The sequence below is a fragment of the Mirounga angustirostris genome, unplaced genomic scaffold, assembly GCF_029215605.1.
Source record: "Mirounga angustirostris isolate CCGP_5_RB_7025 unplaced genomic scaffold, mMirAng1.0.hap1 SCAF_11, whole genome shotgun sequence".
Taxonomy (NCBI): domain Eukaryota; kingdom Metazoa; phylum Chordata; class Mammalia; order Carnivora; family Phocidae; genus Mirounga; species Mirounga angustirostris.
Genome location: NW_026991719.1, coordinates 87,166,884 through 87,400,925, shown reverse-complemented (window position 1 = coordinate 87,400,925; position 234,042 = coordinate 87,166,884). Strand labels below are relative to the sequence as shown.

The window sequence follows — 234,042 nt, the reverse complement described above, 5'->3', positions numbered from 1 at the left end:
AAAAACTGGCCCGCGGTCCCATAGTGGGAAAGAGAGAACAGCTTTGTTTCCTAGGCAACCGCGACTAAACAGAGACAAACACTACAGCTTCTGAGGTACAGCGGTTGCTAGACTAGATAAGAGGAACTTTGTGGCTGTTGGTCACATCCAGGAGCAGAGCTGTGTTGTTGTTCCCCAGAAAACCCAGTAGGGGTGGGGAAAGGCAAAAAGAACACGCTGCTCCTTGGAAGGACCTTCACGGGCTTTGGGGTTCTGGGCTCAGCTGATCCAGCTGCACCCAGAACAAGGACAAGAACCAGAAGAACAGCAACATTGATGCTCCCCTGCCTGGGCTTGCCTCCTCCCTCAAGAACCCTCCTATCTCTTGTCTCACCTGATCCCCATGGCGGCCACCTTCCCCACGCTGCTCCATGCACCTCCTCGTGAATGCGGAACATTCGGTTTCTTGACCTTAGGAAAAGAGGCAATTGTGATTTACCTCCATTTGACAGACAGGGAAACTGAGAGCCCGCGAGCTTGGTGCTCCTCCCACGTCTCCCACGTACCCCATGGGGCAGTGGTTCCCAGCCTCTGTGACAGCAAAGGGCCCTTGGAAAATGTCAAAAATATACTCAGACTTCCCCCAACCCAACAGTAGTTGAATTTTTGTGTTCATTGGGGAGGGGGGGACACATAATGAATTCAGTGGTGCTTTTAAAGGAATTAATTGTATTTGCCACAAAAGCAGAGAGGTGGATTTGAAAAGTAGAACAGAAATGTGGGCGGTAGATTATTTACAGATAAGGACTACTGGGGTACAAGGTGCAAAGCTCTTGGGCTAGGAAGTACTGCAGGGAAAGGCTTTCCTGCTTGGGCTCCCAGAAGGAACCCAGGGGTCAAGCAGATCAGGAAGCTGGGTGGTTGGGACTGTAGTGTAGGGAGAAGGAGTCTAGAAAGATCATAGGAAAAAAGGCCCACAGCCCCCTGTCCCTTCAGGGTATTTTGAAGTGGCCCTAACATCATCGTGCGTATTCTGGAAAAATCTCTTGCTTTCAAATCTCACCCTCTCTCCTCCTAGTCAGTTAGAAATTAATGAACATAATTAGAGCTTTGTAGACAGCCCAGTTCCTCAGGTTGTCTCATGCAGAGAAGCTCATTGGAACCCAAATACTTAATATTTAACCACCTCTGCTAGATCAGGCAAGGTTTGACAGAGAACTCCTTTGGGTAGCTATTCCAAGCAGAAGTGGTTTCCCGGGGCGGGGCGGGGGGGGAAGCTGGCTGGAAGGGGCCATAATCACAATACTTAGGAATAACAGCCAACACCTCCATGGCCCGCACTTTGGGTCAGACACCGTTCTAAGTCCTTTTACATGTATTGCCCCTTCGAATCCTTTCCACAAACCTAGGAGGATGTACCATTAAGATCCCCATTTTGCAGATGGGAAAATGAAAACTCTAAGGCAGGAAAAGGGGAAGCAGCTTGCCCGAGGACATCCCGGAGCTAGTGATGGCAGAACCAGGATTGGTGGGGAGGGGAGACAGATACACTGAGAAACGGGCCAGAGAATCTCCACAGTTTTCGGAATTCCTCCTGTGTCAGCAGAAGTGTCTTGGGGACGGGTAGAAAGGAGACCACCCCAAACTAGCGGAGGGGCCGCTGTAAGATTAAACATGACCATCGGACCTCCGGACCTCCGTGGGGGATGGAAGTGAACAGGGAAGGGGGAAAGACGGAGGATGGGAGGCCAAGTTGGCTGGATCCCAGCCAAGTGAATTGAGCTAGGATTTAATAGGTCTGAGGGAGCCATGGTAGGCTTCTAAGCAGGGCAGTGATGTGATGCCAGACATATTTGCAGAAGATGGGTGCTGGCAGCTGGAGAGGCCGGGGTGGAGAAAGGCAGGTGTGAGGTGATGAGGGCCAGCCGGGGGGCAGGCACAGGGCGGGGCAGGGGGCAGGGGGTCCATGGAAAGGAGACAAAGGGACAAAACCAAGAGACACCGAAAGGGCGCCTTTCTCTAAGCGTGGTCTGCGATCCATCCGCAGGAGGTAGGTGGGGAAGTTCCTTTAAATGCAGATTCCAGGCCCCACTCCCAGACTAAAGAGGGGAGTGGGGCTCCGGAGCTGATCACTCTCCTGGTGATGCTGGAGGATATGAACCTTTGAAGCGCAAAGTGAAAAATCAGCACGACGCAGTCACAGAGCGAGTCCGGGAGGAGAGAGCGAAGGAGCCATGAGTCAAGGATCACTCGAGAGTTTGTTTGGTTTGGTTCTGTTGTTTTTAATCGTGGCACCACCATCCGTCTCCGGACTTTTTCAGCTTCCCAGACTGAAACTCTGGCCCCGTTAAACACCGAGTCCCCACTCCCGCCCCCTTCCACCCCGGCCTCTGGTGACCTGACAGATCTGGGTCTGGAGGACTGAGAGACTCCAGACGGACGCACGGAAGGGAACGGGTGTCGGAACAGGGCTGCAGATTTTCAGAGGGAAGGTGAATGCCAAATCTGATTTGCAGCCGGGCTCAACATATTCACATATGGAAATAGCCTAGAACGAGCTGTGGAGCGTAATGCGAAGTCCAGGGCTAGAGCGCCAGGTGCAGGATTGTCCGCGGGTCACAAGAGCTGCAGTGATGATGTGAGTGGACCTGCGCCCCCGGAAGTGGGTGCAGAGGAGGCCAAGCTGAGGCCCAGAGCCACACCGTGGAGGCCGCCCCCAGAGAGGCCCCGTGAGGGAGGAGGAAGGGCCGGCGGGGGTGGTGTCACAGAAAGAGACAGGAAAACCCCCCTGGGAACATTGAGGTTTGTGATGACTCCGTTTTTATCCTTTGGTCCTTTTTTTTTTTTTTTTTTTTCTTTTTTGGGCATTTCCTCTTCCGAGTCCTCATCAAGGCCCCACCATCTAGCAGAATAGACCAGTCCCTAAAGGTCTCTTTGGGGTAGCTGAGGTACTCTAAAAAGAAGAGTCGGGAGTCCTGGGGTATAGTCCTAGTCTTTGGCCAACAAGTTGTGTGACTTTGGGCAAGTCATTGGTGTCACCAGACCTGTTTTCCCGTGTGCAAAACAAAATGATTACCCAGGATCACTTCTAAGCCCGCTGCTTAGTAAGTACCCAGGCCAGGAAGGGCCCATTAGCCGTGAGACTTCTACACATTACCTTTTTGCTCTAGGCCTCAGTTTTCCTTCCAGCCCCCAGATTCTGTTCATCCTCATATTGAGTTCTGATTAGGTTGTTGGAGAAATATCCACCTTTAAAAATCAACCCATGGCAGGGCACCTAGCTGCGTCAGTCGGTAAAGCATGTGACTCTTAGTCTCAGGGTCACGAGTTCAAGCCCCATGTTGGGCATGGGACCAACGTTAAAAAAAAAAAAAAAAGGATTGTAAAAATCAACCCATGGCTCAGCGCCCCAATACCCCATGTGATTTAGTAGAGCCAGGAGCCACCTACAGCCTTATCCCAGCCTTTCTCATTTCACGAAGCCCTTCTGGTTGTCCATATTGTGACCACACATAAGCTCTGAGTCACCAAACTCAAATGGGAGAGGGTGGGTGAGTTGCAGGGGAGGACGTCTTTAGATCGGCAGAGGGATAGGGTCGCCTCTGAAAGACTTGTGTTTGATGCAGATAACTGGAGAGAGCAGGAAGGGAAGGAAAAAGACATAAGTCGGAGTGGGTGGGCGAAGGAAAACAAGAACTAGAAGAGGAGGATTGTGAATGAACAAGAAGGGTGGCCCCAGCCCATTGGACCTTCCTCAGCTGGGCTCCTCTGCTGTTCTGTTCTTGTTCCCCTGATGAGCTTCCTGCCGCCACCACCTAAGGGAAAACCGAACAAATTCTCTACCAAAGACTGGCTCTGTAGGTCCTGAACTGTCCCAAACATCTCAGCTTGCTGGCTACTGCCATCCAGAACCCAGTCATTTCAGGTGTGAAACTAACCTACTCATCATGCAGAAGCATCTCGAGGCAGCAAGTGATGGCCCAGCGAGTTCAGTAACACCTGGGATAAGAGAATAGAGTAATACACCTTTAGGGCTGGAGGGAGCTGTCCCAACTTCCTCACCCCTAGAGGAGGACCCGGAAGCCCATAGAGAGAAACTTGTCCCAGCTACTCACACGGTCAACAGCAGGGTCAGGACGAGTCCCCTGGTGTTACAGATGGACCCTCTCGCTCTGGGCCTCCGTATCCCCATCTGTAAAATGAGGAATTGGACCAGAGCAATAGTTCTTTTTTTTTTTTTTTAAGATTTATTTATTTTATTTTAGAGAGAGAGAAAGCACGAGCAGGAGTGGCAGAGGAGAATGAGAGAGAGAATCTCAAGCAGACTCCCTGCTGAGCATGGAGCCCGACGTGGGGCTCGATCCCACGAGATCCCACAACTGTGAGATCATGACCTGAGCCGAAACCAAGAGTCGGACGTTTAACCCACTGAGCCACCCAGGTGCCCCATCAGAGCAATAGTTCTTAACCTTGGCTGTACATTGGAGTCACCTGGCAAGAGTTTAATGCAACCCAATGCCTCAGCCTCATCCCCAGAAATGTCAAGAAAATCGGTCTGGGATTAGAACTTGTGCATGGGCAGTTTAAAGCTCCCCAGGTAATTCTTGGATGATCGGTGAAGATCGTTTCAATCTTGACATCTGGATCCATTCATTCAACAAACATTGGTACCCACTGTGTGCCAGGTACTCTGCTAGGCACAGACCAGGTCAGACATGGAGCTCATTTCATGTTTCCGTATGGAGAGAGCCGATGAGACAGGCTGCTTCATGCTTAATAAAGGCGATATTCTTCTGTCTGACTTGTGCGTGTGTGTGTGTCAACTGATTCTGATTGCAGGCAGAAGAGAAGGGGTGCTATTCACCAGCCTCCTCAAACTCTAAAACATTCTGTTGGGGAAGATGGGTAGCACACAGATAATTCTACCTTTCCTTCTCAATCACCTCTGCACGCCTCTCCTCCTCTAACTGCTGGAGAGCCTCTGGGCTCCATTCTGCCCCCTCTGCACTCTGTCTCTGGTCGGGGCCATCCACTCCCAAGGTCTAAAGCAACATTACCGCTCTAGTGACTCTGAAATTTACACTTCCAGTCCTAAGCATTTCCCTGGGCTCCAGCCTCCAATATCCAGCTGTCCCCTGCACAGCTCCATGTGTATGTTTCACCAGCTGCGCTTGTATGTTTCAAGAGTATATCAAGATCCACTGGATCAAAATCAAAGTCTGAACTCCCAGCTCCCCTAGTGGCACCACCATCCACACAGCTGTTCAAACCAGAACCCTAGATTCCTCCCTCCCCCTCAGCTCCCACATCCAGTCCATTGCCCGTTTGGTCCACTCGACCTTCGACAGTTGCACCCCCAATCCCCTCTACTTCTTTCCAGCCCTGTTGCCACTACCCGGTGTAAGCCACCCTCATCTTTCACATGGGCTCCCTGTCTCGTATGGGCACAAGTCTCGCGCATCGGGCTCCCTACTTGCCCGGTGGACCTTGTCCCATTCCACACAGCAGCCGGAGTGGCTTCCTTAATGCAAAATCAGATCCCGGTGTTCCCTTGCTTGGAGCTTATCAAAGGCTTATCACGGCACTTAGGATAGAGTCCAGATTCCCTCCCCTGGCCGGCAAGTGCCTACGTGATCTGGCCTCCGCTGACCTCTCCAGGCTCTCCGCGTGTGACTCCCTTGCTCTGACCAAGCTCCCGCCCTACTGAGCTTCTTTCATTCCTTGAACACCCTCGGAGCCTTTGTGCATGTGAGTCCCTCAGAGCAGAACGCTCCCACCGGCACCGTCACCCCACTCTCCGCACGGCCAAGTTTGTTCCTATCCGCTTTCGCCCATAACCCTGTCTAAAGAAGTTGCCCTCGTTATTGTTTCCTCAACTGCATTTATCCCAGATTGTAATGACTAATTCACATATTTTTGTTTGTTGCTTCTACCTCACTGCACTGGAAGCTCCCCAAGGGCAGGACCCACACCTGTTTTGCTCACCGCTCCAACCCCAGGATCGAACACAGTACCTGACACAGACTGATTAATAGATAAATTTATAAGAGTTTCAGATATTGTGGCAGGTGATGGTGGGTTGCGGAAGAAATCTGTGGATGGGGACAGGCGGAGGGAAATTTCCCAAAGTCTTTCAAATCATACAAGCCAATGGCCTATTGATTACATCGATTATGAAAGCGATGACTTATTTATTCTCTTAATAATTTTTTTAAAGATTTTTATTTATTTATTTAACAGAGACAGAGAGAGAGCACAAGTAGGAAGAGCGGCAGACAGAGGGAGAGGGAGAAGCAGGCTCTCCGCCGGGCAGGGAGCCCGATGTGGGACTCGATCCCAGGACTCCAGGATCATGACCTGAGCCGAAGGCAGACGCTTAACCGACTGAGCCACCCAGGTGCCCCTCTCTTAACAATTTCTTAATTGAACCTGTTCTATGTGTCAGGCACTGGGCTAAGCACTAAGAATACTGGGGCAAATCTGAGAGATGTGATGTGGGTTTTCATGGGGCTTGTTGTGAAGGGAAAATGCATACAGCCCAGTGGTGTTTCTATGCCTCTTGACTAAGAAAATCCCCACTGTTGGGCCGCCTGGGTGACTCAGTCGGTTAAGCGTCTGACTCCTGATTTCGACTCAGGTCATGATCTCAGGGTTGTGAGATGGAGCCCCCCATCAGGCTCTGCACTCAGCATAGAATCTGCTTGAGATTCTTTCTCTCTCTCCCTCTGCCCCTCCCCATCGCTCACAGGCTCTCTGAAGTAATTAATTAATTAATTAATTAAAAAGAAAATCCCCACTGTTTTCCTTTAAGTTATTCTACAGAAGCTCACTTTTCTCCATATCCATATTTTAACCCATAAAACTCCACCCCATTATCTGGAGTGGCTTGTCAAGCTACAGTCTCATTTTAGGGAGTGGGTACCATGTTAGGATCAGCTCTGATTCTCATAACAAAAAAAAAATACTAACAGTTGCTTTAAAAAGATAGAAGTTTATGCCTCCCATAAGAGAAGTCTGAAGGCAGGCAGTCCAGGGTTGACAGGCTGACTCTGTAAAGTCAGCAGAGACCTAAATTTCTTCCAACCTGCCATCCCACCCTATTTAGCGTGTTGCCTCATTGCTCATTAGGGCTGCTCAAGCTCTGGCCATTGTATCCACAATCCAGACAGCAGAAAGGAGAAAGGGGAAGAAAAATCACTCCTTCCTTTTGAGGAAGCTTCTGAGAAATACTGCACAACACTTCTGCTTAACATCTCCTTGGCCAACACTCAGTCTGGTCACTCCTCCTGAGGCCAGCTTTCTTTAAATGGGTACATTGCCATCCCCAAACAAATCCAAGTTTCTGTTTTTAAGGAAGAGAAGAACGGATGTTGGAGTAAGCAACCAGCAGTTGCTTCCCTAGGAGTTTGGATGTATTGAGAGGTGAGAAGGAGGGAGAAGAAAAGAGGAGGAGAGCATAGAAAAGCATCATAGAAGGGTCTGTCACTGTTGACTTCCACAAAGGGGGATGTGCCTACTCTGTGGGCCAGAGCTGGCACACGTGTGGCCATCTGCCCTGAGAACAGAGCAAGCAGAGTACACCCTTGGTTGGGTGGTGGTGGGGTGGGGGGGTCTCTGCTGCTGCATAACATTTTCCCAGAATTGCTCATCCAAGGGGGCCTCAGGAGGTGACCCAAAAGGCCGCTCACCACCAGAGAGATTCTAGAAACTGGGAGCCCAGACTAACCTCTTAAATGTCTTTATGGAGGTAAAAAGGATAGTGATCCCTAAAATGGGCAGCTGCAGGTCAAAATCCGGGGCTCCGATATCCAAAGTCAAAATTCCAGAGAATCCCTTCTCAGATTTTGTTGGCTGTAAAAGTAACATCCACATGGAACTGTCGAGTCTCGGGGCTGCAGGAGGCCTTGCAAGGCCTCCAGTCCGGCCTCATCCCACTAATCACCACCATCCCCCACCCTTCCACCTCACATCAAGACAGGCTACATCAAGATGTTAATTTGAAGGGATTATTTTCTATGGAAATGTAGCTTTTTGCAGACCTCAAAGATCTTTGTTGGTAAAAATTACCCAATTACATCCAGTTCCCCAAACCTGAGAATATAGGATCTGTTCCAACAGTCTTCAAACTTGCTGAAGAGCAGTTGCTAGCCTTATGAAGAATGACATAGACCACTAAGTGTCACTGAAGGACAGATTGCTCGCTCTAAGTCCCTTCTTCTCACCCCAAAGGCATCCATAACATCTCAGCAGCTTCTGCCTTGCAGAGGATCAAGGAATGGGTTTCTCCTGGCAAAAGGCAAGGGGTCCTTTGGAACTTTGGTCCTAGGGGCTCCCAACTGAATTCTTCAACAAGAGTTTCCTTAGAAGGTCCTACAGCTTAATTGCCTTCAATTCCGCCCCCCCCCCCCCCCACCGCAAGTCTGTGAAATGGGACAGCAGGGCACCGTTCCAAATTGCTAGGGCAAACTAAGACTTGAAACACTTTTCCTGAAATTGGACAGGGCCCATTCGGGTGCCAGGCCGAGCTATGGAAGTCCGTCACCTGACCCTGCCCATCCAGTGAGCAAGAATTCCTCAAGCAGAACATAACTCCTGCCCCTCCCACAAATGCTGAGCATTCTGGTTTTTGCCCTTAGGAAGAAACCGGTACTCTCTTTCTCTTCTCCCCGTTACACAGCCCCTTCTTTGCAAAACCGAGGAACTGGGTCGCATTACCCAAGTCTATGTGGCTTTGGAGGGCTCAGGATCAAGCCCCCAATTGTGGTCAGACACATGTCAGAGCACAGCCCATGCCCTCCTGGGGTGACACAAAACGAAGCCGCTGTGTTCCAGAGTTTGGTAAGTTGTTTTCCCATATACTTCTGATCATCTTAACCCATATGACCTATTTGCGTTTCTCTCCTAGACAGGCCTTAAGCTCTCTTAGGAGGACATAAAACAAGCCCAGACAGGCACCCCATTAGGGTATGGGAAGGGGAAAGTTCCCAGAAATCCCTGCCATCGAAGTACCAAGGCAAACCCCCTTCTTTTGTAGATTCAGTCATTTGTTCATTCAACAAGCAAGAATCTATTGCATGCTGGGCTCTCTGACAAGGGTTGCTGATCTCATGGAGTCTAGATTCTAGGAGAGGGAGGGGGGAGGCTGTAAAGAAACAAACAAGAACTGGGGCACCTGGGTGGCTCAGTCGGTTAAGCATCTGACTCTTGATCTCAGCTCAGGTCTTGATCTCAGGAGCATGAGTTCAAGCCCCACGCTGGGCGTGGAGCCTACTTAAAAGAAAAACAAGACAAACCAAACCAAAACAAACAAAACAAAACAAGAACAACATCAGAGAGGAAGCTGAGACTGGGAGAGAGGAAGGAACTTGCCCAAGATCACATGGCCTCGGTCTTCTGACTCCCTGTCCTTCATTTTTTCATTGAATATGCATTCAGTGTCGAGCACCTACCATGTGCCAGGCACAGAGCTAGGCACTGAAGATATAAGATGAAGAAGACAGGAAAGGTTCCTGTACTGACAGAGCTTACAGTATATGCAGGGAGACAAAACACAAATAAACACACAGAGAAAAACCACAGTCACTTTTGGTTTCCAGTCCAGCATGTAAGGAGCTTAGAGGTCACCACTCCATCAAATAACGAGTAAAAAGCTTAGATCCATAAGAGAGGTGAGACACATGACAAACTTCTGTCTCCAGAATTGGGGAGAGAGACAAGGAGATACAAAGAATCACAACCTGAAGCCAAAGCCCGGAAGCAGAAACCTCCATGGAACCAGGGCTGGGGTAGGAAAACCTAAACTCTAACTGAAGAATTTCTGGTGGCTCAGTGTAGATAAGCCTTAGATTTAAAATTAAAAAATCTAAGCTTCCACTTTAGGAAACTAGAAAAAGAAGAGCAAATTAAATACAAAGTATGCAGAAGAAAATAAGTAATAAAAAAACAGAGCAGAAATTAATGAAATTGAAAACAGGAAATCAGAGATAATCAACAAAACCAAAAGCTGGTTCTTTGAAAAGATCATTAAAGGAGCGCCTGGGTGGCTCAGTCGGTTAAGCATCGGCCTTCAGCTCAGGTCATGATCCCAGAGTCCTGGGATCTATTGGGCCTCCTGCTCAGCGGGGAGTCTGCTTCTTCTTCTCCCTCTGCCCCTCCTCCCACTCGTGCACTCTCTCTCAAATAAATAGATAGAAATATAAATTAAAAAATTTTTTTAATAAAAATAAATTAAGAAAAGGTCATTAAAGGGAGAAGATATTTGCAAATGACACTACAGATAAAGGGCTGGTATCCAAGATCTATAAAGAACTTCTCAAACTCAACACCCAAAAAACAAATAATCAAGTCAAAAAGTGGGCAGAAGATATGAACAGACACTTCTCTGAAGAAGACATACAAATGGCTAACAGACACATGAAAAAATGTTCATCATCATTAGCCATCAGGGAAATCCAAATCAAAACCACACTGAGATAGCACCTTACACCAGTTAGAATGGCAAAAATGGACAGGGAAAGAAACAACAAATGTTGGAGAGGTTGTGGAGAAAGGGGAACCCTCTTACACTGTTGGTGGGAATGCAAGTTGGCACAGCCACTTTGGAAAACAGTGTGGAGGTGCCTCAGAAATTTAAAAATAGAGCTACCCTATGACCCAGAAATTGCACTCCTGGGTATTTACCCCAAAGACACAGATGTAGTGAAAAGAAGGGCCATATGCACCCCAATGTTCATAGCAGCAATGTCCACAATAGCCAAACTGTGGAAAGAGCCAAGATGCTCTTCAACAGATGAATGGATAAAGAAGATGTGGTCCATATATACAATGGAATATTACTCAGCCATCAGAAAAGATGAATACCCAACTTTTACATCAACATGGATGGGACTGGAGGAGATTATGCTAAGTGAAATAAGTCAAGCAGAGAAAGTCAATTATCATATGGTTTCACTTATTTGTGGAACATAAGGAATAACATGGAGGACATTAGGAGAAGGAAGGGAAAAATGGGGGGGGAATTGGAGGGAGAGATGAAGCATGAGAGACTATGGACTCTGAGAAACAAACAGGGTTTTAGAGGGGAGGGGGGAGGGGGGATTGGTTAGCCCGGTGATGGGTATTAAGGAGGGCATGTACTGCATGGAGCACTGGGTGTTATACGAAAACAATGGATCATGGATCAACACATCAAAAACCAATGATGTATTTTATGGTGACTAACATAACATAATAAAATTTAAAAAAAAAAAAGAAAAGGTCATTAAAATCTATAGGTCTCTAACTAGGCTAAGAAAAAAAGAAGACATAAATTACTAATATCAGAAATGAAAGAGGAGCCACTGCTACAGATCCCATGGACATTAAAATGATATTATAGGGATATTATGAGCAATTTTGTGACCCAAATTTCATGACCTAGATAAATGGATAAATTCCTTAAAAGACAATCTTCCAAAATTCACACAAGATGAAATAGGCAATCTGAATAGGCCTATAGCTATTAAAGAAATTGAATCAATAATTAATAGCCTTCCAAAAACAAAGCACCAGGCCCAAATGGGTTCACTGGTGAATTCCATCAACTATTTAAGGAAGAAATAACTGATAAGATGAACTTCATTAAAATTGAAAACTTCTGAAAAAAATTTAAAACTTCCATTCTATGGAAGACACTGTCAAGATAATGAGAAGCTAAGCCACAAATTGGGAAAACATATTTGCAAAAGACACATCTGATAAAGGATAGTTACCCGAAATATACAAGGCACTCTTAAAACTCAACAATAAGAAAATGAACAACCTGGGGCACCTGGGTGTCTCAGTCGTTAAGCGTCTGCCTTCAGCTCAGGTCATGATTCCAGGGTCCTGGGATCCAGCCCCACATCGGGCTCCCTGCTCCGCGGGAAGCCTGCTTCTCCCTCTCCCCCTCCCCCTGCTTGTGTTCCCTCTCTTGCTGTGTCTCTCTCTCTGTCAAATAAATAAATAAAATCTTTAAGAAATAAAAAAAAAAGAAATTAAAAAAAAAAAGAAAATGAACAACCTGATTTAAAATGGACAAAAGACCTGAACAGACGACATACAGATGGTAGGTTAGCATATGAAAAAATGGTCAACATCATATGTCATCAGGGAAATGCAAATGGAAACAACAATGGGATCCTACTACGTATCTTTTAGAATGGCCAAAGTTGAAAACTCTGACAACGCCAAATGCCGGTGAGGATGTGACGCCACAGGAAGGCTCATTCATTGCTGGTGGGGATGGAAAATGGTACAACCACCTCAGAAAACAGTTTGGCAGTTTTGTATAAAACAGCCAATACTTACCATACAGTCCAGCCTCACACTTCATGGTATTTCTCCGAATGAGATGAATCCTTATGTCCACATAAAAATTTTGCACACGGATATTTACAGCAGCTTTATTCATAACTGCCCAAACTTGGAAGCAACCAAGATGTCCTTCGGTAGATGAGTGGATAAATAAACTATGGTACATCCAGACAATGGGAGATTATTCAGTATTAAAAGGAAATGTGCTGTCGAGCCACGAAAAGACACGGAGGAACTTAGATGCATATTACGACGTGAAAGAAGCCAATCTGAAAAGGCCACATAGCTGTATGATTCCAATTATAGGACATTCTGGAAAAGCCAAAACTATGGAGACAGTCAAAAGATCAGTGGTTGCTAGGAGCTGAGGGGAGGGAGGGATGAATCGGTGCAGTACTGAGGCTTTTTTGGGTAGCGAAACTATTCTGTACGATACTAGGACGGGGGACACATGTATTTGTCAAAACCCATAAAACATACAACCCGATGGACTTTGGGTGATTATGATATGTCAATGTAGATTCATCGATTGTAACAAATGTCACACTGGCAGAGGAAGTCCATAGGAGAGGAGGCTGGGGCCTTTCTCCCTGTCCTGTTCTCAGCCCTCCAGCTTTTGGCCAAAGTCCAAAGCAGGAAAGAACAATTGGCAAACCGATTAATGAGGTCTCGTACTCCTTTTTTAAGGGAGACTCTTTACCTTGATTATTATCGTAGGCCCTGGTGCGTATGTGCACCTGTGTTTGCATCCGAAGTGTGTACTGTTTGCAGTTCACAACGGGAAACCAGCAGCCCTGTGAGCACCATCCCCTCCAGATGCCTAGGCCTGCAGCCCAGGATCCTCCTGTTTGTGCAACACAGGGTGATGCCCACGCTCTGCAAGTTTGCAAAGAGCCCCAGTTCATGCGTGGATAAGTTGATCTTTGCTGCTTCCTTCACATTAAAAATGATTTCATGAGGGCCACCTGGGTGGCTCAGTCGGTTGAGCGTCTGCCTTGGGCTCAGGTCATGATCCCAGGGTCCTGGGATCGAGCCCTGCGTTGGGCTCTCTGCTCGGTGGGGAGCCTGCATCTCCCTCTCCCTCTGTCTGCTGCTCCCTCTGCTTGTGCACACGCGCTCTCTCTCTCTCTCTGTCAAATAAATATATAAAATCTTAAAAAAAAAAGAAAAAGAAAGAAAAGTCAATGACCAGACCCAATGGCCACTTTGCAGCCCCAGCCACTGCTGAGCACATGCCCCTGGCAACTGTCTTCCCCTGGGTCTTGGTGGCCCTCGGCTTTCCTAATTCTTCTGGTTTTTTTAAATTGTATCTAAAATCCATGAATTAACATCGAGTGTATTATTAGTTTCAGGGGTAGAGTTTCGTGATTCATCAGTTGCGTATCACACCCAGCGCTCATTCCATCACGTGCCCTCCTTCACACCCGTCACCCAGGTACCCCATTCCCTCCACCCCGCCCCCTCCAGCGACCCTCAGTTTGTTTCGGAGAGTTACGAGTCTCTTATGGTTTGCCTTCTGTTCCTAGTAACACTCCTTTTAGCTACCTTTGTGGGGTCTTCCTCTTCCCCCCGTTTCATGTCAGCGTCCCTAGGACTCTGTCCTCGGACCTCTTCTCTTCTCGCTGTAGCACCTACGCCCTCCTGTACTGGCCTCATCTTCTCCACCTCCATGCAGGTGGTCCCGCCCCTAGGGTCCGGGCCCTGACCTCCCCCCTGAGCCCCACCCCCATCCGTCCAGCTTCGGGCTGCCCCGCTGACACCTTACCCTCGACACATCCAAGGTAACTTACCACCTTTCCCCACAAATTCTGCCCCTTCTCCTGCGTCCCCGTCTGGCAGAACGGCCCCATCAGACACCCACCCAGTCGTTCAGGCCAGAAATCCGGGAATTATCGCAGACTCCTTCCTCTTTCTCCTTCACATGCAATCCGCCAATTTGTCCCACCAGCTGTACCTTCAAAATAATCCAGAGCAGGACCACTCTTTTCCACGTCTAGTGCTGCCGGCTTCCCTGTTTCCTCTCTCTCCCCTTCAGCCCATCCCCCACACCGTAGCCACAGGGACTGATGCAGCGTCAACTGGCCCAGATCATTCCTCAGCCCAGAGTATTCTAGTGGCTTCTTGTCACTTGGAATAAAATTCAAACTGCCTACCACTGCATAAAAGGAAACCCATGTTCTGGTTCCCACCTGTCCCACCCGGCCTTCTCTCTCAGTTGTCACCCTCACACACACACACACACACACACACACACACTTTACACCTTATTTTTTTTAAGATTTTATTTATTTATTTGTCAGAGAGAGAGAGAGAGCACAAGCAGGGGGAGTGGCAGGCAGAGGGCAGAGGGAGAAGCAGAATCCCCGTGGAGCTGGAAGCCCGATGGAGGACTCGATCCCAAGACCCTGGGGTCATGACCTGAGCCGAAGGCAGACGCTTAACTGACTGAGCCACCCAGGCGTCCCACACTTTACACTTTAAATACCACGCTGTCTCCCCTTTCTGAATCTTTGCTCCTTTGGTCATACCCATCTTACCTACCTGGAACAATCTCCCCCGCAATCTCACCAGCCAACCTGGTGTCCACATACTCATCTTTCAAGGCAGCAACAGACCTTTCCTGCTACTCCAGGCTGAATCTACCATTCCTTCCGCTGTGTCCTCTATGTCAGAAATGCCTACAAAGCACCTATTATATTACGCTGTTCCTACCTGCTCTCGTAGGTCACAAATTCTATTAGTTTCCGGTTTATTCTTCTTGTGTACATGTGAACAGGAGCATCTGTATTTTCTTACTTTCCTTTTTTCTTACACAGAAGGAAGCATACTACAGATAGGTTGTTTTTTCATTTGGCTTTTTTCTACCCTCCCCCCAACATAGCCTAGAAATCACTCCCTATCAGTTCATAGAGAGCACCGCGACTCTTTTTTACAGGGGCATAGGACTCCATTCTGTTGGCTGTACCAAAGCCTACCCAACCACTCTGCTATGTATGGACACTTGGGTATGTTCTAAACACTTTGCAATTATAAACAACGCTATAATGAATAACCTCATGCATATGTATTTCCATATTGTTGGAGGTGCATCATCAGGATAAGTCCCTAAAAATGGGATTGGTAAGTCAAAAGGTAAAGGCATATCTACTTTTGTGAGATATTATCGAACTCCCCTCCAAAGGTCTGCATCAATTTCCTTGTCCGCCCGTAACGTATGAGTCACCCCGGTCATTTTTGGAAGAGAGTTTTCTCAGGACATGAGCTCCATTTCCCAGCTGACCTGTCTTTGTGACTGATCCATCCTGAAGGGCATGGAGGCACCTCAGCCCCTTAGCACACACCCCCTCCCCTTGACAATTCCCATCCTGGGTGGAGCAAGGGACAAACCCAAGCCCCACATTGCTGGAAACGCTCCTTGTCTTCTGCCTTTCACGGCCTTTGTTAAGGAGAAACAATCCGCATATTATCCTGGCTTCAAGTGCGCAAAGCAACAGACCCATCAGAAGGTTCTTTTTTTTTTTTTTTTTTTTAAGATTTTACTTATTTATTTGAAAGAGAGCGACACAGCGAGAGAGGGAACACAAGCAGGGCGAGTGGGGGAGGGAGAAGCAGGCTTCCCGTGGAGCAGGGAGCTGGATGCGGGGCTCGATCCCAGGACCCTGGGACCATGACCTGAGCCGAAGGAAGATGCTTAATGACTGAGCCACCCAGGTGCCCCTACAGTTATTTTTTTTAATGTGATTAGTTTCTTTTTTCTTTCTTTTTTTTTTTAACGATTTATTTATTTATTCATTCATTTATTTATTTGAGAGAGAAAGAGGGAGAGAGCAAGCGTAGGAGGGGGAGGGGAAGAGGGAGAGGGAGAGAGAGAATCTCAAGCAGACTCCATGCTGAGCGCGGGGGCCTGACTCGGGGACCTGAAATCAAGACCTGAGCCAAAACCAAGAGTCAGGCGCTTATCCGCCTGTACCACACAGGTGCCCCCACGTTATAGTTATTAATCACAAGGATTTAACATTGATGCGATTCTTTTATCTAATCTGCTCTCTGTACTCAAATTTGTCAGTTGACCCCAAAACGTCCTTTTTTTGTTTAAGATTTTATTTATTTATTTGACAGAGAGAGACAGCGAGAGAGGGAACACAAGCAGGGGGAGTGGGAGAGGGAGAAGCAGGCTTCCCGTGGAGCAGGGAGCCCGATGTGGGGCTCGATCCCAGGACCCTGGGATCATGACCTGAGCCAAAGGCAGACGCTTAACGACTGAGCCACCCAGGCGCCTTAATCAAGTGTTAATTAGCTGGAGGAACACAAGAGGAAGTACAAGGAAAGTTTAGTACTTTTCCAGGCTCAACAAGTACCAATTTGGTTCATTCAAAGGCCCCTAATGAGGACCAGCATCCATCCTGTAAATAAATAAACCATCTTATTGAGAAAAAATAATAATAAAAGTAATTTACTGCACTTCAAGGATCACAGAGTGCTTTCTCTCTCTCTCTCACACACACACACACACACACACGTTATCTCATTTGATCCTTCCAATAGAAGCATCCACACTAGGACAATTGCTTCCTTGGCCAATCTTTGATGTACATTAAGTGGTTCGTGGACTTTAACTGTGATTTATCCACCCAGACTTCAAAGGGTTAATGAGAGCTGAACTCTGAACAACCTGAACTTATTAAAGGCATAGGGTTGGTGGAAGCCTGGGAGCAGGAAGTGGTCAGGAAGCCGAGTCAGCCCCAGGCTCGAATTTCCCTGACCGAGAGCTTCGGATGAATTATGGTGGAAAACCCCCAACTGCACTGTATCCTCTCCCTTTAATTTAGGCATTTAATAAACAGATCGCATCGTTTCTCCAGAAATGAGGAAGGTTAATAATTTCCTCAGACGGAGAGTTCCAAGCAGCCCTGGCGGCTTTGTGTGGACCTTCAAAAGAACTTCTGCAGACAGAGTCTGTGAAACTTTTTATACTGGTCTATTAAATTTTCACTAGGCTCCCCTGCCCTCATTAATATCATTAGAGTATAGGCCCGCGAACCTGTCCGGTATTTGTCAGACAACCCAGAACCCAAGGGAGCGGTCTGACGCTATATAGCAGGTGATGCCCTCATGAGGCGTGTCTCCTGCCAACTTTCCCAGGTGGCAGTGCCCTGCTGCTTCTCCCTGAGTGCCCAGGACCCCCCACCATGGCACCATTGCCGGGAACGAAGCAAAAGAGACCTTCTCTCGATGCCTCAGCTCACAGCAGCAAAGCATCCACCTGCTTCTACCAACACATCAGGCTAGCACTCAAAATGTAAACCGGGGGTGGGGGGGGCGCCTGGGTGGTTCAGTCGGTGAAGCACCTGCCTTCGGCTCAGGTCATGATCCTGGGGTCCTGGGATCGAGCCCCGCATCCAGCTCCCTGCTCAGCCGGGAGCCTGCTTCTCCCTCTCCTTCCCCCACTGCTTGTACTGTCTCTCTCCCTCTCCCTGTCAAATAAATAAATAAAAATCTTTAAAAACAAACAAACAAAAAACACAAAGTGTAGACCAGGGAGGCAGAGTCATTTTCTCTCTCGGGCATTCCTAGCTTGTCAGGACTTCAAGGGCAATTTGGACGGCGTAGAGCCAGTGAAGTTGCTGCTTAAGGAAGCAGTTATGAGCGTAGGGTGTGGGGTGAGATGGACCTTAATTTTGATCCTGGCTTTGCCCTTTGCTAGCTGTGTGTTCTCGGATATGTCACTTAACATCTCTGAGTCTCATTTTCCTTACCTGTAAAGTCTACCTCCCAGGACTTGCTGTGGGGATTAAATGAGATGAGGAATGTAAAATTCTTCGCCTGGTATCTGGTGCATAACAGCTATTAAACTCCTGACATGTCACATCTAGAAGTGTTTTTTTTTTTTTAGTTTTTTAAAAAGCTTATTTATTTATTTATTTATTTATTTATTTATTTATTTATTTGACACAGAGAGACAGAGAGCGGCTGTACAAGCAGGGGGAGCGGCAGGCAGAGGGAGAAGCAGACTCCCCTCCAAGCAGAGAGCCCGATGTGGGGCTCAGTCCCTGGACCCTGAGACCACTACCCGAGCCAAAGGCAGATGCTTAACCGACTGAGCCACCCAGGCGCCCCAGAAGTGCTTTTAAAGAGCATTTGCTCAGACCCCTCATTTTCTAGATGGGGGAATGGACCTAGAGGGAGGTTATCCAACTCGTTAATGAAAGAACCAAGATTAGAAAAGTTTTCCTGACCCTCTTCAATCCACTTGGCGTTTCTCTTGTCCTAGGAACGGCACTCCCAAAGCAGATGGGGTGGTGGTGAAGGGAGACCTGACCTGCTGGGGCCCAGGTAGAAGGGATGGCAAATGCTGTGCTGACTAGCAAGGGAGGACTTGGGAGATTCTTCCAGCCTAGGATGATGTTCATGATTATCTACACGCAAGGCTATTTCAGCAAAGCCTTGCTTGACCATCCCTTTGGTGTCGTTTCTCCCTAATTGGTCTTCAACAACGTCCTCCCCCCAGACGCAAACGTTTCCGTTTGGCCAGCAGAGCTTTCATCCTCCTTGGGCTGTGAGCAAAGCGCCTCTCCCTGAGGCCTTTTGGGCCGGGTGTGGGGCAAAGGAGGGAAGAAACTTCTCTCCCCAGCTCACTTTGCGGCGGGAAGCTCTGTGGCTTTCGCAAGGACAAGTGCGGGGGGGGGGGGGGAGGAGCAAGGGCGCTGTGGCTCTTGTGATTGGCCGTCCACGGAAGTGGTGTGTCAAAGAGCGGCCAATTCCACGCGAGCTCCGGCGGCAGGCCCCGCCCCCCTGACCTCACGTGGCCCCGCATGAGGTTGCTACTTGCCTGCTCAGAGACTGAGCACTGGGAGTTCTGCCCAGCTCAGCACTTGGTTATGCTGTGGAAGCAGGAAGGAACTGGCCCGTAAGTACTTAGCTCCTGGCTGAGCAAAGGCTAGACTAAACAGGGCTGGGATGCGCAACCCAAGGCTCCTCCTACCCCCAGGCACCCGAGCTACGGAGCCCTGCACTAACGGATCCCGGGTCATCGCTTCATTTCCTTCCCACTCCGAGCATCTGCATCGGCTTCCAGAACCCCAGATGTGCCACGAGGTATCAATGAACGCATCCAGCCCGAATCCACTTAGCATTCCCTGCTTGGTATTCTGTTAACCTCCCTCTTGTGGGGAAATGGGACCAGGAAGCAAGGTGATGTTGGGAAAGTCATCCCCCTTCTCTGGGCCTCAGTTTCCTAATCTGGAAAATGTGTGGGCTGAACGTGTACACCCAAGTCTCCACAGCTGCCTCCCGGGGCCAGCTTGCCATCCTAACTTCCTGATGTGTCTCTCTGTGCTTCCACTCGTGGCCCCCTTCAATCCATTACCAATGCAGCCACCAGGGGACCCTAAAACACATATCAGATCTCCTTGTCTTGAAACCCTCCCATCCCACTTTAAATAAAATTCAAACCCCTTACTGTGATGCCAAAGGCCCCTACCTAGCTAACCAAGTCTCAGCTCCTGCCTCCCCCCGCCCCCACTCCCTCTGTTCCAGCCACACCAGCTTTCTTGCACGTTCCATAAACATGCCAAGCTTGTACCTGCCTCAGGTCCTACCCCCTAGCTGAGATGTTTTCCCTCCGCTTTTTGCCTGCTTAAGTTCTGGTCCTGCCTGCGGTCTTGGCTCAAGGTCACTTCCTTGGGTCTAAACCCCCCTTGAAGAGTGTTCCCCCATCCATTCCTGCCAGGCTAATTCAAGTTCTGTTGCTATATACACTTTCACTGGACACTGTTCTTTTCTTTCATAGCACTTCTCAGAGCTGTAATTATTGAATGTCTGCCTTCCCCCTAAATTGTAAGCTCGGTGAGGGCGGGAGCCTTGTCTGTCCTGCTCACCATTTTCTTTTGGGGAATTTGTGCAGTGCCTGGCGCGTGGGAAGAGCTCATTAAAAATTGGTTGGTTGAGGGCACATGGGCGGCTCAGTTGGTTAAGTGTCTGATTTCGGTTCAGGTCATGATCCCAGGGTTCCTGAATAGAGCCCTGCATCGGGCTCCCTGCTCAGCGGGGAGTAGACTTCTCCCTCTCCCTCTGCCCCTCCTCCCCACTCGTGCTCTCTCTTTCTCAAAAAAATAAATAAAAATCTTTTAAAAATGTTTTAACAAAGTTGATTGCTTGAGGGGCACCTGGGTGGCTCAGTTGGTTAGGCGTCAGACTCTTGATCTCGGCTCAGGTCTTGATCTTAGGATGGTGAGTTTAGGCCCCGCACTGGGCTCCGTGCTGGGCGTGGAACCTACTTAAAAATTGGTTGGTTGAAGAATGAATGAATGAACGTCCCTGCCAGCTCTGCAGCTCTTTAGCCCCGGCACTGTGTTCCCACCTTCTGTGGGGCTCTAACATAGTGGTGTTGACCTACTGACCTCACTGTTAGGCAAGCCAGGAGGGCAAATCTGTCTCCTGAAGACTCGGAATGTGGTCACTCGTGAAGCCAAATCCAAGACTTCGTTTATGTTATTCATGCCTCTTGCCTCCTTCATTAGTGATTCAGTACTCCAAGTAGCTACTGGGCACCTACTGTATACCTGGCCCTGTCCTAGATGCCGCTGGTCTAAAGGCACTCATCTGCCCAGACTTGGTCTGGGCTCTTTAAGAGCTTGCATATAAACAACCCATTCTTCTGCGCTTCAGCCCATGCTGAGTGCCTGGGAGGACCAAGGAAAGAGCAATTGAGCACTGATTGTCCTGTGGAAATTTAGTGGGGGAAAGAGGAGGGGGGGCAGATTGTGCAACAGGGTAATCCGATTAGTGGTGGTGCTGGAGTGCCTTTTCTGATGGAAGGATGACTATCACAGACGGCCGCCCATGTTGTGGGGAGCACTTGGGGGAGGGCTCTCTTGTCCATCAAGTGGCCAGGCGGGGGTGCTGCATGCTGGAGTGGCAGGCTCACGAGCACCCCTAATCCACCTTCCGCCACAGTAGCTCTCAAATTCTCAGGTCTCTGAACCACCTGGGAACTTCTGGAACAGGCAGAACTTCCTTCCTCCTACCCAGCCCTGTAGATTCGGGCTGAGTGGGTCAGGTATGGGGGCTAGCCATCTGCATGTTTAATAAACACCCCCCCCCCCCCCGCATCGTTCTGAGGCAGGCATTCCCAAGAGTACACTCAGAGGGACGCTGGTCCGGTGCACTGACAGGTGGCCAATGCAAATGGGAACTTAGGTGGAAGCCCAGGACGCGCAAGGGCATCCTGAGGACTCCAGATGCGTCACTGATTGACAAGGGGGAGGGAGTGGGTTTGCAAGTGAGTGGCAGAGTCCAGGTAGGGGTGGGGATCACCCATGTGAGAATGGAGTCCTGAGCCCATGACAAGAGTCCTCAGAGCCTTGGTGGCCATCCGTTCCCAAGTCTTTCCCTCCCCACTCCAGACCAGAGGTCTCTTGTGTACCCAGAAGGGGGTTTCCTACAGGTGCATCCAGGAACAGCAGATTTCCCAGGTTCCTCCATGCCTCCAAATGGGTAGTGCTGAAAATAAGCACCCTGGGAGCCAGAGGACTAGCCTATGGGTGAGAGGGAGCCACAGAAGGAGAGGGGATGACACGAATGCACAAAGCACATCATTTCTTTATTCCGCAAACATGTGCTGAGGGTCAGGCTAAGCGCTGTGAGGTTTGCTGGTGCCACCAGCTGTCCAGCCGCCAAAGCCTGAATCCAGAGTGTCATCCTGGACTCTTCCGCCTTTCTCACTTATCCCCTCCGGGCAATCTGTTTCCCTGAACCTCACTGATTCGACCTCCTGCCTGTCTGTTGACACCAGCCCTCCTCCCTGGCCTCTCTGCCCCTCCAGAACTCACTGATTCTTGCCTGGACCTCTGCAGAAGTTTCTTCACTGCTCTGGCCACACCTAGGCTTGCCTCACCCCGATCCGTTTCCCACACTGTGGCCAGACTGATGATGGCCTCTTATTTTTAAACAGCTTTATCATGGTATAGTTTGCGTAACATAAAACTCACCTATTTTAAGTGCACAATTCAATGATTTTTGAATATTCATGGAGTTGTGTAACCGTTGCCACAATCCAATTTTAGAACCTTTCCATCACCCTGAAAAGGTCCCTCGTGCCCATTAGCAATCACTTCCTGTCCCCACCCCCAGTCTCCGACAACCACTAATCTACTTTCTGTCTCTATGGATTTGCCTTTTCTGGGCATTTCATATAAATGGAATCATGCAATGTGTGGTCTCTTGTGTTTGGCTTTGATCGCCTCTCTTAACACAGAAGTCTGCTCAGTTAAAACCTTGAGGGGCTCCTGGGTGGCTCAGTCGTTTAAGCGTCTGCCTTCGGCTCTGGTCATGATCCCAGGGTCCTGGGATCGAGCCCCGCGTCGGGCTCCCTGCTCGGCGGGGGGCCTGTTTCTCCCTCTCCCTCTGCCCCTGCTTGTGTTCCCGCTCTTGCTGTCTCTCTCTCTCTCTGTTTGTCAAGTAAATAAATAAAATCTTAAAAAAAAAAACAAAACCCTTGAAGGCCATGATAACTGGCTGATGGATGTGTTAACTAACCTTACTCTGGTCCTCATTTCACAATATATATATATATATATGTATCAAATCATCACACTGGGTACCTTCAATGCACACAACATTGTATGTCAACATTCCCTGTCAAACCCTCTTGAATGGCTCCCCATCAGTCATCCACCATCCAAACATCTCCTGTGACTGTTCAAGGTCTTTCTTGCCGGACCCTGCTTTGGAACTTCCTATGGTTCCCGAAGACACACCATGGTCTTTCTTGCCTCCACGCCTGTGTACCTGTGATTCCCCCACCAGGAATACCTTCTGCCTCCCCCGAAGGAGGTGTAACCTCTGCTAGAATGTATCCAACATCCCATTTCCCAAATTCTTTTTCTAAAATTTTATTTATTTGAGAGAGAGAGCGCCAGGGGGAAGGGCAGAGGGAGAGGGAGAAGCAGACTCCCTGCTGAGCATGGAGCCTGATGTGGGGCTCAATCCCAGGACCTCTGGATTATGATCTGAGCGGAAGGCAGATGCTTAACCCACTGAGCCACCCAGGCCCCCCCCCCACCGTTTCCCAAATTCTGTTCATCCCTTCCACCTCTGAAAGCACGTCACACCCTGTACATGCTTTATTCATTGCACAACTCACGTTGTGCTGTAAGTACCCATACACACTGGAACTCCCTAGCTAGACTGTGAGTTCCGTGAGGGCATTGGAAACAGATATCCTTACCTTAGAAACAGATCCTGGCTCAGAATGGGTGCTCAATAAATGTGTGTTCAACCAATCAGAACTACGCGAGGTTCAGTCCAAAAAACTGCCCTTTAGGAGCCCCTCTGTCTGGTGAGAGAGTAAACGAACCATTGATCAGCCAACCTACGTTGACCGAGGCCCCACAACCCAATGGTGGGAGGAGGGAGAAAACGAAAAGGATCAGGCATCATGCCTCATGGGACAGTGGGGAAGACATGCTCTGCACAGATCAGCAGGTTGTCCTACGAAACATGACACCCCCAGATGTTAGGTGGTGCAATGGTGGGATGTGTCATGAGCCCAGAAAAGAAGGGAGTGACTGCTCTTGGGACACCAAGAGAAAGAGTCATGGAGGAAATTGAGGGCGGGCAAGGATTGGGACAGAGGTGGAAAATGTAAATCGCATATTGTTTTGCTTTGTTTTTTAAGTAGGCTCGATGCTCAGCTCACGACCCTGAGATCAAGACCTGAGCTGAGATCAAGAGTCAGACGCTTAACCGGCTGAGCTACCTGGGTGCCCCTGGAAATAGCATTATTGGATGGCAGTTGAGAGAATGGATGCTGGTGACTCCTTCCAGGAGATGGTAAGGACCTGGAGTACAGCTATTATCAGGAAGAATGGATACACAGCTGGAGTAGGGTTTCCAGATTTAGCAAAAAAAATTCAGGGTACAGTGCAAGAGACATACTTAAACTCAAATACTATTTGTTGGATATTTGAAGTTCACATCTAGCCAGGCATCCCTGCATTTTCTCTGGTATCTGCCCACTGGTGGAGAGCAAGTTTGAGCCAAACCACAAAGGCCTTGAATGCTGAGCCAGAATGTTTACCCTCTGCCCTGAGGGTAATGAGGAGCCACTGAAGGGGTTTAACTTGAGGACTGACATAATCTCCTATGCCTTTTAGAAAGATGGCTCAGGTTGTGGCAAGGAGAGTGGAATGGGGGGGGGGGGGTTGGGGGGCGGCTAGAGGCTGTGACAACAATTCGGGGGACAGAGGATCAAGGCCTGAGTCAGGGCAGAGGCGGTGAGCATAGAGAAGAGGGTAGAGTCCAGGAGCAACCCAGCTCCAGTCAGATGATGCTACATTAATTCTAAGTACACATTGAGGGGTAAGGCATGGGGGTTGCGACCAAACGTCCAGGGCCAGTGGGAGAAGCAGCCTCCAAGTGGGGGGCAGGGCAGAGCAGCCTGTGACCTCTCCCACTGCCTCCTGCCACCCGAGGGAAGAAAGGGAGGCGTGCACTGGTGAAGCTTAGTTGGGGCAGTTGGAGTGGCTGCTATAGGAGAAACCGCTCCCAGTCTCTCCCTGGCTGGTCAGTCCTGTACACTTCCCTTTCCCCTTGGGCTCCGGCGCCCGTCCAGAGCACACAGTGTTCTCCCAAATAGATGCATGTGTTCTGCCCTGGGTGATTCACTGTCCCTGGCTAGAAGGGCCTGCCTGCTGGGGCAGCGACCAGGCAACCCCTAAGAACATTCCAAAGAGCCCCCTGTGCAAACCCTCACAGAAAGGTTCACACCAGGGCAAACAACAGGTGTCTAAACAGTGCTGCCTTTTCTGGGGCGACTTTTAGCACAGCTGATGAAAGAGATGCCCCACCTTAGCTCTCCTGGCCAGAAACATCTAGAACATTCTCCTAGCTCAAGCCTAGCGCTCCTTGGGGATTCGAGAGCCAAGAAGGCAGAGCCTGCTTCTGTGTGCTGATTCGTTCCCCTCTAGCCCAAGACACTTGCGCCAACAGCAAGTCCCACCCCTATCCCATGATCCTCGTGGCTGCATGTGGATCTGCACATGGCTCAGGTAGGGACCAGAGGCTAACAGCAGGGAAGGGCTCTTCTCCACAGGCTGCAAAGTTGGGCACAGAGGATGGGGTGAGAATTTTCCCATGATCCCTGCTGTCTTTCCCAGGCTCTGTGGGATGCAGTGGTCCCTCTGGGGCCTGGGGTGGAGTTGCCAGAACCTTCCTTGGTAACCTCAGAGGCCTTTATGCTATCAGTGGGGAGGCTGCCTAGCTAAGGGCAGTGGTTCTACACTCAGATGGAGCTGAGTTCTCAGCCTCACTCCTCCCTCTTACTAGCTGTGGACCTTGGACAAGTTACTCAACGTTCTCTGAGCCTGAATTTCCACTCCCAACGTGTAAAATGGTGGTAATTAGGGCACTTGGGAGAGGGCTAAATGAGATTATCCATGTAAAGCATTTAGCTTTGTGTCTGGCACCTAGAAACCATTCGGTACATGTTAACTTGTATAATTATGCCCCTTGGATTATATGCCCTCTCTGTTCTCCCTGGCCCCTCATCAGATTTTTTTCCCCAAGGTCACAGCCCAGGACCGTCCCTTCAGGCCAACATTGCCTGGTGACACCCCCCCCCCCCCAAAGGATCCTTCTCTGAGGAACTCAGTCCTTGCTCCACAGATGGTGGTACTCCCGGGGCCTCTCATCCTAATTCAGAGCCACTTGCCCTCTACACCTCAGCCCTTTGCCTTTTATCTCCTGTGTCATTGTTAGAGCCAGAGGGCAAAGGGCAGGGGCGGAGCGCAGGCTGGCTAGGCCTGGTGGGGCTGGGGAGATGCTGACAATCTGTCCTGTCAGCTCTTTTTCCGTGTGGGGAGGCAGCGGCCGCCAAGGAACAGAGCTTTCTGAGAATAGACAACCCTGCTCCTGTCCAAAGCTGGCCTGCCCTGGGGACACAGCCCACCCCCCCACCCCCCACACCCCCACCCCCCGCAGCAGCAGGCTCTCTGATCTCTTGGGTGGAAGGCACAAGAAGCTCAAAGAACTCAAAAGATCACCTCCTACATGGCCTTGCCTGCAGCGCCTCAGCCCAGCCCGGCGCTGTCATCCTCCATTGCTCTGTTGCAGGCACCCGTGTGCCCCGATTCACACCGTACACAGAAAAGGCAAGGGGACCAAGCTAGTCTTGAAAGGAGAACGGGGCCCTGGAGAGCCGAGTAGTGAGGCATCTGTTTGTTCTCCGAACTCCAAGAGGCCCCCAAAGGCACTTGGGCGCCCCGGCGCCTCCAAGGAATTATAAAGAGCGAGTGTGAAAGTGTCCCCGGTGCTAGATCAATTAGGAGCGCCTCAGCAATCAAGCCTTCCTTTACACCAGCTTTTCCCGCACCTTCTAGGCAGAATCTCATTAAACCCTCTCCAATCGCTAGGGGGAAAAAAGGCAAGCAAGCCCTTGAGGAAAAAAAGGACACGAATAGCCACATTCAAGCGGACTGCAGAGGGCAAGTAAGTGGAGAGGGGGGGGAAACAAAGATGTGATGCTTAAAACATCTGGGAAGTGGTATCAGTCCTATAAAAGCAAGGCTGGCTGGGGGGGGGGAGGCCTTTCCATTGGCCTTGCCCAGCTGCCTTCCTCCCACTCAGAACGAAATGTTCTGTCTTTCTGCGGTTATAACCTCTTTCCACTTGGAATGCCTTGCCCGCGTCTGGACCTCGCTCAGGACTGCCGCTCAGTGAGGCTCGCACGCAAGCGCGGATTACCCAGGGAGCCTCGGGGGAAGGGCCCCGCCCCGTGCCCGCCCACTTTCTGCCCCGCCCTCACTCCTCGCTCCTCCGCCCACTAGGGGGCGGGGCGCCGCCGTGGGCTCTCGGGCGGCTTCCCAGCCCCGGCAGACTGGGCGCGCGCGCCTCTACTCACCCTCCCCTGCGAGCACATGTTTTCCCACGCGCTGCTGCCCGGGGAAGCGGGGAGCGGGCGGGCATGTGGGCTGCCATGCGGACGCCAGACAAGGGCGTGGCGGGGAGGCCGGCCCTGGCGGCGGCGGCGGCCGGGCAGCCCTGCCTGGGCTCCCGGGGAGTCCCGGTTTGCTTACCGGAGGCCCCTGGGAGGATCGGAGTTCTTTAGATTTTCCAAAAGCCTCCGACAAATGCCGTCACCCCAGCTCGCCCCGGGAAACAGAACCACAGTCACCGGCCAGGGACCTGGGGAGGGGTGGGGGGGGAAAAGTTTGGGCTCCAGAAACCCAGAACTCCGGTGGGATTAAGGCGGGAGGGGGCGTGGCGCAGGGCCAGGCCGACCGGGCCGGGACTGAGAAGCCAAACTTGGGTGGCGGGGGAGAGGGTGGTTGGAGCCGAGCCGGGGTCAGATGCCTCGGGCGCACCCAGGCGCAGGTAACCGGAAAGGGGAAAGTGGCCAGGATGTAAGACAGTTGGTCCTCAGGTTTGGCTGCAAAGTAGAATCACCTGGGGGAGCTTCAGAAATCCTAATGCCCAGGGCCTCATCCCAGATTCCTGTTATAAGAATGGGGGAGGGGGGGCGGGTGAGGGTGGGATCCAGGCATGGGTAGTTTTAAAAACTCCCGAGGTGGTTCCAGTGTGCAGCAGAGGTTGTGAACCAGCGGTTGCACGGGTGGCACAGAGCTGGTCCCAGGACCAGCAAGTGTGGCAAGAACCTGGGTGCTTGTTAGAAATGTAGAATCTCCAGTCCCACCTCAGCCCTCGGGAATGAGCATCTGCATTTTTTAAAGGAACAGCTTTCTTAAGGTATACTTCACAGACCACGGAATTTACCCTTGTGAAGCGTACAATTCAGTGGTTTTTAACAATTTTGTGCAACTACCACCTCTATCTACCTGGTTTCATTTCCATCACCCCCAAAAGAAACCCCATGCCCATTAGCAGTATGAGTCCACATTCCCTCCTCCCTCCAGCTGTAGGCAACCACTACTTTCTGTCTCCCTGGATTTGACCATTCTGGATATTAGCGTCTGCCTTGGAACAGATTTCTTCAGCACGTGACAGTTTGAAGAGCACCAGCGTGAGAGACCTCCTAAGAGAAGCAGCCTTCCCTCCCCTCCCACACTTGTTGTCACGCAGACCTGTGGGGCCAGAGTTGCTAGATTTTTCTGCTTTTTCAAGAAACGCCAAAACTCTGGATTTTTATGTGAAATCTTCCACTTTTAAAAAAGGTTGGCAACTAATTCAGAATTTTGGAAAACACTGTTGGGGCCAAACAAATCCTGCCTAACAGCCTGTCAGCTGCCACTTTAGCCACTTCTGATGGTCACCAGGTTCTTACCCACCGCCACCCATATCCTTCCTACTCCAGCCACAGTCCATTTCTCCTTGTTCCAGTTTCCATGGAACAACCATTTAGTAGCCTCCTCATAAAATCTTCTCACATACTATTCTTCCCTTCCTCCAAACTGACAACTACGCATTTATTGAGGACCTACTGTGTGTTTGGTACTTTACACTTTCTGGAATCATTTAAATCTTCACAACAGTCTTTTGTTTTTTTAAGTAGGCTCCACGCCCAGCGCATAGCCCAATGCGGGGCTCGAACTCAACGACCCTGAGATCAAAACCGGAGCTGAGATCAAGAGTTGGCCGCCTAACTGACTAAGCCACCCAGGTGCCCCCTTCACGACAGTCTATGGCAGATACTATTATCCTAGTTTTAAAGACCAGGAAACTGGAGCTCAGAGAGGTTACGTAGCTTTCCTGATGCTGTACCATCACTCAGGGTCCAGCTGCTGGACGTTTGTACCTGAGCCCTGTCTACCTCCTCGTGCTGCTTCTGCTTTCCCGATATTGGCCCCAATTTTTCATCTCTTTCTTCCTCTTCTGAACCTTCTCCATTTGCCCCCTATTCTGGACACAGCTCTCTGAGGACGATTAGATTAAAGAGAGCACGGTCTCAGTGAGCCTAGGACCTCGGTCTGCTGGGGAGAGTCTCAGTTGCAAATACTCAGGCTTGTTTCCCCATAAGTACACTCATTCTTGTCAAATTTGTGCCCTGATCTTTGGCTTGGAAAATGTGGCCAACATAAGTGAGCCATGCTCTATTTTGAGGCTGATTCATATTCAACTTGTGGTCAACTCCCTCCTTCGCTTGGTGTTGTTCTTGTTTATTTGTGTGGAGCTAAATTATGTTGTTAGGTTTTGTCACTAACAACCCCCTTGCACTTGTCGCTGCTGAATCTCATCCTGGTTTCACAGGACCTTCTTTCCCCAACCTGTCCGACTGGAAGTCCTCCCCCCCACCCCCCGCTGGCTGTGGGTTTGGCCCCCTCCCAATCTTTCATTTTCAAGTCACTTCAGGCTTCAGGGAACCATCTCCACCTTCCCCACATGTCCCATCTGCCTCGCTCCCTTCACTGCTCTGGAAATCCTAGGTAGGCCTCCTGCAGGATGGTGCAGACAGGTGGGGGGAGGCAGAATCCATCCCCCAAAATTGGTGGGGGGTGGGGAGGAGGAGGGTTTGGCTGTGGCCGGGAACGTCCCCTCCTGGTGGCCTTGGGCCAGAAGCTCTATCCTGTGCCAGCTCCAGACCTAATCTGGCACCAGGAGTGGGGGGGTCAGGGGTCCGTGGACCTCTCTTCAGATCAGAGAGATCCTCAGTCCTGGGAGCCCCTCTGGTCAGTCCTGACCCCTTGGGACATCCCATTGTCTTGAGTGCGGTGGAACCCCAGGCCGGTTGCTAGGCACGGGGTGCACTCAAACAATGTAGTGTGACAGTTTCCGCAGCCCGCCCCAGGGGCCTCCCCAGCCCACAAGGGTGTGGATTGCAGTCTGGGTACATTCTGTACCCTCAATCCGGGGGCGGGTTTGTGGTTCCTGGTGCTGCAAAGCACGGCCCCGCCCAGGCCTTTCCTCTCCAGCTACAAAAACAAAGCTTCCACACCAAGAGGGGAGGAATTGAAACAGAGGCTGGTACTGTATAGCTGGTCCCCGAAGACTCCGAAGACTCCGAAGACCCCGGGGCGGACCTGCCCCCTTCCCTTCCCTGAAGGCCTCCCACCCGTGGAAGGCCAACAGTGGCGCTGGCCCTCTACCACTCGTTCTTCGCTTCCCTCCCCCTATGCCTCACTGAATGGCTGCCTGAGCGACTGAACAACCGCCTGGGGGGCGGGGGGTGCAGGACAGAACTCTCTGGGGACTGGCTGCCACTGTCTTCCCTAGAGACCCCAAACCGTGGCTTTCCGTTCTCTGGCGGGGCTCCGTGGCTCCACGTTCTTCTGACTGCCGAGGGTCCCCGGGCTTTGGTATTACCGTTATCATCATCATCATTATTGTTACTACTATAATTATTATTAGCTAGCCCCACTCACAGGCCCATGTGGTCCTGCGTGCTTTCAAACTGCTCTGTGTAATCAATCATCACAGCCCCTTTGGGGAGAGATTAGGAGCCGGTATCTCTTTCACACGCACTCTGAGCCGGCACTGGGGCAAGCACTCGGCGCATCTCGTCTAGTCCCCGCGACACTTTGATAGTCCCCGTGCTGTTGTTAATCACATTGTAAAGACAAGGGGACGGCGGCCCAGAGAGGTCCAATACCGTGCCCAGGGGTAGAATGGGGAACCGAACCCTGATCCTTTCGCTGGCCTGGGCCGCCTACACCCCCCCGCCCAGGACAATTCTGAGGACGGGACAGGTAGCGCCTCTGACAAGCCTCTCCACTGGAGAGCCAACTAGCTCGGGCCTCCGAGGGGAGGGAGCGTCCCCTGGAGAAGCTGGGAGAGGCAGGTGTGACCTCTGCTCAGTTGCAGGGATTCCCCAGGACTCCCTGCGAGTCCGACCACACCCAGCTGCCGCCTCTGCAGGCACGGTCCGCTGGGGAGCGGGGTAGGTGAGCGAGCGAGGGGGTGAGTGCGCGCGCGCAGGCGCGCACACGCAGACGGGAGTGGGGGTGGGGCGGGGCTGGCGGGGGAGGGGGAGGAGGGGACTGAAGAAACTCACCGTCCCAGAGCTCTCTGGCTCCCTCTTCAGGCAACGGGCGCTCACCGCCGCTGCTCTCCCAGGGACCAGTTTCTGCCACCCTCTCTGTTCAGGGATCTCAAAACCCACCACCCTTCCCTGTGGGCTGCAAGCTCTGTGGACCAGGCTGCTCCTGAGTCTGTTTTCATTTCATTCTCTTTTATTTTTATTTTTATTTTACCATTTTAACCGTTTTTAAGTGCACAGTTCGGTGGCGGGAAGTCCACACACGTTGCTGTGCTACCATTGGCACTGTCCATCTCTAGAACTTTTCCATCATCCCAACTGAGACTCTGTACCCAGTGAACAGGGACTCCCCATTCCTTCCTGCCTTCAGCCCCTGGTAAGCACCATGCCATTTTCTGTCTCCAGGAATTTGACTCTTCTCCATACCTCACGTAAATGGAATCTTACAGTATTTGTCCTTTTGTGTCCGGGCTTCTTTGACTCAGCGTAATGTCGTCATGATGAGTTCATCCATGTTGTGGCATGTGTCAGAATTCCATTCTTTTTTTAAATTTATTTATTTTTATTTTTTTATTTAAATTCAATTAGCCAACATATAATACAGCGTTCGTTTTTGGTGTAGTGTTCAGCGATTCATCAGTTGCGTATAACACCCAGTGCTCATCCCAACACGTGCCCTCCTTAATGCCCATCACCCTGTTACCCCATCCCCCTGCCAACTTCCCTTTCCGTAACCCTCAGTTTGTTTCCCGGAGTCAAGAGTCTCTTGTGGTTCGTCTCCCTCTCTGATTTCTTCTCAGAATTCCATTCTTTTTTAAGGCTGAGTGAAACTCCACTGGATGTGTACACCACATTTTGTCTATCCATTCATCCTCTGAGAGACATTTGGATTTCCACCTTTTCGGCCATTGTGAATAATGCGGCGAACATGCATGTACAAGAATCTGTCTCAGTGCACGGGTCAGCACCTCTAGGAAAAGTTCCTCACTTGCCCCCACTCTGTTGCCAACGGTCCCCAGCACCAACTCTGGTGAACCTCTCTGGGCTTCACTGTCTATTTCTGCCCTGTGTAGTTATGGTCTTATTCTCTCTCCTTGAGGGTGTTGTGTGAGTCTCTGGCTACCATCTTTGTCAGCTCCCTGAGGAACGGAACCACAGCTCAATTGCCTTTGTACAACCAATGGGGGACAGCGTCGTGCAGCGGTTAAAGGCATGGGCCCCGAAACAAGACTGAATCCTGGCTTGCTCCTGTGTAACCTCAGGCAAGCTACTTGGCCTCACCGTGCCTCAGTTTCTCCATCTGCAAAACGAGAGCAGTGATAGTAGTATCCATCTCAAGAGATTATGAGGAACTGAGGAACTAAATGATACCATATACAGGGGCACGCCTGGGTGGCTCAGTCGGTTAACCATCTGACTCTTGATTTCAGCCCAGGTCATGATTTCAGAGTCTTGGGATCGAGCCCCACCTTGGGCTCCACGCTCAGTGCAGAGTCTGTTTGTCCCTCTCCCTCTGCTCCCCCCCCCCCCGTGTTCTTTCTCTCTCTCTCAAATAAATAAATAAAATCCTTTAAAAAGATAAATGATACCATATACAGAAAATCATCAGTACAATCCCTGGTACACAGTAAATGCTAAATAAATAGGAGCTGTTATTTTTACATCCCCTTTTTCCCCCTCACGACCTTTTTGTAAACAAAACGAAACAAAACAAAACATCAAGGAGCTTAGTGGGAGCCACCTCAGTCTGTTTTCCAGGGAGGGTTTGTGTTGAATTTATAGACTTCCCTCTCCACCATCCCCCACCCCTTTCCCTGTGTTGATAGTCTGCTCAGGCTGGCGCCCCTCCACTAGTGTGAAATGCTTTTGTGAAGTTAGTGTAAGCAATACAGAGACTACAGAAATTGTTCTCTTCACTCCTGCAGCCCAGCACATTGTAGCCATTGTGCGCTCGATAACCTGGAGGTCCTGTGGGGCTCCCACTCAGGCCAGATATGGCTCAGGAAAGCTGCCAACTGCAGCTGGCTTTCAGAAACCTCTTTCCCCCCCTCAGGAACCTGTGACAGAGGGGACACATTGTTTATGGCTTCCAGGCTAGGAGAGAAGAAATTAAGCCACCAGGCTCAGTTTATTTCATGCTTATCAGTAAAGATAGCCCTATCTAGTTAGTCCCGTTGCTTCAAGCGACATATTAATAGGGTCTATTAATAGAGTCCAAACCATCACTTGAGTCTACCCGGCCATTCTCCAAACATTGATTGGGCACCTGTTACAAACCAGGCACTGTGGCATCCAGAGATAAGCAGAGTAAGATCCCTGCCCTTGAGGCACCCAGGCCAAGAGCAAGCAACACTTAGAGTGCTCTGAGAGAGCTTGAAGAAGACCCCCCTAGGACCTCCTGGAGGAGCCAAGCCAGACTTCACAGAGACAGTGCTGACTTTTGCGTTGCCTCTTAAAAAGTAAGTTTGTCAGACTGAGAGGCATGGCAGGGAGGCGAGCACGTTCCCCCAGGGGACAAGACATCTGTGCATCGAGCACCGAAACTGCTGCGGGTGCCCAAGGACATGCTGCCAGTGGGCTGTGGCTGAAGCATAGAGACCAAGGTGGGGCGGCGGTCAGACCTGTGACGGGCAGGGGAGCAGGGCCCAGAGCACGGAGAGGTACTGTCTTATTGTTGGTGTTGTCTCTGTGTTGTAAGAGGGTGGGCTTTATCCTGCAGGTTTTCCAACTGTGGTTCCTGGAGTAGTAAAGCCCCACAGAGTGGCTTCCATGGGGTTAAGCCAGCGGCTGCTAGGGGGTGAGAAGGGAGGACAGTGGGAGGAGGACGCCAGGTGGCCAGAGCTGTTGGAGCTCTGCCCTCTCCAGCTAGAGTCGTTCCACATTGACTTGTGTTAAAAAGTTTGGTTTGTTGGTTTGTGGGTTTCAAAAATGATTTTTAAAGCACCACTTATTTATTTAAAAAAAATTTTTTTTTTTTAGGGAGTGAGGGAGGAGGGAGGAGCAGAGGGAGAGAGAGCATCTTAAGCAGGCTCCGCACCCAACATGGAGCCCGATGCACGGCTTGACGTCATGACCCCGAGATCATGACCTGAGCCAAAATGAAGAGTCGGACACTTAACCGACTGAGCCCCCCAGGTACCTTAAAGTGCCACTGTTTTTTTAAAAAAAAAAAAATACCACCGGGGCGCCTGGGTGGCTCAGTCGTTAAGTGTCTGCCTTTGGCTCAGGTCATGATCCCAGGGTCCTGGGATCGAGCCCCGCATCGGGCTCCCTGCTCAGCGGGAAGCCTGCTTCTCCCTCTCCCACTCCCCCTGCTTGTGTTCCCTCTCTTGCTGTCTCTCTCCTCTCTCTGTCAAATAAATAAATTCTTTAAAAAATAAAAAATAAAAAATAAAAAAAATACCTCCTACACACAAGTTTGAAAACTATTGCTGTGGACAATGGGCAGATATCAAAAGATTTGAAGTAGGGGAGTTGATGTATTTGATTTATCATATATATGTGTATATATATATTTAATATACCATATATATTTATCACATATATAAACCCTGAGCACTCCAATATTTTGAGATCACAAAGATGAGAAGGACCATGCAAAGCAGACTGAGAAGGAGCACCCTGTGAGGTAGGAAAAACCAAGAAAGTGTGGAGGAGTCCCAAAAAAGATGTGAGACAGAGTTTCAAGGAGTAAGTGATCAAGGCAACAACTGGTGATGAGAGGCCTAGTAGGTCAAGGACAGACAATTGACCATTGGAGTTGGTAACTTGGAGGGAACCAGGGACCTTGACAAGAACAATTTTGGTGAGTTGCTGGTGAGCCTCACAGCTGGCTGGGCCGGGGGCCACCATCTCCCAATAACACGCCATTAGCGGCTACAGCTGGGCCTTGCAGCCAGCCAGGCCAAGGGCCAGTGCTGCCCACCGGGGCACTTAAAGCAGTCACAGCCCTGCCACCAAAGGATAGTGGATACAGCCCACAGAGGGGACACCCCTGCAGCAGCTGCCTCTGGTGGCCAGGGGAGTATTGTGCTTCTGGGTCTCAAAAGGACATCTCCTACCTCTAAGGCTACCCCCTTCAAGACTAGGAGACCAAGCTGAACTATCTAATACATAGAAACAAGCACAGAGAGTTAGACAAAATGAGAAGACAGCTGAGTATGTTCCAAATGAAATAACAAGACAAAACTTCAGGAAACGAACTAAACGAAACAGAAATAAGCAATCTACCTGACTGAGAGTTCAAAGTAATGGTCATAAAGATGATTACTGAACTCAGGAGAAGAATGGGTGAACACAGTGAGGATTTCAACCAAGAAAGTAGTGATCAGAGCTAAAGAATACAATGACAGAAATGAAAAAAATACACTAGAGGGAATAAATAGCAGATTAGATGATACAGCTGGAAGACAGGGTGGTAGAGATCACCCAAACTGAACAGCAAACAGAAAAAAGAATGTTTACATGAGATTAGTTTAAGGGACCTTTGGGACAATGTCAAGCATATTAGCATTCACATTGTAAGGGTCCCAGAAGAAGAGACAGAGAAAGGGTGCAGAAAACTGATTTGAAGAAGTAACTTCTGAAAACTTCCCTAACCTGGAGAAGAAAACACACATCCAGGTCCAGAAATCACAGAGAGTCCCAAACAAGACAAACCCAAAGAGATCCATACAAAAACATATTATAATTAAAATATCAAAAATTAAAGATAGAAAATCTTAAAAGCCTAGAGAGAAAAGTAATTATTTACACATGAGGGAACCCCATAAAACTTTCAGCAGATTTCTCAGCAGAAATTTTGCAGGCAGGAAGAAAGTAGCATGATATATTCAAAGTGCTGAAAGGAAAAAACTTTCAACAAAGAATACTCTACCTGGCAATGTAATCATTCACAACTGAAGGGGAGATAATGAGTTTCCCAGATAGGCAAAAGCTAAAAGAACTCATCACCACTAAACTGGCTTTATAAGAAATATTAAAGGGACTTCTTTAACTAGAAAAGAAAAGGCCAAAACCAGAAATAGGAAAATATATCAAAGAAAAAAATCCCACTGGTAAAGGCAAATATATAGTAAAGGGAGTAGATCAACCACTTATAAAGCTAATCTGAGGGAACGCCTGGGTGGCTCAGTCAGTTAAGTGGCTGCCTTCGACTCAGGTAATGATCCCGGGGTCCTGGGATTGAGCCCCACATCGGGCTCCTTGCTCAACGGGGAGCCTGCTTCTCCCTCTGCCTGCTGCTCCCCCTGCTTGTGCTTGCTCTTTCTCTGACAGATAAATAAAATCTTAAAAAAAAAAAGCTAATCTGAAGGTTAAAAGATAGAAGTTGTAAAATCAACCATATCTACAATAATTTGTTAAGGGATACACACACAAAGATGTAAAATATGACATCAAAAACATAAAATGTGGGTATTGGGAATAAAAGTGTAGTGCTTTTAGAATGTGATCAAACTTAGGGGCTCCTGGGTGGCTTAGCCGGTTAAGTGTCTGCCTTCGGCTCAGGTCACAATCTCAGGGTCCTGGATTTGAGCTCCGCATCGGGCTCCCTGCTTAGCGGGGAGTCGGCTTCTCCCTCTCCCTCTGCACCCCCCCGCTCATGTTCTCTCTCTCACTCACTCTCTCTCTCAAATAAAAATAAATGAAATCTTTAAAAAAAAGAGTGTTCAAACTTAAGGGATCACCAACTTTAAATAGACTGCTATATATATATATATATATATATATGTTGTTAAATGTGAACTTCATGATAACCACACACCAACAACCTATAATAAATACACAAAAAATAAAGGGAAAGGAATCCAAACATAACACTAAAGAAAGTCATCAAATTGCAAGGGAAGAGAGCAAGAAAAGAACTACAAAAACCACCAGAAAACAAATTTTAAAATGGCAATAATTATTTAAAATGTAAATGAACTAATGGCTCCCATCAAACTAGGGTGGCTGAATGGATTAAAAAAAAAAGGCAACAAGATCCATTTATATGTTGCTTACAAGAGGTTCACTTCAAATCTAAGACATGCACAAACTGAAAGTGAAGGGATGGAAAAAGATACTCCATGCAAATGGCCACAGAAAGCTGGGGTAGCGATACTTATATCCGACCAAAATGACTTTAAATCACAGGCAGTAACAAGAGATGAAGAAGGGCATTACATACGTTAAAGAGATCAATCCAACAAGAAGGTAGAACACTTGCAGATATTTACGCACCCAACATAAGAGCACCTAAATGTATAAAGCCAATATTAACTGACACAAAGGGAGAAATGGACAGTAATACAATAACAATAGGAGCCTTTAATACCCCCACTTACATCAATAGATGGATCATCCAGACAGAAAATGAATATGGAAACATTGGCCTAAAACAATATATTAGACCAGATGGACGTAATAGGTATATACAGAATATTTCATTTAACAACAGCAGAGAACGTATGATTTTACTCATATGTGGAATTTAAGAAACAAAACCAACGAGACAAACTAAGAAACAGACTCTTCACTATAGAGAACAAACTGATGGTTACCAGAGGGGATGTGGGGGTGTGTGAAATAGGTGATGGGGATTAAGGAGTACACTTATTTTTTTAAGATTTTATTTATTTATTTGACAGAAAGAGAGAGAGCACAAGCAGGGGGAGTGGGAGAGGGAGAAGCAGGCTTCCCGTGGAGCAAGGAGCCCGATGTGGGGCTTGATCCCAGGACCCTGGGATCGTGACCTGAGCCAAAGGCAGATGCTTAACCGGCTAAGCCACCCAGGCACTCCAAAGAGTACACTTATAATGGTACCGAGTAATGGATAAAATTGTTGAATCACTATACAGTACACCTGAAACTAATATAACACTGTATGTTAATTATTAGATTTTTTAAAAATTAATTTTGTAATTTTAAAAACAGCAGAGTACACATTCTTCTCAAGTGCCCATGGAACATTCTCCAGGGTAGAGCACATGTTAGGCAACCAAACAAGTCTCAGTAAATTTAAGACTGAAATCATATCAAGCATCTTTTCTGACCACAACACTATGAAACTAGAAATTAATTACAGGAAAAAACCTGGGAAAAAACACAAAATGTGAAGACTAAACAACATGCTTCTAAATAACCAATGGGTCAATGAAGAAATTAAAGAGGAAATAAAGGGCGCCTGGATGGCTCAGTCAGTTAAGTGTTGCCTTCGGCTCAGGTCACGATCCCAGGGTCCTGGGATGGAGTCCTGCATCGGGCTCCCTGCTCAGCGGGAAGCTGCTTCTCCCTCTCCCACTCCCCCTGCTTGTGTTCCTTCTCTCGCTGTGTCTCTCTCTGTCAAGTAAATAAATAAAATCTTTAAAAAAAATTACCTTGAGACAAATGAAAATGAAAACACAACATTCCAAAATCTTTAAGACACAGCAAAAGCAGTTCTAAGAGGGTAGTTTATAACAATACACATTCACCTCAAGAAACAAGAAAAATCTCAAATAAACAATCTAACCTTAGGCGTAAAGGAGCTAGAAAAAGAAAAAATAAAACCCAAAGTTAGTAGGAGAAAGGAAATAATAAAGATCAGATTGGAAATAAATGAAATAGAGAGGAAAAAATAGAAAAATCCAATAAAACTCAGAGCTGGTTCTTTGAAAAGATAGATGAAATTGATAAACCTTTAGCCAGACTCATCATGAGAAAAAAAGAGAGAGGGCCCAAATAAATTCATCAGAAATGAAAGAGGAGAAGTTACAACCAATAGCACAGAAAGGCAAAGGAACAAAACAAAACTGCATGATCAGATGGCTTCACAGGCAAATTCTACCAAACATTTAAAGAAGAGTTAATACCTGTCCTTCTCAAACTATGGCAAAAATTTTAAGGGGAAGGAATGTTTCTAAACTCATTCTATGAGGGCAGCATTACCTTGATACTTAAACCAGACAAAGACATTATGAAAGAAAGAAAGAGAGAAAGAGAGAGAGAGAGAAAGAAAGAAAGAAAAAGAAAGAAGAAAGAAAGAAAAAGGGAAAGAAAGAAGAAAGGAAGGAAGAAGGAAAGACAATTATAGGTCAATATATGTGATGAACATAGATGTAAAAATCTTCAACAGGATATTAGCAAACTGTGTTCAACAATACAGTAAAAGGATCATTCACAACAATCAAGGGGGATTTATTCCAGGGATGCAAAGATGGCTTAATACCCACAAACTAATCAACATTGATACAACACATTAGCAAAACAAAGGATAAAAATCATGATCCTCTCAATAGATGCAGAAAAAACATTTGAGGGGCGCCTGGGCGGCACAGTTGGTTAAGCGTCTGACTCTTGGTTTTGGCTCAGGTCGTGATCGCAGGGTCATGGTATCGAGTTCCTCATCAGGCTCCATGCTCAGCGAGGAGTCTGCTTGAGAGTCTCTCTTTCCCTCTTCCTCTATCCCTTCCCCCATTCACTCTCTCCCTCTCCCAAATAAATAAACTTAAAAAAGGCATTTGACAAAATCTAACATCCATTCATGATAACAACCCTCAACAAAGTGGGTGTACACGGAACTTACCTCAACATAATAAAGACCTGTATGACAAACTCACAACTAACATCATACTTGATGAAGAAAAGCTCAAAGCTTTTTCTCTACAATTAGGAACAAGACAAGGATGCCCACCCTTGCCATTTTTATTCAACATAGTATTGGAAGTCCTAGGCACAGCAAGTAGGCAAGGAAAAGAAATAAAAGGCATCCAAATTTGTAAAGCACAAGTCAAACTTTCACTATTTGCAGGTGATATGACACTGTATAAAGCAAACCTAAAGATTCCACCAAAAAACTATTAGACCTGATAAATGAATTCAGTAAATTTGCAGGATACAAAATCAATATACAGAAATCCCTTGCATTCCTGCATGCTAATAATGAAACAGCAGAAAGAGAAATTAAGAAAACAACCCCATTTACAATTGCATCAAAAAGAATAAAATACCTAGAAATAAACTTAACCAAGGAGGTGACAGACCTGTCCTCTGAAACTTGTGACATGTTGATGAAAGAAATTGAAGGTGACAAAATAAATGGGAAGATATAACATGCTCATGGATTGGAAGAATGAATACTGTTAAAATGCCCATACTGCTCAAAGCAATCTACAGATTCAATGCAACCCCTATCAAAATACCAATGACATTCTTTCCAGGACTATTACAACTCATCCTAAAACTTGTATGAAACCACAAAAGACCCTGAATAGACAAAGCAAGCTTGAGGAAAAAAAAAAAAAAAAAAAAAGCTGGAGGTATCAAGTGCTCAGATTTCAAACTATACTACAAAGCTGTAGGGATCAAAACAGTATGGTATTGGTACAAAAACAGACAGATCAATGGAACAGAATAGAAAGCCCAGAAATAAACCCACACTTACATGGTCAATTAATCTATGACAAAAGGGGCAAGAATCTACAATGGGGAAAAGACAGTCTTTTCAGTAAGTGATATTGGGAAAACGGGACAGCTACCCACAAAAGAATGAAACTGGACCACTTTCTTAGACCATGCACAGAACTAAACTCAAAATAGATTAAAGACCTAAATGCGAGACCTGAAACCATAAAAATCCTAGAAGAAAACACAGGCAGTAAGCTCTTTGATGTTGGTTTCAGTGATATTTTTTACTCTGTCTCCTCAGGCAAGGACAAGACAAGCAAAAGTAAATAAATGAGACTAAATTGAACTAAAAAGCTTTTGCGGGGCACCTGGACAGCTCAGTCAGCTAAGCATCTGACTTCAGCTCAGGGCATAATCTCAGGGTCCTGGGATTGAGCCCTGCATCTGGCTCCGAGCTTAGTGGGGAACCTGCCTCTTCCTCTCCCTCTGCTCCTGCCCCCCCAAATAAGTAAATAAAATATTTTTTTAAATTTTTTTATTTTTTATTTTTTTTTAAAGATTTTATTTATTTATTTGAGACAGAGAGAATGAGAGAGACAGAGAGCACATGAGAGGGGGGAGGGTCAGAGGGAGAAGCAGGCTCCCTGCCAAGCAGGCTCCCTGCCGAGCAGGGAGCCCGAGGCGGGACTCAATCCCGGGACTCCGGGATCATGACCTGAGCCGAAGGCAGTCGCTTAACCAACTGAGCCACCCAGGCGCCCCAGTAAATAAAATCTTAAAAAAAATAAAAAGCTTTTGCATAGTGAAGGACACCATCAATAAAACAAAAAAGCAACATACTAAATGGAAGAATATATTTGCAAATAATATATTTGATAAGGGGTTAATATCTAAAATAAAGAACTCCTACAACTTAATATATATATATATATATATAAACCAAAAGTCCAATTTAAAAATGGACAGAGTGGGGCACCTGGGTGGTTCAGTGGGTTAAGCATCTGTTTTTGGCTCCCAGGGTCCTGGGATTGAGCCCAGTGTCGGGCTCCCTGCTCAGCGGGGAGTCTGCTTCTCCCTCTGCCTGCTGCTCCCCCTGCTAGTGCTCTCTCTCTCTCTGACAAATAAATAAAATCCTTAAAAAAAAGATTAAAAAAAATAAAAAATAGACAGGACTTGAATAGACATTTTTCCAAAGAAGACATCCAGATGGCCAACAGACACATGAAAAGATGCTCCACATCACTCATCATCAGGGAAATGCCAATCAAAACTACAAGATATCACCTCACACGTCGAAATGACTATTATCAAAAAGACAAGAAATCACAAGCATTCACGAGGATGTGGAGACAAGGGAACCCTTATGCTGTGTTGGTGGAAATGTAAATTGGTGCAACTATTATGGAAAATAATATGAAGGTTCCTCCAAAAATTAAAGTAGAACTACCATAAGATTCAACAATTCCACTTTAGGTATTTATCACAAGAAAACAAAAACACAAATTTGGAAAGAGATGTGCATTCCTATGTTCAGCACAGCAGTATTTACAATAGCCAAGATGCGCAAGCAACCTAAATGTCCATTGACAGATAAAAAGATAAAGACGATGTGGTAAATAAATACAATGGAATATTACTCGGCCATAAAAAATGAAATCTTGCTATTAGCAACAACATGAATAGACCTAGAGGGCATTCTGCTAAGTGAAATAAACCAGAGAGAGAAAGACAAGTACTATATGATTTCACTTATATGTGAAATCTAAAAAACAAAAAAAAAAATGGAACAAACAAAATAGATAGAGATACAGGGAACAAACTGGAGGTTGCCAGAGAAGCAGAAGGTGGAGGGAGAGACGAAATCCTCTTGAAGGGGATTAAGAGATACATTCTTCCAGTCACAAAATAAATAAAGATACGGGGATGTAATGTACAGCATGGGGAATGTTATCAATAGTATTTTAACAACTTTGTATAATGACAGATGGTAACTAGACTTATTGTGGTGGCCATTTCATAATGTATATAAATAGTGAATCACTGTATCCTATACCTGGAACTAAAATTGTATGTCAATTTTTCTTCAATTTTGAAAAAAATTTTAAAAAAGAACGGTTTTGGTGCAGAGGTGAGAATGGAAGCTAGATGGGAATGAGTTCAGGACTGAATGGATTTAAAACACACGAGTGTATAGGAAGCGAGACATCAAAACCATGTGTATAGACACTTCTTCCAAGCGTTGTTTTTTTGTTTTAGAGAGGAAGGTGCAAATGAGTTCAGTCTGATGCAGGTTGAACCTGAGGTGCCTTTAAGACATCCAGACAAGAGTGTCCACTAGGACAAGGATGTACGGGCCTGGAGATCAGGCAAAAAGTCTGGCTGTATATATAGATTTGTCAACCACTCCACAGGTAATTACTGAAGCTCTAGGGACTGATGAAATTGATGGGAAGACCTCTCGAAGCCCAAGGCTGTGAAGGAATTAGGAGCCCTATGGTGAAGGAAAAGTCTAGATGGGCCCTAACGGTTGACATTGTAGCATCTGGAAACTACATGAACAAAGGCCATTCACAATAGCAAGGTACAAAACTAACCACTCAAATTTCACAAGGAAATGTGCAGGGATGCCTGGGTGGCTCAGTTGGTTGAGCATCTGCCTTTGGCTTGGGTCATGATCCCAGGGTCCTGGGCTCGAGCCCCGCATCGGGCTCCCTGCTCAGTGGGGAGGCTGCTTCTCCCTCTCCCTCTGCGGCTCCCCCTGCTTGTGCTCTCCCCCCCCCCTCAAATAAATAAACAAGTAAATAAATAAATAAAACCTTAAAAAGAGCAATTTAAAAAAAGTAAGTGTACGTGATGACACCATTTATGTAAAATTAAAAAACAGACATCCGTGTTACATCCTGTATGTGGATATACACTACGTAGGAAAAGCACAGAGACATAAATCCAACACACTCTCACCAACCATCAACTTTAGAACGATGACAGGCAATGGTCAGTGTTGGCTGTTTCAGTGATGTTTGAATTCTTTCAAAGGATCCAAAGTAAAAATGGCAAAAAAAGAACATTTGTTAACTCTCAGTCGTGGCTACATAGGTGTTCATTATAAAGGTCCCAACTTCATTGGGTTTTTATGAAGAATGAGTTCCTTCATTGAACGTGTTTTGAATAGGACTGGCCCCAGCCTGCACTCAAGAATGAAGTTTTAGAATCAGTGATTGTCTCTGTATGTTTTAAGCATTTCTGAATTTTAAAAATATCTGTTTAAGAAAAATAACCACTCCGTGGGAAAGAGCACCTATGAGCTTCTGAGCACTGTCCGCTGTGATGGGGATGTCATTGTGTGAATCGAGAGCACAGTGAACAGCATCCATTATGGTCCAGACCATCCACTAGCTGCAGTGTGAAATGGACAGTGCTGCAGATGCATCAGATGGAAAATCAGCTAGCTAAGCAGCGGACCTCTTGGACCTTCTAGCTGGCTTTCCCTCGAACGTCTTACTGTGTTACATTTACGTTCAGGCTACCATAGTCTACAGGGGCATCTCTGCCAGTTTAGAAGATTAGTAATTGCAGGACCCTCCCTTCTCTGGCCGAGGACTAGAAATGTCTTATTAGTGAGCCCAGTCCAGGCAGATTTGCAGCAGCAAGGGATGAGCACATCCTTCAGAAAGAGCAGAACCGAGTGATCTGCTGAGATTGCTGGGAAATGCCCGGGACGGGAGGGAGTGGATAGAGGTCATGAAAAGAGTGGTCAGAAGCATGTACCCAAGAACTGCCAAAGCTGGAAGAGCCCTTAAAGATCCTCTAATCTTTCTCTCTCTTTTTTTTTAATAGATTTTATTTATTTGAGAGAGAGAGAGCATGTGCATGAGAGAGCACGAGCGGGGGGAGGGGCAGAGGGAGAGGGAGAAGCAGGTTCCCTGCCGAGCAGGGAGCCCAATGGGGGACTCCATCCCAGGACCCTGGCTGGGATCATGACCTGAGCCGAAGCAGATGCTTAACCCACTGAGCCACCCAGGCACCCCTAAGATCCTCTAATCTTTTTATCTTTAGGGATTAGAAAACTAGGGTCCAGAGATGGGACAGGACTGGTCCAACATTGACCAGCCACTCAAGTAGCAGGTCTAGGAACAGAACTTGGGGCTCCTAAGTTTTCTGTAGGGTCTTCATGCTCTTTTCCAGAGATCACTCTGCCTTCCTGGGCCTTCAAACCCTTCACCTGGGAATCAAGGTTAGCTGGGATGCAGCTCCCTTCGAAAAGAATTCATCTCTTCTATGGAATCTTCTCTTGGTCCCAAGAGGTAACGTGAGCCTGGGATGGCCCTGTTCTTATAGCACATAATACTGACATTACCAAATGGCAGGCCCGGCTGGAATCTTGGATGGATGGAGAATGGTGTGGCCAGGCACCAGAGTCTTCAGTCCTAGAATGATTGAATCAAGCATTGAAAGGCTGCCCACAATGCATACGGAGATGAGGACGGTGGTGAGGGGTGGGGATGGGGGCAATGACAAGCAAGAATGTTCCCTCCCACCCCGCAAGGCCCAACAGCAGTGGAGGCCATCTGGGATAGAAGGTTGGAGGGGAGAGTCATTGCTAAGCAGACGGGAGGGGAGCTCTGGGGAGCTTCTGGAAAGATATGATGGGAGATAAAGGAGGGGTAGGTGGGGGCCGGAGAGAGTGAGTAAAGCCAGGAGGTTATTTAATTATTCCAACTTCACCTTTTCTCAGAAAAGATATTCAGTCCGCTTACAAGGACACACAAGGTAAGTCAGGGCAGCAGAAATTAAAGCTGGCAAAACAAGGGTGGGCAGAAAGCAGAGCCAAGAATAAGGGTAGAAGTGCATACCATAAAAGCCTCTGCTCCCCCGAGGCGTGGGCCCCAAAGTTGGCTCTAAGCTTTCTAGCAGCCAACAGGAAAGGGGAAACCTTATCGTTACACAATTCACAATGTCCAGGAGATAAAAACAAACTCATTGCTCAGAAGGGCAACTGTTCTTAGTACTCAGATCAGACAGGAATTCCTCCCGGGGGTCCTCAGAGAGGATGCTGTGGGATACAATGAAAGACATCCTTGACAACATTCTTAAAACAGCGGTAGCAACGAGTTTCAAAGGGCTGTTTTTCATAAGGACCCTCAAGATCAACCGCCTGGATCCCACTGCAGCCAGGCAATTAGGAGCTAAAAATAGTGCTCGAAGGTGCACAACAGTACATCGAGTATGTTCACACTGGTGGGAAAAAAGAGGGTTATATATAGGCATGCATATGCATAGAATGCTTCTGGAAGGATACATTAGTAACAGCGGTTGCCTCTAGGGAGAGGAAGCGGAGGACTGTGGCCTGGGATAGGAGAGAGATTTCCTTTTCGTCGGAATACCGTTCTGTACCGCCCGGATTTGTGTTAACCATGTCTTATCTTTTTAAAAAAATTCAAGTCACTGAATTTTAGTTCCTACTTTCGTTACCGAAATAATAATGACATTCAGCATCCAGAGGATCAGCTGGGTTTTATCTCAGAGCCACGGCCAGGCTGAGGATGTCCGAAAGTTCTTGATGTTTTGGGAAAGGATGAAAGTAACATTTTGGAGCAACTCCTGGGTGCGAAGGGCTTTCGTTTCCATGAGCTCGTTTAATCCACACAATAATCCTGGGCGAGAACTCTACCTCATGGACAGTCAACTCCGTTTCCTCGGAGGGGACGCATGAGTTAAACTGCTTATTTTTCTTCCCGCTATTGATTTGTAGGAGAAATAAAAAAACTGGTAAGAAAACGGTGGCTATGGGGAATTTCAGGTAGCTGTTGCATGGGACATACTTACACTTTCAAATTAGTCCTTCTGTATCTGAAATTCAAATTTAGCTGCGTGTCCGGAATGTTTTTTAACTTTAAAAAAATTGAGATATAATTGGCATCCCACATTCTAGTAGTTTCTGGGGCACAACATTCAATACATGTGCATATACTGCAAAATGATCACCACAATAAGTCTAGTTAATATCAATCTGGTATACTTCCCCATGTTTCAAAAAAAAAATAGAAGATTTTTTAAATTTATGATTATTATTTTTAAAGATTTTATTTTGGGGGCGCCTGGGTGGCTCAGTTGGTGAAGCATCTGCCTTCGGCTCAGGTCGTGATCCCAGGGTTCTGGGATCGAGCCCCATGTCGGCCTCCCTGCTCAGTGGGGGGCCTGCTTCTCCCTCTCCCACTGCTGCTCCCCCTGCTTGTGCTTGCTTGTTCTCTAGATGATTTTTTAAATTAAACCAATTTGACGTATAATTTTCATGTTTTTTAAATCCACTATGCCAATCTAAGGTTTTTAACTGGTGTATTTAGACCATATACATCAAATGTAATTATTTGCTAGTTATCCTGGAGATCAAGACCACCATTTTATTGTTGGTTTCCTGTTTGCTCTGTTTTTGTTTCTTTTCCCTAACTGCCTGTGTTTTGCTTTTACCATTTTTAGAATTATATTTTAATTACAGGCATATGTCAGAGGTATTGTGGGTTCGGTTCCAGACCACCACAAATAAAGCGACCATCACAATTCAAAACCCAAAGACAAAGAAAAAAAATCCCAAAAGTGGGGAGAGAGAAATGATACTTTACCTATAGGGGAGAAACTTCAAATGACAGCAGATTTCTCATCAGAAACCATGGGGCCAGAAGGAAGTGCTGACAGAAATATGAAGTGAGCCAAATGCGTTTTTTTGGTTTCCCGGTGCATATAAAAGTTATGTTTACACCACACTGTAGTCTATTAAGTGTGTGACAGCATTATGTTTAAAAAAAAAAGTATTTTTTTGGAAATATTGCAAGAATTACCAAACCGTGACACACAGACATGAAATGACCAAATGCTGTTGGGAAAATGGTACCAATAGACTTGCTTCATGTAAAGTCTCTATAAACCTTCAACATCCACAAAGCTGGGGCGCCTGGGTGGCTCAGTGGGATAAGCGTCTGCCTTCGGCTTGGGTCCTGCTCCCGCGTGGTGGGGAGCCTGCTTCTTCTCTCTCTGCCCCTTCCCCTGCTCATTCTCTCTCTCAAATAAATAAATAAATAAAATCTTTAAAAAAAAAAAAACCCTTAAAACACAATAAAGCAAGGTATGTTGTATCGACAGTGCTTTGGGATGCATCTCTTTGTACAACATTTTAGCGACTGCTCTGGGCATGCAATAAAATGTACATAATTGATCACAGGCTACGGATGTCTACATCTTAACATTTTGAGTGAAACAGAAACCTTATTTCCCTTTATGTCCCTTTACCCTCCCTCATTCATAATTGTCGTTTATCCTATTTATTAATTTTTCTAGCTTTATTAAAGTATAATCGACCAGCATATAATTGTCTTAAATATTCTACATACGTTGTGAGCCACATCAGACAGGATTATAAGTTTTGCTTCAAACATCAAACCTGATTTAGAAAGCTCAGGAGGGGAAGGATTTCTATTGTATTTACCCATATTTTGGCTTACTGTGTTTTTCTTCTTTTGCAATGTTCCAAGAGTCGATTCCTTCTTTTGTCAATTCCTTTCTGTTTAGAGAATTGCCCTTAGCCACTTTTTCAGAGTAGGTCTGATGATGACACACCATTCTCTGCTTTCCTTCATCTAAAGAATGCCTTGGTTTCTCCCCTCGCTCCTGAAGGGTATTTTCATTGGATTCTGGCTTGATAGTTTTCTGTCAGCACTTCCTTCTGGCCCCATGGTTTCTGATGAGAAATCTGCTGTCATTTGAAGTTTTTCCCCTATAGGTAAAGTATCATTTCTCTCTCCCTACTTTTGGGATTTTTTTTCTTTGTCTTTGGGTTTTGAAAGTGTGACCATGATGTGTTTCAGTGTGGATTATATTTGGGTTTATCCCATTTGGGGCTCACTCAGCTTCTTCAATCTGTTGGTTTTGTTTTTTCTTTTTTTTTTTTTTTTTTTGCTAAATTTAGGAAGTTTTCAGCCATTATTTCTTCTAGTACCTTTTAAACCTCATCCTTTTCCACCTCTCCTTGAACTCTGAGGTCATGAATGTTAGATTTTTTGGTTAGAGTCATACAAGCCCCCAAGTTTCATTCTTTTTCCTTTCCATCTATTTTCTCTGTGGTGTTCCAAATGAGTCATCTCTGTTGTTCTACCTTCAAGTTCACTCACTGATACTTTCCTCTGGCCCCTCCACTCTGCTGTTGAGCCTAGCCATTGTTTTTTTTGTTTGTTTTTTGTTTTTCAGTTCTAAAATCTCCAATTGTCCTTTTATATTTCTATTTCTTTGCTGAGATGGTCTATTATTTTTTACTAGTTTCAAGCATGTTCGTATTTGCTCACTGAAGCATTTTTATGATGGCTGCTTTAAAATCTTTGTCAGATGATTCTAACATCTCTATCATCCTGGGGTTGGCATCTATTGATTGCCTTTTCTCAGTGAGCCTGAGATCTTCCTGGTTCCTGGAAATACGAGTCATTTTTTATTGCAGCTTAGACATGTGGGGTGTTATGAGACTCTGGATCTTGTTTAAAGCTTCTATTTCAGCCAGCTTTCTCAGACACCACACCGGGGAGAGAAGAGAGACATGGTCTCATAATGAGCCAGGTGAGGTAGAAGTCCAGGGTTCCCATTCAGGCTCCAGTAACACCCAGAGACTGAACAGGAGTGGGAGTTCAGGATCCCCAAGAGGCCCCTCTTTGAGGGACAGGAGTACCCCCACTGACAATATGGGGTGAGGGCCCCCTGGTGCCGGAAGCCCAGGGACCCATGCTAGGCCTTTTCTGAAACCACCCTGATGGGAGGTTGGGGACACATCCTTACGGCTTAGCAAGGGTGGAAATCTTGGCTTCCCATGGGGTCTCTGCTGGCTTGGGGCAGATAGAGCTGGTTTTCTGGGTTCCCTGTGTCTCCAGTGCCCAGTCCAGGATATGCAAGGCAGAAAGAAAATCCAGAAGACTCACTACTATGTTGTTGCTCAGGTTATGAGAACCTATAGCTACTCTACCTTCCTCTCTCTGTCTTTCAGAGTCTTATTTTTTTTAAGGATTTTTATTTATTTATTTGAGAGAGAGAGCGAGAGAGAGCGCATGCACGAGCAGGGGGGAGGAGCAGAGGGAGAGGGAGAAGCAGACTCTCCTGCTGAGCAGGGAGCCCGATGCGGGGCTCAATCCCAGGACCCTGGGATCATGACCTGAGCCAAAGGCAGATGCTTAACTGACTGGGCCACCCTAGGCGCCCCCAGAGTCTTATTTTTTAAACTATATAAGGTCCTGTATTTGGCATTCTGTATTTTTATTTTCGAAAGCTGGCAACCCTACCTAGGATCCGTATTAATAGTTGAGGCAGTGAAGACAATGTGGGAATTTTGCATGCATTTTCAACTACAAGGAGTAGAACAATGAGGTTTTCTCAGCGCCTATTAACTCATAAAATATTTTTTTGAGAGAGAGAGAGAATTCAGCTGAACAGCCAATTTTCTTGCACATTTCTGTTATCAAAGTTTTACTGTGCTTCTGGAACCTTGGCCAACTTCCCTTCCCATATATTTGCCCATGACGTTGAGCTTGTGCTAATGAGGCCCTCTGCTGTCTGCAGACAGAAGGGCAACGCCATAAATCTGCAGCCTGTAGCAAATTTCTCTGCAGGGGAACAAGGTGCATCAGGAGCCCATAAATTACATTCAATTATTAGTGTAGCCGACCCGCAAACTTTGGGGAGCTGGAACGCCCTAGCTCTGTTTAACTTCTGCATACTCTTTCTTTCTCTCCTCACAGAGATGTGTTGTGGCATGGTTTAAAAATGAAGGTTATATCAAACTGCATTTTTGACATTTAGTGACAAGCTCTCCCCTTCACACCCAAATTGGGGGACTGAGAGCCACCTTGGGCCTTCACCAAGGCAGGCCTGGGCAGAGCAAGCCCGTACTATCTGCCAGAGAGAGGAAAGGACTCACAGAGGCCAAGCTAGGACATGGGGTTGTGCTAGCCTGGAACCTTCCAGAGCCTTTACTCTGCCAGAGTAAGAGGGAAGTAGACAGTGTTAAAGCTAGGGAGGCAGGCAGGCCTCAACCTATGGAAATAGGCTGGCTTTCCTTCCCTATTGCTTTCTACTCCATTCAGGCTTTTATGGACAGAGTCCCCAGTAGGGGCATGAAGAGAGGCAGTGGGAGCCGACCTTGTTCCTCAGCAGGGGAAGGAAGTCTGTCAAAAGGGAGACATGTTGCATATTGTCAGGAACTCCCCCCCGCCCCCCCCGCCCCCCCCCCCCCCCCCGCCCAGAAGGACAGCACAACACAGCTACTCTCCCCCCTGAAGCTTTTCCCTCCCTCCCTCCCTCCAACCCATGGGAACAAAATTGCAGTTGGAACTGATTCCTTATTGCTCCCTGCAGGGAGGAAGGAGGTGAACTCGTGCATACTGAGTGCCAGGAACCTTACCAGGTGTTTGATAGAATTTGCATCGATATTTACAACAGCCTTACTGCAATTGATGCTAAGTAACACTGCTGTTGATGGAGGGTTGGGTTATGCCTCAAGCACTATTCTACGCACTTCCCAGGGGGCGTTTCATTTCCTCCTCACCCCCACCGCCCCAAGGTCTATACTGTTACTGCTCCCTTCTTGACCACACAGCTGAGGAGTGGCGGAGCTGGGATTTGAACTCAGGTTCGACTTCAAAGCCCACTCTCTTTGTCACTACACTCAACTTTTGGAAAATAATAAAACTCAGATTTGAATCCGGGTCTATGAAGAACTTTCAAACCCATGGGTCTAGGCAAGGGAGTCAGATTGATAAAAGCTGTGTGCCCGAATCCGCAGTCCTGCACGCAAGAGGGCTTGTGACACGCACACACACACCCACACACACTCAGACACACGCGTGTGCACATACACACGCACTGGAGAGAACTTAAGGCCGTCAGGTTGCACCTCAAGCTATTGATGCCCTTCTGCTAGGCCAGCCAGGTAAGAACCACAGGCCCCTGCTAGTTAACTGTCCTCTCCCCTCCCTGTGATGTTCTCACTGCTTCCTCAGAACTGCTGCGGAAGTCAAACTGGACCATCTGGAACCTGCTGGAAACCCTAGTTCTGTAACCGTGTGATTGGCCCAAGTCTTTGTTTTCTCACCTCACTTCCCGCCCAGCGTCTGGAGCCACGTCTGTCTGCTCTATAATCTTGAGGTGTCCACAGGCGAGATCCCTGGTGGTTTTTTTTTTTTTTTTTTTTTTTAAGATTTAATTTATTTGACGGAGAGAGACAGCGAGAGAGGGAACACAAGCAGGGGGAGCAGGAGAGGGAGAAGCAGGCTTCCCGCTGAGCAGGGAGCCCAACTCAGGGCTCGATCCCAGGACCCTGGGATCACGACCTGAGCCCAAGGCAGACGCTTAACGACTGAGCCACCCAGGCGCCCCAGTCCCTGGTGGTTTTGTGTGCAGAATAAAAAGGCCTCAGTGACCCATAAAAAAAAATAAAATAAAATAAAAAAATAAGAAGAACCATAGAGATAGTAGCTACTCTAGTGTGGAGAGTAGTGGCTGAAAGCCGTCAAGAGGGTGCTGGTCAAGTTCTGGCTTTTTTTTTTAAAGATTTTATTTATTTATTTATTTTAGAGCGTGCGTGTGCATGTACACACGCACGAGTGGGGGGAAGGGCAGTGGGAGAGGGAGAACCTCAAGCAGACTCCCCACTGAGTGTGGAGCCCCATGTGGGGCTCCATCCCACGACCCGGAGATCACGACCTGAGCCCAAACCAAGAGTCGGATGCTCAGCCGACTGAGCCACCCAGGTGCCCCATGTTCTGTTTTTTGATCTGGGTGCTGGGTATGTTCAGTTTGTGAAAATTCAGTGAGCTATAAACTTGTGAATTGTTAACTTCCCTATATATTATACAACAGAAACTTTTGATTTCTTCAGAGACATACGAAGTTCTGGGAAGATCAAGTAGACATACTTTTTCTATTCCTTCTGTTAAGTACAAGTGCAAGTTCTGGCCATTAGATATGAAACAACCATAGAAGACTCTGAGAGGTGGAGAAAAGGCAGAGTAGCTAGGGGTATCTGACTCAAGGAACAGCAATGGTCGTGAGTTCTCTGGGTTTTCTTTTTGCCTCATATATTCCAGACTTGAAGCTGAAGAAGCCAATGACCAGGAAACGCCAATGGGCACAGGCAAAAGAACCCCAGCAAAAGGCATCTCTCTCTAGGAAAGGGGCAGCCTAACAGAAAATTGTAGACATCCGTTTTTCTACTGTATCCAAACAGCATAGGAATACCTGGGGCCCCACCCCCACCAGCTAAGGCCACGTAGGGAGCAGAGACTTCGACTTCAGGCTGTACTGAACACCACAAGCTGTCACCTGCACCCCCTGCCAACGGGTGTGAGAGAAGACTGAGCAAGTAGAGAAGTGGGACTTTCATCTGGTTGAATGATAATGAGGTTCCTCCCCTCCAGCGGTATCAGTGGAGACCATGCGGGGCGCCCGGACTTCCATCCCCACTAGGCAGTGATATCTACCCTTCCTGGCTGGGTAGTGTCAGATCTGGTGGAGACTTGAAGATTTTCACCATCACCTAGCAGACCACATTCCTCCAACCTTGTGGTGTCAGTGGAGGTCATGTGGGGAGTAGCTACAAGGAACTCCTACCCCTCCCAGCCAGGAGGGATCAATGGAAGTTGGGCAGAAGCTGGAACTCCCAATCCCACCCTGCAGTAACAAGGAGGCTCCCCACTTAGCTGTCAACAGATGCTGAGTGGGACCTGTACTTCAACCCCCAGGTGGCAGTCCTGGGGTGATGCGAATTTCCCCTTCTAGGGCTGGAGCAGTGTCAGAGAGAGCCAGCTAAAACAGAGAGCTTGGGAAGACTTGATTGGACACCCCAGCAAAGAGGATAGAAGGATGGCAAATAAGCACATGAAAAGATGTCCAACCTCATTAGCCACTAGGGAAATGAAAATGAAAACCACAATGAGACATCACTACACACCTATCAGAGTAGCTAAAGTTAAAAAAAAAAAATTAGTGACAACACTGAATGCTGGTGAGGATGCAGAGAAACTATTGTCGAAAACCGATCTCTGTGCTCTGGAGCCGAAATAGAACACAAAGACAGAATTTGGGGATAAAGAAGAATGATAGGGGCACTTGGGTGGCTGGGCATCCGACTCTTGATTTTGGCTGGGGTGCTGATCTCAGGGTCTTGGGATCGAGCCCCAAGGCGGGCTCCATGCCCAGCATGGAGCCTGCTTAAAATTCTCTCTCTTTCCCTCTGCCTCTCCACCCCCCGTTTGCTCACTCGCTGTCTCTCTCTCAAAAAATTAAATAAATTAATTAAGAGGAGCAATAGTTTTATTACTTTGCGAGGCAAAGGAGGCTGCAGCAGGCTAATGCCTCCAAAACTGCAGACCCGCCCAGGGAGGAAAAGGCTGAGGGGCTTTATAGGAAAATATTTCAAGAATGAGGAAAAGAAAAATCTGTTCACCTCAGTCAAGCCTTGCTGAAGCGTTAAGTGTGTCCATCTTAATTTCCATCCATCTTTATGTTTCTATAGCAGTTTGAAAACTGGATTACTCATATATTGCTGGTAGGAATGCAAAATGGTATGACCACTCTGGAAACCAGTTTGGGAGTGTCTTAAAAAAAAAACAAAAAACTTAACATGCAACTACCATACAACTCAGCGACTGCATTTCTGGGCTTTTATCCTGGAGAAGTAAAAACTTAGGTTTACACAACACCCTATACATGAATGTCAACAGTGGTTTTATTCTCAGCCCAAACCCGGAAACACAAATGTCCTTCGTTAAGTAAATGGTTAAACAAATTGGTACAAGTAGGCACTAAAAAGGAACAAACTATTGAAACATACAACTTGGATGAACCTCCAGAGAATAAGGCTGAGTTTAAAGAAAAAGCCAAAAGGTTACATCTTGCCAGATTCTACTTATACAACATTCTTGAAATGACAAGATCTTGGGAATGGAGCACAGGTTAGTTAATTGCCAGGGGTTAATGAGGGGGGCCGGGGTGGGTTATTTAAGGCAGTGGAGGGCTCCTTGTGGTGATGGCACTCTTTGTATTTTGTTTGTATCAATGAATCAATTCCAGTTGTATATTACACTACAGTTCTGCAAGATGTTACACTGGGAGAAACAGGGTGAAGGGCATATGGGATCTCTATTGTTTTTTTACAACTGCCTAGGATGTCAAAATTATCTATTTTTATTATCTCAAAATAAACATTTTAATTAAAAAAAAAAGCATAGGGACTCTGTTCAGCATGGACGCAAGGCTCTGGAGCCCTCACCCCCACCCTTCCATGAGTCTCTGATTGCCATTCTCTGTCTGGCTTGCTGCTGTAGCCTTCCAAGTCTGGCCTTGGACTTGTTAAACGGTTACTGTAGATCCTCCTCAGTTAGCCTGTGGCTCTACCTCTTGCTTCACTCAGCCATACCTCCTAAATACACTGAAATAATCTTCACTGTGATGACGTGACAGATTATGAGCTAAGGCTTTTCACGCACGTTTCCCAAATTGTCTGTAATGCTGCCGTGAACTGTCTATAATTTTTTTTTCTTTTTTAAAATATTTTTTAAAGATTTTATTTATTTATCAGAGAGAGACAGAGGCAGGCAGAGGAGCCCGATGCAGGGCTCCATCCCAGGACCCTGGGATCATGACCTGAGCCGAAGGCAGGCGCTTAACCGACTGAGCCACCCAGGCGCCCCTGTCTATAATTTTCAAAAGACCCCCATCTCTTTCTGTCAGAACCTTCTGTTGGCTTCTATTTATTTTCCTTCTGTAGATAACCTATAACCCAGCTTTTTATCTTGTGCATTTTAAAACCCTTTTTACCTTTTCCAGTGTAGCCCATCTTTCCTGGGGTTCCATGACCTCCCCCAACTTCTCCTTGTCCTTTGGATTCGAACACCCAGAATACTCGAGCCTGGCCTCATTTGCAGCCCTGCGGCTTCAGGACTATCTGGAGAGGGCATTTGGGCAAAAGTGTATCGATGGCCTCCTCTCCGCTGGCTGCAAAGGCTGCCCGTTGAGCCCTCCTGGCGAGGTGCCCCGGGCGGGGTACCTGGGACTGAGCAGTTCCTCAACCAAACTTCAGCCTCATCCCCGGTACTCCATGGTACCAGCGTCCGCCGGGCACTCGGGCATCCTTCTCCCTCAGTCAAACGTCAAAACGTCACCAGGTTCTGTGGCATTTTCCTCCCAGATCTACTGTAAATGGGTCTTCTCTTGCCCTGGCTGCCCTCAGCCCCTCTCCCTCTTTCACTCTCGCCCCCCACCCAATCCGCTCTTCACATCACTGCCACTTTAACTGAGTGACTCCGACCCAGTCAGCACCCTGCTTAAACCCCTCAGTGGCTCCTCTTTGCTCCCAGGATAGAGCTCAAACACCAGAGTACGCCTTCCACGAGTAGGGTTCCCATATAACAGGCTTACATTGTTATCTGAACCAGGGCGCTTTTGAGAGCGAAAGGTGGTGCCATCAACAAATACACTGGGACAACAGGTGTGTGGTCACTCTACTTCGAAGATCCTTCAGGATCTGGTCTCAGCAGCCCCACCCCTCATCACAGCTCCCCATCCTACCCTCAAACACAGACATACACAGGCACACACGCACACACACACCCCGTTCTTTAGGGGGCCCACGTAAGCACATGCTCTTCTGTCTGCCTGAAAGATCCTTCTCCCCATCCCTCCTTTGGCGAATTTCTAATCAACTGCTTCCAAAGTCAAAATAATTTTCTCCAGGATGCCTTCCTGACTCCCAACACTGGCTGAGGCGCCCCCCCCCCCCCTCCTGTGCTCCCATCGCATCTTGCTCTTCCCTCACCACAGGCCTCATCACACGTAATTGTAATGCCCTGTTTTCCTCTCTAGACCAGAGCGCCTGGGTGGGGGGAACCCTGTCAGATTCATTTCTGGGTCCCTAGCATCTGGCACCGCGCTTGGTTTGTGAAAAGCCATTGAGCTGCGCACTTAGACTTTGCGCACCTTCCTGTCTGCCGGATGAATGGGAATCGGGCACCGTGTTGTGCCCCTGGCTGCTGGGGGTATTAAGGGGAAGAGGGGACCTGGAGGACCAGCAGGTGCTCAGGCTCCTGCTCACGCCTCTCAAGGCTGGAGCTAGTCCCCCGCCCCGTCCCCCCACCGCCGTCCTCTGCTTGGCTCCCCCTAGTGGCAGCTGGGCAGCAGTGACGGGTCCCGTGGGCCAGGTGGCCACTGCAGCCAAGGGACGGGAGGAGGGCAGCGTCCTCAGCCAGGCTTCAACTCTTGCTGGGCAGCCGTCCCTCCCCTGCCTGGCTGCAGCCCCTCCTGCGCCACAGAGTCCCCATGCACGGGGTCACCAGAGGCCCTACCCCAAGAACTTTGAGGGTGAGGACTGAGGTTGAGTAGTGTGGCTCCAGGCTAACGTCCATGCTAGAGGTAGAAAACCGCTGTTCCGTGTAGTGCCCTTGCAAAATGTATTGGTCAAGCCTGGCTGCCCTCTTTTGCCTTATATTCAAACCCTGGATCAGAGTCACAAGATATGAGTGAGCTCAGGGCAACACTATGGATGAAGCGACAAGACCCAGCTGCGGCATGAGTGGATGCGCTGAGTGTGGTGGTGGGGACTTGGAAAATCTAAGGATGGGGCCAGTTGAAAACACAAAGCAGGGTGGAGGGGAATGGGATGAAGGCCTGTTGCCCCGCTGCAAAATGAGCTTTCCCCTCCCCTTATTTGGAACTTTATAGTTGGTAGCTGAGCTATTGGAAGAATACCTTGGGGGAAAGAGCTCAGGGAAAGGGAAAGACGGGAGAAGGGTCTCACTCTGGTGGCTTAGCGCATGGGTAGGGACAGTAGCCTGTCGCCGAGGGGCATCCAATAGGCCAGCAACAGAGGATCACACTCACATGGACTCAAGCTGGAGCAAGGAGCCAGCCAGGTTTCTGAGTCTCGGGGGGGGGGGGGGTGTGTGGCGGCGGTGGCTGGTGAGGTGACCAAGGGCTGCGATGGAAAAAGCTACCCTGGCCCTCTCTCTCTCTTTCCCAGTCACTCTGCAAGCAAAAACAAACAAAAAACAAAAACCACGAAGGGAACATTCCCCAAAACGGCCAAGTGGGCTTAAGAAGCTTCATGGCAAGACTACTTGGGCACCTCAGAGGCTAAGGGCATCCAGGGGTGCGGGCAGGAGAGTGAGGCGGAATGGAAGATGGTGGTCAGGAAGAAGTGTCTTCTTTCATGGAGCCCTTGGTGCTGAGACACAAAGCGATCTCGGGAAGGGTAGGGTGGTAGCAATCTGTCCAGCCGCCACAAGCCCTTTCCCTTTGCAATCTTTGGGGCCTTGGAGAGCAGAACTAGATAATCGTGACCACAGGTCTTCCAGGTCTGAATATGCCTGCCGCTATCCCAGCCCCCTGCCGTTGTCCCACAAGTACCTAGACTTTGAAGAAGGGGACTTAGGAGAAATGCTTTATCAGAGACTCCGTGGAATCTCTGAATTTTATCCATCAGGATTCGGGGCAGAATTTCCTTTACTCTGAAACAGGGAGTCTCAGACTAGTAGAAAAAAGATCTGCAGGAGAAAAACAGGTCTCAAAACATGGCAGGAATAAAGTAGGAGGGGGGGAGTCCTGAGCTGTAGCATTCTTGCCTTGAAACCATGACCTGACGTCATGACAGGAGCCACCTGTTCCAAGCAGCTGGGGGGTGGGCGACGGGGCGGGGGGGAGATACCCCAGTGTGCTCTTTTGGATAATCGTTTGCAAAAGGCTGAGCCTGTAAGAACAGCCTTCCGGGACAGCCAGCAGTTGGCAAAAAGGCAGCAAATGACTAACAGGCACAAGGTCAATCCTTGGCCTGAAAATGAGGTGTGAATTAACTTCCAGTATGTTCCTGCCCCGTGGTTGTATTAATTCTAATCCTCCCTCCTCCCATTTGCAGCTATTGAGGGCAGTATAGAGGACTCTGGTGACCTCAGTTATCATGTGATGGGCAGGGGTGGGGGGGTGGGGGTTTGGCATCCCTAGAGGACGCATCTGGCGGGAGACTAGGGGTGCAAACTGAAAGGTAGGAAGCTGGCTCCCCCTCCTGACCAAATGTAATGGCTATTTCCACCAATAGGGCATTTACTCCCTCAGTGGTCTTCAGTCGGCTTGGGAGGCCCAGCGGCAGTGCAGAGCCTTCTTTCTTCATCCTCACTTCCAGAGTTCTTTGTGCGGGAGGTGCCTCCAATAACCAGATTCCTTTCCAGAAGCCTCTTACCCTCCCCCACAACCAAGAGCTAGTAAGAGATGGTAGGAGGCAAGATCGCTAACAGGGGCAGGTTTTTCTTTTTTTTAACTACAGGCTTTTTCCATGAGCTTAATACCCCTCAGGTCAAGGGCTACATGCTATTAACAGTCCAATTAAATAAACTCTCTAGCAGAAAATGCTTCACTTCCCAATCTGGCGGGGAGACCAGCAGCCCCAATTTGAGATGACTCTTCTATAAAGGCATTAGCTTGGGGAACTCGGTGTGGTGAGGTTAGTGTTGTTCTGAGCAATCTCCCTTCTAGCTCGGAGGGTGGAAGGTGAGGGGTGTGGAGTAGAAGCCGGGGATGCCTTGGCTCCGCGCAGTCATCTGGCCCTTACAGGCGCAGGCCCATTCGGCTTTGGTGCCTTGCCCTCCCACCCCGCCACGTCTGTTCCTGCTGCTGTTCCGTAGTCGAGGATCACTTGCCTTCCAGGGCATGTGGGGCGCTCCCACTAGAGGCAAAAAAGAAACGGTCTCGGAGATGCTACGGCGCTTTGCTGGGTGTCACGGGAAACTGAACACTGACCCTCCCCCAGGCACAGGGGCCAAAGGTGGGGACCGAGGGATTATCTAGGAACTGGATTACCCAAGGCGGCCCACAGTACAGTCAAAATGTTCGGACACAGCAAGCCCCGAGCCACTGATCCAATACTTGAGGGAACTGCATGGTCGGCAGGTTAGGGCACTGAGGCTCCGTGTCAGCGGCTGCCGGAGTGAAGGCCCGATGACGTGAACGAGGGCTAGCAGGTCAGAGGCACATACTTCAGTGCCCACCTCGGTCCCTTTGGAATCACCCCCCCCTTTTTTTTTCCAAAAGACTCACTGTAAAGTCGATATCCCAGTATTCAACATAAAGCGCAACTGAGGCAAACAAAAGCAGAAGCAGGCTTCAAAGATAAAGGGGCGCTCTGCACAAAGCTCCAGAAGCATGTGGCTTCACCTGAAGTAAAAGAACTCCCTTATTTGATGAGGCACCAAAAAAACAAAAACAAAAACCCACTGAGCATTCTGGAATGCATAATTCATTCAATTGTACACATTCATCTTCCCCAGTTTTTAATTAGAAGGCCTGAAATTAAATGCCACACGTGTGTCTACTACTGATTGAGGTAACGTTTGCATTTGGCAAAACTGGTTCCAAATGAGTAAATTCTAGAAAATTGAGAAAGTACTGACTTTCTAGCCCCGGGAAGAAGAACCGGAGATCCAGCAGGCCCGACACGCGCTGTCCCTCAGGTATAAGGCACAGAATCTCACCGTATTTGGTTCTCGGTAAACCCCAGACTTCTCCAGGTCTTACCGTTGAACAGAACTGCGGCCAAGGCCTTCTCTGGGCTTAACCACGCAGCTAACGGTCCAGAGACACGGAAGTTCAGAGCTATCGCTGGGCAGCAAGACCCCTAGACCAACCCTGGAGCAGAAAGATCAGTACAGACACGATACGGACAAACGAATCACACACAGACACTTTATTAGTTTCCTCTATGAGAGACAGCAACATCAGTCTTTTTAACAGAAATTGCAGGTCACTGGAGAGGCCAAAGAGATGGAAGGAAGATGAAATATTTAAATTAATCAAAAGGCACTACGACCCCACCTAACACCTACTACCACAGCGGTAGCGGGCTAAGGAAGATTACGCTACGGCAAAAATAATCCTGTGTCAGTGTTAAGAGATGACGTAGCAGGAAGCGACTTTGCTTTCCAGAAGACTGGTACGAGGAACACTTGCACCCCAGAGGACATCTGGCCAGGGGAAGGGCAAGATGGCTGAAGGTCAAGCCAAATGGAAAGGAACGGGTACAAAGGAGAATCCCAGTGACACAATCCCCAAGCAGGGGGTGAAGGATCAGGCTTTTTCCTCCCAAGAAGCATTCACTGCCCTGTGTGCTGCCTCCCCGCCCCCATCCCGGGTACCCCCACCCCCTCCAGAGAGCTGCAGCTTTACAGGACTCCGCGGCCCGAGCTGGGCTGGGGTGGCCTAGGGTTCTTGCTGTCATTTCGCAGAGACTTTTGAGAGCCTGTCACAGGTTGGGGGTGGGGGTGGGGGAACTGGGGCGGCTTTGTGGCCAGTAGTTCTGAACCAAGGAAACCCTGAAGTATTCACATGCAAAGTAGTCTGCGCTTCCCCCCCCCGCCCCCCCCCACACATTCACACCCCGACACAACACCCTCCAAAGCCTGAACTCTTGCTGTGCGCAGCTCAGCAGTTCATCTCAATCCGTCTTTCTCTACATTTAGGAGAAATGCTAATATACCCGATGAGGGGTGGAGAAAGCTTCGCCAGAGACAAGCTGGGCCTTCTGCGCAATTTGTCATCAAACACCAAGGGAAAACAAGGGGGCGGGGTTCACTTTCTTCGTAAAAAGCCTCAGCAGTTACTCTATTATAAAGGGACGTGGCTGAACAGGTAGGAAACTGACTCCCCGTTGTGAGTCCTCCTGATGGCTTCTGCCAGGATCATGGAGATGTCGATCACCTAGTGGAGCCGAGAGGAGCATCAGGTTAGTACCACACAGACAGATGACAACCCTGCTGAGCAGCCTGACGAGGCGCCTTCCCCTTAAGGCTGCTGCACTAGGCTGTGTCCCCTCGTGAGCCGCCCCCAGCTACCTTCTGCATAGTATTTTTTAACATAACCACTTAGGAAAGGGCCAAAGTGCTCAAGGAGGAACACCCCTGACTCAGACTCACCAACACGGTGGTGCGCCGACACTTACAGATCCTCAGCAGTGAAAAAAAGGGAATGCTTCAGCTGAAAAACCAAATCCTTAAGAGGGACATCGGTGCTCCACTTCTCCATATGAATTCCAGAAAGCTAAGGGATTACTGTACACATTTTTAATGAGGCAAGGCCTTGTTCTTTTAGCGCCAACAGCCCCTGAATGTTGGTGTCTAATTACTTGGGGGAATTAAAGGAGGGGTCCCAGGACCTCCTGGTTTTGTAGGTCTCGGGTGGAACAAAGGAACCTGCATTTTAACGAGAACCTTAGGTAACTAACTTGGGCTGTTTCCAGAGCATGCTCTGAGAGACACTGAAGTTCTGAGGGGTGTACCCCCCGTTTAAAGGTTTCCCACTGTGTCTGCTGGGGGCCAACAGTTCAGAGTGACACACACTCAAGTGTAAAGCATGGACTTGCAAATGTGAGTGTGTATCACAATCACTGAGAGCGTCTGCTGAAATGCTGTAGTCCTGATGCTCTGTCCTCCAGAGGTTCACCTCGCAATCGGAATTTTTACATGTGATTTTTTTTTTTTTTAACTTTTGGGTCACAGATCCTGATGACAGACTCAGCCCTTTAAGAGCAAAGGAGGACATCTTCAGAATCCAGACCCCTAACTCGCCATAGGCAACCACTTCCTGAAAATACTTCGTGGAGTCTTCTTTTGCGAGAATCTCCTCCTCACCTGTATTTTGGAGCAATGCTTCATCTTATCCTCCTGAGGTATGGTATTGGTGACTACTACTGCTTCAAAGCATGCGTTGTTAATGCGGGAAATGGCCGGGCCAGAAAAGATTCCATGAGTCAAGATTGCATAAACTCTGGTGGCTCCAGCTGAGAGAAGTCTAGAGGAAAACGCAGAGTTGCTCTGGATTACTCTCACTTGTCACTAGGGGACCTGAGTTGGGGGGGGGAGGAATGTATCCATCAGCCTGGGTGCCTTAAAGACTTGCTCTCTCCGTTCTGGAAGCTGGGACCCCCAAGATCAAGGTGGTGACAAGGTAGCAGTCACCCTGAGGCCTCTTCTCCTGGCCATCTCCCTGTGCGCTCACGTGACCTCTGCGCGCGCCTACGCATGGGGGAACCAGCTCTCGGTGTCTCTTCTTACAAGGGCACTATTCCCATCATGAGGGTCCCCCGCCAACGACCTCATCTAAACCTAGGTACTTCCCCCAAAGGCCCCATCTCCAAATATCATCACTGGAAGGGTAGGACTTCCAACGTATGAACCTTAGGGGACCACGATTCAGTTCACAGCAAAGAGAGATAATTGGACCAAGAACTTACCTGAATAGGTTTGGATTAACGTAGTAAAACTGGCACAGACTGCTATGCTCAACAAAATCCACTGTCTTTTTTTTTTCCTGGGCACACAGCTGGACTACATTTCCCAGCCTCCCTTGCAAAATTAGGAGTGGCCATGTGACTGAATTCTAGCCATCAGAATGTGGGCACATGCAACGTATACCACTGGCTGGGCTTAGAAGAATCTTCCATGGGTGATTCTCTATGCTCTTGTTTTCCCTTTCTGGCTGGCCAAACTGGAAATGTCTTCCAAGGTAATCTTGGAAGCCGTATGTTAAAGATGCAGCACCACAAAACTGAAAGAGGGATACCTGCACTGGAGTAAGCCAGGAACAAGAAACTATCATGGTAACGAACTGACATTTTGGGGAGCTGAGCTGTTACAGCAGTTAGGGTTAACTTAATCATAAAGGACGAAATGAGTTTTATCAGTGTATACTCCAGGATCCCAATCAGGAATTGCTCAGCCCACAAATACTTTCTTAGCCCCTACTATATGCCAGGCCCTGTGCATGGCAGACACCCTGAGGTTAAGAAAAAATTAGGAGAAACAAGGCTCTCCACAGTGGTGTGGACTATAGCAACGAGGAGCCACTTAAGGTTTTCAAGGAGAGGAGTGATGGGCTCTAGCCTTAGTTTTAGACAGATTAGCAAGTGGGGAGGCAATGAGAGAGATGGACTGGGGAGGTAATAAGAGACTGGTGACTAGCAGCAGAGCGAACAGAGTGAAGGCACAATTTAGTGCAGCCAAGCGGGCACCTGGGTTGCTCAGTCGGTGAAGCGTCTGCCTTCGGCTCAGGTCATGATCCCAGGGTCCTGGGATCGAGCCCTGCAATGGGCTCTCTGCTTAGCAGGGAGCCTGCTTCTCCCTCTCCCTCTGCCTGCCGTTCCCCCTGCTTGTGCTCTCTCTCTCTCTCAAATAAATAAAATCTTAAAAAAAGAAAAAGAAAATCATAAGGAAAATATGCTTATAGTACACCACACTGTATTTATAAAAAAAAAAAAATGCTTAAGTGGAATCACACAATTCAAATCTGTGTGAAGGACCAATTCCTGTCTTTTCAGGCCCATACATTTCTACTTTAATTTGTTTTTAAAAACTAACAAAAGTCGAGTATTCAGAGTGGTCAAAACATTTTGGAAATAAATACAGTGGTGACCGTCACATGGCACTGCCAATGTACCTAATGCCACTGAATCGTATACCTACTAGTCAAAACGGCAAATTTTATGCTCTATATGGTTTAGCATAATAAAACTCAGGAGATCTGGGGGAAAAAAGAAAATATCCATCAATGTTTGCATACTGCAATTCAAAAGCCTTGGGTGATAAAAACTCCCAAAGCTAGTTACCAGCCCGCTCGACTTACTTCCACAAAGAATCCATAGGCGTAAGGCACTGAGACAGCAGCTAGCTATGTTCCCCTTCTAACCACCGGCCCCACCTCTCCGCACTCACTTGTCGGCCGCATGGCAGATTGTGCCACACGTGTCAGCCATGTCGTCCACCAGGATGGCCACCCGGTCCTTCACGTCTCCCACCAGCACCATGCGGTCTACTTCGTTGGCCTTCTTCCGCTCTTTGTGAATCAGAGCGAAGTCCACGTTCAACCGGTCCGCAATGGAGGTCACTCTGCAAAACAGGGTGTTCGCAGTTAAAACCTAAGGACGAAAGACAGGGACTAAACCATGGGCTTGCTTTCCGGCAGGGAGGTGGGGGGGGGGGGGGAGCACTCTTTGAAACCAAACTGTTCCCAGGGCTAGAAGAAAACAGCTCTCATTGATTGACATCTCAGAGGCCAACAGCACAGAGTGGGTTTTACAGACTAATGCCTCCATATCCTGAGAGCAGTTTATGAGCGTATTAGTCAGACTTCGATTATAATTAATTCTGGTTTACAGCGAGCGGGGGATAGCCAGATGCCTCACCAGTCCCAGGAAGCAGTAGGATGCGAAGGCACGTTCATTTAAGAGATTGGCAGCAGAAGGGGGAGAGAGAGAAGACGTCATTAACTAAGGCCGCGAGTGCACAGATTGGCCCAATTTGACATGCGGATGTTGTGAGAAGTGAACCTGAACCTGGCGGGAGAAGAGTCAGAATGCCTGTGCTCTCACCACACTCCCCTCAGTGCTCCATCAACTGTCAATGTCAACTGTACCTGGACACCAAGCTTGGAAGTTCCTTTTAGGAGCGCTAGAAAGAAAGTTATACCAATTAACCAGGAAAACTGGACATCTGGCCACACAGCCCGAAGTATCTCCAAGTCAAAAAGTCAGTCTCATTTTGCTATTACACAGTAATACAAACTGAACTAGAAGGTGGGACAGGAAGACCGATCTCTGATGACCAAGTCCCGTATAACTCACTCAACCAGAAATCGACTCAGCGTAAACGACAGCGTGCTGCTCAGTGTAAATGATGTGTAGGCCCCTGCTCCACTGAGCCGTCCTCCCCGTGCATGAAGAAGCCTGTGCTTTGGGTCTTGTTTTTTTAAATGCAGCACTGATCCAACCAGAGCATTATGCCCGGTTTGCGCTGTGACTATGGTCACGTGACGGAGGTTGTGCCAGACAGGGGAGAACGTATGACCCTGTCATAGAGAACACAGAAGATCCAAACCACAACCTGGACGGCTTATGTACCCTGACCTAGATGAACCACACCCTGTGCTCTCCTCTCCATGACTACGGTGTGGGCAGAGGACGTCAAGAATAACCCATCTGCTTGGAACATTTACTTAATCCAAGACAAACGCACGATCCAATTACCTCAAGCGTCCCCCACCGTCCAGACTCGACGGCCAACAAACTCAATGACCGACAAAGCAGAAGGGCTGGGAAGTCACTCCCTATACCTTTGAGGGGAGAACTCTGTGCAAGTCACCAGCACACAGGGATCTCCACTTACTCCGAAAACTCTGCCAAGACAGAAGTGATAACAGCCACTCACTCTGAAAATACTCTACCGCTGTTAAGAAAATTATCAACACACACACAAAATAGTAACGAAGCCATAAGTCACCTACTGAAGGCAGTTTTCCTGTACCCAAATTTGGAAAGAAAATCTTGCTTGATTATTTATTTCAAACACTATTTTCTAAGTCGCATGGCAAGATGGGAAAACACTGGCCAACAAGTTAAGACAAGTTTGGCAACTACCATTAGGGAGATGCTTTTTAGGCTTGGCTGCTTTTACAGATGATAACTAGCGATTACGTGGGACTCACAAAGCCATGCATCTGGCTGGATAACGGAACCCAAGTTCTCAGCTTAGCCGTTCTGTTGAAGTTACTGAAATAATGAGGTTGTTGAGAAACAGTCTTTGAAGATTTGAATGGCCTTTAGAAAGATCTGAATTAGCTTTTCCTAATCATCTGTGTTTTGTAGCCTCTTCATTCTATTTCCACAACAAGAAGAACATGTGTCATCCTTTTGAATGCATTACTAATGAGTGATCCACTAAGGAAGTCAAGAGCTCTTAGTCTGCACCACGTGAGCCGTAAAGCACTGAAACTGGCAATCCTTGGTAATCAGTTTGTTTAAAGTGTTAAGGTCCTGGTTTTAAATAAAGTTACTCCACTTTATTTTCCTTCCTGCTTAATATCTTAATGCCAGAATGAAGACGGTCTAACCACTGGCATCACGAGGTGTGGAAAAGGCCTACTTGTCCGCTAATAGCATGTAGTTCGAAAGCGGGTGCCATTCATTAGAACTCCCAATTTCCCACCATTCTGGATCACTTCACAGCGGTGTGGCTAGCTCTGCGGTGCCCCGTGACTCACGGGTTTCAGTCAAGCCTACAACACGGTAGCTACTTAAGGGCCCCCTCTGTGCTGTCCTGCCTTTCAGACAGTGACTCAGGCCAGTAAAAGAGGGTTAGTAAAACTATGTCCAGCCCGTGTCCCGGTTCCACCCATTCTGAAGTAGAGCTGACCCTTGGAAGACACGGGTGTGAACCGTGCAGGTCCACTTATGAGCCGATTTTTTCCTGATGCAGTATAGTACTGTGAATGTATTTTCTCAGCAACATTTTTTCTCTAGCTTGCTTTCTTGTAATATAGTATTTAATACACATAAAATACAACATGGTTAATCGGCTGTTTATGTTATTGGGAATGCTTCCAGTTAACATTTGGCTACCAATAGTTAAGTTTTGGTGTGGTCAAAAGTTCTATGTGGATTTTTGACTGCATGGGGGGGGGCCGATGCCCCAAACCCCCATGTTGTTCAAGGGTCAGCCGTACTTAAAAACTGTCACCTGCTAGAAAAATATCACTTTCTGGGGCGCCTGGAGGGGCTCAGTCAGTTAAGCGTCTGCCTTCGGCTCAGGTCATGATCCCAGGGTCCTGGGATCGAGCCCCAGGTCGGGCTCTCTGCTCAGCAAGGAGCCTGCTTCTCCCTCTCTCCCCTGCCTGTGCTCTCTCTTGCTATCTCTCTCTCTCTCTCTAAAATAAATAAATAAAATCTTGGAAAAAAAAAAAAGAAAACTATCACTTTCTGACACAGCTGTCTGAAAGATTTCCCCAGTACTTTGAGAATAATATGCATTCCGGCCATACCTCTTCGCTCCACCAGCATCAGGTGAGACAATCGTACAGTTCCTCCACTCAGAGATGTTCTCCCTTATCCACTTCAGCACAGCTGGCTCTGCATACAAATTGTCCACTGGGATATCAAAAAAGCCCTGTAGAAAGAAGCTGAGTCACGTTTGCTTTGTTTTTCTGCACTTCCATTTACAAATGACCAATACAAAGAGGCTAATAACTTGCCCGAAGAATACCTTCCTGTAACATTCTGACTGATCAGAAGGCATGCCCGCTGGAGCAGACTAAAAATGGCTTCCTCCTTCCTCAAACCTGGGTGGCACAAGGGAGTCCAGCTGAGAGGGGCAAAGCCTGCCCTCAGCTAACCCACAAGGCTAACCCACAACTGACCACAGGAACATGAGTGAGCCCTTGGCAAAAACGGCCAAGTTCAGCTGATACCAGAACAGCCCAGTCAGTGTGCAGACCCGTGAGGTCATACTGCCTTATGGCACCAAATGTTGGGCTGGTTCGTTAGGGAGCAAGAGCTAACTGCTAAACCAGTTAGACATGCTTTGATACGTAAACCTAGTGGAATGTATTTATAATAAATGGTCACAGAGAGTAACTCTAATACTAGCTGCTATAGATTAGATCTGTTCCTCTTCTATAAAATGGGTAGAATCACCTACCCCAGGTACCTCACTGGATCGCCACAAGCCTCCAACGAGGATGTGAAAGCCCCTTTAAATAGTACAGAATATAAGGCAGTATTCTGCTCCGCTTTCTCTGGGTTTACGCTACAAAGTAGGTTTCGACAGCTGCGGCTCTCAACTTAACGATGACACTAACAGTTCCTATTAATGGAGCACCTGTCCTGGGCCACGCGTTCTATCATAAATTTCGCACTCACAACAACAATGCAGTGTGTGTTCAGAGCAGTTAAATAACCTGCCCAAAGTTACAAAGCTGCTGAGCGTCAGAGCCAGTATTCAGACTAGGTCTGAACCCAAAGCCCATGCTCTTCTCAGAATTCCAGACTGCCTCCCTTATCCAACCACCCCAAAGACTCAGATCAGGAACTATGCTTAAAGTGAGGGTGCTTACAGTGCTGTCAACGTCTAGTTTATCTGAGCTGTACTTGCACAGGTTTTTGCTTCTCTCCAGTCTCCAGCATTATCAGCTCTCTCCTCTCCCACCCCTTTCTAATGCCCAATATTTAGCTTCCAGATACCTGAATCTGAGAAGCATGCAGGTCCATGGTGATAATATGATCCGCACCTGCTACAGAGAGCATATTTGCCACCAGCTTGGCTGAGATTGGAGCCCGGCTCTAAATAGAGGGGGAGGAAAGAAGAACAAAAAAACCAAAATGCCATTTTGAGAAACAATTCATTTGCTCGAGAAGCATTCCTCTATTGTGCACTTACTATGTTTAAGGCACCGTGCTGCCAGGAAATTCATAGAAAGTGCCATGGCCGTTGACTCCGTGAGTAGATCACAATCTAGCATGAATAGTAAGTGGAATATCACTTTTCCAAATCAGGATACGGCTTTCAGAAGAGAAAAATACCTTCCTACCTTTTGTTTTCTTAACTTAATGTACATAGTTTCAGCCTGAGTGTTGCAATGCTCAGTGATTTAAACTAGGCAGACTTAAAAAAAATCTTTTTCACAAAAATTATTAAAATCTCTTTTAACACATACTCAAACCTGTATGACATCTAACATGTCGAAATTTAAAGATCACAGAATGGAAATTATAGTTTATTTTGTAAATTATGCCACTCACATACTCATCTGGAGGTCGACCTTCCGGCAACTTCAACCTCTTTAAATAACAGGCAAATACACCTGGCTGCACTATAAAGTAGCAAAGGCCTTTGTATTCTGGAGGAGCACTGTACTCTCAGAATAAAAGTATCTGGCCTTCTCCCAGACACTGTATGCAAAATTTGAGCACCGATTATTACAATAGTCCTGCAAAGTTTTATGTATATTACCTTGGCCTCTAAAATCCCAGATAAATGAGGTGAGATGTGTGTTTATAATGAGACTAAGCCTTCATGTAACCGACTTCAAGTTTTATGAAGAGATCACAGTTGGAACCCCAAGAGGGTCCCAGAGGATCTACCAGAGTTTAAAAAATATTCTACTCCACGGTAGCTGGTGCTTAGTCCTACTGACACAATTAAAAAGTCGCAGTGAGCTAACTGAAAGTCACATATGTATGACTAGAACAAATACAGACTACAAAAGAGTTGATTTATATAAACCAACCCCGTGTCAATTGTTTTTGAACACTGACTGATACCTACGAGAATGTGATAAAAAAAAAAGTAATATACCCTCTAAATATTGGTCTGAGGATTAAGAAATTTTTGTGACTCTGGGCAAGTGCTACTTCTGATTAAAAAAAAAAAAGTTTTTTTTTGTTTTTTTTTGTTTTTTTTTTTTTAAAGGAGATTTCTGCTCCCACCTTATCCTTCTTATCCTGTCGGGCATAAGGGAAGCATGGGATGACTGCAGTAACCCGGCTGGCTGAGGCAATCTTGCAGGCATTAATCATGATCAAAAGCTCCATTAGATTGTCATTGATTTCGCCACAACCACTCTGAACAATGTAGACATCCTCTCCACGTACGCTTTCTCCAATCTCCACACTACAACGAGAAAGGAAGGAAAGCAGAAAAAAAACCAAGAGATTTTATTTAAAAAAAATTTTTTTTTAAAGATTTTATTTATTTATTTGAGAGTGAGAGAGCACTGGGGGGGGGAGGGGCAGAGGGAGAAGCTGACTCCCTGCTCAGCGGGAAGCCGGGACTCCATTCCAGACTCCAGACCCTGGGATCATGACCTGAGGTGAAGGCAGACAACTTAACCAACTGAGCCACCCAGGCCCCACAAGAAAACAAGTGATTTAAAGCACTACACTACATTTCTACGGACAGTAAGGTCTAAAAAGTACAGCTTCCCTATGTTCACGGGTTATAGACTAGTGGGGGTCATGCGAACGCTGGTCCCCTCCCTTTGGGAGATCCCCTATACCAGAAGCAGTTTACTGCCTCAGTTTACTCCAGTGTGCCATAGAAATATTAGCTACTTTTACAAGTGACCTGGCATGAAGATTGGCTAAAACACTTACAAGTAACTGGAACATAATTTCAGCGAGCTGCCTGTATCTCATTAGATATAGGAATAGGACATGTGAATGCAAATTTGATACAAAATCTGTGACTGTCACAATTCACATAGAACAAAAGCAGAAGGATCACGTACGGAATGAATCACTACTGTTCTATAGTGAAGGCTTCTACGGAAGCCAGCACATCTACCATATTGGCACTTCACTCAACAAACAGTCCATGTTCATATGCCAGTCACTGTGCTAAGTGTCAGAGACGCATGGAGGATAAAACAGATGTGGTCCTTGCCTCCCTTTTATGCTAACTGTATTCTGTCCAATTAGTAAGTCTTGTTTAAAAAATATTCCACAGGAAATTAATTATGGAGTAGGGCTATACTTTACCATAAAATGAAAGTTTTAGTATCCACGCCTGGATCCTTACCAAGAATAACTTAGGATTAAAAAAATCATAACCTCCATGACACCTCAAAGCAACACCACTTCCCGAATGAATCCTGCGGGGGAGGCGGGGGTTATCTGTGGATGTGAGTGTACAGTATGTAGTGTGTATCGATCCGGAGTAGGTCAGAATAGTTGATAACTCCTACTGATCAAAAGGAAAACTGCAACAGGAGGTAATTCCATTGCCAGAAGCAGCTGATATAGGAGAGAATCATTTAATATTTATCCCTTTCCAATCCAAGTAACAGTTAATTTTAAAAAGAATGGGGTTAGTTTATATTGTAAAGCAAGAAAAATAAGAGCAAACGGTAAAAATCAAGCCAGAAACCAACGAGAACAGGGAGGCTGAGATTCCTGGTAGCCAGAACGACAAGGAAAACACATTAGTTAGGGATATCTGGAGATAAGCCTTCAGGCACCGAATTCAAGAAGTATTTTATACTAGGGATCCTTACATTAAAAGTGCATTGTTGGGGCGCCTGGGTGGCTCAGTTGGTTAAGCGACTGCCTTCGGCTCAGGTCATGATCCTGGAGTCCCAGGATCGAGTCCCGCATCGGGCTGCCTGCTCAGCAGGGAGCCTGCTTCTCCCTCTGACCCTCCCCCCTCTCATGTTCTCTCTCTCATTCTCTCTCTCAAATAAATAAATAAAATCTTTAAAAAAAAAAAGTGCATTGTTTTCAAAAAAAAAGTGCATTGTTTTCTCAATAATCAATATCAATAAGGGATGCCTTATTGGTTAAGTGTCTGCCTTTGGCTCAGGTCATGATCCCGGGGATCCTGGATCCCGGGGGGCTCTCTGCTCAGCGGGGAGTCTGGTCTCCTTCTCCCTCTGCCCCTCCCTCCTGCTCATGCTCTCGCTATCTCAAATAAATAAATAAATAAATAACCTTAAAAAAAGGCAAAAAAAAATCAGTATCAATAATCTCAGTTCCTACACTGATAAAGTAGAAAATGGGCAAAATAAACCCAAAGTAAGCAGAAGAAAATAACCGTAAGAGCAGAAGTCAGTGAAACCGAAAACAGGAAAACAATAGCGATAAACCAATGAAACACAAAGCTGGCTCTTGGGGTGAGGGGAATGAAAAAACTGGTAAGCCTTGGGGCACCTGGCTGGCTCAGCGGCTCTTGATCGTGGCATCGTGGGTTTGAGCCCCATGTTGGGTGTAGAAATTACTTAAGTAAATAAACTGGAAAAAATTTTGAAAAAAACTGATAAGCCTCTAGGAAGACTGACCCGAAAACAGCTTCACTGGAGAGCTCTACCAAACACTTGAGGAATGAACACCAATTGTGCACCATCTTTTCCAGAACAGAGACGAGGCGGGGATATGTTCCAATGCATTTTACATTTTTACAAGGCCAGTATCAGCGAGACACCCAAACCAGACAAAGGCAAGCTAAGGAAACTACACAGAGCGAGAAGTGTGGGTGTGGTTACAACAGGAAGGAGCCTTGTGGTGACAGGATGGTTTAGTATCTTGACTGCATGAAGGGCCATATCGTGCCTCTTGCATTACCCTAGTTTTGCAAGAAAACTATAGTTTGGGAGAACTCTGGTTGGGAGCATTGGGAAAACTGGGAAATGGGTACACAGGATTTCTCAGTATCATTTCCTACAATTACATGTGAATCTACAACACCCTCGAAATTTGGTTTTAATGACAGAGGGCATTATTATACTTTGTGTGGACCTGGGTAAACCATTACTGCAGCCCTCCATGAAAGCGGAGGTCATAAAAGTGTAACTAGAGGGCGCCTGGGTGGCTCAGTTGGTTAAGCGACTGCCTTCGGCTCAGGTCATGATCCTGGAGTCCCTGGATCGAGTCCCGCACCCGGGCTCCCTGCTCGGCAGGGAGTCTGCTTCTCCCTCTGACCCTCCCCCCTCTCATGTGCTCTCTCTCATTCTCTCTCTCAAATAAATAAATAAAATCTTTAAAAAAAAAAAACAACAACAAAAAATAAAAGTGTAACTAGAAACAAAGGCATTTCTGTATGAAGTCAAAGAGCGTCATCCAGTTGGATTACATTCGGAGAAACTATGTAATATGGTGAGGGAATCTGGAAAACTCTGACTTTTTTGATTTGAGAAATAGCTCATCTCCAAGTATTTTCTCCCTAGGTTACTATGCATCAGTCACCCGGTCTGTCTTCCTCTACGTTCCCTGAATCTGTCCTTCATCATGTCATTGCCCTGCACTTGGTCCCACTACCTGGAATGTTCCTTCTGTGACTAGCTCATTTATTTCTCAGGTCTTCAATCAAAATATCTCCTTTGATTATCTTAATTTAAAAAAGTGACTTCCCTGAGAACCAAAAGATTAAATTGACTTAAAAAAAATCAACCTGGGCGCCTGGGTGGCTCAGTTGGTTAAGCATCTGCCTTCGGCTCAGGTCATGATTCAGGGGTCCTGGGATCGAGCCCTGTGTCAACCGTCGACTAGCTCCCTGCTCAGTGGGGAATCTGCTTCTCCCTCTCCCTCCTCCCCGCTGCTCACTGCTCGTGCTCTTGCTTGCTCTCAAATGAATAAATAAAAAATCTTAAAAAAAAATCAATCAATTGCACCATATGGGCTTCATTTGCATACCGATTCAGGCAAACCCCCCCCCCCCCCATTTATGAGACAGGGAAATTTGGAACACTAGCTGGGTTTGATATTGAGACTGCTGTTAAATTATTTAGGCAAGAAAATGGTATCATGGTTACTGAAATACATATGGGTGATATGATATAATATCTAGGTTTATTTCAAAATAATTGTGGGGAGTTGTGTGGAAGGGGGAATTGACAGATGAAACAAGATTAAGCCAATAATTAATAACTGCTAATCTGGGTGGGTGATGGGTACACTGGGGGAGACCATTATACTATTCTCTCTACTTCCGTTTGTTTGAAATGTTCCACAATAAAGTGACCCTCCCCAATTACTACCTCCACAACACCTACCAAAACTTGTTATTGCTTTATATTTTTACCCACTTGTTTATGGTCATCTCTTCCCTTAGAATGCAAGCTCCATGAAGGCGGGGACCAGATCTGTCGCGCTCTTCTGTATCCCCAGCCAGCCAGGGCCAGTGTGACACAAACAGTGAATGAATAAATACTCCCTCAGGATTAGGCTGCCTCTGGGGATCCACTCACTTGAGTTGGAATGCAAACCTTCTGCAGGTGTGTTATTGAGAAGATTTAGAAGACTGGCTTCTATCATCCCTCACAAAGTAACTCACTTCGCACTAGAGGCAAGTGGGTCCAACATGTTTCTTTAAAAGATTTTGCTAAATCTGCTCAGATCCTTTTCACAGATACTCAGCTGGCAGAGATTTCATTTTCGGTAGAACTACAACCTGTTGGGCCCACCACAATGGGGATAGCTACGAAGTATTTTATGGCACGATCCTGAAATCTTGATACAGAGACAACCTAATGAACAATACAGCAATTTTGTGGACCCTGGTTTAGCTTAACTGACATCTGTTTCTTTAAGATCTTATTAGAGAGAGAGAGAGAGAACGAGTGGGGGGAGGTGTAGAGGGAGAAGCAGACTCCCCACTGAGCAGGGAGCCTGATGTGGAGCTCGATCCCTGGACCCTGAGATCATGACCTGAGCCAAAGGCAGACCCTTCACCGACTGACCAACCTAGGTGCCCTGTGAACTGACATCTATCAATCACCGGGATCAGCCTTAAAAAGCAATGGACTCTGTCCGCAATGTTAACTATGCCAATGCCGAATCTGCTTTCTGAAGATATTCTTCAAATTTCAAATGGACAAGCAGGAGGGAGCCAGGGAGGGCTTTCTGGGAGAGCAACTTCCATGTTTTCCAAAGTGTAGGTCCTAGAATGGCACCGTCCAATCTGGGAGTCACTGGACTTGTGTGGTTATCAAGCACTTGAAATGTGATTAGTGTGTCTGAGTAACTGAATTGAAATGTGCTAGAAGCATAAAATACACACTCTTTTGTGAGGATGGTATAAATAAAAGGAAAAACATATCTCAATTTTACTGTCACTTATGTGTTAAAACTATCCTATTTTTGGATATGCTGGGATAAATAAAATATATTATTAAAAAACTAAAAACCACAAGCAGACAAGGCTGAGTAACACCTCCTGGAGGAGACTATGTTCCGCAATGTACTCACTGGGGCAGGCCCAAGTAAGAGGCAGTGGTGTTTAAAGGGACTTCTCAGATCTCCTTTACTCACAATGCCCACCCTTTGACAAGTTCCAGGCTACAAGAGCCCTTTCTATGTTTTATGGTGCACAACTCTGGGGTCTTGACCAGGTACTTCAAATATCTGAGCAACTTCAAAACTGGGGTAAGAGCCCCATACCTCATCACCTCCTTGACTAAGATCTCCATTTCCCAGGGGTAGAACCAAAGTCAGGCACACCGATTTCCAATGAAGTCAACGGTATCCTCTACATCTGATATGGGAGGCCTGTGGCTCTTATTTCAGTCAAGAGCACAGAATATCATCTGCAGTCCAGACGTTCACTCAACCAGAACCAGGTTGTTTGATTAGGAGCTAGGGAACAGCAGTTTAGCAACTGATCCAAGATAGCATTAACAGAAGGGCTAATTCTCTATTTCAAAGCTTTCTTATTTTCAAGTAAGACCAGAAAGCAACATCCTTAGACCATGATGGCTTATCTCTCTTTACAAATGCCTGGACTACCAGAGTCTCTATAAAAAATACTCACAAGGGGCGCCTGGATGGCTCAGCTGGTTAAGCCGCCGACTCTTCAGCTCTGGTCTCGGATCTTGGGGCCCTGGGATTGAGGCCTGTGTTGGGCTCCATGCTCAGCAGGGAGTCTGCTTGAGATTCTCTCTCCCTCTGCCACCCCTCTCTCCCCGCTGGCTCTCTTGCACTCACTCACTCTCTCTCTCTCTCTGGAATAAATAAATCTTTTTTTTTTTTAAAAGATTTTATTTATTTATTTGAGAGAGAGAGAATGAGAGACAGAGAACATGAGAGGGAGGAGGGTCAGAGGGAGAAGCAGACTCCCTGCCGAGCAGGGAGCCTGATGTGGGACTCGATCCCGGGACTCCAGGATCATGACCTGAGCCGAAGGCAGTCGCTTAACCAACTGAGCACCCAGGCGCCCAGGAATAAATAAATCTTAAAAAAAAAAAAAAAATTACCCACAAAATTGCTTACATTGTTCCTTATGTTACTCAATATCATTATTTAAGGATCTCACCCATAAAATTCTTAGAATTTTGTGCCTGAAGGTGTCTAAAGAGTTTTACGAAAAAAAACCCACAAAACTACATAATCCACTGCATATGCCTTTATCCCTTTGGCTGCCAGGAAGCCAAGGGATACAGTTAAATTAACAACTGACCTTCAGTAATCACTTTATGCCAAATTCTTGGCACGATTACAATAGTCCTTTGTTTTAGAAGGCTTCTGATGCATTTAATGAACCTTTTGTACGTGTGACTATCATGAAACACACTTAAAATCCTTTCTTGAAAGCAGATAAGGTATTAATTATAAAATTAAATTATCACTGCCAACTAAACATCAGGGATCATTTGCTAAATACAATACTTTAGTAGAGGTGATTCTTTTAGAAATTATAGTCTAATATCATAGAAGGTCTGAAAAATAATTTTTACAAAAGCACCAGCTCACCACCCTACACGATCACTAGTAACATCTTCCTGTTATTGTTATCACCTGATGATAGTCACGCAGCAGTTCAACCACTCCCCAAAGCCAAACTGAGGATTAAAATTTTCCCTCAAGCACGGAAAGGTGTTATGACCAGGCGTGTATCTAATAACTTGAAAATTTTCTTTATTAAACTATATCCCAAATAAAGTGGTGCAGGGGCCCCTTGGTGGCTCAGACAGGTTGAACACCCAACTCTTGGTTTCGTCTCAGGTCATGGTCTCATGGGTTGTGAGACTGAGCCCTCCATCAGGGCTCCACACTCCACGGGGAGTCTGCTTGAAGAATTCTCTCCCTCTGCCCCTCTGCCCACTTGCGCACCCTTGTGCAGCCGCTCTCAAATAAATAAATACATCAAAATAAAGGGGTGCGAGTAAACTAGGACATTGCCTTATTTTACTGTACATAACTGATCTCACTGATTAAGATCAATCCTTCCCTCCAGTAGTATTATAGTATACAGACTTTCATAAAGCCTAAAAAGCCTGCAAACTACACTCAGATTATACAGCTTGGTCAAGAAACAGTTCAAGAAATCTTAATATTTTTCTTATGGTTTCCTCTAAGTCAGAGATGATAAATTAGGCAGTGACTGATGGCAGAAGAGCTGTGCCTAAAACCTGTTTGCTCTTAATGTAATCTATCAGGTGGAAAAACCTGGTTTAGCAATTTAAAGGGTAACACTCCATGTTCTCTCCTTCTAGCTAATGGCATGTTCCTCAACTGGCTTTGGGCCAATCATTCTCCCAATCTTCTAGTGAGGGCAGACTGGCCATGTCCATCCAATGAGAAAACTAGCTTCTCCATTCCTTTCCTTTAGCATCAGGCATAAGGGCATCCATAAGCCTACACAAAAGGAAATAAAGCGAAATCTAATAGGCAGGTAGTATTCTTAAGAAAATCTCAAGAATTTAGACGGAGACATTGGCATGTGCAAAATGCAAGGGATTAACTAACCGGGGGATATGGTTCTTAGGAAAATCCTAGGCAACCAAAGTTAGTCTTCCCCCTCTCATCCTATCCAGAGTAACGAAATAAACCAAAGGTACTTACCGCTATTGAAGAGAATAAGAAAAAAAAAAAAACAACTTTTGAATATACTAAAAATTTAAAAGCCAGATGAAATACTGCATCAGCAAAAATTTAAACAGTAATACCTAGAGCTGGGCAAATTAACTTCTGAATCTTAGTTCCTTCATCCATAAAATGGGGATAGTAACTTCTCAGTAGTGTTGAGGGGATTAAAAATGGATAAAGTACTTAACATAGGAACTAGCACATCTTAAGTACTCACTATACATTAATCACTATTAAGTACCGTTATTGCTGATGAGAACAGAAATTGGGTCAACTCTTTTAGAAACTAATCTGCCAACCAAATGCCTGAACAATGGTGCATACCCCTTAACCTAGTAATTCCCCTTCTAGGGATTTGTCCTAAGGAAATCATCAGAAATGGTCAAAGATTTATGTTCAAAGTTTTCATATAAAAGCATTAGTCAAAAATGGGAAATATCTAATAGCAGGGACTTGGTTATCTAAAATCATAGTAAAACGGTAAGACAAGACTCTACAGCTATTTAAAACCATGTAGACTAAAATATTAAGGGGAGAAATTATTCAAAAAATATTGCTAAGTGATGAAAGCTATAAATACCTCACATTTTTAAAAAGATTTTATTTATTTATTTATTTATTTGAGAGAGAGAGAGAGTAAGGGAGAGGGACAGAATCTGAAGCAGACTCCTCACTGAGCACAGAGCCCGATGCAGGGCTCGATCACACAACTGTGAGATCATGGCCTGAGAAAAAACCAAGAGTAGGATGCTTAACTGACTGAGCCACTCAGGTACCCCAAACATCTTACATTTTTGAAAAAGTACTTAAACACACACAAATATCTGGAAGGTCATAAATTAAAACGTGAACAGTCAACCGTGGATGGTGAGACTATTTGGGGTGTCTTTTTTCCCCTTGTCCTCTTCTGTATTTTCCACATTTTCTGCAATATCATCACCACCACTTCTTACCAACATTCACTGTGCATTTATTGTGTGGGACAGTGTTTCCCTTTACTCCTATCTCATTTCATCTTCACAATAATTCCATGGGTAGATATTACTTTACAGATGAGATTACTGGGGCAAAGAAAAGCAGACTTCACATGCAGGTTCTCTGATTCCAGAGCATGAACTTCTAATCTCTCTTCTCTGTGTGTATGTGATACACCCACCTACATGTATATATGTATGTATGTTTCCTAAATAACTGGACAGCAATGGATGATCTTGACTTGAGAAGAAAAGCCACTCTTCTCCAGAGGGCACCAACCCCTGAGATTCTGGCAAATTGTACAGACAGCAAAACTGTCTCATTTGAGGCTGGGCTCTGCAGTTCTCCCTCTGATGACCCAGAGTACCCATTGAGCTGCTCAGTCCATGTCCTTAAGAGCCCAAGAGTCACACAGGGCAGCAGTTAACATTTCTACAGTGCAGAAGAGCCAAAGGTGGGGGGGGGGGGGCGCAGAGAGGGGGAAGCTCCACAGGTAACATATTCCATTATGTTCAATGAAGATTTCAGACCATCTCAGGAACCAAAAAGCTAATGATTAAGCCTGAAACAGGGAAACCAAACCAGTCAGCAATTTTCCATGTTGGGCTTAATCTTAACCAGGGTTTCCAAGCATGCTATTGTCCAGCGGTTTAAAAATGAAACCAGCCTGATCTCTGAAGTAGATTGGGATTGCTGATGAATTCAGATCAGTCAGAACACTAAATTGTTCTCACCCTCCCTGTCTCCCAATATAGCTTCAGGTTCTATGGTATTGCTTTAGGCAGAGGGTGAAGGGTTAACACAAAGAAAAATAAGGTCTTTGTATTTTTCCTAGAAGCCTAGGAAAATGATTTAATAACCGCAGTTCTCTAAGGGGGCCGGAAAAAACCCTCTAAAAGAAAATCATTCTTGGCCCCTGCCTATACTGCCACTGGCCAAGTCTGATCCTGGACTGTCTTATTATGGTCACTATGGTGTGGTCACAGCCAAAGACAGCAGCTTGGCCAGCCTCTTCTGACTAAGCCATTGCCTGGTTGCACTATCATCTACATCACAACCAGCGGCCCCATAAGCAAGTATCCAGAAGGAAGCTGTCCACTACACATGAATGCTTTTATCAGCAGGTCTAGGAAGGATAGGGGAGTTACACTTCGGTAGTAAGTTTAAGGAAAGAGAAAAAGGAAAGGCTTCTAGGAAAAAATGTTGAAAGTAACCTTATCTAATTTAACTGAACCAGTAGGTTTGGTGTAAACTTTCCCCTTAACAGATGACTGCACCTGTGAGATTGTGGGCACCGTCCTGATTTGATTGACAGGGCAAAGAAACACCAAGTATGAATATCAGAACCGTTAGATTCTACATTCAGGTGGAAGGATCAGGTAAGTAAGTTTATCTCTAAGATGGCCCCCAAAGTGCAGGAGGAAGTTGGAAGTGGGGGGAGGGAGCAAGTTTAATTAGCAAGGCAATGAAAAAAATTCGAGCTGCGATGCACTATGCAATTCCGGTCTTCCACTCATCTTTCCTCCATTATCTTAACACTCGGGGATAATAAAACTGTTTCCTAAATTCCCCACGCGGGCTAAGAAAAGTGGACAAGTTCAGGATAGACTCTGCTAACTGAAAAACAGGTTTCTTATCATCTGGACCAGTAGCTGCACTGGGGAAGGTCAAGGATGCCAGAACGAAGGTTCCCTAAAATTGTCTGGATGGCTCAAGCTGAGATGCTGGCAATCAGGATGCAGAGTTGATGCATCACTTTATCTGAGCAGCTAGATTTAACTTCAGTACGGCTCCACTTCTAAAGACGTGATGCTGAAGATATGAAAAGCCAACGCCTGCCAATCCAACGGAAGTCCTTAGTAATAATTTTGGCGCCCTCAGTACATAATGTCAGTTTCCCTCACTACAAAAAGCCGACCGACACCATTTCGAATTGAAAAGCTGCTTCTTAAGACTCTAAGAGAAACACCAGGAGAGCTCAGTACGCCGCAGTAAGGTTCTCCCAAGCAAGCTGGTCCAAGAGTTAAAGTGACCCCAGTCCTGTCTGGATGGCTCCACAGCGAAGCGACAAAGCCACGTGTCCCCTTGGCTGAGGCTAAGCGTCTTTCCCTTTCCGTCGCTCTAGGCAGCCGCTATCCCCGTCTTGGGTCCTCCAGCCCTTGCCTTCAAACCCAGCAGCTTCGCCTCCTGCTCCATCTTGACTCCACCCCACCGCACGGTGAGAATGAACGTGACCCTCCCGCGAGAGGTAACATAACGGAAACAACCCGCGGGGCACGCTCGCCACAGAGCTGCCCCTTCCCCTTCCCCCCCCCCCCGCAACCCGGGTCGCACACAACTCACGCGGCGGCCCCATCCCCCTACCCTCTGTCGCCCCAGCGTCGCCCCCCGCCGCTCCGGCAGGTGAGGCCGGTCGGGGTCCCGACTTCGCCCTTACCAGGTCTCTTGATTGCTGAATTTCTTAGTCACCACCTTGCCTAGCTCCAGGCCCAGGCGGTCAGCAATTTTCTGGGATAAGTCCTGGTGGGAGCTGCCGCTGAAGATTTTAATATTCGGCATCTTGGCTCACTACCCTAGGCACTCTCCGCTCAGCGATCACTGCGGCTGCCGAGACGGGACCCGAAGTCGGCCAAGAGACTCGGTGCTGACCGCTTCGCGTTGCTACTCCGCCATCTTGCATTCCCGCCCGGCGTGCGGCTCTAAATTGCCCCGCGCCGGGGAGGCGGGGCCAGCAGGCAGGGCCACACCCCGCCGCCGCGATTAGCTGAGCGGGAGCGAGGGGCGGGTTTCTCGCCGCAGCTCGGTCTGCCCCCGCTTGTCTCAGGTATTGGCTGGAGGCCATGAAAAGGGCGAGGCTAAGGCGCGGCGCCGCCCCCTGAAGCTAGGCGGTCGGGGCGAGCCGGCTCCCGAGCGCCCAGGCGAAGCGCGCTCTACTGCGGGGGGGGGGGGGGGGGGGCGGGGGAGGGAGGGATATTGGTGGCGCGTCGTGCCAGCTCTTTCCCGCAAGCGGGAGACCAGACACGCTTTTTCCCCAACCCTTGAGCACCCCAAGTAAGTCTGGCTCTGGTTTGCCGTTCCTTTTAAGAAAATCTGTTTAGCGCGATGGCAGCCAGTTTGTCAGAATGAAGGGGAGATTTCTGAACGGGAGTTTGCATGTTTCTGAACGTGATTTTTATCTCTTCATAGGGCAGGGCTGATTTAAAGCACGTTGACATCACCGAGAGACACCCGTGGCACGGGTGCGTCCAGAGGGCGTGTTTGCCCTTTCCGACTGTGCAGCGTTGCCTTTGCCTGGAAGACGAGTCGCGAGGGGAAAGGGACTGAGCGCCCGCCACCTCCATCATCCAGAGCCACGGCAAGAGAAAGTTGTGTTTTGTTTTGGACGATGGGACCAAGTGTGTTCAAACAAGTGAAGGAGTGTGGATTTTCCAAAATACCCTGGCAATAAAGGTCTAATTTATCTACCCCTTGGAAAGGAGAGAAGATATAGTATATGTATGGGACTCCAGATTAAGAGCCCCGAAGGAATCAGGAAACCTAGTTTTTGGTCTTTCTGCCTCATGTGAGCCTCGGCGTCATGTCAACATGTTGCTCATGAGGCCTTTTACACCATGTTTTATTTTTATAATGATACATGGGCTAATGGGACCAAAGAGAGCCTTCTTCCCTCCACCACATTTTCATTGAGCATATTCCAAGCACAGGTTAGAAGAGAAAAATCATACAATTTTAGAATCATACAATTTTAGTTATGAGCACCATAACTACAAGCTGTAAAAATAGAAGGGACTTCAGAAATCATCCAGTCTCCTAGCTTCATCTTACATATGGTGAAACTAAGACCCAGAGATGGGAAGGGATTTGTCCAAGTGGCATAGGCAGAAAATACTCAAAGCAGCATCCTGTGTTTCTCTCATTGCCATGTTCAGCAGTGTCCATGGAGGACCTCTCCTTCTGACCCTTTGTCATACTTTTACGAGTTCAGAAATCTAATGTAGGCCCAGGTGTCTAGGGGTACTTGGAGAAGGAAGCAAACAGCAAGGCAGAATATTAAGGCAGAATATCCATCCTAGTTCATTCATCAAATATTTACTGAGTGCTTTGTTGCGTACAAAGAGGTGTGGGGGCACCTGGGTGGCTCAGTCAGTTAAGGGTCTGACTCTTGGTTGCGGCTCAGGTCATGATCTCAGGGGCCCTGGGATCCAGCCCCCAGTTGGACTCTGTGTTAAGCAGGGAGTCTGCTTAAAGATTCTCTCCCTCTGCCCCTCCCCGCCACTCTCGATCCTTCTCTGTCTCTCTAAAATAAATAAATAAATCTCAAAAAGCAGTGTTCTAGGCATTGAAGGGATTAGAAAGTATTTGCACCCAAGGAATTCGTTCATTCAAAAAATATTTATGGAATACTTTTAATGTACCCAGTCCTGTTCCGGGCACTGAGAATATGATAGTAATCAGTCAAAAACCCCTGCTTTCATGGAGGTTATGGTCTCAAACAAGAAATGTGTAAACAAAGACAATTTATAATATGTCAAATGGTGGTAAGCGCTGTAGAGGAAATTGAGGCAAGGAAGTGGGATAATGTGCCAGGATGGTACTAGGGGAGAGGGAGTTTTAAGTGGGGTAGTCAGAGAAAGCCGATCTGGGAAGGTAACAGTTGAACAAAGACCTGAAGGAGATAAAGGAAGGAGCCATGTTGATATCTGGGACAAGCAGAGGGAACAGCAGGTGCAAAGACCCCAAGGCAGGAGAGTGTCTAACTTGTTTGCAGAATAGTACAATGGTCGGTGTGTCTGGTGCGGAGTGAGTGTTGGGGTGGTGGGGGTAGAGCACGCCTGTAAGAGAAAATCAGGAAAATAAGGTCAGTGAGGTAAGAGCAATTGGTGGGAGGCTGCTGATCAAGGACCTTGCAGGACCTTGTAGGCCATTTTAAGGATTTCTGCTTTTACCCAGTAAAGTGGGTTCTTTGTTGTTGTTGTTGTTCTTGTTATTATTGTTGTTGTTGTTTTAAGCAAAGCATGACATGATCTGACTTCCCTTTTAAAAGGATCATCTCAGGGATGCCTGGGTCGGTTAAGCGTCTGCCTTTGGCTCAGGTCATGATCCCAGAGTCCTGGGATTGAGCCCCACATCAGGCTCCTTGCTCACTGGGGAGTCTGCTTCTCCCTCTCCCTCTGCCCCCCTCCCACTCGTGCTCTCTCTCACTCTCTCTATCTCAAACAAATAAATAAAAAAATCTTTTAAAAAAAGGATCATCTCAGCTGCAAATAGAATGTAGGGGTCACAACAGGAAGCAGGGAGACCAATAAGGGGTTGGCTTCCTAGTGGAGAAAATGAGACACTTAGAAGCCACAGAACAATTTACTACACTACCACGGAGAAGCCTCTGCTGTGGCCAAGCCCCTAAGACACAGCAGCTCAAGAAAGACAGATGACTTTTCTCTGACATCACATGCCGGCCATTCTAGGCCAGTGGGACAGTTATGCTCCATGCAAGGTCATGAGCACATCCACAATTCTAGCTCATGGGAAGGAAGAAAGAGGTCCAGGGAAGGGGTCTCCTTTGAAGCAAGTCAGGTGGAATTTGTCCATTTCACTTTCCGTCATATCCCTTTGGCAACAGCTCTGTCACATGGCAACAGCTTAGTTGCAAGTCACACCTAGCTGCAAGCAAGACTAGGAAACGTCTCGGGAGGTGGCCCTGTGCCCAGGCAGGAGAAGAAAATGGATTTTGGAGGTACAACTAGACATCGGCCACAAGATCCAAGCAAAGTGATACGCAGACTCTGTGGGAAAAGGTATCACCTCTGTGCGGCACATCCTGGGAGGTGGTTTTGGAGGTCGAAGTACATTTTGTACTGTTTTGACAGGCAATGATTGGGAGGGGGTGGGTCTCCCCAGGCTTGAGACAAAGGTGAGGAAGTAGAGAGGGGTTTTAAGGAAAGGGAAGTAGTCTACTTTGGCTGGAGTATCAGGTACTATGTTGAGACTTTATTCTGCAAGTGATGGGAAGCCATCCTTCTGGAGTAACGGAATGACATGATCATAATTGTGTTTTGGGCAAATTTATCTGTAGAGGATGGAAAATAGGGAAGAGATTGGAAGCAGGTGAACCAGGTTGGGAGGGTAAGTTAGTCATGTCCTTAACTGGGTCACTAGTTAAAGGATTTAACAAGAGGGTCGGGAGGAATGCGATTTGTGAATCTCAACCTTTTGGAGATCACAGACCCCTTCAAGAATTTTATGAACACTGTGGATCATCTCTCCAGATAAATGATCATGGAACCCTGGACTCGTCAGATTAAAGCTCGGGGCCACTGGGAGAATTTTGTAAACACCCTTGTCATTGGAAGGGCTCCCTTCCTTTCAAGAGATTTTCTCATTTTAATGAAGGATAGTGGGAAGAAAGGCAGGCAGGGACAAGGGGCTCCCGCCCTAAGAGGAAACCACCCTTAAAAGTATTTTACACCCCCCTGGAAGGAGCCCTCCACCCTTTCCCACGTGATAGGTAGATGACAAAAACGTGATTGTATGACAGGTACATGGAGGGTTAATCCGATTAAAACAGCCCGCCAACAAGCCCATAAAACCCCCCTAGACTCAGAAACTCCAGTGGCAACCCTCTCGGGTCCCCTCCCTCTTCCAGAACTTTGTACTATCGCTCAATAAACTTTGCTTTGCTGCCCACCACCCTTCATCTGGTCTACCTCTTCATTCTTCGAAGCAGCGTGACCAAGAACCACGGGCACCCACGGAGGGAAGAGAAATCCTGCAACAATTTCTGTCTCCTGTGTTCTGATCTTTTTCCCTCTGGAGGCTAGGGTGACCTGTCCTCATTGTTCATACTGTTCAGTGATGGCAGGTGGGCGTCTTGCATGTTAGCACAACAGAGGACTTTCAGAGGCTGCCACAAAGCACATCACATCTAGAGAGAATTCCCCATGTGCTGCCACCCCGCTGAGCTCACCAGCTGTCAGCAGCTGGTCCTTCCTTTGGGCCCTGAACTCCTGGACTCACGTTCTGTGTCTTCAGCAAGTATGCAAGCTCTTTGAGGGCAGAGACCACGTATCTCCCACAGCCCCTAGCACAGACCCCTGGAGTGGGTGCATTTTAAACACTTAAGGATTTGAAATCAAGATCTGGATTGACACTGAACATAAATGAGGAGGTGAGTATTTGTGGCTTGTCAAAAATTTTCAGTGTAGGAGCCCTTTGAAAGAGCAAAGGACATATACGTCAATCATGGTTTTTATTAACGAAAGTCTATCTTAAAACTAGTCCCGTTCCGGAAGCTTTATCTCACGAAGCCAAGTTTGCTGTTTTACCTTAAGTAGGATCTGGCCGGACCCTTTAGAGGCATTCTCTCCTAGGGTTCTCCTAAGTTGGTTTCCTAGGCATGTAGGCTTGATTGTACAAGGTCAGTATCCCAAAAAGCTAGAATCATCTAGAGATTTAAGAGATGGGAGACTTGAGCACCCCCTGGGCAGAATAGCACTGGATTAAAACAAAAAACAAAAAACAAAAAACCCCCAAAAAACAAACAAACAAACAAAAAACAACAAAAAAACCCCGCAGGGGCAAGTGGGCTCTGTGGTTTGCTCTGGTGTTTGACTTTTATGAGCTTTGGTGTTCTCCCAGTTGAATTACTGATTTGGGGAATGTTAGGGTGATGCTGGAAGTACTTGCCTTTGTTTTAAAAATCCTTAAATGAAAGAATGTAGAAAAATGTGCCTTTTAAAAGCTAATAGGCCTTCCAAGTTCAACCCACTCATTTTACTTAGTGAGAAACCTGAATCCCAGAGAGAGGATGTGAATGCCCAAGGTCACACAGCTAGTTCTTGGAAGAGCTTTGAGTAGAACCAAAGTCTTCTGGCTCCTGGTGTATGGCTCTTGCTTGTAGCTCAAAACTGCAAGTCAAATCAGTCTTTTCTAATGCTCAGCAGGGGGAAAATCTGTCCACTTTCTACTTGGTTCTTTGAATTTTTTTTTCAGGTCCCTGGGGGACATTGTATGAATATTCCTGCCATGCCAGGGTAGGAAAGGGGCAAGAATGTTTGTCCTTGCTCTCACTTTTCCTACTGCTTCTTCTGTCCTTGGTGGCCAAGAGCCCTGCCATTGCCATCGAACACAGTTTTGCCTGTAAGTCATACTAGGAAGCAGGAATTCCAGCCACTCCCAAGAAAACTGCAAACCTGCTTGTCCATACTGCAGATTTAGCAGGCAGGAGCAGATGGGCTCCTTAGTTTACAAGTGGGCAGGCTGAGGGACTGAGTGATTAGGGTTTTAGAGAAGTCAAAGAGAACATGTTAGCTCAGTGGCTTGGCCACTCCCCATGGTCATAATCCCATAACTGAGAGAAGGGATTTCCGACAGCCACGTTACCAAGGTCACACAGCATGCCTACCAATTAAAAGATCAATTCACCGCATCCCTATTGGATATGACTATATCCAACAGGGCAGGAAGCCCTTAAAGCACAACACAAATTGCTTTATTTGTTAATCAGATGGCTTAAAACGGAACATATGCTCATGATACCAGTTTTTGCTGGGGGAAAGGAAGAGGAGGAAGAGGTCATTTTGAAGGGAGGGCCGGCCTAGCGGGTCGTCACCATGTAGATCATTGAGAAGCCAGAGGAACTCATGAGGACCCAGGTTGTCCTGGCGAGAAAGGGGTGGGGAGGGCCCCCAGGGGGCGAGAAATCAAGACCACCTTGGCCTCCTAGGCCATTGTGCCGTGATCCTGGGAGCTGAACCATCCTCCTCCCCTGCGGGTCTTTGAAATTCATTTCCCTTGCAGGGGACCCACAGGAACTAAACACTGGGCAGCTTGAACTTGCAGCTGCCCCTGGGAAGCTGGCTAAGGGTTTGGAATTGAAGGTCCTCTCCTATGAGCTAAGCCTAAACGTTGACGAAAAATTAGAAGTCCGAGCCTCCTTCAATTGTAGCTGCTTCTAGCGAGGAGGAGAATGGAGAGAGGACAGGAGGATGTCAGAGAAACGAGCCAGGGCACTGGCCAAAGGGCAAGAAGAGCCTCGGGTCCGCCCGAACGTGTCCACCGCAGGACGAGGGTTCTCCACTGAGATTCCCAATGTCAAAAGAAAGACCTAAGGGGGCCGGGGGTCCTGCATATCCCTCTTGAGGGGAACTGACCGGCAGATGGCTTTGACGGAGGACGACAGGGATTTGAAGGAAACAGGCCCCTGGGTTTCTGGTCCCAGGCTCTTGGTGCAAGCTTAATTAGTTTGCAGACCAGTTGCAAAGGGGGGCAGTTCCATTTGCACTTGTTATGCTCGTACAGCTTGGGTGTGGGATTTTTATAGCTGCTTTTCAGCACCACCTCATTAGTCCTCCGAGCCGCCGAGAGAGGCCAAAGATCCAGTCATCTTTGTTTTAGAGAAGAGGCACAAAAAGGTAAAATGACTTGTACCCCCATCATATGGCAAGTCAGCGACTGTGCCGAAAATAGCACTGAGTCTTTATTCTGGGGAACCGCTCAACTTAGCCCACACGGCCTCCCTGCTTCGCTTGCTCATTGCAGGTGCAAAAATCTCCGGCTTGGAGGGAATCTGGCTCCCCTGTCTATTCTTGGGGGCAACCCTCTGCTAAAGCATGTCACAGGCAACTTCTTCCCAGCACCGTGCCACGCCAGGTGTCTTATTCCCGAAGAAGTGTTTGGCCCCCACCTGCATGGCCAGATTCACGGACATAGGCCAGTCCCCGATGTCCTACCTCTGGGGCCCATGCCAGCAGTTAGCTCACCTGATGGGCCTTGAGTGTGTCCTATTTTGACAAAAGCATGTCTAGTAGTAGAGGATAGTGAACGCTGGGTAGGTGGGCATGGGGATAAGGCCAGAAGTATCAGATATGAGTCTCAAGTGTCTCTGAAATGGTATGTATTCTTTTTTTTTTTTTTTTTAAGATTTATTTATTTGAGAGGGAGAGAGAGCATGAACTGTGGGGGGGGGGGCAGAGGCAGAGGGAGAAGCCGACTCCCCGCTGAGCTGGGAGCCCGAGGTGGGGCTCGATCCCAGGACCCCGAGATCATGACCTGAGCTGAAGGCAGACGCTTAACCCACTGAGCCACCCAGGCACCCCGAAATGCTACGTATTCTTTACAAGGCATGAAACTTGTGCATTCCTCACCATGATATTTTTACTTAAAAAAATATTTAATGTATTATTCACATATTTTCCTCCCAAATCTTTTTTTTTAAAGATTTTTATTTATTTATTTGAGAGAGAAAGAATGAGAGATAGAGAGCACGAGAGGGAAGAGGGTCAGAGGGAGAAGCAGACCCCCCGCCGAGCAGGGAGCCCGATGTGGGACTCGATCCCGGGACGCCAGGATCATGACCTGAGCCGAAGGCAGTCGCTTAACCAACTGAGCCACCCAGGCGCCCTCCTCCCAAATCTTTGAGAAAAATGCAAATGCATAAGGAGTATGGACTCAGACTCCAGTTTGAAGAGCATGAAGGGGGGCAGTGTGCATAATTTTGACGGTGGCTTTGTGGACACACTGCTCTCCCCACAAATTTCTATACACAAAGAGCACTCCACCCCCGGGTTCCGAGAGGCATGTGGCACTGGGGCAGCCTGCTGAAGAGAGGTGAGGGGGGCAGGTGGGCTTGCGGTACCCCACACCTCACACCCCAATGTTACCAATGACCTTTTGGTCACCCACTTGCTGCCTGGATCCGTGAGCAACATTTACAGGCCATCTTCTGATCAGTGTAGCTACACCTGTGCCTGTTTCCGGGGGAACTGCCTCAAAGGGGGGGGGGGCCGGGCTGACTCCTGGAGTGTGGCCCTTGAAAGCCTGGGGATGTCTGAACCCTGACTGGCTTGCCACCTAGCAGCTGTGTGGCCTCGGGCTAGCAATTGAACCTCTTTAGGCCTCAGTTTTCTCCTCTGAGAAATGAATATTTAGTTTTTAGATTTTTATTTATTTATTTGACAGTAAGAGAGAGCGAGAGAGCACAAGCAGGGGGAGTGGGAGAGGGAGAAGCAGGCTCCCCATTGAGCAGGGAGCCCGATGCGGGACTCGATCCCAGGACCCTGGGATCACGACCTGAGCCAAAGGCAGCCGCCCAACCAACTGAGTCACGCAGGTGCCCCTGAGAAATGACTATGATCATAGTCTCTCTCTCTTAAACTTTTATATATATATATATATATATATGATGTATATATATGTTTATATTTTAAGTATATATATATTATATATATTTATATTTTTAAGTATATATTTTTAAGTATATATATTTATATTTTTAAGTATATAATATATACATATATATATATATATTTTAAAGATTTTATTTATTTATTTGACAGAGAGAGACACAGCGAGAGAGGGAACATAAGCAGGGGAGGTGGGAGAGGGAGAAGCAGGCTTCCCGCCGAGCAGGGAGCCCGATGCGGGGCTCAATCCCAGGACCCTGGGATCATGACCTGAGCCGAAGGCAGACGCTTAACGACTGAGCCACCCAGGCGCCCCCATATATTTTTTTTTAAGTAAGTTCTTTGCCAACTGTGGGGCTTGAACTCATGACCCTGAGATCAGAGTCGCACGCTCCACCGACTGAGCCAGCGAGTCACCCCTCGTCATCTCTCTCTCGAAGGGTTGCTAGGAAAATTAAATGAGATCATGCGTGTAAAGTACTTAGCACAGTGCCTGGCATACGGCAAGTGATCACACTGTTGTTTTTGCATATTTAAGGGCAGGGATCAACTTTTCTGTGTTGTGGAAGGCTCTCAGCATAGTATAGACTCATATTCCTTTTAGCCGAAGCCGTGAAAATAAGAATGAGGAGTCAACACCCAGAGGGAAAGACAGACATCACCGACAGGAGGGCTGGGGAGCTAAAAGCGGTTTCATTCCTAAGTGGTGGGTCCAGGCCCTACAGCTGGAAATGTCCAGAGCATGCCCCGGTAATACTGGGAATGTGGGAAGCACCCAAGGGCTTGGTGGCCTGGGCGAGATATTGCTAGCAGCACTGAAGTGAATCAAGCACTTTGCTCCCTGTGAGAAGACAGGCCTCCATAATTCTCCTCACAGTGGCTTCCAGAAGCTCAGGTCGTTGGAACTAAGAGACCGTCCTGGAATTCAGACCATTTTTCCAGGGCCCAAGACTGAACCCTCAGAGGTTTTTCTCCTCGGACTCCATGGAGAACCGCCTCCTCAATGCAGACGCCCACCCAGAGTCTGGCTTCCAGCCTACAGGATGGGGAACGGGATGCGGTTCTCACTCTCATCCTAGCAGCTGCTATTGGGAGGAATTCGATCCTAAGATACACATTGATGCCCCTTCCCAGTGCTGGCGGCTGATCCTCCCTTGCCCCTTCTGGCCAGGAAGAGTTCTGGCTGAGGCAGGTCCTTTCCATTTCGGATGAAATTGCCTATTATCCACGGTGCCTTGACAGCAGCTTGACAAAAAAATGGGACTCTGAAAGCACCACGGGCATCCTGGGTCCATGCCAACAGCACGAACCCATTTTCCTTTCATTGGTTGCAGTCAGAAAGCTGCAGTCAGGCTCCGGGGACTCAGGTCTGGCAGGGGGTGGCTGAAGAGCATCAGCCTCGGGCTCTGGCTCAGGCCGAAGATGACCAGGTAGATGCGTGGTGGGAAGATGGCCTCCCCCCGTGCTTTGGGGTACCACACAGTGGTCCTGCGTCCACAGAAAAGGAGACCATCAGTCATCTCGGGAGAGCTTCCGAAGCTTTGGAAAAGTAGTGTGTGAAAGTCCGCTGAGTTAATGGGACACAGGACGATGGACCTGACTTCGCATTCTTTGACAGGAGGAGGCCAGGCTGCCTGGCCTCGTCCAAGTGCCCTGGGTTAGCCATTCCCAGGGGAGAGAGGGCCCTTTGCACGAGGTACAGAGGTCTGGGAGGGCTCTCTCGTGACAGTCATCTCGTCCAACACTCGTTCATCCCACAAATATTTATTGAAGCCCTACTACATGCAGGGTCCCGTGTGGATGGGTACCCAGGGACTAGAACTGAGTAAGAATGGTTTCTGGCCAGAGGGAGCTGCCCATGTAGTGCAGGATGAGAGGGGCCCCAAATTTCTGGACTGTCCAGTTAGGTTTTTTTTTTTTTTTAAAGATTTTATTTATTTATTTTGAGAGAGAGAGAATGAGAGAGAGCGAGCACATGAGAGGGGGGAGGGTCAGAGGGCAAAGCAGACTCCCTGCCGAGCAGGGAGCCCGATGCGGGACTCGATCCAGAGACTCCAGGATCATGACCTGAGCCGAAGGCAGTCGCTTAACCAACTGAGCCACTCAGGCGCCCTGTCCAGTTAGGTTTTTAAGTGGGAACAGGTCTCACTTTACATTGGCCCTGCCTTCCACTGAGTTCCAACCTTGGGGTTGTGGAACAGTATCGCCGGTGGGCAGCCCCAGAAGAGTTCTGTACCAGGGGCTAGGCCTCTCACCCCTATGGCCTCCTGCATGCAGTGGGGGGCTCTGCCTGCACTGTTTCTGGCTCCTCCTCTCTGCCCTCCTCCCAAACCACTTTAGCCAGGACCTCTGCAGGCAGGAGAAGAGAGTCTGTGTCCAGCCTTTGGGAGGAAGTGATTAATTAGGGCCACGGTACGTGGTTGTCTCGTTTGCCTACCGGGCCAACAAGGCCGGGGTGGGGGGCTGGATGGAGCTGAAATCATCATGTATCCACAGGTGCCCATGTGTCACCCAGAGAATGATTTTCTTTCTAATTTATCACAGGGGGGTGCGTGGCAGGAAGAACATTTATCTAGTTGGCATGAGGGTGCCTCATATGCCCGTGGGGACCTGTGATTACCAGAAGAAAATAAGAGAACGGGAGAAGCAAAATCATTTCTCTCCATTCGATATAAAGCCAGAGAGGCCAGCCCTGCTTAGGGTCCTGCTGCTCCTATCCTTTTGAACCCCCCCCCCCAAAAATCACCAGAGGGCATTGCAGGGGATTCACACCAGCCAAGCTATACTCTGAGGCAACTGGGCATGTTTCAGAGGGAGAGGCCCCATTTCCCAGTTCCACCCAGAGAGCTGTCCCCTACCCTGTCTGTCCCCTACCTCCCAGGCCATCCAGTGTACTATGCACTATGCACGGGGTGCATTGTGTTTCTGCAAACCACCCCCCACCCCCACCTCCCAACCCCTCCCCGCTCCCTTCAGCTCTGAGGTCACAGCCAGGCTCAAGAGAAAGGAGTAGACCATATTCAATTCCCGTGACCGTGACCCACAGGAGGCTTCTAAGAGGGGCAAAGGGAGGCAGCACGACAGGGTCCTAAGCTCTCATCACTCACTGTGGCCCAGGCAGAAGCTAGGGAGAGCACTCGGGGTGTGTGTGGGGGGGTCCGTCACCAACCAGCGAATCAAGGACACAAGGACACCCACAAAGAGGCACTGCAAAGGCTTATTGGGATAGTAAGATGAATAGATTTAATCATTCTTGTTTGAAAAACAAGACATAAATTAGTATATATATATAATTTATATATTTTATGTAGTATATATACTATGTACAGACATTAGAAAATGTGTCCTCTCCGTGAGGCTGAGGGAGAGGTGAAGGATGGCGGTGGAATGACATGGGCAGGGGGCTGAGTGGCGAAGGCGCAGGATCAAGAAGTTGGGAGAAGAGGAAGACCGCGACGGCCCTGGGCCTTGCGGTGGTCACGGGGGAAAGGGTTCCCCACTGGCTGCATCTCTGGCCCATTAAACAACTTGGTCCTAGGGGGGAGGAGAAGCAAGGAGAGGGGGCGCTGGCTTCTCTGAAGGGGCTCCCCTGATCCTTGCCGGGAGAAATCGCCACTTGGGGAGGGGAGGGGGCTTTATTGCGCTGCGTTGGGGGGGGTAGTGCTGAGGATGGGCAGGGGTTAAGCACAGTGTACATCTTTATAAAACTCACATAAGAATGAGAGATTTCACGCGGACCTTTCACGTAATGGTGAAAGAGAGGCAGACACAGGGCGTGAGCGTGTGGCAAACGGGGGCAGGTATGGAGAGGTGGACAAGAAGCAATCTATACAGAATAAACATTGGCTTTCTTTGTTCCCTACAGTGTGGGACAGCTGGTAGGGACTCCGTGTCTTCACTCCCAGGAAGGTTGTGGGGGGCGGGGGGGATTGGCGGGGGTGGGGGGTGTCAGCAGCAGTAGATGTGCGTCAAGGAGGATGCTAAACAGTGTGAATTCCCTTCCAGATGACTTCGGAGAGAGAAAGAGAGAGAGAGAGAGAGAGAGAGAGGTGCAGGACTGCACCGGGTAAGGCGCTCAGCTTCTTTTCTTAGAGAGACAAATCCACAGGGTCAATACACAGCCAAAAGCATATACTCAGGATTAACATACCACGGTAGCTTCCAGAAGTTTAAGATATAGTCATCAACACCCCCCACCCCTACCCCCATCCCCCCTCCCCCCACCCCCCCCATCCCCAATCCGTAGCTAAGTCAAACTCCTAAGGACAGTCTGTCTGGTAGATGTTGAGAGAGGAACCGCACGCCCAGAGCGCCAGCCCCAGGGCTGGGCCGGGCTGGGCCGGGCGGGCTCCGAGGCCTGCGCCGGGTCTCCCCAGGGCAGACGTTTATCACCAGGTACCTTACCCAGAAGGAGTGGGGTGATCCCAGATGCTTGCTCCCTAGTGGACTGAGCCGCCCTGCCCATCAGTGAGGGACAGGGCACTTTGGGGATGGCTGGTGTGGAGCTACTGGGCCTGGGGGCGAGGGCTCCCGAGGCCGCCAGCCTGTGGGGCCGTGGCCGCAGACAGCCCTGCGTGGTGGCTGTTCTCCGCAGACCTGCCACCAGGGCACAGGCCCTCTAGGTGGCTTCTGCCGCGTGAGTGTGAGCCCAGGGTGGGCGGGCACGGCTGGGCTGAGTGCCCTCCCCCCCCCCCCGGCCCGCCGGGCCCTGTGCCCTGGTGCTACGGCTTACAACTCCGTGGCATGGGGGGGCAGATGCCAGGGGGGAGCTCAAGGCCTGTGGGCCTGCCTGCTTCAGGCCCCGGCTCCCCTGGCCCCCAAAAATGGAGCAGGAAGGTGAGCCTGATGTCACCTGTCAGCCCTAAAGAAGAGATAAAATCCAGCTCTGCGGCGGGCAGGCAGGCAGGCGCAGTGACGAGGGGCCTTGGCCCTCACAGTGACGACCAGAGGCCGGGGAAGGGGCGAGGATACCCAGGGTGGCAGGCGCCCGGAGCCGTCGGGGACGGCCTCAATCCGGGGAGTTCCCACTCCCTGGCGCCTGAAGGCCCTCGGACCCCGACTGGCCGGGCAGACACGCACACTCACCACAAGATGCAAAGACCACAAAGCTCAAACCTGGGGCCGTGGTTGGGGGCGGGGGGCGGGGGGAGGCAGGCCTGGGCGGGTGCCCTACTTGATGAGGGTTTTTAAGGAGCGGGTGAATGTGCTCATAACAGTCGCTGGAGTCGGGGAGCCCGGGGGGTGCCCCGAGGCCGCCCCGACAGCCGCTGCGGCGGCCGGCGGCTGCTGCTGCTGGTTAAGGTTCCGGGTGGTGGACTCCTCAGCGGCGCGCAGTAGGAAGGTGTAGTTCCTCACCACCTCTTCGACCTTGGCCAGCAGCTCTTGGCGCTGGGCCTCGGAGCGCACAATGAACACCAGCCGCACAAAGGTCTCGATGAGGCTGCTCAGTACCTGGAAGCTGCCCGTGATGGCCGCCAGCATGTGAGTCGGGCTCTTGTCCACGTTGGCCACGCGGCGGCAGGAGGCCCGGAGCTCCTTGAACTTGAGAGCCAGCTCGAGCTTGTACTCGGAGATCTGAGAGACGTAGGGCTTCGGGGCGCGGGCCTCGGGGCTGGCCACGCACTGGCGCAGGACTGTCAGCAGCTCATTGGTGTCCAGCCTGGCAGCCAGGAAGCCGTCGGGCAGGCCATAGGCGTGGGCCCGCAGGGCATTGATCTTGGCCAGGCTCCCCTCGAAGGTGGACGCCCGCAGGTCGATCTCCTGGGTGCGGGAGGCCTCGGGGCTGCCGCCGCTGCAGGTGGCAGCATCCAGCACCTGCAGGGTCCTGCTCACCACGGGCACCACCTGCTCGTCCAGCTTCATGCCGGGCAGAATCTTCATGGGGATGGAGTAGGAGAGCTCGTCCTTGCTGTCGCTGGCGTCATCCGCCATGTCGCACTTGCGGTAGTAGAAGCAGTAGCGGATGGAGCAGCATCTGCCGCTCTCGCTGTCCTCGTCCAGATTGGCGGGCTTCCGGTACACCTCTTCTGGCAGCGAGAACACTGCCATCTGTCTGGGGCCTTTGGTCTCAGGGGCAACCTGGACGTATGAGGGCTCCCCCAGGGTCGGCGACTCCAGGGACTTGGTTTTGGGACCCAAGCCTAGGGGGAGGCCTGCCTCTACCTCCTTGGCCTCCCTGGGCAGCATGCCCAGGGGTGGGTGTGGGTAGATGTCTGAGGTCAGCGAGGCCCTGTCACCCTGGTCCGGTTCACCGATACTGTAGCGGCGCATCAGCTTGCGGTAGTTGGGAGCTCCCAGACACTCCCCCCCTGAGGCACACGTGGTCAGGCAGGAAACGCCGCTCTCGGGGTCCGATCGGCACTCCCGGGATTCCAGGCTGGTGGAGCGGAGGCGCCCTTCGTTGGTGGGGCTGCCGAGGCTCAGGCCCGCGCCGACCTCCGGCTGCCTCTGGCTCGGGGGGACCCTGTCCCTCTCCTGGCCCCGGAGGCCGGGCACGGGCGTCTGGGGGGCCTGAGGCCGGCCCCCCCGGCAGATGCGCTTGCAGTCACAGCTGCGCCTCTGCTCCCGGGACATGCCCGGCCCCTGCTGCACTGGGCTGCTCCGAAGCTGGCAGCTGCAGCGGCCCGGCGCGGGGGGCTGCAGGTACTCGGTGCCTGGCAGCTCCCCCTGGCTCGGGGGCTTCAGAAGTTCCTCGAGGAACTCGAGCTCATACTGCTTTACCTTCTGCAGCTGGGCCTGCCGCTCATCGGTCTCCTTCTTCTGGCGGGTCGGGAAGGTGGCAGAGAATAAATTGCGTAGCCGGAAGGGTCCTCGGGAGGATTTGGGCTTCGCGGGGCCTTCGGAGGCCGAGTGCGCTCCGTCCAGGGTTGTCTCAAGCTTCCTGGAGGGCATGGTGCTCACCTGCCGGCTGGCAGCCTGGGGCCTCAGCGGGCTCTGGCCTCGAGGTTGGCAGCTGGGGCTCTGTAGAGCCATGGAGTAGCCGGCTCGGGGCACCAGGCTGGTCTCCTCGATCTTGCTGCTCTGGGGCATGCTCTCCAGCTGCCCCTTCTCCCCCTGGCTGGAGACGGCGCCCTGCTTGTGCAGGGAGGGCTTAGCGCCCTCTGGCCCGGCCTTGCCTGCCACCTCCCCCAGAGACGGCTTGCTCAGGGACTCTCGACTCGCTCGTGCAAGGTAGCTTTTAGGAGGGAAACTTGGCCCAGGCAGCTGGTCCTCTTGTGGGGAGAGGTGCAGGCTGTCGGCCCGGCTGCCTGTGGGCACTCTGGAGCCAGAGGAGACCTCTGGGCTCAGCGGCTGCTGGGAATTCCGTGAGGTCTCTGGAGCACCGGGGCTCATTTTGAACTTCAGATTCTTACTGGCACTGCCGCTCATCATGCTAACTTCTGATCTTCCCATGCTGACCTCAGGCCTCCCCATGCTGGCCTCCAGCCTTCTCTCCCCACTGCTGGGAGGGTTCACTATGGCCCCGCCAGGGGCAGGTAGGCTCTTAGGGTGAACCACCTGCTGGAGGGCAGCCGAGATGATCGCTGGGGTCACGCTGCCCTTCGGGTCCAGGATAAGCTTGGGGCTCAACCTGACTTCTTTGGGCAGGTTCTCCCTTAGCTCAGAGACCTGCTCTTCACTGAGGGATGGTGTGGCTGCCCTCAGGGACATCTCCAGGCCTGCCCTCGTGTGGCCAGGCCCTTTGTCCTCAGGAACTGGGGACAGCAGGCTCAGATTCTTCTGCTCACTAAGCTGTGGGGACAATGCTGGGTGCACGGCCAGGGCGTATGCTCTCTCTCGCTGTGGTGGCTGGGATTCTGACGGGGGCAGCTTCCTCCGAGCGCCAGGGGGGCCAGGACTCTGGCCTGTGACAGCTGGCTGCAGGGCCGGGTTGGGATCTGGGCGCCCAAGAGAGTAAGGGGCCGTGAGGACAGCCTGGGCCGCGCAGCTCTGGATCCGGAAGGGTAGGTCCTTGCGAGCCAGGAGGCTCTCCTTGTTGAGGTGCTGGGCCAAGAAGTAGGTGGTATTCTGGTGCTGCTTCATGGCAGACATCATCTCTGACATGTCTGTGAGCTCCGAAGAGTTGGTTTCGTGGCCTGAGTCCAGCGATGATTCAGGGGTGATTGTGGCCAGCACAATCAGACCTGGAGGGACAGGGAGAGGGGCTTGCTGCACTTACTCCAATCAAGTCCTTTCGCCAGCCATATGTAGAAAGTTTATGGGGGCGGGGTGGGGGGGAGGCAAGGGCAGCCAGCAGTATTTGAAGGCAGGGAGAAAGCCCAGTCGGTCAGTCCTGGGACTGGCCAGGAGGAGGGGGCAGGCAGCGGGGAGGTAATGGGGCTGAAGGTGGGAGGAGGGAGGGGAGGAGCGGAGGGAGGCAAGCTGGCAGAGGGCTCCTGAAGGGCAGGAATCCGAAAAAGAAACAAAAGAGGCGCAGAGGAGATCTACTGGGCAGTTTGAAGGCAAATTAACATGCACAGCGCATGCAGAACGACATGCTAATCATCACTATTTTTAGACTCAATAGCGAGGAAATGTTTGTCAATTGTCCTGAAGAGGCCTGGCAGGGAGAGGCCCCTGTCTATCTGGCCGGGCCTGCCTACAGCTGAGGCCCTTGTCCCTGAACTTGTCCTCTCTCTGGCGACCACGGGGGGCCTCTCGCTAGCCAGGGAGCAGCTAGTGCTGGGCGCTCCAGACTCTGAGCAAAGAGAAATGCTGGCCCCGGGGGGCTAAACGCATGTGGGCTGCCCACCACCAAGGATGCCCTTGCGAACAGAAAAGGGAGGGGCTGGGACTCTCCCCGGTCAGCCAGGCTGCCTCTGACCCCGAGCTCTTCCTCTTCTCTGTCCACACGTCCCTCCTGCCTCACACGCTTTCTCATACACCTTCTTCCTGTTGCTTTTCTGTTGCCGTAGCGTTTACCCGTTCTTTTTAAGGTGTATGTGTATGGAGGTATGTGCCGTGAATAGGGCTGCAGCCTGACACGCGTGCTTGGCTACACGATGGGTGTACGTGTGTCTGTAACAGGGAACAGCATGCGCGTCGTATGGCCGTCCCACCAAATAATAACTACTACTAGCTACTACTTACGATCAATACTAATAGCTTTACTCCTGACTATGTGCTAGGCAGTGCTTTGCGCGAATGATCTTGTTTTGTGCTCACAGCAAGCCTCCGCGATATGACTATTGTTATCAGACCCATTGAAAATGACAAAAGTGAGGCTCAGAGAGGGTTAAGTGCCTTGCCGAAGGTCACACTGCAAGTGAGTGAAGAAGCCAGGATTTGGGTGCATCTGACTGGGAGCCCATGCTCTTAGGCAAGGTAAGGACCTCAGCCCTGAGCAGTGATGGCTCCTGGCTCCCCTGATCCCAGGTCACTAGGTGGTTAGTTGGTCGTTTTGTTTTTTCTTCCAGTCATGTGCATGCTGGAGGTTCTTTGCCTGTCTTCTAGATCTCTCACAATTTTACTCTGATCCTCCATCCTGGCCTGGCTCCGTGGCTGTTCATGGCCCCAGTCCCTGGGGTCCAGCTGCAAGACATTTCCAGAGATGGAATGGTGAGAGCCAGAGCTGGAGCTGGGGCTGAGCAGCCGGGCCCTGACGCAGCTCTATTGATCCCCTGACCCTGTCTGAGCTACCTCTGGCCATCCACTGCCCTGGCACACCACGGTGACTTTGACCTCTGCTCAGGAAGAAGCAATATCACCCCCTGGCCCTGCCTGGCCAGGAGAAGGAAGGGGAGGCAAGAGGGAGGAGGAATGGGCTGTTACCTGCAGTCTGTGGGGGTGGGGGGTGCGGTCCATCCTCTGAGGCTGCCAGGGCTTCCAGAGCCTGCAGAGTGGACACCAGGGCATCATCTAGCTCCTGGGCATGATCTCGGACTGTCCGGGGCTGCACGCTGTCGATCAGTGTCACTGGAATCTCATCATACAGGAGCCCACGCAGGTGGCGTCCTTGTTCCTGGCTCTGGGCCGCCCGGCGCTTGGAGTCATCCTCATCGGAACTATTGTCTCGGAAACCAGGAGGGGGGGCGGCAATGGCAGGCAACAGGGAAGTGCTCTCATCTTCCTCCTCCTCTTCCTCTTCGCTCCCAGGCGGTGGCAGGGACATCAAGTCTACCATATTGTCACGAGAGGAGCCGGGCCTCCCACCTTTTCGAGGGCCCAGCTGCTCCTGGAGTTTGGCTTTGCAAGAGTCACAGTAGAAATTCAGGGCTTCGGCCCCAAGGGAATTGTCCAAGGTGTAGGACCGGGCCCTGCTGGCGCAAGGCTCATGGTCGAGGCTGGCTGCGTCAAAGTCATCGGGGATCACGTCGTAGCCTTGGCCAGAGCTTTTGGACGTGGGGTCAGACTTGGTCCGGGGCCTGGTCTCCTCAAAGAAGATTAAGTTCTCGTTGACGTCCGTCCGGCTTTCCTGTTCCTTCCTTTGTTCCCGCATGTGGAGGTAGCAAAAGCTGACAAGCTCAGAGTCGGCAGGCGGGGGCGTGCAGCGGCTCGACTTCCTGGGGCTGGTGCCCATGCTGCCCACATAACTACTCTCCTTTTTCCCCAGGTGGCCCCCAGGGACAGGGCGGTGGGCGCTGTGCATGTAATCTAAACCCAGAAAGAGAATCAACAGATGAGCCCTGGCGCCGAAGACCGTGGCTGAGCTCCCTTGGCGTTTCTGGTGCGCCACCGGATGGCAGGTACTGACAGAGAGCATTACCTGGCTGCTAGAGGTTAGGGGAAGGGGCAGCTATGTTGCTGCCAACCCTTAAAGTTGAGTGAGGAGAACAGCCCCATGGGAAACCGCATGGGGTGATGGGGGAGGGGCTGAGCACCTTGGCATCTGGGTACAGCTGGGCTCTCACCCGTGTATGTCTGGTCTGAAAGTCAGCCGTCCACATACTTCCAAAAAAAAAAAAAAGTGAAAATTGTTTTTACGTCCCCCTTGGAATTGGCCCTGCACCCCCTCCCCTGTCCCCACCTTTCTCAGAGCCTTTCCAACCCCCAGTGCTGTGTTACTCTTGGGTTCTGCTGGATCTCTTCTAGTAAAAGGAAATAAATCTGACCAGTTACTCATGCCTTGGTGGGAAAATGCAGAACAGGCCACATACCATGGGTGCCTGAGAATTCGCATTTCAAAGAGGACTGTCATGGACCGGCCCTAGAAGAATAAAGCGCCACTAGTAGTATTCTGGGCATCTGAATGTGTAAAGTATATGGGAAGTAGGCTGGGATGTGCGTATGTGGGAGGAGGGTGGGGGGAGCATTCTTCCAATTCCTCACATCTCCTTATTTCTCTGTGTTCGTGCAAGGCCAGCCTGCCTGCTACACAATGTTCTAGTCAACAGCTTTTTAATGATGGTAGGTGTGTACATCTGAGATTTAACCATAGCAAATGAAATGCTTTCTCTCTAAATGGCTTCTCTCTCGTAGACTGTTTTGGGGGCCCTTCCCCATGTCCTTTGGGAGAATATACTCAGACAAGACCAGTTCATTTTGCTAGCAGCAGACAGAGTGACAGACGGCAAGTAAGCACTGACGTAGGCTAAGGTCATCATACACGAGCCCATTTAATCCTCTCCACAAGCCAATGAGGTTGGTGCAGTCACTATCCCCATTTTGCAGAGGGAGAAACTGATCCATTCGGTTATGTGACTTATCCAAGGTCACATGAGTCATAAATGGTGGCCTGGATTTGATCCCAGGTTTGAGGGACTACAAAGCCCATGTTTTTAATGAGTACCCTATCATTCATCATGGCAGTCAAGATGCTAGAAAACAAAACTTCAAAATGCCTTTCGATTTCCAGTTTGATGGGGTCAGTGTGTCAGTGTTGCTTTTCACTAGAGCTTCCAACCATCACAAAAGCATGGTGCTGGCACTTCACAGCGGAGCCCCAAAATACACAAAGCAGAAACTGACTGAATCAAAAGGAGAAATACACACAATTCAACGGCACTAATTGGACACTTCAATAACCTACTTTCAATAATGGATGGAACAACTAAACAGAGGATAAACAAGGAGATAAAGGACCTGAATAACTATAAACTAAGTAGACACTAAGTAGTCACAAAAGTCTATTAGAACATGCCACCTACCAACAGCAGAATATACATTCTTCTCAAGGGCATCTGGAACGTTCTCTAAGATAGACCATATAGTAGGTCATAAAATGAGCCTCAGTAAATTTAAAAGAAATGAAATCATACAAAATATGTGTTTTTTTGAGCACAATGGAATTAGAAATCAATAACAGAAAGAAATTTGGGGAACTCACAAGTATGTGGAAATTAAATCAAACATCTCTAAATAACCAATGGTTCAAAGAAGAAATCACAAGGGAAATTAGAAAATATTTTGAGATGAATGAAAATGAAGATACAACATACACAAATTTATGGGGTCTAGCTAAATTAGTGTTTAGAGACAAATTTATAGCTATAAACACATACATTAAAAAGGAAGAGATTTCACATCAATAACCTAACCTTCCACCTTAAGAGACTTGAAAAAGAGGACCAAACTAAACCCAAAGTAAGCAGAAGAGAAGAAATAGTAAAGTATAGAGACAGAAAAACAATAGAAAATCAACGAAACTAAAAGTTGCTTCTTTTTTTTTGAGAGAGAGAGTGTGCATGTGCCTGTGAGTGGGGGGAGGGGCAGAGGGAGAGGGAGATGGAGAGAGAAAATTGCATGCAGGCTCCATGCTCAGTGTGGAGCCTGATGCGGGGCTCGACCTCACGACCCTGAGATCACGACCTGAGCTCAAATCAAGAGTCGGACGCTCAACTGACTGAGCCACCCAGGCACCCCAAAAGTTGGTTCTTTGAAAAGATCAATAAAATTGACAAACATATAGCTGTAGAGACCAAGCAAAAAAAAAAAAAAGAGAAGATTCAAATTTCTAAAATCAGAAACGAAAGAAGGACCATCACTACTGACTCTACTGATAGGGACTTGATTATAAGGGATTATTATAAATAAGCTTATACTAAAAAACACTAGATAACCTTGATGAAATGGACAGATACCTAGAAATATATGATCAAAACTGACTCAAGAAGATAGAAAACCTGAATAGGTCGATAGCAAGAAAAGAAACTGAATTAGTAATTAACAGTACCCACCCCGCCCCCACTAAAAATAAAACTCAGGCCCAAATGGCTTCACTGGTGAATTGTGCTAAATGCTCAAAGCACTTAAACAAATCCTTCACAAACCCTTCCAAAAAACAGAAGAGGAGGGAACACTTCACAACTCATTCTATAAGTATTACCCTGGTTCCAAAACCAGACAAAACATCACAAGAAAACTACAGAGCAATATTTCTTATAAGTATAGATACAAAGTTCCTCAACAAAATACTAGCAATCTGAATCCAGGAAAGTATAAAAAGTATTATACACCAAATGGGATTTATTACATGAACACAAGGTTGGTTTAACATCCAAAAATCTATTAATGTAATACACCATGTTAATAGAATGGGGGACAAGAAAACCATATGATCATCTCAATAGACTTGGAAAAATAATTTGGCAAAAGCTACCACCCTTTCATGATAAAACTCAAAAAGTTAGAAATAAAAGGGAACTTTCTGAATATGATAAATATTATCTATGAAAAACCCATAGCAAACATACCTGATGGTGAAAGACTGAAAACTTTCCTCATGAAAAAGCCCAGGATTTCTTTTCTTAACACTTCTATTCAACACCGTACTAGAAGATCTAACCAGGACAATTAGACAATAAAATGAAATCTAAGGCATCCAGATTAGAAAGGAAAAGTAAAACTATCTCTATGTGCAGATGACATGATCTTGTACAGAAAAAAAATCCCAAGGAAACCACAAATAAATTATTCGAGCTAATAAGCTCAGCAAGGTTGCACAGTAAAGGACAATACAAAAATTAATTGCATTGTTATACAGTACCAATGAACAATCTGCTAATGAAATTAGGAAACATTCTATTTACAATAGCACCAAAAGGAATAAAATACTTAGGTATAAATTCAACAAAAGTAGTGCAAGACTTGTACAATGGAAGCTGTAAGCATTTCTGAAAGAAATTAAAGAAGATTTAAATAAATGAAAAGACATTCTGTATTCATGGATTGGAAGATCCAGTCTTGTGTGTCTTCCATTCCAACATGGCAGTATTTCCCAAATTGATCTACAGATTCAACACAGTCCTTATCAGAATACCAACTGACTTTGTAATAATTGACAAGGTAATTAAAAAATCCATATGGAATCACAAAGGACACGGAATAACTGGAACAATCTTAAAAAAGAACAAAGTAGGAGGACCCACACTTTCTGATTGCAAAACTTAATACAAAGCAATGGTAATCAAAACGGTGTGGTACTGACTTAAGGATAGATGCATAGGTCAAAGGAATAGAATTGAGAGTCCAGAAAATAAACCCTCATGTTTATGCTCAAAGAGCCCAATTTAAAAATGGGCCTAGGATTTGAATAGACAGTTCATGAAAGACGATATACGAATGCCGAATAAGCACATGCAAAGATGTTCAACACCATCAGCTATGATGAGGCAAATCAAAACCATGAGATACCAGTTCACATCCACTACAATGGATGTTCAAAAAAAAAAAAGAAAGAAAGAAAGAAAGATGGACAATAACAAGCATTGGTGAGGTTACGGTGAAATTGAATCCTTCGACATTGCTGATGGTAATGTAAAATGGTGCAGTCCTCTTGGGAAACAGTTCGGCAGTTTCTCAAAGTTAAACACAGAGTTACCATTTGACTAGCAGTTCCGCTCTAGTTGTATACCAAAGAGAAATGAAAACTGCCTCCACAAACACTTGTACATAAAGGTTTATAACATGATTATTCATAAGAGCCACAAGGTAGAAACAACGCAACTGTCCATCAACTGATGAATGGATGAACGGAAGGCGATCTGTCTGCACAATGGAATATTATTTGGCCATAAAAAGAAATGAGGTAGTGATGTATGCTACAATGTGGAGGGCCCTTGAAAATGTTATGCTAAATGGAAAAAAAAAAAAAAAAGCAAGCCACAAAAAGACTGTATATTGTATGGTTCCATTTATCCAAAATGTCCAGGACAGGCAAAGCTATGACCCAGACAGCCAGTTCATGCATGGTTGCTTAGCGCTGGGTGGTCACTGGAAGGGAACTAGGGAATGAGTGCTAATGGGTACAGAGTTTGTTTTAGGAGAGGTTAAAATTAAATTGTGGCAATGATTGCACAGTCCTGTAAATATATTAAATATACTCAAAAATGCTGAGTAGTTGGGGCACCTGGGTGGCTCAGTCGATTAAACATCTGCCTTCGGCTCAGGTCATGATCCCTGGGTCCTGGGATTGAGCCCCACGTCAGGCTCCTTGCTTGGTGGATAGTCTGCTTCTCCCTCTCCCTCTGCTGCTCCCCCCTGCTTGTGTGCGCACTCGCTCTCTATCTCTCTCTCTGTCAAATAAAAAAATAAAATCTTTAAAAAAATGCTGAGTTGTGAACTTTAAATGGGTAAATTTTCTAGCTTTAAAATTATATCTCAATAAGGCTGTTTCTTTAAGGGGCACCTGGTTGGCTCAGTCGATTAGGCATCTGACTCTTGGTTTTGGCTCAGGTCATGATTTCGGGGTGGTGGGATGGAGCCCCGCGTCAGGCCCACGCTCAGCGCAGAGTCTGCTTGAGATTTTCTCTTTCCCTCCCCCCTCTGCACCTCCCCCCACTCGTGCTCCTCTCTCTAAATAAGTAAAGAAATAATCTTTAAAAGAAAAGCTGTTTATTTAAGAAAAAAAGCACGGCACTGGGCACCAAGTGAACTCTCAATCATTATAGAAAGAAGTAAAAATGTGCTCTGCACTTGAAAGAACTTTATGGGGTTTATCTCACATAATCCTGTCAAATCTCTCCTGACCTAGGTACTATTATCGTCAGTTTACAAATGAAGCAACTGGGACTCCGTTTATGGAATTTGTTCATGATCACACAGCTAAGACATGGTCTCTACCTTCAGATTCCGAGCCCTTGCTGTCTTCCATAGACCCTGTTGCCCCTTTCAATATAGAGTCAACATAATTAGGTCGAATGGGTTCAATTCAGGCCTTAGTGGCTGTATCTAGATCTAGGGTACTTTGGATCAGCTGGGGGAATACTACGTCACGACCCTCTGAGCCTCAGTGAAGAAGTGCTCTAGGGCCATGCTAAGCCAGGAGCATGAACTCTCAGTTCTGGAGGTTTCTATCCTCAGGCACTGTCCACAGGTTGGGGTCACGCCCCAGGTGCTAACTACCTACGAGACAGCTGAACAGTCAGCCCAGCCAGCCTGGCAATGAGCTGCCATCAGAGGTGGCTCCCGGGGGCATGTCCAATAGGCAGGTGGTGACTCCTCTCAGACGAGGGCTGGGGGTCTAAGGATGGCTCCCCTCCCTGCAAGGTGGGAACATTTCCGAACAGCAGGCTGACAAGGCCAGGTGAGGCACGGCCCACCACTTGGTACTGTGATTTCCAGATCTGAGGAGCAGTACAGTGCTGTGCGGAGGAGAAAATATGTCTGGAAAAGCCCAAATCTCCTCCAGACGTAAGGTTAGAAATGCATTAGAAATGCAAGGGGAGGGCGCCTGGGTGGCTCAGGCGTTAAGCGTCTGCCTTCGGCTCAGGTCATGATCCCAGCGTCCTGGGATCGAGCCCCGCATCGGGCTCCCTGCTCGGCGGGGAGCCTGCTTCTCCCTCTCCCGCTCCCCCTGCTTGTGTTCCTGCTCTCTCTATCTCTCTCTCTCTGTCAAATAAATAAATAAATTCTTTAAAAAAAAAAAAAAGAAAGAAAAGAAATGCAAGGGGAGCCAGGTGCGCTGGGCTGATGGCTGGAACAGTATGTCTCTCGGATTGCAAATCTGCTGTAAATTGCTCATCAGCTTTCCCCAAGGGGGATGTCCTAGCCTAGCTCTCTGTACTCAGCCACTCAGAAGACTGACTTTCAAAAAAATGCTTGCAAAGAACAGGATGGTGATTGCACAGTCCTGTAAATATATTAAATATACTCAAAAATGCTGAGTAGTTGGGGCACCTGGGTGGCTCAGTCGATTAAACATCTGCCTTCGGCTCAGGTCATGATCCCTGGGTCCTGGGATTGAGCCCCACGTCAGGCTCCTTGCTTGGTGGATAGTCTGCTTCTCCCTCTCCCTCTGCTGCTCCCCCCTGCTTGTGTGCGCACTCGCTCTCTATCACACACACACACACACACAGTCAGTGCAACACTGAGTCAACCAGCCTTCTATTAGTTGGCTTTGCTGTGCTCTATAGTCTGATGATCAAGACTGGTCAAAGGGACGACCTAGAGGCCTTTAGAGGCCCTCAAGTTCTTTCTGAATCATCAAAAAAGCACCTCGTATGTTCAGTCAAGCTTGAGTACTCTCGTGTGCTGCTGAGATTTAACTACATGAAAATGGGCAAGCCACGCATGGGATATACAGTAGCCATTAACCAGAATATTCAATTCACCAGACCAAGCTGTTTCCTAACCATGGGAGAAAATCAGTGAGTTCTTCTGACTGTGGCCCCCAAAGCCGCCTTTTCTTGGATTTCCCCCACGATACTGGAGAGAGATGGCAGCTGAGCATGGAGTTGGGCTAGCTGGCAGTTGCTGTGGGACAAGAATATAGAGCCCGACAGAGAGATCAGGCCCTTAAGCGGGCTGGAGCTTTGGCCCTGAGGACAAAGCTCAGAGGAGGCTGGCAGGATGCCTGTTCCCTATAGATCTTTGCTAAACAACAACTGGGCACTGGGGCTTCTTTTCTGGGATGGAAGTTGGGGGGGAACCCATGGAGGAAATGTATCTCAGCTTTGTACCAGGAACTGATGGCCCCACACTGTGACCTGGGTGGAGGGCTCCCCAGTGTGCTTCTTGCAGTGCCCCTGTCCGTTTCTTGGGGCCATGGGGTCAGATGTGCACGCCAGCCCCCAATCGGCAGGGCTATAACGCTTACCACACCCCACCCACCAAGGGCACTTAGTGGTCGCCATCGAGCCAGCAGCTAACAGTTCAAAAGGCCAAGTACTGGGCCCGGGCATGGACCCACACCCCTGGGGAGGCGAAGCAGAACAAACAAGGGGAACACCACAGTGGTCCTTCTGGCTCCTGCACCAAAATGGGCCCTGGGCTAGAGGCAGCCGAGCCACTGTTACTCTGCAGGCCCCAAGGGGGACGTTCAAGAATCAGGGAGGGGCTCTGAAGCCATGCCCGGCATTTATAGAAGCCTTCTTTCCATGCTGCAATACCTTCAAGAGAATCCCATGAAATTGATTTACCTCTGGAGAAGTACAGGGATGCAACCCCAGGTGTGTTCAGTGAGACCAAAGGGAAACAGGAAGCCTGTGCCCTCACTTGGTGCCATTATCCCCACAGAGAGATATATATACTTAAGAGCACTGACCAGGGTGCTGATGGGATGACAGAACCCTCTGGAAGGTAGGTGGGACTACAGAGCCATCTCTGGGGCCTTCAGAAAGCAGACACCCCCCCCCCCCCAAAGAGCCCTCACTTCCACATCTGGTTCTCGGCTGGGCTCCAGGCTCCTTCTTCTGCCTTTCCTTCTCCCTTTCTCTCTCCCTATCCTGCTCAGTAAAAGGCATCATTGACTTGGCTGTGATGACAGAGAGGAACAGAAGGGACAATGACAAAGCTAACACGGGCTTGGCTGTCACTGGCCATCCGTAGGCTTAGTAACACCTATGGCCATCCGCTTTGGAGCTATTCACCTGGGGACGTGTGGCAACTCGGCCTCCTGGCTTCTTCCTATTTCTAGTCAGTTCCTTTGCTTCTCTATGTAGAGCCCCTGTCTATGCCTCGGGGCCACCTGTCCTTTGGGCCACCTGTCCTCTCCCCAGTCTATGTTTGGTAGATTGCCTTCTACGTCCTGTGGACAATGTTAGGAGATGTACGCATGGGCTTGTCATGGTGTTTGTGATGAAGAGACAATGAGGTGCAGCTTTGAAGAGAGAAGAAATGGCCGAGCTGCCAGGCAAGTGGAGGGCGAGGCTTTGGCAGGTAAGGAGGGCGACTGCGGGGTAGGAAGTCTCAGCTTCCGCCATGACGTTTGGGTGCTGGGCTGGAGGGAGGCATTTCCTGCGTGTACGTGAGGCTTAGGTCTAGTATGTGAAGCCCCTGCTCTTCAGGTCTCCTGCTTTGGTTCGGGGCGACAGGATCTGGACTGGGCTGATCTTTCCTCAGGCCCCTGCTTGCGCCAGCACCAGGACAGCTCCGAGGGGTGGCTGCACAGAGTTGCCTAAGGGGGAAGCCTCAGGTTGGGGGCCGCACTTGACCTCGTTCTTGGTGGTCATCCTCTCGTATCCCTAAGCCTCCCACTGGACTATACTCTGCGCCTGCACAATCTTTCCTATATCAGGCTTCCACGGCCTCTTAACTTCAGGCAGCTCTGTCAATCCCCATTACGATGAACAAGAGAAAGATTTTATCTTCACTTTCAACCTCCACCTTCCACAAAGCCAGAACGCCCATGCGTCTCTCCTAGATCACTGTGCTGTGCCTTAGATCTAATGCAGTTCTCCAACTGGTTCTACTTATTGCTTATTTGCTGTTCTTATCTTACATTCATTCACTGACTCGATCGCCATGTGTTCTCACAGGCATCCTTTGTGGGACAGGCCCATCTGAAGGCCAGCTGTCTTTCCCACCGGCTTGTGCCAGGTAGTACCCAGCGGTACCTCGCTGGCTCCTGGGAAACCGGGGTGCTGGGGGAATGGGGTAAGCACTAGAGCAGCAGAGCTCCTCCCTCCCTGGCTCCAGGGTCCCAAGGGCTTCCGGCATACTGAAAACTGAGGCTGAGCCCTACCTGCCTTGATCATTGGAGGTGGAAGAGGCTGGCTGGCAGGCCTGGAAAAGACCATCTTCCTGGAGTCCAGCAGGAGACGGCAGTACCCTGCGATCAGGCAGGCAAAGTTGGTGGCTTCGGGCCACTCCATCAACAGCACCAGAGGCTGGGGGAGAGACAAGAAGAACCATGAGAATGTGAGAAGGAGGGGAGGAGGTGCACGTCCAGGAGGACGACTGTGGGGTGCCTGGGTGGGTCAGTCGGTTAAGCGTCTGCCTTCAGCTCAGGTCATGATCCCGGGGTCCTGGGATCAAGCCCCACATCGGGCTCCCTGCTCAGTGGGGAGCCTGCTTCTCCCTCTGCCTCTGCCTGTCGCTCCCCCCTGCTTGTGCTCTCTTTGTCAAATAAATAAATAAAATCTAAAAAAAATAAAATAATCTAAAAATAAATAAATAAAATCTAAAAAAAAAAAAAAAGAGGACAACAGTGAAAAGATGCCTTGCAGAGGGACAGGAATCCTACTTTCTGAACCAAAAATTGAGGCGCATGGACTGACAGACCATTTCTTCTGGTTTGAGAGTTTATTTATAGTGAACTCATACCCAGGTATCAAAATTAAATCAACCTTTAATTACACATTTAATGAACTACTTTTACAGAGAAAAGATTAAAATTATATAATATCATGGGACTGCTGCGTGGCTGTATTTGTGTTCACTGGAGCCCGGCAGATGCACGCGCCAGCTGGGAGAGGTGGGGTGAACCTGGGAGTCCTGGCTGGACTGGGGAACATCCCTGATAGAAAGTTCCTGAACCCACAAACTATCTCTTGCTCATCTCTATAGCCCTCTCCGCCTAGTACCCAGAATGGCTCCCAGGACATGGACACTCCAAGCAACAAAATCCTCACTGTGCCTTCTGGGCCCAGTTCTTTCTGGCCTGTAGCTCTGCTCAGACCTCCATGCCCCCCCTTTCCTAAAGTGTCCTCGAGAAGTTAGTTGGTGTCCCCTGAAACAGTTCCTTGGTCCAATACATGTGTGAAACACTGGGTCAAACAAAGCTATGCAGAGACTTGTACTTATGGGAACTCTCAGACGCTTTCACATATGAATGTGCACTGTGAAATGTTAACAGGGGGGTTTTAGGATTCCAACATTTCCAAATTATTTGACCAGAACCATCTATTTTCATAGAAAATCTCATGGTAGTAGGGTGTAGCTTTTTTTTTAACCTACTTTAGGAAATGCTAACATACTCTGTTGACTTTTGTTCTTGACCCTAAATCAGTCAAATTAATCCTGGGGTTAGCTGGTTGACTGTCTCAGTGACTTGGCACCGATATACCAAAAAAAGATAGGAACCCCCCCCCCCAAATCAATACCTTTTCAAGAAACCTTCCCAATATCTGTATCGTGATTTTGACAAGAAGTCTGGGTTAGACTGAAGTCAGCCATGGGAGCATTCCCCCTGGGACAGGGCAGTGGCCTTCAGAGAAAGACAATGGAGACTGGCTGAAGAGGAAGCCATGGGTCCATGACTCACCTTGACTTTTGGGGGTTCCCAGACCACCCATTAAGAGCTAAAAGAATTAAGATGGAATGAATCCCTTCCCTGACCAGTGAAGTAGCTACTGCTACAGTCCAGATGAGACGTGATGAGGGCATCCATGAGGGTAGGGGCAGTAAAAGGAACACTGTGGAAAATTTGGTTGAACTTGGTCACCAACTAGACTAGCCTTCTTGGCCTGGATCATCACCCGGGGAACAAATTCTGAATCCAAACCAGCTCACCTTTTAAATACAGTTGCCCAAGTCCCCTTGCTATCTCCCAGGATCCTGACACATAGCTCGGGTCGACTATTTTGTATTCATCCAGACCAGGGGCTGGCAAACTTTTTCTGAAAAGGGCTAGGCAGCAAATACTTTAGGCCTTGTGGGCCACACACTCTGTCGCAGTAACTCTGCCATCGCAACGTGAAAGCAGCCATAGATAATCTGTGAGCTAAACAGTGGGTGTGACGGGGGTCTAAGAAAACCTTATTCACAGAAACAAGCAGGGGGTCAGGTCTGGTTTGATCTAGGAGAGAAGCTTCTTTCCAGCCCAACACAATTGTTCATATTCATTTTCACACCTTTCAGCTTGTTTCATTTGCCAACACTGATCCCCTTCTCCTTTGGAAATTCTTTTCCTCGCTTCTGTTTCCATGAGGTGACACTAGGTTCTGGTTCTGTAGTCCCTGACCATTTCCATCTCTCACGCTTGCTCTTCTTGTGCAGCCTCCCAAGAATCACCATCCTCAGCCTCTTCCCTCTCAAACTCTTCCTACCTCAGTGCTGTGTCTCTATCACACGGGCTTGTGCTGGCTCAAATCCTATCTTGAATTGTTTAGTTATTCTATATCCAATGACACTGCCAGCCACGGTAAGGCATTTGGATTCCACCCCACAGGCTATGAGTTGATGATACTCCTGTGGAGCTCACTCAATACCATCAGGAAGAAAAGGGACCATCTGTACCCCGAGGAGCCGCTGGCTCCTTTCTCCAGTGAGAAGGGGACCAGGGACGAGATGTTACTTTTGGGTCATTTTTTTTAAGTTTTTATTTTAATTCCAGTTAGTTAACACACCCTTTGGGTCATTATTAGGAAGGGGCAGAGGGGGTGTTTGTACCTCTAGTGAATGGATGCTTCTCAGTCACAACAGAATGGTCAACCTTGTGTACAGCAAAGGAGAGACAGAAGGGGAATGGGAATGGGGAGGGGGAGAGGGCCTTGCCCCCTTGCCATTAATGACAGAAGGGTACACGGAGGTCTGGGTGTGGATAGCTGCTACCACCATCACTAGGAGGACCCAAGACTCACTAGGCTTGCCTCAGGAGCATTCGCCGACATCATGGCCACTCCTGCTGCCACTGCTTTACTTCACGCCCTCATTGTCTTCCTCCAATACCCAAACTTCTCAAGGTATGTGTGAATGGGTGACAAGTGGGCTGAGATCTCGAGCCCCTGTTGCCTCTGGCCCCAAGCTACCTCATCTGTTGATTCTAGTGGGTCATACACATTGTGGCATTTTTCACGACGTGGAAAAGGTGAGGACACACTGACCTCAGGACTCCCAGTAGCCTCCTGATCGGCCTTCCTGCCTCCAGTCTCTACCCACGTCACTCCACTCCACCTCCATATTGCTGCCCGAGGTTCTAAAATAAGACTCTCATGTAAAATGCCCAGTATCTCATCACCTGAAACCTATTGTCTTCTCATGTCATATAAAGCCTTTAGGACCTGGACTTGACCTACAGCTCCAAGCATATCTCCCACTAGCTTGCCTGTGCCCTCCTCCCATCCCCTGCCCCTCTCCTTGGGCTCCAGCAAGGACATAGCATTTACAGTTTTCCAGAGATGCCATGTTCTTTGACCACTTCATATCTTAACTCACGCTCTTCTCTCTGGCTGAAATGCCCCTGCGGCCCACTCTGCCCCCCCACCCCCCAGTGATCTGCTACGTGCTGGTGGGATAGCTCGTGGACAACATGACCCTCTGGTAGGTAACAAACATTCATCCCAGAACAGAGATGCCCTCATGGAACTTACAATCTAACAGGAAATAAGACAGAAACCAAATAACCATACAAATGAATATGAGTGGAAGGTGTGATAAGCGCTATGAAGGGAAAGTAGAGAGAGTTATCAGAACATAGAATGTTGTGGATCAGTGTGTGGGTAGGTGGGTGTGAACGTGTGCTCGTGTGACTAATTTGGGTTTGGAAGCTGGAGAGAGCTTCTCTGAGGAAAGGACCTTGGCTGACGACTAGAATGACATTCCATTTGACCAAAGTACAGGCTGACTGGTTTGACCGACTGATGGACAGATGGACTGGCTCACTGGCTAAGGAGCAGTCTGATTCACTGGTGCCCTGGCTGACAGGCTGGCTGCAGGACAGGCAGAATGCCTAATAGCCTGACACCCTGACTGGTTAGCTGCCTGGCTGGCTGGCTGGCCAATGGACAGATCAGAGGCAGAGTGACAAGCTGGCCAATTGACCTGTCTGACTTTGCTTCAGTCTCCCCTCCTTTTCTCTTACCCTAAATACAGCCTGATGTGGGTAATGAAACAGCACGAAGGCAAAAAATCCTGTGCACAGAGAGGGCCAGGTGCATCCCCAGCTGGCTCAGCCCAGCACATCGGGAGTCTGTCCTCTGCATGCCCACATGGCCAACTGAGCACCCCAGCATGGGCCAAAAGGAACTTGTCAAAGGAACACAGATGTGCTTTTCGCCAGCAGAGGTAAAAATCAAATCAAAGGCAGGCCACCAAAGAGGTTGGATAGGTTTTCTTAGAAACCTTCAAAGACATTTTATTTTAAATAGGATTTTAATGATCGTGACGTCTAATGTAATGCTTGTCCCTACAGAAAGCACTAGAGCAATAAAGCTCAAACATGAGAGCAGGAGACACACCGGGCCACGAGAGATCCCTTGGGACATTCCTTTGATGATTTCTTTTCCCCCTTATGTGCTTCTGTGGTAATAGGGTATGGTAATGGCCCAGTGGCGTCTCAGTCCCAGACTGCTGTCTCTTGGAGAGATTTGCATACTGCCTCACGCTCAATCCACTAAGAGCAAGTAAGCAGAGTGAAAACCATAACTAAATATGCCCAGGCCATCTTCCAACATTAAAGGGTAAAAGGGGGATGGGGTTGGAGGCATGGCCATCCATGAGAAAGTAGAGCAGGGATTAATTTGCTATGCCCCAGCCCATCTCCTTCCCGGGGTGTTCAGAGTGTGTTGGGAGCTCGCAGGCATCCTGCACTCTGGGATGCCAACTAGGGAGGGGACTGGCCTTGGGGTAGCCTCAGTGCACTCCAGCATCTCTGAAAATTGGAAAAAGATGGGACTCCAGGGACACAGAAGGGCAAGGGTACAAGGCAATTGTTCTTGGGTCCCAGGGAACCAGTACATTTGGGGTCTTGCCTCCACGGCCCTGGGGAAGGCTAACTGGGCATAACCAGCCAATTTGGAAACAAGGCAGAATATCACTTTAAGGCAGTGTTTCTCAGGCCAGACACATATTACGATTCCCTGGGAAGCTGGAAAAACCTATATACCCCAGCCTCACCCCCCAACATTCTGGTTTAAAAGGTCTGAAAGGAAGGGCCCAGGCAACCGGTAGTTTTTAAATCTCCAAACATGATTCTAATGTGCAGTCAGAGCTCTGAGTGAGAAATCTTAGCTTCACCAGGCCCTTCCAGAATATTCCCAGGCCAGTGTGGCATATCTAGGAGGAAATGAGCCCAAGTCCGGTTTTTAACTTCCATGCTCTTCGTTAAGGGAATTCAGACATTCTTTTTTCAGGATACCTTATACAGTGGCATGCTGGGAAACATTAAACAAGCAGTTCTATGGAGTTCTGATGTGTATTGTTTGCCAATTTCCCAGACCCCGCCCCCTCTCAAATCCTTCCCTTTGTTCACATATATGGAGAGAGGCACCACTCAGTAAACACAGATACTGCTGATACGGAGTGCCTCCAGGAAGCTTCCTTAATCCCTGAGCCAGAATTAATTTTGCCCTCCTCTGTATCCTGATATGCTCTTGGCACCTCCTCTCTGGCGCCCTCTTTAGGAAGGCCACGTATTGGCACACTTCTTTCCTACAGCACAGAGAGCTTCTTGAGGGCCAGAAGCCATGTTTTCTTTTCGTTTCATGCTTGTACCTCCCATTGGGTTTAGCCTGCTTCCTAGCAACGCTGAGTTCATACTAAATGACCTTCGGATGGAAGCCTGGATCTTTTTTTTTTCTCCCTCAATCTTCCTCTTTTTCTCCCATCACCGTATCATCGATCCTATCTCTGCTGATTTATCTGCGAAAAGTATAAATACCATCCTGTCCATTTCATAGGGCACCGCCTTGTAGTGATACACACAGCAGACATCTCTGATTCTAGATGCATCCGATCTAATGTAACAAAACTTGGGGATGAGCAGCACATTTCTCAGTTGAATCCTATCTTTAATGTAGGGGATGAGAGTTTCCTACTTGAAGGAATCTCACGGTTATGTTAGTTTCCTGTTGCTTCTGTAACAAATCAACACAAATTTAGAGGCTTAAACAATACACATCTGTTCTCTTACACTTCTGGAGGTCAGAAGGCTGACTCGAGTGTCACTGGGCTAAAATCAAGGATAGACAGGGCTGCTTCCCTTCTGCAGGCCACCCACATTCCTTGACTCATGGCCCCTTCCTCCATCTTCGAGGCAAAAAAGGTCAGGCAGAGTCCTTCTCATCTCCCGTTACTTTGACCTTCTCATCAACCTTCTCTTCTACCACCCTCTTCTACTTATAAGGACCCTTGTGATGACACCAGGCTCACCTGGATAATCCAGGATAATCTCCCTATCTTAAGGTCAGCTGATTAATTCCATCTGCAACCCTAATTGTCCTCTGCCATATCACATGGCATATTTACGGGTTCTGGGGATCAGGGAGCAGGTATCTTTGGGAGGGGCCCCTATTCTGCCTAGCAGAAACATTCTAATGCAAAATGGATAATTCTCCTGTGGTTTTTCATATGCACCGTATCGCCTGCTTCAAGTGGGCATACCAGAACTATCTACCACCTGGCAGTTGCATCGCCTACCTAACCATGTGCTATTTCCCACTCAGCAGAGTGCAATCCTCTCCTACCCCCTCCACTCACCAATGCCATGTCCCGTTTATCCCGGAACGCAGTCTCTCACCTCTCCACCCACCTGCAGTTTGGACCCTCCGTGTGCTGTGTGCATAGCCCTGGTCTTCAGTGTACCCAGGATCCAGGCAGCAGGCAGTAAGGGTTAGCTATAATAAGACATGTGTGCTGTATGTGCAAGAGGGGAACGTGTGTGGGCATTCACACGCACGCGCTTGGTGAGTCTGTATGTTTCACACTGGCTCTTTCTCCTGACCACTGCTGTCCCTCCAGCTCAGGCCATGCCCTCGTCTCTTTGCCTTTGTGCTAGGGCCACGATCCCCTCCTCGCCTCCCTGGCTTCACACTAGCCTTGCCTTCGAAGCTTTTAGCCAGCTTGTTCTGCCCACCCTCAATCTCTCCAATCTTCTTTCTCGTTATTTTCCTCTCCAGCCAAGCAGCTATGCTTATCGACCTGCACATATGGCTTGCTTACTTCCGTGCTTGCTCTCTGCCTGTGAACACAATCCCACTTCTCTCTGCTAATCTGTGCCTATCACTTCAAGATCCAGCTTAAAACATGCTCTTGTGGGAAGCCAGTTCTGGTTAACCCCTTCCCGTTCTTTGGTTCCATGTTCTGCACCGTACTCACCTGCAAAATTTACTTCATGTTAACTTTTCTTCATCGCTGTTTTGCTTTTCAAAAAATAACAGCTCTCATTTGTTTAGTACTTACTATGTATCAGGCACTGTGCTAAGACTTTTTGCCTACATTTTCTCATTTAATCCTGAACAACCACCTTTTGAGATAGGCATTCCATTGCGCAGTTGAGGAAATCAGTGTTCAGAGAAGTTAAGTCCCTTTTTCAAGGCCACACAGCTAGGAAGTGGTAGAACGGGGACTTGAACCTGATCTGTCGGATTCCAGAGCTCCATACATGTTCTGATATTGTGTTATTAAGGCAGGTTGTGTGTCTTTGTGAGTCTAGCCTCCCCAGTAAGACTGTGGTCTCTCCTGGGCAGCATTCATGCCCACACCTGTGGCTGGATCGCCCCTAGAAATGAGAATAGTGCTCCCCACTCAGTCAATACCCACGGACCCTGCTCAGCTTGGTTCCTCCCAGAGCTCTGGACACAGAGGTCGGTGGTTCTCAAATCTGGCTATACTACAGAATCACTTGGGGAACTGAAAAGTAAATAAACCCTGATGCCCAGGCTGCAGCCTGACCAATTTGATCACAATCTCTGGAAACAGGACCCAGGCATCTGCATTTTTAAGACGCTTTCAAGGAAATTCTATTGGGCAGCGAGTGTTGAGAATCCCTCGTACAACATAGAAGAAGAGTCCTCCAGAAAGTTTTTTCCCTGTTTTAAACCCTTTTTATTTCTCAGGAAGCCACATCTACCCTGCATGTCTTCTTGTCTTTCCTCTCCCTTCCCTGTCCACCTGGCTTTTTACCCAGCGACATCTGTGGAGGGCAGCGATCATTGGTTGAGGAAGTGGCCACAAGCCAATTAGATATCAGCTCCAGGCAGGTTCCTAAGCCAATGGGAATACTGGGAATCACAGGTGGAAAAATTAACATATTAAAGCTTTCTGGGTTTCACAAAGACAAAAATAAATAATTTGCTCTTTTAGAAACAGCAAGCACTCCATCTCTTAATCTGCTAACAACATCTCCCCCGGGAAATCCTTTAAGAAAGGAAAATTGCCCCTCCTCTAATAGCTTCCGCCAGCTGGCAAGCAAGCCTGCCCCCGCCGCACTGGTTACTGGGTGTTCAACAGGAGAGCCAGGGGGCTGGCTGACCATGGCTGTCAGACTCTGCACGGGTAACAGGTGCTTGCCAGTCTGAAGGAGCCAATCTATGGGAAAGGCTCTAAGATTCTGGAAGAGCTGGACTCTGGGAGGTAAAATGTGGACTAGGTCCTGCCTGTTCCCCATCTCCCTAGGCCTCCTTGGGTCTGTCCACATGTTCAGGCACCCCCTCCTCCATGATTCCAAGTGTCTATGCCTATGGCAGGGCTCCCCAACTGGTGTGCACATATCCCTTCAGCCTCTGGGTTGGCTAGACAGAGCCTGGGGAGGCTGAAGTCTCTGGGGCTGGACCATTTATCCCATTGTTCTGCATGAATGTCATTTTCTGTGCGTGCTGTGACACAAGAAAGATCCGGAAGCCATAGCCTGGGGGCAACTCCAAGTTCAATTGCCCCGCCCTCTGCTGAAGACCCCCTGTGGGTTGATCTGACACTTCCTAGCCTTCCCCAGCACTGGCTGACCTTAATATGTGGCCAAGACAGCATGTCCTACAGGGCTGAGAAAGGAAAGAAAGATGAGCCCAAAGGGGCCCAGGGTCTGAACCACTTCAGAATCACTGACCCCCCTGGAAAGGCTCAAACTCTCTTTCTCGAGTCTGCTCCTTCCTCTGTTCCTAAGGCCTGTCCCTGGAGAGCAGGAGCTCCTCAAAGCTGGGCTTACCTTGGCATCCATGATGCTGGTCTCCACCCGGGCCACGCCCTGGTTCTCCCGGAACAGCTGGATCTTACTGATCTTGCTGAACTCGGACAGCACAGTGGTGAGGTTGGTTTTGAGGTCAATAACATGGCTGATGCCGTGACGGGGTCCCACCAGGAGAGTGGTGGCTGACTGCTTCTCGTCCTGGGCCCCAAGTGTAGCGGGCAGTATTCACGGAAAGAAGGGCAGAGGAAGCAGGAAGAAATAGGAAACAGGCATTGAATTGGTTCTGCTGGCAGGTCTGGAAACATCAAGGGCTTAGTGCCAGGGCAGGGGGACAACCGTGAGGGGAAAGTGGTCTGGGATGCTCCTGTTCCCACTGGTCTCAGGGGACACCTTAGCCTCAGCAACAGGCTGAGTGAGGTGGGCAGTGGCAGGGCTGGCTCCAGCAAAATCGTGATGTAGGGGACGTTTCTGTTTTAAAGCTCTGCAGCATCCTTTCCCCACCAAGCCCCAGGAACTTTCCATTTGTTGCTGCGGGTCACTCGGTGACCCCCAGTGCTCTGCCTGAACAGGTGGCATCTTGTGTCTGGTCTTTACTTCCTCGGGCTCAAGAGCCACTGAAACTTGCACTCCTCACCTGGTGCCAAAAGCTAAACAGTCACTCTGCCTCAGGTGTTGGGAGTTGATTGGGTGCTTAAGAGCAGGGTTGGGGAATCCCGACATTTGCTCTTTGGCAAAACAGCAGTCTTTTTTTTTTTTTTTTTTAGTATTTATTTTATTTTTTTAAAGATTTTATTTATATGCCAGAGAGAAAGAGAGAGAGAGAACAAGCAGGGGGAGCTGCAGGCAGAGGGAGAAGCAGACTCCCCGCTGAGCAGGGAGCCCAATGCGGGACTTGATCCCGGGACCCTGGGATCATGATCTGAGCCAAAGGCAGCTGCTGAACTGACTGAGCCACCCTGGCATCCCTGAAAAATAGCAGTCTTAACCCAAAGGAATGGCCTATCAGAATTTCAGCCCTGGCAGGGGGGTGCGCAGGGGTGGAGGGAGGGGAGTAGGCTTTCAGGGATCTGCAAGTCCCAGTATGTAAATACCTCCCTCTGCTCCTGGTGGACCGGATTCCCTTAGGTGGCCCGACAGGCTCCTGAGCACCATCAAGCCTGAGCCCTCTGCTGGCCCATTTCCTGGCATTCGCATCTCCCCAAGGAACCTCTGTGGGTCTGCTATAGACACTTTGCTAAGCGGCTTCCCATCAGTGTGCCCCAGGAGCATGACAGCGTGTTCCCCAGAGCATGACAAGCACCTGGATCCAGTCAGCAAGATGATTTGAATTTCCTTTCACGGTAGCTCACTAGGGTGAACTAGCCTGGGGCACAGGTTTAGGGGGATCAGCTGTGCACCGTCAGGGAGGGGTGTTACTACAGTGGAGGCCCTGGGCAGGAAGGGGGGAGTATGCAGACTCAGAAAGCCTGGGGTGGGGGTGGGGGCTGCAGGGGCAGGGGGAAAGCCAATGGGGTAGGGCAGGGGTTGGCAAACTCTGGCCCACGGGCCAAATCCAATCCAACACCAGCTTTTATACGGCCCACACTCTGAGAATGATTTTTACATTTCTAAATGGTTGGAAAAAGAACCATGTTTTGTGACATGTGAAAATCACACGAAATTCAAATTTCAGTGTCCATAAATAAAGAGATACTGGAATACAGCCACGCTCATTTGTTTCTGCATCGTCTATAACTGTTCTCACGCTATAAGGGCACTAAATAGTTGTGACAGAGACCCGCATGGCCTGCAAAGCCTAAAATATGTACCATCTAGCTCTTTATGCAACAAGTTTGCTGACCCCTGAAATCAAGGAAAGGGGACCCAGACGGGTCATGGAGGGATACTGAAAACAAATACGGCCTCCTACTTGACCATTTTACCAGAGGCGGGACTGGAGCACCATGGGAAGGGAAAGGGAGAAAGAGGAAGAAGAGGAAGGTCTTTAGAAATATTTGCTGACAGAGAATGCCACCCTAAAGCTCTAGTGGAGTCCCTCCTGCCCTCCACCCAAGCCCAAGCGCACACAAGGGACTCCCTCCCCCACCACGGCCCTCACTGACCAGGCCCACAGTGTTGAACAAAACGCCCGTGAATGTTGGAAGTTCATTCAGAATTCGAAGATACTGGAGCTTTGCCTGAATTGCAGAGCCCTGTGGAAACAACCCATGCAGACACGTGAGAAGCCTGAGTTGCACAGGAAAAGCAAACCTGTGTTCTCAGGAAGGAGTGTCAACATCTTAGGACGGGCACTAGTCAGGCTCGTCAGCAAGCCACACCGGGTGTGTGAGGAGACCCTCAGAAAAATGGCAGGAAGGTTCCAGTTTGGACAACTCTTGCCTCTAGTCATCCCGTGTCCCTTTCTAAACCTTCCTCTGACCTCCTGATCCTTGTGCCTTAAAAACCCAGCTTAGTCATTTTGTTCTCAGGATAATTCCAACACCTTCCCCCCAGCTCGGACGTCCCACCTTATCTATACGTCTGTCCTGAGATCCCCTGCTGCTGCCTTGGTACTGGCCATCCCCAGCCAGGGGTCCCAACGATGCCTTTAATCCTGAGCACCCCTAAGCCTCAAGCCTGTTCTTCCTCTGCCATCCCCTCATGGAAAAGTCTCTCTCAGTGGTACCAGCTTCCCCAGGCCTTTGAGCCAGAAACCTGTATCACGCCGGGCTTCCCCCTCATTCTCTCACCTGAGCGCCATCAGCCACCACGTCACCTTGATTGGACCTCCTAACTTCCTCTCTGACCTACCCATACTCTTTTCCCTCAACCCCTCCCCACTGCTGTTAAGGGTAGCAGCCTCAAACAGAAGTTCAATCATGTCAGCCGCCTGCTTAAATCCTTCAATGCCTTCTTGATGCCCACAGGATGAAGTATGACCCCTCTCCACGGCACACGAGGTGCCCCAGGAACCGGCTCCTGCCAGCTTCTCTGGCTTTCTCTCGTGCCCCCCTCCTGAGGCATGTGTCTTGCACTCTCTGTACTTGCTTATGCAGAACTATTTGCATTTCTTTCCATGCATAATGTTCTCTTATATCCCCAGGGCATTGTACTGACGGATCTGCCTGCCTGGGAAAGTCTTCCTCCCCCTCCCGCCTCCCCCTCATCTAGACAAACTCCTATCTGTCTGTCAGGACCCAGATCTGGCATCAAACGCACCAATTCCTGGCCTTTTCTACCTCCCTAAGGCTGGGCTGGGTGTTCCTCCGCCTCCGTGTTTCCAGAGCCCCCACGCCTGTTGCATGGTGTTGTGACCGACTGTCGCTCTATGTTGTGACTGTCATGTTTCCCCACTAGCCTGTGCCTGACTTAAGGCTGTGGAGCAGGCAGGCCTTTTTAATCTGCCTCTCCAGCCCAAGCACTGGCGTGGGGGGGGGGGGGGGCGGATCCTCAAAAAAAAGTGTTTGCTGAGGAGATAGTCGGGGAGGAGGGGAGCGCTGATGTTCTCCCTCTGGGAATAAAACAATTTGATTAAACATGCACAGCAAGGTAGGCCTGACTTAACTCTCTGGGGAAATTTGCATCTTAAAAGAAGCTTGTGGGTAATACAAGTAATCCGGAATGGGTGGTATATGGAGGGGGGGGGCAGGGCGGGGCGACTGTGTCCTTTGTCTCTGTCTGTATGCTGATTCTGCGGCCTTTAACCACCCCTCCTGCCTCCTGGGCAAGAAGCAACCAGAAGACTGAGAAGGGCTAGAGACTTTCAGGGCTGGAGGTGGGGTGACTGGGAGTCCCTCAGAGGGCACAGCAGTGACGTGAACCCTCGCCATGCTGCCCAGTGACCCATGCTCCAGGTCAGGCCTTGTCCCACCAGGCTGAGCTTTCATGTCCCAGAATTCCCTATTCCCCGCCTGACGAATTAGAAAGCTAATGAGGAACAGAGCAGTCCTTTCCATGGAAAACATGCCTCCCCAGAGTCCAGTGCTGTCCACACAGCAGGTGCTCAGTCAGCACAGACGAAATGGGCGGAATGATCGGAGAATTGCCTCCTCCTGCACCTCAGCCCGGCCCCTTTGCTTTGAGGATCCTGGGCTCTCGCGGTGACTTGCCCCTGAGCAGCTCAGGTTTGGGGAAAATCCCTCTCCACCATCATCCCCCATATCCAGCCAAACTGGATGTGTACCCAAGTCAAAAACGGGGGTGGGGGGAGTTCCCTCGGAAGACCAGACCTGCTGGGAAACCACACAGGAGAGCTGCACAGCCCCAAGCGCCTGAGCAGGGCCCCAATGGATGACACTTGGTACCTTGGTGCCAGTGGAAGGATGTGTTTGGTGGGCCTTCAGTTGCTGTGAGAGAGATTTCCGAAGGTTCTTCTCTTTGATGCCCTGTAGGAGGGAGGGGGGAAGAAAGGGTTCCAGGCCCCATTCCTTCCTAAGAGCAGAAAGAAGAAAAGCGAGAAATTAGTGAGGGTGACAGAGCGGGGCTGAGAAAAGAAGATGGTGAGGCAGAAATCAGATCTGAGAGGCAGAGGGAGGGAAGGAGCCTGTAAGAAAAAGAGAGGGATGAGGGCAAGAGAATCCCATTGGCCATGATTCTCTGGTAGAAGCTGGAGCTCAAAGGCATCACGGCCTAGGTGTGAGGAACCATAATCCTCATTCCCACCCCGGGGCCCTACATTCCTGAAAAGCATAGCACAGCTCAGTCGTTGCACTTTCTCCTTTTACAGCTATTTGCCACCTTCCCAAAGGGCCCTGGCACAACTCACTCCACATTCTTGAGCGAGATCTTCTGACTAGGTCGAGTGGCCGAGACCGTGATATAGATGTGGAGGGCAGCAAGGCCCAAAAGCATCTCCGGCTTGGGGTCCATTCCAAAGCGTTCGCGGATAACATCGTTCCGACTCTGCAGGAGAGGGCAGTCCAAACCTGTCAGTTAAAAAAGATGTTCCCTCCCCACCCCCCACCCCCCACTCCACCCCAGATCTACTCCCTTGCATCCCAGAAAAGAATGGCAGTGTCCAGTAAGACATCCTAGATAAAGGGGAAGAGGAAATTTCTGCCCTTGGGGGAGAGGCAACAGAGGAACCTTGGGTCTCAGGGACACTATTTTGCTTCATTCAGCAGATCCTGGACAGGCCTCTCAGGGATAGATGCACACAATGGCGAAGTCCAAATGGGCAGAACATCTAGGTCACTGCAAAAGTGAGACACGGCACCACTCTCTTTCTTTCGTCTTGTTACAAGAGGCCTAAACTCACTCCCCAGCCATACAGGGATCTTCTACTAGCTCAGATGGGAATAAAGAGAGATACTGGGAGGAGCTCTCCATAGCACTCTGACCCCAAAGCCCAGGGTGAGAGACGGATTGCAGGGATGGAGCAGATATTCTGTTCCTAGGGGTCTGAAGGTCAAAAGCAGCAATGAGTCAATCTTCTCTATGTTATCCTAAAGGGGGTTCCCTGGAACTACTGGTCAAGGGTATGATAGTGCACAAACCCTGAGGGTTAGAGTCTCAGCTCCTGATGATTCAGCCTAGGTTAGACCAGTTGCCCATTTGGTTGAGGTGAAACCTGGATGAGCCGAGGGACTAGGGAGCCACAGTGGTATCACCACAGCATAGGAGAGAGTGGAAAAGGAATGCTTCATCAGTGATCATCTATGTAGAAAATCCAATGGAATCTACCAAACGCCTACTAAAACTAATGAGTTAGCAAGGCTGCAGGACATAAGAGCAACATACAAAAACCAATTGCATTTCTACATGCTTGCGACAATTGGAAAGTCAAATTACAAGTCAAAACCATTTATAATAGCATTGAAAACTCTAAAATAATTAGGGATAAATCTGTCAAAATAAGTGAAAAGCCGGTACACTGAAAACTAGAATATCCTGATGAGCAAAATTAAAGAAGACCTAAATAAATGTAGAAATATACCATGTTCATGGGTCAGAAGACTCGTTATTAGTACGATGTCAATTCTCCCCAAACTGATCTATAGATTCAACCCAACCCTAATCACAATCACAGCAGATTTTTGGTAGAAATTGACAAGCTAATTCTAAAATTCAATGCAAAGGACCTAGAATGACCAAAACAACTTTGAAAACGAAGAACAAAGTTAGAGAGTAAGTGCTACCTGATTTTAAGACTTACAAAGCTACAGTAATCAAGAGTGTGATGTTGGCATAAAAATAGACAAGTAGATCAATAAAGAGTTCAGAAATAGACCCACACACCTTTATAGACAACTGATTTTTGACAAAGATGCAAAGACAAGACAGTGGGGAAAGGATAGTCTTTTCAACAAATGGTGCAGTCACAGCTGGATGTTCATAATACAAAAGAGAGAGAGAGCACGCACGAGAGAGAGAAATTTGGTCGATACCTTGTACTGCATAAGAAAAATTATGTCAAAATGGATCACAGACCTAAATGTAAAAACTAAAATGCTAAAACTTCTAGAAAAAAAAAGGAGAAAATCCCTGTGACCTCGAGTTAGGCAAGGATTTCTTCGATATGGCATTATGAGCATGATCCATGAAAGCATTATCCATCAAAGAACAAAGTGAGAAATTAGACTTCATCAAAATTCAAACGTTTGCTCTGTGGAAGACACTGTTTAAAGACTGAAAAGGGAAGCCACAGACTGGGAAAGAAAACTGCAAATAACATATCCAACAAGCAACTTCTATCCAGGATATATAAGGAAGTCTCGTAACTCGGTAACAAGAAGATGAACAACCCCAATAAAAAAGGAGGCAAAAGATTTGAAAAGACACTTCACCAAAAAAGATGTATGTTGTCAAACAAACACATGAAAAGGTGTTTAACATTAGTCGGTGAGAAATGCAAGTGAGATACCACCAAGATACCACTGAATACTATTAAAACGACTTAAAAAAATACTGAAAAATACCAAGTGCTGATGAGGACGTAGAGAAACTGGAACTCTCATACATGGCTGGTGGGAATATAAAATGGCACTGCCACTTTGGAAAACAGTATTAGAGTTTCTTTTTAAAAAATGAAAGAAAGAGATCTCCCGTATGATCAAACCATTCCATTCTTAGGTATTTACCCAAGAGAGAAAAGAGCACATGTCATACAAAGACTTGTACATGAATGTTCATAGAAGCTTTGTTCGTAGTAGCCCAAACCTGGAAACAACTCAAATGGCCATCAGCGGGTAAACTGATAAAAACATTTTGGTACATCCATACCATGGAATGCTACTCAACAATAAACAGGAATGGAATAATGAAATACACAACAAAGACAGATCTCCAAGTCATTAGGCTGGGTGAAGTAAGTCGGACCAAAATAAATGTACACACCGTACGGTTTCATTTATATAAAATCTCTAGAAAATGTGAACTCATCTATAGTGACAGAATGCAGGACAGTGGTTGCCTGGGGATTGAGGGCAGGGAGGGAATTACACAGAAGCCTGAGGAAACTTTTGGGGGGCACTGGATATGCTCAATATCTTGGTTGTGGTGATGGTTTCATGGGTATAAACATGTCGAAACCTACCAAATTGTCATTTTAAATGTGTGCAGTTTATGGGTCAGTCATACCTCAATAAAGCTGTTCGACATAAAAAATAAGAAATTACAGGTGAAGTCCATATCATCATGAAGGGGAGGGACGGGGTGGACACGGTCTTGACACCAAATTCCAAAACAATTGAACCAAGGTGATCCCCGGAAGCTTGGATGAAGCCATTTAGGGCCAACAAAATGAGAACTAAACTTAAAGAATTCACAGAGGAGCCACAACTCATTGTCTCCAGAGTGCTGGTAGAGGAGCCCAGGGCTGTTTGAGAAATGTTCCTCACATTTTGGATTGTTAGAAGGGACAACCGCGATGTCTTACAGCATGTCTGCAGGTGTCAGAGACATCATCAGAGATGAGTCTGGAGCTCATTTTTCTCCTCTTGTCAAGCACTCTGTACGTTCTATGGGCACCTAGGACTCAACACAAAACGATCTCATCTTTTCCCCAAACCCATTCCGAAACTCCCTGTATTCCTTCACTTGGAGAATGAGACCACCTCTACCAGACGCACATTGAGTCAAAGCCCATTGGTTCTACCTTTTCATTAGCTCTTGAATCCCGCCCCCCCATCCAAAACTGCCCTGGTTCTGGCCTCCATCATGTCTCCCCCGTAGCTCCCCAGCTGGTGTACTCCCTCGGCACCTGTGTAATCTTTCAAAGTTGCTCATCTGCCCAGGCTGCTCTCCCTTCCACATTTCTGTACCCCCACCCTACGGCAGAATTTCTTTACCCCTGGCTACTCCCGAGAACCACCTGAGGAATTTAGAAAACATCAGCGTTTGGAGCCCATTCCCATAGATTTTGATTCATTTGGTCGTGGGTGGAGCAGAACATTTTTTTTTTTTTTTCTCCAAGCCTTCTCAGATAATTCTAAGTGCAGCTAGGGGTAAAACCCACTGCCCTAAAGCAGTGGTTCCCAAATGCCACTGGGCATCAGAATTACCCAAATGGGCTCGGTAAACCCGGGATCCTGTGATGGTGACAGAGTGACACGGGTTGCCTGCTCCCCCAAACTGATGAGATCTGCCCAGACACCTAGGCGGGACTTGAGCTACACCAAGCACCGGTCACCAGGCTGAACAACGTGGCCGTGGCCCACAACCGTAGCAGGAAAGGAGAGGGCCTTCAGAGCTACCCGGAGGTTGGAGTACCTTACAGAGCGACTTCATGGTGATGGCAGAACAGCCTGACTGCTTGTTTGTCCATGGGTCTGTCTGTCTGTGTACCCCCAATCAGACTCTACCTGGATGTACAGGTACTCGAAAGCAGCGGGATCCCGACGCAGCAGTTCCACGGGGTCTTTGGGAAAGAAGCTGATTCGGAAGAGGCATTTCATTCCTTGGTAGTGTGTCCGCTGTACCACCTGAATCCCAGGGATGAGAGGGGTGAGGAAAGAGTTCTGGGAATCCCTGGCCCGTGGCCGCAGGGGTGAGAGCCAGCTTGGTGCCTCCTCAGGGCGGGGCTCGGGGCTGAGCGAGGTGGCTGCTTACGCCTGCCTCCCACCCGGCCCACCCCAATTACCCTTCGAGGAAAGGTCTTGCCTGCCCTTCTGGTCCAAAGTGACTAGAAATTTTTTAAAGAACTTTTTTTTAAAGATCTTATTTATTTATTTGAGAGAGAGGCGGAGCGCACGGGCTAGGGGAGGGGCAGAGGGAGAAGCAGACGCCCCGCTGAGCAGGGAGCCTGATGTGGGATTCGATCCCGGGACTCCGGGGTCAGGACCTGAGCCGAAGGCAGACCCTTAACCAACGGAGCCACCCAGGCGCCCCAAAGTGACTAGGATTGTCGAATCACTTAACCAGGACATGGCCTTTACCAACAATGGGGTCTAAGGCCCAAGATACAAGATGGGAAGAGAGGGCTCCTGGTAACTTCTCCGACTCTTCTCGCTGCGGGTCTAACACCTTTATCTTGCAGAGAGGCTCAGCGCCAGCAGAGTAAGTGGCTGATTAAAAAAGCCAAACCAAAGCTTTAAAATCCCATTTGGAGGTATAGGGGAGACAAGCTGGCCATGTATGGGTAACTGCTGAAGCTGCTATAGGTCATGACAATTCATGATACAATTCCTTCTACTCTTGTGGATGTTTGAGGTTGGTTTTTTATGTTTTTTTGGTTTTTGTTTTTTTTGTTTTGCAATAAAAAAGTTTAAAATCCCATTTGGAAAAAGAGACCAATTGGATTCAGAAGGCCTCTTGAGAGGCTGGGTGGGAGGTGCATAGGCCTCCCTTCCAAGCTAACAATCTTCCCTCCACAGGGGGGATCCTGTGAGGCTTTGGACTGCATTTGGCTGAGAGCTAACCTTGAAGAATTGTTCTTTCCTAAAGTCCTTTCTTGTGTGTGTGTGTGTGTGTGTGTGTGTCTGATTTTGGTTTTTGTCGCACTTGCATTTAGGCACTTTTTCCCAATTGTCCCTCTCCAATTCCTTCCTTCCCTCTCTGGGAGTCCTGGTTGGCCTCCCTGGCTCTTCTTGGTGCTTCCCCATTGGCGAAGCCAGCATTTTCTGGCTCTCCCCAGGCTCTTTCTCCTACTCTGCCTTGGAAGTGGATGTGGGTGACGTGCTGCCCATCCCCCACTCAGCCCATTCTCAGCCTACACTTGTCCCGGCCTCAGTGGTCTCGATAGACTCCACTTGTTGACCTTTTTGTACTAAAGCCTTCATCGGAAGGCCAAGTTTCCTCTCAGAGACAGAAAAGGCTAGCCGGCAGGGCCCCCAGGAGACAGGAGGCTTGGCACGGCTATCTCACATTCTGGGAGCCACGCAGTGACTCACCACCCCACACCTTCCCCACTAGAGACCAAGACTAACAATCTTCATGCCCTTCTCAGGTCATGAGGAACATCGCCCAAAGCCCACTGGATGTGGTTAGTATAGACCTTAACTGAGAACTGTTCATTTCTGGGGGCTGGCTGGCTGAGGAAATCATTATGAATTTTCCAGAAAGAGGGTGCCCGGAGTCCTCTTCTCTATTAGAGGCCACAGGCAGCTCTCAAGCCAGGCCGAAGGAGTTGCTTACATAAGCCAGAGGCTGCTTGTCCTGGAGAAGCAGGAACTTGTGGTTCTGTTCCGGCCCAGCATACTCAAGGACTAGAGCGAAGTGCTCAATGTACCTCAGGGAAAGACGGTCCTGTAATGTTACCATCACATCCTGTGGAAGAGAAGAGAGCCTTGAGAGGCAGATACATTCCAGTTCTATACCACTCTCGGCACCAAACATGGGAGAGGGGGACTGCACCCCAAGAGAGATGGTCCTGGGGAGGGGGCAGAAGCCGGGAGAGTGGCCAGACGGAGACACAGGCCTTTAGGGTGGCCCAGGCATTCTCCAGGATGAGGAGAGGGACCCTGAGTACTTGGGCCCTGGGGAACACCAAAGGTGCAGGGTGGGAGAGGGCGGAGTTTCTGAATTTGGCCTGGCCAGACATCTGGCAAAAGGTGGTCATGGCCCTCCCTCCCTCCTTCTCTCCTTCCAGTCAACAAAATGCTTTCGGAGTGCTTACCAAGTGGGCCATTGAATAAGGAAGGCACTATGCTGGTTCTTCCTGACCTTACATAAGTCAGAACCTTCACTCTAGTTTGTCCACCAACCCTTTCCTCAGGAACGAACAAAAGCCAGAGCCACAATCACGTAATTAAAAAGCAGACTATTTCTGGATTCATAATCCAAATCGAATGACTTGAGTTACTGGCAAAATGTTCGTTTTTGATTGTAGCTGGCTTTCAGAGACCATCCATTTAGCAACTTGAAAAATGTGTCCATGCGGAGGAACCACGTCACGTGTCTGTGTAGTCACAAATCTGACTACTTCGGGGTTCTGTCTGCTCTGCTCCCTACTTTAAATATTAGGATGTCTGCAAACCTATCCTTGGGGGCTGCCAGATGTCAGTTTTGAGACTTCGGCCGTCTACTTGCTGTGACTTCAGCACACACTGGGCTCCATTGTGTGTGTGTGTGTGTGTGTGTGTGTGTTCCTGGAGTCAGCACAGCTCAGACCCCAGAGGCCAGAACGCAGCCGGCTTGGGAATGCGCGGTTCCCTTATACCCAGAGTTGTCAAACAAGTCCCTCAGTGAACATTCAAGGACGCTAAGCCATTCAAACGTGAGGCTGGCAACTGGCGGGTACTTGAGAGTGTCTCTTTGTGGCGTCCAAGTAGCCACAGAGGTGCCAGTGCGGATGGAGCTCTGGCAGGGACAAATGAGGCTTTCTTTGCTGTTTAGCTGCACTAGGACTGTGGATGGCCAAGCTGGTGATTGCCAACTGGTGGGACAAGTGGAGCAGCCTCCGTGCCAGGCTGTCGAGTCACCCTGGTACCTCTCTGGGACAAGTTCCCATGAATGGCCAGTGCACTTTCCCTGAAGTCAGGGTGAGATCACAAGCCAGGGGACACTGCTGTCCTGGAAGGCTAGGGCTACCTGGGGGCAACAGTGTCATTGGGTCACTGGGTCATCACTGTGAGGTCGGGAGACACTGGGAGAAGCCTCCGAGGGGAATGAGAGGAGCAAATGTTCTGGTGTGGGGACAGATCTATAGGGGACATACTGACCCACGAATAAATGCCATGGAGGATTCTGATGCAGAGAGATAGCCACATCTGGAGGAGGGGCATTTGGACACCCCTGGGTGGCCTAGTTGTTCTTCAATGTCCCTCCCATAGGCTGAGACCTCCGACAGGCAAGAGACCATCCCAGGATACCCTCAGGAATATGTTTTGGTCCTAGGCCCCTTGGGGGACCCAGCCAGGCCTCAGCCTTCCGAAGAGACTCTCCGTTCCGACACGGGTAGGCCGGTGTTTTATAACTTTTATAACTTTATACTGATACTTAGGGCAGGACAATTCTTCATCATTCAGGGACTGTCTCCTTGCAGGACACTCAGCAGCTCTGACCCTCAGACACTCAATGTCAGTAGCACCCCAAACCATGGGATGACCCCCAAATTCCTCAATGCCATCTGGGAGGGGAGTGGCAACTCTGGCCGAGAACCACTGGTGAGGCCGCCCCTGAACACCTGATAATTCCTCTTCGGGAAATTTCCTGGCCCAAGGGTTTCTTTCTTTAGAGGGTTGTCCTGGCCCCAGCCTGAGGACCTCAGGACGCCTATGAGCCAGGGTGGGTTTTCCGGGCAGATAGATGCTATTCCACTGGTTGCGTGGAAATTCATTCTAGGGGGTCCAGAAGAAACAGGAGAAGTTATTTCTGTCCCAGATCAGAGCTGAACCTGGGGGTCAATCGTTTCATTGCCTCTTCTCCTCAGGACGAAGGGAATCGCTACAGCTTTTAGACGGCTGGCTGAGTTCTTAAGAATCACAGCTCAGTAGTTGCTCTCTCTATGAAAGGAATAGCCAAAGGGACTGTTGCTGGACGTTTCCAATCTTGGCTCAGTGCTTAAGATCTGATGGCTATTTCAGAAGCAAAGCATGGCTAAGCTAATCTCCCAAGAGATTGTGTTTGTTGATTTCTGTGTGTATTTGTGCATAGGTGTTACTGTAGCAATATAAATCACCTTTGCTTTATAAATGTTTTAATGGTTTTCATACTCCTTAGCTCCTAAGAGTCTTGAAGGACCCGGTATAACACGGACACAACATAGTTCACAAGTAGGTATGCACATACAATGCACTTGTGCTTGTGCGCACATGCATGGTGTGCATGCACGAGCATGCACACGCAAACACACAGACACATGTAGTTGGGCACTCAGATGCCTCCCCCCACACACACACCCTCACCCGAGGGCTGCGTGTTCTTGCAGCCTGGGGCTCACAGAGGCAGAAGCTCCAAGGCCACCTCGCTCCCCAGCAGCACCTCTGTGCAGACTCACAGACAGTCAGGAACCAGCAGCCATGTGTGCCCCAGAGAGGGCAAAGGCTGACCCGAGAGGGAGGAGACTCTGTATGTACCTTAACAGTGGTCCGGCCATCAAAAGTGAATGATTTAATCTGCCCATTTTCTAAGAAAACTTTCAGGACGTTGGGGATGAGGAGAATAGCTTCTTTCTTCATCATTTTCTGTGAATAAGCAGGGAAAGGTCAAGGAGAGGGGCTCATTTAGAAGGCAGAGGGAAGCCAGAGGAGGAGTATAGAAAGGAAGAGAAGGGAGCGAGTGAAGGAGAGGGAGCCAAAGATAGGGAAGGACAAGGAGACAGAGGAAAGAACAGATCAGTGATCATGCTACCTGTAGACCAGAACCAAAGGCTCTAAGAAAACATTGGGCCATATCAAAAGTTCACCCTTCATTCGGTATCATGGTGCACCCCCATCCTACTGTGGCTCAGAGTTCTACACCTTAGGGTGGTGCTTGGCCCACAGAGACCACCATGCACTAAAGAGCAGATGGAAGGCCTCCTTAGGACCCACCTCACCCGCCTGCTCTTATATCCTGACACTTCCCTTTCCACCAAGCCCTTCACATGCAGAGATCATGTCCACATCCGTGCCTTTGCTCTGCCAACCCCCTCCCCGCCCCCATAGTCTCCTAGGTCCTTTCTGACCTGGCCCCTGCCTACTTCTCCAGAGTCCTGTCTTGACAGTCCAGGTACCCACCCTGCACTTTCATGCCTCCATACCTCTGACAACCAATCATTCAGGGACTGTGTCCTCCCTGCAGGACACTACGCATTTCTGACCCTGAGACACTCAATGCCAATAGCATGCCAAATCGTCGGGATGACCCACAACACCCTCCGACATTTCCAAAAGCTGAGAGTGGGCAGTACTGAACCAAACTGGCAAAGCCCATGTTTGAACGCCTGATAACTTGTTAGCAAAAGTTTTCCTGGCCCAGGTGTTCCTTGATTTACAGAGTGGTGCATGTTAAGTTCTCAATAAATATGTGTTACATAAAGACTGTTCTCTCTGCCTTCCTCTTTGCCTCCTTGGCCAACTCCTACTCATCCTTCAAAACCCAGCTTAAATACCAATTCTGTGAAGTCCTGTCCAAACTCATTACATACTTGGACCTGGTGTTCCCGTGTGTTCTCAGAGTAATGTCACACACACCACTTTCAGTGTTCTTAGCATATTTTTTTTTAAAAGATTTTATTTATTTTTTAGAGAGTGAGCGAGAGAGAAACAGCATGAGAGGGGAGACGGTCAGAGGGAGAAGCAGGCTCCCCGTTGAGCCGGGAGCCTGATGTGGGACTCGATTCCAGGACCCCGGGATCATGACCTGAGCTGAAGGCAGACGCTCAACCATCTGAGCCACCCAGGTGCCCTGTTCTTAGCATATTTTTGAAGAATTTTTGTCTCTCCCAAATGGTGAACTTGTAGCACATCCATGGCCCTATTCAATCTTTGTAGTTCTGACATTGAGCAGAGTCCCTGGCACATAGTTGGTGCTCAATATATGGGTACTGAATATATGAGCAGTAGATGCTTAATATGTGCTTACTTGAATGATCAGAATCATCAGGAGAGTCCAATCATTTCCCTGGGCCATCACCAGGTCTATAGGAACCAAAAAGCTGCCTAAAATGGTCAGCTTAATTCAGTGGGCATTCATTGAGCCTCTCCTATATGCCCCACACTATGCTAAGTAAGCTCCATGAGGGCCAGGCAAAAATAGAGGACTGGGTTTGGTCTTATATTCTTGTCGTAGAGACCGGGCACATCCACACGAATCCACTAGAGAGCAATTATAAAACCAAAACTAAACCAAAAGCTGTAAGATAGATAAGATTTCCTAGGTGAGACTAATTAGATTTTGATTTTGAAGGAGACGGCGGGCGCAGACCACTAGAGAGGCCCGAAGAGGGCTAGTCCACATCTACGGACTGTCGCGGACATGAAAAAATGAACAAGCAGGTCCTCCCGCGTTGGGGTTTGGTTGGCGGTGGAGGGGAGCCAGGAGTGGGTATAAAGTTGGAAAAGTGTAGACTCCCTGGTTCTCGGCCTGCTCCTGAGATGCCTTGCTCCTACCAAGCCCAGAGGCACTGGATCTCCAGGCTGACACTCGGCGGTGGCAGGTTTTATTTAGCACACTGGGTTGGACTCAGATAATTACTTAATTGATTTTGCTTAAAAATAGGGTTGGCAAGGAACGCCCACAGGATTTATTTTTGCTCTGGCTGCTTAATAAAGCCCCAGAACACCGAGGCAAAAGGAGGATAGGACAGCCTTAGAGTCACCTGGGCCTGGACTCCCCTAGGTCCCAACCAATGGTGAGGCTGCTAGGCTCCACACTGGTGCCATGGGAGGTGGGGGTTGTGACATCAGGCCATTTCCTGAGCACAGCTAGAGTGGGAAGATTGATGTCTGTTTGTCTGTCTCTCAGTCAAGAGCCTCACACTGCACGTGGTGGCCTGTCCAGGAGCGACAGAAGGCACCCTGGGTGGGGGGGCCTAGCCACTCTGGGGCATTTGCTTTCAGGTTGGTCTGGGGTGGGGGCTTGATCTTGCCTGTGGATAGCTGAGATGTATGGAGAGGGGAATCATGGTGGGGGGAGGGGAGAGAGGGGAAGGAAGAGTAGAAGGGAGAGGCAGAGAGGGGAGGAGAAAGGGAAGGGAGAGGTGGAGGGGAAGTTTTCCCCTGGTGGCCTGGTCTTGAGTGATTACTCTGTAATGTTGAGAGTCTGTCCTTTCCAGATTCAATTTGCATCTCCTCTGGCTTTTCAAGGGCTCAGGACACACACGTCCCCTTAGTGGCTTGGCCCTAAGGGTGTCCTTCATCATGATCTGCAGGGTTTCCACGCAGTTCCCTCTTCTCTCTGCTCACCAACCCCCCACTTCTCTTGAACCTCTCCTGCTAGGACGGAGATGGAGCCCAGCCACCAATTATGTGGCGGCTTCCCCAGGGGGACCCTGGAGTCCCCTGGGCTTCTCAGCTGTCCCTGAACGGGGATGGAAGAGGGCCTGGGCTGAGGCTGGGAACGAGTGCCAGGGAAAAGGCGATGGAAGACACCTGTGTCCTCTACCCCTTGTTCTGAGTGGCTCTACTTCAAAGAACTACACAAGTACCTGGCACCCCACAGATTTCCCCACTGGGCTGGGCCTGCTGGCTTCTTTTCTCAACTGCAGCTGTGCTTCGGACGGACAGACATGCCATGGGCCTCCCGGGAGCCCAGCCCGCAGAAGCCTCAAAAGTGCACAAATGCCTGTTAGCTCTGGCTCTCCCCGCCCCCCACCCCCACCCCCACCCCCACCTGGCTATCACGGACTTCTGCACACTCCTGGGGGACTCGGGCCATAATTCATGACTGCTTAATACACACCTCTCTGCCCTCCACCCATCTGTTATGTGGAGCAGACGGCTCAGCTCACGGAAACCCCCACAGAGCCGTGAGAAAGACTGCGGGCTGGCCATGACCGCCCCCCGCCCCCAGCCTGGCAGCTGCATGGCAATGGACCGTCAAGCATCACCTGCTCCTTGAAACCATACCACCCAGTGGGGGACGCTGTGTCATCTCAATCTGAACTACTTTCCCACCCCCCCGACCCCCCAACATCACTGAGTGGTATCCAGGGGCAGGGAAGAGGTGTTCATTTTGCATCCCTTGTGGCACTGAGGACACAGCAGGTGCCTAATCAAAGCTCTGTGACAATGAGAGTCTGTATCATATCCCCCAGGCTGCTCGCTGGGGTCTTCTCCCGTCAAGATGAACCATTGTGGGACCACTTCAATGTGAAGAGAGCTCGATTTCACCAGCCGCTCTCGCTCCGAATCTAGAAAACCACTACCTTCTCCTTCCTGCTTCTGTCAAACAGCCCAGAGATGTTTGTGGAGGGCTGGCTCTGAGTGTAAGCTTTGGTGCTCGGGATGCCACATACTCCTAACTTGCTACTAGTCTGGAGCCCCGTGGTCCTCCCTCTCCAACCCCATTCGTAATGCCGCCCACTCCGAGGAGCCGCAGATGAGCTCCAGAGAGAGACCTCCAGAGCGAGACCTCCATGGCCAGGCTGATTCTAGCCAAGGGCCGAAGACAGGGAGCTAAATAAAGCTGCACTTACTGCGTCTGTTTCTCCAACTGCCACCTGCTCAGAAAATCGGACCTTCGCAGGATTCGATCTCAGCCTGGTCTTCTTCGCAGCGCTGATGAAGGCAGATTTGGGGGACTGCAAAAAGAACAGAGGGCCAGTGAGTTCTCCATCCCTGGGATAAACCTGACCTTTGCCACGCTGGAGTTAAGATGTCTCAGTACGGGTACACTTGGCCTTACTGATCAATAAGTCAATAAGTAAGTATTGATTCCCTACTAGGTGCGAGGCAATGTGCTAAGTGCTTCCTTCTACGATTGGTGTGTTCTGAAAAAAGCTGGACATGAATAGAATTTAGGTAAATCGAATCCCGTTATTAACACTCTAGGCCTAGGGGAGTTTGCAAAAATTCTTTAGTGATAACATACACTGAATAAGTACATATTTGGTTTTCGTAGCGTGAGATACACCTAAATGGTGGCTTTTATTAATCTGAATACGAGCATCTCAAAGGAGTTACAGGAATGATCTTATTCATCTCATAGATATGCCCTGCCCCCAGGAAGGAGACTAAAGAAAATGATTCAAGGAAAATCAGGAGTCTTGCTGAGGGGCCCCCTCATGTCTTTGGGGGCATTTATTCATTTGTGTGGCCAATTTAGGGAGGACCTCCTACTTGCAGGCACTGTTCTAGGTGATGAGGGATTCAGCAGTGAGCAACACAAAGCTCCCAGGCCTCAAAGAGCATCCATCTAGCGGGATCAGACAGACAATAAACAAATCAATACCCTTTAGGTAGCAAAGAAGGACCCCGAGGCCAAATCAAGCAGGGTGAAGGGCTACACAAGAGAATGCACGAGTGAGGAGGGGTGAGTGATGAGGGCATTATTTTAGACTGGATGTTCAGGGGAGACCTCTCAGAGGAGGCGACATTTAAGCAGAGACGGGAAGCAAGTGGAGGGAGAAAGAGCTTCCCAGGCAGAAAGAATGATAAAGGCTCTGAGGTGGGAGGGGCATCGGGGTGCATGAGGAACCACAAGGACGCCCAGTGTGGCCAGAGCAGAGCAATGGATGGGGAGCCAGAGGGATGGCATTCAAAGAGGCGGGTGGGGGCTGGGTCACCTAGGGCCTTGTCAGCCATGGCAAGAACTTTGGATTTGACTCCACTGGAGGGTTTTAAGCAGATAGGGTCTGACTTGCATTTTAAAAGGATGCCTCTGGCTGTGGTGTGGAAAACAGCGTAGGAGGGTTGACACCCAAAGGAAGGAGACCAGTTTGCAGTCTCCTGTAATAATACAGTTAAAATATGATGGCAGCTTGGGCTAGGGTAGTAATAACGGAGGTGATGAAAAGGGAGCGAATTCTGGATCTATTCTGAAGATAGAACCGAGCTGATGTGTTGACGGATTGGATGTGGGAGGTGAGAAAAAGAGAGGAGTCAACTGGAAGAACAGAGTTGCCACTTACTAGGATGAGCAGGACTAGGGGGTACACCAGGTTTGGGGCTCCTTCAAACCGCCTCCCCTACCAGCTTTGTCATGGAGCCTTCGAATCCCGCCATCAAGAATCCCTGAGAGTTAAGGTCCTGAAGGCCCCTGCCAGCTGGGAAGGGGACACCTTAAGCTATTTTCTGCCATGAACACTGCAGTTGAAATCCATTTACGAGATTGGTTGCAGGAGGGCAGGGCCCTGAGATAAAGACACACCCGAGACAAATGTCCTCGTCAGGTCTTGGGCCCTGGTCCCAGCTGTGTTCTATTCCGGAGCCAGCAATCTCATTCCCCACAGAGGGCAGATTGCACAAAGCCACCTGTTTGACCCAAGTGCGCTCGAACCTCAGGCGGTGGGTCTTGGTCCTGGCGGTGTGACAGAAACAGTGGGGCAGCTTTCAGATACCCCTGATGCCCAGGCCCTGCCCCAGATCAATGACCTCAGATTCTTGGGGCTGGGGCCCAGGTACTGGCATTTTTGGGGGTACGTTTCCAATGACTTCAAAACGTGGCTAAAGTTGCAGGGAACCACTGAGCTAAAGGAACAGCGGACTTCTCATCCTGAGCCACAGACGCGGTTTGTTGGCAGCAGATCGAACGGCACAACAAGATCCAGGGCTAGAGATCGTTGCAGAAAGTGATTACAGTATTGATTGTTCGTGGGAGTCAAGAAATGCCTTTGTGTGTTGCACAGCTTGGTGCTTAAATCCTGGGCAGGGGCTGCAGGCTGCAGGAGCACAGGACAGGGGCAAGACAGAAAGATCTGGAGCTACATTCAGGCAGCTCTGCTTGGCTCTGTCTCACAGTAGTCCGAATGTCCACCTGGGGCGCCACAGACACGAGGCAGGTAAAATCTTCGCGTCTACCGGTCACCCCCTCCTTTCTCTGTAACCACCTGTCATTGGATGCCTTCACGCCCCGTGTGGGGCGAGGCAGCTCTAGAGGCCTCAGCGGGCCGTGGAGTCCACCCTTCATTTTTACCCATGAAAACGGAGGCCTGGGAAGAGGATACGGTCTGCTCAAAGTATCAGAATAATTTGGTAGTGGGGCTGAAACTAAAACCCAGATTTCCCGAGCCTTGGATTGGCGACTAGGCCCCAGAGCCAGCTGAAGCTGGGTGTCCATTCCCGATCTTTCCCCCACTGGTTCTGATTCGACCCTGGTCTTATTGAACAGACCTCTGAACATATGAAGGACCGCAACTGGTGTCCTTTTTTGTCTTCACCTATGAGGAGAGGACAGCCTCCTTGGGATCCCTACCAAAAGTCCCAGATTGGATCCTGCCTGACAGTTACGACTATACCCAAAAGATTCAGATATTTTTATAGGAGCAAAATCATGAAGGAGGAAGTGGAATTGCCCATATTTTCAGGGACTGTAATCATTTCCGGGGTCTGTGGTAGAGCTATTTTCAGCTTGTTCGTGCCTCATTCCTCCTTGACCCTTGTCCTGTCCGTCTCTAAGACTGTCCTATTCTCAGTCTTCAGCCTTGATCACTGATGGTGAGTCCCTCGTTGCCAACTGGTCTCGGCTACATGTCACAGACTCACGTCTAGCCTGACGCCCGCACACAGGTGATGTCTACCTTGCAGTGTGATGGGAGGGGTTCTCACAGGTTGCCCTGTACCGAAGCATCTCTGAAGCTCAGCTATGTGGCCTGAAGTTCTTAATGCTAGGGTCACTCTTTTGAATGAAAAAGTTGAGAATCAGGAAGACCCTCATCAAAGCATGAATGCAGTACCAGGGAGGAGTAGTGAACATAATTCTGGGGTCAGTGGACTGCGGGCCTGCCTGGGCCAAATCCTGCCCACCACCTGTTTTTGTAAATAAAACTTTATCGGAATACAGCCGTGATCCTCCCTTGGGCACTACCTGTGTTTGCTTTTTTTTTTTTTTTTTTTTAATATTTTTATTTATTTATTTATTTGAGAGAGAGAGAATGAGAGAGAGCACATGAGAGGGGGGAGGGTCAGAGGGAGAAGCAGACTCCCTGTCGAGCAGGGAGCCCTATGCGGGACTCGATCCAGGGACTCCAGGATCATGACCTGAGCCGAAGGCAGTCGCTTAACCAACTGAGCCACCCAGGCGCCCATACCTGTGTTTGCTTTTGCAACTATCATGCATAGCTTACAAAACTTACAATGTTTACTAGACAGCCCTTTACAGAAAAAAAGTTTGCTGACCCCCGCACTAACTCGTTAGCATGCACGCCCCACTGTTTCCAAAACTTCCCTGATGGTAAGACTCACTGGGGAGCGCTTGCTGAAGCACAGATTTCTAGGCGCACGGCGGACATAAAAAGTCAGAATCTCTAGGAGCATAAGGCACAGGAATTTATATTGTTGAAAATGTCTTAGCCCATTAAGCAGAGATTAATTGAGTACCTTCAAAGCTGGGACATCTGAGCTCTTCACTGACCCCATTTTTTCCCCTCAAGCAGTTGGGAGTCTCATTTTGCAACAGGCACCCTCGCTGGCAAAAATGAATTTTGGCTGGAAACACGGGACCAGAATCACAAAGCACTGCCGGGGCCACTGTAAGCCCCTCGAAGCAAATATGAAGGCAGCAGCTCAATGGAATAAGCAATAGAGGAGAGAGTCTGCCTCTCCCTCAGGACTGAATTCAGCAGCTGGTGATTCTCTGACCATTTTTTTTTTTTTTTTAATTTGGTGGCTCTATCAGTACAGATTTCAGGGTTGGGTTCAAAGTCAGGTATATGGCCCAACATTTTAGTGCAAGATAGGGCCCCGCTTGGATTGTGAGAGGACAAAGCTCGGGTTCCTCTAGCGCCCACAGCCTCCTAGTCTTCTTCCCGCTGGCTCATTGTCTTTGACACCTGAGCCTCTTCATAGGCAATTCCCATGGCAACCACTGTGGGAGTCTGGGACAAGGGAGGGCCATCCTGGTTTCACCAGACTACTGATAAGGGACCCAGGGCCTTCTTATCTGCACTTGGGGCCTGGAGGTGATCATGTCCTCTCTCCGGCTCCCAAGGCCCCCTGCGAGCCACACATGACCCTCATTCCTCATCTCTGGCCCCGACAGGTGGTTCTGCCCACAGTGCCTACACCGGGCTGCTTCCCACTTCTGCGCCCACCTCATGCTGCCTCTTCACCATCCCTGCCCTTCTGGGCCCCCAGTGTCCCCTTTGCTTAGCTAAATGCCATCCCTAAAGCCCAGGTCAAATTCTACCTTGGTCCTGAGTTCTTCCCCAATTCCTCCAGTGCCCTCCCTGGATTTCCTATAGTACTCCTCCCTTTTTTTTTCCCCAGAGAGATAGAAGTGGGGGGAGGGGCAGAGGGAGAGGACCTTCAGCAGGCTCCATGCCCAGCGCGTAGCCTGACATGGGGCTTGATCCCACAACCCCGAGATCATGACCTGAGCCGAAACCAAGAGTCGGACGCTTAACCGACTGAGCCACCCAGGCTCCCCTATAGTACTCCTTGTTAATCCACACTCATATCCACTCATGTCCCCCCGCAGCTTGTAAAAGAAGAGACGGGATTTTATATTACTATATCTACCCCTAGCACCAAGCATAGAGTAGGCACAGAGTAAGAGGTAGCAGTTGATTGCTACTGTTCATAATGAATTAGTTCACCAATTCAGCAAATATGGTTTGAGTACCTACCATCTGCCAAGCACCATACCTCAAGAAGCTCTGTGATCACTCCACTAAAATACCCTCAATGGTCTGCCGTCATAAAAGTCACTCTGTTAAAAGAACAATGTCATCTGAAAGAGACTACATGTTAGATCAGTAGTTCTTGATATGTATCTTGGCTGCATAAGGATCATTTTGGAAGCCTTTTTGAAAGACCAACACCTGGGTCCCCTCCCCAAAGCTTCGAATTCAATTGCTCAGGGCTAGAGCCTGAGTATCAATAGTTTTAAGAGCTTCTCAGGTGCTTCTAATGTATAGCCAGGGTCAAGAACCACTGTACTGGACCCTCCTCAGCCACGGAATGTAGAAGCCGGAAGGAGCCCCAGAGGTATAAAGATTCCTGGGCCACAGGCTGGACCTACAGGGAGACTGTCTTCTGGAAGAAGTGGTAATCTCCATGCAACCGTTAAGATGTCAAGTGCCTGCTGTGGACGCTGGACTATGCTCTGTAATGCAGGGGCTATCACACGGAACATAGGCTAGGGGTTATCGATAAGCTCTCATTATAACTTGAGAGAAGATTCTCTGTCTCGGTCAATTTTTGTGACTCACGCTAGTTACGTTTTATAAAGTCACCTCGAACATGGAACGAATGAATACTGAACAGTTGCTCCTAGGGGAAGTGTGTGTGTGTGTGTGTGTGCACGCGCGCACGCGTGCATGCATGTGTGTGCGTGCATGCGCGCGAGTGTGTGTATACGTCTCACACAGATTATAATTCTGAATTCTTTTTTTTTTTTAAAGATTTTATTTATTTATTTGAGAGAGAGAGAATGAGAGAGAGCACATGAGAGGGGGGAGGGTCAGAGGGAGAAGCAGGCTCCCTGTCGAGCAGGGAGCCCGATGTGGGACTCAATCCAGGGACTCCGGGATCATGACCTGAGCCAAAGGCAGTCGCTTAACCAACTGAGCCACCCAGGCGCCCATAATTCTGAATTCTAAAAACAACTCATCCTGGTAGATTCTATTTTATTTCACTAGGAGAGAATGAAGTTCTGAAGTGTTCAGTGACTTGCCTGAGGCCGCCCCACTAACAGGTGCCACAGTTGGGATTCAAATCCCATCCAACTGTTCCAGAGCCCGAGCTTCTTGCATTACACCTCACTGCTCCCTGCCATCTCTATCTCTGGACACCTCCGTGTGACAGCTGAAACAAGATGGCAGAGTGCTGCTGTCTTTGAGCTCAGCCGGCAACATGTGCATTAGGAGACTCAAATTTTTCATGCTCTGCTTATGTCCGCAAGTGACCAGGAAAGCACCACGGGTCTCGACTTGGGGGTTGCAAATACATTTTAGGGAGTAGGTGAACTTGCTCACACAGAATCTGTGAATAGTGAGGATCGACTATGCATGTATGCAAGGCTGACATTCACTTGGGATGCACTGGTATGGCCATACCTGTTGTGAGGATTTCTTTCACACTGATTGGCAAGCAGCCACTGCCCTAACTTCCTGGGTGCCATGGGACCTCTCCCATGGGACCTCTTTACCAGTGGTCATCTGAAGGGTTAACACCTGGCACAGTCAGGAGGCCTCCAAGACTCTGCTCCAGTGCCCATGGCTGGCTTACATTATGAGCGAATGGCTTCGACTATACAGGTTAATTGTTTCGACTATCGCCCCTGTGTGTGTGTGCTCACTTCTATGCTCCAAGGGTTTCGAAAGCGTTAGGCCAAGTACTAGAGTGTAAGCTCTGTGAGGATAGGAACCATGTTTGTCCCGGGGACCGCCATGTTCCTAGCTTAGAAGAGCACCTCGAATGGTAGGTATTCAATAGGTGTTTGCTGAACAGGCAACCAAATGAGAAACTCTCACTGAGGTTAGTCAGGCAGAGGTGTTTGGAAGAGTCTCGAGCCAGGTCTTAAAGGACACAGACCTGTTTAGAAGAAGGGTGGAGCCGTACAAGGACAGAAGCCGGCAGGGCTGTAAGAACTAAGATCTGGACCAGGGAGAAAAGGAAAGCAGCCTGGTCGTAGCAAAGAGGCCGTGGGATTGGACAGTGGGGACATCAGAACTGGAGGGCAGAGGGGTGTTGGGGGCACTGGGATGAGAGCTGGAACAGAGGTGGGGGGCAGCGTTAGGCTCTTCATTCTGCACCTACGTTTGGATACTTGAGTTTGGGTTGCCATGATGGCTGGAAGCTGGGTTTTCTTTATTCCTTCAACACATCCTTATTGAATGCTTACTCTGTGGCAAGTGCTCTTCCAGGTGCTGGGGAGAGAGCAATGAATGAAACACAGCTCCTATCTTCGTGGAGCTGACATTCTAATAAGGCTTAGGTGAATCACCAAACAGCCTGCAGTCCATCCGCACCATGGAATACTACTCAGCAATTAACAAGGAACAGACTACCGATACTGGCAAAAACTTGAATGACTTGCAAGGGCGCCATGCTGAGTGAAAAAAAAAAAAAGCCAATCCCAAAAGATCACGTGCTATATTATTTTGTGTATATAATATTTTGGAAATGATGAAATTACAGAAAGGGGGAATAGACTAGTGGTTGATGGGGACTGGGGTGGAGGGAGAGAGGGGTGTGGCTATAAAAGGGCAAGGTGAGGGGTCCTTGTAGTGATAGAACTGTCCAGTGTCTTGACTGTGCTGGTGGCCACGTGGACCACACCACACATGTGACAGACTGACACTGAACCCTATACACACATTGTATTGCTGTCAGTGTCCTGGTTTTGAAATGGTACTTTAGTTCTGGGAGACGTAACCCTTGGGAGAAACCGGGTAAAGGGTACACAGGGATGTATGTACTAGCTTTGCAACTTCCTGTGAGTCTGTAATGATCTCCAAACAAAAAGTTTACAAATATAGTATTTTCGCTTTGAGGAAAAAAAATGATGCAGTATTGGCCGTGACAGGCCGATGCTGTCTTAAAAAGGGTAGTCAAGGAAGGCTTCTAGGAGGGGATGACATTTGAGGAGACCTGACTAACACAGTAACCCACAATGGGTCTCTGATCAGAGAGGTAAAACACAACAAGCATGGTTTTTTTTTTTTTTGTTGGGGGGTAGAACTGGTAGCCATTTCACGAGGAGACTGGGGAGTGGGGAGTGACGGTCCACTGTCCACCAGGCTACTGCACCTGAGGGGTGGAACCTGCCTGCCCAGAGATACAAGAGAATTGCTACTGAGAAAGGCCTATTTGCCAGAGAGCAAGTATGAGAGGGAGAGGGAGAAGGGGGAGAGGGAGGGGAGGGAGAGAATGTGCCTGTGTAAATGTGTGTGTGTGTGTGTGTGTTTCACACTGGGGGCCATGGAGAAAGGCAGTTAGTGCCAGAGCTTGATTTGAACCCCATCTCCAACTGATGAGCCCACGCTCTGCACCTGCACGCTGTCCCTGACTTTGCCCGGAAATGCCAACTCTCTGGGAAATCTTCCCCTCTGTCTCTGCCTGGGAAATCCTGCCCCCTCTCTGGAGGTCCAGCTCAGATGTAGCCTCCTCTGTGAAGGCTGTGCTGATTTCATGCCCCCCACCCCCAACAGATGGGACCTCTCCTGTGGCCATGGAGGTGGGACATCAGTGCTGGAAGTCAAGGGAGTCTTGGGGACACTGAGAAGGGACAATTAGGCTGGAGGTGGAAGGGGGGCTCTGAGTTTTGCACATAAAAGTTCTGCACCTGGGTCTGTGCATTTAAAAAAGATTACTATAACAAAGTAACCTAGTAATGGATTCTGGGCCTTCTAAATCCAACTCTTGAGGAGAGGAGCCTGGGGATTTTTATTTTATTTTTATTATTTTTTAAAAGATCTTATTTATTTATTTGAGAGAGTGAGAGGGCACGAGCAGGGGGAACAGTAGAGGGAGAGGGAGAAGGAGATGCCCGGCTGAGCAGGGAGCCCCGCACGGGGCTCCATCCCAGCACCCCGAGATCATGACCTGAGCCGAAAGCAGATGCTTAAGCGACTGAGCCACCAGGTGCCCCAGGATTTTTACTTCTAATAAGTAGTCCTGTTGACTATTTTGACCAGTCAAGTTTGGAAAACACTGTTCTAGTCTAAACCCCTCAATTTACAGACGGGGAACTTTTTGGAACTGACCTACCCAAGGTCACACAGCTAGTTAGTGACTGTACCGGGACTAAGATGAAATGGTTCGTCCCACCGTACTTTCCCACCACCATCATATTAAATGCCCCCCATGCGGTGCAGGGCTTCATACGTTGCATTCCATCTAGTAAATACTGCTATGAATGAATGAATGAGACTAGCTAGCACCCACCATCTGCAAGGACTTTATGGGAGTTGGACCCTGGACGGGTACATTTTGATGGGGCATAGCAAAAAAAAAAAAAAGAAAGAAAGAAAGAGGTAGAAAATCTGTCTGGGACCGGGGCAGTGAGCGCGCGGCCTCAGTGGGGGTAAAGCAGAAGGGCACAGGCCAGAACACAGCACTGGAGAGCCTTTCAAAAAATCCCCAAGCCTTGAAGGTAGAAAGCAGACTCAGATGTTCAGAAGGTATGCTTTACATTCACTCCTCAAGCTTGGCTCACAACACATGGATTCTAGTCTCGCCGTCCACCCGCCCTCCCGTGACGGTCACTTTCCACTATGGGACTCTGTCACCTCCATCAGGAGGAAGGGTGGATTGCACAGCGGCTCGCTCACCTGATGAGTGTGCAGAACTGTAAGAACGATGAATTCCTTAGCGCTCCTACAGAGAGAAGAAGGAACAGGACAGTAGTGTATCATGCACTAGGTATTCATCTCGCACGAGAAGCAACACCAGAATTCTCCCCTAGGCTGCATTCAGGGATATGAATTAGGCCAGCGGGCACTCTGACTATCTGCCCGGCCGCCTTGCCTCCATCATTTGTGGTGGCTGACGGAAACCATCCATAGAGGTTCATACAGGCATCTGAAGAAGGCATTACCATAATCTCTGGGGCTGTCATTTTTCAAGTCTTCCTGTTCTATTTCCCTCTCACATTCGCTCTGTAGATCTCCCCAAACCTTAGGAGCAATTTTATCTGTAGAATAGAAAATTCTCAAGGAAAACAAAAGGCCTGAATTATGGAACTCAGTTGGCAATTTGGTATTTAAGCAAGAGGAGAAATTCAAAGGAAAAACCCAAAGGAGGTCATTTGGTTATCATGACTCATGCTCAGCAGATTTGTTTTAATTGAAGGACCAAAAAATGAGAGCTAGGGAGCAACAGATGGAACCAAGGCTCTCCAGACAGCAAATATTCAAAGGGATGAAGAATTTGAAACTCCTCCGACAAGAATTACACCAATGATCAAACAGGCCATGAGGTATGAAAATTCTCCCCTGGGAATACACAGTCCTTTAAAAGAACTGAGAGAAATGGAAAGAGTTTGCCTGGAAGGAGCTTCTCTTCTCCTCGATGGACCTTTTCATACGTTTCTGGGAACAAGGGTATTCAAGAAGCAGAGTCGCGATCACTTGGTTCTAGATACTCAAGGAAGGCCAAGGCCTCCTGCTCAAGGACTTGGAACATTTTCCACATTCAGTGAGGCCAAGTCCAGGGATGGGGAGCTCCTGGGAGAAGGAAGGAGCTGTCTTCCAGGAAAATCCCACAGGAAAATCTGTCTCTTGAACAGGGGAGGGCATAGTGTAAGTCAGATTATGTGACGCGTCTGCCCCAGCCCCTGCCACATTTCCCCATTTCACGTAGAACAAAGCCGAAGTCCTTATAGTGGCTACAGGTCTTCCCCTCTTTACCCCACTTCACATCCTGGCTTCTCCCCTGCTCCCCAAACATAACAGACACACTCCTGCCTCAGGGCCTTTGCACTGGCTCTTCCCTCTCTGACACCCTCCCTCCTTTCAGTCTTTCTTTAGTTGCCACCTTCTCAATGAGGCTAACTCTGGCCAGGCTATTAAAAGCACCCCTATGCCCAGCACTCCAGGACCCGGTTTATCCTGATCCACTTTCTATCCTTTGATAACCTTCGTCTACTTCCAGTATGCCATATAATTACATATTTATCATGTTTATTGTTAAGACGTGTCTCTTTCCACGAGAACATAAACTCCAATGGGATTTCTTTTTTTTTTTTTTAAAGATTTTATTTATTTATTTGAGAGAGAGAGAATGAAAGACAGAGAGCATGAGAGGGAGGAGGGTCAGAGGGAGAAGCAGACTCCCCGCTGAGCAGGGAGCCCGATGCGGGACTCGATCCCGGGACTCCAGGATCGTGACCTGAGCCGAAGGCAGTCGCTTAACCAACTGAGCCACCCAGGCGCCCCTCCAATGGGATTTCTGTCATTCATTGTTGCATATTTGGTGCCTTGAAGAGTGCCTGGTGCATAGTAGACACTCGATAACAAATATTCATTGATTGAATGAAATAATAAAAATCTGCTGGCCCCCAGGGTTATCAAATGAGTGAGCTCTGTCTTGATCCTGGAGGAGCTCTGGACTCCCTCACAAAACTGGGCTACCTGTTCTAGGGTACAAAGATATTCACTAGAAGCAGAGCAAACACTTCTGGAGGGCCAGGCTGAAAGAACCCCAACACACCCTCGATGGGGTTGAAAGGACTTACCTCATTTTGGTGTGGTGGTGGAGGGTCAAGGGTGGAGTTGGGTGGGGGAGGGGGATGCAATGGACCACTGAACTTGGAGGAGAGACAAACTAAACGTCATTAGGGACCAGACACGTTTCAAGATGTGAGCTGGAGAGGGGAGCATCTCGAGGAAGACCTGCCCTGGACTTCGGGAGGGAGCATTCCAAATGCTTCCAGAGCTAGCGAGAGGGTGCTGTTCCATCCCAAGTGTGCTAAATCTGCCTTTGAAGAGGAGGGAGGGGCGCTGGGGACAGGTGGGATTTGGGAGAACGAGAAAGACGAGTGAGATGAAGAACATTTTAAACCAAGAGAGGGCCTGGAAGAGATGGAGGCAGAGATAGAGCAGACCACACAAGGCAAGGAGAGAGAGAGAGCGAGCAAGAGAGTACACAGGTCCATTTGGGAGGAGACAGCCAAGGTCACCAAAGCAGAAGACAACCCATGGAATTTAGAGCCTTCACCTTTATCCTCTTATTCCTTATCAACACGTCTATGCAAAGAGGTGTGTGTGTGGTGTGTGTGTGTGGTAGGGGTGAGGAGGGGAAAAGTCACCATGATTACTCCCGTGTACAGATGGTGGGAGTCCCCTGACACTCCTTTCTTTCTCTCTCTTGCCAGAATCCACAATGGCAGGTTCCCTTCCTCAACCCATGAGCCAGGGATTCAGATTTTCTTCTCCTCAGGTTTTTTTTTTTTTTTTTTTTTTTTTTGGTGGAGTAGGGTATGGAGACGTGGGAAACAAGACCTGGCTCACACTGTGCTTATCTCAGAGTGTTTTTTTTTTTTTTTTCAAGAGTGTTCTTTTAATGGCTTCTTTGGTTCTCATCGCTCACTGGGTCTGTCCCCCTGCACTGTAAGTCAAAGACCAAGGGGCTTTGGTGAGGGGAGTAGAAAGGGGGAGGAAGGTGAGGTGAGCTCTTGAAGAAGGCTGTTCTCTGTTCACATCACTAGAGAAGGCTAAGCCAGAGAGTGTGAGGGACCCTGGGGCCCTGGCAGGGCTGGCCTCTGAAGTCCTGGGTAGCCAGGAGCCCTGGCCAGGGCTGTTCTGCCTGAAGGGCCTCCCTCTCAGGGCCAGAGAGGACCATGGTAGCCCTATGCCACTGGTAGGGCAGGGGAGGGGTCAGTGCTCAGCTCCTGCCAAGGCCCAAGAGGCCCCTGTTACCTGATGAGTTCTATGAACCTCTCCCTGGGGGCTTCACTCACGTCCTCCTCATTAATAGCCACAATCTGGTCACCAGCCAGGAGCTTGTCCTCAGAGGGGCCTCCTGCAGAGGAGAGGAGAGAGGCATGAGGGCTTGGGGCCACTGCTGGGAAAGCGCAGGTCTGGGCAGGAGTCACCAGTGCCTGAGGGAGCTGAAGTGGGGACCGTAGAGCCCGCAGGAAAGAGTGCAGGCCACGCGGGCTGGTGGTGGATGTTGTTTGGGCCACGGCTGCCTGTGCCAGACAGAGGGCAGAAGATCGAAGAAAGAGGATAGCTCGGACCTCCTGTGGCTGCCAGTGGTGTGGGAGCAAGAAGTCCCAAGCCCAGGCCTGGCCCTCAGACCAGGTGAATATGTACTTTCCTGGCTGGGTTCTAAAGAGGGACACGGGTTTCCCTTTCGCCAGGAGGGATCTGCTGAGGCCCGAGGGATGACTTCCAGACTACTGAAGGGGGTATAGATGAAGCGAGGAGCGACAAGGAATCTTCTTACCTGAGCAACATTCCTACTCGCTGGTCAGGAATGGTTTAGGCAGTCACTTGCCTGAAGTCGGGGGGATGGACTAAAAGACCCAGAGGGTTTATCTTCTCTCATCTCTGAGAGATGCCACTCTTCAGTAGGTGAGGGGAACAAGAACAGACCCCAAATCACGGATAGTTGGAAATTTGCTTCCTGTCCTTCCCAACTCCACTGTCGAGGTTAAGAAAGCAGGGCTGTCTGAGGGCCATACCTTCCTGGTTTGGGTAAAGAATGGGGGTCGAGGGGCACCACAGGGTGTGCTGAATCTGGTGTTTAGCCAGGACATCGGAGAAAAGCTTTTCGGAGATTCAGGGAGAATGAGTGGAATTCAGGGAGAATGAGGCCTGACTCAAGCCCCAAAGAAATGTTTACTGACAGGTCCCACTCTCAAACCAGGCTTGACTCCCGTTTGCGCCTGCCTTCAAGGGCTGGATCCCAACTGTTCCCTCTTTCTACAAAGAAGTGTGCTATGCCAACACCAGAAGCAAGAACATACAGAACACCTCTGTCACCTGAGCGTGGCCTGGTGGTGGTTCTGGAGCGTGGGGCCTGTGTGCTGAGGGGGCCGACGTGGCTCGGCCAGCGAGACTCACCACTCCGCCTGCATTGGTGGCCAAGTGTCCTGATAGCACAGTGACTTCAGGGGCAGGGAACGGGGGGGGGGGGGGGGAGGCGGGGGAGGCCCCACTCTTGGCAGCCAGCCAGACCTGAACTCCAATTCCAAATCTGCAACTCACTGGTTGTGTGACCTCGTCTCTCTTTGCTCCTTTGGAAAATGGGAAAATCACAGTACCTCCACCTCATAAGGACACAGGGCGGATACAGGAGATGATGAGTGTACAGCACTTTAGACGGTTGATTGATGTCGGTATGAATTCGCTAGACGGTAGTTATTATCCTCCAAGGGGGCAATTCCTTCAACTCATTTCATTCCTTCTATGTCCTCCTGCCAACATGCCAATCTTTTGGTAGAGAGGCCACTCTACCCCTTCCCCACTCCCTCCCTTCCTCCCTTCCTTCCTTTTAATGGAAGCGGTCTTCGTGAAACCGAACTCTTGACGGCAGTGGTGGGCGTCAATCTACTACCACTTTCCCGGAATGCTGTGCTGGCTGGCCCTACCGTGACTGGTCCTCCATAGGATGCCTCTTGTCTTCTGTCTTATCTCAAATACAGAACCAAAGCCTCTGCCCTTAAGAGCCTCCTGGGCCAGAAGCAGCGATCTGGATCAGCCTACGTCTTTTATAGGGCTGTGCCTGCCAACCCCATGATTTTTGTGTGGCTCTCACCTGTGGCTCTCCTTTGTCCCCACTCCTCCAACTCCGCCTCTTCATTTTCACATGGCTTAAAGCTGACCCCCTTGTCTAGGCTCCCTTCAGCCCTGTAAATCCTGTCTCCCTTGAGGCCAAAAGCAGGGGCTCTGGGTGGCCTGCTACTAAGTTTTTCCCAATTCCTCTTACCCAGGACAGATTTGATTTCTGATCAGGGACTCAAGAACCTTCCACCAGACTGCATGACTGACTCGGGAGCCTGAGGTCAGCCACGAACTCCTGTACTGGATTGTTTTTTTCTTTATGCCCTCTAGTTGAAAAGGGAGCTTACAAAAATCTTTTTTTTTCTTTTCCTTTGAGGATTGCAAAATTCATCAAATTTCTGCCAGACCAGTTTGTACTTGGGCTGCTCCTCTTGACTGAGTGAGAAACTGTTGTAAACATCTAAAGCCTCGGGCCCAGCAAGTCAGGAATAAAGCTTCTTTCTGTTCATCTTTTCTGTCAATGCCTAGCAGATGTGGAACGAAACGGCGCTTAGACCATTGCCCATTTCATTCATGAGGGCAGGATTCCACAGTTCAAGTGGGGGCTTTCACTTATCCACTCCCACCTGGTCCCATTCAAGCCCCACTTCTCCCGCATCGGCATCAGACAGACCCAGCCAGGTCCAAATCCTGGCTCTGCTGCCTCCTACCTGAGTGCCCCTGGACAAGTCATTTCTCTTCCTCTATGCCTCAGTTTCCTCATCTGGTTAAATGGGGAGGACGACTCACCTTGCAGGCTTGGCTGGGAGGAATAAACAAGATGAGGAAAGCACACAGTAGGCACTTAATCAATGGCAGCTCTCGTTACTGCCACCGTGGCATTTGGAAATTTCATTCCCCGCCCCCCCTCCTCTCCCACCTATGGTCCGTGTCCTGATTCCAGCCGTCAGTGGGTGACCTTTCTCGTGAGTGGGTACCAGTCTCCACAGCCTGATGGTTAGGTGCTTGGGGACAGGGCCTGCGTCTTGTCCTTCCCTACCATCTTGCTGTGCTTAGAGTAGGCAATCTATAAATATAAATACTTGTTGAATGGAATTGAATAGACATTTGTCATCCAAGGCAGTCTGGCTCTTTTATGAAGGTTCTACGCACAGGGAGCCTTCATTAAGACCGAGACTCTGCTAAACCATCAACTGCGGCCTCTGTCTTGGCCCCAGGAAGCCTCAGTGGTTTGCGTCGATCGCTCTGAAAGCCCAGCTCCCTCGCACGGTCCTTAGCTGGCGAGTCTTTACCCCGCTCTTCATGAATTCCTTGGGGCCACCACAGTGAACGGGGGATCCCTGCTCTTTGGGAAGATGGGTGGATGCTGGGGGGAAAGGAGCCGGGGCCGGGGGGGGGACACTGTGAGGAACACCTACCTGGCCTCACAGATCGCACCACCACGGGCCGCTCATTGCCAGCCACGAAGCCAAAGCCATATATAGGGTCTCGGCGAATGGTCACTTGTCGCCACGTCTCTGTTGGCAGCTGCTCCCATTCCATAGCATTTGCGCTCTCTTCCTGCATCACATGACCGAGGGAAGGGGAAGATGGGAGCAAAACAAGATGCAAAGGCGACTAAGCCTCAGAACCAGCTGGGAGGGGGCACGGATGAGGGTGCTGGCCATGGCACGCGGGAGCTCCTCCGCTTGGCTTCCCAGGTCCTCTAGAACCAGCAGAGGCAACAACGGCCCTCATAGCTCAGTTTGGAGAAAGAGGAGTCTGGCAAGGAAAAGCCCACTGTCTACAGGGCCAGAGCCAACGGGAAAAAACAAAACAAAACAAAACAAAACAAAAACAACTGTTGCCACAGAACTTGACATCAGAGTCAGCCCTTTCCTCCAAGATACTGGGACTCTAGAAGGAGCCCAAATGCAGGCATGTTATTCTGAAGGTTAACCGCTGAACTGGCTGTCGACTCCCTAGGGGAAACCAAAACCTCGGGGAAGGCAGCAGGACATAGGCAAGCAAGTGAGGGAAGGAATGCGAAGGTGCTTCAGAACAGCCCTTCATGAAGTCCTTGTGCGATTTTATTTATTTATTTATTTTTTAAACAGTGAGCTATTTTTTTTAAAGATTTTATTTATTTATTTGAGAGAGAGAATGAGAGAGAGAGAGCAGGAGAGGGGGGAGGGTCAGAGGGAGAAGCAGACTCCCCGCCGAGCAGGGAGCCCGATGCGGGACTCGATCCTGGGACTCCAGGATCATGACCTGAGCCGAAGGCAGTCGCTCAACCAACTGAGCCACCCAGGCGCCCCAAGAGACTCTTTTTTTTTTTTTTTTTAAAGATTTATTTATTTATTTATTTGAGAGAGAGAGAATGAGAGACAGAGAGCAGGAGAGGGGGGAGGGTCAGAGGGAGAAGCAGACTCCCCGCCGAGCAGGGAGCCCGATGCGGGACTCGATCCCGGGACTCCAGGATCATGACCTGAGCCGAAGGCAGTCGCTCAACCAACTGAGCCACCCAGGCGCCCCCTTGTGCGATTTTAAACTCTGATCTCCCTTAGGTTCTATATAAAAACGATGAGATGGCGGATGTAAACAAATGTGCTCATGCGGAGGACCACTACCGTACACAATCGGACGTAATGCCAACTTACTTCAGGTAATGGGACAACTGGAAAATGGCTCCTATGGGCAAGCAGGGGAGCTGTGTCTCGTGGCTGCCGGCAGACGTGAACCCCAATGGGCTGCGAGACCTCGCCGCCCCAGTACCTGGGAGAGACTGCAGACAGCTCTCCCGATGCTCACAGAGGGAGTTGTTGAAGCTTAGAAAAATTAACATGAGGACTTTAGAATGGTTCTGCAGCTAGGGCCAGGGTGAGGGCACGGGGACCGTGGGGCTTGGGAGGGCACCGGTGCCAGAGGCAGGGAAGGAGGTAAAGAGGGCAATGAATGGCCAACAGGCGGGGCGGGGCAGCTGGAGGTGGAAGAGAGGGCACCAGAGCCAAGAGGCTCACAGAGCCTTAGCTCCCGGACTTGGCACCGCTCAAGGCCCACGCAAGTTCTGATCTAACAAATGGGGTTGAGTTCCCTAGCCTCGGTGTGTGTATCCCAGAAAACTACGGTTCCAGGCAGGGCCCTTGGGAACAAGATTCAGAGGGGCAGGAGATGATTAATCAAACTTGTATAAGGTTCGTAAAAGAGGTGGGAGGTTCTAACACCAGGAGAGTGATTGTTGGCTAGCTCAGGATACCGCATTCCTCAGTTGCAAACGGTTTCAAGAGATTAGGCTGTTTATCAGGACACAAATTCGATAATTAGACTTTAGGACTATTTATCGGGGGGGGGGGTGTGGCGGGAGATTTAGAGTAATTGTACAAAAGAGAAAGTCATAGTCTGGGGCTTGTCTCGCTCATAGAAGGACTCAGGAAGGAAGACAGACCACGGCTGCCTTAATGGGTCACATCAACTCCGGCTGCCCCCAACCAAGCCGGCTTGGGGGGCGGGTGGTGTCTGTCGCCCCTTAGGGAGGCAGAGGGGGCTGGCCAGGATGCGGTCAGGCCCCCTGAAGGCAAATTCAGAAACTGGCTCCTGCCCTCCCGCGCTGGTAGGACAAATGGTCATTTTTCAATGGGGAGTCACTCAGAAGCTGGACAGGGGCGGGCCAGTGTCCTAAGATAGGCACCCTCCCAGGACAGGGCCCTGATGAGGGTGGCCCCAGGCTGGCACCTCTCTCATTTCTGCGCCTCGTGGCAGGCAGGAGCTTGGCCTCGAAGGGAGCCAGAGAACGTCTTTCCTGCAGCTGCCATCTTGCCTCACTCCCGGCGCTGCTTCCGAAATGAGCCCCTTGCTTTCCTGTCTCCCATCCTATTGGCACCGAAAGAGCCTCTTCTTGGGGTAACACCAGCTCATTTCTGACATGGGCCCCAGCCAGTGCAGGCTGGAGGATGAGAGCCCGTGGGGCTGTGCGTGGGGAGCAGGGACACTCGAGAGGAACACCCAGGCGTATGTTCCAGTACTTGGAACGCTGTCCTGAGCTCAGGGTCCCCTGGCCACTGCAGGCTCAATTTTGCTGCCTTTTTCTTTTTCTGAAGCTGGGCACACTTTAGCCTCCGCTGGGCCGAAGGCATCGCCAATAATGATGCAAAGAAACGCTCCTGGAGCCAGAGGAACCAACAGGCTAAGAGCCTTCTGTGACACAAGTGTTTTGCTTTCCTGTTTTGACTCGTGGTCATCCATCAACAAGTATTTATTGATTGCCTACTCAGAGCTTCGAGGGACACACAAGTTACAGATCTCTGCCCTCAAACAGCTTCCAATCTAGCATGGGGGAGGAAAGAGAGGTGTACACGGAACAGGAGAATTAGAGTGGTAACTGAGAATAGTATCGAAAGTCCATAATTAAGGTCTAACTTGTGTTAGACATGGGCAGCCCCATCTTCGCCCAGGGAATCCAACTACTTCTCCTAGAGCTGCAGACATGTCTCCAGGTTGGGCCTGAAGCACATGCGTCCCTGCGCTGTCCCTAACTGAGCTGGACTAACTGTCCCCAACTAGACCCTCCCCTCCCCTCCCCCCCGCCTATCAGCAAGCAGCCTTTGCCTCCCACTGCCTGAGCCTTCCCAAGTTATCTCCCTTTAGGGAAGAAACACCTCCATTAACAGACCAGAAGGCCGTTTTACAATGCAAATGGAAGTGGGCCCTTCCCTCCTGGGTCTGCACCTTTCAGGGACCGTAGCTCAGTCTCTCTGAAATTTTTGCTAAGTGCCTGGAGACTTGGGAGTGACAATGAAAGCAAGCGGGTGATGGATGACAGGAGCTCAGCTGTCCACGGGTCACGTGCCTTCCCTCCTGGGGGTGGGAGGGGGGAAGGCAATTTCACTTTGAAAGATGTTTGGTTTCTGGTCCCTTCCAACAGGGCAACCCGGAACAAAATCATGAAGCAGCTGAAGCTTGTGGTCCTCCCTGCCCCCCCCCAGCTTCATTTCTGGGACCTGTTCTGTGTTTCCAGATGCACGCAATGCCTTTGTTCTGACCCCTGCCTACCCAAGGCCCACAAAGGTTGTTCCCTACCCCGCTCCAGGCTTGCCCCCTCTAGTCAGTCACCTGGGTAAAAGTCTAGCTTGTCTTTTCTGCCTAATGATAATGACACTTTATAGCCAAGTGCTTCTTTTCATTTTTACACCCATTACCTCATCCGGGAAAAGGTGCTTTCACATCCATTATCTCCTCGCAGTCTCTAACTATCCTGCCAAAGAGGCTTGGTGACTTCTCCTCCTCCATCCCAGCCTCCAAGCTAGGTGACGATGTAGGGACCCATGGAGGCTAAGCATATTAGCAGCCCAGCTGGAGCTAAATCTCTCCCGGATGGGGCCCTCCATCCTGGCGCCCCCACCCCAACTGCCTACAGCCACTCAGGGTCCTGGACCCTCTGGCTGTTCAGTCCTCACCGCAGTGCTGTGCCAGCCCCGAGGCCAGCAGCACTCCACGTCCTGGCTGAGTCTGGAAGGCCGGCCCCCGTCCTAATTAACCTGTCTCTGATCCTGCACTCAGCGTTGTTGGGAGAATGAAATGAGATCATGGCTACAGACGCACTTTGGAAGGTTAAACGCATCACACAGATGTAGAGGCGGTAACATTACTGGTAGCCTCAGTCGGGGTGGCTGGAGGGGCAGGGAGAGGGAGCCCAAGGTAAACTCCACCCACTTCCCCGCAGCCCAGGCCCGCCCCCCATCAGCTCCTTGCCTGCAAGGGGCAGCCCCACAGTGGACGCTGTCCCCTCACTCCCCAGGCAGCTCCGTCCCTGATCCAGCTATCAGATGGCCTGGCTCTCCGCGGCCGTCCTGATACTAGGACAGGACATGGCTAAGGGACAGGTGAACTGAGAAGAAGACGGATTGCTTCGGAGCTAATGCTCTCTCCCGGGCACTTCTGGGCAGGAAGATAGAAATGTCACAGCTAGATTCCCAGGCATCAGCTTTCGGCTCTCCATCTCTCCTTGCCTTTGGCTCCTTTTTCTTTACATTTGGTTGGCTCCTTGGGGAGTCTTGTCACTCCCCTCGCAACTGGCAGGGTTTGGAGCCGTGTGGGGCCAATTAGCCCTCTGATTCCAATCACAGGAGCCAGACTCTTCCAGAAGCTCCAGAGATCCAGCATGGCAGCTGGGCTGCCAGAAGACGCCATCAATTCCTGGTGTCGGGGATGGGAGCCCCGTCCCTGGGGCTCTGAAGCAGCTGCTCTGGGTGCCCTCTTGTAAGGAGCTTGGACATAAACTCTTCTTCTTGTGAAGGGGACTTGCTTTGGCTAGCTACTCCTCTCCAGCAGTGCTGCTCAGACTTGCACACGCATATGAATCACCTAGGGGTGTTGCTACGATGATTCCGATGCAGCAGGTCTGGAGTACTGACTGAGATTCTAGCAAATTCCAGGGTGCGGCCCATGCTGCTGGTCCACAGACCACACTTGGAGAAGCAAGGATGTAAAAAGAACGTGATTCTCAGACAATGGGAAGGTCACAATCAGGTGGGAGGACAGAGGGGCTTTTATTCCACTGGGTTATGGCATTGAAGGTCCCCGTTAAAACACAAATGCTTTCTTGGAAAAAGGACACATAAAGTCATGCCAACAAAGGACTCACTGGCTGAATCCGATTTATCCCAAGAGGGATATGAAATAGGACAAGTAAGGTTGCATTAGGGAAAAGGAGAGGAACATCTGGACAGGGTGGGCATTACTTAGCCCCACTGAAGAGTTTGGTCAGCAGAAGGACAGTCTGAGGAGTTGAGACATCCGAGATTAAGGCGAGGAGGATGAAGAAAGAGAGGACAGTGCAGAAAACAACATTGTCCACATATCGCCTCACTCCGGCCCCACAATGACCCATTTTACAGATGAGGAAACTGAGCTATGGGAGGAGAGATCAAGCAACTCCTTTTCCTACACCATTTCTGCCAAGAACCTGTGGCCTCAGCAGATGCCCAGCAGGTGACGTCGAGGAGACCGGATGAAAGGATTCAGCAGACCCCTCCTCCACAAGTGAAATGAAACATGCCTCTGTGCTGTCACAGCGGCCTCCCTTGAGTCACCCCAAAGGAGGGGACATGCTGGAGACCTCAGAACCGACTTCCCACATGCCTCTAAGTCCACCCTCCCATACGGGGGACTCGGCTCATGGGGCCTCGCTATGGGCCTGTTAACTTCAGTCATCACCGGAAGGAAGTCCGTTCGCCTCCGGTTGTCCCTCAGACACCCACACTCTCCTGTCCCCACAGTGGTTTGTTCACGCACTAATGCCACTCTTCTCTTCCCTTCCAACCCTTCCATTGTGCCCTCTGGAACTCTTGGTCAACAGCAAATTCTCCTACGTAGCCAATTTCGTCTCTGAAAGTGCCCTTCACTCTTCTTTCCCAACGAAGGTCTCATTTGTTCCTTGAGGAATAAACATCACTGACCCACCAGGCCTCTCAAATGGAAGCTGGGTTGGGTTTGTTTTTTTTTTTTTTTTCTCACACTCAAATCTCAAGACTTTCAGGAACCGCACATGGGGGTAGGTGTCCTCCTTGCTTGCCAATGCCTCCTCCAGGCCAGTACTCTTCTTTCCTTTTGCCAGAAATCCTGATCCTTTGAGGACCACACCTGCCGCCCACCTCTACCACCCCGTTTCCCTCCTCACTGCTCTCTACAGCTTCCTGGGCAGCCCCCACATTCACCGAGGACATCAGTTCCTGGTCACATGTGATCTTCCCATCGACTCCAATCCTTTTTATTTTATCATGGTAAAATATAACATTAACATGAAAGGTACCATTTTACTCATTTTTTCAGGGTACACAGTTCAGTGGCATTGAGTTTATCAAATTGTTGGGCAACCATCACCACCACCCGTCTCCAGAACCTTCTCATCATGCCAGACTGACACTCTGGACCTATGAAACCCCAACTCCCCGTTCCCCTCTCCCCTCCCCCAGCCCCCAGCAACTACCATTCTACTTTCTGCATCTATGAATTTGCCTATTCTAGGAACCTCATATAAGTGGACGCATATGACATTTGTCCCTTTCTAACTGGCTTATTTCACCTAGCATAATGTCATCTGTGTCGTAGCATGGGTCGGAATTCCCTTCCTCTTAAAGTTTCAATAATATCCCATTTGTGGGGCGCCTGGGTGGCTCAGTCGGTTGAGCGTCTGCCTTTGGCTCAGGTCATGATCCCAGGGTCCTGGGATGGAGTCCCGTGTCAGGCTCTCTGCTCAGTATGGAGTCTGCTTGTCCCTCTCCCTCAGTCCCTGCCCCCCTCACTTGTGCTCTCTCTCTCTCTCTCTCAAATAAATAAATAAAATCTTAAAAAAATAAATAATATTCCATTTGTATATACGTGCCACATTTTATTCGTGTGTCAACGGACACTTGGGTTGCTCCCACCTTTTGGTTCTTGTGGATAAAGCTGCTATGAACATGAGTGTGCAAGTATCTGTTTGAGTCCCTGCCTTCATGTCTTTCAGGGTAGATACCCACAAGTGGCATTGCTGGATCAGATGGCAATTCTAGGTCGAATTCTTTAAGGAATTGTTCTATAATTTTCTAGGGCGGCTGTGCCATTTTATACTCTTAGCCACAATGCAAACAGGTTCTGATTTCTCCACACCCCTGCCAACACTTGGTGCTATTCTGTTTTTTTGATGATAGCTGTCCTAGCGGGTGTGCCCACTCCAATTCTTGATATCATCGTTGGTGAGTTGAGCATGCACATGGTGATGGGGAGGCCTCCAACAATTGCTTCCTCCACTCAGTCACTCACTCCATCGTCACACCTAGAATTGGGGTGCACCACCTCCCCTGTCTCCCTCGCCAACATCCCATTCACTGCTACCCTGTTCATCCTGCCAGTTTCCCTCCACAGGACTCCCACTGCAGGCACACTCAGAAGCATCGTGATCACTGATTCACTTCCCACTTTGTACTCCCTTTTTCCTGGAAATCTCTTCCTCGCGTCTTTGCATTGGCAGGTTGACTGTGTCATCCTTCAGGTCTCCACTTAAATGTCACCTCCTCCGAGAGCCTTCCCCGAACCTTTCTCCTAGTTATTTACTTTCCTACTGTCCCCCAAGCTCCTTTTTATCTTCATTTCCCTTCATGTTCAAATTAGAGCTTCTGGTCTACCCTTATGATTATTCTCTTGCACCCACCTTCAACTCCCTTCCTTCCTTCTCCCTTGGCTACTCTTGCCTTGCAAAACCTCATTCCTTGACGAACTCAACCATATGCATTCCCCATGCCTGCATCCAAGTAGCTGAAGGCAGCTGGAGGAAAACCACACAACTGGGTCCAAGGCTTTCACTTGATATTCACCGTCTCCAACTTGGTGTGGGCTCTCAATGCTGTCTGGCCACCACTTTCTCATTCTCTAAGATGACTATATCAAAGCTCCTCCTCTCTCCTCGATCTTCTGCACTTGCCCATTGGCCCTGACAAGCCTCAGCTGATGACCTTACCCCGTATGTGATTGAGAAAACACGAACCATCAAATGAGAGCTCCCCGCTTCATCTTACCAACACCACATCTATACTCCACCCCGCCTACATCCATACCCATGATTCCTCCCCCCCCCCCCAGTGAAATGGAGAATGTTTCTTTTCTTCTGCCAATGGCAGGTCTCTCCATTTATGCTCTGGTGCCATCCTCATCTCATCTTCTCAAGGATTTTGCTCCTTTGGGCATTCACTCTCTTCCCTAAATCATCAAGCTTTCTGCCTCTCTGGAATCATGCTAGCCTGCTGATGGAAATCACCCGTTCTTAAGAAAATAAACAGAAACCACCTCCCTCCACTCCATGGTCCCCTTACACTGTCCCTTTGTCCTGCTCCCCTTCACAGCAAAACTGCTCAAGACTTTGCTACACGTATTATCTCTACTTCGTCATCTCCCACTTGCCTCTCGATCCACTATAATCTGACTTCCACATCCATTACTCCACAGAGTTGCCCTTGTTAGGGTCACCAATAGCCTTCAAGGTCATCTCTCAGTTCTCATCTTACTCAACTTCTCCCTGGCTTTGGGCAGAGTTGGCCGGTCCCTTGAGGTGCTCTCCTCTCTTGACTTCTGTGACGATCTCCTGAGTCTCCAAGGACCTCTCTGCCTGCTTTTTTCTTTGTCTCTGTTGTGGGCTTCTCCCCTGCTACTTAATCACTAGATATTGCCGTGCTTCCCAACTCAGTCCCAGGCCTTCCCTCCTCTGCTCTCTTTTCAGGTGATCTCACCAGTCCCCTGGCTTTAAGTACAACCTATATGCACACAATCCCACATTGGCCTTCTACCACCACCTCCTTTGTAAGCTCCCAAACTCTTATATTCCAACGATCTATTCTGACATCTCTGCTTTGGCGACTCACAGGGATCTCAAACTTAGCATGTCCCAAACTGAACTCTTGATTTTTTTTTCCCTCTCCAGCCTAGGCCTTGCTCAGCCTTCCTCATCTCAGTACATGGCACCATCATCTCTTTAATTACTCAAGCCAGAAACCACAGAGTTATTCTGGAGTCCTGTCTCTCCTTTTCCGTCACCACCCCTTCCCCTGCCCCCAACAGTGAATCCCTCAGTAAGTCTTGGCAGCTTTTCCTTCACAATCTGCCCAACTCTCGCCATCTCTATGGCTATCACCCCGTTCAAGCAACCATCATCTCTCCCCTGGATTCTGACAGCAGCCTCCTTCTTGGTCTCCCCATGGAGATAATGCCAAGTCCAAATCAGATCCTGTTGCTCCCTGGCTTAAAACCCCACAGACCTCTCCCGCTACAAGCCAGTAACATCCAGATTCTTCTCTCCTGGCCTATGAGAGGCCCTGTGTGGTCTCCTCCTCCTGCTCTCCTTGCCAGACCCCTCTCGGGCTAGTCCTACTCTTGCCTGGTACAGTCTGGCCCCACTGGCCTTTTCTCAGTTTCTGAACACATCAAGTTCTTTGCCACCTTAAGGCCTTCCTGCTTGGTATTCCTTTTTCCTCTGGAAACCTCTTTCCCCATTCTCCACATGGCTGATCTTCCACCCTTCAGGTCTCCACTCAAATGTCACCTCCTCACAGAGGTCTTCCCTGAGAACTCTGGCTTGGCTCTCCCCATTGCTACAGCCTGTTCATTTCCTTCAGGAGACTCATCACGATCTATATTCATTTATGTGATTATTTGTCTATAAAGACTATTGACTAGGTTTCTTTTGTTCAACATCGTGTCTCCACCACCTAGTATGGTACCTGGCACCTAGTAGGTGATTAATAAATATTCTCTTAATGGATCGATGGATGCACGGGTAGGAGTGATTTTGAGGCGTACAGATCACGATCCTCTGGCCAGTTCTGTCTCAGTCTGTGGAAGAACGGTTTCTGAATGGGGAGTCTGGCCGGCGGGAGAAACTCCTTAACGTCTCTGGCCAAAGACAAAGACAGGGAGGGAACAGAATGAAAGGAAAAGTCCGGGAGGGCTACGATCTAAGAAGAGATGGAAGCTGGCATGGCTCCAGTCCTTTTAGGGGCATGAGGGTGGGAAATCTAACAGTTATTCCTTCTCAGGGAAGGGGAATGTTTCATTCAAGGGCAAACAACTCTTCTTTCAGAATGGCCAGAGGTCCAGGGGGTGGGAAGGATGACTTTGGATAGCCCTTGTCACTTCTGGCAGTCTCGGGGTAGGAGATCTAGTTATTTTTCCAAGGGCTGCCTCCTTCGCTCTTTTCCTCCAGGTCTTCATGGCCCTGAAACTTCCTCCTCAGCTGAGCCTGGAGAGGCATCTTCTGGAAAACCTGCTGGTGTCTGGATTCATTTTCTGGTTGTCTAAACAGTTGCTTTTCCCCAGTGAGCTGGAATGGAGAACACCTGTCACCCATTCTAGCAGCTCATGAGGGGGCAGGTAGAGAGACAAAGGCTGTTTGTCCTTCCACAAACGCCTGGGAGCCCGGAGTCACCTCACAAAAGCCTGACCCCTTGATGCTTCTCAGAGGACACTGCAGGGGACCCTCTGGGAAGCAGCGCCCCCTCCTCCCTACTTCTCCCCTCAGGGGCTACACATCCTGTAGACTTCAGACATGTTGTCTAATAGGCCCAGACCCGCTCCTAAACCCTCCCTGCTGGGGCTGCCAGCCCAGTGACAGATGTGAGGCCCGTGCCAGATGTGAGGCTGATGCCATATGGCGCCGTGGGCCACAAGGTCTAAAGCTGCTGCCACTGAGCTGTGGCAGAGTTAGTGGGGAGGTCCTTGCATTTTAGCCCCCACTCACCTGTCCCTGGCAGAGACGGCGGGGAGGGGGGACCGGAGCAATGGAATCCTCGCAGGAGCTGAAAGGAGTTGTCGTGTCCCTCGGGCGAGCCCTGGGGACCCCAGACCCCACTCTCCACATACCACACTGAGTACTGCTGAGGGAGGCAGAGGCAGAGATTGAGCCAGAGGGGGAGAGGACGAGGAATGGAGGGGAAGACAGCTGGGCAGGAAAGGGGGCCAGGCAAAGCTGGGGTGGGGGGGAGGGGGCATGACAAGAGGCAGAGAAAAACACAGAAGTGGAGAAATGAGACAAGAGGACGGCCTCCGAGACAGTAAAAGGAGAAAGGACAGGATTGAGGAAGGCAAGCCCACCAGAGAACCCATGGCCACCAACTCCAGTTTGCATTAGCTCTTTGGAGGTTGCTCTCTCAATGCCCGTGGGCCACCCCCAGCTCCTCCCTCAGCCTCCCGCAGCTGTGAAAGGGCCACCAGGCTGGCAATGAGAGCCTTCTGCTATGGGACTTGGGGTGATCAAGCTCTTTGGAGAAGGGCACTGTGATTATGCCATACGGACACCATTGACGGTCCTCCTCATCTGTAAGATGGGGACGTGGTGAGCAAGGGGGCACCTCCGAAACAGCTTGAAGAAGACACCTAGGACACCATCCTGCCCCGGCCACCGGAAGCTGTCTTTTTTCTTGTCAAAGAGAATGAGCTCGAGAGGAGAAAATCGGAAGGGGAGAGAATTCCGGAAGGTGGGAGGGAATGGTCATGGTGGGAAAAGAGGAGTTGGCAGGGAAGGGAGCAGCAGGCCTGAACTCTTCCCCTTGGTGAACACATCTCTCCGAGGCCAGGCTGAGCTGCAGTGCTCTGGCACAGAATGCTAGGCCAGGGGATGGTCCCTGGCCACCCAGATCTCTCACTCCTCTTGGATCCTAGCCTCTAGTCGGCCATGGGCTGAACTGTAAACAAGGCTTGGAGGCTGGATAGGGGGAGCAGGTGTGGGCAGGAGCTGCTGGGAACATCCCAACAAGTAGCTCCTTCCAGTAGCCAAAGATCTAGGGCTCAAATAGGGCCCCTCAGGGGGCTGCTTGGCAGGCTCTGGCTGTACAGGGCTCCCAGCAAAGCCTCCCAAAGCCAAACAGGGGCCTACTCGGCTAGCTGGCTGTGCAGTCTTCCTCCTCTCTGTGAGGCTGTCAGGCACTGATGACCTGGGCCACCAGCCTCAGATGTCCCCAGCCCCCGACCCTGGTCAAATGGCCAAATCTCACAGTTGGCAGGGACCTTGGAGGTTATTTACTTCACCCTTGCCCACCCTCTGCGGACTTCCAGAAGGAGCAGGGGAAGGCTTTCTAGAGGAGGGACCGCATTTGGGCAAGTCCAGAGGGAGGGCACCGAGAGCAGGTCTGGAGACAGAAGGGAGTAGGGGGACGATGGCAGGGGCGTGAAGATGACAGCATGAATGGGGGAGGGGGTGCTGGGAGAGGTGGGGTGGGAAACAGGAAGCTGAAGCCAACGCAGGGAGATGGAGAGTAAACCTTTGCTCCTCTCCTCTCTCTCTCTCTGTCTGTCTCCCATCTGGCTCTGCTGGGGCAGAAGGTCTTCTCTCCAGTGTCCCTTGGGGAGCCTGTGAGGAGATGGGCAGGCCAGTGTAGTTAGACCTGGACAAAGAAAGGCCTATCTATCCCACAGCTTTGCCTCGATGCCCATCTGCCCCCTCCTTGCCTGATATGATGCAGGTGGTATCTGAAACCCAGGCACCATGCCCAGCAGGCACCAGGCTGACCTCCTGTGAGGGAGCAGATAAGAGCAACCCTCGGCATCCCCCCTGTGCTCTGTCTTCAAGCTGTCCACGCAGGAGTACCTGGATGGGGGCAGTGCAAGAATCAGGCCAAGAAGCAGCTCCTTAAAAGAGGTTATGTGAGCAGAGGCCTGGTAAACTCCTATCACCCCGCCTGGAGGTGTCCAGAGATGCCAAATACAGCTTCAGGACGAGACCCCTTCTAGTCTGCCTGATTGCATCTCCCTGCTGAGAAGGAGGAAGGAATTATAAGGTCTTTCCTAAAGAAAAGGGAAGATCCTATGGAATCAGAAAAGGGAGAGGGAGGTTGGTGAACCCTCCGCCAAAGAATACAAGCCAAGTGCAAGAGCAGGTGCTGAGTTACTATCTCAGAGAGCATGAGTTAGCACCCAAGCACTCTGCACCTCCCTTATGTTGTTAGTCTGGGCGGGGGTGGGGGGGCTGTCTGTTTCTTGGAGGTGGCGGCAGTCAATTTGCAAACTTCAAAGGGCCTGTGGTCTTGTCTCTGGGTGGGGGTGGGGGTGGTAAGGAGATTGCACCCTACTCTCTAACCAGGCTTGGGGAGAGACAGAATCCTAGGGGATCCTAAGAACTTGCAGGCTCCCTACTCAGCAACACAGATTCAATGATGGACCCCAAACTTGACTCACTACAGTAAAGAACCAGAATCAGGCAGTTTAGAAAGAAAGGAGAAGGGTAAGGAAAAAAGAGTGTTTTTTTTTTTTTTTTTTGCCTAACCCTCAGGTACCCAGAACATTCTATTAACCAGAAAAGCCCTTCCCCAAGCATTCATGTTTTGGGATTTTGGCAGTTCAGTGTATTTGTATTTTTTCAGTGATTAAAATTCAGGGACTCTATTGCAGAACAATGCAAGCTCTGCTCCTATCTCCCTTTTTGTAAGGGGAATAGCGGAGTCCCTTGCTTGAGTCACAGGCTCCTTCCTCCAGTTTTTAGATACATTCATTCATGCATGTATTATTCATAGATGCAACAAAAATTTACCAAGTACCTCCTATGTGCCCGGGCATGGTGCTGGGTACTGGAGACATGAAGAGAAAATAGGCCCAGTCTCTCCCTTCAGGGAGGCTGCAGTCTGTCTGGCGGGGGGGGGGGGGGGGGGGGGGCGGGGAGGGGAGGACAGGTATGTCAACAACATAAAACCATGTGTCACCTGGAACCACAAGGGGCAGCAGAGGATGCTACGAAAGCCCAGAGGAGGGCCCATTGCCTACCACCCCCATGACTTCCAGCAGACACCCACCCCCAAACTAAGCTGAGTGGTGAAGGTGAACAGGAGGAGTCCAGCAGATGGTCAAGGCAGAGAAGGACATTCCAGGAAAGGAATGTCAAATGTGACAGCAAACGAATACTAAGGACGATTCAGGAAAGAGGGAAACCTCTAGGTATTTAAGCCACCTCGATGAAAAGAAATCAGAGAACCAATTCAGGCACAACTGAAGGGAGTTTTCAATTTCTGGTTTCGGGAATGAGGGCAGAGGACTTATGTGACCCACTGGTCCCTTTCTTTTTTCTTTTTTTTTTTAAGATTTTATTTATTTATTTCTTTGAGACAGAGAGAATGAGAGAGAGAGAGCACATGAGAGGAGGGAGGGTCAGAGGCAGAAGCAGGCTCCCTGCCGAGCAGGGAGCCCGATGCGGGACTTGATCCAGGGACTCCAGGATCATGACCTGAGCCGAAGGCAGTCGCTTAACCAACTGAGCCACCCAGGCGCCCCGCACTGGTCCCTTTCATGCAGTCTTGTGAGTTGATGCGCTGCGCTCGGAGGAGGCCACATTGGCAACCGGGGCCACAGCCCAACACTCGGGTTACCAGCCACACATCCTACGTACTACCCAAAAGCTACACATGGGAGGCCCCCTTCTCACATCACAGAAGGAAGAAGGAAGGTTAGACCTCCAACAGATGCCCTGGGAAGCACCCACGGGGATGGAGACCAAAGTCACAAAGTCCCACACTTTATTATGCCCACATTGAAGAGGGCCCACGGAAGCCAGCTTTATCTAATGGGCAGGGGCCAATGGTGGGGAGCTAGCTACCAGCAGCCCCCCTGCAGGACCACATGTGACCAGGAAGAGCCCCTCCCTTTGGGACCTGGCCACATTTTGTTCAGCCCACGGGGACCACCCTGAGGGAAGGAGGGATGACTATCAACAGGCACTGGGCAATTCTACTAGGCAAGTACCGGAAGTCTTTCCTGCTACTGAAATCCTGGCCAAGAAACAAGCCCCATCTCCCTCCCCAGGAGGTGGGAAGATGGCTTTGCTCAGCACTGCAAGTAAGGCTCCTAAAAACTTCGGAAAATAATTCCTAACAGAGGTACTCGGATAGAGCCATAATGTTGGATTAACAATTCCAAGCCAGCAGACCAGACACTTGTCTAATTAATAAAACTTATAAAGCAGAACAACTTATTGATGTTACAGGCACGACACTTAGTACAACAACAAAGCCCAAATCCGTGCAGAATGCCTCATGTTCTTTAGGAAACCCTTTCTTCTACTACCTGTACAATCCCTTCTTTCATGCCAATGGGGGCTGAGGAAAAGAGGGAACAGCACAGAGCTCCAGGCAACTGGCTGGGGAGGGAGGGCAGAGAGCTCAAGGGGCCCAGCTGGGGTAGAGGTGATGGGGGCATTTCTGCCTCTGACACACATCTGCCAAAGGTTAGCTCCCATCTGGACTCTGGAGGTAGTGGATCCGGGCTGGAATCCCAACTCTGTGGCAAGTTACTCAACCTCCTGAGTCTCAGTTCCCTCGTCTATAAAATGGGGTTCCTACTAGTACCTACTTCAACGTGCGTCCATAAAGATTAAATATACAAAGTGAGTGCTCAGTCCATGATGGCTATTAGCAATGGTTATTACCGTTGTTCGATGTAGGCACCTACCAACAGGATCTGCTGTCCCGTTGCAGCCCACTGGGTCTGTCTTTCTCCACAGATTGTAATGAGGGTGGTTCAAATCTCTTTGGACCTTGGACTCTGACTTCAGATCTACAGAAGAACTTAGCTTTTCTGTGGGGGAAAGCGAATCATTTTCCTACTTTGGCAAAGCCCAAAAGAACATTTATAGCGGTTAACAGTGGGAGTGCTGAAGTAAGACGGGGTGGAAATCCCGGCTCTGCTTCTCACCAGCGGCGGGACCCAGGACTTGTCCACCTTTCAATTTCCATCACTTCCATTTCCTCATCTGTAAAATGGGGATAATACGAGGATCTACCTCCCCCCCCGGGGGGGGGCAGTGTGAAGATTAAATATAATGCATGTCAAGCACTTTCAACTGTGCCAGGCACACAGAAAGCTCTGAGTGAGTGCCAGCTACTGTTATTGTACACGGATTCTTAGGGCTACCTAAAGAGCTTGTTAGCACAACGCTGGGCACAAAAGCCATCAGTACCTACTGTGATCATCAGTACTCTCTGAAGATGAGTGAATTGGGGGCAGAGGAACGAAGAGAGATCTGGGTCTTCTCTGAGCGGGGGACTAAGTGACTGAGGATAAACTCACCTTTGTGATCTCAGCCGACCCCCCCGCCTTTGTATATCGAACACAGCTCAAGAAAAGAAAGTGACAGGTATGCGCCTGCATATCCCGATTTGCTAAGGTTTCTACAAGTAACGCACCACCTCATTTGGTGGTCTTGTTTCTCAGCCTCATGATGCTGCGTGAGCGCTGAGAGCACTCGAGGGAGGGCAGGCCAGCCAGGGCGCCAGGGCCCTGGGGAAGCCGGGGTCCTGGGGACAGAGCGCCTGGAAGTCCAGGCGCTGCCGCCAACACGGGGGGGGGGGGGCTCCTCGCCCGGGGGTAGATGCGAGGGTGGTGGGCAAGATAGCCTGGGGCGGGGGGAGCCCCGCGTGGGGAACAGCGGGGGGGGCGAGGCCCGAGCCCCAGGAGGGGTCGCCCTTGCCCCCCTCGCCGGGGGCTGCCCTCCCGGCTTCCCGCTTTCCTCGCTCCTGCCCTCCCTCCTCGCTACCCCCCTCCGGCGGAAAACTTCCCGCTCACGCCGCCACTTGTCCACGGGCGTCCACATCCTCAGCCCCGCGCAGACTGTCTTCCAGTCTCCTCGCGGGCGGTGCGGCCAAGGGGCCCCGCGGGCAGCCCGACGCCCGGAACGGCTCCCTGGGGGCTCGGGGCTCCGGGCGGGGTGGAGGGAGGTGGGCTCCCGACGTGCCAGCTCCGGCCATCGACTGCGGGCGCCCAGAGGCCGCGCGCCCGCGACCGGGGGCCTGTGCCCGCGCCGCCGGGAGTCACTCCGAGGGGCCCGGCGGGGACCCGAGCGCCCGGCTGCTGGCCGCCAACCCCCTTCCCCCGGCCCCTCCCCTCCAGCCCCCAGCCTCCGCGGCCCGGTGCCCCGCTTTCTGGCCCCTTCCCAGGCGAGCCCTACCCCGGCTGCTCGGAGCGCCGTACTTACTGTCGGGGCCCTCTCCGGGCCGGGGCTGGGCGGCTGCCCGGCCCCGGGAGCCCTGCCGCCGTCTTCCCCTCGCGCTGCCCCCGGCTGTGCCCCGCGCCGACCGTAGCGGCAGCGGCGTCTGTAGGAAGAGAAAGATCACGCCTGCCTTAGAAACCCAGCCCCGGCTGTGAGCAGAATCTTAAAGAAGGAGGCGACTGGCTCGGCCCCAGAGCCGCGGCTTAGGTGGCGAACCAGCGAGGCCGCTGGTAAACACGGCGTCTGCTGCCTCTCGGCCGCCCGCAATCCGCCGCGGAGGAGCCCCCCCACCTCCCTCTGGCCGGGGGGCCCCGCGGGGGAGCCGGGGAGGGGCCGTGCGGATAATCCAGCTGCCGCCGGGGCCGGGCCCCGTGCCCTACATCCATATTCCCACCCGGGCATCCTCCCCAGCTCACAGAAATTAAAACCGACGTCCAGGGGAGCGAAGCAAATAACTCCAGATACACGGGCTAGTAATAAGTCGGGGGTGGGGGGCAACATTCGAAATCGGAGGGATCTCAGATTCGCTGCCGCCTGCCTCAAAAGCCACTCTGTGCTACCGCAAAGCAACATCGGAATACCCGCGTCTCCACTTCCCGCTTCCCCCTTTCTGCGACAGGACTAGGGACAAGTGGCAACTCCAGGCCGGTTTGCTGGGGAGGGCGGAGGCGGGGACCCTGGGAGGCAGGATACTTACTGTCTGCAGTGCCTAGTGCCCGGGAGTGGCCATCCCTCTTTACCCCAGACAAGTCACCTACTGTGTGCCAGGCCTCGTGGGACACAGGAGAAGGTAGAGGAGGTAGTCTTGGTCCAGGTGCCATACGGGAGAGAGGCACCGAGCCTGTGAGGTCTGGGTTATGCTAGAAGGATCAAAGGTGGGGGGTGCAGAGGCCCTAAGGGAGCCAGCAGCCAGTGTTCTCAGGGAGCCTCTGGCAGGGGAGGGGTGGAGAAGAGCCTCGCAGGGACAGGGTGCTGAGGGTGCTCTTCCTATAGGGCTGATTGTGACTCCTTCCTGGTCGTGGAGTGAGGGCCCACACCACTCATTCCTCTTTCAAGTGTGAGTAGAAAGCAGCCGGTGGGGAGATTAAGCCTTGTGGCTTCCCTAAGGGAGGTACCTTTGTCTTCCTGCCTTGACAATGACATCTGTGAAATGGGACGATCTCTTACTCCTTCCTTTCTGGCCAAAACGATGAGACAACACAGTATTCCCGTCCTTCCGTTCTGATCACAAAAAGGAGCAGTTTGTATTCCTCCCTGCCCCGTTCCTGCTTATCCACCCAGTCATTCATTTAGCAAATTTTTATTAGCATCTATCGTGTGCCAGGCGCCATGCCAGGTGCTGGGCACCTCCACGATTCTGTGGGGGCGTCCGCACCCATGGGAGGTGGGACGCACACAGGGCTGGAAGTTAGGAAACAGATTTTAAGTCGGAGTTCTTTGACTAAACAGCTGTGTGACCCTGGATGAGTCATGCATCCTTTTGAGACCTCAGCTTTCTTGTTGGTCAAACAGGAGTAATGACACCTTCCTGTCCTCATTCACTGGGGTGTTTGTGAGGCTCAATGGACATAATGGATGTGAAGGAGCTTTGAAAAGTATAAAGCCACTAGACAAATGTCAGGGATTAGTCCCTCTCCGAGGTGGGAGCGAGGCTGCTGGGAAGTAAAGCTTAAAAGAATTCCTGGCTGACTCTCCCAAATTGATTGCCCTGAATTCCATCTTCCCCGAAGCACCGATCCTGCACCTGGGCAGGAGGCTCTGCTCTGTGAAATATCGTCCTCCCTCAGCAGTGCCCCTGACACTCGGGTTAGTGATGGCCTGGCCTTAAGCCAGGGAGATTGTTTGAGGGACTTGAGTGGACCCAGGGGACAGTCTTGGCTCTGGGTCTCTAATTCCTGGCTACAGCAGCGTCCTCCCCCCACCGGAGCCCACGCAGCCCAGGACCACACGTGTCTGGGTAGAAACCGCTTTGAGGCCTCCAGAGACACCCCTTTAGGAAGCAAGGGGCTTATGCCAGACACCCGAAGGTGGCCTTGAGGGTGGATGCTCTCTTTGCGGGGAAGCTAGGGGTTCTGGGTTGGCCTGGCTGGCTGCGATCTACAACAGAACGAGTGGAGCCTCTGGGAGGGTCTTCAGCTGGCTCAGCTCACCCCAGCAAGTCACCCCAACCTAAATAGACCTCCAATCTAAATTACAATACCGTGCTTGCTAAGCAAGCTAAATCGCCGAAGTTCCCCCAAGCACTCTCCCCGACCCCCTGCTACCCCAAGTAAACACAGACTCTAAGGAAACACCAGGCAAACCCTTTCCAGACGGATCCTATAGCTTCTTTCCTCCCTCTCCCGCTTCCCACCAGACCATCACCCTGAAGCCCGTTCCCTAAGAAAGTGCTAGAACTGATGAGGAACAAGAAGGGGCTCAGGAGCCTGGGCTCCATGGCCAGCCAAGCCCGGAGCTGCTCTGCCGGGCTCTGGAGCCAAACAAGAATGGAAGTCAGAGGCGGCAACAGAAAGGAGCCCAGCTTTGGGCCAGGGTGCCTCCCCCCAGCAGGTCCCTGGGGGGAGGCCCCCGAACAGGACGACTCCACACACTCAGCCTCCCTTGGCAGTCTTGGAGCCCATTCCTCTTGCCGCTGAGGCTCCTCTCCACGTCTTCATAGATTCCCTTGTCACATCCATCTCACCCAGGCTGCTCCTCTTAATAAAGTGCCCCTGCGGCCACTCCAGACAGCCTGATGTTATCCTTCACTCTCCTGCCCTTCTCCCCTGTGTGGGCCACACAGCCGTGATTCAGGTCTCCTGGGTCACAGTACCCTCTCCTGGAGAAATGCTTCCTGAGCACCCGAGCCAGGGTGTGATGGAAGCTTTGGGTGTGGGCATACCGAACACTCCTTCTTTGTCCTCCCCGCCTCCACACCCCGTAGGGTGGCCTGGGCCCTGGATTCAGATCCTTACTCTGAGTCCCCATGCCTACCTCAGCCCGAATCTTCTTCCCTGGGCCGGCTGCCACTCCTCTCCTCCGGTGATATAATCCGAGTCCAATTTGCAAAGGCTCGCTCTTGGTGATTGCCAATAAATCCCACACCTATATCCCCCCGAAAGACCTGAAAGCTTCGAGATCCAAAGGAGAGACTCACCGACGGTGAAATTTCAGGCACTGTGACAGGCAGTTGAGGAGATATATTTGATCACATCATGTTTACCTATGGGTAAGGCTGGCCCTGAGGATATTCTGGCATTTTCCCTCAACTATAATGAAGACTTGGAATAGTAGCAAAGAAAGCAATAGAAAATACACCGGGCTGGGAGCAGGGACATCTTGCTGTTCATCCCTGCTCTGGAGCTAATTAGATGTATGGCCCTACACTTTCCCTTTCTAGATCTCGGTCTCTCCACATGTCAAAAGAGAGGTGATTTGTAGGGTCCCTTCCTATTCTTCTCAGGCTCAGATTCTAGGCTATATAGAACTGAAGTAGACTGATGTTTCCTCCAGCATGGGCCCTCATTCCAGAACACTGGGCATGGCACTGTGTGTGCGTGAGAGCTAGATGGTTGCCAAGGGTTGGCGCTATGGGCATGAGCCTGGCCCTGCTGTTCAACAATGCAGCCAGTGTCCGACCCACCTTTGCCAGGGAACAAAGGGAGAATTTGTTCATTGCTCCCGCCCCATCTTGCAGACAGGACCCTTCACATCCCCAGCAGTAGCTCTCTGCCTGTTAATCCCTGGTGCCCTCCGGGACTGATTCCAGCTGCCCCGGGTCAGGGCTGACCTTACCAGTGAACGCCTGTCCCACCATCACATGTCTTCACATTGTACATTCCTGACTTAGTGATCACTCAACACCCCCCGCCCCCACCACCTCCAGTGCCCTCTGACGGGTCCCCCCCCCTCCGCCTCCTTCTGATCCCGCAACCAAAAGGTTAATGCCAGTAGGGGCCCTCTGGAACACTGTTCTAGTTCTAAGGGGCAGTTCATCCCGCCTGGTCAGTGTCCATGCCACACGGGCAACACAATATTTTTAATATCACCCTACTCTAGGATTCCAGTCGCGTCCAATGTCCCTCCCCCTTTCCTGGCCATTTCTCTGTGAAGATTTGTCAAGGGCTTCCTGAACGGAGGAATGCCTGGCTCCTTGCCTCTGAGTCAGGTGGGTCCTGGTTGTTTCAGAGAAGGCGGGAAAAGAAAGCAGCCGCAGGAAGTGGGGGGTCTGGCTCTGTAGTTACCAGCAGCTGCCCTGGTGACCCTCCGCCTTATGGTCGGGATCCAGTTGTCAGAGGATGAAGCCAAATGTGCTGAGGCTGGAGGGACCCTCCCTCCTACTAGTCCCTGAAGGGGGCACCGATTCCGTCCCCCCCTCCCCACGGTTACCTTCTGCTCTTCGCCAGAGCAAGCCTCCCTAGCACTGAAAACCCCCTCGCTTGGCCCCTGTCCCCCCTCCCCCTGCCATTCTTCCATCCCCCTGCCAAGGCCTGGCTGCTCCAATGGGCGCTTTGCCCCTGCGGTGCGAATGTTCTGTTCTCGCTGGGCCCTGTATTAATTTGCTCTCATTTGTGAGCTGCTTTGTTAACGCGCGTGGCCTTTTCTCCATGTGTAGTGCTGTTTCCCCGCTGCCTCTGTTACCTCCCCACCCACAGCCTCCTTAACCTTGTAATAACTGGCCCTCCCCTGTGGAGAGGGGGTGAGGCTTTTTCAAAGCCCTTTCTTGTCCGTGCTTTGGTAGTTCGGGACATCGTCCCCGCGGCTGAGGAAACAAACAGGGTGTTGATTACTGAACCCTGCGGGCCCGGAGAGAAATCTGGGGATCCCGGAGGTGAGAAGGCCAGTCTGTGTGGGCAGATACTGTGTGATGGCTGAGGAGGCCTAGAACCACAGCTCTTCCCCACAAGCTTACGCCATCGCTGCGGACACTGCCCTCTGAGGCCCCAACCAAGCGCCCAGAAAAGTGCACAGAGGCGCACGCACCCGTATCCAGTTTTGCTTAGGATTGTGTGAGGGGGCCACAGAATCTCTCAAGGCCAGCCCCCCCCCGCCCCGCTCCCCGCATCAGTCTTTTCTAGAAGCTGCCCCAGTGTTTCTCATATGCAGCTAGGGGTGGGGAGAGAACCACTGCTTGAAAGGAAGACGAGGGTGTAAAAGCTTTAGCAGCCGAGAACTTTTCTTGAAAACCGTGGCTGTCCGCAGGAAGAACTGAAGGTAGACTAGAATGTGGACGACGGTCGCCTCGCTTCCCTGCCTCAGTTCCCTCCTTTCTGCCTGAAGGGAATCATCCCGCAGGCCTTCTCAGCCCCTCCCCAGGCCTGGGATGGCTGGGTAAATCAGTCAGCACTGAGTGTGCTGTGTGAAAGGGTATAAAGAAAGAGACACATCCCCCTCCCCATATAGACACGCTGACCAATTACTGTCTAAGTGTAGCCTGAGATTCTTCTGCGGGTAAAGGGTGGAGCTAAACTCCCTGAGTAAGGCGTTGGGTTTCTCTGGAGGTGAAGGAGGGAGATTTCCATGTCAATCACCTAGGAAGAGATAGTCCTGAGGTAAAAGACAGGAACTCCTAAGGACTAATAATTATCCCAACGGGCATTTTACTTATCTTACTCACTTAATCCCCTGAAGTAGGTAGTGGTATTACCCCTACTTGACATATTAGGGAGCTGAGGTCCCAGAGGTGAAGTTACTTGCCCAAAGGCCACCCAGCTGGTAAGCAAGCGTGTTTTGTTTGGCCTGCGCAGCGTTGAAAAAAAAAACAAAAAACTGATTCATTGCTAACATTGCCACATCCTCAGATGTCATGTAAGAATCTGGATTTCTGGTTACGTGGCAACCCTGGGCCTCTGAAATCCCACCTGACCGTGAGCCACTGGAGCTAAGTAGCAGTGCCCCTTCTGGATGAGGGGATGGGCTCTCTCCAGATCACCCCAGTCCCCACCTCGGCTTCTGTACCCTAGCCACGGGGCCAGGTGTCGGCTGCCATTCAATATCGTTCTTGTCCTCTTGTGCTGCTATTCTTATTAAAAGAATAACAAAGAGGAGAATGAAATATTTCTTGGGCATACATCTGCTCTTGCCCTAGTGAATATATTCACCCCTTCGGGTCTGGCCCTGGAGGCATCCGAGCTCATGACCCATCCACCCCATTCCTCTCGACTGCCTCTTTAAGGCAGGGAGAGGGAAGGCTGGGCGCTCATTTGGGAGGGCACTTGTAGGTGGCTGGGACCGTATAGGTGGCCTCTGGCCCATGGAGGCATGCTGGGAGTTAGGAAGGAAGAATGGGTCCCCAGAGGACCCCGGCAGTGAAAGATGACTGAGTGGTACTTTCCAGGGCAAACTGTCTAGACTAGCTTCCTGGCCCTTATCTGTGAAATGGGCATAATGATAACAGTACCATGCCTACCTCGTGAGGTTATTTTGAAGACTCAAGGAGTATATGTATACATGTACATTTACAATAACACCTGGCTCAGAGAAAGTGCTTGACAAATGTTGGTTTCCCTTTTGTCATCCCCTAGCCTTTAATAAAGGGTTTTGTCTGAAAAGTTTCTTCCTAATCTAAACAATACCCTGAGATGGGGCAACGGGATAGGGGAAAGTGAATCTTACGGATGCTTCCTCCCCGCTGAAACGGTCTCCTTCTTGGGCCCATCGTGGAGGTTCTGGGTCACATTTTATTCGGGAGGATGGCATTTCCTTCTCTAGGGAGAAGGCAGTCTTGCCCTGCTCATGGGGACGGCACCAAATTCTTTCACACTTCCACACTTTTACACTTGCTCTTTCCTTACCCAGAATGCCCTCCACCACCTTGTCTACCTGGCAGCCTCCTATGCATCGTTCTGGACTCAGCTCGAGTCACCTTTTCTGGGAACCGCTTGCTGAGCCTCATCTGCCTCCCCAGGCAGAGCTGATGTAAAAGTCTACCCTCCATCAAAAGGTGAGCTTGTTGAGGGCAGAGCAAGGCATAGGTCTTGCTCACTGTATCCCCAGGGTTCTGCACAAGTATAGAGGTACTCGGGACATGCTGACTGACATGGGGAGGGGGGCAGGGATGTCGGGAAGAGAAAGGTTCGAGAGGACATCCTAGCAGCCACATTCTCGGTGTGCCTTCCCCTCACCCCCCTGCACCAAGTTCTTGAAACTCACATCACAAATTCTCTATGCCTCTCCCGGGATTATCCTAAGGCTCACCTGTAGGGTAGGCGGATGTGCTATTTTTGGAGCCTTTCCCAACTTTCAGCAGGCCCCCGTTCCTTTGAACTGCCTCTCACATGCTTCCATCCCCCAGCCTGGTCAAGGTGTCCCCAAAGCACTGAGCACTTCCTGGCAGATCGCTCCTGAGCATCCACACTGAGATATTTCATGTCCCCATTCCCTTTAGGCCCTGCTCTCCCACTAGGGTCTTCCTTCCCAGAAAACATATTTGAATCTCTGATGCCTCCAACCAAAGGGACTGCCAGCCGGGGGGAGGCTAGCCAGGGAGCTCTTTTCAGGTGAGAGGGGTTCCAATACCCCTTCAGTCACACCCCACAGCCTGTCCCCTTGGGCAGGAGGGGATTTTTCTCACTTTGTCATAAGTACTGGTCTTTTGTGGGAGAGCAGGCGAGGACAGCCGGGGTGAGATCTGTATCGTCCACCCTGCCACACTCCATTAACGATAACTCACGGCAGCCATGGAAGCCTCCGGGCTCTGCTCAGCAGTCTTCTCCTTCCACCCCTACCCAGGGTAGTCCCTGTCACCATCTCCTACACCCATGCAACGTCCCTGCCCTGGTTCCTCCAGATGATCCGAATTCCTTTGCCAGGAGTAACCTGCTGGCGTACAAAAACAACTTGAGGGCCATTAATGGGAAAGAGCATCTTTCAGAAAAGCCAGATGATTCTAAAGCATTAATGGACACCTTTGCGGTCCTGTCTCAGGAGGAGCTAATGTCTCGTAAGCTGCCACTGGGCCAAAGACCGCTCGGCACAACAGCCCTCCAACCCTGAGAACACATGCCTTAGGAGCCAGGATGTGCCAGAAGAGCCCGGCGAGACCTAGCAAGCAGTGAGAAAGCCCAGGACGTGAGCTCCCATAGAGTGTGGGTCCCAACGCCACATGTGCGTGCGCGCGCGCGCACACACACACACACACGTGCGCACGTGCGTGCGCACACACACACACCCACCCACCCAGAGATATAGGCAGGCCACACGTTGGCACAAAAACACCACCCACATTCTTGCTATAAGACCCACATGTGATTTGCCAACAAATTGCAAATTAACCTCCTAGTGAACAGATTAATGGTATTCATGGTAATTTATACTCCAAGTTTCATAGCAACAGACATTGAGCGTTCTGGTTGCATAAGAATTCAAGGATTTTCAAGTTCCTGGAGACACTGTAGTAATTAACCTGATAAGCCTATGCAAATTAGCCCCAATTTGACACTGTCATTTTGGAATCCAATATCCAGGGTATTTGCCCAGAAGGTTGCCCATCGCCGCTCCAGCTCCTTGGCTTGAGGTGCTAAGCTGACAGATGCCAGTTTGCATTTGTCTATGCAAATGATGCCCCAGAGCAGAACTCCCCATCAGGCCCAGAAACGGACTGGACAGGTACAAATGGTCCACTTGCATGATGACAAGAATGAAGTCAAGGCTTCCAGAAAAATGGGAAAGGGGCCCCGGCCAATTCATATGAGCTGACAGAGCTATCTTTTTAAGATCCTTGGTTTGAGGACAAACATTCCTGACTTGTGCCAGAGTTTGAGCTTTCCACCTGAAGGTCAGGAAGAAGCCTCCTTGTGGCATGTTGCCAAGTGTCACCGGAGTTTTTTGTCTTTCCAGAAAGATCAGCTTCCTAAAATAAAACCGAAAGCTGGGGTTCCCTATTCTTCCCTAGGAAGGTTTAATTGGCTCTATTGGCCATTTTGAACAAAAAAAATCACAGACCGTACTCAACTCTTATCAAATCAATCAGCCTATGGGCACAGCTTGCATGCTCTCTCCATGGATGGACTAGTTCCTGTCTAATCATGTTTAGCCTCAGGGGGCGGCCACTCCTTCTCACCCCTGCCCCTCACGTTGATCTCCATCCCTGACCGCCTTCTTGTCTGATCTCTTGAACCACCAGGATTCACTGAACCCCCTGATTAATCTGCCCTCTTCTTCCAGCGCTGTAGGGCACAGTAATGAAGTGCCACGGAGGAGAGTACCCTGCCCACTGGCTACCCACTGCTGCTCCCAGCTCCGCTATCCACAGGTTGGTTGCCCTTGGTGCCGCAGCCCCACAGATTGTCTCGAAAACCGCTTTCTGGAGCCCCTCTTTGGAGGGGTAGCAGACAAGCAGGGAAATATCGCAGAGAAATTGTCCAGGTCACCCAGACCAATCGGCCACCAATGGGCTACCATCTGGAACTCAGAATTCTCTGGAAAGCAAGGCCAGATGGGGCGATGATCAGAGCAGCCTCACCACTCGCCAAGAGCTAGCACTCGGAGGTGATAAAACACTTTCAACTTCTACCAGGGCTATTTGGCGATAACTATCTTTGTCTGTCTTCCTGAGCCATCTTTAGCACGGTGAGGATTTCAGAAGTGTTGGAAGGCTCCCTGTGTAGGTGCTTGGCCTCCTCTCTGAATATGTATACTCAGCCACCATTCCCAGGTGGTGCCCGGGGCCACTCTCCCTCTTGTCTACCTTCCCACTCTCACCATGCCCATGCCCCTATTCACCCAGCGACCAAGCCTTCTTTCTTGACTGCCAAAACCACCTAGTGTCTACCACTTTGGTTCCCAGAACTGTGGCCCCAGGACCCTGGGGACTGCAGAGTACTGCAAATGGATATGAAGAGTAAAACTACTGTCAAGAGAGGTCCACAATAGGGTTCCTTGACTTTAACCAGATTGAGGACCACGTGTCTTTTGTGCAGAGAGTACTCCCCACTTTCTCTCACCTACAAAAGCACTCATTCTCTTATATGTTCACCTCCTGTTTTAGCTCAAAGAACCTGTGTGTCTCTGCAGATCTGACAGGGTGGGGAGCCATGTTTAAAGCTCTTTGCGTATTTGGTCATTCATTCAACAGATATCTACTGAGCTCCTACTATGTGCTGGATACTGTTCTAGAGCCAGGGATACTGCAGTGAACAAAAGAGATAAAAATCCCTTTTCTCATGGAGCTTGCGTTCCAGGGACAATAAACAGATCAACAGGTGAAATGATAGATATTTTAGGGAATGATGAGTGATTTGGAGAAAAATGAAGCAAGGAAGGGGATATGGGTTTCTGGCTGAGTGGTTGCAATTCTAAATAGGGTTGTCAGGGAAGTCCTCAGCGCTCCTCAGCTGAGCAAAGACTTGAAGGGAGGGAGTGAGCTCTATAGCTATCTGGGGAAGAGTGTGTCGGGCAGAAGGAATGGCATGCGCCAGACTCAGGGATGGAGTATGTCTCGAGTGACCAAGGACTGTGAAGGAGGCCGGGGTCACTGGAAGTTTGTGACAATGCATATGAACCGCTATGTGTGTAGAGGTGGATTCAGGAACGGGGTCTGTCATTAGCTCTCTAGGTGGCTTATGAGGGCCACCTTAACCCTGGCTAGCTTGCAGGCCTAGCTCTAGGCAAAATTATGAGGCAAATGCTCATTCATGTCTGCCACTCCTCGACCCCCTCGTCCTTTTGTTTCCCCGGGAGCCCATTTGCCCCCCTCAGAATTCAGAGCCTTTCTGATGCTCTCTGCCATCAAAGCCGGTCCCCCAGCCTGAGGAATAAAGAGCAGAGCTTGGGAGACCCCAGATCTGGACTTGCCTCATGGTTTGGCCACTAACTCACTGTGACTTTCTTTGGGTAACTCACCTACTTCTCTGAGCCTCAACTGCCTTATTTTTAAAATGGAGATAGTAAAGTATTACTAGGATTAGATGAGATCGTGCATGTAAAATGCTGGGCCCAGTGCCTGGCACATAGTAAACACTCCCGAAATGGAAGTCATTCTTATTCATTCACACCCAGGTATAAAGTATAGAGAACAATCTGTATGCCTTTGGTCCCCTAAAAAGCCTATGGATTTCTTGCAAGGAAAATTCTTGAATTCGTCAATTGCAGATCTGTCAGTAGAGCGAAGAAAAAAAATTCAAGTAGAATCACTATCATGGGGAGTGTCCTACATTTTTAACATTACAAACGGGCATTTGTCACGTGCGAAAGGTTGAGATGATCGTGGTGTCGATGGGCACCTTTCCTTGGGTGGGTCTGCATTTAGCTCTAAACCGATGGGCCTCGGAACAGTAGCCTTCCCGGCATCACTGAGCAGGTGAGACATTCAGATGAAGCCTTGGATCTTCCAAGCCAGCATGAGGAGGTATGTCTGTAGTCCATTCCCTCTTTCCTCTGCTGCTTCTGTCCTGGTGGGAGGGTGGGAGAGATCCGAGCGATGGTTCCAAACCCAGCGCGGAAAACCTCAGAGGTCAGCAGGTCGTCCAGCCTGAGGGGCCAATTTCACACATCCCTACATGTCATTCTGCTGCTCATGTCACCTCCTCTTTCTGCGCTCTGAGCAGGCGATCCTGGCTAGCCACGGAAAGTGGCCACCGAGAAGGTGGCCCGGATGACAACCGCCAAGAAGCCGTGCTGAGAGCTTTGCCCATGTCCTAACCAGAGCCTGGGCATGGCAGTCCCTTACTCTACAGAATGGTTGCCTCCCAGGCAAGTTTCTTGCAAATCAAATTTTCAAATATCAAAGCCTATTTTCCATTTAACTTGTCACATAAAATTGGAGATGTGTTTCTCTGAGGAGGAAAAAAAAAAACGGAGCCCTGAGACTTAATAAAAATCACGTGTATGAATGCAATGCAGCAACACACTTGAAAATCACAAATGTGAATGGAAAAAAATGAGAAGTTCCTTATAAAATATTAACAATGCCCCCAAAGGAGTTGCAAGATCTGAATACAAAATAGCTAGTGTTATTGTAGTGTTTGGCACAACAGCTTAAAGGCCTAAAAGAAAAACAGCGACCGCTTAACTGAACAGAACACACCGGACTGAAAAGTTGCCCAGCTTTTAGAAAATTGCCTTTCTCGTGTCCTACAGCCGGGGACCGACCATGCAGCCTTCTTTGGAGGTTCGGAGCCTGAGCTCCAGTACTCCAGAGAAGCTGCCGGGTTTCTGAAACGAGCACGTTGATCTGGGCCAGAGAACAGACGAAGCAGCACTGCTTAAAAAATGCCCCAGGAAAGTGAGTCTTTGGGTACCATATAATGAATCCGCCCCCCCTCCCCAATTTCTAAATGTTGTTTTGGCTGATGTCTTCCGATGGAATCTCTAGACAATGAGAAATTCCTATGAAGGCCTTTCTAGCCTTAGTCTGTCCCCCAAAAGTATGTTGCGGAGAACACGAGTCACAGAAGAGGCCCCATAAAGGCTTTCTATGGACAGAAGAGTTTGAGAAATGGAGGGTAGTCTGAATCAGTGCTTCTCAAGACTTAATGTGCGTACGGATGACCCGAGGATGCTGTTACGATGCCGGATCTGACTCAGAAAATCTGGGGTGGAGGTCAGAGCGTCTACATGTCCAGTGAGCTCCCCAGGTGATGCCTGTGCGGCCAATCCTTCGGCCACACTTCGGGTAGCAAGGGCCTAAATGTCCTCTTGGGGATTCATGATTCTCATTAGTATGTGAAGGGCTCTGCGAAGCCCCGTAGTAGTAAATTTAGCTTATCTAACCCAGCATTTGTCAAGCTCGTTTGTACTCAGAAACCTTTTTTTTTGTTTGTTTCTCCCCGTGGTATCTATTAATCCCTCGCACTCAGGGCACTATGGAAGCCAATTTGGGAGGTGCTGCTCAAGCGAATATTCCACCCGGAGTGACTTTGCATCGTCTGAGAAGTAGACATTTGGGGTCATGGCCCGGAGACCTCATCTAGGGCCAGTTAATAGCCTGCAGAGACGAAGGTATGCCAGGGCTGTGAATTGCCATTGGTTTTCAGGCTCCAAGCTCAATGACAGCAAAACACCATAAAACCCTATTTACCATCCTGCCATGCCCGCTCTTTTCCAAAATGCTTTACAACCTTAATGTGGCTTGAGCTGAAATGAAAGGGAAAAGCGAGGAGATTTGGAGCAGAGAGAACAGGCATTTTCGAAAGGGGAATGGAAGGACATGACGAAGAAGTAACACTGAGAGGAGACAGGAGGTGAGGGACCCTGGGGTTAGCTGAAGCCAGGGGGAAGAGGGAGGCATCAGCAAGAGACGCTGGTGGGCCAGATGCCCTGGGGGGGGGGTATGATGAGGAGAAAATATACACTCTGTGAAATCAGCCCCTAGAGAAGGAGGAGGAGAAGGCACGAAGGGAGGAGTCATCTTGCTTACCTGGCCTCTGCCTATACGGGTCTCGGTTGCGTAATTCCCCAAAGTTCCGCTGTGCAAAGTGTTTGGCCAGGCAGGTCCTCTCTGGGCGGGTTTCTGGTGCTCAGGGCATCGGTTACCCGATGGAAAGGGTCTGGGTTGTCAGCTCATGTAGGAGGGCATCTACTCATGCCCATGGTGGTCCGCACGCCCTCCCCCAGCTGGCAGATGGGTCTGGGAGAGCTGTCCCACTATCAGAAGCCAGGGGCAGGCAGCAAGGGACAAGCAGGCACCCCCTGACTCGGGGAGGCTGTACGGCACAGGAGATCAGGTTCTGGAGTCAGACAGAGGCCACACCATAGCTCTGCTACACGCTAGCTGGGAGCCTGTCTGAACCTCGGTTTTCTCTTCTCTTTAACAGGGCTATGAATAGGATCTATCTCACAGCAGTAGGGTGAGGAAGGATTAGGGCGATCCTGATAAGATGGTTAGGACAGTGCCTGGTGCATAAGAATTCACTAACTCTTGACTGCCGGTAATATTCTTTCGGTTTATTATTATTGAAAGCAGTGCTTGGCACAAAGAAGGTGTTTGACAAACGATCACTGATAGGACGACAGGGTGCCGTGACCATGATGATGATGCGGGAGCTTGCTTTCCCTTAGCCTGGCTTTGGCGGCTAGCGTCGGGAGGTGGTGAGTTTTGAAAGGCTTTGTGGTCAAACAGTCCTGGGTTTGAATCCCGGCTCTGCTACTGAGTAGTAGGTGAGCCATCTTCCTAGTTGTAAAATAGGGACAATAATTCTAGTTACCCACCCATCGTGAGGACAGAATGAGGCGACATGTATGAAGCCAGAAGCCCGGGGCCTGGGGTGTCGTAAGCGCTGAGAGCTGTTAGTTCGCTAGTGAGCCAGCGTCTGAGGACTTGACAGGGCTCTGGGAAGCAAGGTTTCAGGAGTCAAGGTATCCTCACAGTTCAGTCTGAGAATCACAGACAGGCCTATAAAAGGCTGACATACACACCGAGTGTCTTTTAAATGCTACCACGTCACATACATAAAAAGGAAATGCTGTGCTCAGGCCCGTATACAGAAACGCACCTGTTTGCCAAGGAGCATTTCCAGTGCATGGAAACTCTTGACTGGGAGCTCAGTGTTTGGTTGGTTTGTTTTTGAAATCGTGCCCTTTACTTCAAACAGAGGAGCTTAAAAAAGAGAGCCCTGGAACTCACTAGACTAGAAGTACCAGGCACACAGGTTTGGGTCACCACCAAATCCAAAGCACCTAGCCCAGTGGCTGGCATATGATGATGCCCAGTAAATATCCGCTGAATAAAATGTCCCTTTTTCATCTCAAAGTCGTTTTGTAGCCACAGTATGTATTCTTTCAGGTCCTGCATCAGGGATGTTTTTCTCTGCACTTGGGAAAGTCCTAGGAGTCTGCAAACGGGCCAAATTTGAATATTAGCCATAAGGGCTGGACACCCACAAGTACACAAAGACTCCCTCAAGTGGATACACAGACAGTCACTCTTCAAATGCTTTGCCAACTTTGGGCCTCCCCTGCAAGATGTGGGCCCTGCTTCTTTGGATGGAAATAGCAGAGCCTGCGTCTGTGATGGTTCTTGGAACCACTGGAGAGCGAAACGACGAGGCCGTCCAGGGTCCTTGTCGAAACCATGTGGATCTGGGGTGAAATTTCAATCAGCTCACCCACTGGCACCAGAATCCCTCTGAAGGAGAGACCTGGAACTGTCTTTAGGGAAAGATTTTTGATAAGCTGCTTGCCTTGGCAGCATAGGTAGGCAGGTGCCAAGGCAACAGAGGAGAAAGCAGAACGCTGGGTGGTGAAAAGGAACAGAACTTTGGGGTGTGGGGGAATGGAGAGGAGGGGGAGTAAACGGAGGGAAGAGAGGGGAGTAGCAATAGGACGGGACGTGAGAGCCTGACTGGGAGAGTGACCGAGGACTCCTTAGCTCCAGGATTCCTGACTTCACATTTTCAGTTAGCTAACTCCCTCTGTCCCCCCAAAGCCTTCTACACATAATTCCTTGGGAGAATGGTTATTTGGGTGGGATTAAAGAAGAGGGCCGAGCTCCACATTTCGGCTGGCAGGAAAAGATGCAACAAGTGGAAGGTCTAAACCCACACTTCTTATCACTGGCTGCATATTCGAATCACCTGAGAAGCCCTGAGATGCCCTTGGGGCCTCCCCTCGGAGATTCTCATGTGTTTAGTTTGGGGTGGGGGGTCTGGCATCAAAGCTTCTAAAAGCTTCCCAAGTGATTCTGAATGAGCAACCAAGGTGTAGAACCACCAGCGTGGATGGAACTCTTTCGGGAGAACCAGGTGCTGGCAGCCTAGGCTGCGGGGGACAAGAAGGGGGGCTTTCCCTGCGAATGCAGAGATCTGGAAGGAAGGGCATGGATTTTGAAGGAATCTTATCTCCTGGGGGGCAGGGGAGAACACATGGACACCCAGATTCTGGGGATAACAGGTGCCAGTTGTCGGATTTTTCTCCTGGGCCGTCCAGTCCTTCCTCCCTGGCTGAGGGATGACCACTCCCGACCCAGCTAGCTCATTACGCTCTACCTTGTGGCAAACATATCCTCTCTCCCCTTCCCATCCAGGCAATATTTGCGCTGGATCCCATTTATTTGTGACCCTGCTTTTGACAGGTAGAAGCCATTGGGTCTGGTAGATGAAAACTAGACAAAAAAAAAAAAAAATGTCCATTTTAACGAGGGTCTTCGGAGGACAATGACTTGGCCCACAGTAATAATTTTCGGGGATGATGGCCAAGCATGGAGAATGTACTTTGTGGCTGGGAGGGACCCGTGGATGTTTTCAAAGCACGCCATGTGGGTAGATAGCTACCCCTGAAGCTGCCTACTGGAGCTCCCCATCTGAGACATGTCTGGAATAGCTGGGCCCATTCTTTGGGCATGACTGGGGACAGCCCCCAGGGAAGATCCAGGCACACCCCAGCCTCATGGGGCTCTTCTCACAGCCGGCCAGGCCACCGGTGTCTTCTTTCCTCCCTACTCCTCCGCTGGCCCTTCTAGCTCTTGACCCCTCCAGCCTTTTATGCGGCTTTGAATAAAGTAAGCGTTACAGGCCTGGCTACCCTGTTAAAAGTTCACTCCATCATGGACAAGGCATTTCAGTGGTAGTTTAGCTGCAGCCAGAGAAGGCAGAGGGAGAGAATAGTAGACGGCAGGTGCCAATTCCCTGGTTTTTATAGGCCCCGGCCTGAGGGATGGATCATCCTGTCATACCTCCTGAAGCTAAATGTGACAAATGAGTGCTCTTCAGGGGGAAAACCATTAAGCAGGATAGAATCAAGGAGGAACTGTTCCCTTTCCTCAGTACCCCTTCCCCCCTCCCTCCTTCCCTGCCTCCCTCCCTCCACCCCTGCCCTCCACCCTGGTACAAGAGCTTGAGATAAGGTGAGGCTTCAAAGAGCCAGAGGTCCCAGAGGCTACCTGTTGGCAGTGGCCACGGCTCCCCCAGGGGTAGGAGCTCAACTCGAGCTCTGAGCAGACCACGAACGAGATGTGTTCCTTGGCTGAACCTCTTCCTTCACGGAACCTGGATTCTTTTCTTACTGATCACAGAACTGGGGTGCTTTTTAAGACCTAGTAAACCAATTAAATCTAGAACGAAGCTGCATATTTTGTAACATACTGAACGAAAGTTAAGCAGCCACTGCATCTGAGCAGGACTGAACATTTAATTTGGTTCAGGAACTTTCTCCAGAGCTGGTAGATGCTTGTTTGGGAACGCTCTTCTCTGTCTCAGTCTTCTCTCCAGCACTCCCCATCTTCCCACCCACTGTCTCCCCACCCCAAGAAAATCCCAACCGAGAAGTTCTTGCTGTGAGGTCCTCAGCCAGATTCCTGAGAAAGAACGGCCTCACCAGCAGAGGAACCCAAGCTCCATGGCGTGAGAGGCTCTTCCATTGCGGGGTGCCTTCCCCCTTCCTTCCCCCTCACCAAATGACTCCATTGGCTTAGCCCCACTGGCGTGACGAAAATGGAACATTCTCCTGGGCTGTGTGGTTCCTTCCAGGAGAGTTCAAAGAACCAGGAAGCAGACATTTCTGACTGTGAGCTAACTGATCTGGGGTTCCCTCTTCTTTGTAACCCTCGCATCTTGGCATGACCGGATTTTTGGCCTTTCCAGTTAGCTAACGATATCGATCGGGGCTTTGCATCCACCTCTGGGGAGTGGCCCGCTGTTTCGGCTCCCCGACAGGCAGCAGAGGATCGGCTGTTGGACTCTACAAAGCTTGGCTCCTGTCCAGTATCCATTCGGAGTTGGACTTGCCCTGGCCTGCCGGGGCCTCTCAGTACCCCTGGAGGGGCATCCCAGGCTTCTGCCCTGGCCCTGGTCCTGGCTCTAAGACCCGGAACTCAACTGCCACTGCCTCGTGTCTCAGTCCCCCTGCTCTCCCCGGCCAGGACCCACACCCGGCTCCCCTCCCCAGGAGAGCCAGCTGGAGCCAGCGATGCCGATGACCACGCAGCTTGTGGGGCAGGAGACTGATGGCAGGCCCTCTGCTCTCTTTCCCCGCCCCTTCTTCCACTGTCTGGCTCCTTCCAGCTCTGGGATTTGGAGAGGAGGGGGGAGGCAGAGAGGGAAAACATTTAGCTGTTCCATTCACATTCTTCTTGATTCAAGGGCTTTGGCTAGTCCTCCCTTGAAGGGGCTCGGCTGAGAAGATGCTGGCCTCCCGTCAGAGCGGAGAGGCTTCGGGAACCTGGCTCCCCCCACCCTCCCCCCACCCCTGTCTCCTCCCTCTCTGGCTGGCCCCGTGCTGGTCCTGACCCGAGGGCCCCTTCTTCCCCTGCAGCATTCTGTTGGGCGGTTTGTTCAGGCCCATCTGGCACCATAATCCACTGGCCTCTGGGAGGGCCCCCTGAGTTCATTTGGAAGCCTTGGGCCCGCGTGGCCCGGGAGAGGGGGGAGGGGACACTTCAGGCCTAGCCAGAAGGAGCAACTCTGATCCCAAGGACCCACCTGCCCGCCCTCCCCCTCACACCTGGAAGGTTTCTACAGCCGTTCCTGGCCCTGCCACAGCCCTTCCCCTGCAGCCCAAGGGGAACAGGCTGGGTGTCTGGCCGGGTCCTGCCACCACGCTCTGTGGACATGACGAAAGTGTCCAGCCGAGAAGCCCTGGCCACCGTCATCCTCCCGGCCTACCCTGCACGTATGCCCCATTGCAGCGCAGTGCCCCAACCAGGAGGCCTCTGTCCAGACCAGCAGGCGGGGAGCTCCGCCCCCGCATCAGGGCCCTCCTGGCCCAAGGGATGTGTTCTGGCCCTGTTGGCGGGCTACAGAGGGGCAGCTGGGAGGGCAGGGCACACAAAACAGGGGCCACGACAGTCAGAGTCACGATCCAGACAAGCAGTTGGCACCAGACTACCAGGAAGGGAGCGGCATCCAAGATGTGGTGGCTGAGCCAAGCAGGGGGGCAGAGCACAGGGGCAGAAGACGCAGGGCTCGGAGAGCTCAGAAATCTGCGACTCTTCACGAGGCAGGCCCCGGGCTCCAAGACAGCTGCCTTGCTGGATTTCCTGCCCTCGTACTCAGAAGGTGGCTGGCAGGAACAACAACAACAAAAGCCTGGGACCAGGAGGTCTCACACAGGGAGGGAGGGAGGAGCCTCAGTGGGGAAGCTTAGGAGCCTGGGGATGGGTCACCACGGAGCACAGGAGCCCTCGGCTGATGGCAGCCAGAGCCACAAGTAGTCTCCTCAGTGCCTTTGTGTAAAAAGCTTAAAGGAAGCTACTCCCTCAGTGTGAACGCAGCCCCAATAACGGCATGGCTTTGGCAGATGAAAAACGTACCCCTTCATCCAAGTGGACTCAGCCCTGCACCAGGGCACAGGGTTTGGGGAGCAGAGCTGGGCTGGATTTCTGCCCCCTACTTAGCTCCTTGGCTAACCACCTTTGTGTAGTTCACAACCTGCACAACTGTGCCTGCAGCAAGCGACTCTCCTCCTCCTTCACACTGAGGTGCAGGGGGCCTGAGCTGCTGAAAGCCTTGCCCACACCCCATCCTCATTGGTTCAGAAGCAAGGAAAGGTCTGGGTCTCTGGACAGGGATGACAGCAAACCCGGCTGGGGCGCCAGACGGGCAGGAAGCTACACAGTGACGCTGAGGTGCAGACGCCTTTTCCTTCCTGAGGGAGCTCTTTTCCAGGTCCTTCTGCCCATCGAGGACTTTGCAACTTTTTGTTTTTACTGTGTTTTATTCTGGCATGAAAATAATGCTCGTATTTTTTGAATTCCTCAGCCTGTCCCCTGGACTGCCCTCCCCCAAAGCCCCCACCTAACTTCCCACTTAACCGCCCTGCCCAACAGTGTTACAGTACTCCTAGGCAGGCAAACTCTTTGGGGACCCTGTTCCCTCATGCTCTGCTCTCAGGTGGAAACTGGGCTATGTTAGCGTGACGGTGATCCTCAGCTTCCCTATCTGTACACTGGGGGCAGATCAAGGTCCCTTCCTGGCTGAGGTTCTGTGACTCCTGTCCTACTTCTGCCCCAAGGTTTGCTCCCTGGCTTTGCCTCTCCAGCAACCCAATGGAGCATGGTGCCGCCCTCAAAGCTGGGGTGGGAAAAAACACGGGCCCCAGGGCATCACCTGGTGACCCCGATGCTCTGCATCGCGGGGAAGAGGAGTTGGGCCAGATGCGGCACAGGTCGGGAGCCTCGGACGGAAACCGAGGGGGATGGCCCAGCCTGTAGTCCGCCAGTGGCTACCTACTAACAAGCACCTCACTGACATTAACTTCATTTCAGAGTGGCCTTTCCAGTAAGCCTCTGCTGACAAAGGAGAGGGAGGGGGAGCAGGCTGGAGACAGAGTGAGGGCCTACTGGAGCTTGACCTGACTCCAGAGCGTGTCCACCTTGCTGGGTAAGACAGGAAGGGAGGAGGGGCAGGCCTTCTCCGAGACCCGGTTTTTCTGTTGGTGCCTCCCTGCAAAGATGTTTGAGAGGAAAAGAACTCTCGGCTCATGGGGGTTTTGCTGGCCAGCACGGGGGTGTTACGATCTGTAAAAAAGGACTGGCTTAGGACTCAGGGGCTCCCCCTGGGCTAATTCACTGCGTGGCCTTGGGTAAGTCCCTTCCCCTTGCCGAGTCTCAGTTTCCTTATGAGTGAAATTCGGAAGGAAATTGAACTAGTAAATAATCCCTAACGCCCTCCCCTCCCCTCATCTGCCCAATCCCTCACCTGCACTCCATCCCTTTTTTCTGATGACACTGGCTTCGGCCTTGCTTACAGCCTGATTTCTTTTTAGCCCTGGACTCCATTATTTTGGAATATGGGCTATCAAACATGACATGGAAGGAGATCCAATTTTCCAAAGGCTGAAGTCCCAGAGACTCAGGAGATGACGTGAGCGCGCACCAAGGATTCATTCTGGCCTGCTCTTTTCCAGACCAGCTTGCTTCCCTCACCCTCTGTTAGGCCCCCCTACTTGCTCCAGGCACTCATGTGGGCTCTCTCTCTCTCTCTCCCTCTCTCGCTTGCTTGCTCTCGCTCTCCCTGGCTTGCTTCATCCTCTTGGTGGCATTTATCCTTTATGGTGATTAATGTAGACACCAGGCAAATGCTGGCCAAAGGAAAATGCAAATTAAGTCCCTGTTCCTTTCCCTTGTGCCCTGGGAGGGTCAGTCAAAGCTTTTCTGTCTGTTGAGGAGGGATGAGGCCCCGGGGGCTGAAGCTGGGCAGGTCCAGCAAGGCAGTAACGGGGACAAAGGGATCCGCACAAATTAGAGCTCATCGCATTGTTTTGGGGGGCGATTCTCACCCGAATTGCTCTGCTGAGTTCTGAGCTGACCCTCGGCCCTGACAAGCAGGGAGAAGGATGGCAAGAACATCTGGAGGGCCCCGGAACTGGGCCAGAGCCTCCCCTTCCCTGTCATCAGCAAAGGCTCAAATGAGGAACAGAACACACAGGTAGGGGCTGGGCGACCGACTCGCGGGATCCTTCCTTTTGATTACTCCTCTCACCAAACCTGGAACCACCAGGCCCCTGGGGACCACCTTTCAGAGAGCCCTTCTGACCCTCACCTGGCGGATGTACAGTCGGATGAGATTTCGAGAGTGCAGCTGGGCGGCACCAAAGCCAACCCAAATGAACCAATGACAGTTTTGGCAACTTCTATTTCTCGGCTTCGTTCAATCACAGAGGACTCGTGACCATCGCCGTGAGCCGGAGGAGGTGTGAGGCAGAAACTGGCCAGTCAGCCTCTGAATAACTTGGAGCTCCTGCGCTACCCCTAACTGTAAGCTGTCTCATGTTGCAACCTAAGGACTCTCCATGGTACAACTTTCCTGTAACCCACCCTAGGTAACATCCCGAGTGGACAGATGGCTCCACTCTCCCATCTTCCCTGTCAACGGACCATTAGTGGCCAAGCACACGGCAGCCCAGCTGTTGCCTCCTTTCCATCATGTGTCCCAACCTCCCACATGCCCTTTGGGCCCGGCACCCATCTTTGGTACAGTCTTTGGCTAAGATAGACAGCCATATGTCCATTTCTCCATAGGCCTGCTCACATTCAGGGTTTCTTTGATTCCCTATGCTCTGTTACGAATATTTTCAAGTATACAGAGCCGCTAAAGTGGACTCAAAACCAATCCAATAACCATCTTCACTTGATCTTAGCCAAAAGGCCGAGAAGCGATCCAATAACCATCTTCATATTCATCCCCTAGAAGCAACATTTATTAGTATTTTTGCTTTATCTCTCTCTCTGTGTATATTTATATATATTTTTATGGTGATAAAATATCACAACATAAAAATGACCATTTCAACCATTTTTCAGTGTACAATTCAGTGGCATTCATTAAGGACATTCACTGATGTCCATCACCAATATGCATCATTGTAACTTTTCCATTGCCCCAAACAGAGGCTCTGTACCCATTAAATACCAACTCCCCATCCTCCCTAGCCCCTAGTTATATCTTTTTAAATGCTGTATCATTTTAAAGTTTCAAACATCATGACACTTCACCCCTAAATACTTCCATCATTCATCTCCTAAAAATTAGAACAATCCAATATATCCACAATGCCATTCTCACAATGAAGACAATTAATCTACTACCCAATTGTCAGAGTCTTCTTAACTAAACAAAGGTTTCCACGTGTAAAATGAGAGGCATGAGTCACATCTCGTCATTTCATAAACTTACGAAGTGCTATATAAATGTGAGATATTAATAACCTTATTAGATGATCTTGTAAATTAGTTTCAGCTCTAAAATTCAATTAGTATTTATCATTTTCCAAAGGGTTCTGCCTCCAGATTAGTTGAGGTGCCAGAGACCGCTCCCAATCCCTCCCAAGCTCTCCAGGGTAGGGACACACGCCTGTGGGCAGGAGCCTCCATTCCAGCCTGGCCTTTTCTGCCCTCACACCTGATCAGCAATAAACAACTTCGTCAAATAGACCCATTCGAATCCCATTAATGACTCCACAACGAAGTAAAAAAGGCCAGAAAGTAGGTTCTCAAGACTTGAAAAAGGAAAGGAGCCTTCAGTACTTGGCCACAGCCAGAGTGCCCATTGGCACTGGGTGTGACAAGTGCCAAAGAAAGTGGGGTGTCGAGGGGCCTTATTCCTCACCACCAGCACTGTCCCCCCCACCTCCAAACCAGGTTCTCGGCTCTGTACCTCAAACATTTGGGCTCCTTAGCCTCCACATTTGTCTCTGTCTCCAGGTATCTTCACCCGGCCAGCAATCACTTGAGTTTTCGGCTGCTTTTTTCCCCGCCATCCTAACAATCAATTTCTGTATGATTGCATGACTCGGCTTTGCAGTCTAGCGCAACCAGGCACTGAGTCAAACATTTTCTTTTTCTTTATTTATACTGTGTCTTGTTTCAGAAGGATTTAAAACGAGGAGACAAACATTTAGTAAACACCCTGGACCAGATGCTCGAAACTGTGCGAGGTGTTGTGGGAAATGCGAGAGAGAACACTTTTTTTTTTTTTTCCTCTCTCTCTTATCCTCAGTTGAGTTTACGATTCATGGGGAGACATGACATGACTCTCTTGGGAGGCAGCTAAACCACAGCATCACTGGCCTGGGGGCTGGGAGCCTGAACACCTGGGTTCTTGCTCCCAGCTCGGCCCCTCGCCAGCTATGGCGAGTAGAAAATGGATCTCACCTCCCTGGGCCTCAGTTCCTTACAGGTGAAATGAAGGAGCTATGTGTGTATGTCTGTATGAGCAGAGAGACAGTTCAGAGACACTGGTGATAGCGGTTTTCTGAGTGGATGGGATCAGAGGGGCTTGAGAGGGAGATACATTTTTTTTTCTCTTTAAGCCTCCCTGTATTTTTTACTTGTTATAATGAGCATGTATTACTTCTGTGATTGACTAAATCTAGCATTTACAAGTGGGGATGGATGGAACTAGCTAAATTCTGGCTTAGCTCTAACTGTGGTCTGTGATTATGTGTGGTTCACATAATACTGAGTCTTTGGAGTTGGAAGAAGGGAGAGTTCAGCAAGGGCTTTGATAGTCGGGAAAGGCTTCCCAGAAAAGGTGAGACTGCGGGCACGCTTTGGACTGGCAGGGACCAGGAGAGGCATCCTTGGCATGAGGTGGGGTTGACAATAAACTAGCTGAGGCTGTAATAGGGGGTGGAGGGCAACAAGGAGACTAACTCTTTCCCAAGGGCCAGATGCGTCCTAGGTTGGTGTGTGTGTGTGGGGGGGGAGGGTGGGCAGACATCACAGGCTGGGGAGGGAGCCTGAGAGCAGGAACAGCTCAGCTCAGTGCCCTCCCCAGGGGGCAGGTCCAGGCTCACCTGCCATGAAAGCAGCTGCAGAATCTGAGCAGCAGAAAGTCTAGGGGCCCCAGCCTGGTGCTCTTGGATCACAGAGTAAGCATAACACTTGCGTATTAGCTAATCAATCTCGTAAATTCATCTCCCTTTTACTGGGATCTGTCAGGAAGCTGATTAAATGCTGTGCGAGTGGGATTTGGCTCAGATGCTAGCCGGGAGCTTGGGGCTGAAGTTTTTCAATGTTCAGCTCATGCATAAAATTCATAGTTTATCATTACCCAGACTTGCTTCTCTAGAACTATCCAGATGGGAATATTTCTATATGACAGTCTTATCCTGGGTGAGCCGGTTGCCTGGCCTCTCTCCCCACAGTTCTCTCTGCAGTAGGTGCTGCTCCCCTACCTGCCCCCCTCCCCGAACCATAAGCTTAGTTCTGTCTGCAGAATCACCGAGCCAGGATGCTAACAGCCCTGGGGCACACAGCTGGCTCGTCCTTTTTCCCCCGGGGCTCCAGAGGGATTCCCTGGGGCAAGGCCAGCATTCTGTACCTCGGGTATCCTAGGGCCAAGCTGGGGAGTAGGCTATGTATGCCACTGCCATCACCCCTGCCCCAGTCCCTGGCTAGATGCCCTCTGACTGTCCCTCTAGCACCAGTGCTCCACTCATCCCAGGGCCCAAGTTCCTCCCAATCACCTAGGCCTGGACTCCTACCCCTGAGGCCAGTCCCTCCTCTGTCCCAAATCCTCAGCCTAACCAGGTAAAGTAATCCCAGCTATCAAGCAGATGGGAACGACGTGGGGGAGGGGATTGAGCCCAGACCACAAAAGTCAACATTTGCCCCTCTACCTCCCTTTCTCCTATCTGCCCCAAAGTCTAAACTTGCCTCCCCCACCCCGCCCCCGCCAGGCGTACTGCTTGATTTAGGAGCCTCTGGCCTTCATTTCCTCACCTGGAAGGACTCTTCCAGCTGCGAGATTCCCCTTGCTATGATTACGCATTACAACTCCAGCAGTCACAGCGGAATTTGGAAGCCCTGTGTTCATTCCTACTTGTCTTCTCCAGTTTGGCCCTCAAAGAGCAATGTTACCAGGGCCAGCAGCTGCCACGTATGAAGCACTCACTGAACCCCAGGCCCCAGGCTCGCTCAGAGGTCTCACACGGCAGGGATCCTATCGGAACCTGCAGCCTGGCCCCGTGGCGCAGCGGTGAAACTGGGGGCTAAGGGGTTTCAGTGGTTTGGGGAAGACACAGCGTGTCTTCAGGGGTGTATATTTTGGTGAAGAAATGGGACAAATGATAAAATTTCAGCCAACATGGGTCCAATCTTCTGATCCATCACTTGATCATATACATTTTTTCTTCACTCGGCTGTGTGGAGAAAGAGGCAAAGGGTAAGGAACTCAGCCTGCATGAGGGGATGATTCAAGTAAGTAATTCCAAGGGGGGTGGTCTGCTGTCAGTACACATTTTCACCTGGAAAGTGGAACCCAGGCCCTCTGACTTCTAGAAGCCAGGGTTCTGACTGCGCTACCATACCATCTTCCTGCGATCCTAAACATCGGAGCTGATATTTAGAAAGCAGGGTCCTTGGTCATCAAACACAGGATCTATCTCACTGGGCCTTCCATCCTAAGGCAAGAAAGAGGCCACAGACTTTTGAGAGAATTTCCACAATGAGTCAAAATGAAAACCCCTGACCTGCTAGAAAACTGCGTTACTATCTGCGCGTCCCCAGATATTCTGGTCAACCGAGGTTTTGCTCCATCTATGGATAATTCTCCTTTAGGCATCTGGAAACAATGGCTGAGCTGACATTTCATTGGCTCGGAGATTCTTCTCGAACCAATGATTGCTTCCCCCTTTGGGTGTTGTTGAGGAAAGAGCAGCTCAGGCTAAGGTTGGGGCAGAGGAAAAAGGAACCACAGAAAACAAACACACATTCCCAGCTGGGGCCTCTCTTCCACAGAGCAGGGCAGACACTTGAAGGGAACACCCGGAAGGGAAGGGAGCTGGGGTTAAATGGCCTTCACGGGCCAAAGGAAGACCAGCTGCCAGCCAGACGGCAGACAGAGAGCACAATCCCTCTCACACACACCGTGTGTGTCATCCACGTGTGTGATGCGTCTGGGTACCAGGGGAGAGACTGTTCCTCGCCGGGAACGCACACGCACATATGCATAGAGATATTCAGACACACTGAGTGTCCTTACTCTAAATTCAGAGCTAGTCCTGCTGCTGGTGGAGGTGGGCCTGATAATCCTCTAAAATAAGATTCTGGAACTGACACCCATTCTCTTTTGGGCGTCTCCCATACCAGGCTTTCCTTTCGTCAACCTGTCCCCCGCAGCCTGCTGAGCAGAAAGCCGCCGGCACCCCTGCCCTCCTTCCCACTTCAGGGGACTTACTTGAACCTGTTGCAGCCTTCGGGGCCCCTTTTGCTTTTTTTCCCTTTACTTCTTGCTGTTGGATTTTCTTCTACCTCGTCCTCTCCCGCACGCCGTGGGCACTTTATAGACGGGGGTAGGGCTCGCCTGGGAAGGGGCCAGAAAGCGGGGCACCCGGCCGCGGAGGCTGGAGGGGAGGGGCACAAGCACTTGCCCCCCCTGCTAGTACCCCCAAGAAATATGAACCAGACAAGCCTCCTACACCCTCGTTCAGGATTTCTCTGCATTTTGCGATCTGAATTTGCCCTCCTCTTTCCTCCATTCTTTCACGTCTCCTATACTCCTCTCTTCCTTGATTTCTTCTTCTCTTTCCCTTAGCCTTTCTCTCAATCCTCGTGTCTTTTCTTTATCCTCCTTCCACCTCTCAGATCTGCATAGTCCTCACCTCGCGTTCCTGTCTCCAGACCAAACTTCACTTCTCTGGCTTCTCCATCGCTAATTGCTTACCCTCGAGCTCCCAAGGTTTCCAGCTCTTCCCTCTCTGCAGCTACTGTAGATAAAGGAGAGGGTGAGTCTGCCCTAAGCTGTGAAGCCAGGGCAAGTTGTGGCCAGCCCAGATCCCCAGCTCCCACTGCGGGAAATGAGGTTTCCCTTGGTAACGAGGAGAGGGTATCTGGATCCCTGGGAGGATGACTGTGTTCTTAGAGCTTTGTGTTTTGAACAGGTCCTCCAACACTACACCCACACCTGCTTCCGTGTTTCTTGGTTTCAGAAATGTGACCAAAAGGAAATTAGCCAATTGGTAGAAAAGCACATGCTCGTGTCTGTGTGTGTGTGCGCGTGTGTGTGTATGTGTGTGTGTGTTGGGGTGAGGGTGGGAGAGTGCCATTAAACAAATCAGAACCTCTACTCCTGGTTTAGCCATGTGGAGATGGAGTAGAAACCAAAAAGCTGTATGATCAGGACCCAAAGCCTTCTACCTTTGTAGCCAGCCTCTGGCCCCACCATCTACCGTCTACCTCCATCTCATCTTGAAATCATGCTCAGGGCCAACAGCTGTGGTAGGATAGAAAAAGGGCAGGGGCACCTAGATGGTTCAATCGGTTAAGCATCCAACTAGATTTCAGCTCAGGTCATGATCTCAGGGTTGTGGGATCGAGCCCCAAGTTGGGCTCCATGCTGGGTGTGGAGCCTGCTTAGGATTCTCTGTCTTCCTCTCCCTCTGCCCCTTCCCACACCCCTCCCACACCAGCTCAATTCTCTCCCTCCAAAAAAAAAAAAAAAAAAAGAAAAGAAAAGAAAAAGGGCAGATTTGGGACTAGGACACATCTAGATTATCCCAACTCTGCCACTTATTATTAGCTGTGTGCCCTGAGCAAGTCACTTCACTTCTCTGAGCCCCAGTTTTTTATGTAAACTGGAGATCAGTTGAGTGTCTAACGCATGGAAATCCATGTAAAGCCCTCAGCAAAAGAAGACACATTCAGGGTGGTTTCCTGATTGGTTTGGGAAGTGGGGTCCTGTGCTGGGAGAGACCTGCCTCAATTGGGCTGGGTGCCCTGAGTCAGAGCCGGGTGAATAAGTAATAGTAGCTACCGCTCATTGGTGCTTTACCTACACGAGCCCATAATTCCTCACAACAACCCTGTAAGCTGGGGACCATTTATCTCCATTTTGCAGAGGAGAAAACAGAGGCATTGAGAAATAAAATTACTTGCCCTGGGTCACAAAATCAGCAAGTTAGAGCAAGGATGGGAAGACTGGGGTGATAAAAAGGACGAGGAGATGCCAGCAGGCAGCCACCAGCCCGCAGCGCTGTTCCGCCCAGGGCTGGCTGGGCCCCCCTCCCCAAGGCCTCTCAGCCTCATGAGGCCCCACGGCACCCCCCACCCACAGCAGCCCTTCTTTACTATTAGCCAAGCGCACCACCCTGCAAATAGCTGCTTGGAGCTGACAGGGCGGCAGTGGCCTGTGGGAGGCAGCCAAGGACTAGCTCAGCAGAAACGACAAACCCTCCTGCTTCAGCCCCTTGTGTGAAGCTAAAATTATCAACTTTCCCAACTGCAAACAAATGCATTTGCTGAACCTGCATTCCCTTCTCTTGCTTCTGCTGCCACTGGGCTTCCTGGGCATCACCCCAGCTTGGTCCCCTGTCCCTGGCCACGCCCGTAGGGCTGGGCCTTGTGGGCCAGGGCAAGGGAGGCTGATGCCTCCACACCTCCTGATAGTCACACGCTTATGTATCCCTCCCCACTGAGCTTGAGCTGGACCTAGTGGCTCACTTTTATGAGAAGGGTATGGCGGAAATGATGGCATATAACTTCCAAGATAAGGTCATAAAAAGTCTGTGGCTTCTGCCTTGGGCTGGCCTGCTCTTGGTCACATGCTCTCTCTCTCTCTGATCAATCAAACTGGAGGAAGCAAGCCGCCATGTTGTGAGCAGCCTCGTGGAGAGGTGCACGTGACATGGCAAGGAACTGAAACTCTCAAAGTTTCCTAACCACATGAATGAGTTTGGAGGGAGATCCTTCAACCCCAGCTGAGTCTGTAGTTACTACAGCTTTACCACAGCTTCCTGAGGGGCCTTAAGCCAGAACCACACAGCTAAGATGCACCCAGACTCCTGACCCGTAGAAACTGGAAGATGTTAGATGTTTGTTGTTTTAAATGGCTAAGGTTTGGGATCATTTGTTATGTGGCAGTAAGATAACTACTGTACCATCCTGTGCCCCACTCCCTCAAAGCTCTGCTTTAATCCCAGGTGATGATGGCCAATGACCTAATGTCCAAGTCTTTTTTTTTTTTTTTTTAACAGCTAGATAAGAGGATGACTTCATTCAGTTAAAAATGCTTGAGTCTCCAGACTGCCACTAAAGGACAATGGGGATTTTAGATGCTGGTAGCAGGCTAATGGAAAAGATTATTGGGGCAGAGGACCCACTTCCTTTGTATGCATTGGTCCTGAGTCTAGGCAATGCTCCCAGCTTCTTAGAATCCCCAGATGATCAAATTGTGTCCAAAAACAACTGAAGGTTCATGACAGTATCCAGACTGCAACCCTTCATACTAGTTTTGTCCTTGGATCATGGTAGCTTAAGTTACTGAGTACTAACTAGATATCAGGCACTGTTCTGAGCACTTTATAATGATTAACTCATTTAATCCTCACAATAACTCCATTCTACAGAGGAGGAAACTGAGGCACAGAGGAGATAAGTAACCTGTCCGAGTTCAGAGTCAGTAAGGGGCAGAGCTCAGATTTGAGCCCATGGTGGAACGATGTTCCTCGAGGGGAGCCCACATGTTCTGGGCAGGAGGGATTCTGGTTACCAGAAGTTGTCAGGGCCTTTCCTTTCTTTCCATTCGTCCTCCTTATACTTCCTTGCTCAAAAACTGACAGCAGCTTCCCACTACTTACTGGATTAAGTCCAAAGCCCTCTTCATGACCCTTATCACAATTTGGCCCCAGCCCACATATCTTTCTTCTCCACCGAGTAACTTCTGCTTCTAGCTACAATAATCCCCTGATTTCTTTCCACCCATTAGCTATCTTCCTGACTCTGTCCTACCTGGAGAGACTCGATGGTTCCAGTTGGAAACTACTTGGTGTGACACAGAAAGGGCTTTATTATAGTCAGATCACCTGGAGAAATCTCAGAGACCTTGCCTCTTATAGTGGCCATCTCAGATTCCAAGGAGAAGACTATGAATCTTCTGTTGAGTGGAAATGCATCTCTCCGTTTTGCCAGAGTGAGACCAATGCTCCCAAAGGTAGTGGTCAAAGCTCTGTGCCGTGCACTTTACCCAGCCAAACCCCATCTCCTTCTGAAAGCCTTCCCCACTTCCTTCCGCCCCCATGTGACTTCTCTGACGCACACGGTGTGTGGATTGTCCTCAGGCCATTCAGTTCTTAGCTCAAATGTCACCCCTGCAGAGAGGCCTTTCCTGGCTGCCCCAGCTAAAGTAGCTGGGAGGACTCCACCCCAGCTCCTTGTCTCTTTTCTTCCTGGCACGTATCAATACAAACAGTGATGATTTATTTGTCTGCTTTTTAAATGTGTTCCCACAGAAACACATGCTCCACACGAAGGCAGGGATTCTGTCTGTCCTGTTTGCCACCGTGGCCCCGGCACCTCTAATGGGGGGGGGGGCACGTGGGAGGCACTCACTGAAAATTTGTTGGGTGAATGAAAAAGGTGTTTCACCTGGAAGCTCCTTTCTGTGCTTTTCCCCTAGCTAGAGAACAAGTCTCCCAAGGGCAAGGCCCATGTCATAGCCTTCAGTTTCCCATGGCGTCTAGAGTAACACTGGGTACAAGTAAATCCTGAGACCGTACCTGTCGAGTAAAATGGTTGAGGTGTCTGGCCCTACGTTCCACTTATTAACCAACACTCCCCTGCTTTACCAGGCTGCTGGGGATAAGGGGGGATGAAGAGCGGGTGCGGGCTTTTTTACCACAGGATGATCTAGCCTTGAATTTTCCAAAGGGGTGATTGGGGGGGGGGTGAGGTGAGGGGGCGGAGGGTTGGCAGGTTTTCAGCAGTTTCTGGGCAGTGGAGAGTCTTTGCAGGGGAGAAGGTATGGCAAAGTCCGGAGGAAAGATGGAAGGGGCCATCCTGACAGGCCCAAGCTGAAGCCCACAGGTGTTGGAGAAAAGGCAACCTTGGTCCTGGAGCCGGAGGGGGCCCTCGGCATCCAAACTGTAAGGTCCTCAGGACTTTCTGAGGCTTCAAAGCCAACTCTGGGATGTCTGTGTGAGTGGGGATGTGGACTACTACCGCGGGCCTCGGTGACCCGGGGTGGGAGACGGAGAGAAGAGGAGGCACAGAGAGAGACAGAGACAGACAGAGAAAGCCTGGGGTCTTCACATCTAAAAATAGAATCGAGTGAGAGGAAAACAGCCCATTCCTAACCTTAATGCAGTTAGGCAGCGGAATAAACTGCCTAGCGAGGAGGAGGACTCAATGGAGTTAGAGGCATTCGAACTAGGTGCGATCAGGTCTTGGGCGGGGGGGTTCTCAGTACCAGCAAAACCCTCCCGGCTGCGGGCGGTGCGGGGCGTGGTGGGGGTTCCGATGGATCCACGGAGAGGCCTTTTGCAGGGCCGGTCCTCAGAGGCGACCGTGTGTGCGTGCACTCACACAGACGAACTCATATTCCTGCACCCTGCGAGGAGGGAAATGACCCTGCTCCAGCTCCTCGGTTTCATTGATGATGAAAGGGCCAGGGCACTACAGAGATTTTCATCCCTTCTCCCTCCCGACGAGTCACTTCTGTGATCCTGACGTGCCCCCTGCCAGTACCCACGTGGCCCCCAGGCCTCCTCAGTCAGGAAAGATTCAACCTCGGTGCACAGATCTACCTTCACACACGCTTTCTCCGTTCTCCCTTTCTCTTCCTCTCTCTCTCTCTCTGTCTCCTTCCCCCCGCCTCCCCCGGCAACGTGGGCCACTTTCAACAGACAGCAGCTAGACGCTTGCACCCTTATGCCCCCTGCCTTTCTGACCCCCGACTCCTCCTAGATTCTCTTGGCAGAAGGCAGGAGTTTTCTCTGCCTCCAGAAGTATCTTTGGTACCTCCCCAGGGCCCAGCGATGGCTGTAGAAGTGCGCTTTCGTGCTCTGAGGGTGCAGAGAAAAGGCAAACTTGCCCCAGGTCCTGCAGAGGAGGCATGTTCTTTTCCTGGCCTTTCCATCCACCCCATGCTCTCATTCTTCCCTTTGGCAGCACACAAGTCAAAAGCCCCCTCAGCCCCCTTGAAGGGAGGGGGAAAGAACGAGACCCAAATAAAATGGACCAACAAGTAGACTGAGAAATGACACCGCGCCAGAGGCCCGGTGAGGTGATGGAAGGCAGCAGGCAGGGAATGAGAGGGGAAAGGCCTCAGCTGAGAAGCCATTGACCACAAATGGCCCTGCAGGGTCCCGTCCTGGTCCCGCCAAAGGTGCTCTGCTCTGCTCACTGTGGGCTCAGGGCCAAGAGCACGGCATCTACCAGGGGCTGGTTGGTGGCAAAACTGGGAAGTGGGGGGGGGGGGGGGGGCGGCTGGTCTCCAAGATCCCGGTCTTGGTTTCCTCCCCACTTTTAGGTTCCCTCTCCCGGATTCCCAAAGCTTTTTTCCCCCCTGTCCTGAGAGTCTTGCATAGCCTCTCCACAGCAAAACTCACCCATCCGTGTCCCATTTCTGCAGAACCTTGGGAGCATCAAGTCATTTGTGTGGTCACGGCTGAAAGCTAAACTCCCCTGAGCTGTTGTGTGGATGTTCATAGATTGTATTCGAGGGGGAGAACAGGAGGGCAGTGAGCTGTGGTCAATACATACGGGAAACCTGAAACAATATTAGCAGGTTTCTCTGCCGCAGGACTTCTCAGAGCCTTTCACATGCTCATGTGCATTGTGAAGGTCTCTAAGAGGGGGCTATAGCATTTCTCAAACATATTTGGCCATGGAATCTTTTCTTCTTATTTTTGTAGAGCAGCTTATGGGACTAGTGTTTTATTTGATGTATTTCCCCTCTCAGGTAGCATGTGCATTTTCATAACAGGCTTTAATACCTACCCCTAAAAGAGTGACCGTGATGGTGGGAAGGTACGCACCCTTACAGTTAGTGGAGGCAGCGATGGTTACACTGGATCGAGTACTATATGTATGTATCTATCTCTACCTCTATCTCTATCTCTACCTCTATCTATCTCTATATAAAATCATGGCTAGAAGGGAGAAATTTTTGACCAGAGGGCCCTGGCGCTATGGCTGTTTCATGTCATACATTATAGGTGATTGCCACTTACCAGTTGGCTTGCTCCTATCCCATACAGTCCCAAGTACCTTTAATATTTAGCCTTTGGGGGCTGTGTCTGTGGGACTAGAATGGAAGTAATAGAGGGGGGGCTGTCTACTCAAGACATGCCTATTTCTCATGTTGACACACTCATGTTTAAGAGCTGGCCCTTCCTAAAGCATTTGACATTTGTGCCCTTGTTCTCCACTGACGTCACCAGTCCCCCAAACTCCATCCTCTAAAGCCTCCTAGAAGGAGGTTCAAGAAGGGCCGGCTCGGTATGCCTCATCCTCTCTCTGAGTTTTCTCATTATGTGTGAACCAAGTGTTCTTTCTTTTTTTTTTTTTATTTTACTTTTTATTTATTTTAGAGAGAGAGAGAGCGAGTGAGTGCAGGGGGAGGAGCAGAGGGAGAGGGACAAGCAGACTCCATGCTCAGCATGGACCCTGACATGGGGTTCAAACCCACAGCCCCGAGGTCATGACCTGAGCTGAAGTCAAGAGTTGGATGCTTAACCAACTAAGCCACCCAGGCATCCCAAACCAAGCGTTTCTTTACAGTGCACAGGACTGGGGAAATGGGGGCACTGGAGAGAACTTGAGAGCTGTGCTCAGTCACACAGCTCCTCTGCTAGCCCACGAAGTGGTCTGACCAGACAGGCTGCCACAAGGAGCCTCCACTGGCTCCCGCCAAAAGAATTGGGATGAGGAGCCCCTTTCTACCTCCTAGATGGGATGCTGCCCAATTCATGAATCACTAAATAAAGCCATTTAGATCTTTGAATTAAGAAAGAGAGAGAACTGAGATGCTCTTCAATGTAGCAAGCTGAGGGGTGGGCAGCAAGCTGCTCCTTTGAAAGAAAGGGACTTAGTTCCGGGGAGGGTTGGTTACCTGGGAACAAGATGTCCTCATCCATGAAACTGAGTGCTCTCCAAAGGTGAAAATTGTGCATTATCAAGCTGTTCAGAAAAGCACTGTGTCCACTGTACTCTGTGCTGGTTATAGCACCACAGCAGGACTGTGTTCAGTTCCAGGCAGGACCCCTAAGAGGACGTCTCACAAATTGGAGCATTACCAAAGGCAAGTGACTGAGATGCTACAAGGTCAATAGGGTAAGGCCTTTTCTAGGTCCTGGACCACTATTTCAAGCTATGAACCCAGACCTGTAGATACACTTAGCCAAATTTTTTTTTGTAAAATAGGCTTCGAGGCCAGCGTGGAGCCCAATGCAGGGCTTGAACTCACAACCCTGAGATCGAGACCTGAGCTGTTATCAAGAGTTGGATGCTTAACCAACTGAGCCCTGCCCCCCCTGCCCCAACCCGACGTTTTACATCCAATTCCAGGAGGTTCATGGACCTCCAGGTTAAGAAGTTCAGCTGTGGAATCATACCACAAAAGGAATCACTGAGCAAACTGAGCAGCGTAGGGACTGAGGGCAGGCCACTGAAAAATGTGCCACGTTGGCATATTGATTATTTTAAGTAAAAGCTACTTAAGGAACAGCCAATGCAAAAAGAACACTCTGACCCTCCACTTTGTCTCCAGAAAGGAAATAAATCTCCCGCATGAAATGTTGCCTCTCTGTCCCAGGAGGTACAGAGGTATCCTTATCACCAGAGACAGGGAATTCTGGGCTGAGAAGGCTGTAGAAACAAACCATGTTACTTTTTGCTAATTTACTACACCAGCCCAAATTCTGTTTAGAATTCCTTACTAATTAAAGCTCCCGAACATCAGTTCTCTTTGTCCTGTCAATTCTTCACAGATTTATTGTATCTTTGTCGAAAAAGTATAAAGAACTGCTTTCCTTGGTCATTTCTTTAGGTGTCAATTTCATTATTGGGCTTCTGTGTGCACGTAATTAAACTTTGGGTTTTTTTTTTTTCTCCTGTTAATCTGTCTCAGGTCAATTTAATTCTTAGACCAGCTAGAAGAATCTTGAAGAGTAGAATAAAAATTTCCTCCCCAACAGCAGATTTAGCTACAAAAATTAAAATAAAATGAAAGTCAAAAGACAGACAGACTTGAAGAAACGTGATAACTATATTCAGATCTTTTTAAGGGGCTGCCAAGAGGAAGAGGAAGGAAAGAAGCTACTGAAGGAGACGGCTTTCAACTCAATCTCAAAAAATGTTCTATTTAGACTCGCTCAACACTGGAATGGGCTCCATTAGGAGGCAGTGAATACCTTGCCAATGAGAGTTAAAAATTTGAAGGGGAGACTGAGCTAGATGACCTCATAAGGACTGTTCTCCCAACCTTACATTTCCTCCCACCTGTGTGTTTCTGTCTCTGTCACTGAGATCCTTCCTTCTTTACTGCAGTCACAATCTTGCCAACAAACAAACCCCAAAAGGCAAGAGCAGATGGGAGGTGGCCCCACGCTCTGGACTGCCTGTCCCCTCACTTCTCCACTCTCACCTTCAGGCATGTATCTCACTAGCCCCCTTGCTAAGGCTCTCAGGTTTGCCTGATGCCTGCTAGTTAATCTGATAAACTCATCCGCACTAATGGGATCATGAATGCTAATGAATTAATGTGTTACCTTCCCAAGTGACATATTTGCATTTTTAACAGAGGTCTTCAGGAGATAATGCCTTAACTCGAAGGAGTGATTAATATTGAAATTTCAGCTGTTTGGCAGTCTAGTGCAGAAGATATTTTTGGAAAGGGAACCTTTTTCCACCCTTCACATCATACCATCTGCTGGAAGAGGAGAAAACATGTCCCTGCCCTTGAGGGGTTTACAGTTTATAAAGTTGGGGAATTACAATCACTGACATCTATTGAGCCTCTATCAAAGTGTGGGGCCCGGTGCTAAGTGCTGTATAAATATTATGTTCGAGTCCTCACAATGATCCTCCAATGTAAGTATTTTGCTGATAAAGGGGCTGGGCCTCAGAGAGGTTAAGTAACCTTGTATCTTAGGCTCAACTACGATGCACCAAGAATTATAAGAAGTATTTCACCTTTAGAAATGTTAAAATCTTTCTTTGAAACCATGAAATACACTGTGTGGTAAGGCCAGGTCCAGAGTACACGCTCTGCCTGATGCTGTTTCACAGAACCCAGGTGGGAACTAGCTGGGGGACACTTTGATATGATAATATAGCAGTGAGCACATATTAATATTTTAATACAAAATGATTACATAAGGACAGAGAAGGTGGCACAATGAGTCTGAGGTCAGCGGCGGCACATGCCAATGAGATCGTGAACCTCAGCGATGGAGGGCAACGAGGCAACAGGGCCAGGATTCAGGGTAGAAGGACTAGGCAATGCAGGGCCTGAGGCTGAAGTAGGGGGCAGATATATAGCAAAGAGCTGACTGTCAGGCATTAGGGAAGTTCGGTTTTGAGGTTATGGCACGCTGGCCGGCTTAGCTCAAGTGAAGGGGTCTGTTAGGGAAACCATAAGAGATATATTATGCTAGTCAGATGGGAAAGGGAAGGAAAGTGAACTGGGGGTGGTTTTTGAAGGCCAGGATGAGAGGTTTCAATTTGATATGTTGGGCAAAGGGGGCAATTCTTGATTCTTGCAAGTTAATGCCAACATATCAGGAGAAGCTCCTCTGGCCACTGGGATGAATTAGAGCTGTTGCCCCAAAGCCAGAGGCTTCCTGAGGAAGAAACCAGCACTGCACAAGAGGGTTGTGTCCTCAGAAGCATCAGGGTTCCAGGGTATTATGAGCCCTGAACTTGCAGTCCCCTCCTCTCTGGGTTGCATTCCTCCCCTGGAAAAGGAAGTAACAGAGCCATGGGTGCCGGGGCTCACCCCCCTTCTCCCTGGGAATGGAAGAGATACAGACTCATCTCCCTTCCACCCACGGACAAGGGTTTGTTGAGCCCCTACGATGTGTCTGGGTGTCCGGCACTGTCCGGCATGACACGCGAATCCTAGAGGCCCCTGAAGAGCTCACTCCCTAGCCGAGGAGGAAGGTGAACACAGAGGAAGTCAAGGCAATAGGACACAGTATAATTGAGTGCTAAATCGTGGTGGACAAAAGGTCTGGATTCCAAAAGGGAACAGGGGGAACGGCAGGTGATTATTGGTTTTTTCTTTTCTATATTTTTCTGTATTCTCAAGGTTTTCCACTATGTATAGGTATTACTTTCATAATCGAGGAAAACTTACACTTAAAAGAAGGAGGGCAACCGATGAGGGCCAGAACGATCAGGAAAGGAATCACAGCAGCGGCTGGACTTGAGCTTGTTAGTTAGAGGATGTGATGGAAGGATTTGCAGAGATGGAGAAGAGGGGGTCACTAGAGGCTGGGGGGACAGCAGAAAGTTGAGTGCGGAGAGAGGAGTGCACTCTGAGTGGGGTACAGCGGGGCAGGGAGAATGAGGAGAATGATGGAGTTTGGGGGTCAGGAAGAAATAGGTCAGAGGGATTTTATACATATATAGGATTATGTATAGCATCTGTATACATGGGGAAGCTCAGCTGTTGTGGAAGGCAGGCCTCGGATACCAGGAAGAGAGAGTTTCTATTTGGTACTGTAAGCAAAAGGGAGCTATTAGAGGCTCTTGAGCAGGGAAGTGACATGATGAAAGATGTTTTAAGGAGATTCCTTTGGCAGCAGCTTGAAGGATTGCTTGGTGGGGAAGGGGAGGCCGCATGCAGAAGGACCAGGAGGGAGGCTGCTGCAGGAATCCGGGTGTGAGGGAACGAGAGCGTGGGCTATGACAGCAATCGTGGGAATGGTCAAGAAGGCAGGGATTCGTGAGGCACTTGTGAGAGATGAACTGCCAAGACATGGTGGTGACTGATGGGCATGAGGAGGGGGTGACTGATTCCAAGGCTCAGCCCGCGGGCTATGAAAAGAATGATGGTGTCACTAATAGAGACAGAGATCCAGGAAAGGGCTCAGGGCTGGGGATCGGCATGGAGGGGAAGGCTGGAGAGGAAAGACCCTGAGTTTGCTTTTAGCTGGGGTGAATTTAAAGTGATGGTGAACTCCGAAAAGAAAATGTCCTTAAAGGTAATAATGAAGTGGATCTGGAGCTCAGGTTAAAGGCCAACCTTTATCATTTCCAGTGATCACCCAGAATTCCAAAGCGGGACAAGCTGCATTTAGATTGAGTGTGGAAACCTCTGGGGGCGGGGGAGGGGGGAGGACAAAAGCAGACCCAGCAGCCAATTTTGGTTTGGACATTGCGGGCGACGGATTCTAAACTGTGTGGCCACAGCAGGCTGGCGGGTCTGTTTAAAAAGCCCCCTCCTGGGGCGCCTGGGTGGCTCTGTCGGTTAAGCATCCAACTCTTGGTTTCAGCTCAGGTCAGGATCTCAGGGTCCTGAGATTGAGCCCCGCCTGGAGCCCCGCCTGGAGCCCCGAGCCCGGTGTTGGGCTCCACACTCAGCTAGAAGTCTGCTTGGGATTCTCTCTCTCCCTCTGCTTCTGCACCTCCCCACCCCTCACGCGTTGGCGAGCATGCACATGCTCTCTCATTCTCTCTAAAATAAATAAATAAATAAATAAATAAATAAATAAATAAATAAAAATCTTTTTGAAAAATCTTGTTCCTTTTTCTCTGTCAGTGAGTGATTTTTCCTACATATTAGAAAGATTACAGTTCAACTGTAGGGGACGAGATGAATATAGAACAACACTCCCTTTATTAATCATATCTGCAGTTCTCGGTGATTTCACTGATGGTGGCAACAGAGCCGGCCTGACACACAGCGCCCTCACCAGCCTGGTGAGTAGCTGGTCTTCAGAGTCCCAGCCCTCAGAGTCCAGACTTCTGGCCACCCTGATATGGGATCAGAGGCAGGGCCCATTAAGAAGTAATCTTTTTACCTCAGTTTCCCCTTGTGTCACCTGGAAAAAGCATGGGTAGCTGACTTGCTTGGGTCTGGGTTCGAAGTGGGAAGATAAACAGAACAATTACTGAAGGGAAAACTGCAGATATGAAAGACAAAGCTTGGGAGAGAAACAGTGAGCGCACACTGCAGCAGGACCTTTAAACTGAGAGGTCTCGGTTGACTGGTTGACTCCCATGCCAGTTGTCACCACCATGCCATCCTCTTGCCACTTTTAATAGGCTTTTCCATGCAAAGGGTCATAAATAGGACAACTGCCCCAGTCAATGACTTGCATTCCCTCTTTCCAATCTCCAACCTCCATGAGCATCTTCCACTTGAGATACCCGCCCACTTCTCAACCACCCTCCTTCCAACCGTCACCCCTACCTCAAACCAGCAACCAGAAGACTGATCAGAAATCTGAACAGAAATCTTCAGCAGGGAGATGCTGCTGAAGAAATCGCTGGTGGACAGACTATGCAGTGTGTGTGTGTGTACGGGTACACGTGTGAGTGTTCATCCACCAATCTAGCCATCTGTTCCCCTCTTTTCCCAGTGGGTTTGGATCAGAAGCAAAGAGAGGCCTGTTTGGGTGGTCCTACCCCCAGAGCTGAGCTCCCTTGGTGGTTAGGAGCCCACAGCCTGAGCAGACTTACGCTCCACTCATTCATCTTTAGAAGACATCATTCCCTCCCCCAAGAAGAACCGGTAAGAGAAAGGGGGGTAACATCCCACAAATATCCCTTTATCTGCAGTTCTCTATGTCCTTCCGATCCAGGGATGAGGGGCTGGGCCCAGACACCCGCCCGGGGCTGACCTTCAGTGGGCTGGGCAGGGAGGGGAGAGCTGGTGGGAGAGCAAAGGAGCAGGCAGAGCCTCTACCATCACCCTCCCACCCACCTGTGGGCTCCCCGCTTATTTCTCTCCTAGCAGCTGTAACAGCAGGGCTCCAGCCGGCCTTAAAGTGCTGTGGCAGCTCTCCCCATGCTCTGGCACAGGTGTGACCTCCCCCGGGACCATCCCAAGTGCTGAGAGGAGTTTTCAAAACCGATTCTACCAGGGAAGTTGAAAGGTGTCTCTTCGCTCTCAGCAGCCCTCAGGGGTCCTGGGAGCTTGAAATGGACAGCCCCTGCCTCCAGCCTCCCTGTGGGGGGTGCAGTATCCCAGATTCCCCCTTGCTCACTCCTTCCTGTCCTTGGGGGTCCTGGCACTGAAGGCCCCAGGTGCAAATCTACTTGACCTGGGATGGTTAACTAAGATTCACCCATTGTTTTCTCAGCTCGCCTGAAATTCTGCCACGTGGGGGTCCCGTGGGGCAAAGAATGTGTGAGTACTGGGAGTAGATGAGGCGAAAACCAGTCAAGGGAATCCACCTGGTGGTTTACCAGCCATGCGGAAGCCCCAGGTGGACTTTTGGGTCTGGGCCTCCTCTCTCTGCCCACTGCCACCACTCCAACTCCCTCTCACTTGGAGTGCTGTAGTAGTTTACCAGCTGGTCTCAATCCCTCCTTGTTCCACTCAAGTGGCTTCCTGTCGGGTGGCTAACCATCCTGAAACACTTCGCATTAATTGTCCAACAGCCCTCCGGGGTCTCTTCCAGTCCAAACTCCCCACGCTGACATCAAAGGCCCTCCAAATCCAAGTGCCCCTTACCCAGGAGTCCGTTTTCCTCACTGTCTTCTCCCTCAACTGTGCCTCTCCCTCGGAAGCCTGTTCCTCTGTTAGTCAACCATCTCCATCTCACACGTTATTCAAAACCTAACTCAAGTTCAGCCTCTTCTGGAAAGCCTGCTCCCTCTGTTCCGGCCCACGCTGCTCCCTCTCTGTGCCCTGAACCCCTACGGTGCTTACAGTTGAGAGCACATAATATAGCACGTAATTGTTTTCCAACTTTTATTATTCTTAGTTGCTTCGTATGAATAAGTATTACTTTTCTGTTAAATTATGAATTTCAAAAGAGCAGGCCCTTTGCTCTCCCCGTTTCATCATAACATGGGCATTGGGCTAGACCCAGGGGTTCTCAATAGACTCCTGTTCCCTTGCCTTAACTCCAAAATGAAGGAAGGATGAGATGAATGAAGGCCCTCTGAGGATCTTCTCTGTCCATTCCCTCCCCTTTCGCAAAAGATGTTCCAGGCAGTCGAAGAATGGAGGCTGCCCAGAGAGGCCTAGCCAGCCAATCAGCTGTTGGATCTCTAGTTTTCAGTACACTCCCACCTCCTAAGGCTTTCTGAGCAATCAATAATGCTGCTTAAGTGATCAATCTGAGACACAATGGGCTGCAGGGGCCAGTGTTTGATTAGCTCGAGGGAATAAATGTATGCTGGAGGAGACAGAGCAGGGAGGGAGAAACAGAAGAGAAAGCAGGAAGAAAGAAGAGCTGGGGGAAGGGAGAGGGAGAGCTTTTATGAATGTGAATATGATAGAATGTTGCTGAGAGAAGTTCTCACCTGATTGATTCAACAGCAAGTTCTTACTGAGGCAACTAAATAATCTGAGGTCTTTCTCAGAGCCCACCGAATATCCCAGGGCTGCCGGGTGATCTTTGACCTTGGCAGGACCACTGTTGCCACTGGCCACTGAGGGCCTAAGAGGCTGAAGGCTATGTAGCAGATGGAGAGGTGGGTGTGGGATGGAGACTTCAGGGGACCCCAAGGGAAGTCTTGGGCCATGAGCTGTGCTCATTGGCAGGGTCTACAGAAATCCCAAGCCCTGGCATCCTTCGGTCCTCCACCCAAGACTGGTGACTCTGATATCCATGATGATCTGGGACAGTTGGCCAATCTGCAAGAGTGCTAATAGCATTACCTTCTCTCTGTCCATTGGTGTACATACTATCCTTCCTCCCAAGGCTCTGGGTCTGGAAATTCAATTATTTGGCCATTAACAAAAAAGAAGGAGGCTCTTTCTGATTTTTTTCTGGAGGGCTCAAACTAGCTATAGCACTAATCAAAATTTTTTCTGGAAAAGATAGTGTTGTCTGGAAAAAAACAAAAAACAAAAAACAGAGCAGATGGCTTATTACTGGGAGAAAGAAAGGTCCTCCTTTAATCTAACCATGATTCCTGCTGTTCTCATTAAAAACCCATCCTTCACATATAATGGTATTACTACTCCCCTCATCACACAGGCTCAAAGCCTCGGAATCACCTCTGACTCTTCTTCTTTCCTCATCCCGCTCATCCATTTGGTAGGCAAATTGGTTTTTTTCTACCTCCAAAATTGATCTATCCATCTCCCTTCTATCCCCATCCAGCTATTGTAAAACCAGCCTTCATGCCTCCAGGATGGCCCCCTTTCAATCGTCAAAGGGGAAGAAAAGAAAAAGAAAAATGAGCCAGAATCTAATCAAGCCTAGAGCTCATTTCCACTTACAAGAGAAACAGGGAATAGTGGAACAAGCTAAACGACAAGAGGAAGCAAATGGACCAGAAGGTAGGACAGTATACTCAACAACTAGCCTGCCTTCTCTAACAAGTCAAATAGAGAGGACTTTTGAAAGGACCTCAAGATACATAATGACCAAATGAAATGTGTTGGGCTTTTTTGGGTCTTGATTCTAACAAGCCAACTGTAAAACATGTTTTGAGATAACTGAGGACATTTGATTATGGACTGGACAACAGATAGTACAAAAGCATTATTGTCATTTTGGTCCGGTGTGTTAATGATATGTGGTTATGTGAGAACATGTCTGTTTTTTAGAGATGCATAGAGAAGTATTTGGGGTGAAGTGACATGATTGACATCCAAATTTTGTTTTAAAACAAAGCAAAGGAAACAAAGGATAAAGGAAGCAAATATGGCGAAGTCCTGATAATTAATGTGGATAATGGGTAAATGGGGTTATTATGTATTTTCTCTATTTCTTTGAGAAATGATCATAATAAAAAGTAAAGACAATAGTCACCCACTGTACCCCAGTCCACCTTTCTAGCTTTATCTTCCACTCCTACCTCATTTCTCTGTGATTAGATGACACAGCTACTCTGCATTCGTGCCCATGTGATTCCTGTCTGAACTTCATCCCTTCGCTTACTCACGAATTCATTTGTTTTCTCAGCAAATATATATCGAGGACCTCTTAAATGCACTAGGCACTGTAAATGCAAAGTGACTGAGACCAAGTAAGACGAGGGACCTCCTTCATCTTTATGTCCTCCCCACAAGCAACACAGCACCTTGCACAAAACAGGTGCTCAGTAAATGCTTCTTGAACTGATGTGCAGAGGGAGACATGATAGAATCTCACTCTAATAGGATCCAACAAATACTCAATCCCACCTAACAGATGCTTAGTGAATACCTACTATGTGTGAGGCATTGTGTGCTATGGGGATAAAAAGAAGGCGAAAAACACCAGGCTTTTTTCCTTCATTGAGCTTATAATGTAGATAAGACGTATGAATATGAGAAGTTACATTTGTGTGTGAAGAACATACGAGTTAATGATTCAAGCAATAAGAGTGGGGTGTACCAGTGATGTACCTGCCAAATGTATTTTAGAGCCAGTAAGTGCAGGAGGAGTTCACAGTGGGGAGAGAGGTCACTTCAGTCTAGAACAATCCAAGAAGATTTCACAGAGGAGGTGAATTTGACTGTAGCATTGAAGGATGACGGGTACAGTGGTATTGGATAGGAGGGAGGCAGAGGCAAAGAGGAAGGGGTACACCTGGTGAGTGGAATGGCATGAACAAGAGCACAGGTGCCAAAAAATGTACAAAAGACATGTTTTAGAGACCCTGAGGAAAGAAATTTGGCTGCAGTAGAGGGTCCAGGAGGGACTATTGCTACCGAAGCAGAAGCTCACATGGTGGGACCTGGGAATCTGCAAGTGATTTTGAGAGACACTAAAATTTGAGAATAAGTGATGGGGACAAAGAGTGGGAAATGAAGCTCTGAGAATTTACAGCATTTGGCCCACTCGAGAAGAGTCTTGAATGTCAAGCGAAGGAAGCTGAAATTTATCCCACAGGCCGTCAGGTATTACGCCTCAGAGGTGTTTGTCGGAAGCATCATGAATAACAGGGATTTGGGAATATTAATGTGGCAGGTGTGGATATTACAGACTGGCATGGAAAGAGACTAGGGGGTGGGGTGGAACGGGGTAGAGCCGGATGATTCCGAGGCTTCTAGAAGGCTTGTATAACAGAGGTCAGAAGAGCAAGTCGTCTTTGAGACATAATGAGATGAGTCTGTGAATGTCGAGTCTGACATGATAACCACCTATCCAAGGGGAAATATTCAGCAAGTAGCTGGAAATACAGATGTGAAATATAGGAGAGGGGTTAAGTCTGGGCTAGAGAAGTGGGACCGGCCAGGAGAGGGGTGAGAGAGAAGCCACGACACAGCTGTATGCCCTTGGCAGCTGAGGAAGTAGAAAGCAAGAGGAGCCGAAGAACACCCAGATTTAAAGGCTAGGAGGAGGAACCAGCAAAACAGAGAACAAAGGAGGGGTCACTGGGCTGGAAGGAGACACAGAGAGTACAACCAGGCAGAGAGCTCTTCAAGAACCCAGGGATGGCTAGCAGTGTGGCTAATGCCAAGGTGAAGTTGAGGCTCAGGAAAGGTCACTAGCTATGGCATGCATACAGAGAGACCTGCTCATCTCATGTTCTTCACCACAAACGGGGACAGTGGCTCCTACATATAACAGGGAGCCTCCTCCCTCTCCCTCTCTCTGTCTCTCTGTGTCCCTGTCTCTCCTCCTCCTCCTCCTTCTCTTAGTCCTCCTCCCCCTGCCCCCTTGTCAGACACACACTCTGATTTCCAAGCTCATTTTCTGACTGCCCAGGGGAGTAAGGTGCTAGCGTGCTACTGGGCTGTTTGGGCTGGTAACCTTCCTTTGTAAGGATAGTACCCTTAGAAAAGGGGATGCTGTGCCTGTCATGGGTAGGAAATAATACAGAGCCCTCAAGATCCCTGCCCTCTCCTTACCAGCTCAGCTGAGTTGGGGGGAGGGAGGGACTGGAAAGGAGGGAAGATGGTACGCTTCCCTCCGCCTCTGCCCCTAGCCCTTGGATTTCCCAGCAGAGCTGCAAGTTCCGGCCCATTTTGAGTCCTGCATTTTGGTTGCTGATAATGCAAGAGAATGTTTTTCTTTTTTGAATTTATGGTAAGAAGGAAAACAGAAGTCCTTGAGAGAAGAGCCAGAACGGTTTTCTGCTGCGAATGCTAATAGCCTTAAGGCTGGCCCACAGCTGAAGCTAACTTGGGTGTGGCTGCCTCCCAGGGGCCTGTCCAAGCTAAGGGTCTTCACCCACCATGGATGGGGACTGTCCCAGCTCCCCTAGAAATGCTTGCTAGGGCCTTGTGAAGGCATGAACCTCCATAAGCCAGGCTTGTCTGCATGAGCCTCACTTCCCACAATTTGCTCCAGGTGTGTGTGTGTGTGTGTGTGTGCGCGCGCGCGCGCGCACGTGTAATTTGTGTGTGTGTGTGTGTGTCTTTTATGGTTTCAGCTAGCCTAGAGGCTCCAAAAGAACGGGGATCCTTTTTCTATTGCACTGGTGCTACCTTCTCAGGGGGCCTTGTCTGGTGCTGACCGCGGAGCCCAATCATTTCTGCAGGGTGGGGGTGGGGGGGACACAGAGGGCTTCTGTTGTCCTGCATCTCCCCGTGCTGCCTGCAAGGGCTGAAGTGGGGACTACTGCAGTGGGGCGGTGCCAGGCCAATGCCTCTCCTCCGCCCATGCCACCCTGAGCCCTCCTGGACTCCCTGCCCGCCCCCCACGACCCGCCACACCCTGGGATTGCAACTGTCTCCCTCCCACTCCCACCCCCACGCCCCAGCTTGTTGCCGTGGTCAGCAATGCCAGGGTTTTCCTGTTGCACTTTTTCAACCCACTATTGCTCCCAGAGGACCTCACTGGTGGCAAAATACCCCGATCAGGCCACACAGCTCCCTTCCCAAGCCCCTGAGATTGTGCCACTCACCCGTGGGTGGGGACGGTGCCCCTGACTCATTCAAAATGGGGCCTGCAGCCTCCTAAGAGTCCCTAGCCCCCTCGTTCAAGGAGGCAGAAGCTCCATCGCACTGTCTGAAGCCAGAGCACCAACAGCATCGCTAGCTTGTGTTTAGGAGGGCACTTGCACGTTCAGCGTGCCCTGCTAGTCTGCAGGACACCTCAGATCCGGAAGATGCTCAGAGCCAAGAGCCTGTGGTTCCCACCACCCTACCCTGGCGGGCCTCCTCTCTCTGGTGGCCATCAGCCCTCACTTGCAAGGCAATTGTGGTGGTGGGTGTCGGTGGGAGAGAGGAGGCTCCCGCTGCACGCAGCAACGAGTGTTTCTGTCCCGCTTGGATCACATCCCCTCCCTTGCCAGAATCCTGCAGTGGCTCCCAATTGCCTCTCGCATCAATTTAAACCTTCTCTCTGTGGGCCTCAAAGCCGTCCATAATTGCATCCCACCTTCCCACATCCCCACTCCCACACACACATCACGCGTAACTCCGGGCCAGACGTAGACAGTAGATGACGCCGTCCACAAATGCTCCAGCCCGGGTCCTGCCACAGGTGCCTGACAGCCCACCAGTGGAGCCATTCCTCTGCCTCCTTTAGAAAATGCAAATGTTACCTGAGAGGTGAAGGCAGTAAAACACTGTCAGCTCTTAACACCTTGGCCGGGCAGGGATCCTGCCATCAGATTTGACCGGGCAGGGAGCAAAGCCCTGGCTGAGAGGTCTCGGGGTGGGGGAGGGGACCCAGAGGCGCGGGGAGCAGCCCACGGGCGGGGTGTTAGGGACGGGGCTCTGACGTCGAAGCCATCTCTGTCACGACTTTACCAAGGGCTAGAGTCTGACTTGGCGTCTCTACTTCAACCAGCCAAACCCGCTAATCCTCCCCCCACCAATCTTGCTGCCCCCTCCACACACGTTATGTCTTATTTCAACTCGGGGATACCCTCATGCCAAGCTGCTGAGGTTGAATCGCTTCTCTCGCGTGGAAAAAAAAAAAAGCCACGAAATTGGGTAGAAGCCGGCATGTCTGCTTGGGCATGGCCAAGTCTTGTTGAGGTCTCCCTGGGGAGAGCCGAGAGCCTTCTGCTCGGTGGAAATAGCAAGGGCTTCCTGGGAAGCCTCTCTCGGCTCCCAGGAAGCTGGGAACTGGATTCCCTGGCTTCTGCAGTGAGCTTGACAGGAAAGGAAGGGGAGGAGGAGCCAGGGTCTCCCAGCTCACCGAACTGCAGGCCAAAGTGTGCCTTTCACCCCCTGTCTTCCAGCAGGGAAAACTCACTTGGGGCTTCTCTCTGGGTCAGCACAGATTCCCCACCCTCCACCCCTGCGAGGGGCGCCCCCAAGGGAGCCTTGGTCTTATAGCAATTTCCCCAATGCGCACGAGTCCAGAGACTGCCCCACCCTCCGCGAGAGCTGCAGGATGCTGAGACCACCCGGTGGGCTCCAGCGCTCTGCAGCTGGACTAACATGCCCACAGGAGGGGGCAGGTCAAGCAGAATCCAGCATACACTGTGGCCAAGGGCTCTTGGGTGACACCTGCAAGGGTGGGGGTGCCACCTGCTCCTGGGGAAAGGTGTCAGGCATTTGCCCCTGCAGTGGTTTCAGTGTGTGTGTGTATGGGTGTATGGGTGTGTGCGTGTGTGCGCGCGCGCGCCCGTGCGCGCGCACGGGAGGCCCAGGAGCTCGGGTGTGGAAGGGCACGACTATCAGAGTTGGGAAACGCTTTTTCCCCCCCCCCCCCCAGAATGGAGTTCTTAAGGGCCCTGGTGGAGGTGTCTACAGTAGCTTGGGGTGGGGGTTGGCTGTGTGTTTGTGTGTGTGTGTGGGGGGGCAGCAGGTATTGAATCTGCAGTAATGTGCAGTTGTCATGTAGTTTCTCAGGGATACTCTGAGACAACAGACACATACACACTCTCCAAGCTCCAAGCACCAGGCTGGGGAGTAGAAGTGTGTGTATGTATGTGTGTGTGTGTGTGTGTGTGTACATGTTTTTGGGCACTGGGGTGGAGGAGTGCGTAGCTCTATGTGTTTGGGTGACTGCTTAATTAGCATCGGGGTGGAGGGAGCAAGTGTAGCTGTGTGTGTGTGTGTTCGTATGTGTGTTTCGTCTTTGGATGGGGGTGACTGTAGCTGAGCACCGGGTATGTGGTGCGGCTGTGTGGCGTGTGTGTGCGTCCGTGTCCGCGTGTGAACATGGCCCCGGGAACCACACACATGCTTCAGACAGCTGTTTCTGGCAGCCCTGGGGCTCGGGCTTCTCCGGGCACCCCCGCTAAGTGGCCACCTCCCAGCAGCCAGGCCCCGTGTCTCGCCGGCTCTCCCAACTGTGCCCAGGGCCCCGGCGTACACACAAAGGCTCCATAATGAACGCGCTGCACTCCCCTGCACCCGGCTCCTCACCCTGCACCCCCCCGCCCCCGGCGGCCAAGGCGAGCCCGCTAAGCCGGCGACTCTCGGGGCAGTGGGCACGCACCCCGCCGCTCCCCCCGCCCGCCCAAACTCCGGGCGGCCCGACGCTCGGCGCCCCCCAGCCTGACCCCGGCTCCCGGGGGCGCCCAAGCGCCCGTCGCCACCGAGCCGGCCCGGGGCGGCAAGCTCCCGCCGCGACCCGCCCCTGGCCCGGCTGAGCCTGCGGGCGCGCCCCCCCCCGAAGGCAGCGCGCCTCTTACCTTCCTCCTCCGCCTCCTCTTCCTCCTCTTCCTCCTCCTCCTCCTCCTCCTCGTCGTCGTCGTCGGCGGCGGCGGCGCGGTGGCGGCGGCGACGGCGGCGGGACTAGGGCGCCCGTGTCCCCGAGCCCGGCACGGGCGTGGGGCTCAGTGGCGCCGGGCGGCGGGGCGGGCAGAGGCTGGCGGGGCGGCAGCAGCTGGCCCGGGACACGGGGAGCTGGCGCGCAGGCGGCGGGCTGCGGGCAGGCTGGCAGCGGCGCGCGCGGGCTCCTCGGGCGGGCTCCATGGCTGCGCCGCGGGCGGCACCATCGCCGTGGCTCGCTCGTCGCTCTCTCGCTCCAGGAGTGCGGCAGGCGGCGAGGTGACGGCTGGCCGCGAGGCGGCCGGACGGCCGAGGAGGGGAGGGGAGAAGGGGCGGGGGAGGGGGCGGGGAGGGGGCGGGGGAGGGGGAGTGCAGAAAGAGGGGCCTCTCCGGCGCCTCCCGACCCTCGAGTGCTGGCGTCGGTTTCCCCGAATGGGAACGCGGCTTAAAGGCACAGCTCCCGGCTCGGGTCACAACTAAAAATAAGCGCAGAATTGACAATTGGGGAAAGGATCTCCCAAGACACAGCCCAGCAACCCAGCCACCCCAGCCCGGCGCGGCCTCACTTCTTGAACCTGACGGTTCGGTGGGGCTCTGCCGGGAACTGCTGGCAGCTAACAGGGCAAGCCGATTTCCAAAGTGAACCCGGGAAAGTGCGGGGGTGGGGGTGGGGCGCGAACTGCGGAGAAGGGGCGACGGGAACGCTCGCTTAGGGGCTCCATTCCTTGGCCCCTGACCTTGCCTCCCCGAGCTCCCTTTGTCCCCTCCCTCCCCCCTCCCCCCCCCCCCCCCGGATTTGCTCGCCTTCCGCTGGGGTTGCCTTCCCTGCAGCTCCGCTCCGGGTCACCACTGTCAACATCCACACGCACCTTCTTGAGTTTCGGCTCGGCTCCTGCTCGCAGCGTCTCTTGCCCAGCCCTGGAGTGCGAGCTGTTTCGAGCCCAGGCCCAGCCCGGGAGCCCACCCCAGGAAGAGAACGATCTGCCAGCGGGCAAAGGTCCGCTTAGAGCTTGCGGTCGGTTTGGTGAGAGGGGAAGGAGGTTAAGGTTTGTGTGCATTTGTGTTCACCAGCAGATGCTGGGAGGGTCCTGCGCAGACACCCAACCCCCCACCCCCGAGGAGAGTAGCTAGGCACATAGCACAGTGCCTGATGAATGATCTCAGGACATTTTTAAGAGACACGCCGTGAATACTAAACATGTAGCAGCCAAGATTCAAGAAAGGCTCTTGGTCTCCTAGCTGCCTTCAGACCCCTCTGGAGGAGTTTTAGGGACCAAGAAAAAGGCCACTCTCTCTCTCCTGCAAAGGACAGCCTCAGTGGGGACCCAGGGGGACCGGGAACTTGGACCACCGGTCTGGGAGGGTGAAGTCGAGGCCAGGGAAGAGGAAAGCAGAAGGAAGCCAGCGGTGGAGTTGAAGAGGCACTAGAGATGCCAAATGCAGAGTGAATTTCCCAGTGTCAGGGGCCTTTTGGAGACAGAGCTAAGTGACTGACACATTCGGGCCTCTGCAGTTCTAAGGTGAAAAGTGAGCCCTCCTCAATTTCCCCTCTGTGCTTGGACTCTGGGAGGGAGGCTGTTAAGAAAAGGGGACTCATCCCATTTGGAATCTCTTCCTCACCTCCAGTTCTATTTCAACAAGAGAGGCTGGAGGGCTCCTGAGGGGCCATCGTGGGGCAAGAGGATGGTCTCCGTAAGCTGTGTGGAATTTCCAGGATTCAGGAGAAGAGCTCCCGGGTGCAGGGCTCTGTGGTCCCCCTGCAGCTGGGATCAGCAGTGGAGTAGCTGACTCGTAGATTTGGCCATCCATCCAGTGAGCACACTTTTGCTTTCTTTCCTGGCACTTCCTACCTTGAAAAAAGGATGGAAATTCCCTGCATCTGGATGGGGGTAGCCCAGGCTGGGAAAACAAGCCGATGGAATTATTAAAGACGGATGGTGAATGAAAATAAAGACATGCAGAGAGGAAAACACATAGTATTCCTGGCAAATGCACAGGCAGACCTGCACACAAGAAGATGCTCTGAGGAATACAACACACACACACACACACACACAGACATACACACACAGGGACTCACACACACGGAGTCACACGTAGGACCATGGAAATACTGAGCTAGTACAGAAAAAAAAAAAAAAAAGTCTAGCCAGAGAAGTGACTCAGACTTGATTTCTAATCCTTCCAAAAGAGAGAGGTGACGAGAAGCAGGGAAGAGTTGGCCTCCTGTCTCCAGGGATTGGAGAGGGAGCCGGGAACCAGCTGTCCGGTATGAATAATGCTATTTGCAGGCAGACAGTTCCTGGCTGGCTTCCTTGGGATAATGTCTGGGGAGGGGGGAATCCCCTCCACAGTCCCCTGATCCTTACCCTGTTTTTTCCTTATTAATATTAATAACACAGACACCAACAAGTTGGCTTGTATCAGTGCTTACAATAAAACTCGACGGGTTAATAACTAAAATAAATGCATTTTATGATTCCGATGAGCTGTCTTCTGCTGCTTGCTGGCCTCCCTGAAAGCATATGCCCAGTCTCCAGTCAGTCTGCTGTGTGCTAAACGAAAGTAAAGAAGGGGTAATGGAGGGGGAAAGAGTATTGGGAGGGACTGTGTCTCTGGACAAATGCATGCACCGGGCTCCTGGGGGACCAGCAAGGCACTGTACAGTTTAGAATAGTGATGAAGGGCACAGCTTTTGGAATCTGTTTCTTATTAGAAGGGTGATTTTAGGTAGGTCACTTAACCTCTCTGGACCTTACCGGTGGGATGGAGATGATAGAACTTCACTTGTAGATTTAGCCAGAGTACTCCATGAGAAAATGGATACAAAAGGTCTCCGTAAATGGGAGCTATCCTTTTTTCTCAAGACCAGTCGGCCACCTCATCAGCTGCTGAAAGGCTCCCCGTTTTTGTTCTCATTCTGCTTCATTCCAGTCTGAAGTGATGTAGCATTTGCATTGTTTCTTGCTCTTGGGCAAAGTGAGTTCTTCAGCCTGTGTGCACATGGGCTGACTTCATTTCCAAAGGGAGATCTTCTGCCCGCCCGCATTCCCCCCCAAACAGAGAATCACAAAGGTAGGCTTTTGTTTTGTTTTTGTTGTTTGGTGAGCTGTGTGCCCTCTCTATGCTCAAGGTAAGAAATGAGGGAGGAGGGAGAGCGGGAGGCAGGGTACACAGAGGGTTCCTCAACATTCCTAACCCTGCACCAAAATGCAGCAAAATAAACACTCGTGTGTCGGTCGTCCTGGGACCCTCATTCCAGCCACACTGGAATTTAGTGAGGACGATTCCCTCCGGGTAAGAATTCAGTCTTCTCCATCTCATGACAATCGGATGAGGAATGAAGATCTTCCAGCCAGAAGTCTATTTCCTATTAAAATCGATACATTGAAATGATGCTAATAAGTGGCATTATTTTTCTCCCCTGCGCACGGAGAGCGGATGGAGGCAGCCCAGCCTCACTGGCACCTTGGACTGTCATCAGCACTTAACAACCAAACAACCAACTCCCCGTTAACTGGGGATCCAGGGATAAATGGACAGAGTCTCTCTTGGCCTCCAGTAATGACAGTAATGCTGACTACCGTTTATGGACCCATCATTCAGCGCGGGGCGCTCTGCTACCGTTCCTAGGAAAAGGAGGACGGTTCTTCATCCCAGGGGATACAATTAGTTTCACTCCCCTGGTAGGACCTCCAGCCAGCCCTGAAAGCTTTACATGCATTAACTCATTTCATGATCACCACAACCCTCGTACTTAGGGAATTTCATCATCCTTATTTTACAGCGGAGAAAGCCAAGACTCACATAGCAGTAAATGCTGGAACCTGGACTCTAACCAGGTAATGACAATCAATAGTAATAATAGTTATGCTTGCTAACTTTTATTGTGAACTTATTAGGGACCAGGCACTGTGCGGGCATCTTGCATGCATTATCCCATGTAATCCTCACAATAAATCCGAGAGGATAGGTACTATGATTGTTACTATTTTGAGGGAAAACGGAGACTCAGAGAGGTCAAGTAATCTCCACAAGGTCACACAGCTAGTCGGGCCTAAAGCAGGACTTGAACCCATGCCAATTTGACTACAATGGGTGTAATGTCTCCCAAAAGGCTGTGACTCCGAGCCTTTGGTTGGGGTTACACAGCAGAGATAGGCTGCTGGCATTTTCTGGAGACATACATAAGCTGCCCGCCTCTGGAAAAGATGAATAAGTCAAAAGCCGGGTACCGCTGATGGGTCATGGCCAGAGTATGGAGCGCATCTGCCTAAGGCAGCCAGCGGACTCCCTGGGTGGCTGGGCAGGCCCTGGGATGGTGGGAGGGATGGATTAATCGGAAAGATCAAGGAGGAAACCTCCTTTATAATTGTCAGCCCCCAGCCTTTTATGCTCCATCTTGCCTTTCAGCAAGACACCTGCCCATCCTAAAGCATCTCAGGCCAACCAGGCCCCTGGTGTTTGGGACAGGGTGGGTGGAGGAAAAGGGAGGGGAAGCTCCCAAGTTCCTGAGCTACTGGGGAAACTGGGAGCTAGCAGGAAAGCGAGATGACACAGAGAAGTCCAGAGAAAAATGGAGGAGAAAAGGATCACTTCCAAGGATTTGTCACCAGGAGGAAGGACAAAAGGCTGGCCAATTATGCTAAGAAGGCTTCTTGGTAGCCCTTTGTGGGCAAGCCCAGCAGGCCCACCCGGTGTGGGCTGGGAGACGCCCAAGGGAACAACTCCAGCAGGCAGGGCCATGAGCTGCAGACGGCCAGCCAGCCCTTTCCCAAGCCTGGGCTGGCTGCTGCCCTCCAACACAGCTGCTCAGCGGGCCGTGCTGCCTGTTAGTTGTGTGGGTCCCCCCTAGCTCCCAGCTTCCCTGTCTCTGTTACTGCCCCCCTTCCCATACACAGCTTGCTAGGGAAGCGCCCAGTCATAGGAGGGGGATCCCTATGTCAGAACTGGGGTTCATCCTACAGTCGTGCCCTGTGGCCAGATGCAGTCACTCCGTTCTTGGCTCCTCTCTGGGATTTGGGGTCAGAGGGACACTATTTGCATCGATAAGGCCCAGGCCTCTTTAGCGTTCCTGGTTCCTGGTCCTTTAGTCTTCCTTGTTCCTGCTCCTCTCACTTACCTAGTGAGAGATGGGTGGAATGAGATTTCCTTCGGCATCCCACACGCACCTCCCCTCAATAAGCCCCCTTTCCCCCCCTAGATCCTCTTTGAGTGCTCTCCCCTAGACAGCTCCCCCATCCACATGTATCCATCCCTTGTCATAGCCCTAGATAATCCCATACTAATCTGTACTTAGGTAAACACAGACCTTAATTGGCAATGCTTCTCAAGCGTTCACACACACACACACACATTTCCATGGAATCCCTAGCAAAAGAATAAAGTGGGAATCTGGATGTGAGGGCCAAAGTGGCCCCAAGTGTCAAATTTCTTCAAAGTCTCACATTTAATTTCAAAACATGAATTTCCACATTCTACTCCATTCTATACCGGTGTTTGATGTACAACATGAGCATTGTATCGCTGGCAAATCCTTGCCTAAATGGAAGCTCCAGAAAGATGCACTCTTTATCCCATGGCTCTGTGTACCCCACAAGGTACATTCCAGAAGCACTGAATAATGTGTTATCCCAGAACCTGCTTGCTTTTGATCCACTATCTGTACTGAAGAGAGTGGTGAGCAGAAAGAATGACTAGAATAGAACGGTTTGCAGTGTTGGGGTGCCGCAGTGTGGCGGGGGCAGGGGGAGGAGCCTGTCTTCTTATTAAGCTCAATTTCCCCCTCAGGACTCATGGCAGAACCACCCGCACCTCTAGGTCCCAGAGGGCGCAAGCAGCCTCCTAGTTGGTGTGATGCAAGCCTTCCCCTTACTCAAAATCACCCGCTTCCCAGCTGCGTGCACCGGAAATTCTCCTTTGGGTTAAGGCCCAGTCTCCAGAAGGTCCCGGTAAATTGCACATGTTATCTGGAATGGACAGCACATTAAGTCATTAGCAGCCATTAATGCACTCGCCTGAATAAATCTATCAGATTGCTTGTCACCTCTCGAGGGCAGAGCTGTGAGGGGATGAGACAGTGACCAGGGACCTTTCCTTTGGGGTGCTATGGGGTGGGTTGGAGGACCTCTCGCTCAGCGTTTCCCCAGCTGCAAGCCTTGACCCCCGCTGCATCAGAAGCCGGCAGGAGCTATGCACAGGCTGATTCCCGGGCCCCACCCAAGGCCCCAGGACTGTATTTAAGGAGCACCCTGGGTCACGCCTGCATCCAAGCACAACCGAAGCGAGCCTGAGGAGGGGACTGCTGCTCTGGGGGCCTCGGGGGCCAGGGCCAAGCGAGCGGTCCCTGAAGGCCGGGAAGGAGGCTTCCCCACTGGCTTTGCCTCTCCTTGGCTCGACTCCAGAGCTTCCTTTATTTCATAGTTTTCTCTCTCTCTCTCTCTTTTTTTTTTTTTTTTTTTTGATCTCTTTCTAGAGAAACAGCTTCTGCACTGCTGCCTCCTCCTCGCCCACCTCCTTCAGGCGGAGGGAACCCTGCAGAGAGAGGGCCAGTGGCCCAGGAAGGCCTTGGAGTGGGAGCTGAATTGACAGACTCTGGGGAATCACCCAAGGCTTCCTTGTGTGCCTTCCCTCACTCCCCCCTGCTGGTATCTTAGGCATGTTTGCCCTCCTGGAGTTAGGAAGCAAAACACCAGTTTAAACTGATGCTGACGGAGCCCATCAGATGCCTCTGCTTTGGGACATTGTTGCCTGGGGGCTGGCCTTCTCCCCTTTGCTTTGCTCGCCTCTGTCTGGGGTTGGGGTGGGGGTGGGGGTGGAGTGAAATTTGGGAAGGAGAACCTGGGTGGATGACAGGAAGTGTTCCTAGGCTGATGAGCGGAGGGCTGGGTTAGGCCACGGTGTGGTCACCGACACTTTACTTAACCTCTCTGGGCCTAAGGTCCTCTCCAGAAAAAAACCCCAAAAAACCCTAAAGGGAATCTAACACCTGCTCAATGCTTTTCACAGGGGTGCAGACTTACACAGAAGGATGCACCTGGAACTCTCGGGAAAGAAAACACCTCATGCAGACAAATGTCTCTGGAAAGACTCTAGGGGGAGAAAGGGGGTTTAAGTGGATCTCCTTGCAAAACCGCGGGAGTCCTTGATCATCTGATAAGTGTGCCAGTGAGTGCTAATGGGCCAATGAGTTTCCCTCCCAACACTCTGCGTTTTGTCCAGAGCCAAGCTTTCCATGTCTCTCTGCAAAGGTGTGACTCATAGCGTGACGGTTCGACACGGAGGCAGGTGGCTGAGGAGTTTGGGGGTAAGAGGGCCTTTCCTGGTTCACCCTCAGATAACCCCTTACATGTGCACAGGGCTTTACAGCTGGCCTTCGTCTGATCTTCACAATAACACTGCAAGCTATGTAAGGCTGCTATCATCCCCCATTTTGTGGATGAGGAAGTTGAGGCTCAGATTGGCCAAATGACTGCCCAGGGCCACACAGGGAGGGAGCCAGTGAGTATTCCTGGATAGAGTGCTCCTCCCTCTTTTTCCGGCCTACTCCACTCGAGCAGAGAGCGCAGGGCTCAGGAATGCCAGGCCTTTGAGTGTTCCAGTGGCTTCTCTCATTCACTTTTCCTGTCTGTCCGTGATCTCTGTTTTCTTCACTCCGTCTTTTCTGGACCCCATTTTCTGTTCCTCTGGCTGCCATTCACCAGACAGGGAAGGAAAAGAAAAATTAGCTTTGCAAGGGAAAGCAGGTGTTGGCTTGTGCGTCTCGGTGGGGTGAAGCAGTAACCCCCATAAAGGCCTTGACTAGAACATGCTCACTGCCGGACTGTCAGTAACTTGCTGTGTTTGACCCGCAGTCAATTGATTAACCTTTCTGTCTGCGACTTCTCATCTTTTCAACCTGCATAAGCCTCTCCAGGCTCATGGTGGGGTGGGCCTGAGGGAAGGAGGGGGAAGGAGAGCAGGTGGGAGCTGGTGATGGTTAATGAGAGCCAAAAAGCACTTTGCAACCATTCCTAAGTGATGCATCGATGTCTAATGGCATTCATTGCCTCTGAAACCATGACTCACAAATGGGAGGCATTTGTGAAGGCCCTGGCACGCAGTTCCCCTAAATCCAAGAAGCCTCCTATTTAGGGGAAAGGCCTAATTATAGCTTCTTTTCCGTATCTCCTTCTCTTGTTCATTAAGACCAAAGGACATTTGCTCGGGAAATCAGATCTTGGTTTCAGAAGATTTCATCTGCTCCCACAAATTGAATTTCCCACCTGGAGTCAAATTCTCTATTTATAACAGAGATATCATCTGCCCAGAAATCTGTCCTTGGTACGAGCCTAAGCTTGCTGAGATGTGCTTTGAATGGTGACCAGCTCCAGGGCCTTGGCGAGCCTGCGGGAACTAAGGCTGTGGTCTCAGGGTGTGGGACCCAGACTGCATCTTTTGGAGAGAAGCGTGGGCTCCAGCTGGCTCTGTTCACTGAGGCCTGGTCCCTGTCAACACTGGAGCACATTTTCAGTGGCTGCAGCTGCAAGAGGTTTCTCAGAGGCTTAGTCGTAGCTTTGGTCTTCCTATCTTCACCTCCATCCACCATGCCTAGAGACAGATCCATTTTGCCAAAGCATGGCTGGCGCCATGACATTGTCCTGCTCAGACGCCTTCAGCGACTGCCCTCTACCCACAGCATAAAATCCAACCCCCTTTGCTGGGGTCCATTTCCCACTAGTCCATTCTGGGCACTGCTCCCTCCCCCAGGTATGGCTTTCACTCTTCCTAGCTCCTATCCAATCTTCTGCATTGTGATCTTGCGGTTTCCAGAGCCTGTGTTGTTCTCCCTCCTCTCTGCTTAGCCAATCATGTCCTTCCCCCTAGGCCTCAGCCCCATCACCTTCGAAGTCCCCATCCTCCTAGGAACGCTGAGCACTTCTCTCTGCACTAGTCATTTGGCACATATCAGAGAATGAGTGCCTCGTCACAGCACTTGTATTCTTGGCTTCAACTGTAATTTGTGTTTTCCTGGGCATAGCCCTGTCTCCCTATCTTTGTGGGCATAGACCAAGCCTTAATGCTGTTTTTGATCTCCCACAGGGCCTGGCCCAATCCTGGGTGATGGCTAAAGGGGAGATGGGCCCAGGCTGCCTGCCCCTTCTCCTCATAGCTCCCCGCAGCTCCGCAGTCTCTGATGGCTGTTTTGTTTTCAGCCTTGGGCCTCCCCTTCTCCATCCCCTTTTCTTGTCTTCACAAGAAGCTCCTAGCACCATTCAGTAGTTTGCTTTTATTAATCATTTTGATGGTTCTTCCTTGGACCCTCTTCAGTTTCTCTGAAATTAATCAGTCCAGAGGCAGCCAAGAAAAACAAACAAACAAACCTGGGAAGTCAGAGAAGTGTGTCTTTCATACGACCCTCCCTCAGAAAGTTTTTCAGTGTCTGCTGCTGAGCCAGACAACCATTGTTTTCTCTAACTTTTCCCTGAGAATTAAACTTGACTAAAGAGGCTTGTACATGTCCTTCTCAAAACTTAAAAAAAAAAAAAAATCTTGATTGCCTAGCGAGATCCTCTGCATTCCTGACCCCTGGTAGCTAGAAGCTGGGACAAAGTGATTGTTCTAAGATAGAAGTGCATTTCCTGGGGCTCAAACAGGGGTGGTGGGAACTCATCCTTAGGGAAGGAAGTCTCTTTCTTTGTTCTGGGAGGGACCACTTTTAGTCACCTAGCCATTCATGGGCCTCCGTGGCCCATGAAGTCATTCAAATACAACTACTCCAGCCTGACCTGGGAAATCTTCTCTTTAATCAGAAGATGGGGAGAGGCCCACACCATTGGTTGGTTGGGGAGCAAGAGCCTATATTTACTGAGCCTTTTCCGGGTGCCAGGCATGATGCCATGCGGGTTATATCAACATCTCATTAAATCCTCAAAATGACTCCACGAGGTAAGTGCTTTGATCCTTGATTGCAGATAGGAAACTGAGGCACAGAGAAGTGAAATAATTTGCCTAAGGTCACTAGCTAGTAAGTGGCCGCATTGGGATTCAAGCCCAGGTTTATTTGATGCCAAACGTGAACTTCACCACCACTCTGTTCCACCCTGACAAATAAAACTGCACTTGGTGGTGCAGTCGGTTGAGCATCCCTCTCTTGGTTTCTGCTCAGGTTGTGATCTCAGGGTCGTGATCTCAGGGTTGTGAGATTGAGTCCCGCATTGGGCTCTGCACTGAGTGCAGAGTCCGCTTGAGATTCTCTCCCCTTCTCCCTCTGCCCCTCTTGCTTGTGCTCTCTCCCTCTCTCTCTCTCAAAATAAGTAAATGAGTAAAAACTGTCTTTGCGGAGCCAGCATATAAAAAAGCACCGCCCTTGACTACCTTATGGTCTTCAAGGCATACTTTTAGGCTACAACCTGTGGCTTATTTTTTCACCATACTTTTTCTAAAAGATGTATTTATTTATTTGAGAGAGGGGGGCGGGGGAGGTGCACAGGGGAGAGGGAGAAAGAGAATCCCAAGCAGATTCTGTGCTGAACAGGGAGCCCAGATGCGTAGCTCAATCTCAGGACCGTGAGATCATGACCTGAGCCAAAACCAAGAGTCGGACACTTAACCAACTGAGCCACCCAGGTGCCCCTTTTTTATCATACTTTTAACAGCCACAATGTCCCCCGTGTCCTGCCCACATCTCCTTTACTAGTCTAGTACAGAGAAAGCCAGGGACGAGAGCACAGGCTCTGGAACCAGATTGCTCGGGTTCAAATCCCAGCTCTGTCCCTTTCTAGCTGTGTCTTAGGGGAAATTGCTGAATCTTTCTGCATCTTCTTTTCCTTGTCTATAAATTAGGGCTGATAATAACACTCACCTCGCAGAATTGCCAGGAGAATTACATGAGGTTATGAATGTGTAGTGCTTAGCACAGTGCCTGGTGCATAGTAAGCTCTTAGCAAATGCTATCTATTATTAATCTCCCTTCTTTTGCCCTCACCAACCCAGGGTTTCCAGAGACTTCATGACATCCTGGGATTACTGAGGACTGCCTTCCACAGCACCCTATCAGACCTACTGGTGTACTGCACTCGTCCGAATATCAGCCTTTTCACCCCAAACCTCAATGTGAGTCCCAGTCCCTCCTCTAATTGTTAGCTCTGAGAAAACAATCCTGTTTTCCTCAAAATTAAAAACTTCTGTGCATCAAAAGACACTATTAATAGAGTGAAAAGGCAACCCATGAAATGAGAAAAAATATTTGTAAACTGTACATCTGATAAGGGATGAGTATCCATCCAGAATATATAAAGAACTCTTATAACTCAACACCTAAAAAGCAAACAACCAAAGTTTAAAATGGGCAAAGGACTTTAATAGACTTTAATAGACGTTTCTCCAGAGACATAGAAATGGCCAATAAGTACATGAAAAGTTCCTCAAGATAACCAGTCATTGGGGAAATGCAAATCAAAACCACAATGGGATACAACTTTGTATCCATTATGATGGCTACTGTAAACAACAACAATGACAGAGAATACCAAGCACTGACTAGGGTGTGGAGAAACTGGAACCCTTATATCTACTGCCGTTGAAAAGGCAAAATGATGGAGCAGCTGTGGAAAATGGTATGGTGATTACTCAAAAAATTAAACATAAAATTACCAGATAGGGGGGTGCCTGGGTGGCTCAGTCGTTAAGCACCTGCCTTCGGCTCAGGTCATGATCCCAGGGTCCTGGGATCGAGCCCCGCATCAGGCTCCCCGCTCAGTGGGAAGCCTGCTTCTCCCTCTCCCACTCCCCCTGCTTCTGTTCCCTCTCTCGCTGTGTCTCTCTCTGTCAAATAAATAAATAAAATCTTAAAAAAAAAAAAAAATTACCGGATAGGGGTGCCTGGGTGGCTCCGTCCGTTAATCATCTGACTCTTGGTCTTGGCTCAGGTCATGATCTCAGGGTTGTGAGATGGAGCCCCGTGTAGGGCTCTGCGATTAGCGGGGAGTCTGCTGGAAGATTCTCTTCCTCTGCTCCTCCCCCCACCATCGCGTATGTGCACGAGCTCTCTCTCTCAAAATAAATAAATAAATAAACAAATAAACAAATAAATCTTTAAAAAAATAAAATGACCAGATGATCCAGCAATTCTATTTCTGGTTATATCTACCCCCAAATAATTGAAAGCAGGGACCTAAACAGATATTTGCACCCATGTGTTCATAGCAGCATGACTGACAGTAGCCAAAAGGTGGAAACAATGCCAATGTCCATGGGTGGCTGAGTGCATAAGCTAAATACGGTATACGTGCATGATGGAATGTTACTCAGCCTTGATGCTGACACCTGCTCCAACATGGATAAACCCTGGAGACATTATGTTACCTGAAATAAGCCAGACACAAAAGGACAAACATTGTATGATTCCACTTACATGAGGTACATAGAGTAGTCAAATTCACAGAGACAGAGAGCAGAATGGTGGTTGCCAGGGACTAAGGGAAGAAGAGAATGGGGAGTTGTTTTTTGGGTTCAGAGTTTCTGTTTTGGAAGACCGGAAAGAGTTCTGGAGATGGATGGTGGTGGCTGTTTGCGAAACAGCGTGAATGTACTTAATGCCACGGAACTAGAAACCTAAACATACTTAAAATGATAAGTTTTATGTCATGCATATTTCCCCACAGTTTTAAAAAAAATCAGTCCTTTAAAAAATAAATTCCTTAACCTTGTGATGCACTTAGGCATTGAGGATACGTTGGACAGACAAGGTTCCTGCTCCCACGGAGCTTACATTCTAGGAGGGAGGGAGAGACAAAATCTCGTCAACAAATGAATGATCGAGATATCTTCAGAGAGTGGTAAGTGCTGTGAAGAAAATGAACAGTGGTGGGGAAACTACTTTAGATTAAATAGTCCAGAAATGTTTCTCTGCGGAAGTGACATTGTGACATTTAACCTGATTTCTGAATGGTAAAGGAGCCAGTCCTATGAGGATCTGGGAGAAGGACATTCTAGGTAGAAACCACAGCTAATGCAAAGGCCCTGAAAGTTGAACTAGCTTATGGTGAACTAAGAACCTAAAGAAGGCCAGTGGCTGTGGAGGTGAGTTTGGAGAGCTGGAGAGCAAGGCAGAGGCCAGATCCTGTAGGGACTTACGGGCCATGGTGTGGATTTGGATTCTAGTCTAAATCCAACTGAAAGCCATTAAACAGTTTTAAGCAGGAGAGTGACATGATCTGAATAGATCATGCCTTAAATAGATCATTGGCATCTGTGTGGAGGATGGATCCACGTGAGCAATGATGCTGGCTCGGGCTAAGATGGGAGCGGTAGAGATAGAGAAGTGGCTAAGTTCTGGCTATATTTGGGAGCTTGACAAGCTCTGTTGAAGGGTTGGATGTAAGAGATAAGGGAAAAGGGTGACAAAAGGGACGACACTTAGATTTTTCCCGAGCAACTGGATGATTGGTGATGCCATTTACTAAAGACAAATGAAGGGCGCCTGGGTGGCTCAGTTGGTTAAGCGACTGCCTTTGGCTCAGGTCATGATCCTGGAGTCCCGGGATAGAGTCCCACATCGGGCTCCCTGCTCGGCAGGGAGTCTGCTTCTCCCTCTGACCCTCCTCCCTCTCATGCTCTTTGTCTCTCATTCTCTCTCTCGCAAATAAATACAATCTTAAAAAAAAACAAAAAAACAAATGAAAGTGGGAGATGAGTGATTTTGGGGGTAGAAATCAAGAGTTCTGTTTTGGCTATGTTACGTCTGAGATGCCTACGAGATACCCAAGAGGAGCTGCCAAGTAGGCAGTCAGAAATACTAATGATAAGAATAAATAACTAACATTTATTGATGCTCACCTTGTGCCAAGTACTGTCCCAGATGCTTTACCCACTAATATGATCTAATGACCCTGGGAGGTCAGGTAGTATTATCATCCCACTTTAGAGAAGAGGAAGTGGAGGCAAAAAGTTTCAACCACTCGTTCAAGGTCACATGGTAAGTGGCAGAGCCATAAATTGGGAGCTCAAAGAGGGGGTGAGCGCTAGAAATGGAAATAAGGGGGTGTTCATCTTATTAATGCTATTTAGAACTATAGACTAGATGAGTTGATTTTGCAAGGAGGGGCGCTTGGGGTCGAGCTCTAGAGCACCTCAAACGTTTGGAGAAAAAGGAGCAAAGCAGACCGAAGAAGCACAAGGCAGGGGACCGACTAGGAAGGTATGGCATCGTGAGAGCCTAGAAAAGAGCGTCGCAGGCTGTGTCCAATGCTGCTGCGAGGGCTGGTATATGGGGACTGAAAAGGAACCACATCAATAAGACCAATATCGGAGACAAGGAAGGCTAGTTTCCTACTGTTCACATGCCAACACTTGTGTAATGTCCTGCCCCTTCCCTCCCCTTTCTTTTCTCCTCCCTTCCTCCCTCCCTTCATTCACTCGAATACACGGAGGCCCACTTCAGTACTAGAATCTGTGGAAGGTCATCAGAGGGTTCACACCTCGAATTTCACTATATCCTATTTAGTATTTGCCTTGGAAAGGATTTCAGAGTCAGTCTTAAATTGCAAGACAGAATTCAGTCATGCCTGACCTGAAGAATGTTTCCAGCGGGAGAAGGCGGCCTTGGGGTGTTGCTCATTTACTGAAGGTATGGAAATTGGCACCAAACTCAGCAATTTGGACTTCTTTCCTGCCTTCTTGGGAACACAGCCTCAGGGACATGGCACCTTCTAATCTGCTGGATCCCTCTTCACAGTAAGCCAAGAAATAACTAAAAATGATATACGCCTTTCTCAACACATAAAGACCTTCCAAGGGGATAGATACACTCTGTATATCTTTTTTACAGTGAAGACCCAGAATCCAGTTTTGTCTTGTTCAGGGATTCCTTGCTTTGGGACTGCTAATTCACTATCTAGTCCCGGTCATTATCCAGCTCTCAGAAAAGCCCGTTCATCTTCTACCTCTGGTCCGTGCTGAGCCTGCCTTGAGTACCCAGCTGGTCTCCTCCACCTTCCAGGTTTCACAGAGACATACGGCTTTGTTTTGCTCTTCTTTGAATTGTCCTTTACTTAGCTCCCACCAAGATTAGGGGACCTGTCTTTCATCTACTTTAGGGTGGGGACTGGCAAGCCTACATTCAGGGCCAGAGGGACCTGTACCCAAGACCAGTTACACTGTACCTTCATTTCTGAGTGTCTACAAACCTCATCATTTAGCAGAGGTATGCCTGCTGGACTAGGGCAGAAGGTTGGTATTTAGAAAGATGGGAAGTTCACATAGTAGATCCTTACCAGGTATATGTCGAATCCACTAGAACGAAATGTGGTAGACTTGGTGTCTGACGTTGCTAATATTTATAGGGCTAGACTGGGGTTCTTGTTCATCATGATCTTTATTAAGCCACTTTATCTTTCTGGCTCTGACTTTTGACATCTGCAAAAAGAAACCATGAAATCAGATGATTTATGAAAGGCCTTTCTGATTCTGAAAGACAATGATTATCCAGGGCTGGGGTCCACAGGAGATGGGAAGGATCAAAGAAAAATCCCTTCTTTAGGGAAAAGTAGCACTGAGGGCACCTGGGTGGCTCAGTTGGTTAAGCGTCTGCCTTTGGCTCAGGTCATGGCTCAGGGTCCTTGGATCGAGTCCTGCATCAGGCTCCCTGCTTCTTCCTCTACCCCTCGCCCCTGCTTATGTGCACTCTCTCTCTCAAATAAATAAATAAAATCTTAAAAAAAAAGAAAAGAAAAGAAAAGAAAATGTAGCACCAAAAGCTTCCCGAGGTCTGGAGAAGAATGGAGAGATCCCTTGGGGAAAGGAGAAGCAGGGGAGAGC

General features: G+C 49.8%; 2 protein-coding genes and 1 long non-coding RNA gene across 8 annotated transcripts; 1 reads left to right on the top strand and 2 right to left on the bottom strand.

Annotated features, from left to right (window-relative positions):
- Window positions 1-23,980: 23,980 nt before the first annotated feature.
- Window positions 23,981-29,258, top strand: LOC135362027 (uncharacterized). Its single transcript, XR_010406318.1, has 3 exons — window positions 23,981-24,144; window positions 26,691-26,799; window positions 28,817-29,258. It is a non-coding gene; the product is annotated as an uncharacterized LOC135362027 (long non-coding RNA).
- Window positions 29,259-60,344: 31,086 nt separating this feature from the next.
- Window positions 60,345-81,483, bottom strand: PRPS1 (phosphoribosyl pyrophosphate synthetase 1). Of its 4 annotated transcripts, XM_045881191.1 has the most exons (7): window positions 81,199-81,483; window positions 69,921-70,104; window positions 68,676-68,774; window positions 67,478-67,602; window positions 64,378-64,551; window positions 62,299-62,458; window positions 60,345-61,369 (listed from the first exon to the last, which is right to left on the bottom strand). In XM_045881191.1, the coding sequence occupies exons 1-7, from the start codon at window positions 81,318-81,320 to the stop codon at window positions 61,277-61,279; spliced, it is 957 nt and encodes a 318-aa protein (XP_045737147.1). In that variant the 5' UTR covers window positions 81,321-81,483; the 3' UTR covers window positions 60,345-61,276. The 4 variants fall into 4 exon arrangements, with proteins under 4 accessions (XP_045737147.1, XP_054364831.1, XP_064430524.1 ...); XM_054508856.1 differs by lacking the exon at window positions 62,299-62,458; XM_064574454.1 differs by lacking the exons at window positions 67,478-67,602; window positions 68,676-68,774; window positions 69,921-70,104 and having other exon boundaries at window positions 81,199-81,338.
- Window positions 81,484-92,937: 11,454 nt separating this feature from the next.
- On the bottom strand, window positions 92,938-218,602 carry FRMPD3 (FERM and PDZ domain containing 3). 3 transcript variants are annotated; one of them, XM_045881182.3, is made up of 14 exons: window positions 152,388-152,535; window positions 149,161-149,263; window positions 146,074-146,119; window positions 136,336-136,440; window positions 132,293-132,400; window positions 129,411-129,542; window positions 127,640-127,759; window positions 123,604-123,740; window positions 123,143-123,269; window positions 120,962-121,051; window positions 118,878-119,057; window positions 109,761-109,905; window positions 99,692-100,513; window positions 92,938-98,064 (listed from the first exon to the last, which is right to left on the bottom strand). In XM_045881182.3, the coding sequence occupies exons 1-14, from the start codon at window positions 152,533-152,535 to the stop codon at window positions 95,111-95,113; spliced, it is 5,217 nt and encodes a 1,738-aa protein (XP_045737138.3). In that variant the 3' UTR covers window positions 92,938-95,110. The 3 variants fall into 3 exon arrangements, with proteins under 3 accessions (XP_045737138.3, XP_064430521.1, XP_064430522.1); XM_064574451.1 differs by lacking the exons at window positions 146,074-146,119; window positions 149,161-149,263; window positions 152,388-152,535 and adding exons at window positions 169,424-169,541; window positions 218,166-218,602; XM_064574452.1 differs by lacking the exons at window positions 146,074-146,119; window positions 152,388-152,535 and adding an exon at window positions 169,424-169,543.
- Window positions 218,603-234,042: the final 15,440 nt, after the last annotated feature.

What these genes read in the sequence shown, in the direction of transcription:
- PRPS1 (XM_045881191.1), bottom strand. Translation starts at nt 81,320, where the DNA reads ATGCCGAATATTAAAATCTTCAGCGGCAGCTCCCACCAGGACTTATCC. An exon ending in TGCATGCTTCTCAGATTCAG is followed by an intron (nt 67,603 to 68,675) that starts GTATCTGGAAGC and finishes TTCTTTCTACAG; the next exon opens with GGCTTTTTTGATATCCCAGT. An exon ending in ATCTGCCATGCGGCCGACAA is followed by an intron (nt 62,459 to 64,377) that starts GTGAGTGCGGAG and finishes GTTTTCCTCTAG; the next exon opens with ACTTCTCTCAGCTGGAGCCA.
- FRMPD3 (XM_045881182.3), bottom strand. Translation starts at nt 152,535, where the DNA reads ATGCAGGAAGAGAGCGCAAATGCTATGGAATGGGAGCAGCTGCCAACA. An exon ending in AGGTTCATAGAACTCATCAG is followed by an intron (nt 146,120 to 149,160) that starts GTAACAGGGGCC and finishes TTCTCTCTGTAG; the next exon opens with GAGCGCTAAGGAATTCATCG. An exon ending in CCAGCATCATGGATGCCAAG is followed by an intron (nt 109,906 to 118,877) that starts GTAAGCCCAGCT and finishes TCTCTCCCCCAG; the next exon opens with CCTCTGGTGCTGTTGATGGA.